Source organism: Podarcis erhardii (assembly GCF_964252035.2).
Source record: "Podarcis erhardii genome assembly, chromosome: 9".
Classification (NCBI taxonomy): Eukaryota; Metazoa; Chordata; class Lepidosauria; order Squamata; family Lacertidae; genus Podarcis; species Podarcis erhardii.
In genome coordinates, this window is record NC_138512.1 from 60,151,632 (window position 1) to 60,379,577 (window position 227,946).

Consider the following 227,946-nt stretch of genomic DNA (forward strand, 5'->3'; position numbering starts at 1 on the left):
CTTTTCTGAGATTGGGGGTTGCGTTCCCTTCACTGGCAAAATTCTGGCTGCATAACAGGCACATGTTGGGCAATTCAAAAGTGAGCAGGGCATTGGATGTGACTTTATACATTAGGGCTGCGGTCAGGGGGCAGTTGATTCTATTTTCATCACTTCTTCCTAACTGGTAAGTTTTACATTTGAGCTTCCACATGACGCAAAAGCAATTTCTGGGATGATATAGTGTAAATTTGGTGCTCATTTTCATGTCCTTTGCTTCCAAAAAAAATCTGTTTGCAAAGAAGATGAAAATGAATGCTAAACTTGAGCTGCATTCCACTATATTTCTGGAAGTGGCTTTTCCATTGCTCAAATACAGGAATCAACAGTTAGGGAAATGTCATAAAAATGGAATAGACATGAATGCAGGCTGTGTTATAGTCAAGCCATGCAAAGTCAGAGATTCACGTTCAGACAAACAAGGCATCGTAGTTTGAAGACACATTTCAACTCAGTAAAGGCACTCCAGGAGTGTTTTTTTTTCTCTCTCTGCCCTTGCCAACCATCGGCACAGAATCATAAAATTTAGAGTTTGAAGGTACCCCAAAGGTCACCTGCTCTTTAGTGCTCAATCGGAGCTAACGGGAATTTGAGTTTCCCCAAGATTGCCATTTGTTCTGATAGATCACTAAAGAGTGGGTTTTCCCTTGGAAAGAAGTTGGGCAAGGAGAAAACTCCTTGGATCCATGCTTAGAAAGTGTGGGTCAAGCGGGAAACTGCCAGGACTTGTGCTTTCTAAACACAGCACATGAGCCCTGTATTTTATATATTTATAAATATATAACTGAGATCAATAACTGCAGTCACCTGTGTATGACAGCTATGTAAATTTTACCATTTTTTATGTGCTCTAAGCTGCCCAGAGTGTTTGGGGAAACCCAGCCAGATGGGCGGGGTATAAATATCATCATTATCATCATCTAGTCCAACCGTCTGCAATGCAGGAATTTCAACTAAAGCATGTGGACCCTGCAAGGTTGTGCAGAAGGGAATGAGGCCCTTGAAATCAAAAGAGTCCTCTGCGCCTGGACAGCATCTGCTCGCCTTCAGCTCTGCGAGACTCTGGATGCTACACCTACAGCTCAGGAGCTGCATTTTTGGATCACACTGGCACAACCTCATAATAAAGTGAATGGCTGCTGGCCAAACCTTTTCTGCCCCCATCCTGGTGGCAAAAGGAAAAGTGGTGGAACTCTTAAAGACAGCAGGGGGAGTGTTTGCCAACAGAAGCTGTATATACTGATAAAATGCAAGCTGACTTGTCCAGATAGCCTGCAGCTGGCATCTTTCCCGCAAACAGCACCCTCCTTTCTCTGGCAGCTGTTACTGGGAGGGAGTCGCCCCCCAGCAGCTGTGGAGGAGTTCCTGGAGAATTTTTTGTTGAAAGCAATAGCAAACAAATGGGGGGAATGACGGGGAATTCATAACTTGTGGGTGATACTATATCCAATCTTGGCCCTACTTAAAGTAGACCAATTTAAATCCATGAACATGGCTAACTTTGGCCCATTAATTTAAGTGGGTTCGCCCTGAATAGGACTAACAGTGGATACATTAATTAGCTTCCATTTGTTGAGTTAAATAGATCTGTTCATATCTTGATGACGGTATCTAGTGACTTTAGATAAAATATGAAGAATAGTATAGAAGGCACAATGGAACCCTCCATGCAGTTATTTGGTAGTAAGCCTTTCTAAATACAGTGAAACTTACTTGTGTGCAAACATGCAAAGGATTTGATGGTTCAGCTAGAATGCTAAGCATGCTTTTGGCCGCAATTCTAAACATACTTTTTCTAGGGGAGAAAGACCCTTTGAACATAGTGCAAGTTACTTCTGAGTAAACATGCAAGGTGCGGAGGGAATAAGTAACAGTGAACTCAGTGGAACCTATTCTTCAAGTAGAGATGGGGGATTTGATTCAGTTCACATTTAAAAGCAAACCTTGCTTTTTGCCATATGGTTTGATTCTGTTTCTTATACAAACATAAAAACACATGGATGCTCACAGTTTTATTAGTTTATGCAAATGTTTTGAAATCCGTAGGTGTTACTTCCAAGTTCTTGGTTCTAAAATGCATCTGTGAACAGATAAACAGGTGGTCATTTTCGTAGTTTTATTTTAAGAGACAGTTATCAAGTGGATTCAACACCTAATTTTATTTCCACTTTGCTGTACAATTGCCAGGTCTGACTCTCTGTGTATTTATTTGCCTTCACTACTTGTGGCAACAAAAAAGAAGAAACTTTTTATTGTTTTATTTCTGGATATGTTTTGCAAAAGTATTTTTTTCTTACTTATCTCTGTCAAAATAGCTTTGAAAACTCAGTAAAATACTGAGGGGAGGGAGTAAACCCTACTTAATTTGCACGTTCCTAAACAGTACACTTATCAAAATGCAGTGACCTTCAAAATTCACACTTCTCTAAATTTTGCAATGCAGTTCTCCAGTTATGTGTACAAAAATGCATTATATAAGCAGAAAGGTTGTAAAGTGTGCCTTGCAGGCAGAGTTGCCTAGATAAATTTGCAGTAACATGCGAAAAAGATTTCTACAAGGACTTTTTAAAAAGGTGAATCGATATGGAAACATGGAAAAATGAGACACTGAAATGAACAGATTCACCCATCCCTATTCCTGAGTCAACTTACGTAGGGGTGTGCAGATCAAGTGGTTAATTTTAGAGGGAACTGATGAGACATGGAGCAATGGTGTTCAGAACATGGCTAGCATAGCAATTACAGTGTTCTATAATTATTCCCGGAAGGGCGGGTGGGATTAGATGCAGCAGAATCTTACCTAAAATCTTCCCGGATGCACAGCTTAGTAGTTTAAAAAGTGACAGAAAAACCAGTAGGCCTTGCAAGAACTTGGGCATGCACAAGCATGCCAAAGCAATATGAAACTCTGTGTCTCAGCAGACGCCAGTCTGCCTCAGTTGCTTACCAGTAGCTGTTCTTAGCTCACGCTCAAGAGCTTTACACAGAAAACAATATTGCGCTTAATTCACAATGCCGTTGAAAAGACAATCCATTTGCTGCTGTGCTCCTTATCTCCTATCTTAGAAGAGAGACGTAATGCAACGCTTTCTTAGTTACGACAGCACCCTCTTGCTCGCGTCTGAGGTGATATTTCTGACAGAACAGGCTGTCCTTGGGGACAGAGACTGCTTTGATAAAGCAGGGGAACAGCTGTTTGACAGTAGATACCACGAAAATGTGCTCCCCACTCTCTAAAGGCTGAAGGAGGGTTAGTTTGCAAAACGGTTCCCTTCTCAGGCTCCGTTGGGGAAGCAAAATGATTCCACCATTTTGGCTAGGTCAGTGTGTTCTTCTCTGTTGAAAAGGTGCACACAGTAGGCTGCTCAGCTGGAGATAAGATCAGGGTAGTGTTTCTGCCAGATTCTACGGGAGGTACAATTCAGGCAAAAGCTCACTGCCCATCCATGTTGACATCCAACTGACTTCAGTGTTACTCAAGCCCAGATCATGTGGCAGCCTATGAACCAGCCATCATGTGTTTTGAGAGGCCTTCTGGTGGGTGTAGCAGCAGCAGAAGCAACTGGTAGAATGGATAGTTAGAGGCACCCACGACGAATCTTCTCCATCTATGCAGTGCAACGACCCATAGCCATGCCTCTGCTTGCTCCCGCATTCTCTGGCCGTGTCTGGAATTATACATAGAAATGTTCTTCTGAAGCATTACAAGCATGCAGCTAATCCAGAACACAGTGTCTGTGTTATTATGTTTTTATATACGCTGGAAGCTGCCCAGAGGGGCTGGGGCAACCCAGTCAGATGGGCGCGGTACAAATAATAAAATTATTATTATTATAAGCCCACAGGTAGGACATGAGGTCAACAGCTTTTCCCCCAGTGTACCTCCCTTCAACAACTGAGGTAGCAGTGCAGTGTACTGTAGTGGTTAGAGTGTTGGGCTAGGTCCTGGGAGACCAGGATTCAAAATCCACACATAGTCTAGAAACTGGTTAAGTGACCTTGAGCCAACCATTGTCTCTCAGCCTAACCTAACTCACAGAGTTATTGTGAGGATAAAATGAGGAGGGGAAAGGACCATATATGCCTCCTTGAGTACTGTATTTTTCGCTCTATAAGACGCACCCAATAAGACACACCTAGTTTTAGAGGTGGAGAACAATAAAAAAAATATTCTCTCCCTCTCTGCGCAGCGCCTCTCCAGCAAAGCGGGAGGAGAAACGGAAGGGGCTCCGTTTCTCCTCCCGCTTTGTTGAAGGGACGCTACGCAGCTGAAGAGGCGCTGCGCAGAGAGGGAAAGCTGCACAGCACCTCTCCAGCGAAGCGAAGTCAGAACAGCAAGAGGGATCACTGTGCACCGATCCCTCTCGCTTTCCTGGCTTCAGGGATAGCTGCGCAGCCTGCATTCGCTCCATAAGACACACACACATTTCCCCTTACTTTTTAGGAGGGGGAAAGTGCGTCTTATAGAGTGAAAAATACAGGATCTTGGAGGAAAGGTGTAATATAAATGTAATAAATAATAACAGATAATAACTGGTATCCAGAGGAGTATGGCTTCTGAACGGGGAGGGCCATTTAGCTAGCCGTCATTCCCAATAGCCATGGTCGGGTCTCATTTTCTTCATCCCCTTTTAAAGCTGCCTGAACTCGTGGCCTTCAGCCCGCCACGTGAAAGCAGATGCCGTAACTGTGGTGATTACCGCCAACTTCGATAAGCTTTAATAGGGGATTAGCAGTGGTCTTTCAAAGGGAAGAGTGCTTTGCATCGCAGCCCCTTAGTAACGGCAGAGGATCCAGCAAGCTGCAAGAATCCACATATTAATTTCCTGTAAGGAAATCTGTGCTAATAATCATGTTGCAGTACAGGCAGCTGAGTTAATACACTTCCCGAACATCTGGAAATGCTGAGTCTGGACTTGGGAGTGATACAGATTTGACTTGCATTAAACTATCAGTGAACTGGTTCATCTGAGGGCTGTCAACCAATGTTTCCTTCCTCTTCGCTGCTGGCAATATGAGCCATCTCTGATGTAACAGAAATAATCGTACACCTCTTCTCCTCCCCCAGGGGATGCTCACAGGATTTCTGGGCGATTTTTTTTTAACTTGACGCCTAGCTAGCCTAAAAGATGGTATCACTGTCTATAATTAGCAGCTGGTCCATAATTAGTAGTCTGTGTGTATCCTTTTTCTTGAGACCTTTGACTAGGTATACTTGTTTCCCACAAAGTTGCAGAAAATGTTGGCAAGTTCTCTAACAGCGGCCTCTTCAACCACGCTACAGGATCACACTTCTCACCCATATAAGCTTCCCATTGCCTCCTTTTTGGGGCCATAAAACCCAGGAACCTAGGATGCCACCATATAATATAATAATAATAATAATAATAATAATAATAATAATAATAATAATAATAACCATTTTGTATATTGCCCTTCGTCTGTAGATCTCAGGGCAGTTGACAGCGTAAAAATACCAGTCCCTCTAGGTCAGTATTGTCTACACTGACTGACTCTTTCTCTTATACCCTCCTACTACATTTCCCATCATCCCTAGCTAGCAGGACCAGTGGTCAGGGTTTATGGAAGTTGTAGTCCAACAACAGCAAGAGACCTGAGCTTGAGAAACAATGAGTGTAGTAAACTATGCATAGGAATGAGGGAAGACAGAGAATGCAGCTCAGAGGGTTATTGTGAGGATGACAAGTGAGGGCAGGGATTATGCCCACTGGAACTCTTTCACAAGTGAGTTGGATGAAAAATGTGATACCCAGTTAAAATGGGTTGGACCTGACATGCCCAATAGTTGTAGAAAACACAATAAGATAGAAACATACGTAAGCCAGCAAACTGCGGCAGCCCATCTTAATATATGAAGAGCTCTGCAGGATCAGAGGGCTGCAGAGCCCTGTATGGCACTATATATGCTAGCCCTATATGGCCTAGGACCCTCGTACCTACAGGACCACCTCTCCTGGTATGTTGCACAGAGGACCTTACGGTCTTCAAACAAAAATATCTTGGAGGTCCCAGGCCACAGGGAGGTTAGGCTGGCCTCAGCCAGAGCCAGGGCTTTTTGGGCTGTGGCCCTGATCTGGTGGAACGCTCTGTCACAAGAGACCAGGGCCCTGCTGGACTTGACATCATTCCGCAGGGACTGCAAGACAGAGCTATTCCACCAGGCCTTTGGCCAAGGCACAGTCTGACCCCCTCCTTTGGCAATTCTCACAGAACTCTAGCCCAATGGTTGTCATTAATTTGATTCTGAATTGATTTTAGAATGTATTTCAATTAATTGATTGTGATTTTATGTAAACTGTGTTACTTTCACTGTTGTTAGCTGCTCTGAGCCTGGCTTCGGCTGGGGAGGGCGGGATATAAATAAAAATTATTATTATTATTATTATTATTATTATTATTATTATTATTAAGCCATAGGCTATCTGATCCACCATCCTCACCTCACAGCAGCCAACCAGATTCCTACGAAGAGAGCAGAAGGAAGACCTGAACGCAACAGCACTCAAGGGCCTTCTAACAGAACAGCAACAGCTCTCCTCCCCCACTCCCTCTCTCTCAAAAGCAGAACATTGGTTCGCAAAGCTGTATTGATAAGGCTGTGAGTGGTCCAAGAATGACAAAAACAGTCATTGCTGATGGTGGAAGTCCACAGGGAGAGTCAGGCCCCATTATGTCTAGGTGGCAGGATCACACCATCAAAAGAGATGCAGGCAAACATCTACGCCTCTCAACTCAAGCCATTTTTTTGAGTTGCAGCCTCTGCTGGCTCCATGCTGCTGGGGTGGTAATCTCCTTCCACAAACAGCTAGACTTAATGAAGCAGATAAGCTATCAAGCACAGAGAAGAGAGAGCATATGCTTTTAAGCTTTCCCGCAGCCATGCCTCTCTCCGTCTCCTGCTCCTTAGCAGACATAGGACCTTAAGTTGCTGAAGCAGTAAATGGAAGCACCATTGCTACTTCTTTGGGCGGCTAAGTTTTATACAAAGTGTTGGGAATTCACCGTCTGTTATCTGCTGGCGTTGGGTTCAGCTAAAACAAATGCATGAGCCAAGACAATACCCAAGACAGGACAAACTTAGCATTGGAGCCCATTCAGAAATGGTTAATTCACTCTGTCACCCCGACAAATTGCAGTAAGCTTTAGTCGCTCCTGTTAGCTTTACAGCAAGATAACCTAGGCAAGGCTTCTACAGAAGATTCTCAAACCCTTTTCCTTGGGGTTTTAAAAAATGATTCATTAGGAACCTGAAAATTATACACACAGTGACCCAAGCCAATTTCCTAAAGAGGATGAGGGAGATGACTCCCCGACCAAGACTCCCTGACTTAAGTGACTACTGACCAAGATCCAGAGTGCTGTAGTGGCTAGAGTGAAGAAACAGGACCTGAGAGACGAGGGTTCAAATCTCCACTCATCCATGAAGCTCACCGAGCAAAGTTGGGGCAGTTGCCATCTCTCAGTCTAACCTACTTTGCAGGGTTGTTGTGAGATTAAAATTGAAAGAAGGGTGCACCGCCTTGAACTCCTTTAGAGGAAGGGTGGGATATAAATACTGTTACACACTGCACAATGGCGGAGGAACCCTCTCCAGCACCCGGGGCGAGACGCCGAGGGGTGGGGCAAATCACCCAGCGGCGCACGCATGACACCCATATGGATTGCACACGCGTGGCAGCCCATACAGTTGCCATGTGAAAGGCCATGTGAGCGGCACCCATACTAACTGCGTGCACGCCCTTGGCTGCTCTACAGCTGGGGGGGGCTGGGCCATCTTGTCACCCCCCAAGTGGTGCCTGGGGTGGACTGCCCCCCTTCATACGCCACTGACGTTACCCCAAACTCCAAGCAATGCAAGATTCCGGGTGCTCACCCAAGGTCCCTGTTTCCTTGTGGAAATGAGGCACAGCAGAAACTCTGGTGTCTTTATCATGCATGGTTTATCTACACCTATATACAACCTGAGCCTACGATGGAGGGGTTCGCAGCATCAACACCCCAAAAGGTTCCTGCTTCTCCCATAGCCACAGCCTTGGGTTCAAGCCTGAAGCTTTACTTATAGATCACATTACTTATAGATCACATTACACAAACTCTTTATACCCTGTTACAGATAGGTAGCCGTGTTGGTCTGCCATAGTCAAAACAAAACAAATTCCTTCCAGTAGCACCTTAAAGACCAACTAAGTCAGTTCTTGGTATGAGCTTTCGTGTGCATGCACACTTCTTCAGATACTATCTGAAGAAGTGTGCATGCACACGAAAGTGTGCATGCACACGAAAGCTCATACCAAGAACTGACTTAGTTGGTCTTTAAGGTGCTACTGGAAGGAATTTGTTTTCTTTATACCCTGACTTTTCTCCTTCTCACTATGTAAGAGCTGCAGGAGGAGCCCCACCCATTTGTCATCTAGCACAGAACCCCCTTTCATTGGTCCTCTTAATGGCCCACTATCTTTCCTTTGTTCTCTCTTAATGGCCCATCACTCAGGCTTATATTCTAACACTTGCTGGAATCAGGGATTAAAGAGGTCTGGCAACCACAAATTCATAACAATGCCACTCTCAGTTATTTCGGTTTTCATGCTCAGTGTACAGAGGAGGGCATAAACTCAATGGAAGAAGATGCAAGGGAAGAGTTGAGGCTACAGTTTCCAGTGGGGAAGCCATGAGTGGCGTTAAAGTGTTTTAAATCTGCGGTGTGAATGGGACCAAGGAGAAACCAAAATTGACAGATTTGCCCATCCTGCGCTAGGAATGAGATGACTTCTGAAACTTCTTAGAGGGGGCAAACCAGCACCATAAGTAAAGGGGAAGTCTGTTTTCTGCTCTGTTCAGCTTCGAAAGAGATTCAGGGCCATGGAAGCAGTCTAATCCATCTGTTCATCATAGCAAAACAAACACTTCTGCTGCATCTCAGATGTGATGTTTGTGCACTTTCCCCCCATCCAGAGACCATCATGTTGCAGGCTAAACATCACGCATCAAGCGGCTGCAAGAACAACTTGATGTGGAAATCACACGTGTTTGAGCTGAGGGGGTGGGGTAGTGCTTCAGCACAACTGAGAAAATAGTGCTTGGTTTTTTATTCAGTTTGCAAAAGAGGCCCTTGTAAGCACTGTGTGCAGGAACAGGTCACAGTGTGGTCCAGCTGGTGTCTTAACGTACGTAGCTCCTAACCTAAGATAGCAGGCTAAGCCATCAGATGCCATAGTTGTTTGCTCTGCACATAAAGGACCTTATGCCTGCTGGGTCAATAACCTTAGTACATAGGAGATGGACTGAGGCATGCTCCGCCACTGATCCTAAGCATCATGCCATAGATTTTTATTGTGTCATCTCTTATTTGCCTTTTCTCTAAACTAAAAAGTCCCAAATGCTGCGACCTTCCCTCATATTGGAGGTCCTCTGTCCCCTGAATCATTTTGGCTGCCCTTTTCTGAAACTTTCCCAATTCTTCAATGTCCTTTTCAAGGTGAGGCAACCAGAACTGTACACAGTATCCCAAGTGCAATGCAACCACAGATTTGTATAATGACCTTATGATATTGGCATCTGATTGCCATCACCCAGAACTGAGAACAGATCAATCCCATTTGCTGGTTGTCCTTTCCGCCTCCCATAATTCAGCCCTATGGCTTAGTGGGTAAATTAGTGGTAAATTATATAGGTGCCTGGATGGTCTTTGGACAAGGCCTCTTTTATAAACCCAGAATATTATTCATTTTCCAGGAATCTGCTTAATTTGTTATAATAAACGGATGACAGCCCAGCTGGTGTGACCACAAGAAAAACCATAATATCACAGGCACTCAGCGGCCAATTTGTTTTATGAAACTATTTCAGATATAAAAACCCAGGCATGCAGAGTTTGCCAGGAGTTTGCGACCGGCTGGGGTCAGGAGTACCACTGCTTCAGAGACCAGCAGACAGATCTGTGCTTAAAACTCTGACTGGGCATGTTAATTGAGGTCACATCAAAGGAAAAAGAGCGGCATTTCTCTTCTGTTGTCAGTGGGTTTCAGCAACATAGCAATATAGGATAGAATCATGGTGAGGATCAAGTGTCACTATGAGAGAATTGAAGGGAATTAATGACAGGCCAGTTTCTCAAACACAGCCAGGACCTTATCAGCCACACATGAGTTTATTCACAATCCGTTGTCTCAACATAACAGCTTCCTTAGCTGGTTGCCCTGGGCCTGAGGCTCTCAGCATATCACAGAAATTTTGACATTTTTATTGAATCCTCTTTATACACCACACCAGAGGTTTCAATATTTCCCTTTTGTTATTTTTAATTTACCGTGAACTTCAGTTATTTACTTCTGTCAAACAGAAGCACCAATGAATAGACAGAAATCTGAACCAGAGAAAATACGCAACAACTGCAATGGCACAACAGCTGAGTTAATAATTCCCCCCCCCCCTCATTTAGGGTCTAATTTAGAAGAAGATTGTTGCCATTATCATATTTGTCAGATAGAGGGACTTGCCTCATAAACAAGACTGGTTGGTTGGCATCTTGTCTGTCTCAGGAAACAATGAAGCAGTGCACCTTTGGGGGTGAAACTGAATTGCTAGAAGGTTAGAGTCTGCTGCAGCTGTAGAAAGACATGTTTTGTTGCATCTGGGGCAGATGAAGGCACCACATGAATCTTTCTTTTTCCATATTGTCACATGTTAGGCTGGATGTGTGTGCACTGTTAGTCTTGTTAGTAAAAAAATAAATAAAATGACTCCATTTTGCAAAAAAGGCATCTTGTTTCACTTGTCCCTTGATGACACAGATCTGATGCCTAAGCGTCTCCACACTGCCAATTTCCCAAATCGGTTTTAGTAATATTATCCAGTTGACTTTGACATTGACCAGTCTCCCACCTGTTCTTCTGTGAGTGAATGCCTATTTATTTACTGATTTATTTAGTATGGCTTTTTTTATTATTATCTGCCCTTCACAAAACGGAGCAAAACAGCATGAGATGTAGAAGAGATAATAATACAGCATTAGGACATCCCCATGTTACCTAAATCTGTACAACATGCGTAGGCAACCTAAGGCCCGGGGGCCAGATCTAGCCCAATCGTCTTCTAAATCCGGCCCATGGACGGTCCGGGAATCAGTGTGTTTTTACATGAGTAGAATGTGTCCTTTTATTTAAAATGCATCTCTGGGTTATTTGTGGGGCACAGGAATTCATTCATTTCCCCCCCTCCAAAATATAGTCTGGCCCCCCACAAGGTATGAGGGACAGTGGACTAGCCCCCTGCTGAAAAAGTTTGCTGACCCCTGCTGTACAATGTAGGCACTTGCCACACATCTGGAGGGAGGGAATTCCACACCTTGTGGGCCACTACCAAGAAGGCTCTTATATGCTATCACCCATGAAACCTCCTCCAGGTGATGGAATTGCTAACAGATAAACCTCCCCAGATAAACACAGCTCCTGTTTTAGTCTGTATGGGAAGAACTGATCTTTCAAGTATGTAGGACCCATGCTTTAGGGTGTTATGAGGGAGAACTCTAAGGGGTAGCTCAGTAGGTAGAGCATGAAACTCTTTATCTTAGGGTTGTGGGTTTGAGCCCCACATTGGGTGAAAGATTCTTGGGCTGGACCAGATGATTCTCGTGGTCCCTTCCAACTCTACAATTCTATGAAAGACAAGACATTCACTTGTGTCATGAACTGGCAGGACATCAGGGAGGAGGAAGAGGATACCTGCGAAGGGTGTAGCCATGACTGGGACACACTGGGGCAAGCTGGAGATGGAGAAGGAGAGATTGGTGTAGAAAGGGTGGTGAGGGGATGGAGGTCAGTGCGCAGGAACTAGAGCAGTAGGACGCATCACCATAGCCAGAGTCTCTGGTCCCTGTCTCTCTGAACATGGTGGGCTCTGAGGCTTAAGGAACAGCAGAGTCAACACTTTAGGATACTGAGGCAGACAAGGGTGTGCCCTAGCTGGGATATCTTAGCTGGCCAGGTGGGAGGAGGCCTGTGATTCCTCAGCTGGAGTAGGCTCAGGACCGGTGAGGGTCAAATGCCTCATCAAGCTCAGATGCTGCAAACAGGGAAGCAGAGCTGAGGTGCTGGGTCTACTCAGTTGGTTGGATCATGGCTTGGATGGTTCAGGGAACACTTTGGGAATGTGCTTGTGTGGGACTGACCGCTAGGTGCCCTGTCTTCTGGATTGGTTGCAGAGGCAGGAACCTGGCCTGACTGGACTTCAGGCTTGTTAGCCTACCATACTATGGGTGAGCATATGCCGTGGAATTGTGTAGATCAGTGCTACTTGCTGCCAGGTACCCCATTATTCGGGACACGGGTGGCGCTGTGGGTTAAACCACAGAGCCTAGGACTTGCCAGTCAGAAGGCTGGCAGTTTGAATCCCTGCAATGGGGTGAGCTCCTGTTGCTCAGTCCCTGCTCCTGCCAACCTAGCAGTTCGAAAGCATGTCAAAGTGCAAGTAGATAAATAGGTACCGCTCCGCCGGGAAGGTAAACAGCATTTTTGTGTGCTGCTCTGGTTCGCCAGAAGTGGCTTAGTCATGCTGGCCACATGACCCAGAAGTTGTACGGCGGCTCCCTCGGCCAATAAAGCAAGATGAGCGCCACAACACCAGAGTCGGCCATGACTGGACCTAATGGTCAGGGGTCCCTTTACCTTTACCTTTTACCCTATTGCTCAGGACAATTTGTGCCTGGAAGAGAACAGGTAAGCAGTGTAGTTCTCTCAGAACAGGTGTGACATGAGGCTTCCTAGTTGTGCTTAGCAGCCACCTTCTGCACTTGTTACAGCTACGAAAGTGTATTGTTATGAGTATAGAATTCTTCTATGTGTTTGGAATAGGGCCCCCTACACAGATATCATTGAATGTCCTTTTCTAAATGTGGTGGTTTCAGTGTTTCTCAAACTTGAGTGCCATCATCCCTGACCACTGGTCCTGCTAGCTAGGGATGATGGGGATTGTAGTCCAACAACAGCTGGGGACCTAAGTTTGAGAAACGTTGTTCCTAAGACCTATTGGGGAGGGCGGGGGTGGTGGTTCTGGAGGGCTCCAGCTTGGGGGAAGGTTGTAACAGAGTTGTGCTTTGTTTTCGTTTTGAAATTTGAGGTGTATTTGTTGCCCTGGGCTCCTTTGGGCTCCAAATTGATGAATACATTAAATTTCACAGTTGCTAAGGGAACAGGCATTGCATTTTAGGAAATACAATATGGCTGCTACCTGGCACCCATCTGAGCCACTTGGCCACCTTCTGTAAAGGCTGCTGCCATTGTGTGGGCGAGCACTTCTGGGCTGAGTCACTACAGTGGCAAAAGCTGCTGGTGGCAGTGAAAATAATGTTAGTTAAAGGCCCACAGGTGATGGAAATGGAGTAGAGGCCTGGCAGCCTCCCATAGTTTTTCCAGTAAGGCAGTGCTGATGCCCGCTGATGGTCTTAAGGTTCCTTGTGGCTTATTTATTCTTCTCTGAGAGTCTCGGTCTATTATCTCTCTGGAAATGTTTGTTGCTTTCCCTTTTAAACAGGAGTCAAAATCGGGGCAGACCTCACTGGTAGGGAGATAGTCTGCTTCAGCATGGGCGTAGCCAAGTGGGGCAGGGGGCAGCTACGCCCCCCCCCCCAAATCAATACAAATCTGAGGTTCTGCCCCAACTAACAAAAGCCTGCCCCTCTAAAAAAAATCCTGGCTAAGCCCATGTGCTTTAGGTAGTATATTCAGATTCTGGCAAACTGTTAAATGGAAGTAACTGATCAATTATTCAGTTTATTTTTTTACTGTATATTGTCACTATATCATTATGTTGCTACCACCAATACAGCTCTGGATAGCATATTACAACCAATACTGGAAATAACCTTCCTCTCTCTGGTGCAATTTACGGGGAAGTTTTTTCTCCTTTCTTTCTCCTCTCAGGAGAAAATCCTACTCAGCCTTCTATAGCATTTCTGGTGCTGACAATATGGAAAGTTTAAGAAAACCATACCGTCTGCCTTTTTGCCTCTTTTTCTTTCTGCTCTGGGGAAATTTACAGAACGTGTTGCATTTGAGTGAACTCTGCCACTAGATGGCTAGATGTTCTCTTGTTCTTCTGTTTCTGGCTTAGCAAAATCTACACATTGTGGAATAAGGAACATGTTCTTGGCCCGTGTGTGTCTACAATTATTGTTCAGATCCCCTTCCCTCCTGCCCACCCGCTATTTTAAAAATATGTTTTTATTTAACTGATCTTACAGAATTTAGCTTTTTATTGAAACTTGGCATTGTTCACAGTGAGTGCTAGTATCTGGACAAAGTTTTGTAGAACTTTGCCAGTGTTTTTCCTTCTTCCAACTCCATAAATGAATATTTTGCTGGCACCTAGTTCCTTAATCAGCTTTCGCATTAAGAAAACACACACACACCCATTTGCAACTGGGAAAACAGGATTGTTGTGAAGGTTGACGCCAACTTCAGGACTGTTGTCTTGTTATGCAGGCTGATAATAAGCTACAGCAAATATTTAGGGAACCAATTGTGGAGTATAGGGATATGTTTTCATTCTCACACTGGGACAAAGTACAGTGGTACATTGGGTTACATACGCTTCAGGTTACATACGCTTCAGGTTACAGATTCCGCTAACCCATAAATAGTGCTTCAGGTTAAGAACTTTGCTTCAGGATGAGAACAGAAATTGTGCTCCAGTGGCGCAGCAGCAGCGGGAGGCCCCATTAACTAAAGTGGTGCTTCAGGTTAAGAACAGTTTCAGGTTAAGAACGGACCTACGGAACGAATTAAGTACTTAACCCGAGGTACCACTGTATATGTGAATTCTGTTGGGATTTATTACCTACAGTTTAACATACAATGACCATGATTTTGAAGCATAAACTACGTCAGAAGAGCCCTACTAGATCAGACCAAAGGCATCTTATTTTCACAGGTGCCTGCTGAAAGTCTACATATAGGAACAGACCACCGCAGCCTTTTCCTCACTTGTGTATCCCAGCATTCAGAGGCCTTTTGCCTCAGAAACTAGAGACAGTACATAGTCATCATGTCTAATGGCCAATGACAGCCTTATCCCGCATGAATTTGTCTAATCCCCTTTTAAAGTCATCCAAGTTGGTAGCCATCACTACATCTGTAGCAGCAAATTCCAATTATCTATGCACCGTGTGAAGAAAAAACCTCCTTCCGCCTTTCCAGTGTTCAGCTTCGTTGGATGGCCTCAAGTTTCTAATACTATGAGGAAGGAAGAACTTAATCTCTGTCCATTTTCTTCACCCCGTGAGTAATTTTATACACCTCCCCCCATTGCTAAACTTTTCCCCTGAATGAAGCAAGGCCACCATAGAAAGGGGGGGACATTTCAACTGACTTTCACAGACCTTGTAAGATGTGTGAAGTGCTGTCTTAAATTGGGAAGAGTGACAAGATAGGAAAGGTTATCTTTGCTTAGGCAGTCTGTTGAGGGGAGCCAATGGCCAGCCTGGGTGAGTGGATTCACTTCTCCAATTGGGATCCCTTCTAGGAAGATGCTCTACATGTCATTTGCCATATCTGCATCATTTGATGTACAGTGGTACCTCGGATTACAAACACTTCCGGTTACAGACTCCGCTAGCCCAGAAGTAGTACCTCGGGTTAAGAACTTTACCTCAGGATGAGTACAGAAACCGTGTGCCGGCGCCGTGGCGGCAGCAGGAGGCCCCATTAGCTAAAGTGGTACCTCAGGTTAAGAACGGACCTCCAAAATGAATTAAGTTTGTAACCAGAGGTACCGCTGTATCTATCTAGCTTCGGGGGGGGGGGGCACACACATGTCATAAGGACAATAGTGTATGGGACAGGGTCAGTCCCATTCTCCACATTTGACATTCCTAATCCTGATCAGGTCCCTCCTTGGCTACTCTTCCCATTCCCCACCCCACCCCAAAAAACCCCCAGAGGTATGTGAAATCCAATCATACATTTCATGTATCATCCAGTTTGGCCCTGTATGGTGTTAAAAAGTTATATGCAAACCAGTCCAAAGTTCCGTTTCCTCAGACTGTGGCTACTGTACTTGCTGTTGGCAGGCCTCTGTGTCTGTGTGACTGTATACAATGTGGGCAGGAAATTACAGTGAAAAGCTCATGTGTAGAGAGTAAAAAGTGACACAAATAGGACCAGCAAGCTGAACATTCCTGGGAGATCAAGATTTCAGAAGCAATTGTACCGGTGTCACACATAGCAAGAGCACTGGCAACTCTGGGTTTGCTGGCTTGCAGGAGGATGTCTGATGCTGTGCATACAGAAACACAGAGAGGACACAATCGGGAGGACTTGGAAAGGGTCCATAATTTACAGTTTTAAGTGCCGCCTGCCATTTCTGTTATCCTGCCTACTGCTAATCTCAAGCAGGCATGTAGGAATAGACCACCATCTACTATACATTTCAGAAAGTGGTTTGCCTGCCTGTCCACCTGTTCTCTGTGGGTTTGGCCACCTCTCCAAATATCGTTGCCAAACTTGGCACAAGGATCCTAAAGTTGGGGCAGCAGTCTTTGGTGACATTTGTGTGACAGACACCTTTTTGAATCAAGATGGCGGACCAAAATAGGGCTTTGGCATGACTTTGCACCTTAATTGGCATACATTCAACTGCCTCTTGAGATATCATCACCACACTCTGTTCAAGGCTTCCTGAGGTGGGGACACTGGTCTTCATCAACATTTGGATGCTGGGTGCCATTTTGAGTCAATATGGCAAACTAAAGCATGACTTGGGCATGACTTGGTTCAGTTTTGTGTGTGATGGGTCCAAATTCACAAATTCCACTATCCATTTAGAAATCAGGATTTATTTATTTTTTGGTTTCTACAAATTCCAAGTATTGTATTTGGACTTCCGCTCAGCAAACTTCCTGCTTTGATATCGGATTCCAACACCAAGGTTTGTAGCTTTCTGACGTCTAGTTATGAGTTTTAGTAACTACCAATGCTTAGCACCTGTACAGGGGTTTGTACGCTGCACCATGGTTGTAGCAAACCATGGAAGGGAAGAGGAATTTCCATGGGAGTTGGAGTAGGTGCTCACAAGCCCATAGCTTTCTCCCAATTCTTAAAAGAACAGGATATTGCATGTGCACAGGAACAAAGGGATCATTTAATAAATTGTGCCTTTGTGTGTATAGAAGTTTATTTACGATTTCTATTTAGGGAATGTGACTTTAAATCACAAGAATGGACTGGGACAGTGGTATTTATGATCTTGCAACGCAGCCTTGTGATTTCATTTTGCAAAGGTCACCTTCCTGGGGTAGGTGATAATTAAAAGCAATATACAGTGGTACCTTGGGTTAAGAACTTAATTCGTTCTGGAGGTCCATTCTTAACCTGAAACTGTTCTTAACCTGAAGCACCACTTTAGCTAATGGGGCCTGCTGCTGCTGCCGCCGCGACGCCTCCATGCGATTTCTGTTCTCATCCTGAAGCAAAGTTCTTAACCCGAGGTACTATTTCTGGGTTAGCAGAGTCTGTAACCTGAAGCGTCTGTAACCCGAGGTACCATGGTAAGGTATAATTCTGCAGCAATGATAATCCTATGTAAATGCACCTGACAGTAAGCCCCATTGTACACAGAGTCAGATTTACTTCTGAGTAGTGTTGCAGGAGGGACGTGGATGGCGCTGTGGGTAAAAGCCTCAGCGCCTAGGGCTTGCCGATCGAAAGGTCGGCGGTTCGAATCCCCGTGGCGGGGTGCGCTCCCGTTGCTCGGTCCCAGCGCCTGCCAACCTAGCAGTTTGAAAGCACCCCTGGGTGCAAGTAGATAGCGCCTGCCAACCTACCAGTTCGAAAGCACCCCCGGGTGCAAGTAGATAAATAGGGACCGCTTACTGGCGGGAAGGTAAACGGTGTTTCCGTGTGCTGCGCTGGCTCGCCAGATGCAGCTTTGTCACGCTAGCCACGTGACCCGGAAGTGTCTCCGGACAGCGCTGGCTCCCGGCCTCTTAAGTGAGATGGGCGCACAACCCTAGAGTCTGTCAAGACTGGCCCGTACGGGCAGGGGTACCTTTACCTTTTACCTTTAGTATTGCAGGAAGGCATAGGATATGGGAGGGGATGTCTGTCTCTCTTCTCTCACTGCTAGCTCTGTTCCCCACACCTCCAGTTTTAGCTATTGATGCTAGCTGAAAGAAAGCTGGTGCAAAACATGCCAGTGTAAAGGGACAAAAAGAGGCTTGTAGATGGTGGGAAGTGGGATTATTATTATTAATAATAATAATTGAATTTATATATCGCCCTGTACCTCAAGGTCTCGGGGCACTTCACTGAATAAAGTCAAAATATAAAACCACAAAATACATAATCAAAATAAAAACAACCCTAATAACGCTCCACTCCCCAAAACCACATTTTAAAAGGGCATAGGATCATCACAACATTTAAAGTAAGACAATTAACAAAGCCACTACAGTGGTACCTTGGGTTACAGACGCTTCAGGTTACGTACGCTTCAGGTTACAGACTCCGCTAACCCAGAAATAGTACCTCGGGTTAAGCACTTTCCTTCAGGATGAGAACAGACATCGTGCTCTGGCGGTGCAGCGGCAGCAGGAGGCCCCTGAGAGTACCACTGTAGTTGGAAAGACCATTTATTGGCAACCAAATTGGCTGGTTGCCTTTCTGATACAGTTAAGCTGCATCTTGTTTACTGGTCCTTTGTTTATGTTTCCTGTATTCTTTTCCCAAGCAGAGATAATGTGTAAGTGTGGTGTCAGCTGCCTAAAAAAGGTCGTCAACTCTGGGGAACCTTTCCTAAAAAAGGTCAACAACTCTGGGGTCCCCAACTCTAGGAAACGGGGGGGTGTGCATCAGAGGGATCTTTGCACCACGGCGCCGGATATGCTTAAGACGGCACTGTGGACCATTGGCCAGATCCAGCAGGCTTAATCTTACATCCTTAAGATGTAACTGTGCACCAATTTAAGGTACAACTCCAGATTTTAATTATGTTTATAGACTGGAGGTGTGCACTGTAGATCAGTGTCTAAATCTGCTGGCTCCTATCTCTTCTAACTGGCTGTTGCAACTTTGCTGATATGCACTACCATTTGAAAGTTGTGAATATTTTAGGGTTCTGAAAAATGATATATTGGGAGGCTACAGAAATGTGTGCGTTCATGTCATCTGAAAGTGAAAATGTGCCTTCTGGGATGCAGGAAATACATATTTAAAAGATGAAATCTGGGGGATTGCTTGGCAGAATTCGCCATCGCCTTGTCACGCCACACGGAAGCAGGTGGCTCATTTGACTTCATTATTATCATAGCATAAGCTGCTTGTGCACATAAAGGAAAATGAGTGTACCTATTTGCTTCCGTTAAGTATTGATTTTATTGTTCTGTTCTCTGTAATTAATTGCCATAAAAATAGCATAATTGTTTTGCCCTGTTAGAGACCTTCAAGGCATCTGTAAGATTTTTATACACACGTGACCGTGATGTTCTAGGAATATCTGTACACCAGACTCAAACTTTATCGGGTTGCAATCCTGTGCTGCCTTAAAATGGATTCAATGGAATTTTTGCCAGAACATATGCCACATGTGCATATATATGCATATTCCGAATCTTTCCGTCTATAAGACACCCTCTATTTTTGGGGACTCTGATTTAAGAAAATGGGGGGAGATCTATCCGTGTATAAGATGCCCCCAAATTTTGGACATTATTTTTTAGGGGGGAAACCTAGTCTTATACACGGAAAAATACAGTATTCTGTTTCCCATAGGTTTCCCATGTAGGACTTTAGTGGGAATAATATTGAGTCCCGTCGTAAACAGGCAGTTTCTGGAGGGGTAACCATGTTAGCATGTTGCAGCAAAGATTAACAAATTTATTATGGCATAAGCTTTGTTGAACTATGAAAGCTTATGCTGTAATAAATTTGTGGGTTTTGAAGGTGCCGCAAGACTCGATGCAGTTGATGGGCAGCAGCCGTAGTGCCTTTGTTGATCCCTATTGGATCTCTTAAGTCGGATCTAGTGAGCACATGTGTACTGTAACACATCTATCATGCTGTTCATTTTCCAGCATTCTGCAGAGGTCTTCACGGGCAATTTCAACTGTCTGTTTGTGGAAAACACCACCAGATGTTTGGATGTTGCGTTTTATAGCTGTTTTATAACAACAACAAAAGTTTTGATATTTGTAAAAGGCGAAAGATTTATACGATCTGAAGAGAAACCAGAGTTAATAGCGGTAATGGTTAAGTTAAAAGAAAATGAGTGTTATTAAAATTAAGTTGAAAGTAAGGGAAGGATTTGTTGACAAATTAATTAGACATGAGAATACAGAAAGGGGAGGTATGAGGAAGTCGGGAAAGTAAGTTATAAGAAATTAAGAGTTGAAATTATATGTGTTGTATGTTTTTATTGTTATGTTTTGTTTGTTAATGTCTTGTTTGTTGTGATAAAAATTTGTGGAAATTTCAATAAAATTTTATAAAAAAATAATAGATATTTGCCCATTCCCTCTCTTGATGAGAAAAGAGAAAACCCTTATGTTCAGGAGGGAGACGTTTTTGAAACCAAAGGATTAAGAATCATTCTTCGTGTACACCTTGCACATCTTGTGTGGTTTGAACCACAAAGAATGAAGCCAGTGGAATGTATTATAATCACTACGCTTACCAAACGTTACAATACACGGAGGGAGGGAATGCTTGCAAAAATGATGACTGACCATTCCAAGACGCTGCTTATTAGTCAATTAGCCACGCTCCACATGTCCTTCTTGGGATCATAGTCCAAGTTTGCCTCCAGGATTTTTGTGGGCCCCTGAGCACCATGGTTATCAATAGGCCCCTGGGCAAAGCACCTTTGGACTCCAAGGGAGATGATTCTGGCTCCCTGCTACTGTCTCATGAACCCAGAGGGAGAAGGCTCAACAATTATTTTTTAAAAAAATATGTATTTTATTAAGGTGATCTTCATGTAAAAGAAAGTGATACAGGAAAAAAGGGAAAGTGTTAGAGACAGAAAAACAACAAAGATACATATAAAAGCGAAAATATGCAAAAAGAGAAAGAGCAATATATGTTATTCCCATACATTATTGTATAAATTGGTATAGTGTTATTGTAACTGCTGCTTCTGCTCCTTGTTATTGCTGTGCCCAACCCCACGGAGAAAGGGGCCCATAGCAGCAGCACTGAGCCGCCTTTTCTGCTGACCGAGCCTTCTGTGCCTGTTGGAGCATGTGTGTGAGGCTAAACAAAATGGCGGCCTCCAACTGTAATTTCATTATTATCTACTGGCAGAAAGTCAAGCCTGTAACATCCTTGCACTGCTTCCTATGACAAAGTTGTGTATATCGAGCAACAACATACAGGCTATTAGTAGATTATATAAATCACAAGTATTATTTAATAGTTCTTTCGAAATCCAGTTTTCTGCAAAACCTTTACTGAACCTACGTGAGCCTCGGCGTCCCTATGGCTTTCTGCCGCAGACCTGGCTCTTCAAGCCCTGTTATTTCCCTTTGGTACTGACCCCATTGAAAATTACATTCTAAGACCTCATAGCAGGCAGGAACTGTGTCACTTCTGCGTACGCTGTGCTGAATAAAATGCTAAATAGTACTGATAGTTCCAGCAGCGGATCAAAGAAAACAAAGCGGAGGCTTCTCGTTAGAACAGGTTGTTCCGGTGCAAACCAGCAATTTGCAAAATTGTGGTGTTTCCCCTTGTAAGCTTCAGAAAGTTTAGTATTCTGTCTGATGCAAAAGGTGAGACCGGCTGGATAGCGACAGGAAACTGTATGGGGGTCAGTAAATAAAGTGATCATGCCACTGATACGAATGAACGGATTTATTACAGTCACAGACCTTTGATACAGAAAATATTGCTGGGCCTGAATAAACAAGTACCATTGGTTGAGAAAAGCCACACGATAAGATTGCAGTTGGATAGTAGCTAGGAAAATTGCAAGTGAATAGTTCATGGACTGCAGCACACTTTTTATTAAATGTCACAAGGCAATTGCTAAATGTAGATGCCATGAAACTCTTTTATCCAGATCATGTTACAATTCTTGGGAAAATTTGCTAGAGAGTAATTGAGGAGGAATTACTTCTAAGAAAGCATATTTAAGACTGCAGGTCTTGAAAACAGTCAGTCCAGGATTATTTTACATGATAGGACTGCTGCATGAAGGGGAGGTATGCAAACATGGCAGGTGTTTCGCCAAGTGAGCAATTCATGTGATTTATTATATGGGTCACTGGGCACCTTTCCTTTTGGATAGGAAGGGTAAGGACCATGGTTTAGGGGCAGAGTATCTGCCTTGCTTGCAGAAGTTCCCAGGTTCAATTCCTGGAGAGCCACAGCCTGTTAGTGTAGGCCAGTGTTTCCCAAACTTGGGCCTCCAGCTGTTTTTGGACTTCAACTCCCATCCCCCCTAGCTAGCAGGACCAGTGGTCAAGGATGATTGGAACTGTAGTCCAAAACCAGCTGGAGACCCAATTTTGGGAAACACTAGACTACCGCGGTAGACCAATGGTCTGTCTCAGTATCATACAGTTTATTAGGATCCTATGATAATTACTGTGGGGAGCTGGAAAGCGTTGAATCCAAGAGGAGAATTGCTGCTTACCAAAGACATTTATTTGAAGGGTGTGCGATATTCCCATAACAAAAACGTATGTAATCATTTCATGTCTTTGTTTTAATTTTTATTATGTATTATGCATTCTGTGTACTGTATATTGTAATTTTATGTTGTGATACAGGTATAGATAGGGTGGTATACAAATTTAATAAATAAATAAATAAATGAAACAAATCATTTCTAAATTTGCCCCCGCTTGGAATCTCCCTTTGGACGGTTGCCAAATGACGTGGAACTGTTACGGATGGTGATTAGGAACGCTTTTGCTGGATATTTTACCAGAACCGATCTTGTTAGTGGAAGCCTTTTTTTTGCGTGGGGCGGGAGTCGCTGCGACGCCGGAAGCGGCCCACGTTGGAACCCCGAACCAACCCGCACCTGTGCATTTGATGCAAACCCGCACGCCTCTTTTTCTTGGCGCTGCGTTGGTTGGTGCCCACCCCGCGGTGGGCGCGAGGTTGCGGCGGCGAAGGTTTGCGGAGGCTGCTCATTAAAGCGCGCCTCTTTAAAAGAGAGCAAGAGCGAGCCGGGCCGGGCCTCCGCCTCCTCCTCCTCTCCGCACCCCAATCCTGACGCCCCGGGGCACACAGGCAGAGAGTGGCTTTGCTGCTGCGAAGCGCTCCTCGGCAAGCGGCCCGCTGTCTCCCGTGAGGAGCGCGCGCGCCTCTCTCTCCGTCTCGGCCTGCGAGCGCGCGGCGCCTCCCTTCTTTGCGGAGGGGGCGGCCCTCGCGGCGGGAGGAGGCTGCGCGCTGCTGCCGGAGCGAGGCGGGGGTGGGCCGAGGGAGGAGGAGGAGGAGGAGGAGGAGGAGCGGCAGCGGGGCAGCGAGCGAGCGAGGCGAGCTGATCGCGCGGCTCCTGCAGCGACCTGCCTGCGCCGGCGGCGGCGGTTGCAGCGGCAGCAGCGGCATCCCCCTCCGGGCAGCGCCGGCAACGTCTGCTCGGCCTCCCGCTCCTCGATGTGCCTAAGCAGGAGGTGGCGGAGGAGGCAGCAGCAGCAGCAGCGGCGGCGGCGGCGGCGGGGCTTGCACTCGCCCCACGGGGACTCGCCGCTTGCGCGCTCCGGGCAACCCTGAGCCCAAGCCTGCTGCCTCTCTCTCGCCTGCTGCCCCTCCGGCTCCTGCATCTTTTATCTGCCGCGGCGGCGGCGGCGGCTCGCGCTTCCCTGCCCTCGCCCCCTTCTCCCCACCCCCTTTCCAATTTTCCTTCAACCCCCCCCCCCAATACCTTTTCTTCTCTCTCTCCCGCCCTCCTCTCTGTATCCCCAAACCGGGCTGCAAGCGCGAAGTGTCTTCATGAACCCCAAGGATGTCCGGGAAGCACTATAAGGGCCCTGAAGTCAGTTGTTGCATCAAATATTTCATATTCGGCTTCAATGTCATTTTCTGGGTAAGTGGAGTGGTTCGTTTTATGGGCCAAAGCTGTGTGGGGCTCGTGTGCATTTTCTAGCTGGGCGAGGATTTAGCCCCCCACCCCTTTCCAGAGAAATTGGAGGGGTGTGTGTGTGTGTGTGAGAGAGAGAGAGAGAGAGAGAGAGAGAGAGAGAAATAAGCCCAGCAGAAAATAAACACAAGGCACTTCAGCGTGAATGGGGTTTTTCATGAAGTAAATAACCTAGCAGGATACGTGGATACGTGTGTGTGTCTGTCTTCGTGTTGATGTTTTTTAGTGGGGTGATCTTTACAGGGAAACATTTTGGGTAGTATTTGACTTTTTCTGGCCATAGTCTTTCATGTTCCGTGGATAATAAAGGAACGGCTTGGTTTTTCCACCATCCCTACAGTAGATCCCCTTGCAAGGTGTGATTCTGTTTCTCCGCCACCCCCCTTTGCCCCTATTGTTGTGGTTTAAAAGGGACTGATGAGACTCCCATGGACTGGAGAAGGCATAATGCCGTGTTCCAAGTGTTCCTGGAAGGCTAAAGAGCTGTGTTTTTGGGAGAGAAGGGTTACACAACGACCGTAGGTAAGAAATGGGTCCGTTGTGGTGGGCTCCTGTTAATGCAGCAGAAACAAGAGAACTGTGTACAGTACTTTGCCGCTGCAGAATAGATCCCCTTTTTAATTAAAAGAAAAAAGAATATACATTGGGATTAGGATAAGCATTTGCTCTAAATTCTGCATGCATACAGATCACCTATTGAGTCACCCCCCCCCCAACCTTTTTAATTGTTTTGCTGCCCCTGCTTTGGTGGGATTGGAACTGTATGTTGGAATATTACATCACTATGCTCTTTCCACTGCTTCCTCCCAATTTGCTGTAGCTTTGAATGCTCTTCTCTTTTGAAAAAAGGCCATTTGCTGTCTCTGTGTATGTTTAAACACACACACACACACACACACACACACACACACACCACAATGCCATATGAGGTTTTACATTTTTTATTTATTGTTACATAATGTGAACCTTTGGGGATGTAGCAGGCTGTGTTCATATGGATATTTCAGAAATGGGGATATTGACTGGGATAATGGATTCTGGAAACAATTGAATAAATAGCATTTGGTGTTCATTGCAGCGAAGTTGGGTCAATAGGAGAGCTCTCATGAACTAACCCTACTTGTGAGCAGGACATTGCATAAAGGAAATTGATTCCCTGTTAATGGAGAGGGTGTGTGCGCATACACACAACACAGAGCACAAGAGGAGCTCTGGATTTCAAGTTGAGAGACTGCAAAAGTAGGCTTGGCTGTAAGTCTGTGGCTAGTTTATATGGAAATACATTAAAAGAAATTCTGATCTGTTATTCCATATGGAAAGGAAGGAAGTGTCACCCATCCTCCTCCTGCTTTTCCTTGTTGCCAGGATAGAGCTTTGATTATTTCTGGCACTTGGGTTCAAAAGTTAATGGAGATGCGGCCAAAGGCCTGGAACAGAAACGAGGTGTTAAAGTTGCTGTTGAACCTGACAGTGGAGGAGGCTGCTTTGTACATATGGTGAATGGGCTCTGGTCCATGAACGTTTTCGCTGTGATAAATATGTGAACCTTCAGTATCACAAGACTCTTGGTTGTATCTTGCTGCTAAGAAAGGCCCGTGTAAGGACATAGTTGTAGTGTTGCATTCTTACTAGCAAACTAGAAAATCCAGACTTGGATAAAGTGCTATGCAGGGCTGTGCAGTTTCTGGTGTAGCAGAAGGACCTGGGTAGTTCTGTTATGATCATAGTGGGTTCATCAAATCGCTTGCAAATGCCTAAAGAGATCTTTTAGTTCCTGCCTAGAACAACAATAGCTATGCTACTGACATTAAATTAAAATACTGCTGCATTTTTGGCATTAGGAGTAAGAGGGAGGAAGATATCTGAAGATGTTCTGATGTTCTAGACTGAAAGCTGATTTTTAAAAGCAGGCTGATGCATATGACTCTCTCTACTCAAGGTTTCCTTTTCTGTTTTTTCACCTCTTGCTAGAGAAGGCAGGTAAAAATAAAACTAGTCTTCTGCAGCACCTTTTAGATAATCCCCCCCTCTTGTTCTGCCATGGTGTGCCAAAGCTCTATTGTTCCCTGCTTCTTCCTAATGTCATATTTGAATCCCATCTGTGCTGCTACAAATCTGGTGCAGTGTTTTTTTGCAGTGACTGTTCAGCTGTCCATAGTATTGGTTCTCGAAATGGGGAGGGGGAAGGGGTGGGCACTGTGATGAATTCAGATGTTCCCCAGCTGGCAAAGAAGGCACAGTAGAATGAATCATGCAGCCTTCTTGGAGAGAGCATATTACAGGTTCTAGACTGTATGCTTGTGAAAGTTAGGATCAGTACTGAAATGCACAATTTGGCATGCTGACAAAAAAAAAAAAAAAAAAAAAAGAAGTTCCTCTCTAATTCATTGTTATGACCCTGTACCATAACTTTGGTGGTTCCCTGGCACTAATCTTATAAATGCTTGTATTCCAAGGAGAGTTGTGCAAAAGATGCTTTGGAGAAGATGCTTCTGATGCTTGAATCGCCTGTCCAGTTATCACAGGTAGCAGAGTTGTTGAATTTCAACCTTTCTCCTATTAAGAGGTTGGAGATGTGTTAATGGGTGTTGGAATGACTTACTGTGACGCACTGAGTGGTTTTCTAAATGTAGCAGGAATGAATGGAGTGGTGGTGTAATTATTTGCAGACTTCTAACAGGAGTTTTGAAATCCTCATGAATCCAGTTTTCAGTACCATTAGCCTGACTTTAAATTGCTTCTCCATTTTAGCTATAGGCCTTGAGTACTAGGATGTTTTCAGACTAAATGCATTCTGTAGGGGGCTGGTTGTTGGCTAAAGAGACTTTCTATCTCCCAGACTCTTACACTTGACGAATATGTTGAATGAACATGGGATGAATGTGTCATACACCATACAGTAGTGAGTGCCTGATCTGCTATGAGGTTACTTTGAGCAGGTATCTTCAACCTTCTCAGACTCAGGACCCATTTTTAACCCAAATATGCACCTGGGGACCCATTTCTTAATCATTTACCATATATTTGCATGGTGGTATTGCTCCTGTTGTGACCCACCTTGGATCAGGCTGTGATCCATTAGTGGGTCCCAACCCACCAGGTTAAAGATTAGTGACTTAAAGGCCAGAGTGTCACTTTGGTTTAGCTGCCATCATGACGTCACAGAAGCAGGACAGTTTCAGGCTAGGTAGGTTTATTTTAGAACTGAAATTGCTGAACACCTTTAGTAAGCATTGCCTACACACTGTGGTCTTCTTAATTGCACCGTGTTTCTGGAAATTGGCTGATTAGTTTGGGTGTCTTTTGATGAAGAGCCAATTGGCTACCAGGCGGATCTTGTTGCTTAGTTTGGGGAGGTGGCCGCGGGAGAGGATGAAGATAAGGTAGAAAAAATGTTTGAAGTGTAAAGTAACTTCCAAAATGCTAGGCTTACCTCTGCTTCCAATTCATGTTCAATGAATGTTCACTGTGAACATTTTAATAGAATGACCAGATCTTAGGCTGAAGACTGCTTCATACTTTACATTAAAGCTTGTTTTATGAGTATTTTCTTGTTCAACACTAGCATGTGAATGAGCTGGTCACTGATGGATCCAGTTACAGATACACCCCTTGCTTTTTCCTGTTAGACCTATTGCAGTCGTTAAGAGTCGTCAACAGGCTCATCGCAGCTATCTGCCAATCACCCATTCCCACCACCCTTCTAAGTAATACCCCTCCCCACCTTCTCACTATATAGAAAGGTCCGGTGACTTCTGTTTCAGTGTATCTGAAGAAGTGTGCATGCACACGAAAGCTCATACCTAGAACTAACTCAGTTGGTCTTTAAGGTGCTACTGGAAAGAAAAAATTTTTTATTTGGTTTTGACTCATGGATGCAACTCGCTGAGGTGTGAGTTGGCTCCTTGAATATTGCATTGTGACCACGAAAATGGCATGGCATATCCTTACATGCATGCATATCCTTGTATCCGTAGCAGCATGAGCCAAATTTGAACAAGTACATAATTTAACTCAAAACTATGTTTTTGTGGCATGTACATTTTAGTTTAAAGCCAGGGTGAGCAAGTTCTCCTGAAGTTTTTGGAGATCTGATTCATGGACCACATTAATCTGTTGATATGATTATTCTCTGTTGTGTATTGGTGAACTTGGAGTTGTGCACTTCCTGGACCTTGGTTCAGAAATGACTGTCTGGCAAGCTGGTCCTGAACAGGCCATGCCACTACTTTTGCATAGAGGAGCAATAATTGGCTTCACACAGGGCACAGCTCTACTTGGGAGACATCAGAAGTGAACAAAGATTAACATGTAACTGTAAACCCGCTGCCTTGTACAGTTCCCAGTGTCATTTAAAAACCAGATTCCTGCACACTCAGAAATGTGTGGGTAATTCAGCTGTGGGTGAAAATTACAGGGAGAGACTTAAAGGTGATGTTAGTGGTATGTGTGAAAACTGAGCCTGCATTGTTTAGATGATTGCATTTATAATGTATACAGTAGTTTTGATTTAAAAGAGATTATGTGGGATGGGTCTAGGCTTGTGTTCAGCAAAGGTCTGCTTGTGCTGGAGGAAAGGGCGAAAGATGTTTTTTTTTTTTTACTGATAGCTTTTTTACTTCTTCTTTGCCTCTTAATGTAGAGAGGGCCTTCTTGGTAGCTGCTCTTAGATTGTGGAACTCCCTTACACAAAAGGCGTGGCCGTCCCCCTCTCTGCTTTCAAATCACCAACAGGCAAATGATTTTTTTGTTTAAACAGGTATTTGGCCACTAGCTGGCTGTTGCAGCAAGGTCTTTTGAGCATGGGTGTTGCCCTTTTGTGTGCTTAAGTGTTTCAGTGCTGTTTTAATAGGCTTCCTTAGTTCATTGTTTTGTCAAAGCTATATTTATTGTGTGTTTTTAGTTTAAACTGTTTGAATTTATGATGTGCGTCGCCTTCGGCCAGGCACTGGGAGAAAGGCATGGTGATAATAATATCTATGGTTTTTGTTTGTTACTATGTTTGTATTTTTATTTTGTAAACCACCCTCTGATCTCTGGAGGAGATTTAAAAATACATTTATTTATTTAGTTTTTACACTGCCTTTCTTCCATCATGGAACCCAAAACCCATGTGGTTTCCCAGAGGTCTCCAATCCAGACACTGACCAGACCTGGTGTTCTTTCAGACCATACCTTCTATAGACTGTTCTGGAGAACTGGGGGACCCTCGGGAAGGAAATGAGAGTGGGGAATCTCCCCTTCTTCCAGTGAACGTCTGTTGCAACTTGGTTCCTTCCATGTATGGAAGTAGCCCTTCCATGCACAGAGGGCCAAGTTTGTATCCAAATAATAGACTTTGGGGTGTCCTCTCAGACACCTTCCTCTTTTCATTTTGTAAGGTTCAGTGCCTCTTCTGTGAAAAAGCCTGGCTTTTTGTTTCTTCAGGAAGGTTCACAATGTGAGTTTATTTAGATCAGATGGTCCTGTGTGGATCACTATGTGAGAACTTGTGACGGAAGATTTTTTTTTTTTGCGTTGCTATATATGAAAATTACAGTTAATAACATTAAACTGTACAATTATTTGACTAAATTCTTTAAGTGGGCAACATCTCTGTGAAAACATCCTTTGCCTCTGACCTCACTGACAAAGACAAAGGTGGTGTGAATTGTGAAGTGCTAATACTGAGGTAAAAGATTTCACTTTATATCACATGGTGCCTTTAAGAGCTATGTCCCTCAAACACTTAAAACAAGAACTTAAAATCAGGGTACAGTAATTTTGTATTTGGGAACCTTTGGCCCCCAAGGAGTTCAGAACTACAACTCCCACAATCCCTGGCGGTTGGCCATGCTTGCTGGGGCTGATAGTTGAGGAGCACCTGCAGGGCCACACCTGGTTGAGATGTTTTAATTTAGCATTTTGTCTTAGACAAACCAGCCTGCTAATCCGTCCTGCTTCGTGTGTTCCAAAATGTTCTTGTTTTGTAGCTGACTTGTGCTGTACTCCCACAAGTTTATCTTGGCTATTGTGCCATCTAGAATTTTATCTCACAAACCAGGAACCTGTCTGGTCTCAGGATCTGGTCCAATGTATTCTAGGAAGAAGATTCAGTAGTACATGAGTTCATAACATTTGCTGTGGGGTGTTTTTTTTTTGGCAGAGCATGTGCTGGGCTTATTTTTGTGGTATTAGCCATATGGGAGGTTTTAAATTGTCTCCTGACTTGGAGATTGGCAGAAAGCAAGCTAAATCTGGTTATATAAGTGTTCTCTGGGGAAAAGCAGAGTGAAAGGCATGCTGTCCTCTGTTGGGCAACAGCTAACTTGACTGCAAATCATTAATAGCATCTTTTGAAAGGGGCGAATACTTTTCCATGGCAATGAGTTGCAGAGGTTTTGGGAAATAAAAATGGCCACTCTTCTAAATTACCCTAGGATTTATTTCATCTTCCCTTGGTGCGAGAACTTAGTTATTTCTTTATATATTTTGGAATTATAGCTCTATGCCTTGTGGAAGGCCCAAACTCCATCAACTTTTTACTGACCTAAAGGGCAAATTGGCTGTGGCAGCTGTGCCACGCTGATAACCATGCTAACTTTCAGCCCTTTGGTTTCGACATCAAGTGGCAACTGATATATTTATCTCTAGGTAGTACTAGTGATGTATGGAAGTGAGAGCTGGACCATAAAGAAGGCTGATCGCCGAAGAATTGATGCTTTTGAATTATGGTGCTGGAGGAGACTCTTGAGAGTCCCATGGACTGCAAGAAGAACAAACCGATCCATTCTTAAGGAAATCAGCCCTGAGTGCTCACTGGAAGGACAGATCGTGAAGCTGAGGCTCCAATACTTTGGCCACCTCATGAGAAGAGAAGACTCCCTGGAAAAGACCCTGATGTTGGGAAAGATGGAGGGCACAAGGAGAAGGGGGCGACAGAGGATGAGATGGTTGGATAGTGTCTTCGAAGCTACAAACATGAGTCTGACCAAACTGCGGGAGGCAGTGGAAGACAGAAGTGCCTGGCGTGCTCTGGTCCATGGGGTCACGAAGAGTCGGACACGACTAAACAACAACAGTAAAGTACAAGCTGGATTCAGATAGTGACTGGAGGCAATTCATTAGCGCTGAATGGGAATCTATGGTAACAGCAGCTTGCTTGGCAGCCACCCCAGTGTGATGCTTGTGTACCCTGGATTAAGAGCTGGGGAAGAGTCATACCTGGTATCCAGAGACTTTCATACGCATGCCCAAATGTGCCTGTCTGTTCCTTTTCCCATTGCAGATCCTTCTGCATAGGACGATACCACCTTGGAGAGGGTCTTGACATTCAGGAGCAAGTAATTCTTAAAGCAACATAGGAAGCTGTGGTCTGAAGGGGAGAGCCCATGGAAAATGTTGGGAACAGTCCCCCAGAAATTTATCTTGCCCAAGCCTCATTGTAACTCGCAGGGAGATGTGGATGCACAAGGTGTGTCTTTGCTGCGGGGTCACGTCCACACAATACCTTTGAAGCGCACCTCCCCCCCCCCCCCGTATTTGGTTAAGGTGCTGGGAGTGGTAGTTCAGCGAGGGACAAACTATGTTTCCCAGGATTCTTTTTGGGGAAGCAGTGTGCTTTAAATATCTGGTGAGGATGTGAGCTGGCTATTTGAGGTTCCTTGTGTGGCCCTTTGGGGTCGTTGCCTGAGGTTTTAGAGATGCTCCGTTTGGGAGAGTGTCTTCAGGAACTCTCGCCCAGTAATTTGTAGGGAAAATGCAGGAAAGCCGCAAGTGAATAGTCTCCGTGTGTAGTCATCTCATATAGAGATCTACATGCAGGGTTTGCTTGCTTTCCTACAAATAATTGATCTCCATACAGGAGAAAAACATCTGAAGCATCCTTAGGTCATACGTTCAGTACAGACATAGCATAAGTTCACTTCAAAACAGGTTTTTCAATTGGAACCAGATTTGAAAAGCTGTGCTACTCACAGGTGTAAATTCTGTTCTCTCATCCCCCCTCGTCTTTATGGCTTTCACATTGCATTAATTTATGTGGTGAAGATGGGAATCCTGGTTAATGTTAATTATAGTTTTTGAAGCCAGGGTTTGAAATGGGCTTGCAAATTCCAGTTATACTTAAGGATGGCTAATGGAATACAGCTTCTGAATATTGTTTGCAGGCTAGACCTTATTCTTGTCTAGGTAGCACAGTAGTCAAGGAAGGGTTTTTCAGCTGTAACCAGTGAAAGGATGTATAATCAAATTATGTAAAAGCCAATTATTTGCCACTTTAGGCCTGATCCTTCAAATAGATTTCTACTGTCCATTCTTAACACCTGTCTATATAATCCAGTTGTTTTGAAATGGGATTTCCCTGAAAGTTTGCATAAACATACATGAACCAAGATTTTACGTGCAGGTCCTTGATGAAAAAAGCTACCTAAATTGTAGCTAGGCACTGGGCCAATAAAGGTCTTTTTAGAAACCTGAAAAGAGCAGCTGGTGTGGAAATAAAAGTGATATTCGCTGCTCTTATTTGAATGCTTTGCACTCCCCTGGCTTTTCCTGCTTTCACAGTCTTGCTTTTAATTCCTCCCACCCCAGTCTAGCTTTGCTTTTGGTTTTCCAAGTAAAACATGTGCAGATTCTTTGAGTTGGGTGTGCCCGGACAAACGATTCGCTTCATTTATTAAATTTCTATCCTGCCCTTCATAGGATGGCAAACAACAAGGCAGCAGGTTTCTTTGTTTTTTATTTTTAAAAACCAAGTAAATGAGCGTCAAGAGCATTTAAAAACAGACTTGCAATTAATATTTTTATTTATTAAGATGTATATACCACTTGATTGTAAAAACAACAACCTCAGAGCTGTTTCAGTATTTTTCAGCCATCAAATGTGTGGTTTAAACAAGGATTTTTTTAAAAAAGTTTCTCCTGAACATTGACAATGAAGGAGGGAGATGCAATTTGCCAGAGCGGACATTCCACAGAAACAGAGCCACCACAAAGAAGGCACTACCAAGCATGATTACTGACTGGGCGGCACTAGCAAAAGGGCTTTAGAGTTTGGGCGGGGAACCTCAGACCCAGGGGCCAAAGACATCCTTTCCCGCCTTTCTGCCTGGCCCTTGGAACTGTCTCCAGGCTACACCCCTTGCTGGCCGTATTTCACACCCCAAGTACTTCTTCCTATCTAGAATGTGTTCCTTGCATTCTGACAAGGGCCCCTTGCTTGGCTGGATGGTGGGTAAAGAAAGGTGTGTCGGTGTGTGGAGAAACTAGCTTAGTGTACAAAGGTAAAATTGACACCAGCTACTTTGCCCCCCCCCTTTTGCCTCTGGCACTCGCCTGCCACGGATCTTCGACCTTCAGAGGACAACCCTACATCAGCCCTGTATTTCTCTTTGTTCCCTGCTCCACTTCTCCAGCTGCTACCTGCTGTCTTTCCTAAGCCGAAAGGAAAACTGAGCTAGACAACATAAGTGTTGTCATTTCTGCCTTGGAAGCTACAGGTTTCAGGGATCTTTTTGTTGTTGTTGTCAGTCTTGGCTTTAAGTAGCTGTTGTGGGCTTCTTGAATAGCTCAGTGGTATGAGCAGGTAAGCAAAGTTACCTGCTCCCAAGGTCCAGTTGCTGCTTTCCAGTAGAGTTGCACATTCTACTTTTACCTGACAGCCTCCTTGTGCAAGCAAGGATGGAGATATTAATCTCCCATGGAATCTCTACATCAGGAGTTGCAAATTATGGCTCACCAAGCCACATGTTGCCCAGACCATAGGTTTGGGTCATGCTTCCAAGAAAGCTTAGCATGTGAAATGACTTGAAACAAAGACTGTTGGCGCCCTTTTTATTTTTCAATGTAAAGCTTAAGAAAGAAGATCTGGCAGACTTCTTCCTCTCTTCCCCTCCAAATAATATTAGCTCTCAAGTAAGCGGTGTGCAGATCTGAAAGTGTGCTGCGTGCTTGGCTCCTGCGGCTTTTGCATGGCACAAAGGGAGTTTTCCAGCCTTCGCAACATTTGGGGCCTCATTTGTGCAGCCTCTATTTACAAGTAGCTCCCATTGACTTTAATGGGAGCTGGCTTGGTTGCGGCAGCTGCGTATTCAGAGCCTTTTGGTTTTCATCCAGTGTGGGGAAAAGATCTGAAAAGACTTCAAAAAGAGCCATGGCCATTATTTGCAATCTGCTTAAATAGCCGAAGAGCAAATATGCAGGAGGAAAGCAGGTTGGGTGTAGCTGGGATGCAACCTCTGATAACAGGTTTGTGGAGGGGAGCGTATTGTTTCTGTCTTTTGCAAACACACCAGATGTATTTGCTCACTTGTTAGAGAGGGTGATGATCGCTCATCTTCATGGCCTGATGCTTCTGATGTTGGGGGAAGCCTAAGAGACTAAAGTGGCAGTGGAGGAAAACAAATTAATCATGCACAATCCTATGGGTTGTGGGTAGGGGACCATTACCACCTCAGCTAGGAACTTACAGGTAGTCTTGATAAGACATCTTTAAGCCTCAGTTCTCTTTCCATAAAACAACAACTTGCTTTACAGGGTGGAAAGCAAGAAAGAACAAGGCCAGGATTGTGAAATGACTTGTATGCCAAGTAATCTATACATGATACTAATGGAATGCAGCAGTAAATAATGGCTCTTTTGTCTTGATGTGACTATCAGTTGAGGAGAATGTCAGCATTTTAATCGGCCCTTGCTAGCGTTCTAGTGCTTCTGTGTCCTGTCTCTGTCAGCCACTCATAGAAACCCAAGGCAGTAGCATAATGCCTTCTCTGACACTGGTCTTAAGTAATCGCTAGGAGGATTTTCTGGGACCAAATCTCTAGGAGATTTGTTGTATTCTCATTAGCAGTCCCCTTTCTGCAACCGGGTCTTGCGCTTTCATTTGATTTCTTCTAAATATTTATACTCGCACCTTTTGTAGGACTCTGTCCTCACATGGCTGTTTCCAGAAGTAAGGTAACGACAATTACAGTAAAAAGAAATTAAAGCTAAGCACCAGGTTATAAACAGAGCATAAGGCCAGAACAGATTAAACCAGAGATCTTTACATGGCTGTGGGTTTGGGGAGAGGAATGTCCACTTTTAACATGGGTCTTGGGGACTGACAGGCTATAAAGGTGGCTAGCAGCTCATCTGGCTGTGCAGTAGCTTTCTGGTTCAGCGATTGCATGGAACAGTGGTGGGGAACCTCCAGTCCATGGGCTAAATTTTATAGAATTGTAGAGTTGCAAGGGACCCCAAGGGTCATCTAGTCCAACCCCCTGCAATTCAAGAATCTCAGCTAGAGCATCCATGACAGGTGGCCTTCCAGCCTCTGCTTAAAAAACCTCCAAGGAAGGAGAAAAAACCTCCAAGGAAATTTGGTCCGTCTGACTGCCCATTTTGGCCCATGAGGCAGTTTTTGGCTGCTAACGCCCACCTGCCACTTGTCTCTGACATCCTATAACATCAGGTGTGTGGGACAGGTAAAGCTTTTGGATGAAAGGAACACAATCGGGAGCCTTAAAGCAGGGGATCCAGAACTCTGATCCGTGGATCACCAGTGGTGCATGGGAGAAAATGTTTGGGGTGCATGCCCAATTGTTCCTTTGCAGCCATGATTGTTTCAAAGTGCTGCTGAATGCACACCTTTCGGATGGGGTGAGAGCCACCTGATGCCAAACAGCAGGTGAGGGACAGGTGGGCAGTCCTGCTTACCCCTCACATGAGGCCTGCAGAGGGTTGGGTGCTTTTTGATCTGGCTTTCCAGATGAAGTGGTTCCTCACCCCGGCATAAAACTGTAAGGTATTGCCTGCAACCTCCGATTTTTGGTTGTAGCCTTGCTATGGGGTCAGTTTGGTTATGGGCAGTCTAGGCTGCCACACGTTCTAAGCATTTACAGGCTTTTATGAGAGGGCAAGTGTTCTGTGGTCTGGGCAGGTCCTAAATATGTTTAGTTTGCAATCCACATCCCGCTTGGACAGTCTAAGGTTACAGTCTATAAACCGGTATTGATAAACTGAACATAATGGGTAATTTATATAAATAGATGTGGCAGAAAAGGCTTTGAGTAAGCAGTGAGGTTTCATTTTCTCTGATCTGAGCTCCATTTAAGGTTTTTAAAAGTTCATTGCGCTATCTAGCAGAATCATAAGCTGTCAAAGTGGAAAGTGCTTTTCTGTATTTAGTAAAAACATATATATACTGCCAAGACTATTCTTATCAGCCCTTAATAGGCACAGGAGTTACAGAATCATGGGCACATATCTGAAGTCTGCCCTAAGACAGGCTCCTTGTATACCTTTTTCATGATGGTTCATTCCAATCCTAAACACATTGACCTTGGAACAAGCCCTCATTAACATAGTGAGATTTGCTTTTGCATAAACATGCATAGGATTGTGCCTGCATGTGGTGGTCTTTTTATTTAGAATTATTGACTCTTCTTTAAAGCATCTAAGATAATTCCTGGGGATATATTGTTGCCTGACCCCTAAGAGCAGGAGTGACATCGGGGGGGGGGGGCAAAGGTTTCCTACTGCTGCTTCAGAGGATGTGAGCAAGCAAACGGAAAACCAGCATGGTTTTGGCTTCTTTCTTCCCTAACGCCACCAGTTACTTAGTTGTGAAAGGTCACTGAAGTGCATGATATTTGAAAGCATATCTACATGATAGGAACATCTTATACCAAGTCGAACCATCTATCTCTGTATTGCTCTTGCACAGACTGGCAGTGGCCATCTGGGATTTGGGACGGGTCTTTCACATACTTCCCTAAAGATGCCAGGGATTGAACCGTTGGCCTTCTAAAAGGCAAGGCATGCACTAGGCCACCACACTTCTTACCAATAAGCTTATTGATTTTGAAATGCTGGTTTGCATTTGGCCAAGTCATTCATCCTGCATAAATTCTTACTTGCGACAGTAATAGACCTTTGATAAGAGCTTTTCAGTAACAAGGCAGGAGTCATACTAAACGTTGACCCAGTTCTCGTTTAAGCCGTGCTACCCATCTTGTGAGTGGTGGTCTCTTGTGCAGAGATGCTGCTTCTTCTGACAAGTATAGGGAGTACATTACCCAGTGTAAGACAATTTCACCATTTGCTGTTTGAAATCTCACACCAAAAGTGAATCTGCTGGTCCAGGAGTTGGGAGCATCAGGCAACTTGGGCCCCAAACCTCATCTTGGCCAAGGACTTGTTGGTTAATTTGCCTCCGTTTCCCCATCTGTAGCATGGGGATTAGTGAGTCAGCATCCAGGGATGTAAGGCTTGATGTACTGTGCAAATGCTATTCTCTTAGCTTTTCCAGAATCATCTGTTGGAACTAGACTGGTGAGACCTCCAGAAGTGAACTCCCTTTCTTCTCAACCAAGCGTGACCATCTTTCCATACTTGTGGGAAGCCGTTAAGCTCATATTTGTATGGAGCATGCAGCTTACAAATGACATACCTGTGGCTTTAGCTATGGTACCTTGCTACTAAGCTGGAATACCGTAGCTTTTGGTGGTTGCTTGAACTGGGTTTGTACAGTGATCGCTGAATAGATTTCCTTCGGATTCCACCCAAAGACCACAATGACACCACAAATTGAGAATGCTGCCAAACTCATTCTCCTGGCTGTGTGAACAAGGCGGGGCAGCAAAGGAAGGGTAGTACATGGGTGTGAGTCTTACTCAGGCTCTTTCCAGCTTGTGCATGTCAGATAAAACCATGGGCCACTGCTTTGTATGTGGGCTGTGGTGCAGTTTCATAACTGTGGTTCAGTTAAGTGCAGGAGGTCAATTTTAGGTTCCTATTCAGTGCAGTCTGCCTTTGCACTTGGTAGCTTGCTGCAGAAGGCTGTTTTCAACTCTGAACAAAAGCAAATGCACTCTGGAAAAAGAAGATGGAATAGATCTAAAGCACAGCACAAGGTCTCAACACAGATGATACGAACATCGGAGCACAGGAAGCTGCCTATACAGAGTCAGACCATCGGTCCATCAAGCTCAGTATTGTCTTCACTGATTGGTGACATCTCTCTAGGGCTTCAGGCAGGAGTCTCTCCCAGCCAGCCCTACCTGGGGAGATACTGGGGACTGAACCTGGGACCTTCATGCAGAACAGATGTTCTACCCCTGATCTACAGCTCTTCCCCAAAGTCTGTCGCTTGTAGCAGTAGGGTAAGAACAGCCAGCATGTTTTGCATTTGCACCTTTCCTTATATTGTAAGCTTGGGGTTCCTTTTCTTGGTGAATCTGCCATGGGCGCTGTCAGGCAAAGAATGTCCAAAGTGAGCAGTTAACTTCATTGTCAAAAGTACACTTACAAATTAGAAAATGGCATGTCCATTTGTCTTACACAGGGGTCAGCAAACTTTTTCACCAGGGGGCCGGTCCACTGTCCCTCAGACCTTGTGGGGGGCCGGACTATATTTTGAAAAAAATATATGAAAAACATGCTGATTCCTGGACCGTCCATGGGCCGGATTTAGAAGGCGATTGGGCCGGATCCGGCCCCCGGGCCTTAGTTTGCCTACCCATGGTCTTACATCTCTTGGCTACCCCTAGGTGCACATCTGATGAGGCAGTTGCCACAACAGAGGGGCTGTGCCCCTGACCTCAACGTATCCCCCCCCCCCGAAGCTGCATGCAAGCAGGCAAAGACTTCACCTGTGTGTAACCTTCTGCCCCTCCTTCAATCCTCTCCTGGTCTTGGGAGACAGTGGAGCCGGAGAGATTAGAGGCAGGAGGATGATGTGTGGAAACCCTTTACACCAGCTTAACCTTTTCTTCCTCTTGTACCTGTTCTTCTCTCTCCAGTCCTGCAGCTTCTCCTGCCTCTTGACTCTTGTCTCCCAACTGTTTCAGGCTCCCCCTGATCACGGATCCCTTCTTCCAAGTCGGTCTCCAACCCCCACCCCCAGCCGCCACTCCTCAGTGCACAGTCAGTCCCTGACACTATCCCACCCCCCAGAACAAAGACGGCAGTATCAGTACGCTATTCTTAACGAACCAGAAATACTTTTTCCCATTTCCCCATGTTTCCACCTTCTCTCCCCCCTCCTCTTGTAGCAGGGACTCTTCAAAGGCAGGTGGTCCCTTGAGAAGGCTGCGACACAGATGCCAGATCATACACGAGAGAGCCCTAGGGCAATGGCGCTCTCAGTGTACAGCCATTCGAACAGAATATTTATTTTCTTTGTCACAACCCACAAACGGTAAACTGAATCCATTCTGAAGGCAAACGGCAACGAAAATGCTCTTACCAGTATCTAATTTAGGTCACGGAAGCCCTTGTGTTCATATATATTTAAGGTCATGTTTTCTTTAAAAGGACACTGTGCACCGGATTCCAAGAGATATCATTCATAAATAACATTCCTTAAAATTTGCCTTCAGTGTTTCAATACATTAAGAACTTGTGCTGATAATGGCTGCACTGTACTTTTTGGGTAAGAAGCACGTTAATATTCTGTTTTCCACTGTTTGCGATTGTATCAAGTCTAACCCTCTCTGTCTTACTGTAAGTTGCCGACAGAGAGCTTCCCACAGCATTGTATTGCAACAGTTTGCAGAGGCAGCCATCTTGGGTCGCACGCAAAGTAGAGTCTTGTGGCAATTCAAACATGAGGGCTGTGTACACAATCCTGTCCACTCTGCATCCAATGCTCTCCCACCCTTGTTTTGGGAAGTGGTGCACACACCACATGGGTCACAGTCAATATCCTGTCATTGTGTTGTCCCCCAAACCAGCTTCTATCTGAACTGAGAAAAAGAACAACCTAGCTGCATTTAATCTGTTGCTATGGACCAGTTCAACACTGCAATCCTAAACCCATTTACCTGGGATTAAGTCCCATTGAATTCAATCAGACATATAGATAGTTAGGATTGTGCTGTAATGACACATTTGTTTTGTGTGCTTCAGCTCAATACATTTAAGTCTTTACGGCTCCACAATACAGTGGTACCTCAAGTTAAGTACTTAATTCGTTCCGGAGGTCCGTTCTTAACCTGAAACTCTACTTAACCTGAAGCACCACTTTAGCTATTGGGGCCTCCTGCTGCCACTGCGCCGCCGGAGCATGATTTCTGCTCTCATCCTGAAGCAAAGTTCTTAACCCGAGGTACTATTTCTGGGTTAGCGGAGTGTGTAACCTGAAGCGTAGGTAACCTGAAGCGTATGTAACCAGAGGTACCACTGTACTGCCCCCCACTGCCCTTCAGATTCTGATTTTATTTTTGTTTTTCTTCCAAGTGAGGCTCACTTTTTTTTTTTAAAAAAGGTCCTCCTCTCACTTACCATAGGATTTACTATCCCCACTTGTAGCTGGTACAAAACCTTGTTACTGAATTCAGCAAAACGGACTGCAAGCAACAAAGCGTCAAGGATAGCTAGATGTTGGGCTGGGTGGGAAACAATGTGGCTGGCTCTATGAAATAAGCTGAGCACAAATTGAAATCTAAACAAAACAAACGCTACTTGAAAAGTTGAAACCACTTGATGTTTTTGTCCCATTGTTTGAAACTCCAATGAACTCTGTGCTTTAAATAGGTGCCCATTATTTTCAGGTTGAAAGAGATTGCTAGTCTTGTTTTTCTAAATTCCATGGAGCTATACACACATTTTAAAAAGCAGCAAAGCGACTAAACAAACAAAACCCCAATAGAGAAGTAATGCCCTCCCCCGCCCTGGGTAGGGTTCAAAATGCTGTTTAACTGTTTGTATCCCCACTGCACTCCGTATCTTGTGTTTTGAATTTTAAAAAAGCAACCGCCCTTCTGAGTATTTCAGGTTGCTTCCATTTCTTTGGTCTTAATACAGAAGCGTAGCCCCTATTGCTCTGCTTCTTCTGCAATGGTTGGACTCTGTCTTGTCCGTGGTATGCATACCAGGGCCTGGCTATGGAAGGTCCAGATGTTTGGAAGATGAGGGTATAAAGCAAGGATATGCAGCCAGTTAGTGCAGTGCCACTGCCCGGTGCCTCTGCAGACTCTTTGTAGTATTCGCCATCTTCAAGGTGATCTTTCAAGCTAAAGGCAAAGAAGGAACTTTTTTCTTGCGTATAGAGGGCTAAGTGTTATGATAGGAAGGGCTGTGGTTTTCAGCAGAACCACTCAAGCAGCATCATCAAAATTGACGGAGTTGCGTAAGCTCTCAAAACCAGTATGCTGTAGATCTGAGGTGGTGAGTTGACAGCCCGTTGCCTGAATCTGGTCTGTGAGTAACTTTATCTGGCATCCCAAAGCCTTGCTGACTCTTAATCGGATGTGGCAAAACCAGTAGAACTGAATTGGCTTAAAACCCAAGCACACTTGCTTTTTTGTTTAACGAGATGGCAAGGTGGGTTGTAGATATATTGAGAGGTGGTCCCCCCCCCCAGGTTGTTTAGCCTAGTGAAGGCACGACCAAACTTGGCCCTCCAGATGTTTTGGGACTACAACTCCCATCATCCCTAGATAACAGGACCAGTGGTCAGGGATGATGGGAATTGTAGTCCCTAAACATCTGTAGGGCCAAGTTTGGTCGTGCCTGGCCTAGTGAATGCTTTCCTTGCAATATTTGAAGAACGGATGCATAGCACATGCCAAAATAGTTGCATGTGATTGCTGCATGCTCCTGAGCTTACACCTTTCCTCACAGATTCAATGAAACATAGGTGTGCTATTGCCATGTTGCTGCCTGCCTGAAGATTGCCCATGCTTTTGATGTGGGAGCTCTGAAGATGACAAGGAGTTTCTCTCAGAACAAGGGTGCTTTCAGACATGGGGAATATTGCATTATTTTCCTTGATTATAACACTAGCGCTTCTGCCCCTTTTTCTAATGTTACTTTCACACTGCAGTACCCGTTGTGTGGCTTTTTGACCAATATACTGGCATATCATGCTAAATTTCATTCACTACAATGGGCATGGTGTGACACAACAAGAAACAACATTGGACAATGTCACTACTGCCCTTTGCTCTCCACACATGTCTGCTTCTGTTCCCTCCACCCCATGATCCACCCATGAAAATGGCAGGAAACAACTGAATGCTAGTATAGGTCCCCAAATTTGTCATCTTTCTTCCACAATTTTCTGGGTTAATGGGGCTAGAATTTTTTTCCCCCTGAAAGCAGGAAACCTGGAAATGAGCACTAAATTAGATTTTTGGATGTGGCTTTTATGTTGTATGAAAGTTCAAATATAATGCAGAAATTAAAAGAAAAATGTTGGGGAAATGTTGGAATAAACTGTTGTGGGAAAGCAACCTAATGAAGTGCATGGGACATTCAGCAGAATGCTCTAATCTTTCTGAAACTTTCTGATCTTTCTGAAACTTTGATCTGGTTTAAAACCTTGTGTCAAATAATTTCATCCTAGCTTATTAGGGTATTACAGGGATTTTGGAAACTTTTACTCAGCAAGTATAAAATTTTACTCTGAGTGTAAGAAGGTGGCATGAATGTCCCGAATAGTACCCATCTGTCCTATGCCTCCTGTGCAAGAGATGCATTCGAAACAGTGGACCAATAAATGAGAAGGAGCTGCCTTGACAAGGCTGCAGAGCAGATGCCAGATCAGACCTCAGATAGCCCAAGGGCACTGTTGAATAGCAAATCTAGTAGAATGTATTTCTTTCTTTCCCGGCGCTAGCAGAAAGCTGGAGCCCTTGACTTTATTCCAAATGGCAGCAAAAATGCTGTCACTGGAACTTAACGTATTTGCTCCTAGGTCTTGTTAAAATGTAATGTAACAAAAAAAACATGTGGAGAGGCAAGATGTCCTGTTCTACATCCATCCATGCGCATGGTCAGACTTATGGTTCTGTTCAAGGCCAGGTACCGTACGGCTCTCTCTCCCTGTCACCCCTCTCCATAATTGTCATAAAGGCTACCCACACAGTCCTATAAATCAGTCATTCCCAGGCTGGTGACTCCCAGAATTTGCTTGACAGCCATGGTCAGTGTCTTAGACCCTTGCTTACCAGGCTCTGGGAAGGCTGGGGGAGCATTCTAGGGCCTCCTGAGACTTTCCGAGCGCCTGGTAAGCAGCCTTCCACCTTGTGGGGGTCGGGAGGTTTAGGGGGTTCCTGACTTTGCGCAGTTTTGCCTTTGGACCTCCAGAACCAAATCCTCATGTAAATGGCGGGACCACTGTATAAATTTCTTTCCTTAAAGCAATGTATAATCTTAGCTACTTAAGATTCTACCCGAGATGAGAGAAGCACAAACAGGCACAACATCATCGACCCCATGTGCCTTGAAACTTCATGAATTATGTGCATGTGTGTGCTTGCAAATAGAGGGGCTGGTTAAGCACAGTGATGTGCTTCGGTCAAACTTCATCTTGGAGCTGTGAGTTGAAAGGGCACCTTTGCCATTGTTCCCAACCTTCCAAGCCTTCCCCATAGGTTCAGCAGTGTTTACCTGTGCCTTGGTTGGGGTGGTGGATGTGTAGGTCCTGCTTTTGGGTTTTGATGGGCATCTGGTTTGTTATACAATGGTAGTAGTAATAATAATAATAATAATATGTAGTAATACCCCGCCCATCTGACTGGGTTGCCTCAGACACTTTGGGCAGCTTCCAACAGAATATAAAAAACACAGAACTTCAAACAGATGTCTCTTAAAGTCATATAATTGTTTATCACCGTGACATCTGATGGGAGGGTTTTCCACAGGGCAGGTGCCACTACTGAGAAGGCCCTGTGCCTGGTTCCCTATAACTTCACTTCTCACAGTGAGGGAACCACGAGAAGGCCCTTGAAGTTGGACCTCAGTGGACAGTCCTCTGGGGACAGGATGACTGGACTAGATGGGCCTTTGGTCTGATCCGGCAGGGCACATGTTTTTACATACACAGTGGTAGCCACACTTATCGTCACTGTGGGAAATGGTGGGAAATTACTCCAGGCTTAGGAAGCCTGTGTTCGTGAGGCCTAATATTCTCTGATTATCTGGGAAAGTGCTTATGTAGCTTTGTTTCCAGGCAGAATCTGCAAGCCCTAATGAGGGGCCCCTGCTGTGGCAGTTGCCTTCTGCTGCCTTCGTCTTTGCCATGGCTGGGAAGAGGGCATGAGAGGCGCCTGATGACAGCAGTTCATTTTCCAGGTTTCCTGTGGCTGCGGCAGCTGCCGCCCCTTGCCCCCAACTAAAAGGGCATAAATCTAAAAGCATGCTGTTATTCCCCTGACGGCCATGTTTAGCAGACACGGCTTATATTTTTATAATACTAGGAGTCCCCTTTGGAGGGAGGAGCTGGGGCTTTAAGTTATCAGGCTGTCAAAATGTTTTGATACAGCCAGATGATTTAATGGCTGTATACAAAGGCAATTAGCTTCATGTCACAAGTTGGCATCAATAGGAAATCTGGATTTCTTTTCAGTAATTGCCACGGGAGGAGCTGTATTATTATTATTTTTCGCCCTTGGCGCCTCTGTCTCTATTTAAAGGCTGAATAAATTATTGCTGCTTTTTAGGGATATTTCCCCCTTTGGTTTTGAAGCCCCTGGAGAGAAACTTTTTAAAAGAGCCGTCTTGTTCTGCAGCACACAACATTTAAATAAATCTAGCTAGATTTCTGTTCCTTCCAGCCTTGAGAGTCTTTTGTTTGTGAGGTCATAGACTCTGGTTAAACCAATGTGCTCACTGGGTGACTTTGGGCCTAAGGATATTTCTTGACTAACCTTCTAATAGGGTGGTTCTGAGGATAAAATGTGGGGAAGATGACCCTGCATTATATGCCACCCTTTGATGCTTGGAATAAATCAATCGGTGGGAAGATAGAAATCAATAAACACAGCTATTTTACAGCATAGATTTCCTTTTAAAAGAATGATAACTGGAAGTCTAGCATGTCTTTGTAATATATTGATTCACAGCTGCATAGGCTATTCAAATATTATAAGGCCAGGAATGAGGAACCTCAAGCCAGGGGCCCAAACGTGGCCCTTAGGATTCCCTCTTTCTGGCCCCCAGGTACACACCCTCCTGAGCCTCTTGAGTGTTTTTGCCTCACTGGGATATGTCTTTGAACTCTGGCAATGCCTCTTGCTTCCCTGGATGGGAGGATAGAGGGAGTGTGTGAAGAAATGAGCCTATTGTACAAAGATAAAACTCACATTGCCCACTTTTCCCCTCTGTCCCCCCTTGGTGGCATGCGACACCTGGAAGATTGCAAAGAAGGGAATGTAGCCCTTGGGTTTAAAAGGATTCCCCATCTCAGTCGTATGCAATTGTAGAAGCCACCCAAGTGAGCAGTGGGGAATTTCAAGCAGGCCTGTGCAGAGAGGGGCAGGCAGCCAGGTAAACCTGCCCTGGGTCTTAGAGGGCAATGTTGGTTGGGGTCCCCCGCCAGGGGCCTCCAAGATGTACAGTGTCGTGCCAAGAACAAGACTCCCACCCCAGGTCTCGGACGAGCTCTGCATAGGCCTGGTTCCAACACAGCCCCGTTCTTCTTTCCGTCCCTGGTCTGGATTGGCTTTCTTACAGCCAGACCTGAAACTACTTAGCCTTCATTGCCCTCTTTGCATATACATGCTCAGGGACAGAACTGGCTTCACTCTCCACCCTGGCAAGAGTGCTTGGGTGGTTCTCTTTCCAAGTTTCTGGAAGAGTTACCTGACCCTTCTTGCCAATTGCTCCCTGTTAACGTAAACATCAGAAGCCCAATGCAGCAGAAACAGTTAAAATTCAAAGCTGCAGCACATGCCTGCTTCTTAAAAGTTGGCTGGTCTAAACGAAGAGCTATTGTGGCCTTTTCTGAAAAACTGTCTGTCTTTTGGGTTTCTTCCTTTACTTTACCTTTTTACCTAAAGGAGGCTCTTGGTGCACTGATGCAAGGGAATGAATTTGGTGGTGGTGCCAGTGACTTTGATCTCAGATATGTAGGATTCAAGTCCTTTAGTGCTTTATAAGTTATAACTGGCTGTGAACTGTGCCTAAAACAGTGTAGAAAGCCAGTACAAATCCTGGATCATTCTAGCTAGTTTACCCTCAGCAGAAGGCATCCTTCCATATCATGGTCGTGTACACTTGTGAAGAGATCCATAACTTGGAGCATGGAAGACAGATTGAGAGTCTGTGGGTAAAAATTGTAAGAGAGAAACAACATTGGCCTTACTGTGTGTGTCTGTTACAGATAGCCAGGCCAGACTGAAGACTTGAATGATGCCTTCCTAGAGCAGATTACCAAACATTCAAAAAGGAGAGAGAGTATAGTCATGGTAGACTTAACTACCCTGATATCTGTTGGCACTCAAGTAAGGTCCAACAGATTCCTCAATTGCCTTGCTGACAATTTCATCTCTGAACATTGCTGATTTGGTAGCTCTACATTGTACATCACAAAAGCCTTTCCTAGATCTTGCGAAAGTATGAATTATGACTTTTCAGGTGGGACTGAGTGTTCTGGGCTTTCATGTCAGATGGAATCAGTGGGAAAACTCAAATATATAAGTGGATCTAGGAGTGTTGCAAAGGTGAACAAGAATAAAATATTAAGAGGGGTTAGATCACCCAACTGTGACTGATTTCGCCATTCCTAATGTCATCTGCCACCCTCTCCTCACCAAAGGGATTGTGCATCAACTCAACCAGACTGAGGAAGAAAGAGAGAACACCTTTTGAGTAGATTTGTTACAGTACCCTGAAACAGGTTTTTCAACCTGGTGCCCTCCAGATGTTGGATTACAATTTCCATCAGCGCTGATCATAGTCCCTGTTGGCTGGGGTTGTTGGGAGTTGGGGTCCAAAACATGGGGAGGGAACCACTTTGGTGAAAGCTTCTCTAAAAGTAGGGCCAAATCTTTATTAAAAAGCTACAGACTGCAGTTAGAAGGATATGTTTCTCCAAGCTGTGTGAAACTGCAGTTACATAGTCCTTCAAAAATAACAAGCATATTAGGATCTTGTACCTAAAAACTAGACTTGGCCTCTCTTGATTCTCTTTTCTTAATGAGGCTTGAAAACTGGCCAAAGGAGTCTTAGCTGTTTGGAATTTTTTTGACCTGACAGAAACCCTTAATTAACAGCACACACAGTCAAAAAGGGATTCCTTAACAAGAAATTCAGACCAATGCTAATGAATCCAGAGACACTTGAATCACTTGCAAGGGGGAGAGATCGTTGTTGGTTTGCCAGAAAATGAACTTCTGTCATTTATTTGAAGACCATTGGTCCCCAAAGGTTTCAGAAGCAATGAAGTTCTGCTTTAACAGCATTTCCAAAATTCTTCAGTGTGCTTAACTGTGCCAAGCTCCTCTAGTAAATGCAGTAGCTCACAACTTCTTCATTGTGGAACTGTTAGGACAATGCATTGCATTATGCAGATATCTGAAGAAATCTTCTTTGCTGATTTTGTACATGTGTGCAAATTTCACACAGCATTTCAGTTAACCCATGTTTTGTTCCTTACCTTGTCTTCCTGTAAGGTGAATCATTATGACTAAACTTTATGGGTAAAAGGCGTTTGTGCCCTTCCATCTCTAGAAGATCTTTAGGTCTAACAGATGCCTTTACTATTATTAATGGGGGGAGGTGGAATACTTCGGAAAGTTAAGCCTTAGAAGAAGCTAGAGATGGCACAAAGCTTCTTTCATCTTGTTACTCCATTTGCTTTTTGAATCTCCACTTGCTTTTGTTTAGCTTATTTTGTTGTTACCCCCGGTAGTGGAGCTGATTTTTATGGCTGCTCTTAGAGCTACCATTTTATTTCCAAGAGTGTCCTGGAACAACTTAACATCCCAGGAAAGTAAAAAGGCAATGTCTGGGAGTGGCCACTGATTATTTCACTCTTGCTCTACCACTAGAGATCAAGGCACCTTCCCCAAAGGATGACAAACAGTAGCATTTGTTTTATAATCACTGGAAGTAGAACCAAATGGGCCCTATTCAGTTCAAATTTTGTTCTGCACCAAATCAAATGCATATTATATACCTAGAAGGAGGATAGTAAAGAGGCTGGGTTATTTACTGCAAGCAGCGGAGCTGTTTCTGTAGTGTTGATAGGCAGAAAACGTTGAGCGAGAATCCTTTCCATATTAACGCAGTGTTTTAATTGAATGGAGAAGAGTGTCTGCTAGTGTTAGAATGGCTTCATCTTAAGAACAATAGCACAACTGGTTTTGACCTGGTTTCATATGCTCAAGGGTTAAACTGAGCTACAAGACAGCTGCAGCTCCAGACAATATCAGGGTCTCTTGAGTTCACTTTGCTGATTGTCAGGACAGATGAGCCTACACACAATAGCAGATTTTCCTCCTTTCATCCATTACACTTGCATCTTTCCCCTTCCAAGGACCTCAGGGTAGCTTATATATGATATTCAGGCTGCGCTTGGGACCAGAGCTGCTTACAGCACAATGCATCATTCTGGTCTTTTGCCATTTTCATTGACCTCCAGTTTGTTTCCAGGCTGAATTCAAAATGCTGCTATTAACCTTTTAAAGTCCTAAGTGGCCTTGGCGTAGGAAAGTTACAACGGCTGCATCCTCCAGTGTGAGCATGCCTGAGCCTAAATTTCATGTCCTCGCTTCCCTCTTAACATGAGGCAGATGGCTAAATGTGACAGGGCCTTCATGGTGGTTGCCCACAGGCTCTAGAGTCTGAATTTGTTAGGAATTTTGCCCACTATTGGAGGGTCAAGTCCCTCTATCAGACAGCCTCAGTGTCATGGAAATACTAATTGCCCAGTGTGTTGATGGTGTCATTATACAGCTTAGTCACTAGGTGGAACTGGACTTGTGGGTACCTGGGGTCAGGTGTTTCCTGCTGCTGTTCTCTTGTCTGAGAGACAGTAAAGTTCTTGTCTGGCTTCCTGACTGGTGCATTCTTCCCGCCTTCCATAATGTTCACTTGTGAGTGCTGTTTTCAGTTTCCCTTTACATTATGCTATAATTCTTGTTTTGACTGTTTCTGATTTTGATAGCTGCCATGGGAAGTAATATAGGAAGATGCAGTACAAATACACCCCCCCAAACCCCCAAATAATTTCAATAGCAAAACTAATGTATGCCTTCAGACATTCAAAGTTTGCATAAACCGGACCACCCTCGGATACCCTTTTAAATGTACATTAATGGTTATTTCTGCTCGTTATGGTACTGGGATGGCTATAGACGATCCAGTTTCATGGTGGACATTACTGCTCCATTTCCAGTCAGTGCATGTCCCATAACGTGCTGCAGAAACTCTGTAATTTTTTTGTTCCATGAGCTGTGATTCCAAGTGACTTGTATTTCAATACATATTGTCTCTGGCAGTAGAGGTAGAGCATAGCTGTTGAAGCTAGCAGCCATTGATTGCCTTTTTCTACATGAATTTGTCTAATTCTCTTTCAAAGCCATTCGGATTGTTGACTTAACACTAACTCTTGTTGGAGCGGATTCTATAAACCTTGCCTTTTTAAAAAAGCCTTCCAGCTAGTGATCATCACACCTTTTGTGGCAAATTCTGCAAGTGCTCCCTGGTTGCCAATAGCATGCCACCGGGCCATCTTGGTAGTGGTTCCCTCAATGAGATGCCCTCTCTGGTGACATGTGGCTGTCTGCTTTGTTATTAACATATGGGAAGAATTTAAAAACATTTCTGTTTTCCCAAGTGCTTTATGGTTCTGGCAACCATGAAATTAATTAGCTGTGAGGACATAATAACTTTGTAATTTTCTTAATGCTTTCATATGTTTTTAATTATTTTATTTTTAATTGTATTGTTTTGCTGCTTTGGTGTTTGCCACATGGCCTCCTTTGAAAGTTAATAAATGAATAATTTCATTGAACTGGAGATGCAAAATGTCATGTTTTTGCTTAATTATTATTATTATTATTTAATAATAATGCATGCTTTTGTTTGGGAAAGAGTGAAAGAATATAATACCACTAGATATTATGCACCTGTATTCTTTTTCCTTGATTGTACTAATATGTCAGAATGCAATTGAACTTCTGCTTTGTCCAAAGTTCAAAAGCTTTCTGGAGCTACCAGGGAATATTAAAAATATGAAGAACTTGGCAGGCACATGCTGTAAGCACCACAAAGCAATAAGAGCAAGTTGTTTAAAGATCTGAGTGAAACTATATTGCAACTTCCCATTGTGGCAGTGGTCTAATAGTCCTGGAAAAATGAATGCTTAACATATCAACCTGGGAGAGAAAGCAAAAAAGGTCATGAGTCATAGTATTGCATATGAAAGCTGTACACTGAGCAAAATCTTTATAACAGGAGTCTTGCTGGGTCAGACCAAAGACCTATGTAGTAGAGCACTCTGTTCTCAACCAGAGGCCTGTAGGAAACTGAAAAGCAGCCACATGGACCGATCTAATGTTTTAACTCCGTTAGAATCTCAGCAGTAGCCAATACCAGCTTAATATGTGTTTGCATTTTCTTCTAACAGACTTGAATGGCTATCCGTATTGATGCAGTGTGACCGTTTTTCTTGCTCTGCTTTCTAGTGATACAGGAATCTGGAATGCCCTGGGCGGAAACTAAACACCTGGAAGTAGAGTCTTGCTTGAGCCCATAATAAGAGGTTACTTCACTGCAGTCAGAGTCAGTTTTATTGCAGTTGTATTTTAGCAACCAGCCATTGTACAATTTCAGTTAACTAGGTTCTCTGGTCATTCAGGTTCATATTGGACACTAATTTAGAAAATAAATGATACAGAATTATGAGGAGGAGTAATAAACCCAAACCAAATACATTGGGTTGGTTTAATTTATGCTTGATACAGTTAAATATAGTGCAGAAGGAAAAATCTAAGCTGGAAATTTCACAGGTACATCCGTTAGGACACTTTTCTAAAGCTGCTGCAGTAATTTTTGCTGATCTAAATGTGGTATGCATGCAAATGCAGGACAGTGGACACTCGGGTTGCGAACGTGATCCGTGCAGGAGGCACGTTCGCAACCTGCAGTGCCGCATCTGAGCACATGCGGGTCACAATTTGGCACTTCTGCGCATGTGCAAAACACCGAAACCCGGAAGTAACCCATTCTGGTACTTCCGGGTTTTGGCGCGTCCGTAACCTGAAAACGTGTAACCCGAAGTGTCTGTAACCTGAGGTATGACTGTACTTTCCTGAGCCTGGTTCCCCCTCCCCCCGAATTTTCACAATAGTGCTTACACACATTTAGCTTGCAGTTCCATATACATATTGTACTTCAATAAAAAAAGTAACATCTTCCACCATTTGCCAGTTACAGACACCCCCTAACACTTGGAATGATGTTTCTTATAGGTCCAGCATATGAGGTGGTGGTTGGGCTTCTAAGACAGTGGTCCAGTTTCCAAATGACTTTAAACCACAGCTATGCTTAAGTATGGCTTAAAGGTGAATGTGTTGCATGCTGGTACATGGGGAGAAAATGGTGGGCATTTTGCTCTTCCCTTGCTGCTGTGCTATCAGGAGCTAAGCCATGGTTTGGCTTAATGTTGTGCCCTGTAGCTGGACAGATGGTTGCCTCTCCTCAAACAAACCATGGGCTGTAAGCAAGTTTTGTTATTGGCAAATCACGAACTTTTTGGATGTAAACCTACCAATGTAGAGTGCGGTGGGCATGGTGGAGGAATGAAGTGGCCACAATTTTCTCCCTGTGCACCAGCACACTGCATATTCAGCTTTAAAACAAAGCTAACTGGTTTAAAGTGGCATGTGAGCAAAGCCTTCCTCAGTTAAATGAATCAAGAAATAGTGTCAACCCTGGAAGGAAGGGTAGTCCAGCAACAGAAAAGAAGTCAGTAACAGTCCCCAGAATACTACAAAACCAACCGCAGTAGCCTCTACTTCAGCACACAATTTAAGAAATGGAGGAACCTTCCCAAATTACCACTTGGCAAGCTGATGGAATGCATCCAGTGATTTAAAGGCAGAGCACAATTCAGCCTTGGCTTTTCCCTAGGTATGTGAATTGTCCATCAAGCCACTTCTTTCTGTTACGTAGAACAGGGTAGCTAATCTGTTGCTGAACTCTACAACTCCTGCCATCCCTGACCTGTGGCTATGTTGGCTGGGAAATCTCTGGATTAGCCGCCCCTGATGTAGAAAGATCAGTTGTGAGCAAATGCCATTTGCATTGGCAATCGGCCAGGTTTTGAAGACACACCTATTTTACACAGGCATTCCTCTGCTCTCTTGACTGGAGTCTCTCACTTTTAATTTATGATGTAATTGCTGTGTTTTAATGGGATTGTTTTATTGCACATTTTAATAACTGTCATTTTATACTTTTATGTTTTAATAGGTCTGTTTTATTGTGTGTTTTAATTACGGTGCATGTGTGTTTTAACAAAGCTGTGCATCAACTGGTTTTTATGTTTTGTATGAACTGCCTAAAAGCCACTGGGCATTGAACAATAAATAAATAAGGCATGCATGCTTCTGTGGTCAGTTAATCAACTGCTGGGCTTCAGAAGGAGCAGCTCTGAAGGGCACTGTGTCTATGACCTATATATAGCTATAATACTCAGTTTATAAAAGTGGATTTGAAAGGTTAGGTAAGGTAGACCATAGTGTAGCAACCAAATGAGTCACCTATAGTTTTCTCAAAAGAGCAGAAGAGTAGGAAGGATCCCAGTTCCCAAATACCAGAAGCATGGTGGTAGCAGCATGCTCTATATGTGTGAACTTTATGCTGCTGGCAGCACATAGGAACAAGAGCCCCAGGGTGAATGAAGAACTTTATGAGCACGAGGGCCTGGGCCTTCTCTTCTGCCAATTCCTATAGGCTTAAAAGAGATGTAAGAAGAGGAGATTGGAGTCTGGTGGCGGAGGAGGTGTCCTGTGGACAGTGAATGAGCCAGGAATGGAGGGCAAACCAGGAAGAACAGGAGGCATTGCAGGTGGGTAGGAGAGGCCAAGGGAGTTTGGTACTTCCCTCCCTCCCCCAATCCCTTGCAGCCCACTGCTTGCAAGACCCTTTGTCCTCCAATTCAGAAACTAGATTATTTGTAAGGTTGAGAACATCTGTAGAAGCTGAAGGCAGTTTGACCTGATAAGAGGAACATTTGAAGCTAAGTACTGTCAAATATTAAACAGCTTTAATAATGAATATGTTTTTGCCTCTTACACTGGAATGCGGCTTCTGGGATGAAAAAAAGTCCCCTACCCCTGCTTTAGAATCTCTGTTTGTGTTTTGCAGCCAGAGCTGCCTACAGAAGGTCAGAACGAAAACAAGTGTCACCAAGGCTGCATGCAGCATATAGCTCGTTGCTCATCTGGCAGTGGAAGTTTCGTTACATAGCTCTGTCGGGTAAACTGGAGCCACTAAATAAACATTCTGTAGTGTAGTATATGTCTTGAATTTATGCATGCTTCTTGTATTCAGATCCCTGTGCTTTTCTGTTAAGAGTTTCCCATAATTTTTATTGGTGAGGAAATTCAATACATAGTTTGCTGTGTTAGGCAGGCATGTTCCCACTTGTTTGGCTTCCGTCCATTTTTTAAAAAGACAGCTGTGAAACAACAGCTGCTTGTGCATATGATGACCGTGTTGAATCCTGGTAATTGGAGGGGCATCGCTCAAGGGCAGTGTCTTTGCTTTACGTTTTCCCTCCTTCTGTTACAAGTTTTATCTTTCTAGGTGGGCTATCTATGCCTTGACTGTACTGTTTGTTTTTTATCACCTGAGCCAGAGGGGCCCCTGTCTCCATGAACATGGTGGGCTCTGAGGCATAGGGAGCAGCGGGAGTGGCACTCTAGGAGGCTGAGGCAGGTAAGGGCCCATGACCCAGCTACCTAGCTGGCCAGGTGGGGCTCACTAGCTCTGAGGAAGGTATGTGATTCCTTAGTTGGAGTAGGCTTGGAGCAAGTGAGGGTCACATGCCTCATCAAGTCCAAATGCTACAGTCAGCATGCAAAGTATAAAAGGGAAGCAGAGCTGAGGTGCTGGGTCTGCTCAACTTCCCACATTGGTTGGACGATGGTTTGGATGATCCAGAGAACTCTTTGGGACTTTGTGTGTGACTGATCTCCAGGTGCCTTGACCTCTGGATTGGCTGCAGAGGTGGGAACCTGGCCTGGCTGGACTTTGGACCTGTTAGCCTGCCAGGCTGTGCACTAGCATCTGCCGTGGGATCGTACACTCCAGCAGGGTGTTTGCCATCAGGTACCGCTTGGCGCTGTGGATTAAACCACAGAGCCTAGGACTTGCCAATCAGAAGGTCGGTGGTTCGAATCCCTGTGACGGGGTGAGCTCCCGTTGCTCGGTTCCTGCTCCTGCCAACCTAGCAGTTCGAAAACACATCAAAAGTGCAAGTAGATAAATAGGTACCCCTTCGGCGGGAAGGTAAACAGCATTTACGTGTGCTGTTCTGGTTCGCCAGAAACGGCTTAGTCATGCTGGGCACATGACCCGGAAGCTGTACACTGGCTCCCTCGGCCAATAAAGCAAGATGAGCACCGCAACCCCAGAGTCGGTCATGACTGGACCTAATGGTCAGGGGTCCCTTTACCTTTACCCCTTGGTTCAGGACAATTGGGTAGAGAAGTATGGTCCTACTTCACACCACAAGTGTTCTACACATGGGTAACTTGTGAATAGGCCTCTTGTTGTGAGACTAGAGCTGTTAAAAAGTATGCCTCAGTTTTCATCAATCATATGTTGCATGATATGATATTGGGCCACAATGGATATTTTCTTCCTCTGCTACCAGAAGCACTATTTCTCTGAGTTCCAGTTGCTGGGAATCACAAGTGGGAGGAGTGCTGATGCAGCCAGGTTCTGTTTCTGGGCTTCCCATGGTTTGACACTGCAAAAACAGGATGCTGGACCAGGTGGGCTACTGACCAACTCTGGTGGAGCTCATCTTATGTTATTTTGGGCTATCCATATACTCCAGTCAGTTTTACAATGATCTTAGCATTACGTGCTGAAGGTGGTGTGTGTGTGTGTGTGTGTGTGAATATTTTCTCTCTTTCACAAAGTTTTCATGCATTTTTTTAATACCCCCAAATCCAGGATGAAACAGACCAATGAACTGAGCACACGCAAAGCTGAAATGGAGTAGAAATAGGCTGATTTGACCATCTCCGTGTGGCGTACAATTTGCCACTCGAGGCCCAAATCAAAATAATATGCTGCAGTGAAAACAGAGTGTGGACCTTTAATTCCAGCCAGTGAAAAATGTATGACTTGACCTAATTCATTTACATACTAATTGTGCCAGACATTTCTTTTTCTTTTTTTTTTTTAAAGCTGGTTTCCTAGGAAACCGGTGCCTTTATGCCAGTGCAGTAATTGTATGGAGGCTGCTGTGTGCCTGACGCATTGTTCATTTGTGGACAAAAGGCAGTGAAAGGGGGGGAGGAAGGGGTGGACTCGTAACAAAATGGGCTGACATTTTTATTCTGCTAGCCCATTAGATGTCCTGTTTTCCCATGTGCTGCTAATAAAGATGTGTTTGTAAAGTAAACGGAACTAAAAGTAGAAGCCGTTTTGTTAAATAGACCTGATCGGGGCTACATTTTGGGGCACTACTTGACAAACACTGAATGAATCTTAAGTCAAACTGGACTGCTCCTGCCTGAAGGGAAAGCACAAAAAAGTTAAAGTAGTGCTAAGATTTTTAATAGCTTGAAATCTCGAATTGAAACAGGTTCGCGTTTCTTTCAGCTGTCATGCCTTTCTTTTCTTTTTTGGCGGGTGTATGTATATGTTTTAATTCTTGGCCATGACTGTCTTATAAATTGTGGCATTTATGAGAGTCAGTTTTATGCTGTGAGACCAAAAGGTGAGAGAATATGGCAAGTAGAGTTTGGAACTGGCCTCGGAAGCAAACAGCTTTTTAGTCTCTCTTGCTTACGTGTCATAGTTACCGTTTCAGGCTTTCAGGTGTCTAGAAAATGCATTTAAACTATGCAACCCTCATGGATTTCCACATATATGCAATATAGCCATGTACTATAGATTAATAGGAGGGAAGCAAATGTTACATCTGAAGACATTCATTTCTACCTTTCTCTGTTCCCCACCCCTGCAGAAGTTAAAAGACTCCCTGGAGCAGAATTTTTTTGGGGTAGATTCATGTGGAAGTCCTGTTTGCACAACTAGAAATCCTTTCCTTTCTTGCATGGAAAGCACTGGGTTGTAGCCCAAATGTGTGTGTGTGTGTGTGTGTTTGTTTGTTTTTCCCCAGTCTGGCACTTTAAAATTCTCTTGAAGTGTAATGTGGAAAAAGATACACAATGGTCTTTTTTTTTTAAAAGGATTTTTCTCCTTTGTACACTTAAACTATTTCCCCACCTCCAAAACTGTATGCAGTTTAGTGAAAATGCTCTGTGCTTTTTTCTGATGGTACTCACTGATAGAGTATGATCATCTCTCCCCCCCCTCCACTTGCTGTCCATGTCAGCCATTTTGTGTTGGTACCCGTGGCATTTATTTTTTTAAAGATGTGAGTACTGACACTTTACTTGTTTTTTTTAACCAAAAAAGTGTGCATTATACAAGGGCTGACCCAATACATTTTGGCACCTGAGAGAAACCACAAAATGGTGCCTCTCCCTGACCTCTAGCCAGGGAAAAATTAGATTAGCATGGATTAGCCTTAACGTTGGTCTTGTTTGTACATCATCATAAACTAAAGTGACTGGTTTACTTTCAGTGCATTAGCCTTCCCTGTCCTGATCCTTCCTATTGTGTTCAGGAGGAACAAGCAATGATCCCCGACTAAATGTTATGTATACACCAAGGAATTACAAACCATGATATGAAGCCATGGTTTGTTCTTGGCTTCCTGACCATGGTTTGCTTGGAATGAAACTAATAATGGCCCAGGTTTGGCGATACCACTAAGTCAGGGGCTGTGTCTCCGTTTCACTGGGAGGTGGGTGATCAAATGGGCATGTTCACAGTAAATCCCTTCACTATGGTTTACTGTGAAATGTGAACACCCTTTTTCTTTTCTTTCTAACTCCTCTTTCCAAAGCTTTGTGTCCAGAAACAACTAGTCATTGTCCCATTTCCTGGTAATTTTCATGAACATCACATTTTCAGTAGTTTGTGCGTCTCTTCTAAATTTTAAGGAACTCCCCTGCCCCCAGCAGGATGTTTCTTTGGTGAGATGTTCTCAAGTGAACGGTAATGTTTTTGGAAATGTTTTCACAGGCAGTGTTTTTGGAAATGTTGAGTTTGTGTGTCTACTGACAATGCATTCCATAAGGATGATGGAACTGTTTGAAAGGGCAGGAAACATTACCAAGTTTTGTTTCGTTATAAAATTTATTTATTGATACTTACTCAAAGATACACAAAAATACATACCCATTACGAAGTATCTTTTTATAATATACTGAGATAAAACAGCTACTTAGTCTGTAAGAGAACAAAGTCAGGAGGAAGAAAAGACAAGGAAAGGAGAAACCTAAAGAATAGGAAAGTGAGAAAAAAGGAAAAGAAAGGAAAAACTAAAGAAGAAGAAGAAAAAGGACTTCCGGTTCTCTGTCCTGCAGCTACATATGATATTCATTCCTTAAAACTGAAACGTTGCCAAGTTTTTTTGCCTCACCCCTTTGCTTTCCTGCTGAACATGGAACTGTACTCCATATGGATGAAACCAGTTTTGACTTGGCTCTGTGCAGCTTAAAAAGCACCAGGAAACTTCAGGCGATGTAAAATGTTGGACGGGCTGGTCAGAGCATGTTGCTCTCCTGCTGTTCGATCTACACTGGTTACTTTTTTGTCTCTAAATTTCAACTTAGGGTGCTGGTAGTTGCCATCTTAAAGCCCTTGAGAGGCTTGGGAGCAATGTACCTAGTTGCCTTAAGGCCTATATTTTTCTTTGTTCTCTTCAACATGTTTAGCCACTGTTGTGTGTTCCTTCACACTCTGCGATATGCCAAGTGGGTCAAGGAGCAAGAGCTCTTTAGGGGCACATACCTTCATGCTTCCTAGGTAGGCCTGCAAGACCCTGATCCTGAACGTTTTTTAGATGTCTGGTGAAAAACACAGCTTCTCAGAAAAGTCATTGTCTAACAATAAATACTTGCTGTTGCTGTGCAGCTGTGGCCCTTCTACTGATCTGTTTGCTGGTTTTGTGACTTTATTTTTGATGGTTTTATCAACTGAAGAAATCTGTGTTGTGTTTTATTCGTTTTATTGTTGTAGCTGCTTTCCTTCTCTGGAATGATAAAGCAGGATAGAGGTTAGAAATACGTTTAATCTCCCAAACAGGCAAAAAAATTGGGATAAGTACAAGAAAATGAACAGTGGCAGTTAGAAAGTGTGCTACAACTGGATTTGTGCGTATGAAAAAATCTCCTCATGAGAGATAAGAGGGAAGAAAAAGCCCTTTGTTGTTCACATTACAGACAGTACTTGCAAACTTTTGGAAAGCGCAGTGTTGAGAACAATGAGTACTTTTGGGAGGGCAAAGAAAAGCAAAATGTTCAGGTCCATCTGTAGCCAGTTAATATCATGTCACTCCCTTTTGTACAGTGGGTGTTTAGTTTGTGAATGAGTGAGTTGTATCTGAAATGCCGGGCAAGGTCATTGCTCATCTTCCTCGCTGTGTCCTCAGCAACCACCTACTCAGAAGGAAGGAAAGAAGCTTCTCATATTTTTCCCTTGAAAGAAAAACATTGCAATATATAGTCAGCACCCACAGTGTTCTGCGTGAATTTAAACAGTGCATGTGGCTAGGAACTGTAACATGGCAATTTACTCTAGATTGACTTTAATCAGCGTGAGGAGTGTGTCGAATGCAGAACTCTGTGGCATACCAACAGTAACTGTTATTACCGTACACAGCGCTTGGCATTTTTTGTTCTGCAGAACTTGAACCATTGTTTTCAGAAGGGAAGGGGGGCAGAAAATAAACAGAGGTGGTGGACCATCCCAAGTTTTACTTGGCACCAGAGTCATGAAAAGAACACAATCTGCCTTGGATCCTCATGTTCACTCTTCTTTCTTATATTTTAACACTATAATGCATGTGGTCAGAACGCTACTCCTAAAACTGTGGCATCTGTAAATTAGATAAACCACTAACTAGCCCACATATCAGTCACATACAGGTATCCATGTAGAAATTTGAAAATTTTCGTATGTACTTTTTTCAGTAATAAAATATATGGTTCCCCACATTTATCAAGGCTAATTTTTGCCTATATGGAACAGTTGTTGCCAGCTGTTGTCTAGTATTTCCGCGTAGTGTTCAGTGTATTAACCTAGAACAGTGGTTTTCAAACTCTCTGCTAGGGAACCCAGAAAAGTTTACCAAGTTTTATTCAATGAGAAGACTAGTGTAACTCTGCTGAAAAGACTTGCTGATTGCTACTACTTTATTTCATTTTTTACTTTGCAAAACTTATTCGATTGTAGTAAGACCTCTAAGGGATGTACAATAAATGTGAAAATTATCAACAGTATTCCCTTTCCTGCATCATGTACCTACCAATATCTTAAGACCAACATCTGAGGCTTTCTGCAGAGTGAGGCTCAGCCCAAGGGAAAGGGTAATTTCAGTTGTGGGCTCCTACTTGCTCAACACTACAGTGGTACCTCGGGTTACATACACTTCAGGTTACATACGCTTCAGGTTACAGACTCCGCTAACCCAGAAATAGTGCTTTAGGTTAAGAACTTTGCTTCAAGATGAGAACAGAAATTGTGCTCCGGCGGTGCTGCGGCAGTGGGAGGCCCCATTAGCTAAAGTTGTCTTCAGGTTAAGAACAGTTTCAGGGTAAGTACGGACCTCCGGAATGAATTAAGTACTTAACCCAAGGTACCACTGTACTGTCTTTTGGCATCAACTCCCTTACTTCATGGTGGTATGTGAGGACTAATGATTGGTTGATGGTTTTTGATTGGAATTTTGATAATTGGCTATTGCTTCCTCCATGGTCAGAGGCCTGTCTATTCTAAAGAAGATAACCATCATATCCAGTGCTACTTTGCCTCTGGCCTTGCATCTCTTTCCCCTCTTGGGCTTAACAGGTCCCCTACCCTTGCCATAGTGTGTTTGCTTCAAGATCCCCATCTCTTGCCCAAAAGAATTGCCATATGCATTCCTCTTTTATGAAATCACTGTTTGTTAAACCAAATTAGACATATTATAAGAGAATGCCTATGGATCTCTTTTTGCACTGCTAGTTTCTTGTACGAGGGCTGTTAGGGGAGTGCAGGAATGCAATTTTAATATGGGCTGGTTAGCAGCAGTCTATAATCTCATGGGAGTCTTGCGGGTGTATGTGGAAAAAGCTCTCGCAGCTTAGTCCTAACTTCCTTATTCAGAACTAAGTTTAATCAGGCTCTCTGCTTAAGTAAGTCTGCAGTCCTGTGCACACTTGAAAGCGTAGCTGTTGCCCAGACTCCCCCCAAAGATTGGACTTTTCTTGTGGTGGAGGTGCAAAATTAAAAGATAGCCTACGTTTATGGGCATTTGCAGCCTAATTTCCAATTATTCCCGAAAAGCGTTTAAAACTTTTTGCACTCGTGAACAGGCACCATCTCTCTCCTTGGTCCGTGGCATTGTGCTTGGAGGGACAAGGTTCATGAGAAAAATGTCTATAAGTGGCAGGTAGTAGGAATGTGATTTACGGGCCGTGAAAATCCATTCAGCAGTGGCTGAACATGCAGTTGCCTGTGTTGGCATAACAGGCCCATTGTATTGCTGGGTTCAAGGACAAAGTGCATCGATTGTTGGAGGAGATGGTGCTGGCTTGTCATTGTACTAGGCTTGCCCCCCTCCTAAAGACTGCGGACAAAGGTGGAGTTGCTATTTTAGATGGCCACATTAAGAGCAGTGTGTGGTGGGACTCTTTTAAATCGCTGTGAATATTTATATATGAAATAGGCTTAAACACCTAGAGAATTAGGATTTAAAATAAAAAATAAAAATGGGCAAACAGCCCCGGAACATTTGATCTTGCCCTAGATGGGAATGAATTAAGTAGATTAGCGAAGTAGCAACTGTCTCTCCCCCCCCCCCGCCTTCCTTTACAGATCTTCCATTCTATAAAGAGAAAAGGGCTTTCAGCCTCAAGGGTAAGGAAGAAGACTATTCATTTGTAGGCGTGGGAGAAGGACGGAGGACATGACAAAATAATTTATGAGGACAGATTGTTAACTCATAGGCTCTCCGGAGTCTAATGGCTGCCCTTGCTCCTCATGAAAGATTTGTTACACTTGCCATCCCGAGACTGCCTTTGTCCATTCTCCTCTTGGCTGAAATGTGCAATTGCACAGGACGCTGTGTCTTTAACTTGCACACGCAAATGCAAACATTACTGGTGCCTTCCGTATAGAAGATGAATAGGCGGGCTACCTACCCAACCCTTGTTCTATGTGGCGGAGCAGTTCGGTGAAGTCATGTTAATGGGAATTTGGAGCTCTCTGCTTCCTATAAATTTCATTCTGGTCTCCGGGGATCTCTCTCCAAAGTACTAGGAAGCAATTCTGTGACCATTACTTCTAAGTAAGGAAGCTCTAACTCTCTTGAGATGAAGGCATCCTGGAAAAGAGGTGAAGAAGGCCCCACTCGAGTCATAGATCTCTGGCCTAATACATGTTAGAATGTCAAATTATTAGTGCAGATTAATTCAAAAGGATGAAGGTGGGCTCCCTCGAAGAACAGATGGTGCTCACTCTGGGTACTTTCTGGCTTCGACATTTTAAAGATTTATTCTAGCGTTATGTATTCTCGGTGCAGGCACTGGATTCACCTGGAAATGTAACCAGAAACATCTCTAACGTAGGGGAACAAATTGACATAGTTGCCCTTTGCCTTTTGAGTATTGTGCATTGGTTTGCAAATGCAGAACATCAGCATAGGTAGGAAAAATATCTGTCATTTCCCATGAAAACAGAATCCCAGCATAACAGATGGATCCAGTGGTTCAGTTGTGGAGATTTGGGGGCATGCTAGCTGAAACAGATCTTTCATCCGTGGCGCAGCTGTACCAGAGGATTTGTCTTGCTGTGTTCTTGAACATAGTTTGCAGTGTTTTCTAAAAAGAAAAAGAAAACCCCCTGAAATACCGGTGAATGAAATAAAAATTAAGCTTCCTATTATAAGGAGCTAATCATTATGTGACTTGAAAGGAACCCTTTGTTGTAAAGGACTTCAGCCTCAGAAAAATATGTTTTGGATCTTTTTCAGACATCCATGGTGGAGTCCGAAGAAGACTCCAGTATCAAACTTTATTTCGGTCACAGACCAGCATATGAAGAAGACTTCAGTGAGGGTGGAGGAAGTGCTGAAGAGAGTGGAGGCACAGTGGGGCTTTGTTAAGGCTGCTCAGCCTCCCCGCCTAGCAGCTGATGTGCGGGGTAGTGCAGCCTCCACTTTTCCACACATCCTCCATCCTGCCTACAAAGCTTCAACTCTAGTTGAAGAGTTATGTGTAGAGACAGCTGGTGAGGAAGAAAAAACGGGCGTTTAGAGGCCTTTTAGAGGGTGCGCCCCACTTACGTGATTTTCGCATATGCTTTTGGGGACTCAGAACATACCCCTGTGTTAAGGGGGGGGGCGTGGGATGCTTGTACACAACAAGCTTGCAACTTGTTGACTAGTATTTTCACAGCAGCCTGGACTAAACCAGAAACCTGTAAAGTAGCTCTGTAAATTTATTGTAAAAATGTATTGTTTTTAAATCATTGAAAAGGATATGATGATGTTGAATTGCATTGGGTAATAGATTTAATCAAAGAAGTGCATTTTGCTTCCCATGTTGCAATCTAAAATGGTTCGCAGTGAATGTATTGTTCAAATTCCTGGAAAAAGTGATATCTGTGGAAACAGAGCACTTTTTGATTCACGTTAATTTCTTGTCTGTTTTTTTGTAACTGTGGAAGTTCATTGCAGGTAGTGTCTGAGTTGCTTAAAGAAGCCTCATTTGTTAAAGGACACTAAATAGGCTGGATGCCGTGACGCAGGGCCCAGATGTAGGCTCAAGTCAAATAATACTTGGCAATATTATGGTCTGTATTATGACTTAAAGCTACTTGCCTGCTTTCAAGTTGTCTGCTCAGAACTCTCATCAGCTTTGAACAATGCAGGCTATTAGCCCTAACTATGTATCTTAATCTACCCATCATGCCAAACCATAATTGGTGCAAATCATGGTGTTGCAAATCCACCGAACCATGGTTATTGATTCTGGTTTGGCCATTTGTGATCCATGGCTTTTCCATTCTGACAGCCCATTAAACCATAGACCTACTTAATCATGCTAATGAGAGTTGAGCCATATATCAGCTGGCCACAACAGAGGCTGCCCTCATCACCTTTCCTCATTATCCTGCATGCAGTTAGTAGCAGTTTTTTGTTTTGTTTTGATAAAGGCTAGAAATATCAGAAGCATTGCCTTGTGGCAGGCGTGAGCTGCTGGAGGGAGCGCATCCAGAGATAAGATAAGGTTATCGGTTAAATGCAGCTTTTTTTCTTCTCAGTTGAATGTGGTTTGAATGGTCAAGGTCACTCATGGTTAACAAAGGGATGCATTAAATGAATGGGATGTGTTCACAGAAGAGCAGTGATAGTCTGCAAAGCATATAACGTATATCTATCAGGGTGTTCCCATCACTTTCTCTAGCTTCTTGTGTTTTACTATCCGCTCTCTTGCTTGAGTTATATTACTATTATTTGTTAATTGAGAAATGCTTGCTTTGTGTAGTTATGTATCCATGTTGAAGGGAGAGGGTTTTTCTTCAAGAGCCATTGCAATGATCTATATCACTATCAACCCAGCAAAGCACTGGAGGGATGACTTTGCAAATCATGGGTTTGTAAATCCATCGAAACCATGGTTATTGATTCTGTTTTGGCCACTTGTGATACACTGCTTTTCCATTGCGGTATCATATTAAACCATCCCACCCACCCCTTTGCAAACCACCCTTCCCCAACACCTGATCAATCCCCCTCCCTTGACACTCCCCCCCTCACCATAATTTTCCAAACTGCTGTGTGAAGCACCTCGCCCCTCTGTTAAACAGCTTGCCAGAGCCACCTGTCACCTGTGCTGCTGCTTCACTTGCCTGCCTGCTGCCCCTCACACTGCAACTGGCGTGCCGCACCAATAAGCAGTCACACCAACCACAGCATGATGACAGCCTTAGGTTTTTATGTATATAGGAAGATAGTGTGTATCTCCACAGATACGCACCCACCCACCTCCAAATAAATACACTTTGCACCGGTGGTGGGCAGAGCCGTAGGTAGGTGATCTTGTGCCCCTGGCAAGAACCGTCCAGATTGCACCCCCTAGCCACAGACAAATTAGTTCTTCTTTCCGCTTCTCCAACCCCTCCTTCAATTCACCCTCTAGTAAAACCTTTTATTATGAGGCAATAATCAATATTTTTATTTATAGACATATTTATGGAAATATTTTAGCTGATTTTGCCCCCCCCCCTTGCCTGCGCCCCTGGCAGGGGCCCACCTCGCCACCCCCTAGCTACGGCCCTGGTGATGGGGAACAGCTAAATACTTACTGTGTGCCTTATGTGTAGTACCATCTATTACTTTTCTTCGTTTTTTTCATATTTGTATATCATGTATTTAGTATCCTCTGTCATTATGTTTCAAGCTGATTGATTTGTGACACCAAACCTCTTTTGTAATCTCCTCTCCAGTCAGGCCTCTTTCCTGTTCTTCCCACCCAATTCTAATTGTGTGTGACTTAGTGAGAAGAGACACAATTCCACTGAGTCATCTGAGGAGATGGGGTGGGACGGGATTTGTGTACAAACTCACAGACTTGTTCCCTGGTGTGATTTTTCTTGTCCTCCTTTGCTCTTTGCAAGGGAGGAGAAAGGCTGGGAATTTGCTTTTCTTTAACCAGGTGGAAAATAAAAGCAACTGGTGAGAGGGGCGTGGAACGCCTTATTGAACTCAAAGTATCTGGCTGACTAGAACCCCATTAGGAAGTGAAAATATGCGGCAACGTTTTGTGGCAGGGTCTGACATGCCCTGTATATCACCTACACAGGGTCAATTCATTTTATTCCTATAATAACACTGGGAAATTTGGTGGGGCAAACAGCAGTGAAACTTAATGGCTTGACTGGAATTTGAACCCAAGTCAAAATCCATCATACCATCTGGGACACCACACCATAAGGTTGCACACTGAATTCTTACGCAGTGACTGGGTTAGGGCAGCAGTCTTCAGTCTTCTCAGACCTGGGACTCACCTTTAGTCCAAACAAGCATTTTGGGGACCCACTTCTTATTTTTTTCACCATAGAGTTAGTTACACAGTGGTTTTGCTGTGGTAGATTGAGGTTTTTGCAAACCCGAGTTCTGTTTCTGCATATCTTGCATCTCAAAGCATGCATGCGTTTGAGGAGAAATGGTGTACTTGCAGAAATACTCAATGCTGCAGAATCAGTTAACAAGTCCAGTTTTTATTTTTTTAATGGTTTTATTGCTGTAAACCACTTTGATATATATTTTTTATACTAGTATTTTTCTAAACAAATTAATGCACCGAGGTCTATCTTATATCTGCTCATCTCTGTGGTTACAAATTTGCAATGCGTTTGATAAACAATAACTTCATTCTTCTTCTTATTATTATTAATAGCCATTTTCACTGTGTGCAGGTTAGAAAGTTAGATGCTGGAGTTCTTCATTGTAGATTGTATATATATTGGTAGATTTTCCCAAGTCTTCATTTCTAAGGTGGAAAATTCCTAGTGTTTCTCCTCCCCCCCCCCCATGTGTGTGGTTTTGTGTGGTTGAAAGAGAAGACATTTTATCTGTAAAGCAAAACTCTTGGTTGTGGTAGAGAGAATTAACTTACATGTTCAAAACAAAACAAATTCCTTCCAGTAGCACCTTAAAGACCAACTAAGTCAGTTCTTGGTATGAGCTTTCGTGTGCATGCACACTTCTTCAGATACCTGAAGAAGTGAAGAAGAAGTGTGCATGCACACGAAAGCTCATACCAAGAACTGACTTAGTTGGTCTTTAAGGTGCTACTGGAAGGAATTTGTTTTGTTTTGACTATGGCAGACCAACACGGCTACCTATCTGTAACTTACATGTTGTTATTGTTGTGATAGCTGGCTTGTGTGGCCTCTCCTGCAAGCAAACTATATAACCCCAGAAAGCCTTCTCGATTCAACATGAGGGAGAAGATTAAGGCCGGCCAACTTCTAGCTTGCAGCCGTGCAGCAGATGGTCCTCAGCAAGGCTGCATCCTGCTCGCCTTTGTAACTTCTCTTTCATTAAGCCATCTGCACTTAGCACAGCGCCCATCTCCTTGTGGCTCAGAGATTTCCTAATGCTTTTTTTCCCTGACCAGTGTGTGCCAGCAGAAGGGATTAGCTGCTAGTGCTCATTCATTCATGGGTGGAAAAATACATTGGGGTGTTTTTTTTAAAAAAAAACTTGATTTTATTTATTTCAGATCTTTGTAAGCCTCTTTTCAAGACTTCCCAACCTAACTCACATTAATAACAAGCATGTCATTGCATTAAAGAACTAACATGAAAACATACAATTCGGATTGCAACAAAACAGCCCGTTTCAATATGCCCAATACAGTAAAGTTCAGTAAATTAATCCAGAATGCGACAGCTAGACTGGTGACCGGGAGTCACTGCCAGGACCATATAACAACAATCCTAAAGGATCTTTATTGCCTCCCAGTGCATTTTGAAACACAATTCAAAGTGTTGGTGCTGACCTTTAAAGCCCTAAATGGCCTTAGCCCAATATACCTGAAGGAACATCTATCTCCACTCCTATCGTTCAGTCCGGACACTGAGGTCCTCCTGTGAGGGTCTTCTGCTGGTTTCCTCGGTGCAAGAAGTGAAGTTACAGGGAACCAGGCAGAGGGCCTTCTTGGTAGTGACACTGAGAACTGAAGGAACCCACTGTACAGTATTTCTCTCAGAAGGGAATTGCATGGGGTTGGAGCCGTTACTGAGAAGGCCCCATCTCTAGTTCTCATCAGCCCAATTGATCTTAAAAGTGGGCGCTTGAGTAAGGCCTCTGAAATGGATCTTAAAACACAGGCACTTTAGTATAAGGCAAATTAAACAGGGCTGCCACATTTAAAGAAATGTTAATCAGTAAATCATATTTTAGTTGGTTGGTTTATTGACATCTATATGTATAGGTAAGAGCAATCTTTCTTGGGCTAGAGTCTATAGGATTGTATGTTGTCCTGTTGTTCTGCTTGAGCACGTGTACCACAGGAAACTCCCCCTCTTTTCATCCTTACAACCCTTGAAATCTCTCCAAAGCATTGGAGGGACTCCTCTGGAGCAGCTTTAGGGGGACACACAGGGAGAGGAAATTTCACAGAGAGCAGAAACATCACTCATGCAGTGTTGAGTGCAACCCATACTTGGGTTTTTAGGTGTACATTTGTGGCAGCTACCACATTAATGATGCAACCTTCCTTTCTCATGTTTATTCCCTGACACTTTGCTTCCCCACTCAATAGTGCGAATCATTTTTAAATTTATGAAGTTAAAAAAAAATGGAATAGTATCTGGGTGGTGACTAAACTGGATTGCTGTTTTTTTTTTTTAATTCTCAAAAAAAGTCAAATTACAATATCACAATAGAGCTTTTTCTTTTTTCGGTATTTATAGATTGCAATTTTTTCTTTAGCACACTTAACTTCTGTGGCCCAGTTTTTAGAATTTACAGCACAAGCAAACACACATTTTATTTAGAAAGGCTTTTCACACAACTTTAAAATATCTCCATTCTCTCAGTTTCCAATGTTAAGGGTGTGACTATTGTTGTTTACATAGCCAAATCAGGAAGGAACCAAACAAGAAAAATGTTGGTAGACTCCCCACTCCCCCTCATCTTGAAACCTTTATCTCCATTGCACTTTGCACAACCATGCTAATGTCAAGTGAGACCCCAGGTCATGTGCATGAAACTGCTGTTAAGTTAATATCTACACTACTGTCATGATCACACACTAGCTCCTCAGGAAATAAAACACTGAAAACTACTGCCGGCTTGTTTTTCAAAAGCGGAAGGAACCACCATTTTGGGTTATGTATATCAAATTTCGACTTTCCAATTGGTTGCAGCAAGCAAACGTGAGACACAGTTCACCTTATAGTCTTTGCAGTTGTCGTTTTTTCTTTCTTTAGGGGATTGTACGAAAACTGCTGTGTTTTTTAGTACAGTGGTACCTCGGGTTACATACGCTTCAGGTTACATACACTTCAGGTTACAGACTCTGTTAACCCAGAAATATTACCTCGGGTTAAGAACTTTGCTTCAGGATGAGAACAGAAATCGTGCAGCAGTGGCAGCAGGAGGCCCCATTAGCTAAAGTGGTGCTTCAGGTTAAGAACAGTTTCAGGTTAAGAACAGACCTCCAGAACAAATTAAGTTCTTAACCTGAGGTACCACTGTAGAGCTGGAGAAGATCTACTCTGTGCTTTTCGAAAGGGTCCATCAAGCAATAATTGCTTTTAAAGTGGATTTGAATACTTGAGCTGTAGTACTGTGTCTAAAATGACATCTGGGAATAGACTTAACATCTGGAAACTGCACCTCTAGACGAATGCTTTTTGTGATACGAATTCAGTCAAGTGGCAACCTTAATCACTCACCGTACCTTAATTCACTAATATTTAGAATGAGGCTTTCCTACTGGAAGCAGTTCGTGGAAAAAGGATCGGATTTCAGGCTAGCCAAATGCTTTATAGGTACATGCGATATTAGTTAGGAAGTATTATAAATTAAGCAGATGCCATCATCAGCTTGCTTTTCCATGGTGGCTCTCTGTGATTAACCACCTTGAAAACACATCTAGGATTGTCTCGTGGTAAGGATAGAAAGGACGTATGAGGAACGACAATCTTCCGGCGTCATGCAGACAAACGCATCTTGCAGCATTAGCTTTTGTGGGCTAGAGTCCACATTGTCAGATGCATAAAGTGGCTAGGTATGTATACCCTGTTGAAACAGCAGTAGCAAGTAAGGTCTGGGAAGTGCACATCTTCCACCATCCTCCTTCTCCCAAACCCTTGTAATTCCCCCTTATTTTTTCTGGTTCTTTTCTGATGTATCAATGTTCACTTAGTCGGCGGCCTTGAAGACCTGTTGTGAGTCAGAAGTATATAAATACAGTGGTACCTTGGGTTACATATGCTTTAGGTTACAGACTCTGCTAACCCAGAAATAGTACCTTGGGTTAAGAACTTTGCATCAGGATGAGAACAGAAATCGTGCTCCGGCGGCGCAGCGGCAGCGGGAGGCCCCATTAGCTAAAGTGGTGCTTCAGGTTAAGAACAGTTTCAAGTTAAGAACGGACCTCCGGAACGAATTAAATTCTTAACCCCAGGTAACACTGTATTTTAAATTAAATTTACAAACCGCATGCGAGAGAGACATGTATTTACAAAATTAGACCAAAAGGCTAATGATTGCTGTCTGTTGCAATGGATGTGTCACCCTCTCTGGCTTAGTTCAGATGTAACACCAAATATTGGCTTGGGGTTAAGAGAAGTGAGCATAGTGAGCTTGTGTGCTCCCTCTTCCAGGAGACTGGAAACTTTCTGCTTGTGTCTTGGATTTGTGTTAAAATGTGTTTAACTGTAGTTTGAAAACAGGCCAGCTTCTTAACCTATGGTTTTAACTTGTTTCAGTAAACATTACTTAATAATAAGCATAGGTTATCTGGATTCATATGTCATGATGCATGTGGTTAATCCAAAATGGAGCTGAAAGCTTCCAGGCTCCTTTTGGCTGCACAAAAAGGGTGTGTGCATGCATACACAAGTCTAAGACATGTTTGTAATTCTGAACCATAGTTTAGTGTTCCACCATCCAAACAAGGCGTCTGTGTAGAGCACAAACAAAAACAAGATCCATTTAACTTTCTGCTCTCCGCTGCTGAGGATGTGTTTGAAAAGGTTTAAATGCTTCCTCATTGGAAATGTTCCACCCATACATTAACAATAAAGTATGATGAACTTTGAAAAATCGTTTTCCATAATCCTAAGTGCAACCTCTATTGCTAAAAACTTACTGTGAAAAAAAACCTGGGCATATCCTTATACTCAGCATGGGCCAGGAATTCAAAAATGGACTCTATGCATGCAATTTGTGTACTCCCAGTGTTTACAGACCTCCATATACACCAGTCTCCGTCATCATGCCTTCCAAGCCTTTGCATTCTTGTTGAGCAGTGCCAAATTTTCTCCTGAAAGGCTTATGTTGAATGCGGATTAGTTAACAAATTGAGGCTAATCTTTCAGTGCTTGCAGCTAACTGATTTGTACATTGCTGTCCCTGTAGGGGAGCTGCTTCTCCGAGGGGTTGGGTCCTATGCTGCACTTGACAAAGAACTAGATGGGTTGGTCAAATGTGCCACCAGCCCTCACAGAAAGGGTATATTCCCAAGGCCATTATTTTGCTGAAGCTAAGCAGGTTTGGTTTGTACCAGGATGGGTGGCCACCTGGGAATCACTTGTGCACTCCTCAGGTTCCAAGGCAGAAGAAAGGAGAGACATGAGCAGACCAAGTGATTTGTGCATAACATGGCAAACTTTTATTTCATATGCCAATTAGATTGACTTGCAGCACCACCCATATTCATCAGCTTTGAAAATATGGATGTCATTCAAAAAAACATTCATGGAAGTATTTCTTTTGTCCATCCATGTAATATAAAGCCTTGCTTGACATTTGTTTGGGTTTCTCTACACAGGATGCCTGGAACACACACACACACACACACACACACACACACACACGAGAATGACTATTAATGAGATCAGGTTATTAATTCTGTAACCAAGATGGATTAAAAACAAGAATTAGAATTATATATATTTGTAAAACACACAAGAACTACAGATATTCGATCTTCATTATTTCTTTATATTTCTTTTTTTGATGATTTGTATTTCCTTCATACATATAAACAAAAAGATTCAAAAGAAAAAGAAAGCCATGCTAGAAAATAGAAGAAAATAAATAAGGGGTGATGCTAGCATGTGAGGTAAATGTATCTTTTGCCCATTTCATGATGTTTCCATATTTTATTTTATTTTATTTTTAAATAGCAATGTAGAATCCCATGTCTTGTGTGAGGCAAGGACTTATTTCCTCCCTACTTTTGGGGGCTGGTGGCAGATCTACGATGCATCCTGCTACAGTTTTCATTGCCATTTGTTATGGGACTAAGGACTGCCCGATTCACTTTATCCCTTCTCAGTCTCTGAGGTCTTCGGGGCGAGGGGGCCACAGTTCTCCATGGCTCAGATGCAAAGCTTGTGCGTTCAGTATTATGGTCCCTTGCAGTTCGGGTCAGATAGGCTCCCTTCTCCGGTTGAACTTCTGCGATCTTTTGATCACAATCTTTTATTGTATTGAGTTACTTGTACACTTCTTAGGGATGATTGTGATTAAGCAATATATACATTGTTGAAAAAATCAATAAAATAGGTGGTGGTAGTGGTTGATTTGTAAGCTGCTCAGAGTATATTTTGGAAGGGGTACCATACAATATTTAGAAGAGAACATGTAAAAAATGAGAATGGAATATAGATGATGTCTCCTAGTCTTGTCTTTGAAGTCTTGGATATAATTTAATAGATAATTGGCTTGTGTTATGTTATTACTGTTTATTTACTGCTTAATGTGGTATGAATTATATTGCTTTTTTAATTCTAGAGATTGCAGATGGAAAATAAAATTAAAGGAAGGGCTTCTGTACAGAACCTACATTAAAGCAGAAGCATTTTTATCTTGACCTTTTTAAAGTGATTTATCATTTGTACTTTGAAGAAAAAATTACTGAAATGAAGGTGGAGGAAAAAGAATCCAAAACTTCTAGCTAATGTTGCTTGAAACGTTTGAAAGGTTATGCTGAGGGCATTTGACTTTCTGTGTACTTACTGCCAAATACCTTTTATATTGACTACATTTAAAGCTTTTTCCATATATTATGGACAGCCTTTAAAATTATTTTTAAAATAATGTTGGCAGTTGCTGACCTTTTCAGGAGGTTAGTAGAGAATAAAATGTCAAGTGTACACAAGGTATTGATGAAACATCTTCAGAAATTTAGCTGATAGAGACAAGGCTTTAGATCTGGCTCTCATTTTCAATTGAGTCATAGAAGAAGAGGACAGTTTTTCCCCTCTTAATTCCAATCTTGTACACTTATCTATACATTCTGTCAGCAATTTCCATCCATATATACGGTATTCTGAGCAGAGGTACAGCATGACCCACAAGGATTTATTAAAACCTTACAAAACTTAGCTATGATTACAAAGATTTTCACAGTTGAACAATATCTTGGCTCTTTTTAATGCAGATTTTAATTTTGTACTATCCTCAGTGCTTTCAAACAATAGGTGCCAGATATTCCTGAAGTTAAGCCTGCCATTGGTTATCATTTACTCCCTGGGTGAGCACCTTGTTCAGCCTGAGGGGTGCTTTCTCTTCTGGGCAAATGTAAAAGGGCCCACTGGCAAGAGGTGAAATGGGCCAGAGGCAAATTGGGGAAAAATGTTCAATTTCACCTTTGGATATTAGGCTAGTTTCTACACACCTGTCTTTGTTAGGGAATCTTTCTGCCAGAAACAAGTAGAAGTTTCTGGAAGGTTCCAGAGTTTTCCTTTATATGGCACTCTGAGCTTAATTAGCATCAGCTGAAAGTGTCAATAAAAAGACCACTCTGCTTCGTTTTTGCAGATGTCTGTCCGAAGGGTACTGTCTGTAAAATCTGCTGAAGGACTGTTCGTGTAATTTACTACGCGGGGAAGATAAGAGAGACTTTGAAAGTGTGATGTTAATTGCTGTTCATTTTAACAGTTGAGAAATACCTTTGCTACTGTAATGCTTGTACCCGGTCAGGGAATAAAATCTCTTGACTGAGACTTCACAGAGTTTGTGAGTCATCTTTAAACAACTTCTGTTTTTGTCCACTGCTTCTGAGAGAGAACGAAAACTCTGCTAAATTAGTTGAATGCAGTTTATCAAGGTCTCATCACACAAGTATCTGCACAGCGAAAGTGTGATGGGTGGTGACCTGCTCTAATAGTCTTCACACACTGCCCTCCATCCTGGGAAGCAAGAGGCATTATCGGAGTTCAATGACTTATTCCAACCAGTCAAAAACACATGATGTGAAGCAGGGCAATTGAGGGTTGTGGCCAGCCCTACAATGAGGTCTGGAGAACTGCATTCGGCTCCATCCCTCCACAGCAGAATATCCTGTTTGTGTTTGGTGTTTGCTCACCTGCCCATCAAGTCATCCCAGCTCCTCCAACTTTGGAAGCATCACCAACGTGAGTTATTGCGTCGACGTCTGAGGGAGTATCTTATTTTAATCCCGATGGGTGTGAATACTGTGGTTGGTGAGCAATGTCCCAGTTAGTCACGCAGCACAATCCTCATCCAGTTTCTTCAAAAGTCAGTCTTACTGGTTTAACTAGGACTAAGGTTATTAAGGATTATAGTTCTAGATGTGGCTGGAATGACGTGCTAAGCCAAACCTTGGTTTAGTGAGACTGTGCTATACATTTAAAGCAGTACCATGCCACTTTAAACAGTCAAACTCAGCCAAGGTTTGGCTTAGTGTGTCATCTGAACTAGGACTCATGTTTAAGCTCTTTCCTAAGCACCAGTTGTAACCAATAACAAAGCCTGACTACAGTGAGGAGAGAGCTTAACTACAAATCTCAGTTTGAACAACATGCTGATTCAAACCAGGCAGGAGAAAAGCAGCTGTAAACTCCTCTCTGGAAGCCTTAGCATCTTAGTTTAGCGTCTTCTCCAAACCAGTACATACTCCCGTGAATAACTCTATTGGAGAGAATCCTTTATTAGAAGATAATAATAATAATAATAATAATAATAATAATTTATACCCCACCCCATCTGGCCGGGCTTCCTCAGCCACTTTGGGCGGCTTCCAACAAAATATTAAAATACCGTAATGCATCAAACATTAAAAGCTTCCCTAAACAGGGCAGATCTTCTGGCAAGAAACCTGGCTTTTATTTATGTGTTGGACCTGTGAAGAGAAAGAGGAAGAGTTGCTGAACCTTTGGGACTTCATAGCTCATCTGATCCATGTTGCAGTATCTTGGGTTCACTCCCTTCACTAATAAACATGCTGTGTCAAACTGTTTTGTGTTGCGTGAGAGCAGGTCCAGCTATAGTTTGGAAGCCTTCTCTAGTCTGTTCCTTTGTTCTCTTCCCTCATCCTGCTGTGCCCCAACTGGGAGAAGTGGTTTGCAGAACTACTTGTGTGTTTACTTGTGTGGACTTTGGAGATTTGATGTCACTCCAGTCTCTTACATCATTCTAACCCGTTGCTTTTGATCAGCAGGCTGGAATTGGAAAAATGAGGTAGACAAGCAGTTTTACTTACCTGTTTTATGTTTCCAGAAGCTATAATCATGGTATAGAATCAAAAGTGTGACCCAGTTGGAGTGCCTTTATAGGTTCATGCACTTGCCTCCTTTGGGCTCCTTCCCCTTCTTTCCTGAACCAGTGCAGCCTCATAGTGGTTGCCAGTGTTTTCAGACCAGGGGGCACATTTTGGTGAGAGAGCTGGAAGCATTGGTCACAAGATGGCTGCCATGGGGATGTGATATAACACAAGAGAGAGTACAATCATGGTGGAGCTTTTCTCATAATTGCATCTCCATTCGAGTAAACTTTTGAATTTCTGAAACCGTGTTTGTGCAGCAGGTGGTACGGAGCTAGATTAACCAGTAGTCTGCATGTCCCAGGTAGAGAAGCATGGGAGTTCTTCTGTGGGGGTTTTTTATTAGAAACCACAATCCTACTTTCAACCCATACTTTGGCAGCTAGTATCGTGGAATTTGAACCAGGCTTGTCATTTCCTAGGCCACAGAGGGGACTTAGTGTTTGAACACTGGAATTTGGCCTTCCTCATGCTTGGTGGTGATGAAGTCTCTGTGAATCCATTTTTTATTGTTCTTTGTGGTTTGGATGTGGAGGATCATGTCTCATGGGTTTTGTTCTTCTGTGATGAGAGCCCAATGGTGTTTGTCTCCGGAGTCATGCTACTTGCAGCTAAAGGTGTCCCAGAGGCGAGGTAGGTAGAGGAGAGTGTTAAAAAAGTGCATTTCACTGTGACTTCTTTTTGCCAGCTTGCTTTTCAAACCACGGGGAATTTGGTCATGAACATGAACAGGTCTAGAAAAAAAGCATAAGTGCAGTGGGTATCAGTTGCTCATTTTAAAGAGCAGCTTCTGTTTTCTAGTGACATCTGTATCTGTATATATTAATTTTCATGCATTTTTGGCCATTGCTGAACTCTGAAACAATATACTCAGTGTTGGCCTTGTGGAAATGTAGTTTGTTAATGGATATAGTAACTAAAATGAAATATATACTAAACATTACCTCAGAGTTTGAAGACACAGCTTAAGTGCAGTGCGGAAACATGAGCCTTTGGCAAGGCTCCTGGAAAAGTTCGTAACCCTGCGATTTGGCAAGCTTTCAGGATCCTACCTGGGCCAAATGGTTCGAGGAGAGCTACATGGAAAGCAGAACCGTGTGTGTGTGTGTGTGTGTGTGTGTGTGTGTGTGTGTGTCACAAATTGTCTACAAATATTCTGAGTGTAACTCAGTTTTGCTCTTGAAGTGGCTTGATTTTATAAAACTGATGAGGCTATGTTGTTACTAATTCAATAAATTTCTAGGAATGACACTAGGTTTTGGTAAAATGTTTTGTTTTGGGGTGGGAAGGGAGCCCTGACGTTTTCTGAGCAGAATAAATGAACAAGCTCACACAGTAACTCAACTTTGGAATTGGTTGCAGTCATGACCTTAGGATCTTGACCTGCTGAGAGCCAGAGGGCCCTGTTCCTGCTTCTCTCCACCTGGCCTGGGGTGGGGCCTGACAGGCCTTATAAGGACTGCTGCTCCTGCTGCCGCCCAGCAAGGACAGGGGTATTTTGGGAAAAGTTTTGTCAGGAATTTTTGCTGTTATTGATATTAATTTTTGTATCTTTATTTTTATGTGGAAATTGTTCAGTTTGGTTATGTAGTTTTGATGTGTTTTATTTATTTTTATGACTACTTTGTTATGTTTGTAACTATGTAAATCTTTTCATATTGTAAGCTGCCTTAAGTATTGCTTTAACTGTGGAAGGGCAGCATACAGTAGGATGATGATGATAAATTTCTCCAAGAGCAAATAGGGCTTTGAAGGTTGCCACTAAGGTAAATTGCGGCTTTGCTTTTGGTGATAAACAAAATAATTTTTGAGGCAGAGGAAGCTGCCTTGTATTAAGTCAGATCATTAGTCCATCTATCTCAGCACTGTTGACGCTGCCTGATGGCGGGTTTCAGGCAGGGGTCTTTAGACATCAGAGGGTGGATGTCAGATGTTCTACATGCAAAATGTGTAGTGCATGGGTAGGCAAACTAAGGCCTGGGGGCCGGATCCGGCCCAATCGCCTTCTAAATCTGGCTCATGGATGGTCTGGGAATCAGCGTGTTTTTACATGAGTAGAATGTGTGCTTTTATTTAAAATGCATCCCTGGGTTATTTGTGGGGCATAGGAATTAGTTCACTTTTAAAAATCAAAATATAGCCTGGCCCCCCACAAGGTCTGAGGGACAGTGGACCGGCCCCCTGCTGAAAAAGTTTGCTGGCCCCTGATGTAGTGTATCACTGAGCTACGACACAACCACACAGTTGTTTGTGATCTACTGTGGATGGAGCTACAGCAAATGGGTAAACTCTTGCAACTCAACACACCATTAATTTTATCTGTTTATCAAGGTGAACTTGATTTGCTAGCTCCAAAATCTCCAGTTTTCAATAAGTTTGCATTGATGTTTTCCCATTTGCAGGAGCTATTCTGCCCAAGACTATCATTCTTAGATTTGGATGTTGAAAAATTGCAGTAAAAAAGAAATCATTGTTACTTTTTCAAGGCTGAGCAGGGTTTTTAATCTAATCTTAAATAATCTGTCCATTTAGAAACCTTTTTTGGATTTTTTATGCTGCTGATTTCTGCCCAAATAGCCCACAAGTTTTCAATCAAGTCTTTCATACATCTGGCTGGAGGCAGGGTTGGTTTTCAAATTTGGAGCTATGCAGAAATGTAATATAGAGTGATGCTTCAGTAATGTACTCCAAATATGGTCAACTGATGTGGTCAAGTCATAATTCAAAGCAACCTCTTGAAATGCTCTTACTTATATGTATATATATTTCCTTTTTCAGTTTCTGGGCATAGCATTTCTTGGAATTGGACTTTGGGCATGGAATGAAAAAGTAAGTATCACATAACAAATTGTTGAACCAATTTAAAGCTAAATCTCCTCCAACCCCAATGTTGAATGTACTGTCACCTTGCTTGGAAGGAAGTGTTGTCATCTTGTCTAGCAATAGCAATAGAGATTAAGGAGCACGCACATTGAACTATGGTCCGCAACTAGTCGCAACCATATTTTCGCATCCTAGTTCAGTGGCCACCCGTAAGCACCACCAGTCAGATAAGCAGGGCTTTTTTTCAGGTGGGTGCCATTGTCATTATAAGAGAACAAGGGAGGTGTTCATAGTGAGTTCCGGCTCCTCTTTTTCTAGAAAAATAGAACTGCAGATAAGGCTGGTTCACACATCATGAGAAACCGTGGTTTGGAATTTTCTTGAACTGTCTCATTGAAATGTTCATCACTAGGCAAAGAAGGCAATTCTGTTTCTGCCAGTGCCTCTATAACAGGTATTTGGGGGTATAAAGGATCATAAGAAGAACTAAAATACCCAGATCCTATTAGCAAAAGCAAAAAGTCCTGTGACATCTTAAAGTAGCCTTTGCTAGCCTGATGGCTTCCAGACCAGGTACCACGTTGGTGAAGGCTGGCTTAAGACCAAGAAGGAGAAAATTGTAAGGTATGGAAGCTGAATGGCAATGAAAAAAGCAGTCAGTGATAGAGCTTAGAGGTGTTTCTGTTTAGCATATACAGTTGACCCGTAACTTACACACATTTAACTCATGCACATTCAGCTTTACGTGCTTGGCAAAAATTAAAATACAAAATAAAAAACTGGTGGCCATCCAGGGGGGGAAATTGGCAAGCCCACCCCCCATTGCACCCAGTGTGTTTTGACTAGCCACGGTTTAGGCTTTATGCACTATCCCTGGAACGTAACCCCACTTAAGTTGCAGGTCTATTGTAGGTAACCTTTTAGAACAGCACATTGGTGATAATTGCTGCAATAACTGTGTTAACACCTGTATGGCAGCAGGGAACCATTCACAAGAAAATAACAAAAGCACAAATACCCTGGCCGGCTAATTAATGCACACAGTGTGATTAAAAGTCCTTTGCCCTGCTTTGACCTACAAGTGATGGCACTGAACTTCTTGGTGAGCTATTATTCAGCTGTTTCACGTTGTAGTCTTCCTTTGAAGTTACTTTCTTCCAGAATGGCCACCTTAAGGTCAGTTACAGTGTGTTCTAGGAAGGTTGAAATGTTCTCCCGCTTGTTTATCTTACTAGATCTTATTAGGTTTGCCTTATATTGCAATTCAAGACACTTCCAAAGAGACTCCGTAGACTTGCTCTAGTGAGTAAAAAGCCTGTAACTTGATTTGTTAGATTAATTTACTATAGGGCAATCCCCAGGTAATTGAGCAACACATTTTTTGTTAACTTGTAAAAATGGCCAGCACCATCTTGGAAGAGGCATTTCTTGCTGTGAAAAGACCGAAGGGGAAAACGTCTGCTGCTGTGTCATCCAAAAAGTAGCATGTTATTTTTATTGTATGCAAATGTGCTTAATTAAAACACTGTTGATTTACCCAGGTTTCTGTAATTTGGTTGTCAGCCCTAGGAAAAATATTGGAAAAAATAAAATCTGTGATGCTTCTGGGCCAAGGTGGCACACTAGATATTGGAAATAAGGTCGTATGCCAGCATTCTCCTTGAAGCTCTATATTTCTGTGTGCAAGGAGAGGCATTTTATGGTGGAATATTCAGCAATATAGTCTTCCACCTGCAGTCTGAATTGATTCAGTCCACAAATATTGTTTTACCATGTGATGAGGAGTTCATCTGCGGTAGACTCTTCAAAAGGTGTAATAAACGTGGCTTTCAGTGACTGATCAGTCTATATTTCTAAGAGTCTTGCGTGCCACCCAGCTGTATTTATGCAATAAGCCTGGTAAATTAAAGCTATTCTCATTTTTCCTGCTGTTTAAAGGCATTGTGTTGTGCACTGCATGCGAACAAAAACAGATTCTGCATTTCAGGGATGGGGAACCTGTGACCCTTCAGATACTTGCTAGACTACAACTCCCGTCATACATGACTATTGGCCATGCTTGCTAGGGTTGATGGGAGTCCACAACATCTGGAGAGCTACAGCTCAGCCTCATTGTTGTTGAACTGTTGATTGCTGGTTGTAAACAGGCCAACTAACAACCCAGCCACTGTTGGACACCTGTTTTTGAAAGCAGGATATTGGATTTTCCCTTATTTTTGCTCTGTGTTTGTAATTATGAAGAAGCTGCAGTACAGAAAGCTTGATCTCAGTTGAAGTCCTTAAGGCAGCTGCATATTCTACACCCTAAGAAGAACTGAGTGGCGATTTTAATGATGTTGAGGGGGGGAAATACTTGTCCAACCATTTTATTTTGAAGTAGTTCTCCTCAAAAAAACTCCCAAAGCTTCCTTAACATCAAAATAAGTTTGAACTTTATTGCCATTTTACTCCGCTGTTTTTCCTTTATTTAAGAATGTGGTTGCAGACATGCTGTCTTTTGGGGGGCCGGGGGGGGGGAGGGGGCTGACACTTATAAAGATACCTTTAATCTCTGTTCCAGGCTAAACTGCAAACAAGCATCCTGATAGAAATGCAATCCAATTAATTTTAATGGCTTAGAAAGGGAGGCTTCTCTCTCTTGTCCTGACCACTCAAAATTAGAGTTTTGAGCATTAAGTTATTTGTTGTAAAAAAAAAATCAACATGGGAAGCTAGGTGCAAAAAAGTAAAATAAAATAAACAGCTTGTTAGGATTGTATTGCTGGACTTAACCTCAGGCAGCCCATCATAAGCTGTTTAGCTGGGGTGAAAGAGAGTTGAGCGAAACAAACGTGTACCCACACAAAATCATGGGGTGTGTGTGTGTGTGTGATCTTGTGACTTTTCTTGCAGCCGTTACTTGCTTGTCAGGCAGCTAAAAAGCTGCAGTTTGACAGCCAGTTACTTGGCCCTAAAGGGTGAAACTGAAGAATTAGCATTCTAAATTGTGAACCTGAAAAGGGGATCTGTGAGGAACATGGAGGCGAGGAACCCAGAAGGCACAATGGACCAGTCAGGCCTCTTTCTCCAGCAATTTACATTGCCTTTTTCATTTTCGATTTTTCTCAGAGCTCTAGGCATGAAGGTTTTGGATTTTTTCTCCTTTTCTACCTCATTGAGTGAAAATAGTCAATAACAGAGCAGCTCCCGGACTTAATATTTAGCAAAGGAAGCCCGTACCTTAAGATTTCTCCGTAATACTATGCCCATTGATTTTATTCTTAAACGGTAGCAATATTGCAGCAATTAGATTGCCTTGTATTTATCTCTGTTAAAAATACTGTCAAAAGAAATACATTTTATTTTTTTAAAAACCCTCCTTTACTATATGTGCAGTTCTGCACACTGTTAATAAATGTTCTGCACTGTGCTTGGCTTTTGCATGTAGAATAAGATTTTCCTGTTGCTTTCTGGAAAGCAGGGCAAGCGATTCCTCTGTGTTCCTGTTCATATCTTCCCCCAGCCCCTTGCCAATTTGCAGTTTGAAACTGCAAGGACCCAGCAGCAGACCACCTAGGAGCAGGTTTACTCGTGAGTTGCTTACTCATGAATAATTGGTTCCAGCCTCAGGCAAGCTGGCGAATCTACTGTAGGCCCTGCATACAACATATTCCCCACTGCTGCTGCTTTGAACAGGAGTTACCCTTGAGTAGGCAAGGCTTGCAAGGGCTATAGCAGATGTGCCAGCTGGGAAGGGCCAAGCTGAAATTGGAGCCCTCTTGGCCAACTAACCGGATGTAACTTGACAATTTTTGTTAGAGAGCACAGAATGCCATCAGGAAAGGGAGCTTTCATCAACTTGAAAGTGAGTACAGATCATTGTCTTCCCTGGGATCTAATGTTAACGGTGTGATTGACCAGAAACAAGTATAGGAGCCAGAATAGATGATGTCTTTTGTGGACAAACGGAATGCAGTGGATCCCTAGGGTGGTTATATTCCCCCCTCCCCCCATCTAGCTGTTCTTTGACAGTGGTTATAGCACTCACACCAGGATCTCAAGGCACAAGAACTCTTGCAAATATGTTGACTTGAATGATGGATGCATGGCAACTCATTCAATAAAAGACACATAAGTGAAGTTCGTTCCAGTCCCTGAGCAAGTTTATTGTGTGTAGATCTCATTTTCTTTCCTTTTATGTTATGCCACTGGTATGTATGTGCTATACAGTATAAAGTTCCTAGCAGTTCAGGACAGCATACATGGAGTTATCCCACTGTTAGTTTTTTAACATATCTTTGAGGTAGGTGAAAGATTATGACACTGTGTATTGCCTAAGGCCATCCTGTACATTTCATGGATGAGCTGGGGCAATGCTGGCTCCAGGTTTTAGAGAGTCCCTTTTCCTCAGTGAGATTACCCCCTCAGTGCTTCAGGTCCAGGTGGTTTTTGTCAGTGGGTCCCCTGTTGGCATGTGGACCCTTGGAAGATGCCCAGCTATGCTAACCTTTTTTTTTTTTTTAATAATGTTTATTAAAATTTTCCAATTAATTACAAATTAATAAAACATCCAATTTCAAATCTTTTTCCAATTACATCCTTTCAGGACTTCCCCTTCCCTCCCCCCCTTGTATTCCCAATCTCTCAAATGATCTCAACAAGTTCTTCTCCTCAATTCAAACTTGTTATCCTTAACCCAATTTTTTTTTTTTAAAAAAAAACACACATTATTTTCCATTCCCCTAAAATCGGCTTATTCCCACCACGAGTTCCCCCCTTTAGAATACCATGTAGATGTATATAGCCTAAATAAAACGTAGTTTACGCCTTTAAGGATTCCACATTTCCCACCCCCCCTTTTCCCGGTTGCGTTCCCAATGTTCCTCAATGTCCGATATTTCCACGTCTCTCTAAATCATAGTCCTTTGCCAGTCCTCTTTAATTTCGAATGTCCAATCATGGAAGGATTCTGTCTCAAAGAGAGGCCCATTTTTTCCATCCAGATTTTTATATCCAGGAGTGAAAAACTCCAAATTATAATCCTTAAGCTTGTCAAATCTGGATGTCCCAAATGTCCCCACTTTTAACTTGGTCCAATTTTTGTTATTTTGTTGTTCTTATTGATCACACTCCTCTTTCTATTTCTTTCTGTCCCTGTTTTCCTGCACAAATGTCCTAATTCCAAAAGTTAGTTCCTTTACAGAGGCTTGTTATTCAGAAACAAAACATTACGTCAAGTTCCTTTCATTCCACAACAGATGATTCCATTGTCTTCTTCGGTGTAGTGGCCTCTGTAGTCATAATAATGTTCCATTTCTGCAGTTTCCCAGGAGATAAACAGTTCAGTTCCAATTTCCAGCTAAAACTTGTAATGTCCCTCGGCTCCTCTAGGTGGATTGCAAAAGCTGAGTTCTCTTCCAGATCGCATCCATTAGCCCTAGTAACTTTGTAATCCTTATTTAAAACAATTTGTATCCAATTTATAACAAATATAACCAGCAAAGTCCTTGTAACATAGTCTCTATCTTATTTTCCGCTTTGACAGCTCTTTGACAGCTGTCAAAACTTGCCTTTCTCCTCTCCAAACTCCGTCATCGATCGCTCCCGGGGTTCCAGGGGGGGTTGTTTTTAAGTCCGAATTCTACTTTCCTCCTCCAGCTCAATCTCATATTCTTCACTCGTGAGGTTAAAAACTTGCCAAAATGATGTTACTCCGATCTTAGTTATCAGATCCTTTGCTTTGACCCTTCTACAATGGAGGGGGTGGCTGACTTCCTTTTTTGCGCCTCCCCCGCTCGCTCCGAAATTTTTAAAATTTTTGTCCCTCTTTTTAATCCAGGTTCCAATTACTTACAGGTTGTTCTTTTAGGTCCGAATTTTCAAAGGAAGAAGCCAGCGCTCTCCGCCGAATGGCATGCGGCTTCGCACGGCAGGGATAGCAGAGGACTCAAAACACCACGCTTCTCCCCGGCACCCGATCCGTAGCCTTTAAAAAGGCTCCTTCACGAGTCGGGAGGGCGCTAACGGTGTCAGCCGAGTCTCCATGTCCACGGCCCCCGTGGCCGTGGTTTTTAAGGGTCCCCGCATCGCCGGTGCGGTAGGACCCAGCCCCTGCCGTGCAGGCTCCCTCCGGAGCTCGGAGGGAGTCCGCCATTCGGCGATGGCGCCGACCCGGAAGTCCCAGCTATGCTAACCTATATGCTGGCTGTGAGCAGGGTTTAAACATAGGTCCCCAATCCCAGCATTCTCTCTATTGGGCTGTTCATTAGCCCTGTTCATGTGGCAGGTTCCACTCTGATCCTGGTCTTTGCCACAGGACAGCGGGATAGTGATTGTCATAGTGTGGCAATTTCCTGACTAGGTGTAGTAGTCTGATAGAGGCTCCTTCCTTCTACAGGTGTGAAGGACCTATTAGAATGGTGCACCATGGATAATCCAGATACGATGGAGTATGTTGGTGGGTGGTTCATCGGATATCCAGTTTCTTCTGGATATGGTTTCACACTCCCCTAAAGGATTAGGTTTGCAGCTTGGAACTGCAGTTGGATCTGGTCTTACCTTAAGAAAGCCCAAGTGGCTTCCAAAACACCTTTCACCAGCATCTTTTGGTGCACCAGTCTAGCCTCAGCTATATGATAACCCTGTGTTTTGGATTACTATAATGTTTTGTATATAGGTCTGTTGTTGGGAGAGTGCAGTACTTGGGAACCTCAGTAAGTATAAGGCATGGCAGCTATATTTTCTAACGGGCCAACGAAATCATGAACCAACTGCATTAGCTTGGCAGCATGTTTCCAGCTATAGTTCAGCGTACTGCTTCTTACCTTCTTAAAGGCCCAAACAGCTCAGGGCCTGGATACCTGAAGAGGCTGCCACCTTCCACATGAATCTGCCTGAGTTTTAAGATCTTGTTCAAAAGATCTTGTTAGAGTTCCCCACCATGTTGAGTGTGGTGGTTGGGCAAAGGGCTGCCGTGTCCTGTGGCATCCAGGATGGGGAAAGCTGTGGCCCTCCAGATGTTGGGCATTTCCATCCCACCACACCAACCTTGCCCATCTAATGGTGAGGTATTATGGGAGTTGCAGTTCTACAAGGGCTCTCCCCAGAGAAGCTTGGACTCCAGTGCCTTTTCCTCCCATATGAGGAGCTTCTTATCTTCCTTGGTCTTTAAAGATTATTTCTTTAGATCTGTTTGATGCTGGAATTTTAGTTCAGTTTTCTGGTTGCCGCTGCTCTTTCAATTGTTCATCTCTAAACTTTAAGCCCTGTGGCAGAAGTATAGGTTAGGAATAAGCAAGCATGGCTCCCAACTGGTGACATGCATTTCTCAGACCTTCAGACAAAACCTGTGCACCTCCCACGAGATGCAGGAGTGGTTCTTTGTTTTTTGAAAGGGGGTGGGAAGGAGCATTAATACGAACCAATGAATAGGGCCCTTTAAATAACTTCTGTTGTCCTGTTTTGCTACCCCTCCAATAGCTACGTTGGTTAGGAGCAGGGTGAAATGTTGCATTGTGAGTGTCAAAGAAGGGAGAGCGAGGAAAGCCCATTAAAAACCAACATGTCATCGTACTTTGATTTCTTTTCAGGCTATGCATATATTTATTAGTTAGGGTTCACTGGCCCTACAGATGCATGGGAAAAGGCTACCTGCTATTCAGAAGGAAGAAAACCACCATTCCACCAAACTAGATTTCTGGCTGTCTTCTGGAGACTGCCAACGCTCCCTTCTTTCCGCTTTTATTTTTATTCATTTTTTTGAAAAAAAGAACATTCTTTTTCACTTCGGACTCACCCTGGAACTTCCCTTGATTGCAGTAAAAATGGTGGGGAGAAAAGATTTGGTAGCCCGTCGGTGACAACAGCAAGGGAAAGCACATTGGGGAATGTACGGATAGTCCTTACGCTCTGCTTCACAGGCATCGGTGCTTCAGTTCCTAACAACATTCAGCCAATCTCTCCATAAAAGGGTTGCTGAATTCGTCTGCACACATTTCTCTTGTCTCTTGGGGAGAGGGAGATGTCTTCAGTTGCAGAACTAATTTTAATGCAAGAGAGAGAAGCCTTCTTTGGTATCTGCGGGGACCGAACACAAGAAGGAGCTCCCTAGAATAGGGATAGCCAATGTGGTGCCATCAGCAGGCCATCAGCTGTGCTGGCTGGGACTGATGGGAGTTGGAGTCTAACAACGTCTCCCTCTTCTCCCTCTGACCACCCACTGTCTCTCCAGCACCAATCTCTGGGCTCTGAGCCTTTGTCCCTTGGGGGCTTCCCCAGCTGGTGCCTCCCACCATTCCACTGCATCCAGCCAGTCTGTGACAAGTAGATCTCATTGGCAATAAGAATAATAAGGTAAAGGGACCCCTGACCGTTAGGTCCAGTTGCAGACCGAAGGAGCCGGCGCACAGCTTCCGGGTCATGTGGCCAGCATGACTAAGCTGCTTCCGGCGAGCCAGAGCAGTGCACGGAAACACCTATTTATCTACTTGCACTTTGATGTTCTTTCGAACTGCTAGGTGGACAGGAGCAGGGACTGAGCAACAGGAGCTCACCCCATTGCGGGGATTCGAACCGCCGACTTTCTGATCAGCAAGCCCTAGACTCTGTGGTTTAGACCACAGCGCCACCTGCGTCCCTCAATAAGAATAGTAATCAATCCTAATTTCTACATTTGTATTGAAATAGGAAGTCCATGTGTCCAAATAGACATCCAAATGAGATTGACGATTATAAGATGTACATTGCAATGTAGAAAGGGCAGCACAGACCTCAGACCGTTGAATAATGGATGGTGGGTGTTTATCCTTCTGATTTTGCATTATGAGCCTGATCCTGCCCATGGGTCCTTTGTGGTGCTTCCTACCAGCTCATAACTATTATTATTATTATTATTATTATTATTATTATTATTATTATTTATTAATATTAAAAACTGGATAGTCTGCTCCAGAGCTTATGTGGCATGAAAGCTCATATAAGCACATAACTACCGAAGTGGATAATGTTCCCACTGAAATTCTGGGCTGCACCAGAGAGAATGCTGAGACTCATTTGTTATCTCCCCTGTCTCCCAAGGGGAAAGAAACCAAACTGGTGGGAATACTTACCGGATCTTGGACTCTTAATTCTGAGGGTGCCCAGGTAATTGGTTAGGGCTGACTTTTGGTGCAAATGCAGCTTTTACCGTGCATGCTTAGTCAGTTAGAACATGGTGCTGGTAATGCCAAGGTTGCGGGTTTCATCCCAAATGGGACAGCTGCATTGCAGGGGGTTGGGCTAGATGATCCTCAGGGTCCCTTCCAGCTCTACAACTTTGTGATCGAATTAGAATAAACTTTACCAAGAACCCTTGTTCAAACCCCCACTCATTCTCTCCCCCCTGACCCAAATAGTTATTGCAATATGTCTCCTGCCTTTGGCTCCCACATACAGAATTCCCCCCTCTTGCTGTTTTTAAATATGAGTCTGGATATATGTTAAGCTCTCATCATTCAGATAATGACCACATCACAGTGGCTTGAAAGGGAGAGCTCCGAGTGTAAACAAGAAGCTCTAAGTCAGTTTATTTGGCTTGCTTCTTTACTTCCTGGGGTTCTTCTCTCCTTCCTCCCCTTTATTTTTTTTACCTCCTGTAGCAAATCTGGACCGAGACTGCTTCAGGAGTGCAGATGTAGGTCAAATATCTCCCCTGGAGTTTTGTCCTTTTGCAGCCTTATTAAGAGGGTGAAGGAGCTCAGTGAACAGCTGAGCTGGAGATTAGCCAGGAAACTCTGTTCTGCCTCTCCCATCTTTTGGGAAACACCAATATCCCTAGGCTATAGCTTAGCATGCAAGGATAATTTGGGGTGGGGGTGATTAATACATAACTCCAGTGCTTTGCTCCCATTTGCTATACACACTTATGCAAACACTGTAGTTCTGCACACAGCGCAATGCAAACATTTGCTTTTGTTTTAAAAATATATTGCTTTCCTTTGCTTTGTTCACCTTAAAGGAACGCCAGTATTTTTATTATACAACGTCCTGTCAAAATAGAACCTTGGTTGCTTGAAGGTGTGCCCTGCCGCTAAGATGGTTCAAACTTAATAATAATAATAAATTTTGTTGTTTTTTCCAAGGATAGTTCAAACTTGGAGTTTCGTAAAAGCTCCTGTGCTTGACAGGCACAATAGCAGAATAGTTAAAGATTATTATTTTTTAATTGCTGCTCTCTAAACAGGAAACTGTGGCAAATGGACAGCCCACCATTCCCTTCCCAGCCCTTCTCCAGCTCTCGCTTCGTTGAAAACACATTTTTTCCAGGAGTTAACCACCACCAGTATTGAACTGGAATAATGAGCACGTGTAGATTGCCTTCCTTCTGCTGTAGTTTATACCCATGAATTTAGGATTAAGAAACGGCTCTGGCGCCCCTCTGTTGTTGTTTAAATAAATTAATACAGCATTAAGTTATTTAGGAGGCCTGTATAGGCAATGTGCAGTTACCATTGTGTGAGTGGAGGAGCAAGGATGTGTTCCTTGGTCCTTACCACTAGTTGTGGTGATGGCCTCCCATTTAGATGTCTTTGAAACAGGGTTATAGACAGATTCATGGAAAATGGGGCATTCCAGACAAAGTTAGTAGATTTCTATCAGCCCCAGCCAGCATGACCAATGGTCAGGGATGCTGGGAGCTGCAGTTCAGCCAACATCTGGAGGGCACCAGGTTGAGAAAGGCGGGTGTAGTGCTATGGACAAACTGGCTCTGCATTAGCTTGCTTGTTAAGTCTGTAAGCTGTTTTACACTTCGCTCAATATTTCAGAAAAGGCAGCTTCACACAGGGTTCGCAACATGTTTGGACTTGCTAAAATATAACTAATGAATGGACTGAGGGGGCAAATGATTGATCAACAAAATGCCTTAATGGGTTCAACAGCCCTAGTCCTGTGCACTTCAAACTTATCAGTTCACCGGTCTCTCTCCTTCCCCTTAAATGCTTCTCTAACATCTTGGCAAACCTGTTCTCTACAGACATGATGCACTGAGTGACATGTCCTGTCACTCCCTCACACAGGATGCGACTGTGCGCTTGACGGCATTTGTGCGGTGGCATTTGAGTGCAAACAAAGAACTGACAGGAAACATCACTTTTGCACAAACAGTATCAATCTCTCCTGGAAATAAATGTAAAGTGTTAGTGTCCATTTTGGTTTCTCTTACCGTCAGAAGGACAAGCCAAAAAGCTACAGCTTAGGCACTGTATAAACCAGATGCATCTCTCACCTGTTGGTGTGCTTTCTTTCTCTTACCTTCTCTCCAACCTTCCCAGGGAGTGCTGTCCAACATCTCCTCCATCACCGACTTGGGAGGTTTCGATCCAGTCTGGCTCTTCCTCGTGGTAGGAGGAGTGATGTTCATTTTGGGGTTTGCAGGATGCATTGGAGCCCTGCGAGAGAACACCTTCCTTCTCAAGTTTGTAAGTAGCCTGTGCAGCTGGCTCTAGCCATTTCCTGCTTGAAGGACCAATTTCATGGAAAGCTGTGTTTTGATGCTGATTTTATTTACACACAATCCTCGTTTTGCGCGGGGCGAACATTCCGTAAGCCTGCCCCGCCCCATCACATTCCACCCCTTTTTGTAACACCTCTATGACATTTTGGGGCTACTTCCTGGTTCGGTGCCGTGCACACGATTGCACATCATTCAGATGCGCCTAAATCAATACAGTGGTACTTCGGGTTAAGTACTTAATTCGTTCCGTAGGTCCGTTCTTAACTTGAAACTGTTCTTAACCTGAAGCAGCACTTTAGCTAATGGGGCCTCCTGCTGCTGCCGTGCCGTCAGAGCACGATTTCAGTTCTCATCCTGAAGCAAAGTTCTTAACCCGAGGTACTATTTCTGGGTTAGCGGAGTCTGTAACCTGAAGTGTATGTAACCCGAGGTACCACTGTAGTTGCCCGTAGTTACTCATTGAAATATTTATGAGCTGCTGTCCATTAAAAAACAGCACACCAATCAGATCAGTTTACAACAGTTATACATAAAATTATACAGTCAAAGAAAGCATATAAAAATGTTAAAAGTTAGGAATCAGGTAACTGTTATGGAAAGATGTATTCTTAATTACCCTCACCAGTCTGATGGAATAGAAATGTTTTCAGCAGGCATTTAAAAGTTCAAACAGAAGGTACTTGCTGAATCTTTGTTGGCGGAATATTCCACAGTACCGGGTCAATGACACCAAAGGCTTGGTTTCTCATAGAAATGACATGCAATTGATAAGGCAATTTAAGGAACCAGCAGGGGAGGGAAGTCATAGGTTTAGGAGAATCTGGATTTGATATTGTTGTTGTGTATAATTTTGTATGTTTGTTTGTTTGTTTGTTTGTTTGTTGTTGTTGTTGTTGGTGTGTGTGTGTGTGTATAAAACATTTCTCTTCAACCATGCATTGGGCTGATTAACATCCTATATAGCCTTTAAAATGTATTTGTGTGGGGGTGGGGGTGGGGGTGGGGGTGTTATTGTTTTGTTTTTGTTTCCATTATGTACTTTGTCTTTTTACCTTGTCTTTTTTTGCTATGAACTGCCCTGAGATCTTCAGATGAAGAGCGGTATACAAATGTAATTAATAATAATAATAATAATAATAATAGGCACTAGGACTTTACCTTTTCCTTCCTTTCAAACATTTTTAATAAAAAAAAACCCCTTCTAATTTTTCTATATGAGTAAAGTATTTTATAAGAGCAAATTGTTTTATATTTTTGGCTGCATTCAGTTGCCGGCATATCACGGTTTATAGGGAACTAAGTAGTGCGTTAGTGTACACTACCCGATTGCCCTCACTTGTCGCCTCTTGTGTCTCAGGCTAGGGAAGCAAACGAGGCAACGGCAATTAAGCTTGGCTTCCAATTATGTCCAAACTTGGGATAAGTGTTCGTTACTCATCAACAAGCTAATGAGTAACGAACTAATCAGGCTTAAATCATAGGTTGTTGTTCCCTTACAGCTTGCAATGGTTTATTGATTCCAATAAATGGTCATAGGTCAGCAACTATGGCTTGCAATGATGTAGGAACATAGCCAGTGTCTTTAATAAGCCCAAATATGTTGTGCCAATTGTTGACAGTGTTGAGAGAATTTTTGCTTCTCACAGGCTGAAAAGGGGAAGGAAGATTACGCCCCTGCTCTAAGGCAGAATCCTCTATATTAGTGATTGGAAATTCTCCCATGTAATCCACAGTTATAGAATCAAACCTATGAAGTCATTTAGCTCCTTTCTACCTCCTCAACCTAATTGTGTGTTTGCGCATATGTTTCCGTTGACTGCCCAATTCCTATGAGCCTATTTCCAGTGAATATTTAAACATGCTTAATACTCATTCCTTCTCTCCGTGGAATCCTGGGAACTGTAATTCTATAAGGGAGCTGTGGTGGTTATAGAATTTCTAACCCCCTTGCCAGATTACAGTTCTCACAAGCCATAAAACTTCCAAGAATACTGTATATCTCCTTTGCAGTGAGAGTAGATTTGCACGCTAGTTTGTTGTTTCCTTGGGAAGGCTTGTTGGAAATGTTGGGCTTTAAATCCAGAACACCGCAAGAGTGCTGCTGGATCAGGCCAGAGGCCCACGGAAAGCTTGAAAGCAGAACCTGAGCACGACATCTCTCTCCGCACAGCAACTGATATTATTATTCAGAGGCGTATGGCCTCTGTCAGTTAAGCGACAGCATAACCATTGTCTGGCTCAGAAAGGTGAACTTAGTTAAGAGGACTTGACTCATTTGAGGTGGGATTGACTCCTTTGTGGGATTTGGTTTCTAGGTGCCTTTTTCCTCTGAGTAAACTCAGATCTGGACTCTGTAGGTTGATCCATGTGTGAAGGCCCAGCCCTGGCACGGCTTGCCTCCCCATGGCTCCAGAAGGTCACAGGAGCTCAGCCACACTGAGGGAGCCTGTCGTGGGGGGGGCCTGGCTGCGCCCCCCCATAGAATTTTGCACCTAGGGCCACTGCCCCTTTGACCCCCTCCCTGCACTACGCCACTGCCCCCTTTAAAATTAGTGGACTTGAAGTCTATTCATTTCAGTGGGCCTACTCAAGAGAATGACTAATATGAGATATCACCCTATGATTCATTGGGAAGCTGAATTGCACAACCAGCTGCACACAGCTCTCCTAACTTGGTCTGAAGCCTGATCTCAGAATAGTGGCCCCCAACCCAGTGAGTGGTGATTCCGCGTCTGACATGATCAGCACACATGATGTTGCTTAGCAGCAGGGCAGCTGTGGTGCTCTGCTCTCAAAGTGCTCATTTGGCACGGTGCCGTGTCTTAAAGATTTGTCGCGGAAGCCAAATAATCGAAGGCCTTAAAAAAATGACTTTACTAAAATTACTCCTCTTCTTCATATTTGCAGTTTTCAGTATTCCTAGGAATCATTTTCTTCCTGGAACTTACGGCTGGTGTTCTGGCGTTTGTCTTCAAAGACTGGATCAAGGACCAGCTGTACTTCTTTATCAACAACAACATCCGAGCATACAGAGATGACATTGATTTGCAGAACCTCATAGATTTTACTCAAGAATATGTAAGTGCTTTTGCTTGCTTTATGGCAGGGGCGAGGTCCTCCAGAGGTTGCTGAGCTGCAGCTCCCGTCATTCTTGATCATTGGCCATGTTGGCTGGGACTGTTGGGAGTTGGAGGGCCACATGTCCCCAGTCCCTGATTTTGAAGGGAATGTACCTTCCTCCATCCCTGTTTCTATTTTCATTTCTCAGCTCTTTATTTCTGAAAGGAGCCAAGCAAGCAAAACGTTTTATGGAACAATGCGAAGCTTGTTCCCTGTGAGTAATGCGCTTATGATTGCAACTAAGCAATAGAGTAATTAACTTTATTAGGAAATGCTTTGTATTGCATCCAGACAAGTTCTCCCTCTTGTGCAAGGATTTCTGCTTGCATGATGGAATTTCTGCTCCCTCTCCTCCTGAAGTGTGCCCACCTAAATCTGCTCTGGGGGGTTGGTGGGGGGAGTCTGTAGAACAAATTTGTGAGGTGTGCAGAGGGAGGAGAAGGAGAGAATTTCCATTGTGGTCCTTGCATAAAAGAGACTACTTAGTTGGATACAACCTTAGTCTTTATGGCAATGTACTATTCTTGACCATGCTTCTTTCAGGTGACTTAATGTTTTCCCCATTTTCATGGCAGAATGAGAAACGCTAGATTGTTGCTATGCTTTTGGACATAGAATATTTTTTTGCCCATGGGCAAGGTTAGAAAGCCTATTGCTGGCGTTGTGAGGAAAGCAAGCCAAAATGAAACCCTGTAATGTGCAGTCCAAAACATCCTGTTCAAGACGGGTAAAGTGAAATAGTTTCCCCCCTGAAGGCTCCATAGAGTCTAGCTTTTTATTTGTACATCATAAACATCAGCAGCGTATATAGTAAAGATGGGAAGAAGCCAGTGCATAGGCTTTGATTTCATATGCCCAGTGCATATAAACTCACCACTGTGGGTTGCATCAAACAATTTGCTTCTCCATGTGGCCAGCTGACTCTGTGTGGCAGCTTCCCGTGTCGATTTCCTCTGCATCATCTTAAACCACCGAAAACTGTGGTTTTAAGTAAGATTGCCCTGTCTGTCCGGTCTGTTGCTGCACATACAATTTCTTCAATGAGTTTTGGGGATTTGTGAGGAATGTAGTTATACATGCACAATGACAGGCACCCAATACTTCTGCATGTTTTTTCAACACAGAAAAAGCTTGACATGCTGTTACCCAGAACAGTAGCTTGCAAATCCACTGGTGGTTCTTGGCTTGTGTCTCAACCCTCTGGTAATACATTTTCTCCTTCTCCAGTAAAACGGCAGAGAGATCTAGCAGTAGTGGTGATTCTGCCTGTAATAACTGTTGGCTTTCCTCCAGTGGCAGTGCTGCGGAGCCTTTGGAGCAGATGACTGGAACCTCAACATTTATTTCAACTGCACAGACACCAATGCTAGCCGAGAGCGCTGCGGGGTGCCCTTTTCCTGCTGCACTAAGGATCCTGCTGTAAGTCAGCTGGCAGCGCTGCTATTCCCTGGGGAAAGCTTCATGCAAACGGGAGGCTGCCTTTTATGCTAAAAGAACTTTATGTGAATGTGTGCTGGTCCTCTTTAATGGACCTATGTCTTGCTGCCAGCTCAAAGCACGCACAAAAGCTTTGCAGAGTCAGGATATCCTATGCCTGTCAATACACCTTTCACCTTCTTGAGGTGACTATTGCCAGGCTACCTGCAAGCATCTATAATGGGCTGCAGCCAGTCACCAAACTAGTTGTCTAATTGTACTAGATGAGTAATAAAGACAGTGGGGGGAAGAGGTGATGCCAGTGCTAATTATAGAGCCACAACCTTGTTAACTTGGCATGCTTGGGTGTCCATAATTAAGCCCTGCTAAGATGCAGCTAGCTTTGTATTAAGATTAGGACTCTAATCTGCAAATAAGAGAGATGGGATGTACTATTTAAGATACATCATCTATCGTCCCTGGTCATTGGCCTTGCTAGTTGGGGGCTGATGGGAGTCTGCTGCGGAGGACTGCAGATTCCCTATACCTCTTTCAGACCATGGACATTTGGCAGGATGAAGGGAGAAATTTACCGGTGCCTTTTTGTGTTTTCTCATTTTTAGGAAGATGTCATCAATACTCAGTGCGGCTACGATGCCAGGCAAAAACCAGTAAGTCCCTACCCATTTCACTTGGTGTAACTTCTGTGAGAGAGGATGGGAAAGAAGGTGGAATCCAAAGGGAAGGGTTGCGTGGTTTGATCTGTGTGTTTTTTTCCATTTGCCGTTCCCTCCAGGAAGTTGACCAGCAGATTGTTATCTACACGAAAGGTTGTGTCCCCCAGTTTGAGAAATGGCTGCAAGAGAACCTCACTATAGTGGCTGGCATATTCATTGGGATTGCATTACTGCAGGTATTGATTGATTGCATTCGTGTTCTGCCTTTCCTCTGAGGAGCTCCAGGTAGTATATGTGGTTCTCTTCCTCACGACAACCTTGATGTCCTTCATCTCATAGCTTTCAGTCCCACGTGGTTAATCCACGTTGCACGCTTGATGTGAAATAGGAGGAAGTGATTCCTACTTGCTTCTTGTAAAAGCCAAGGGTTGTCCCTCTGGCAGGTAACCTAAACATGACTGGAATTAGTCGTGGACACCAGCTTGTTTCCCATCTTGTGGATCTTCTGGCTTCTGTAGCTATGAGAAGCCCCTGTAGTGCTGTGCATTTGGAATGTTCCGGAAGGCCTGTGGAAGTCTGCTCCAATATCCTTCCTGGATACTAGGCGAGGGATGAAAAAGATCACCTGGGTGGGATTCACCTACCTAGTCCTGTCAGTGGAAGTAGAGTGGAAGGATTCTGCTTGTGCAACAGAGCTCGCCTCCCCAAAAATTGGCTCTGGTGGGGTGGGAGAACCCCCAGGACAACATGCAGGAGGAAGGAGAGCGAGGGGAGGCCATTCTGTCTGGCAAACTGGAATGCTTGTGTAGACAGAATGATTGGAAGAGCACAATGTTGAAGTCTGCCCTTTGGCTGCAATCCGTTATCACACAGTGTTTGGGACTTTTTAATATGGAAAAAAAAAAAAACGTAAGAGGGGGTGTATTGGTTGCAAGTCGCTTTGGGTTGCCGTGGGCAAGATAAAGCGACTAACAGATTTAATAAATAATAACCATGGCAGAGGTCTGTAAAACTGTGCACAGTGTTTCCCCCCCCCCCTCTCTCAAAGTACTAGAGCTAGGGGGCATACGCTAAAGTGGAATGGTGGGAGATTCAGGGCAGGCAAAAGGAAGCGCTTCTTCACAGAAAGCACACCAAGCTTAGATGGCTTTAAAATGGGATTAGGCCAATTCATGGAGAGGCTATCACAGAATTGTAGCATTGGAAGAGACCCTAAGGGTCATCTAGTCCAACCCCCTGCAATGCAGGAATAAGGGCTACTAATCACGATGGCTATATTACCTCCAGTATCACAAGCAGCATGCTTCTGAACGCCACTTGCTGGGAATGGCAGGTGGGCAGGATGCTGATGTCCTGCTTCCTTCCTTCCCACAGGCGTCTGGTTGGCCTCTGTGAGAACAGGATGCTGGACTTCGGCCTGATCCGGCAAGGCTATCCTTGTTTTTGTGGTTCTTAACTGCAGGCAGTTAAATCCACTTTAATGGGACAGCTCCATATTAAATGGGGTGCGGACGGCCTGCCTAGAACCAGGTTACATGGTTTCTTGGGTGCATAGATTTGACCCACTTCCAGACAACACTTGAACCTCATGTCTTCCAGATATTTGGGATCTGCTTGGCTCAGAACCTGGTTAGCGATATAGAAGCTGTCAGAGCCAGCTGGTAAACTCGCCGACACAAGCGGCACGAGACACCGGCCAGCCTCACCTCTCGGAAAGCTCCAGTGTGTCGCGTGGGCGCCAAGTCATATGGAAGAGGGTGACAGTGAAGTCTCGAGTTCTCAAATGGCCGGAAGTGCCTCAGACCGTTGTTTATTCCAGAGGGAACAGCTCCAGCCACCCCTTCGCCGACGAAAGCTTCCGAAAGCCCCAACCCGAACTTGTGTTGAGCTGCGACTCTCTAGCGCACCCTTGACTTGAGTCTGGTGGATGCTCTTTTCTTCCTTTTTTTGTGGTAAATGGCCTGTGTCAGTGAGACCTCAATCGCCGCCTAGTTTACTGGGCCCACTCTTCATTCTCCGTGTCTGCCGCTGCCAAACGTGAGGCAATTTCTCTCATCAGTGCACACCAAAAGGAGCGGCGTGCCTTTTCAGCAGACGGGAGGCCTGACGCTCCCTTCTGGAAGAGAACCTGTCAAATAGAAAGCCACTTTCCCAGTCCTTGGCTCCTTCGCTTACTGGCAGGAAATGAGGCTCCCTGTGGAAGCTCTGATTAAGATCTGCTCTGTAATGCCCTCTGTTGGGGACCAACCGTGTGTAATTATTTTCCAGTCTCTCGCAACCTTGTCCCACAAGGGAGAAGGGGTGGGATTTGATGTCTTAATCAATAGGTTTAAGGGGAAATGTGCCGCGCTTGTCCTCCTTCACCACTGAGTTGGCAACATGTAAGAGAGTTGGAGGATGAAGTCTCGAACCAGCTTTTTAACTAAGAGAATGGGAGGTGTGGTAAACATAAGGGGGGGGGGATACCCTACAGCATACCAAATTTCATGAGTAAAATGGTGGAATTTGTGGAACAGCCTTCAATCTCCTTTTTCTTCTTGTATTTGAGGCAGCTGCGCAGGTGTTGAAGGTAGCCCCTTGGGCCAGCCATCTCCAGCTGGATTGCTTACTTCCCTCCATTTTCATTTTTGCATGTGGTTGCTATAATGATCCTTAGGAGTCTATTCAGTGTGACTTGTCTGGGTATCTGTGGTTTCTGAGTAGGCTTCCAATTCCAACTTGCATATTTATTAGCGTAGATGCGGATGAGATAAGAGAATTCACAGCCCTTGTTTTGCAGTGAGAGAAATGATTTCACCTCTATTCAAGTACCTCTGCAGACCGCTTGCATCTCTTCTTTAAAATCTCTCCCTCCCTCACGTCTTTTTCTGTGATTCAAATAGTAGTAGTTTATTTAAACAGAATTTCTAAAGGCTTTAAAGAAAAACAAGTAATAATTTACAGCCTCTGTTTTCAGGGCAGGTGAAGACATTAGGATTTTGGAAGAAGCACAATACAAACTCCATTTAGGACCACGATCCTAAATACATTATTTTTTGTTCTTCTTTCTTTTTGCATGGGAATTCGGTTCTTTGTTAATGTGTTTAGGGCCTGAGTATAGGTATTTGTATTTGATTTAGATTTAAGCGTCAATGAAAAGCGCAAATGTTGAAGGTGCCTTCTACAAAAAAATTGACTTTAGCATCTCTTACCAGGGAGATGGCGTTCGACTAAGCCTGTTGCATCTGTGGTGGGAGTGGGAAGGAATCTGTTGAACTCTTTTCATTATCTGGCAGGGATAACGTGCATCTTAAGGTGGAGTGTGGAAAAAGTTAATTTGCTGTAATTGTCGTTTTAGACACCTTAATCGGAACTGAATTCAAAACAACCTGCCTCTTTATACAAACCACCTCTTAGTTTTAGTGGATTATTGACAGCCTAAATTGACCCCTTCCCCCAAAGCTGCCATTAAAGCTGAGAATGGGGCCCCCATGACTTAAAAGTCCCTGACCATTAGCCATGCTGACCAGCCCTGGTGGGCGTTAGGATGACAACAACCTCAGACTCGCAGTCCCCTTAAAAATAACAATATATTTCCTCAGTATTACCTCATTCTTAAGAGACCCAGCATGGCTGCCTTGACCGAATATGGGACACTGGTGGGTCCCCAGTGGCCATCTTCATCTGCAGTGGCTCTGCCAGGGGCATATATACAATCTATTCTCATTGTCTCACAGTCCAGTGAGCCTCCATTACCTCCTAAGCTTTGTTTGGGCTGCTGCTGAAGGGGAAGGAAACAAACCCCTTTTGCCCTGGAGTGGCAGAACAGTGTTATGGGTGTGGACAAAAAATGGCAAAGTTGTGAGAGAACTTCGGGGTTTGCAGAGCTGAAGAGGCCATGCCTTCCAGAAATGAGGCCAAATGCCCGAGAATGACATGGACGTAGTCTTCCTGTAACAGTGAGTATGCAGAGGAAACATTCCTTGTGGCTTCTGCTACTACTGTAGGTTTCTGAATAAGTATTTCCCCATCCTTCTGCTTGAAGATCATCTGCATCCTTCACCAACTAGCTAGGTGTCCTCAAGATATTTTGGACAACCGCTCCCGTCCGTCCCAGCCAGCACAGTTGGTGAAAGCTGATTTTGTTCTGGCTCCCTACCCTGGCTTCTCTCTGCTCCCCTTCCTTTGCCAAGAGTGAGTTTATGTGACCATTTGTAACTTGGTGGAGGGTTGTGTGTGTGTGTGTGTGTGTGTGTGTGTGTGTGTGTGTTTGGGCGACTCTTCCTTGTCACAGCACTGATGCTTTCTTGTTAACGTTCTGCCACCATGTGGTGAGGCTTATAATGGCAACCTTTTCATAATTTCCTTGTGCTGGAATTTCTGTATGGTTGCTTGACCCTAAAGAGTTGTTGTCTTCTTGGTCCCAGAAGAGAGTAAGCCTAGAAACTCAGAAATTGTGTTGTGTTGCATGCATGGTGTGCGTGTCTCTAGGTCCTGGGGGAAACTGAGGAATTCTAATAACCTCCCCTCTTTAATTCCTAGTGCCCGTTTTGCTGTTGCAAAGAGCAAATGGTTTAGATTCCATCAGCTGTTTGGTGTGTGTGCTGCAGCTTTTATAACCCTGGTTAATAGCTCCTTCAGATTCCATAGGCATTAGGGACGAGGCATTTGCCTCTGAAATTTAGAATGTTTCGAAGAACTTTCCGACTCACTTTCTTATGGCTCATATACATTTAAGCAAGCGATGTGCACACTATCTAATGTGAACCTTTTCTCTCCACCCCTCCTGAGTCCATGACCACAAATCAGATTTAACTGTCAGCAGGCCCCCAGCTGAAACAATAAGATGCTATAAGCTGTGCGTAGAGAGAACTTAACCGTTCACTTATTAGGTTGAAAAACAAGTGTCAGAGAGCTGCTGATTGATTGATTGTATTTCTGTGATGAATGCATTTCAAAGTGGCTTACAACCAATAAATAACCATAACATAATAAAACCTAATAGCACATCGCGAATACAGCATACATCATATACCATAATTAACAGATTATCAATAAAACAGTTGCAACAACAAAAAAAAAACACCTTAACTAAACAGCAACTAAAAAATAAGCTAAACCTCACAGTTACGGCAAGTCATAGGATTAACAAATCAATGCAACATTTAGCATCTATAATAAACAATACTAAAAACATTAACAAAATAGCAACTAAAACTATAAGCTAAGCACTAAGTTCATTCACACAATCTCTGCACCTCCCTGACCCCCCCTTAAAACAAAATAAAACTATAAAGCAAATCAACAAGACAGTAATTACTAATTGAAATAATAATTGCATTTATACTAAAACTAAACTAATCCCCAGCCCCAACAAACGTCCGTCCCACTCAGAACAGCACATAAAAACAACAAGAAAAACATTGAAAACACCATGGATTAACAAGTATTTTAAACATTTTTGACATGCTCAAAGTAAGTGCGGGCCTCGCCCCCTAGGCCAGGTGGAAATGGGCCTTGCAGCAGGGACCTGTTTTCCCTCCACTTTGACCAGCTGTCCCTCTTCATCCAGCTGCTGCTTATCAATGTCAGGTTGCTGGAACATCATCAATCTGCCATTTAATTCTGAAAGTATCTGCACCTGCTGACCTGGCTTTTATTTCTGAGAGCAGGCCGAATGAAGCTGAGAATCCTGAATCCACCCAGCTGGCCCCAGTCAGGTGTTTAGCTTTGAACCAGCCTATGGAGGAAATCTGGCCAGCACAGAAAAGATGTAGCATTTAGTATTTTCTCCCCTAGACCTCATGGAGCCATGATTCTCTCTGGTAAGTAGTGTTCTGGAAGAAGTGTCTCCTCTGGTTATTGAAGGAGGATCTCCAGGGTCGAAGCTGTCCTTCAGATCTACTTGTTCTTCCAGGTAAGAGGGCTCACGGTTCCGGCACCTCCTTACCTCACCGTGGCAGTTCTTCGTGCCCAATGTATTCCGCTTACGGCAGCCACACATTTTACTTGCGCAGGCCCCTTGGCAGGCGCACCCCAGATTTCTCCTACTGGATGTTCTGAGGAATACCTGTGGATCTTTCACTTTGACCTCAGAATATGCGTCGTCCTCATCTGTGACGATCATTTGCCTGTGAGTCTTAGATTGTTTGTAATCGTAGGGGTGTCTGGTGCAGGGGCCCGCTGGCCACTGTGGAGCTTCTGACCGCTGGCAGTCTGAACAGATGCTAGTTTTTGTTGGTGGGTTTGGAGGTCTTCACGGAGCTCCTTCAAAACCTCTGCTATGGTGTTTCTATCTTCTGCATCCGGGTCATCTGGCCTGCTGTTTTAGTGATGCTGCAGCTTAGTCTCTCCCCCCCCCCTTTTAAAAAAATTAATCTTTATTTATTTTAAATATTAAGTCCCTTCACCACAAAAAGAACAGAAGAAAAAACAAATCACCTCACATAAAATGAAAATATTACATAAAGAATAAACTTCTTCCATATATTGAGACTTCTGTCCTACTCAGTATGGGTCCTTCGTTTCATTGATAACTGCATGTTTGTATATTCTTATAATTGTTTAACCATATTCTTTGTAGCTTATAACATTGCAGAAGTTATTCAAAGCATATCAAAGAATTCATCTGAGAACAATGTTCTTTTACATATAATCTGAATACATCCCATTCTATGTTAAACCTTTGGTTTGACTGATTCCTAATTTTTCCTGTCATCTTTGCCAATTCTACATATTCACATAATTTCACCAGCCATTCCTGTTTAGTTGGTATTTTATCTCCCTCCCACCATTTAGCTGTTAACATTCTCACAGCAGTAGTTTCCTACATAAATACCTTTCTGAGTTACTTCGGGATATCTGCAGCAATGATACCCAAAAGAAAGGCTTCTAGTTTTGTTTTGTTTTTAATGAAAGTTAATTTGAACATTTTTTTAGCTCATTATAAATAATTTCCTAAAAGTTTTTTTTTTCTTTTTACATTTTCACCACATGTGGTACATTGTTCCCTCTGCTTCTTTGTATCTCCAGCAAAGATTTGAGCTGGTTTTATACATTTTTGTCAGCTTGCTTGGTGCAATATACCATCAATCTAACATCTTCATGTATTTTTTTTTTTTAAGGTATAGCAAGCTGTAAACTTTTTAGTCATTTCTCCAAAGTTTACCCCAGGATGTCATCTGAATATTATAACCAAAATATTTAGACCACTGAATCATCACTGATTCAACCTCCTCCTCCTCTATCACTTCCAAATCCAATAGCAGTCTATACATTTTAGAAAGTAGTTTATTCTTATTTTGTAGTAGATCTTTCAAGTTTCAATATTTCAGTAGCAACCCCTTTTATTTTGACTAAATTTAAATGTCATTCAGTTGATGGTACTGTACCCAATCAGTTAGGTGGTTTCTAATTTCCTCAAACTTTTTCAGTTTTAGCTGGTCTTCTTCCTCAAGTAGTTCTTTATAATTTGTCCAGTTTTTCCTCATATTCTTTTTCTTTGCTGAAATTTCCTCTAGTGGTGATATCCACCAGGGCGTTTTTTGCTCTAGCAGGTTTCTATATCCCATACAATGATCTTATTACGCGATTCAAAAAACCTTTATGGACTTTGACTTTTTTGTAACACAGATACGCGTGCCACCCAAATCTATTGTCAAAACCCTCCAGATCCATCAAATCAGGACTCCTCATAGTATAGCTTTAAGTCTGGCAGGGAGAAACCACTTCTGTCTTTGATGTCTATTAACAGTTTATGTTTGATTCTGGATCCCCCCCCCCCCCCCCGGCCAAATGAACTTTGATAGGTCTCTTTGCCACTCCCTGAAGTGTCCCGCCCCACTGACAACCAGGAACGACTAGAACAAAAACAGCATCCTTGGCAGAACATTCATTTTAATTGCAGATATCCTCCCCCAAAACGAGAGATTCAGTCTGCCCAAAATCTCTTAAGTCTTTTTTTAATCTCTTTCCACATCTTTAGATAATTATCTTTAAATAGATTGATATTTTTCGCTGTAAGCCAAATTCTTAAATACTTAACTTTTTTACTTGTTATACCAGAGATTCTTTGTAATTCAGTTCTATCTTGTTCTACCATATTTTTCACCAGCAGCTTAGTTTTGTTGTTTTTGTTGAATATAAAGCCTGCCACCTGGCCAGAATCGCTAATTCTTTCCAAAATTTTGAGAGATTCTCTTTCGGATTTTCTTTTGTGATTACGTGATCATCTGCGAAGGCATTTAATTTAAATGATTTGTTCCCCACCATTATTCCTTTTATACCTTTATCTCCTCTTAGTCTCCTTGACAGGATCTCCAAAACTAGTATAAACAGTAATGGGGACAAGGGACACCACTGTCTTGTTCCTTTCGTTATTTTGAAACTTTGTTATTCCATTGTTTATAATTTAGCTTGCTGATTGAGGTAAATCACATTAATTCCTTTGCTAAAATTTTCCCCATCCCATTGTCTTTTTCATGAAGTTCCATGAGATGTTATCAAATGCCTTCTCTGCATTGACGAACGTTAAATCCGCCTGTTTATCAATCCTCTCCTCCAAGTATTCCAACATGTCTTATGTTGTTTTTCATTTGGCATCCCGGAAGAAACTCCACTTGATCTTCGTGAATTGTGTCCTTCAAAATCCTTTTTAATCTATTTGCCAAAATGTCCGCAAAAAGTTTATAGTCGTTATTTGAGAAGGAAATCAGTCGATAGTTTTGTACTAACATTAGATCTGTACCTTGCTTGGGGATTAATGTTATGTAAGCCTCTTGCCATGATTCCAGCAATTTACCTTTATTTAATATCTCATTCATAACATCCTTAGGAGATTGTAATAATGACTCTTCTAGTTTCTTATAATAGCTGGTAGTCTGTCCGGCCCTGGTGTTTTCCTAAGTTTCGCCTTAGAGATTGCCTGTTGTATTTCCATCATTGTGATCGAGGAGTTTAAATATGTGATTCTCTCTCTGGGAATCTTAGGGAGTGTGCTGCCAAATAATAGCAATTCTTTCCAAGAATATCAGGACAAAAGGACTGAGGAGGTGGAAGGGGAACCAAAACAGTTTTATTAACAAATAAACAGCAGACATGCAAAGCATAAAATAAAACAAAGCCGACAGGGGCTACCCAATCTCCCCTTCAGCTACGCGGAGCCCCAGGTAGAGCAGCAGGAGAAAGACCCTGACCGTCCGTCTCCCAGCATCAGGGCCTTTGATCTGGGTAGAACCTCACCGGGCCCCTCCCACCTATGGCTTTTATAGCCTGCCTTAATGTAATCAAATGCACCTGGCATTACTCATGATTAGCTCAGGACCCTGAGATGGAATTAATACAGAGTGGCTGAGGGTCTCCCACTACCTGCAGCCGGGCATCCAGTCAGCACTTGCAACACAGAAGAACCCAATAAACTCCCGACAGGTGTGTGAAACACAAGAATCCAGCAGACCTCAAACTGGTGATGTTAAAGGGAAAGGGACATGCCACCTAACTCCTCGAAATTGTCTTCCGCATTTCCACTACAGGGAGGTTATTTTGTTTTAAATATTCTTCTATTTTTTCTTGGTATTATTCTCCTGCTTGATATAAATCCCTAAAGTAATTTACAATTTTTTTACTTAGCTTTTGGTTCATTTATAATCTCCCCCCCCCCCCAGTTTATTTATCACCTTTTCACTCTGTTTTTTCTTTAACTGCCAGGCTAGCATTCTCCGCGGCTCATTAGCAAATTCAAAGTTCCTTTGTTTTAACATTTTAGTTTTCCATTCAGTTTCCTGATTCACAAGTATGGAGTATTGCGTTTGTAATATTTTAATATTTAGTTTTGCTGTTTCATTTCTTGGATTTTTAGCTAATTCTTTTTACTTATCTCTTCCAAAATTTTGAAGTGTAGGAACTCATCATGACAGCTTAGTCATGCTTGGAAGAGGAGCCCAAACACCACAAGATGTCTGTGGTGTTACATACAAAGACATCAAACAGTATTACTTGGGATAGTACCCAATTTATAAGGATCAGCGTGACTGCTATCCTGTGTTTATGATGGAAGTGAGCTCTGTTGAACTCAGTGGGGCCTCATTTCGACAGCATAGATTCTATTTGTAGAACAGATTGAGGTTTAACAAAAGATGGTCAGCCAGCTGAAATGCAGCAATGTAGTTTTTAAATTCAAGGGAATCTTGGGGGTCTCCCGATGTTGCTGAACTACAACTCCCATCCTCCCCAGCAAATATGGCCAGTGGGAGTTGTAGTTCAGCAGCGTCTGGAGGGCTGAAGGTTTCCCAGAAAAGCAAACCATCTTGAAAAAGTACCATGCTGATTTAGACACCTCATGGGGGAGAAAAAAAATAGAAAGTACCCAGCCTCTGCCTCTTTACTTTTCTAATTATTTGTCCTCTCTGCTCATGGGACAATTACTTGGAAGTTTCATTTAATAACCTTGCTAGAAAGTCTCATGCAGCACCAGAGAAAGGAGGGTCCGTCACTTAGGCAGATGTCATTGTTCTTGGTCTGAAGAAGGCCGTGTATTGATAAACAGTTGTATCGTATTACTTGGTTTTATTTCCAATCAAAAGCATGCATGCCGGGAAGACAAGGCAGAGGAGAACTTTACTTCCACCAGGACCAAAAGCAGAATAGCAAGTGGAACCTGCGAAGGAAGGAGTGAGCCTTCTGCAACATGCATCCCACTGCAGCCTGCCAGGCAGATTTTCCTTTCTCCCTTCGTGGCTTTCTTATAACCATATGTATTTTTTTCTTTGAAAGGGAGGAGAGATTCAAGCAGGGTGAAGGACATTTGGATCTGGCAAAGGGATAATTTTTAACATACGTTAAAATAAAGGGGAGAAGGAATTGGGGGGGGGGTGCGTGTTAAAATAGTCCAAACCACATGTCTTCATTGTCCAAATGCTCAGATCCAAATCTTGACAACTGCAGTGCCTCAACCTCCCAAATTGATTCTGCAAGTTTTGTGGGTTGGATTTGGGGATGAGTAGCTTGGCTGTTAGAGGCAAGCGTGCCCACCTGCTTTTCATCTCACTCCCCTGCTCATCTCTTCTCACTCCCCGCCTCCCCCACAATTAGCACCAAATAAATAAATCAGTCCCCAGCTACAGAGATGCAAGTTTGAACACCACCTTGTCTTCTAAACACTGAAAGTCTGGGAAGCTTGTTGCTTGATGGCCAGATCCAAGAGGCCTGATTAACAAACCACTTATTTATGTGTTGCCTGCCAGCTTAGTCAAGATAGCTCTTCAGAGACTTGCACACCTGCAGTTCCTGGACAGTATTGTTATGGAGTGACGGTGGCTCAGTCCCATGTATGAAGTCCAAAGAGCCATTTTCAGAGGCCCTCAATTATAGACCTGTGTTCTCCCCACTGTACAACCCTCTTGTTGGAGTTTTGTTACTTCTCTAAATCTTTGGTTAAACAACTGTCACATGTTGAAAATACTGCATTCTGAGGGATACATCTGGATTTGGGCTTTCCTGTTCCAGAAGCTCTCTTCCTGCCAGAAGCTGCGGGAAACGCTTTCCTGTTGGATTCTCCCCTTATTATTCTCTGAGCAGAGTCTTACTTTCTTTCAGCTAAAGTTGTCAAACCAAGACTTGGGACCTGGCCTTTCCAGGTGCCATGCGGCGTGTAAATAATTTTTGAACTGTAAATAGTAGCATGCAAATGATCTGATCCACACTGAGGATTGCAATTCATCTTAAATGTGTATTTATACTGAGAAGGTTGTATGAGGTGAGTTTGCCTGTGTGTTTGAAAAACTTAAAAAGCTTTACATATCTAGCAGATCATGCCTGGAATGCTTTAATATGCTGCCATCTAGTGTCTCCCTGGTAAAACTGCAGCTTAACAAAACTAGTTAAGACTGGCCCAAAAATATTTTTTGGGATGTTTGTTCTAGAGCTGCTTTGAATCCCCTCTTCTGCCCACTTTGTGCAGGGATTATATTGTCAGCTGCGCCACAGGAGCTTTGTGTTCTGATGCACCACCCCCAAAATGAATATTTCTGCTGGTCCTGCTTACCAAAGACGCTGAAGAGAGAACATTTTGATGGGAATGTTGAGGTCTCCCAAAAATGCCTGCCCACTAATGGCCGTAATGCAAAGCACAATTCAGCAGACATGTGGGTGGGCCGGAGCTCTCTGTGTTCTCCCAGCCATCCTCTTGAGTGTACACCATCTATGCTTTGGTGCCACACAAAGTGTGTTCTCCTGGAAAACGGGGACAGGAGGGGGATATTATACCTTTGGGGTTGCCACTGCTTCTTTTACTGCTCTGGTCCAACATGCCATAAATTCAGCTACCACATTTTTGCCCCCATAGAAGCCTGTGTGCCTTGCATGTCCCAGCTATGGAGATCTTTCTGCAGTGCAGAAGCGCCGGGGACTCAGCAGCCTAATCTATTGGCATGAGTGGTTTTGGAGGATAGGTTGTGCTGCCTGAAGACAAAAGCTCCATTGCTTGCAAGAAAGCCTCAAGTCTTTTGAGTGCATGAAACTTGCCTTGACGGAACACATGCTTTTAGGTTTCTTAAGGAGCTTAATGCCAACTCTTTATGCTTTCTGGCACCATGGAGTTATCTGTCTTGTACATAGCGTCATCAGAGCATATATGTATACCACAGAGGGTTCCCCCTCCTGCCTTGGTGGGCAGGGTATAATGTGCAGATCCTGAATGTGTGTTTCAGACACAGCCATTTGCATGGAAATCAATGTATTCATGTACAGGTAGAAAATGTTACACTGGTGTGTTTTTTTAATTAAAAATATCCAGTGCAACATGGTACATACTCCAGGCTCCTGTTTTCCTGTACTACCTAATCTGATTTCCAATTGTGATGCCACTTATGTGTGTTGCTCTACTGGAGCTGTTCCCATGGAGAGGAAATTCAGCACTGGATGCTGTTTCTCAGGCTTTAACACAACCAAGAGGGGAAGTGTTAGGGTAGTATCTGCAGCAGGGCTGGAAGGGGCAACGGAAGCGCCTTCTGTTTTCCAGTGGATGTTGCATTAAATTGGGAATGGTAACAACAAACATCTCCTGCAGACGGCCTGGGGTTTGTGGTTCAATCTCCTAATCCAGAGGCAGGTGACATGCAAGATCTTCAGCTTGGGTAAGCACTGAACCTGGCCTCTTTTCTCCTGCAGTTCTGCATCCTTGCCCCATGCCTCTCATTGCTCGTAGATTATCATGGGCACTCCAGGGTCTTACAGGGTGCCCCCAAATTGCCTTGACTTTGTGAGAACGTTAGGATTGGCTTTCTATTGACACCGTGTACTTTGAGCAGAAATTGATGGGAGAAATAAAGAGTGTGTATACTCTCGGTAAGGTGACTGCAGAAAGGCTGCAGTCCTATGCAATCAAGCACCATTGACCCCAGCAGGGATTGCATCGGACCAGACGTGCATAGGATCGCACTGTTATAAAGCTTTGTATCCAAACCAGTGCAGATGCTCCTTGCGGTGTGAATGATTAAAATAAGCTGCACTTGCAAGCATCTCGCTGCATAGTCTGTGCCTAGGGAAACTGAGTCTCAAAGAAAGGTGTTCTCTCTTTATACTAAAACAAACAAACAGGTAGTTTGGGCATGGGGGAACTGCGACTTTGTCTGGTTTTCAAACATTATAAAAATGCTTGCATCACTTCCCTAAATCATTGCACGTCGCAACGAAGGGCACTACTGTAGTTACCGTTGTGTTTTTTCTTTTTCTACGAATGTATTTTCCTGTATTGAAAGTCTTGTAAGTCGGAAAAAATTGATTGTAAAAAGCCAATTACACTTACTGATGATGAAAAGTATTGTTATAACAGAATTGCATGCTGGTGCAGTTTGACTGAGGTTGTGTCGTCTCCTTCCCAGTTGGTCACACTTGGTCTAGAAGTGGATATATTTTTGTTCAATTGACATCTTTTCTTCACAATAGAATATATGGTATATCGTGCATAGCCCATGCGAATTTCCGTGGATGTAACTGGACTTATACATGAAGTTAACACAACCTCTTTGTGTTAGTTTTTAAGGTATTGAAAGTGGTCTTCATCATGCTCTTTGTACCTTTTTTTTAAAATAGATGCGATTTTTAGGAATGTTTTAATACATTTATGATGGACAACATAGTTTTACTAGTTGTGCAGTATTCTGTATTTTACTTGAAGTAAATCATTTTATATGCAATTTGTTAGTATAATTACAGTTTTATAAATAAAATTGAGTGACATTTTGGGTCTACTTTTCACTCGGATGTACAAAAAAATAAATGTTCTGCTCAGAGCTCTAAACCCGTTGCGTTAAAAAGGAGGATCAGATCATAGTTGTTACCGGGAAAATAAAAATCTGTTACAATTAAGCATTGTAGAATTCTGCGCCCTTTGGTGAATGTTCATCTGCTCAGGGTGTTTGTGTGTGACCATCAATAGTAGGCTAAATTATGAAAATCAATAATGCAAGCAAATACAATCAAATCTGCATAATTTACACAGGTCAGAGTTCAGCTATTCACAGATTTTTCTTTTCGCAGATGTGATTATGAATGGTTTGCTGTGCCTAGGAAGTGAGATTGTTCATCTTCCTTGTTTCTGTTTCAGAGGAACAGCCAGCTTAGTAATTGATGCAGGTACGTCCTCAGCTATAACTACTTAAGACAAGAGAAACTAAGTTGTGGGATTTTTTTTTTTAAGACGCATTCCCACCCCGATACACAAATTGCTGCACAAAGGAACAACACACAAGATAAAGTGTGAGCGCACTGGAGTTTATTTGTTTACCTCTAGGTACCATGGGGTTGACATTAATATGCAAGACCAGTGAGTGAGCAGCAAGACTCCCTTCCGAAAAGAGGCTCCCTCCCCATTTTCTGAAACCCCTGGCAGTCCAGCCCAGCCTTGCTGCCTCCTGTGCTTTGTCCCTAAGTTAGCAGTACACTTGTTACGGAGTTAGGGGTACGAGGGGAGGAGTCGTTGATGTAGTAGTACCACGTCTTTCTCTCTCTCTTTTTTACATTATTATAGGACTACAACATGCACATTCTACTATGTGGCTCAAGCAACGAGAATACATGTAGAACAATTAACAGGGCTAGGAGACATTTCGTGTTTTGTGTGTAAGAGAGACAGGATCCATGTTGATGGCGACTGGCTATGGGTTTATAGAAATCTCGGTTGTGGAGAGAGAGGTACCTACAGCAGTTCGATCCGTGTGGGAATGTTACATGCATGCACAAGTGACACAGTGGGTGGGAGAAACGCAGCAGGACAGGACGAGAGGTGAAATCTGTGACGCGATGGCTAGGTGGGAGCGCGGGTACCCCCTTTCCTCAGCTTTCCACGGCAAGTCTCTGCTCTGTGAGGGAAGCCTGCTGGGCGACCGTTTTGTTCTCGTGGCTGCGGAGTTTTGATACGACATCTAGAAAGGCCAGGCTCTGCACTTCCTTGTGAAGGAGTTCTGTCAAACAGAAGCGAGACGGTTACTTTCCTGCTGGGCCTTTATGTGTGCAGCTGCTCTTTTGTTTGCCTTTTCTAGGGAAGCAGCAATGAACAGAGGCCTTGTCAACTCGGCACAACGCGGTCGCTAGAGAATAAGTGGCGCTGGTGGCTGTAAGCGGTACTTTTTAAGCATCTTAAATTTAGGGAGCCCCTTCATACAAACACTTTCCTCCTTCCTCTGCATATCATCGGCAAGCAAATGGGATCTGTCTTAGTCTTGCAAGGGAGACCTAGCAAATGTGAGTCGATGTGTGAAAAAATAGGTGACCGTGTGCAAGTTTCTGCTTCTGCCTGCTGTGTTGTGTGGGCAGGATATGGACCCCCTTCTGTTTATATATACACCTTTTCTTGCAGGTGTGTGCAGTGTAAAACAACTATGTGGCACTGGGATGTATCAATGCATCAAATCTCCTTAAAAGGAAGCTGCAGTTTGGGGCCTATCGGAGGTTGGATGGGCTCTTAGGCCCAGCCTCCCTCTCTACAGGCCTGGTGATGCTTCTAGCTCTGGTTGGCCATGACTGAGGCCTACGAGGCCAATATCTGGTGCAATATTGTCTTGTCTGAGTGGCAGCAGCTCTCCAGCATTTCGGGCACAGTGTCTCCTATCATCAGTTACTTGACCCTATTGTCCACAGCTGCCAGGAATGGAATCTAAGGCCTTTTGCACCAACCTGTGCTCTACCACTGATCCTTGGCCCTTCCCTTGAATAAGAGTAATTAGATGATGCTGAAATTAAGCCATGCTCCCTACAGAGTGAGGCTTGTGTGTAGTGCAGGGCTTCTGCGACTCCTTCCCCTTTGGAGCTAGGGTGTTCTTAAAGGGGCCACCAATGCAGTTAAAGGGAAGGGTGGGGGGAGAAGGCACCTTAGGCAATTAAAAGGGTCTGCTCCCTGTTACAGAACGTGTTCCCTTCATGAGCCTCCCCAAGCATTTTGTACTACATCTCACCTAAGTCCCGCCTCACATAACCTGCTGGGTAGGTCTGTTGAGAGCTGTAGTCCTAAACATCTGGCTGGGGAAGGCTGTAAGAGAGACTCGCCTCAGCACCCTTTCTTGTGTATCGTGAACATATAGTGGAGAAGCAGCCTTTCCATGTTTAGTACCTGAATAAAGTATGCCTTTTCAAAAAAAGGAAAAAAAGCATGCAAGGATTCAGGCGGTGATTTTTGCTACAGCTTAAATGGTGGTTGTAATTAAAGCAACTTGCTCTGTTCCTCTTAGCACAGTCCGTGTTGGCATCTTAGTTATGTCAACAAAGAAGAAATGGAACAAATGATGCAATCGCATAGTTCTCAAAATATTTGTTTTTTGAGTATAGCTAGAGGTCTGCTCAACACTGCTGGAAGTTGCCTAATTGAGTTGTCATGGTCGGGGGAAGATGAAAAAGCTGCTTTAGGCGCTAGGAGGATACCAGGGTTGAGGTAAACACACGACGCTTATTCTACTGGGGCTTGCTTAGGCAAAAGCACAAGCTGCTCACTAACAAAAGAGCTGTTACAAATCAATTCTGTTACCCTACAGAGCCTCTTTCCCCCCACGTAGCAAACTGTGACCCTTGTTTTCCTGCCAAGTTTGCTGGTCACCTGCTTTCCAATCCGCCATGGCATCTGAACTCCCCTCTGTGCGACCATGAGCAGAGCAGAAAATACCTAAAAGCAAGCTTAATGCCCCTAAAACATTTTTATTCCCTACACAATTTAATGGAAACAGCGTTTCCTGTCTAGGCTATTCTGCTGCGTGAAGAATATGCTTCCTACTTCCAGGATAGCTTGATATCTACAGCAGGTGTTGCTCTCTGGGTATTAATAGGTTCTAGTGATAAACCAAGTCCTGGGCCTCTCTTCTCACACTCATGCACACAGCAATGACTGTGATGGCAATGAATGCTCTGCTTTCCTTTCATTCGTTTGACGTTACATACACATTTACATTCCCTATTATCTTCCTTCAACATATAGCGTCTGTTGGAACAGCAAAGCTCTCTGAGTTGCAGAGGCGGCAGCAAACCCAACAGAAATAATTCTTTGTCAAGACTGAAGGCTCCAATGGCTACAGCACGTATCCCAGCTACCTAGAATGGTGGACTGACTGCAGTCTTTGTGGTGGGGATGGGTGGTTTTCTAAAGGGGCGAAAAGGATTATTTTAAGGTTGATACAAAAAACACCACACAAGAGAGACAGCAGGCTGGGAAGCTGCCCACCCACCCACCCCCAATTTCATAGGACTGTTAAGAAGCAAGCTTCGCGGGAGCTGTTTAGATGACAAGCTAAAATGAGAAACCCAGACTTGTTGGAAAAATAGCGTAAACTCTTTCCCCCCTTTTAATGAGATGCTTTCTAACTGCAAGTCAGTGTTGGGCTGAGAGGGGGAACCCTGGATAGGAAACAGACTTTATATCAGTTGGGCGATTGGTACACCAGGAACCTATGGCTCTCCAGATGTTCATGGACTCCAGCCCCCATCATTGCTGACCACTGGCCATGGTTGTTGGTGCTGATGATGGGACTGTGAGCCCAAGGACACCTGGAGGGCCACAGGTTCCCCATCCCTGGTTCACAGTAGCTCTCCAGGGTTTCAGGCAAGATTTTTTTTTCTCCCAGTCAGAGAGATGTCAGGGATTGGATGTGGATTCTCTTATATGCAAAACACAAGCTTCACCACTAAGCTACAGCCTTTCTCCATGGGTCTGAGCGAATGCATCATTCTTATGCTTTTGTTTTGTAATGAATGCTGTAGAAGAGATACTGAAATCATATGGACCAGCCCTCATATTTCATTGGCATACCAGTAGCTCCATACTTTATGCTAATAGTTTCAGGGATTGGTTTTCTAATACAGAAGCACCAGTCCACCTAAAGTTAGTCGTAAGTATGCAGTGGTCTACACAGAGTCTGATGGTAGGGTCTCATGGAGGTAGAATGTGCTTTTACTTCAGACTAGAGGAGTGGGATCACATTTTTGAATATCCTCTCTCTAAAATCTCCTTGCCTGTATTAGATGATTATAATAGGAGGTGGGTACCTTTGTCTTCAATGTGCTAGTTTTCTACTTGTGGGAAACTTTTGCAGGAAGAGTTAAAAAACTAACATCTCTTGAATGCAAGCCCCCTTGCTTTCCATGAGACCTCTTGTCTGAATAAGCATGCATTCACTGCTATGTTCAATGATGATTATTTCTTTGCAGCCTTTGCTGCAAATAGACTTGATTGGATCTGTCACCTGCATGCCACTCCTGGCTCAACAACAGGCTTGTGTGTCAGCCTTGGGCACGTAATGTACAACCCTTGTGACTTTTTGAAAGATGATCTTAAAGCAGAGCTTTGGAAAGACTCACCTGATCCCATAAGAGCACAGATCAGCACCATGGAATTGTACTTGATTTCTGGTGCACTCCTCTCATCCGAAAGCAGCCTGTGTAGAATCTGCACTAACTGAGCACTTTCAAGATCCTTCTCTGCTGTGGCTGTGAATCGAAACAAAATGGGAACTTTAACTCTGAAGGACTGGAAAACAAATTCCTTCCAGTAGCACCTTAAAGACCAACTAAGTCAGTTCTTGGTATGAGCTTTCGTGTGCATGCACACTTCTTCAGAAGTGTGCATGCACACGAAAGCTCATACCAAGAACTGACTTAGTTGGTCTTTAAGGTGCTACTGGAAGGAATTTGTTTTGTTTTGACTATGGCAGACCAACACGGCTACCTATCTGTATCTGAAGGACTGGGTTCCTTTTGTTTTTTTCTTTGGGGTGGGGTTTACTGACATATGGTTCCACAGCACTCTTTGTACTAGAATAATACATGCCTCGCTTAATTGAACAGAATCTAAATTTATATTGCATCGTTAAGGAAAGCAGGGAGGGAAGCATAACTGTGTTGAAGAAAGCCAACTGTATATATGTCTCGTCTACTGGGATAGCTTCCTCCTTCCAAGAAACTGGGGTAAAGTCCACTGGAGGCACACTTTCAATTGCAGAATTTACACAGAGGAAGGGCTACAATATCCTCTGTTTGGGACAAATAAAAACAAAAATCCCACAAGTTCCAAATGAATCCTTCTGTGTGTTTACCCCGGTCAATGTAACATGCTGTGGGTAATCTCCCACTACCAATAAAACTGATTGAAGGAAGCACATTTAACCACCAATACATAATTTTCTTTTTAAGAATGTCAAAAGAGCCGGGGACAAAATAATATGCCATTAAGTTCCCTACAGATGCCTGAATTTGGGTTACTTTTTTATTTCAGCCAATGAAGAGCTTTGGATGACTGAATAGCCCATGGGGTAGTCCAAAGAAAAAGTGATCCATGGAAACAGAAATATGTTTCCTCCTTTTGAGGGTACTTTACTCGCTCAAGATACAAGGAAATTTGGCTTGGAGTAGTAGAATGTACCCCCTCAAAAAGTCAATGGAAGTAAAAATAAAAATAATAAAAAAAAATCTGTTGGAGGAGGTTTAAACAAGCCCATGTCCTCTAATCTTAATTCTGTCTCTATGGGAAATACAGCAATAAATTCTCTCCCTATATCCTATTCCTATATCCTATATCCTGTTCTCTCCCCTAAGGTCACCTCTCCTCTTGAACCAAAAGAATCGTTTTTTGACCTTGTTATCCCCTACAGCCTTTCTCTCCCCCCCCCCCGTCATTTACCTAAAGAGAAACTACTTGGCAGAAAACCCCAGAAACTTTGTCATTTCAAATCACTACAGAAAAGATGGGAAATATAACGATGAAACAACGAAAGACATCCAATATTGTTCTTATATTGACTACATTTTCTAAAGCTTACTTTGTCTGAAATACTTCACTGGGCAATTATGAAAAAGAGGCATAATTTATTTATGAAGCGTTGAGTCCTGAGCTATGGTGGCGAGAGGCCAAGGCTTCAGTCACACATCCAAGCGGCCTGTCACTGTGTGAGGTTTGACACAGTCATATTGGCTGTCGGCTTTGATACTGCTACTCACTTATGGGTTTCCCTGTCCCCACACCCACCTGGAAACAGGTGCCATAGCCCATTTTGCTGCCCATATCTGCAGTGAAGCCTGAATAATACTTGCTTACGCTTTCACCCTCACCAAGAAGCGGTTCACTATTCATTCATGCCTTAACCCTGACTTACTCCCTCTCCTTCAACAGAGACCTGAGTACAAAGTGTTAACCATAGAGATACTTACCTAGTTCTAGAGCTGCTATTAGCGCCAAGGCGACAAGAGCTTCATTCTGCATTATTACGTGTTCGCTAGTTGCCATGGTAACTAAATGCTTAATACCGCCGCTCTGAACAATGGTCCTAATTACATCCTAAAAAAAGACAACGCAAAGTATTGCAGGACATGAGGAAAAGACGACAGTCTGCTACCGATAAGCAAAACAGAACAATTCAATAACGTACACTATATTGATATATTATGCACATAACTAGAGTGTATGTGGTTTACAATTGCTATTATAAAATAAAATAAAACTTGAAATATTTGGCTCCCACCTACTCAGAAGTGAACATATGAAGCAGTCAGAACACTGGTTCATTTAGTAGAGTTTTCTCTATGCCATCAGTAAGCAAGGTGGCACCTTCTAGATCAGGGTTTCCCAGCCTTGAGACTCCAGCTGTTTTTGGACTATAACTCCCATCATCCCTAGCTAGCAGGACCAGTGGTCAGGGATGATGTGCACTGTAGTCCAGAAACAGCTGGAGACCCAAGCTGAACTCTAGATGTAACTCAACTCCCAACTCCCATTGGACCATCCAGCATGGTCAATGGTCATGGGATGATGGGAGTTAGTCCAACAACATCTGGGTTAGAGAAGGCTGCCCAAGTCTACTCTGACTGGTGGTGGCTTTCCAGGGTCTTTGGCAAAGCTTTTTTTCCACAACACCTGAAAACCCATTTAACTGTGACTTCCAGGTCAAATGATGCTAAGTTATACACCAAAAGGCGGATCAGACTTCTCCAGACAGGCAAGTAGCCAAGGAACTCCAAGGAATCCAGTCCATACCATGCTGGGCTGGCTCCAGCACTGCCCACATGTCCCTGCATCACATAGAATCATGGAATTGGAAGGGATCCTGAGGATCCTTTACTCCAACCCCCTGAAATGCAGGAATATGCTGGTGGCCCATAAGGGGATCAGCATTACCAGTACTACTACACTCTAACCAACTGACATCAAAGTCAAATCATTGCTGTAGCTTCTCAGAGGCAGTGCCCCTGCCCATATTGTAGTTGTTAAATCCTGTAGCAGCCTTTTCATTCAGAACCTTCCAAGTTCCCCGCAGGCCACAAACTGCAGGAGAAAAGTTCATCCTCTTCTGTAATACTCAAATGAAGCTCTTGGGTTGGACGACTGGGGACAGACAAAAGGAGGGTACTCACATAGTGCACAGTTAAGGCAGTACCCCATCACTTTGCCCCCAAGCTTTTTGAGGCAACCAGCAACAAAGCAGAACAGCACTTGAAGCCGCTCGTGTTGTGGCCCATGTGTCTCTCGGTGCGCCACTGCTGCAGATGTGAAAACACACACCTGCGACTCCGGGAACAGTAGGCATCAATTACATTTCTGCACATTTATTTTCCAGCTTCAGCTTAAGTACAGCACAGTTTGATACCACGGCCTTGGCATTTAAAGTAGATTTGATATTTTGACTGAATGAGATGATTAAGTGAAAGGCAACGGCAAGGAAAATGCAACAGTGATGAAAACAGCATGCGCACACACACGCACGCACCCCTTTTGTGCTTCTCCTCCGTGTTCAAGCCACAAGCTGAAAGCCATTAAAACAGAATGTGCTTATGATAGTTTATATTCCGTAGTGTTCAAAGGGATTGTGCTGTGACATTTTGCATGCAAAGGAAACAAGCAAAGCAAACAGAAGAGTGGGACCTGGTTAACCTCCCTGGGGAAGACAACTATAATTGTTGATGCAACTGAATACACACTGAGAATTTATTCCCAGAATCCAGGTAATTTTACACCTGAATCTTACACCATAAAAGCCGTCTCACGTGCAGAAACAGGTTGTTATATGCTAACACAGAGGGAGCAGCTCTGCATCGCAATGGTCCAATGTTGCACATGTAACAAATAAAGCCTAGACCAGCCTTCCCCATCCAGTTGCCCTCCAGATATTTTGGACTACATCTCCCATCATCTTTTACCAGGGACCGTCTGGAGAGCATCAGACTGGGGAAGGCTAGTGTAGGCTGACAAGATAACTTCGGGCGAGCCACACCACCTCAGGTGGTTCAGATCCTTACCTCTACAAGGGGAGCAATCTGCCTCGGAGGAGTGAAGCTGCTTTGGCAACACAAAACTTATTTCACAGCCTTGTGGTTTTTGCAGGAGTCACTTACTTTTGATTTGCTGTGTCGTATAAGAGCAGAGAGTAGTCTGTTTGATTCTCCCATCACACCTGCGTGGTCCTTGGCTTCACACCACTCCACCAGCCGTTCAACCAGCTTCACGTTCTTCCCCAGTTGTTCAGCAGCTTCTGCTACATATAACAAAGATGGCATTTTTTTCAGTACGCAGCAGCAGTTGTTGTTCTAAAAAAACAAAAACAAAACCCCAGGACCCCACATTCCTGAAAGGTGGGAAAGAAAACAACAACCCTGATTTTGAACAAATAGGTAAAGGTAAAGGTACGACTCTGGGGTTTCGCGCTCATCTCGCTCTATAGGCCGAGGGAGCCAGCGTTTGCCCACAGACAGCTTCCGGGTCATGTGGCCAGCATGACTAAGCCGCTTCTGGAGAACCAGAGCAGTGCACGGAAATGCCGTTTACCTTCCCGCCGGAGTGGTACCTATTTATCTACTTGCACTTTGACGTGCTTTCGAACTGCTAGGTTGGCAGGAGCAGGGACCAAACAACGGGAGCTCACCCCGTCGCAGGGGATTCGAACCGCCAACCTTCTGATCGGCAAGCCCTAGGCTCTGTGGTTTAGACCACAGCGCCACCCGCGTCCCTTTTTGAACAAATAGAAGGCAAAAATAGCAATGGGCAGAATCCAGTTGGTGTTGCTCTGTTAGCAGAAGATGTTCATTAGCAGAATGAGGAAGGAGGATGGGGGGGGGTTCTCCTTCCCTAAGCAGTCTGGCCCCCACTCCAAAAATCTGCTGAGAAGAAACCTTCCGAAACCAATTGGGACAGAGGAACAGCCAATAATCAATTCCCAATTCTGCTGATGGGTATTTTCCATTAGCAGAGCAACACCAACTGGATTTCATTTAGGGAAAGATTATCCCAGTCAAAGGACACTGCTCAAGGTTGTACAGAAGGGCTGGTGAGGGGTGTGGCCTGGGGACAGTCCCAAGGGCCAGACACAGAGTTTTGAAGGGTCACAATTGGCCACCAGGGTCTGAGGATGCCCACCCGGAGGTAGGTTAAAAGGTCTGGAGTGAGCAGGGTCAAAGGTACTAAAAAGTGGGTTTTTCAGAAAGGAAGCTGTGTTACTGGTTCTCGAGCAGTCAGTACAAAAACGAGTCTTGAAGGTCAGGTGGGGACAGTTAAAGGAAGATGTCTGGAGTCTCCTCTAGGAACCATTATATTGTTTTAGAGAAAAATTGTCATCCGTGCCTGTCCAAAACAGTGGCAAGCAGTATAATAAAATTGTATTTTGCTGTAAATACAGGATGAAACAAGGGTTGCAGCCCTGCTAACCTGAATATTTTAGTTCCACACGATGTAGCAAATTCCTTCTAATACCTTGTACTAAAATGTAAATAATCTGAAGCTGCTCATTATATCCATGGTGTGCTGACTTCAAAATTGTGATAATTCAAAATCATAGTAAATGTCAATTTCTATAGTTTCCTTTTCCCCTTGACTCTAGTTTTTTTTAATCTTCCCTAGCCCCCTGCTCTTACTTCCAAAAACTAGCTCTGGAATTTTAAGGCACACACACTTTTTTCAAACCAATCAACCAACCAACCACCCTAGAATCTCAGGCAAACACAAACTTAACAGAAGTTGATCAAGAATATTCTGTAAACTCATAAGCTCTTTATTGTTTACTTCTGGCTGAAAGCCTTCCAAACGCTACTCCCTTTTTGCATGGAGGAAATTTGTAATTCTGCTGATGATAAGGATTTCAAGATACATGAAGTCCTCGGTGTAAGCAATTCAGTTGCCATGAAACTATGGCAATCTGCATTTATTACTTGCAGAAGTTCAATAGATTATGTTGCCTCAAACATCACTTTTTAAAAATAAAAGGTGTTGAGATAATTGTTAACTATTTCACAAAACTGTTCACATGTGTAGGAAAAGAGGATTTTTGGAACACCTGAAGCCGCAATATACTTCAGATATTCACTGCATGCCACACTGGCTGAGGCAAGCTGTGCTATGCCAATAAATCAAAAGCTTAAACTTGCACTTAGATAATAACGGACCATCACAGGTTTTTAAGAAGTCCATGCTTTTTTCACTTTACAGATGCATTCAATTTATTTGAAGGATTTTCTTGAAATCCCCTTTTTCTTCTATAAGGAACATAGCAACAGATCAAGGGCAGAATCATTTAATACAGGAGAACAATTTATTTTACCTTGTGCATCTATTAACATTCTTAACGTCCCCAGCAGCTTGAACTGAACAGGGGGCATCTCGGATCTGAGAAATTTCAAAACGGCTTCTGCCACGCCAGCTGACAGCATCTTCGCCTTATTTACAACTGCATGAATAAAGAACAGATATTATCTGAGAGGCACTGCGGAGATGATACACTTACACTGTGTGAAGAGATTTAGTCCTGAGGCAGCCTTTAAACACCTTTTCCAAAGGCCTCTGAAAGCAACATTAGAGGGCTTAGTTGTGTGAGGGGTGGGGGAGATGATCAGAGGAAGCAAGACTGGTCCTATTCTACTCCCATTTGAGTAGTAGGATTTTTTTTTTAAAAAAAGTTTAATATAACACATTGTTTATTATTATTATTATTGCTATTCTTTTATTTATATGCCACTCATCTGACTGGGTTGCCCCAGCCACTCTGGGCAGCTCCCAACTAAATATTAAAAACACAGTAAAATGTCAACCATTAAAAACTTCCCTAAACAGGGGTGCCTTTAGATGTCTTCTAAAAGTCAAATAATTGTTTATAAGGCCCTCAGAGCTGGACCTTGTTGTCCAGGCTGAACGATGGGTGTGGAGACGCTCCTTCAGGTATACTGGGCTGAGGCCATTTAGGGCTTTAAAGGTCAGCACCAACACTTTGAATTGTGCTCGGAAACGTACAGGGAGCCAATGTAGGTCTTTCAGGACAGGTGTCATATACATTCTGTATCATATATCAATCAGTTCATCCTATATCAGTCCATTTAATGCCTTATGCTATGTTAAATTTGCTTTTCTACCTACCTAAGAAAACTTTATGTAAAACTTCTATTACCTCCTTTCTTATGTTATATTAACTGTGTAAGTATATGTAGTTCCCTGTATGTCAAACTGTTCAGAAAAGCTGACACGATATGTTTAACCAGTGTATGCTCTACTGATGAACAGATGTCAAACTGTGAAAGACACACATATCCTGCTCTATTGGCCTCTAGCTTCCTCAACCTCCTGATCTATTTTAAAATTATTTTAGCACCATGCCTCTAGGCTTTAGACTGACTTAGACTGCCTTTAAAACCTAGAGGTTGTCTGCTTCTGACTCTTTTCTTTAAGGGCCTCTTTGAAGCCTCTGGCTGATTTAGTAGCTTCTGGACCTTTTTATAATCAAATAATATGTCCTGCCTAGGATGTTTTTGGGGGCCAGGGTGGGGCAGGGCAAGGCAGAGTCCTGAGAAATATTTCAGATCAATAAAGCACTGCTGTATCCTTCCGTTTCATTGAGACTATTGTTTGTGGTGACTTCCAGTTGCGGAAGTTACATATTTACAAGTAAATTTATGAGTTACTTAGGTATATTAGAACCAGCCTGCACCTTTCACCAAAGGAGGTTGTAGATTTCTGGGCTATACTCACTATAGACCACAGATGTAGAGGAAAAGAGAAGGGAGGAAGCACCCTATTGGTTTGTGGCATATGATGACTGTGTTGTGTTTTTAAAATGGGGTGTATGTTCCAGGTGCAGAGGGATGTGGAAATGAGCCCTGCATCTGTACACCCTGCTGTATGTATGGGACACTTAGTACAAGCCAACATTATACACATGCGTGTGTATATAGAGATACACCCCACTCATGCGATTCATCCCCTGCAAAAGAAGGGGAAAGGGACTGGGGAGGTGGGTCACATGAGCAAGGCGTAAGAACCAACCTGAGTTCACACAAATAACTGGATAGACTGAGCAAGTGTCAGGGACTGGTAGTGGGAGGCACCAGCCAGTAAACTCCCAAGGGAAACCCCAGAGGAGATAGGCTCAGAGCCAGGGGAGTCGTGGTGGGACACTGAGGAGGTCAGAGGGAGAAGAAGATTGGGAAGAGGAGCTGGATGCTGAAGGGGCAACAGGGTTTAGTGAGCAGGAAGAGCTGGTGAAAGAGAGCAGTTCAGACCCCGAGGCTGAAGAAGAGGGGTCAAGAGGCTGCTTGATCCCTCTCCTGCTGCGACAAGCTCCCCTTCCCTTCATCTAGTCCCCAAGAATGCGCAGGATAATGAGGAGACAAGAACGGGTGTGCAGACGCAATTTGAGACTGCTTGAGAAACATCTGGGAGAGGAAGAGCCTTAGAAAGGGTGGAAGGCAGTCCTGGCAACTGCTCCATAGGGGCAGGGCCTACTGGGAATGGTTGCTAAGCTGTATGTTGTTTCCTTGACTAAAGAGTTAACTTCACTGACAACAGAGCTCTGCTTCTTTCATGCCGACCTGCATCTGACTCCAGTCCTGACAGCAAACATACATGCCGAAGGCTCAACACACGTAGTGCCTACACAAAGGGATGCAGTATAGTGTGTGTGTGTGTGTGTGTGTGTGTGTGTGTGTGTGTGTTTGCAACATGAGGAGAGAGAGAGTGCTTTGAAGAGACAAGGACGATCTGCTGTGAACCTAAGACAGGTGCTGTTCTATGAACACAGAATTCAGAAGAATGCAAATCATCTCCCTCCAGTCATAATCATTATTATGCGAATGACAAACAATCCACCTTGCAAACAGCTGTCTATAACATCACAAGGAGCCTGTGCTTTTTGCTCAGTCTCTTGGGACCTCTCTTCCGCCGTTCTTGGCGACTGCACCTGTTCCACCCTTGTGAGGCTCTCTACCCCCACGTGTGAAGCAGGAGACAGACTTTGCTCCAGAATGTATTTTAATTAAAAGTGAGAAGTTAGATGGCATTTCGAACATGGGCTAACAAGATGTTGCTTGTTCTGGCAGAGATTTCCACCTCAGAAGCTTATGCTTTATTTTTAACAAGCACTTTTCACTGAGCTGTATTTCCTCCTTGCTGAGGGAATTTTGATAGTAATTTGCACCTCTTCTCAAAATCTTGGTTTGTTTGTTTTTTAAAAAAAAAAGATTTAAGTGAAATGAGGTGGGAGAATAAGAATGTTTGTGGGTGCATGTGTGTATCTACACATAGAATGCATCTGCTGCTCTAATAACCCTTAGCTGTACCATAAACATATACAAATAGACCTGGAAATAATAATAATAATAATTTATTATTTGTACCCCGCCCATCTGGCTGGGTTTCCCCAGCCACTCTGGGCGGCTTCCATAAAAACCAGAAATACACTAAAATATCACAGATTAAAAACTTCCCTGAACAGGGCTGCCTGGAACAACCTATTTACCTGGAAAGTAAATAGGTTGCTCACAGCTGAATAACTCCCTAACAGGAGTTCAAAGAGAAATAAAAACAAGAGATGTAATGCTGCACAGAGATGCATGTAGAAGAGAAAAGTAATTGATGGGACTCTGGCTGTTTCCCCCACACTTCATTATATCTGGTCTGCCATCAACCCAACACGGGTCAATTCAATTATATGCAAATCTCATAAACAAAGTCAAAGTGGGCGCTGCCTTATGGATTGGCAGCCAAATTTGCTCCTGATTTTTATAGCAAATCCAGCCACTTGCATCTCCACCTCCTCTTCTTTATACAGTACTGTACTATTATATTTTATAATACAAACATAATATACATAACATGGTATTTATCTGACATTTGCCCATAAGTGCTCGTGATAGGATTGGAGCACTGCAATCCTTACACTACCAAGTGAGGTCGCCCAGTATTTCTCTCCCCGCATTAGAGATAAAGGAGCATAGTTAGTGCCACCCAGTTCATCTCTCATGTATTAATCATTAGGAAAACGAGGTTAAGGCTGCAATGCTAAGTGCACTTAGTAGGGAGTAAGCCCAACGAACACAGCAGGACTTACTTCTGAGTAAACCTGTAGAGGATTGTGCTAAACTGTTTCCTAATGATACGCAGCAGGACACACAATTTGGAGGAGCAGAATTCCACCACCCCATACACTGACACACCCCTTTTTCCTCAGAGCTGGTCCTGCGTTTGGAAACATACTAAATTGCTTACCAGGAATAGCGAGGTTTCGGAGCGCGCTCAGTGCTGCATGCTGCACGGTAACATTGCCATCCTCTACGTGCCTGTCCAGGAGGTCCATCAGCTTCTGAACGATGCCATTATCCACCATATGGATACAGTTTCCATCTGCGCAAGACCAGACCATCAGAGCATGCATAAAACACTTCTCTGTTAAAACCAGTGTTTTTCCTCCACCCAAACTTTCAGCAATAAATTTTGCTCTTCTGCGACACTAGTTCATCATTTAAAATAGAACTGGGAAGACGAAACAAGAGTCTGAGACACTGTTTACCTGCTTTCCAAATTTTCTTTCTTCCTTTTTTTGCCTAGGCCATATGTATTTAAATGCACAGTCTCCCCTACTCCATATGTTCTTCAAATCACTTTGAAAACAGAATTCACGAGGGACATGCATGGCTGTTTACCTATTCCTTTGCCTTTCAGTGCATTGTGGGGACACCATCGCCTTGTCCCACCTAATGTTTGGCAAGTACTAATGTCCTACAAGGTGGCTATATTTTTAAGGTCTGAAAACAAACAAACAAAATTTTTCCGAGAGTCGGATCTCTGTTCGGCTGCTTATAATCCCCACCATAAAATGCACTATGCCAACAAATATATATTCCCTGCCCCAAGTGCTATTTAAACTTTAGTGCTGACAACAAGCTGGAGTGTGAACTTCAATGATTTTTACCGTTTCTAGCAAAATTTGCAATTGCCAGTGCTCCTGCAAGCTGCAGCTGATGGCTATTAGATAGGATCCACAAAAGCACCCTTTGGAAAACACTTCCTTTTCCTCCTTCAAATAGTTTTTGCATTGATTCATCTGGGGGAGGAAAGAAACAAAGTACATTTGGACAAAGTATGAAAAATATGGATCTTTACAGCTGCTTCAGGCCAAGTCAAGCCATTAAATCCACCTGGTACAGTAGCGACTATACTGTTGACACTAGGGTGGTATTCAATTAAAAAACAGCACAAACAAAATGATTCCCACTTCTGCAACAGGACTTTCCCCTTTCTCCTCCCCACACCTGCTCCACAAGGTGGCAAAAACCCTAAAACAGATGGGGGGGGCACAGGGGGAGGAGAACTGGGAGAGACTGAACATTCACCTTACCATTAAGTTAAAATCTCCCTTAGCTCTCTACGGAATCAGATGGGACCTCGGCCTTGTTACATTTAGCTAGAGATGCCACATTTAACTAGAGATAGCATCTAGGATACAGTGCCCTGCCACTGCCACATTCAATAAAACTTCCTTGTACCCATTGGGCTTACAGCACATGTAAAAGTTCAACCTATACAAAGAAAATCAGCATGTCTGGGGACCATGCCTGCCAACTGTCTAGTAAAAGTTGCTGGTTGTGAAAAAGAAGAAAAGCAGTTTTAGCTGAAACTACTAAAACTCAGCCATTCTAGGAGAACACAAGCTAACCCACAGACTGCAATGCGATGGCTAGAACCCGATATGCTAATGACAGCATGAGAATTCCCAGGTTCCACATGCAATACTCACCTCCCAGCAGCAGTAGAACCATAAGATCAGAGGCAGTTTTGAGCTCAGCAATGTCGTCCTCTTTGTCACTGTCCACGGTCTTCTGGACTATCTCAAGTAGACACTCCACCAGGCCTGCTTCAACCAGCTGTAGCTTAATGATATCTGGGTGAAGATAGAAGAACCTAAATATAAAATGCTTTTAAAATACAGTGGTACCTCCAGTTGTGGATGGGATCCCAAGGTTTCCGCGACCTGAGGACTGCTTCTGCGCATGTGCAGACTGCTTTTGCGCATGAATGCAGGGCTAAACCCAGTAAAATACTTCTGGGTTTGCTGCATGCGCATCCCGAAGTTTACATAACCAGAGGGTTACGTAAACGGAGGTTCGACTCTACTGTGACTCCAAATAAGGCGTAGCAAAAGCAAGAAGACTAGGTAACTACAACTGTGCATGCCACACAATGCCGGAGACTACTAGCCATTATGACTATGCCCTGTCTGCAAAGTTGGAGGCATCGATGTTTCTGAATTCTAGTTGCAGGAAGCCAATGAAGGGGAGAGTGGTCTTGTGTTCAAATCCTGATTGCGGGTTTCCCACAGGCATCTGGTTGGCCACCGTGAGAGTGGGATGCTGTTTACTAAAGATTTACTTGCTTTGCTGCATTTTATGAGTTGTACTGTTGTTGTTTTCCTCACAGAGCAAATTCATATGTGTCAGGGGTTCAGAAGGAGAGACACAGGAGGGGGAGCAAATGGAGAGTGAGGAGGAGGAGTACGAGGGGGGAGCAGGCAGTGACAGTGGAAAGAGTTATTCCACAAGCCTCTCCAGCGAATCGGAGGACTCACAGAAGGGAGCGCCGATGGCCAGGGCGAGGGGGGTTCCAGGGGGGAAGCCCCAGGAGGAAGGGGCCAGCGGGGAGTCCCTGAGCAGCAGTTGGAAATCAGGACCAGCTTCCCCACCAGAGCGCAGTGGGGAGGGGGAGTCCCAGGAATCGGGACCAGTGCTCTCACCACCAGCGGGAGGAGAGGAGTCAGGTTTGGTCACGCCCACATCAGGAAGCGGGGAAACGGTCAGGAGGAAGGTTACCGGCTGGGCGTGCGCGCCAAGTTCAAATGTACAGGCGAGCGGCACAGCAGGGAGCCCGGGTAGGGAGCCAGGTCCTAAAGCCCGCCGGAAGGAAGGGGAAGACCAAGGGGGGTCAGCGTCAGAAGAGTCCAGGAAGGAGGAGACCCCAGAGGGCAGAAAGACCCAGCGAAGGAAAGAACAGCGTAGGAGGTGGAGCCGGGCGAGGATCTTAAACTGGTGTGGGAGGAGCAGTGAGTCAGAGGGGACTTAGCCGGTCTAGCGTCGAGACGTGGGTCTGCGCGCCCAGAGCCTTGAAATGGAAACTAAACTTCAATAAAGACTTTGTATATTATATCCACCGGGCGTTGGTCCTCTGTGAGCTGGGATCTAGAGGCAGACCTGACAATATGCTTCTGCTCTGCTTTCTTAACCCTCCTTTAATTTTTTTTCCTTGTTCCATCCAATCACAGTTCTTTAACCTTGAATGTTACTGGATTTGGATTTGATATCCCGCTTTATCACTACCCGAAGGAGTCTCAAAGCAGCTAACATTCTCCTTTCCCTTCCTCCCCCACAACAAACACTCTGTGAGGTGAGTGGGGCTGAGAGACTTCACAGAAGTGTGACTGGCCCAAGGTCAGCCAGCAGCTGCATGTGGAGGAGCGGGGAAGCGAACCCGGTTCCCCAGATTACGAGTCTACCGCTCTTAACCACTACACCACACTGGCTCTCTGCAACTTCTGTCACCCTCAGCTATTAGTCAGGGCTGGTGGTAATTGTAGTCCAGCAGCATCTGGGGACCCAAGATTGAAGAACTGCGCATAGTACAAAACACTGAAATAAAGGGGAGGGGCTCAGTCAAGGGTTTCCACACAGACCATTTCAGCTAGACACAGCTTCCTCAGCAAGAGCCGTGACTCAGCCAAATATCAAAATGAATTTCTCTCCCTCAGAAACAAAACTGTCACCAGAGTCTCACCATTTTCTGCCAAAGGAGCCAAAACTTCAAATATCATCTCCTTCTTGTCATGTTCTATTTGCTTTTTGAACAGTTTCACAAGCTCTTCAGCAATGTTTGTGTAGGCGAATTGCTCTTTGCTTGATTCTGTGAAATCAAAAAGGGGAAAGCTAAATGCACAGAATGGCAGCACTGTTTTCTCTTCAGTTTATTAGGAGGTTACTCGGCGCAATGATTAACAGAGCTAAACGCTCTTCGCAGACAGGAACAATATACTCCCATACTTAAGCCTGTCACTAAATGAAAAGAAAAACATCCAGGCCTTTTAAGATAAATGTGATGACCTGAATTATTAATTATGTTCAAAGCTGTTAAAAATTTGCACCAGTGGAACGTGAACGTACCCATAGCAACAGCAAAATTACCAACATATAAATTAAGCCTTCAGCTGCCATCAGCTGAACAAGAAAAATTACACTATGAGTGCACTGGGTTTCTGATTGAAGAGACTAAAGGTCAGACCCAGCACCTTAACATTTACATGGCTACATGCTGGCAGAATTTGTTCTGGTGTCTCAAAACAGACAAATCCAGATGCTTTGATTCAACCTTCTTTCTGGGTACCCTGAGTCTGATGGCTTTTAAAATGCAGGTGCAATATTAAGTTTATTGACCTGTTTCTGACATCTTAAGCCATCCATCAATCTACACAGTTGCCAATGTTAGCTACTTAATATTTTTTTATGGCTGTATTATGTGGGAACCAGTGGGCTTGCTTTCAATACAACTCACAAGAGTAAAGAGAAGCAATGGTGATGTTCACACGTCATGCAAAGCCAAACCATGGCTTGACATGACAGCACTGGCTTCTGAGAAGGAGATCACAGCTGCTTGCTGCTTCTCAGGGTTTTTAGATTGGTGTGGGTTTGGCTTAGCATGTTGTCTGAATCCAGGATGGCTACCATCTCTCCTTCTTCAATGAAACCTATAACCACAGGACAAACATTGGCTACAGACCATGGTTAAAGGCAAGAGCTTAAGAATGACCCTGGAACACGTTGCCAAAAAGAAGAAGACGATGCCACACCTTAGCTTAGCTGCCATTGTCATCTGACCTAAACACCCCGGGAGCAGCAAATTGGTTGTGATTCCGTCTCAGACAGCCAGCACATTTGTGTCATCACAGGGAGCATGTGGCTGTTAGGTGGTTGAGTTAAAGTAGGCCATGGGAACTTGAGGGCTGTGCCAAAGGCTTCACAGAAAAGGTGGGTTGTGAGGAGGGATTTAAAGGAAATGAGAGAGGAAGCAGGTCTTAACATACAGGGCTAATACTGAACATAAGAACTAGAAGAACCAAACTTTATGGGTCATTTACGCACAGTGGCAATATATTTGTTTTAATTATATCATTTTACTGTCACAGAACGCCCTTGCCAAGCCCAACCACTGTGGACGGGTAAGGTGGTCTTGCTGCTTGCTCCCTCTGCAGCATATTAACTTAAGCAATAAAACAATACAAAAAGGAGAAATCATCAACGTTGTAGTAAAAACATAAAATTATCATGTGATCTGAAAATTGTTATGGCTCCCCCAGTGTCAAGCAGACATTAAGAACCCATTTCCATAAAAAGAGGTGAGGGAAAGAGCTGGCGGAGGAGACACACATCAATGAATACTATGAATACTAAATGAAATTTAATCATTCTAAGCTATCACTGTCAGTTTCTGCTTTCAAATTTGCCATATTTATCACAGACTTCTGAAAACGGAAAGTTTGCCCAGATTGAATGCTATAGTACAAAATTGGTTTGTTTGCTTTTAAAGTTTTTATTCCAAAATTTTCCAGGTGTTTTTTTTCCAGGCCTAGCTGGACCACTGTAAGAGGAAGGCAAACACCAACGCTGTTTGCATGAGAGGTCCTTCTAAACTCTTCCCTGATATCATGTAAAGTTATCTAAGTTTATAACTGTGCATAGACTTTTTTATGAACTGTTATACTTTCTTGAGAGATAGAAAGCAACACTTCTTATAGTTAGGCAGTGAGGAAAAATCTGATAGGAAGTCGTATTTGAACCTTAGAAATAAACTTTATTTATGTCAGGAGTAACCAATATGGCACCCTCTAGATGTAGTTGGATTCCACCTCCTATTGACACCAATCAGCACGGTCAGTGGGGATGAAAGCTGTAGCCCAAGTGGAAAGATGAACTCATGTGTAGACATCAGGCAGGCAGAGAAGAGCTGGAAAGGGGAACTTGGGATACTTGAATAGTGGATACAGATGAAAATATCAGCACTGGTCCTCCTTCTATAAACTTGCCATAAATAGTAAATTAGAACAATGTAACATTTATAAATAAAGAGAACAGGTTTGTGGGTTGCATCCCAGGACTTACCAAGTTCTGCTAAATTGCCAAACGCAACAAGGCACATTTCAGTCAAAGCCGAATTTTGGCAATGAATGCCCAACAATTTCACTAACGTAGGGATAACTCCCATGTTGATGAGCTGAGATTGTAGGGTATCTAAAGACAGACAACAACAAAAAAAGGACAAACGTGTTTGAGTTAGCACTGCCTTCGCAGTATCACAGTATCCTTAATTATTCTCCAATGTCAATAATTTAAACAAGGAGGCAACTGTAACCTACAATCAAAACATTGCTCCTCTTTGTTCTTCTGATGTCTGCTTAGTATTCAAACCTATTATGGGAAAGAAATCCCCATACAGTCTACTACATGAGAGAGACTGCCCCTCTCTGGCCACAAACCCATTTAATAATAAACTATTATAGTTTCTCCAAAATAATCTTAGACGTTGTTAAACCAGCTTTTCCAATCAGATGCCCTCCAGATGCTTGTTGGACTACAACTTCCATCGTTCCTGGTCATTGGCTGTACTGGCTGGGGCCGATGTGAGTTGGAGTCTAACAACATTTAGGGGGCACATGGTTGGGGAAGGATGCGCTAGTGTGCATATATCCTCAGCGGGCCAGAGATTTATTAACAACAAAGAGAAGGGAATATATATGCTGTGCCATCACTGCCTTCAATGTCTGTGCCAGCAGAGAGTCTCTCCAGAGTGAAAGAAAAATCCATGCATGCATTTCTACTTGCCCTCTGAAACCTCACAGAATTATGGATTGTGGCCTTTTACTGCAAATATTGCATGTACATTCTACTGCTTTCCAAAGGGGTTTATACGTTCATAACAGTGTGCAAAGGACACAGGCTTCTCCAACGATAGCTGCAGCCCAAGTAAATGAAAAATGCATTTCTCATTTATACTTCCCAAATTGCCTCTTAAAGCTAGTGACTAAATACATCTCAGTATTTCAGGTAACGGAATGCTTCTGTCAACACAACCAAATAAATCTGAAGACCAGATTATAATAATCATAATAAGGCAAGGTTACTTCGTTCATCACAAAAAGCCCCCTTGGAAGCCCGCAATTACAAATTATGTACACTAGATTTTCAGTTTCATGAAGAGTAATAATAAGTATATTGATGTAATGTCATAGGCAGTCTCGCTTTCCCCTCACCAATGCATTTTATTGCTTTTAAATAGTAAGGTTAGCAGGAAAAGACAGAGTAAGTACTTATGGAAACTTAACACGCTAAAAGTGTTATGCAAACAAGTCACAATATAGGTTACAAAAAGCTTGATAAAACAAAGTGGCTTAACAAAGAACAAGGACAAAACATTTCATAAGAGTCCATTGCCACTATGGTATAATCTTCATAGAGAAAAAATATTATTGCGTGTAGATATTTGCAAACAAAAATATGTTTGAAGATTATCCATTAGGAGACACCATTAGTTTACAAAACAAAAACAAAAGCTTCCACAATTTAACAAGTGAAATATGTTTGCTTTGCAACATAAGAAAAGGATGCAAAAATCAGTTGTAGTCATACTGCACTCAGATTCCTCCAAGGATGCCCCTGAGCAAAATAACGGGAGTCTATCGCCTCACTGACTGACTCCTGGATTTTAAAAGCAAAAGCGGTCGTATGTGTGATAGTCTTAAACCTATGTGCAAATATCTGCAAACTGCCCCCCTCCCACCTTCTGAACCAGATCGGAATATATCTTGTTCCAGACATTCAAATGGTTATAATTTGATTTTTAATTATTAAAGGCACGGATTCAGTAACTTCCTGCAGCAGAAAGCCACATAACACAACAATGGACAGCCCATGATGCTGGAGCGTAAAGGAGCAAGCCTGTGTGTTATCACTGGATCTCCAAACCTTTCTCCTGTTGCAGGCTTGTGTTGACAACCACTGACAAAAAAGTAACTCAAGCTTTTGAATGGATGGCTGGATGTATGCAGATGTCCCATTGCTAAAACCTTGCCTAGATTCCATTCACATCAGCCAAAGACAGAGTGTGTCTCCGTTCAGACACTCACCTAATGCAAAGCTAGCAGAAACACACAGGAATACCCAGGCTATTCACCCTCTGTATTTTCTACAGAGTGGATCTACATAGCCTTGGACAGGTGTCTTTCCCATTACCTGCTATCTGTTCCTTTCAACTGGAGATGCCAGGGATTGAATCTGGGGCCTTCTGGGTATAATGCAGAAATGCTACTACCACTGAGTGGTGATTCAAAGGTCTGCAAAGGTGTGATCTCTCCTCAATAATCAAAGCAGGGGTGGTAAGCTTTGTCCTTCAAGATGGTGCTGGATTAAAATTCTCATTGTCCCCAAATATTGGCCATGCTGGCTGGGGCTGATGGGAGTTGGAAGTTCAACATCATCTAGAGCAGCCTTTCTCAACCTGTGGGTCACCAGATGTTGTTGAACTACAACTCCCATCACCCCTAGCTAGCAAGGCCAGAGCTCAGGGATGATGGGAGTTGTAGTCCAATAACATCTGGGGACCCACACGTTGAGAAGCGCTGATCTAGAGGGCCACTGGGTAGCCACCATAAAGTACGATCTGGGTCCTTCATCCAATTGCCAAAATGACACCACTCTTTCCTCTCCAAAAAGGATAATATTGCATGATTCACCCATCTGAGTGTGGTGGAGGCAGGAGGGCCCTCTCGTTCCACCACCACCACAGGAAGAGGATTTTGTGCGCAAGTAAGAGTCTGAACAGAGGCCAGCAAGCTTGGAAAAATGGAAAGAAAATGCAAATTGTCAGCATTAATGTAGAAGTCAGTATTCTCCTCTGAGCTAATTAACTGAAATTTAGTATATTTTTAAGCCAAGAGCTTTCTTACAAAGCTTATTAAGAAACCATTACAATCAAAGAATTTTGCTTGAGGATGAGTGTTGAAGCTGGTCCTGTAACATGGTGTACCAACTAAAGGTTACAATCCTGTTCCTCTAAAATTAGTTGAATTTTTATTCTGACAGCAGAAGGATAGCACTGCAAAGAGTAGAGGCTAAAAATAAAGTTTAACTGCTGATTGGTAGAATGTCATATGTTTAAATGAATGTCTTTGGTTACCTAAGGTGTCTTTTTTATTTTATTTTGGGGAAAATATTCCTTATTCTGTTTTTCAGGCACTGTACTTTTTATGTATTCCACCCTCTCTTTGCAAATATTAGATGGCTAAATCTCCAAGATTTCATATTCATATTGGTTTAAGGACAAGGAGTGTGGTGGAGTCTCCTTCTTTGGAGGTCTTTAAGCAGAGGCTTGACAACCATATGTCAGGAGTGCTCTGATGGTGTTTCCTGCTTGGCAGGGGGTTGGACTCGATGGCCCTTGTGGTCTCTTCCAACTCTATGATTCTATGATTCTAAGGACATGTACCTTTTACTTAATAAATCAGTTTGTAATTTCAGTTTTTACAGACAATGGAAAATTATAATCAAAAATCGCTGGAGCATATGAGTTCAGCTTCAGAAGCTGCAGAAAACAAACTGTACAATTTACCACTATTTATGTGTAAGCCTTCCAAAGACTACAAGATGCTGGAAAGCCCCCACTGTTACAAAGCTGCTTACATTTATTTTTCAGCAAGTGAATGAAAGTGCCCCATGCATACATGAATGGGTAAATAATAATTCATTCTCCTTTAATGCCATTCTAAGTTGTTCAGAATCTTGAGGCTCCTCCAGACATTAGTTTGGCTGTTGCCTGGTAATGCCAGACATTTGAGATTCCATGGAGGTCCATCAGCTGTGTCTTCTTCTAGTGAGTGCACAGGAAGAAGCCACAATGCAGCTAGCAAACACAGAAGGAGCATGTGGATTATTTAGGAAACTTGGAAAAACAGAAGAGTCAGCTGGCTCGACACAAGAATTAGGACACAGCATTGTGTTTTCCACTTTTAAATTCCATTTGCTTCCTCATATGCTCTTGGAATAGGGGTAGCCAATATGCTATCCTTCAGATGTTACTGGATTCCCTATCCCATTAACTCCAGCCAAGATGGCTAATGACCAGGGATGATGGGAGCTAGAATCAAACAACATCTGGACACTGGGCATTCGGTGCATTATGATTTACTGATAGATATTGGGATGATCTGCCATACACTGGCAAGAGTGCCTGACCCCCAGTTGTTTAACAGTAGCAAAAACAAAGCTATTTATTCAATCTGATACTGAAATCAAATTCCTGCTCAGAATCTGCTCAGAGGCACTCTGTTCTTTAACTCTAATGGTGTGTCTTTTGCACCTGGCGCTTGTTGGTAAATTGCTAAGCGAAAGATAGAAGTGGATCTTGCAAGCCTGAAATCTGCCCAGAGGCTCCCAGTAAGAGAAGGAAGGAGCTGAAGACTCAGAAGAAACACAGAAAAAAGGACAGAAAAGCACAACGTATGGCAAATAGATGGATAGAAAGTTCATGCTGCTTCAGAAGATGTTAAGAAGTGATCATGGAATGTATACATTTGAAAATGCTTTGGAAACCAAAATCCCCCCCATTCACAGTCAAACATCACCCCAGAAATTTGATTTTCTCAACCCAACTTTGGTTTCAATCTACTGAAAGGCTGTTGTTGCAGAACGTTTAGCCTGAAGTTTGGGCAACCAGACAAGTGGAACAATGTTTTAAGACACATTAACAGTTATAACAGATTTTCAGTTTCATGAAGAGTAATAATAAGTATATTGATGTAATGTCATAGGCAGTCTCGCTTTCCCCTCACCAATGCATTTTATTGCTTTTAAATAGTAAGGTTAGCAGGAAAAGACAGAGTAAGTACTTATGGAAACTTAACACGCTAAAAGTGTTATGCAAACAAGTCACAATATAGGTTACAAAAAGCTTGATAAAACAAAGTGGCTTAACAAAGAACAAGGACAAAACATTTCATAAGAGTCCATTGCCACTATGGTATAATCTTCATAGAGAAAAAATATTATTGCGTGTAGATATTTGCAAACAAAAATATGTTTGAAGATTATCCATTAGGAGACACCATTAGTTTACAAAACAAAAACAAAAGCTTCCACAATTTAACAAGTGAAATATGTTTGCTTTGCAACATAAGAAAAGGATGCAAAAATCAGTTGTAGTCATACTGCACTCAGATTCCTCCAAGGATGCCCCTGAGCAAAATAACGGGAGTCTATCGCCTCACTGACTGACTCCTGGATTTTAAAAGCAAAAGCGGTCGTATGTGTGATAGTCTTAAACCTATGTGCAAATATCTGCAAACTGCCCCCCTCCCACCTTCTGAACCAGATCGGAATATATCTTGTTCCAGACATTCAAATGGTTATAATTTGATTTTTAATTATTAAAGGCACGGATTCAGTAACTTCCTGCAGCAGAAAGCCACATAACACAACAATGGACAGCCCATGATGCTGGAGCGTAAAGGAGCAAGCCTGTGTGTTATCACTGGATCTCCAAACCTTTCTCCTGTTGCAGGCTTGTGTTGACAACCACTGACAAAAAAGTAACTCAAGCTTTTGAATGGATGGCTGGATGTATGCAGATGTCCCATTGCTAAAACCTTGCCTAGATTCCATTCACATCAGCCAAAGACAGAGTGTGTCTCCGTTCAGACACTCACCTAATGCAAAGCTAGCAGAAACACACAGGAATACCCAGGCTATTCACCCTCTGTATTTTCTACAGAGTGGATCTACATAGCCTTGGACAGGTGTCTTTCCCATTACCTGCTATCTGTTCCTTTCAACTGGAGATGCCAGGGATTGAATCTGGGGCCTTCTGGGTATAATGCAGAAATGCTACTACCACTGAGTGGTGATTCAAAGGTCTGCAAAGGTGTGATCTCTCCTCAATAATCAAAGCAGGGGTGGTAAGCTTTGTCCTTCAAGATGGTGCTGGATTAAAATTCTCATTGTCCCCAAATATTGGCCATGCTGGCTGGGGCTGATGGGAGTTGGAAGTTCAACATCATCTAGAGCAGCCTTTCTCAACCTGTGGGTCACCAGATGTTGTTGAACTACAACTCCCATCACCCCTAGCTAGCAAGGCCAGAGCTCAGGGATGATGGGAGTTGTAGTCCAATAACATCTGGGGACCCACACGTTGAGAAGCGCTGATCTAGAGGGCCACTGGGTAGCCACCATAAAGTACGATCTGGGTCCTTCATCCAATTGCCAAAATGACACCACTCTTTCCTCTCCAAAAAGGATAATATTGCATGATTCACCCATCTGAGTGTGGTGGAGGCAGGAGGGCCCTCTCGTTCCACCACCACCACAGGAAGAGGATTTTGTGCGCAAGTAAGAGTCTGAACAGAGGCCAGCAAGCTTGGAAAAATGGAAAGAAAATGCAAATTGTCAGCATTAATGTAGAAGTCAGTATTCTCCTCTGAGCTAATTAACTGAAATTTAGTATATTTTTAAGCCAAGAGCTTTCTTACAAAGCTTATTAAGAAACCATTACAATCAAAGAATTTTGCTTGAGGATGAGTGTTGAAGCTGGTCCTGTAACATGGTGTACCAACTAAAGGTTACAATCCTGTTCCTCTAAAATTAGTTGAATTTTTATTCTGACAGCAGAAGGATAGCACTGCAAAGAGTAGAGGCTAAAAATAAAGTTTAACTGCTGATTGGTAGAATGTCATATGTTTAAATGAATGTCTTTGGTTACCTAAGGTGTCTTTTTTATTTTATTTTGGGGAAAATATTCCTTATTCTGTTTTTCAGGCACTGTACTTTTTATGTATTCCACCCTCTCTTTGCAAATATTAGATGGCTAAATCTCCAAGATTTCATATTCATATTGGTTTAAGGACAAGGAGTGTGGTGGAGTCTCCTTCTTTGGAGGTCTTTAAGCAGAGGCTTGACAACCATATGTCAGGAGTGCTCTGATGGTGTTTCCTGCTTGGCAGGGGGTTGGACTCGATGGCCCTTGTGGTCTCTTCCAACTCTATGATTCTATGATTCTAAGGACATGTACCTTTTACTTAATAAATCAGTTTGTAATTTCAGTTTTTACAGACAATGGAAAATTATAATCAAAAATCGCTGGAGCATATGAGTTCAGCTTCAGAAGCTGCAGAAAACAAACTGTACAATTTACCACTATTTATGTGTAAGCCTTCCAAAGACTACAAGATGCTGGAAAGCCCCCACTGTTACAAAGCTGCTTACATTTATTTTTCAGCAAGTGAATGAAAGTGCCCCATGCATACATGAATGGGTAAATAATAATTCATTCTCCTTTAATGCCATTCTAAGTTGTTCAGAATCTTGAGGCTCCTCCAGACATTAGTTTGGCTGTTGCCTGGTAATGCCAGACATTTGAGATTCCATGGAGGTCCATCAGCTGTGTCTTCTTCTAGTGAGTGCACAGGAAGAAGCCACAATGCAGCTAGCAAACACAGAAGGAGCATGTGGATTATTTAGGAAACTTGGAAAAACAGAAGAGTCAGCTGGCTCGACACAAGAATTAGGACACAGCATTGTGTTTTCCACTTTTAAATTCCATTTGCTTCCTCATATGCTCTTGGAATAGGGGTAGCCAATATGCTATCCTTCAGATGTTACTGGATTCCCTATCCCATTAACTCCAGCCAAGATGGCTAATGACCAGGGATGATGGGAGCTAGAATCAAACAACATCTGGACACTGGGCATTCGGTGCATTATGATTTACTGATAGATATTGGGATGATCTGCCATACACTGGCAAGAGTGCCTGACCCCCAGTTGTTTAACAGTAGCAAAAACAAAGCTATTTATTCAATCTGATACTGAAATCAAATTCCTGCTCAGAATCTGCTCAGAGGCACTCTGTTCTTTAACTCTAATGGTGTGTCTTTTGCACCTGGCGCTTGTTGGTAAATTGCTAAGCGAAAGATAGAAGTGGATCTTGCAAGCCTGAAATCTGCCCAGAGGCTCCCAGTAAGAGAAGGAAGGAGCTGAAGACTCAGAAGAAACACAGAAAAAAGGACAGAAAAGCACAACGTATGGCAAATAGATGGATAGAAAGTTCATGCTGCTTCAGAAGATGTTAAGAAGTGATCATGGAATGTATACATTTGAAAATGCTTTGGAAACCAAAATCCCCCCCATTCACAGTCAAACATCACCCCAGAAATTTGATTTTCTCAACCCAACTTTGGTTTCAATCTACTGAAAGGCTGTTGTTGCAGAACGTTTAGCCTGAAGTTTGGGCAACCAGACAAGTGGAACAATGTTTTAAGACACATTAACAGTTATATGACGAAACAAGCAATCTCATCCACTATGGTTTGTAAACCAACTCAACAAAGCCTGCGGCTCATTAACACTGCAGGGAGACACAATGTATTTGACGCAGAAATAAATTCAGATGCTAAGTAAGGCAACCTTGTGTATTGCTTTAGTCAAGAGTTCATCAATTTAAGTGGTGAGTTTGAAGCTTATATTTTTAAGAGGAAGTGTGCTGACAGCCCAAGACTGGATGGTGTGCAGAGTCAACTCTTTTGTGCAATATTTCATTCTACACTTCTTTAAGCCCTCTTTAGAATACCCAAAGAGAGCTGGTTTCCAAGAATTTTTTAGCTCATGCCTATGAAATGTATATATTTACCATTACGTAACTGTAACCTACCGCTATACCTTTGGAAAAGCAACTTTCAAGCAATATGCAAATAAACACACAAGCCACTGTAGACACAAGCATTAGCAAAGGAGAAATGCGTGGCTTGAATATTGATCCGCTTTCCATTTTTGCCTACATAAGATTTTCAAGTGGAGAAAAAGAAATGCAAAGCAGCAGAACATTAATCAACGAAAGCAATATATTCCAGTCACATACTTCCAGGGCGCTTGCAAGATTAAGAAAAGCTCAGTGGTTTTACATTACACTATTAAGAATTTTTCTTCAAAGGTAATGAAGGAAAAGTCGAATCTGGCAGATTGAATTTTAACACAAAATGAAATGAGAAAGTATAATGTAAAGAAAAATGATTTTAGATACAAACAATGTTGCGTGTGTGTGTGTACACACACACACACGAAATAAGATAACAGTTCCACATACCTCTTGTGTTTCTATTTTTGTATCTCAAATCAATAAATTAATAAATACCATGTGGTGCAGTGGTCTGAGTGGTGGGTTGGGTCAGGGGTAGCCAGGGAGTGGCTCAGCTAACATGGCTAATGGCCAGGTACGGTGGGAGTTTAGTCCAACAACATATGGAGGACACCAAATTGGCCACGCATAGGCAAGGTTGAAAGACTGTAGCTTGCACAAGGCACAGAGTGAGCTTCTGAAATCCCCAGATCCAAACCTGTCTTCTAGTTTTGTTGTTAAGCTCTGAGCTACCTGGCTGAAGGATGGGATAAATACACTAAACAAAATGTTGAAGTGTGGACCAGTCTCCTTCAGCATTTCAGAAAGCCAGCCACACCTCCTTCCAGTCACTCAATTTAATTTGCTCTCCCCAACAGACACTCAACATTTTGGGACTGCTGAGCATGCTCAGTCCTCATTGGGCCTTGTTCTTGTTGCCCTGTTAGGTTTCGTTTTCTAAAGGACGGGTTGCCTCCATATGTTGTTGGACTAAAACTATCACCCCTGACTTTTGGCCATGTTGGCTGGGGCTCCTAGGAGGTAGAGTCCAACCATGTTCAAAGGGTCCCAGGTTAGTCACTTTGTACTTCTGTAAACCTTGGAGTTCCCCCAAGCATGAAAATAAATCCCTGTTGCTCACCAGTGGTGCCATTTTACCTAATGTCCTGTCAGCACTCACCACCTGAGTTTGTTATCAGAAGGAGTGGAAATTCCAGGCTATGATTTGATCTTACAAATTCTCACTTACACCCATGGTTATGACTCAGCAAAACAAATGGCATATGTACCAACAACCACAAAACTTCCTTCATCAGTAAATATATTCTTGGGATGGAACAAACATCGCACCAACGTGACAGGCATACACACCCAGTCTGGGAAGGCTTAAGGATTTGGGTGGCAGAGGACTCATCGTGTTTGAACCATCCTTTGCTGGCAATGCTATCATTCTGTAAAGTGGAATTTGTATCTTACAAGATCCCCTCTACAGAAAAATACATTTGTATCTACACATACCTTGCAAGATGGGAGGAAAAAGAAGAGAAGAAGTTGCATATACCCATTTGAAAAGCTGTTCATCTGACTGCTGCAGTCAACACTGCTGCAGTCCCCACCCACCACCACTGCAATGCTTCAGAGGCAATAAATCAGGGGGTGGTCAAACTCTGTCTGCTGCACAGATCAAGTGCAGCTCATGGGAGGACTTAGAAAGTAAAATTTAAAAGCCTCTTACTTTGTTAGCAGGCTGGTAACCACAATAAAAAATTATTCATCTTCCTCGCTTAGAGGGTTAAAGTACCATGTGAAGCAGCAAGGCAAATGGCAAAACTGAATAAACAATAACACAGAAGGGTGGCGGATGAAGAAGAGATTTGGGGAGCAAAGGATAAACCATGGCAATGACAGCTTTTAGTAAGCGAGGAAGAAAAGCTATGAAAACAGAACTCTGGTGTGATTATCAAGCCATTGTGGGTGAGGCGGGGATGGAGAATCTGGGTGCACCCTGTGACTTGACCATATGAAGATCTGGCTCCTCAGCTCTTTAGAGTACATTCCTAACCCCATTTACCTGGGAGTAGGACCCACTGAATTTCATAGGACTTACTTCTGAGGAGACATAGTTAGGACTTGCAATGTTAGTCTGTTTACTTTGGGCACCACAGCTGTAAAGGAGGAAAGGGCAGCTTGTTAACTTGGAAAAGGTAAGGAAATGAAAGGAAAAAGCAGCAGCGTTTTAGAAGGAGGATAAAAATCAGTGTGCATTTAATGTATTATTCACAGAGCTATCATCAGATCATAGGAACTGTCATTGATGCAATCCACAGCCCTGGATGCAGTTTGAATGAGACGGAGGTGCTGCGGAGCCCAGCCTTGCCTGCTTTGAGAATCACCTCCTCAAATTGTGGGCGGCAGCTACCACTGGCCCCTTCTGGCAGTAGTCGGTGGAAATGCACAGAACAGGGCATTTTGGGTCGGGCTGGACCAACACAGTATCCATTGGTTCCTAATTTAGCCCAGCTGCTGTCACATGACAGCAATGGGCCCAATAAACGTCTCTTCACAGCACCAGCTTGGGAGCCGCCATAGCAGAGGGCCTTTTTCCTCTTCCAGACACAACCCAGCCGCCTTTCGCTGTGGCCAGTGTGAGTAGCAGAACTGTGGCTATGCCTATACTGCTCCACTATGTTCCCCACTGCTAGCTAGGGGTTTAAGAGCAAAGGAAGAGTTTCCTGGATAGGGCCAATGGCTCATCAAGTCCAGAATCCTTTTCTCACAGTGGCCACCCAAACGCCCGTGGGAAAACCTCAAGCCAGACCCGAGTACAACAACACCCTCCCCTTCTGTGGCTTCCAGAAAATGGCATTCAGCCCCCAACCATTAATGCCTCTGACAGCAGAGGCCAAACCAGTAACCATTGATAGCCTTAACTTCCATGGCTTTGCCCATTTTTTATAGCAATCCAAGTTGGTGGCCTCCTGTGGGGATGAACTCCATAGTTTAACTATGTGTTGGGTTTGGATTACATCCTAATACTCAGGGCTTTTTCCCCCAGCTGGGACTCTGTTAAAACCTTCATACATTTATAAATGATTTTTTTTTCCTGAAAGAGGGGAGCCTTTTCTTTCTTTGGCTTTAAATTATGCACCTATGTGTTACAGCAGGCAGCACTGTAGAATAATTATTTTCTCTTGTGAGTGTGAAGAGCAAACAGAGGTTTGTCTCATTGATTGATTGATTGAATTTATATATCGCCCTATACCCAGAGGTCTCAGGGTGGTTAATGGAAAAGATCACACTATATAAAATAAAAATAAAAACAATAACCCAGTAACACCCCCCCCCAAAAAAAACCAGCCACATTTTAAAAGGGTATAGGATACTGATTAGGTAAACCAAAGGCCTGTTTAAAAAGGAATGTTTTTTGCCTGGTGCCTAAAGGTGTACAGTATAATGAAGGCGCCAGGCGAACATCCCTGGGGAGAACATTCCACAGACAGGGAGCCACCACAAAGAAGGTCCATTCTCGTGTTGCCACCCTCCTGCCCTCTCGAGAAGGAGGCATCTTCTGGGATGGGTCCTGCTATCCAGAGTTTTTGCAGGTAATTGTATAAAAAATCCTTTAAAACTTTTTTTTTTAAAAAAAACCACACATTTTAATCTACAACTTTTTAATCTATCATGGGATGCCAGTGTGCCTTTAAATACTGGAGGCCACTTAGAGTTCCAAGTAGGAAGAAGTTAAGACAGCTGGAATTAGACCAGCTGGGGTCAGAGTGACCCAAAAGGCATGGAAATTATATAAATTGCAATAAGTTCCTCTAATAGCGAACCACACAGATGGGTGCCTATGTGGCTGCAGCCTGGAGCCACAGAGAAATGAGATGGAATTATTTGCTTGACAGAATCATTGTGGGTTGCAGGGGCAAAAAATTTTAAACCTCAAATACAGCCCAACTGAAAAGAAAATGGAAACATAAGAAGAGCATGTTGGACCAAGTCAATGGGAAACCTTCTCCCTTCCAGAAACTGCCATTCAGAAGGACACTGCCTCCAACCGTCTGGTTTTATTGATTATACCTTCAAGAAAGAGCACAGAAGGTCTCCACCGTTAGCTTGTGAAAGATTATGGTCCTTGTGATTTCGGACTTCTTCCATTCCCCAACATTTCTGTTTTGCTACTTGGTTGTTACATTTTTTTGAAGTACACAAAAGTTAATACAGAAAATTTCAGGATCCTCTCATAAAACCGATATCGACTGTGATGTAACACCCCCAAAGATGAAGCTTCATATGGTCTATTTTCAAAATTTCATCCCTGAGGTGGGAGGAAGTGTCCCGGATTTCCCTTTTTGCAGTCCAGCTGTAAAAAGGGGAAAAACATTACTTTTCTTCCCACCGGAGAGATGAACCAATGAAAATGGACCACATGAAGCTTTCTAATTCGGGACGCAAATATTCGAATGTGTCTTTCCACAGACACATTGTCAAAACAGTCCCTCCAACACAAACACACACACACTCCCCTTAATTATACTCCTTGAAATATGTCAAGGCCCTATAGAGTTTTTTATGTTAAAAAAAAAAAAAAAAGAGGGCATCAGTAATGCAGATTTTTTCTCCTGGGTGGAATAAGTAGCTCATTTAATATTTATACATTGTTTGGACTGCTCAAAAACTGTTTACCTGGGAGCTTATATTATAATTAGTTTATTTAGAAAAGTGCTCACAGGTGATTAGGAAGAACTGCCAGTTTAATAATGAACCTCAGAGATTGGGCAGGGGGGCAATCCTCTTGGGCTGCCCAACTGCCCTGTCTGTTAGAAATAATAGCTCTCCCTCTTCCTCAGATTAATTCAAGGGAGTCGACGGAACCACTTCAAAGACGGGAGAAATCTATTAAGCTAAAACCATTTTGTAGACAGAAAAAAAGTTAATGAGAAGACTTCATAGAATGGGACACAACAGCAGCAGAGCTGGGTGCCATACATAAAATGCACTGAACAGCAAAAGAAGCATTTTTTGTTATTAAGAAAAGTGATGAAAGGACTATTTATGAAGGTTCACACAATCCTTTTAGACAAAAACCAGTTGCCCACATTCTGCCGCCAGACGGGGTCTGGCTTGATTGTTACTGGCTCACTTCAGAATGCCTTCTGAAACTTCATGCACCCTAGTTGTAGCATGAAGTTCCTGGCTTCCATTAAGCCTTAAACTCCCATTATGTCAAAACTTGGAAATTCTGGCTTAATGTCAGTTAGCTAGCAAACAAACAAACAAACAAACAAACAAACAAACAAAGCATGATGCAATACAAGCCAGGATCTTGATAGTGAAGCCAGTGTGCAATTGGAGGGGAGCAAGATAGAGGGGGAAAGGGGAGGAGTTTGGCCCCAAGGCTAATTCTTAGCACCATAAACTCAATGGCCCAGTTCAGACAGTCTTTCCCAGTTTCAAAAACCCACGTTTATGAAGCCTTGAACAACTGCCCTAACTGGGCCACTGGCTCCCAAAGGCTCAATCCAGATGTTAATTCCTGACATTATAAACCAATGTTTCCCAAACTTGGGTCTCCAGCTGTTTTTGGACTACAATTCCCATCATCCATGGCAACTGGTCTTGCTAGTTAGGGATGATGGGAGTTGTAGTCCAAAACTGCTGGAGACCCAAGTTTGGGAAGCACTGTTAAACCATGGTTTATGAAGGCAGGCATGTGAAGCCCAAGCTGGGCCACTGAGTTCTCTATAGGGGTGTGCAACAGTTCCTTCCCATGGGGAACAGGAAAATGTCTTCACAACACCCCATTGGCAAATAATGAGCTCCTCTGCGTATGAGGTGTTGCCCCATACATTTCAACACAGGAAACAAAGCTGCATGAGTTTTCCTTTTCACATGCAAAATTGCTCCCTCGATTGAAATTAGGGGGAAAGCTCTCATTTCCTTCCAGAAGCCCTGTGTGCTTGTACATATACTGCACATGAGGATTTGAACAGGGACAAACATATATTTACTACTCTGATATTTACAATCATTTTGCTAATACAATGGGAAACACTGTTTTTACCTGTAATTAAAACAGCAACTTTTCTTGCGTACTGGTTTTAACATTATATAGATATATATTAAAAAAAGAAAATCCTAGGTGTATAATGTATTTAGAGAAAAGGGTTTCTTAGGATTTTTGTTTACCATTCTCATTGCTATAGTTCATCAGCATGCCACAAAAGACAGTCATGAGCTTCTCACTGGCTGGATCTGTTTTACTGCACAGTGACCTTAAATGGTCTATTACAATCTCTGCCCCACCTGCGTGGTTAACTGCGCTTCTGCCCTCATCTGTAAAAAAAAGAGTCAAGTTAAAAATAAAATTAAAAAGGCACTTAAGAGTTCCAAACATAACAATAGTCATAAAAAAGTAGATGGGTCTCGGATAATTAGCGCTTCTGTAATCATAGCATGAACTGGGCAAAGTATTTACACAAGTGCTTAAGGGATAGGCTGCTACAGGCACCTTATTTTAAGGGCAATTTCTTGCAAGACATAAACCTGGGGAAAATCCCAAGGCCCATCCTCTCCAGGTCCACTCAACCCTTCCCTCATGCCACCAACTCTTGCGTTTTCTCTCCACGCAAGTGTGCTGAAGGACAGGGAAATCATTCCTTCACTGGGAAGGCAGAAGATAAAGAGCAGCAATGCAGTACAATTTCACTTGGAAGTAAATGCCACTGAACTCAATGAGACTTGCTTCTGAGTAGACACAGGATTGCATTGGTGTTTCCTCAGAGCCAAACATAGATAGATGCTGCTTCATAGCAAAAGTTGGTATGGCAACTATGCTTGAGGACCATAAATCAGGTAGACAGGGCCATCTTTTTAAAAAGTTAGTCAATTAGGGGGTAATGGAAATCCACAAAAAACAGCCTTTCCCTTCTGTCCACAGGAGACAAAAGTATTCTGTTCCATGAATGAAATTCCACTCATTCATCTCTGGATCCAACCTGATAAAACTAAATTTGGGGAGAGGAAATTGTTAGAGAGAGTTTGACTGCAAGCTCCATGTTCAGACCAGTAGTGTATATCTCTCTTTGAAGGGAAAAAAGCACACTGTAAATTGAGAATGCCACATGATGATGCTAATTACAGGCTATCTGCCCTCCCTTTCTGATCCCAAAGTCCCAGAGTATTCCACAAAACATGCTTAGTGATCCCCAGTCAAAACAAGTTCAGAATGTGCTTATTCTTTCCTTGACTGTTACCCTGTCAACTTTAGCAGCCAAGTGAACTCCCACGCAAAACATGTTTCTCTAGCAGCTCGCAAGGTTGTTAAAAAAAAAAGTGCAGTAGGTTTTTTTAGAAAGCAAACAACAATATGTACTGCTCGCTTGTAAACACAACAAATTGCTTTCGCAGCTTCAGTTTGCATCACTACAGTTCCCAATAAAATTTGTCTTGAGAATATTTAAATGTGCATGTTGTTCTTAAGGTTTGTGGTTAAACTCAAGTGATGAGAAATACCATACAGTGATGAGAAACGTATGCACTTAATATTGGAAATATGGGGAGGTGAGACAGCAGCAAGGTCAATAACAAATGCAGAGCCAATTCTGCTGGTGCACTGCAAAGGTCTTATTGCCCTTCCACCGCTGCATAGTATATAATGGAGTATCAGTTTTACATTCGTTTGTTGGGAACAGAGTCTATTCATAACTGAATGTTTCAGCTAATAGCCATTTCGTTTTCCAGCCTCCTGAACTCTTCTCCCCATCTCATCTTCTCACAGGTCTGACTACTTAAGAAATACACCAAAATGGTTGCTATTTATTAACAATTCCATATACTCTCAGGAACAGTCAAAGATTTCTAACTCCACTCTCTCAGCTCCACTGTTTGTAGAAGGACTTGATAGAAACAAAGAAAACACTTTCTACAACCATATTCTGCCTGAGATGGCCAAAGAGATCATTTAACTCTGAAAAGACAAGGGTGAGGTTTAAATAAAGTTTTTCAAAATGTATATACTTCAGGGATATATAAAATAACACAGTTTCCTTTAGACACAATAAACTTCTAATTCCTTTAAAAAGTGGACACTGGTTGAGTTTTTGTTGTCTCATCTCTTCAATCTTACTGAACTACTGGACCAAATCTTTCAAAATTCTGTTATTCTTGCTCCTTTCAATTTTTGTTAAGGAATAGGTTATGCTATTTTTTAAAAAATCTGTTAATGTGCTAAATGTTATGCAATGCATTTCTCAGGAGTGAACCAATTAGCTAAACAAACATTTGTGAAACCAATAAATGTGAGCATATTTCCCCACCACCCCCAGAGATGAAATTAAAAACAAAGCGAGGCTCATCGTTCCATTATTTTTACTGAGCAATTTGGACTTTTTTGCATCACTGTGGTGGATCACTTTTAAATTATATTTCTCAGCAGGATACATTTAATAGGACTGGAGAGCAGCAGAAGGAACAAAAATGGTTCTTTAAAAGTATAGTTTTCTCCATAATAATCCATATACCTCAAGAATATTTTACTCTTCAAAAGTCTCCCAAAGGAGCTCTTTAGAAGAATTTTAATTTCCCAGAAAAATATTTCCAGTCCTAAAGAAGAGTGCCCTGAAAACCTTTACTTGATGATGATTTAGTTATTCTGTTCCAGTTCCACACATTAATGGTGAACTATCAGGGTTGTTTTCTCAGCTTTAATTCTAAGTCAATGCTTGCTTTTGCAAGTTTCTAGCATATATCTAAAATCAGAAGCTGGGGGAAAAATTCATATGCTTGCAAACCGAGGGTGTCTCCAGAGTTTCAGATTTGGGGAATGTCAATACAGTGGTGCCCCGCAAGACGAACGCCTCGCAAGACGGAAAACCCGCTAGACGAAAGGGTTTTCCGTTTTGGAGGCGCTTTGCAAAACGAATTTCCCTATGGGTTTGCTTCGCAAGACGAAATGTCTTGCGGGTTCCTGCGGGTTTTTCCCCCTTCCCCCCCCTTTTCCTAAGCCCTAAGCCGCTTATCAGCTGATCCGCTAAAAGCCGCTAAACCGCTAATAGCGCTAATCCGCTAAGCTGTCAATGGGCTTGCTTCGCAAGATGAAAAAACCGCTATACGAAGAGCCTCACGGAACGGATTAATTTCGTCTTGCGAGGCACCACTGTAAAACCTTTTCATGCTGCAAGACTAGACGTGGGAGTGGCTTTTCAAAGCAATGAAACCATAAAATCTTGTTAAGATGCAGTTCTCAGATATCAATGCCCAATAACACAAACTGAAAATCAAACACGATGAGCCCGCAGTGCAAATATAATCATAGTACCACAAGGACAAGGAACCTCAGGCATCAAGGTCAAATGCACCCCCCAAAAAAACTCTTTGTCTGGTGCTTTGGACTCTCCCATAGCCAGCCCCTCTCTTCAACTGCCCCATCTCTCCAAAGGCCACACCTTGCGATGGCACTTCAGAACACCCTCCTTCTTGCCTGCCTGGAATGTGTCTTCAAATTCTGATAATGATTCTTGCTTGTCTGGATGGAGGATAGAGAGGGGTGCATGTAGAAACTATCCTGTACAAAGGTGAAATGTACATTTCTTCGTGCCCTGACTGGCCTGAAGAAGGAAGAGGAAGAGGAAGAGGAAGAGGAAGAGGAAGAGGAAGAGGAAGAGGAGGAGGAGGAGGAAGAGGAAGAGGAAGAGGAAGAGGAAGAGGAAGAGGAGGAAGAAGAAGAAGAAGAAGAAGAAGAAGAAGAAGAAGAAGAAGAAGAAGAAGAAAGCCTTTTGTTCCCTCTCCTCAAGAAAAAGAGAAAGAGGCAAAACTTGTTCCCATGTTTTCTGCCACTGAGTTATGTTTTGGGCATTTCCAAAAGTCAGAAATATCCCCGGATTCTAAAGAACTGGTGTCCACAGTTTTCTATCCTGCTTCATGTTTGCTCTGTTCATAGCAGCCAGGATACATCTGAGACAGGCACGGTCCAGAAGTTATTCTGTGTAAATAGTGGATGGGTGGGTGTTAAGCCCCTAATCCCAATGCAAAGTGTTAGGCTAAAGCCGTTGCACTCATTAAAAATTCACTGTACATTGCACTGTACATTCACTTACAGTGCAATGTATACATGTCTACTCAAAGCCTCCTTGTGTTTAATGGGGCTACTCCCAGGTAAATAAATAAATAAATAAATAAATAAATAAATAAATAAATTTTAATTTATACCCCACCCTTCCCAGTTCAGAAAACCGGGCTCAGGGCAGCTAACAACAAATTTAACACATTTAATTGTAATACAACATAGAAGCAGCATAAAATACAGTATAAAAACATGAATAACAATAAAATTCAATGTTCAAAAATCAGTTTGGGGGAAATCCATCCAATAAGCATTAGATAGTCACCAGGGCTAACTGGCTGAATTAGTCCTACTTGGGCCAGCGAGGAGGCCAGGGGAGAATTAGCTGTGGGGTCTCGGAGTGGGTAATCTTCATAAAAGGGGAGGGGGAGGGAAGAGAAGGGAAATAAAAGATGAGGCTAAATTCAAATTAAAGGCCAGGCAGAATAGCTCCGTCTTACAGGCCGGACGGAAGAAGGTTAAATCCTGAACGGCCCCAGTCTCACGGGACAGAGCATTCCACAAGGTCAGAGCCATCATTGAAAAGGCCCTGGCCCTGGTGGAGGATAGTCTGACTTCCTTAGGGCCCTGGACCTCTAAACTATGGTTATTCGTGGACCTTAAGGTCCTCTGCGGGGCATACAAGGTGGTGCCATAAATACGAGGGCCCTAAGCCACCAAGGGCTTTAAAAACCCGCACCTTGAACCTGACCCTATACTCCACTGGGAGCCAGTGCAACTGGTAAAGCACTGGGTGAATATGCTCCCATGGCAGGGACCCCATGAGGAGCCTCGCTGCAGCCTTCTGCACCCACTGGAGTTTGTGGAATAGTTTCAAGGGCAGCCCTGCGTAGAGCAAATTACAGTAGTCAAGCCTGGAAGTGATGGTCGCATGGATCACTGTGGCCAGATCGGGGTGGGAAAGGTGAGGGACCAACTGCTTAACTGCTTAATGTAAAACAAATTGGGTATAGAATTACAGTAAGCAGGCTAGATGAAAAGCAACTGAAGCCTTGAAGCTGTGCCTAATTACAATGTGGTGTGATAACTTTTCTCTCCATTATGGTAATGCATGCAAATGCATAATAATGAATTGCTGAGGCCACTGTTGCCCTGCTTCCATTCACCGGGGTGGGGGGGAAATCAGTCATGCTTTTATCCAAAGATAATCAAACTGCTAATTATAATCTTACTTGTCTACAATATATTGTGATAGGGCTAAGTAATTTTAACTACAGCTTTATAAATAAAAGTTTCAAGAAGGAGAATGTACAAATCAAAATTAATTTGCAAGAGAGAGAATAATCTGCTTCATCCACAGGCACTAGGTAACAAGCTCTATATGCATTGAGCACATATCCCATTAATGTATTCACTGACACATTTTGTATCTGCTGTCCTCTTTAAATAGTCTTCAAGGGTGGTCTTTGTAGAGACATGTACATGGTCTCTGCAATCAATTAAAAACATCACTCTTCTCAAGAAGACCAGGGAGAGATGAGCACAGAGTGCCATCACTGTAATGTGATACTGTTCGGTATACATTCCCCAGTGACCAGGAGAGGCTCAAATTTATTATCAATACATAACTTCCATGATCTTTTTAGAGTTTAATGTGGAAGGCAGGTGAAGTGAAAGGGAGGTACATATTGTTATAAGTTTCAGGGGCCAGAGTCTGTGGGTGAAAGTTACCCATAAATCCTGGAATTAGTAAAAGTCAGAATTAATGAAGGTTTTGTTAATCCATAGTTTCCCAAGTAAAATCAAGTTCACCCTGGGTTGTCAGCACTGTTTAAAGGAACTAGTCTAGCATCCTCTGAGAACCAGCTTTAAAGAATAGGGGGCACAGACTTCAAGTTACGCATTTGCACTCAAAATGCACTTTTACATTGCCTCACATTGAGTCTGGCAACGCAGCCTGCTTGAACTTGGGAACTTCGGTTAAACATAGTCTTTGCCACTGATCCATAAAGCGTCCCTTTATTTCCAGACACTTAGGTGCAGGTAAAAGCACTCCTACTTTTAGGGCTGGCTTGCAAAGGAGAGAACAAAACAAAAACAACCCAAACAAAAGGATAGAAAGTGCTGTGGTATCTTAGAGACCCTGATGAAGTCACCGACTGAACAATTAGTCTCTGGGGTTCCACAATACTTACCAGGAAAGATGAAGAGTTATTTTGTGCAAAGAATTAGATTAGATTAGATTAGATTAGATTAGATAAATTTATTGTCATTGTCCGTATATACACAGTATACACAACAACGAAAATCAAACACCCAAGACCGGATTCACATACACATTTGCACGTATCTCCAACACTCTCATCCTATTCAGACATAATCTATTAAAACATACATAATCCAGAATATAACACAACCTATTAGAAGCATAGCATAACCTAAAACCTATCTCATTCCTTACTACTCACTGCTTGCTATTTCTTACAACTGGCCCTGAGATCATTATTTAGTGCAATCAGAGCTCTTGGATAGAAACTATTCAGAAGGCGTGTGGTTCGTGTTTTCATTGTCCTGTATCTTCTGCCCGAAGGCAACAGTTCAAAGAGGTTGTGAGCAGGATGGGTGGGATCTCTCAGGATATTGTGTGACTTCTTCAAGCTGTGAGACGTGAAGATCTCATCCAGGGTTGGTAGTTGGAGCCCAATAACATTCTGGGCAATTTTAATTATTCTCTGTAAAGCTTTTTTATCCATTCCAGAGCTGCTCCCATACCACGATAATATACTATAGGTTAAGACACTCTCAATGGTACTATGATAATAGGACAGAAGTAGGTGCTGAGATAGATTCAATCCTCTGAGCATTCTCAGGAAATACAACCTCCCCTGCACCTTCCTCACAACCATATTAATATTTGCAGTCCATGAGAGGTCCTCAGAGATGTAAGTACCCAGGTATTTAAAACTACCAACCCTCTCCACCTCCTCGCCATTTATGTGCAATGGTAAAAATACACTTTTCTTTCTCCTAAAATCAATTATGAGTTCTTTGGTTTTTTTGGTGTTAAGCATAAGATTATTTTCTTTACACCATTGAATTAACCCCTGTACTTCTTTCCTATAAGCAGTCTCATCATTCTCACTAATGAGCCCCACCACTGTTGTATCATCCGCAAATTTGATGATTGTGTTGGACTTATACAGTGGGGTGCAGTCAAATGTGTACAGGGAATAGAGAAAGGGGCTTAACACACACCCCTGAGGGGCTCCTGTGCTTAATACTAGAGTAGAAGAATAGTAAGGTCCCATTCTCACTGTCTGCGGCCTATCGGTCAGGAAATTCCTTACCCACAAACAGATCTTCTGATGTATACCCAAATTGGTCATTTTAAGGAATAACCTGTCTGGTAGAATTGTATTAAAGGCAGAACTGTAGTCCACAAACAACAGCCTTGCGTAGGTTCCCTGTCGTTCTAGATGACTCAGTACAGTATGGACAGCGATGGAAATAGCATCATCAGTAGATCTATTTCTTCTGTATGCAAACTGGAACGGGTCTAGAGTGGATGGAAGACCAGCCTTAATATAATCTAGCACCAATCTCTCAAAGCATTTCATAACGACAGATGTTAGGGCTATTGGTCTGTAGTCATTGAGAGATACCACCACTGACTGTTTATGAGGGGGGGGGGGAGAAGAGAGAGAAACCTTGAGTCTCTCTCTCTCTCTCTCTCCTGCCCTTGCTGTTTATTCAGCCCCTATTTGAAGAGCCATTCCTTCTGCAAGGAGGAGAGATGCTTTCAATGAAAAAAAATGTAAACAAATGAATATCGTTCCTCCACTTCCCTGCCTCGTTCACTACTGCGATCAAAACAATATGCAGGAAATGAGAAGGTGTAAGGCCAGGAAGCTTTGCCAGCAGCTTGTGGCGAAACTCAAGTCCTGCAGATGTCCTTACAGAAAACATGTTGGCTCTGAGTTAGTCCATATTCTTAGGAGCCCACAGTGCAAATATAATACATATGAGCCAGCAGGCAGAGCCCTCAGTGGCACCTCATCTGCTATGGGTCTGGGACCTGGTCATCGTAGTCAGTGTCAACATAACAGCAGGTGTGGGGGACTCCCTGGTCCTGAATGGGATAACTGTGCCCCTGAAGGAGCAGGTGCACAGCCTGGGAGTCATTTTGGACTCACAGCTGTCCATGGAGGTACAGGTTAATTCTGCGTCCAGGGCAGCTGTCCACCAGCTCCATCTGGTATGCCGGCTGAGATCCTACTTGCCCACGGACTGTCTCGCCAGAGTGATGCATGCTCTGGTTATCTCCCACTTGGACTACTGCAACACACTCTACGTGACCTGGAAACTACAACTAATCCAGAATGTGGCAGCTAGACTGGTGACTTGGGAGCGGCCACCAAGGTCCCATTGAAAGACCTACATTGGCTCCCAGTATGTTTTTGAGCACAATTCAAAGTGTTGGTGCTGACCTTTAAAGCCCTAAATGGCTTCAACCCAGTATACCTGAAGGAGCATCTCCACCCCCCATCGTTCAGCCCGGACACTGAGATCCAGCTTTGAGGGCCTTCTGGGGGTTCTCTCACAGTGAGAAGTGAAGCTACAGGGAACCAGGCAGAGAGCCTTCTTGGTAGTGGTGGCTGCCCTGTGGAACGTCCTCGCATCAGATGTCAAGGAAATAAACAACTATCTGACTTTTAGAAGACATCTGAAGGCAGCCCTGTATCGGGAAGTTTTAAATGTTTGATCACATTACTATCAGTATTACTACTACTACTACTACTACTACTACTACTACTACTACTATGGGAGCCGCCCAGATGGATGGGGTATAAAAAATAAATTATTATTGTTATTATTATTATTGTTATTATTAACCCCATCCTTTATCCTGCAATGTGACTTGAAAAGCCCCCAAATGAAACTCGGATGGGCCTGAAATTGGCAACCACCTCAACTAAGCAGACAGTTACTCAAGAATATTAGAAGGCATCCCTGTATATTTAAATATTCTAAAACTGTGCTAGGCTAGGAATTCTAATTCTATTCAGAGTGGGGTCAGAGAAGATTTCTTGAAGAAGAAAATGTTAAAAGTATATTCCACACAACCCCAAGCATCAAGATAGTTGAATACCAACAGCTAAATACTAAGAATAGCTTCTTCCTCCTTTTGTCAAGATGCCAAATGCTAGGGCAATTTAAAAGATCTCTGCTTTCAAGAAATGCTCATATTTCAGTTGTGGTGAGCCTTGAAGCAAAAAGGCATTTCATAAGAATTAAGTGATTACCAGGAACGTAAGAAGAGTCCTACTGGTTCCATCAAGTCCAGCTTCTCTTTCCCCCAGCGGATAACCATCAGCTGCTGAGAAACCAGCACCAGGGCATGAAGACAACAGACATCATTTAATGCTGTTCCCCGGCAGATGATTATCAGCAGCACAATGCTTTATGAATCTGGAGTGTCCTCATGCCCATGGTAGACCTCCCCTTTGCGAATCTGCCCTTTAAACCCTTCCTGTGACAGTGAATTTCATTAATTATGAATTTTGTGAAGTAGTGTTTTCTTTTGTCTGTACAGAGAACATATCTACGTATATCCACTAGTTGAAATGGCGTTCAGATGACAGGAAAATAGAACGTGTTCTGTTGTGTTTTTTGGGTACACGGATGCCATTCTAATCATATGTGATTTGTGGCTGACAGTATCAAAATTTGACAAGAAGGGTCTGCCGCCATTGCTAATGGAAAATGTCCAGAAACAAGTAAGAATCATTTTCTGATTTTAAACAAGAGGATGATTTCTGTAAATACGGTTAATTTCTGTAATCAACCTGGAATTTACATTTTGATAATGTTGATGGAAGTTTTGCAAATGTATATGTGACCACAAACAGGGGGACTCTGCGATGCTGTAGCTACATCTCTTACAAATAGTACTTTGCATTGAGACTAGTCACACTGCCTTCTTGCCACTCTCTGAACAGAGCATAATATTTCTGAAGCTTTACATATTGTGCTGGGCGTCCATCGTCATTTCCATGACAATGAAGCTGAAAACTGAGTCAGCAGCTGGACATCTAAACTGAGAATTGTCATTCTGATGCGTCACAATTCCCAAGACTGACCAAGACTGCCCCCTTAGGCTGGAAGGGTACAAGCAAGCAGATACTATGTTAAGGCCTGTTTCAATTCCCTCATAAACCATCCCATTGCTTCAAAGATTCTGTTGGACTCTTCAAGTCTCCTTACTTCTCCCCTTGTTATTTGTCCTTCACCATCATCAACATTTATATGGGGGCAGAGACTACCACATCACAACATACCTAATGCAGGGACTGACTGCCACATCACAGCATACAGAAACATATGCAAATTAGGATCCCACATGGAAAATCTGAGTCACCATGCAAGAATAATTCCAGACTTGACATGGTAAGCCAGTGGTAACAGCAGTAATCGTCAATGCTGCTGTTGATGCTAAAATAAAAATTACTGTTAATAACATGTACTGAGAAATGGGTGTAGAAGTTGAATCACTACACTTCATGTCAGAAATCAAGCAAAGTAAAAAATAAAATTACAAAAATAACATGCTCAATAAGGGAAAACTGATCAATTCCGAGGGGGAAAGATAAAAACTTTTGACAGCAGAATGATGATGATCCCATCAGCAATATTCCATTAGCAAGTATACTTTTATTCTTCTCATAATCCTTGTTCAGTGAAACTCTCAGTGACGCAGTCACTCTCTCTTTTTTTGGCCAGGATACTTTGATATTGCTTACTGTGTGCTAGTGAAAAGCAGCATGTTTAGAAAAGGGGGCAATTACCATATAGTAACATATAACAGGGACGCGGGTGGCGCTGTGGGTTAAACCACAGAGCCTAGGACTTGCCGATCAGAAGGTCGACGGTTCGCCAGAAGCGGCTTAGTCATGCTAGCCACATGACCTGGAAGCTGTACGCCGGCTCCCTCGGCCAATAAAGCGAGATGAGCGCCGCAACCCCAGAGTTGGTCACGACTGGACCTAATGGTCAGGGGTCCCTTTACCTTTACCTTTAACATATAACAGAGTTTTCCGTTTGTTTTGATTCCAACTTTTTTTTTTTTGCAGACATCAATATATACATCTACATAATAATTTAAAAATGCATCCTTACCTTTAATATGGGGAAACTTTCTCTTATATGGGAAAGCTGGTACTATTAAACAGTGGCATTTACAGCAGGCAGGAGTGGGAAACCTACGGCTGTCCAGATATGGCTGTTCTATCAAGTCCCATCAGCCCCAGCAAGCATGGCTAATGATCATAGATGGTGGGAGCAGAAGTGACTTGCTGTTTGGGGTGGAACTGATATGCTAGCTTCCCAGCAGGTGGGTTGCTGTGCTTACTGGCAGGGAAAGAGGCAAGACAGTGCAAATACACCAGCAGGGAACTACCCCCCAGCTGCCTCACCCCTCTTCTTCCCAGCAAGCAACAGCAAGTCACCTGCTGGGAAGCTACCACACCTGGTGAGTTACCTGAATGTGATTTGTAGTGCAGCAATGTCTGAAGAACCTCAGGTTCCGCAGCTCTGATTTACAGTCTGTCTAGTAAACTAAAATTTTCAGTTTAGTAAACTAAACTGTTTAGTAAACTAGTTTAGTAAACTAAACTTCTAAACAGAAGGGTTTACCTCAAAATGTAGCACTCAGGATAGCTGTGCAGGTTGCACATCTACAATTTATAACATACATTGGAACAATAGCGCCATCTGAACAATAGAAATATTTTCTGCCTGCAAAAATTGTGAGGCGGTTATCGAAACGTGTTGCCTACATGCAACTGGTGTGTTGGGGGCTGCAACATGATGGATACTGAGGACAGCCAAGCGTCAACTATATAGGGTTGTGATTTATAGACCTGACTGTTTCAGGCCTTCTCTAACCTTCTGCTACCAAGCAGGACTGTCTATATGCCAGAAACTGTTAATTCATACTACCAGTATGCAGGTGCACTATACAATGGTGCCAGAAATTCACTTGTGATGCCAAATGTAGTAATCAGTGAGAACCCAAATGTGAATCTAAATGTGAGCTTTATTATCAGTGTTGGGAGGGGGGTGGGGAGAACGGCACATCTTCCCCATTAGCATTAGCTACAGAAACAAAATTAGGATTTTGCAGTTTTTTATTTATTTAAAAACGAAGCAGCGGGGGGAAAAGAAAAAGAAAAGAAAAAGAAGAAGCGATTTTACCTATGTCCACAAAACCCCACCATATTTGCCAATGATTTGGCTGCTTCTATGAAAAAATGGGACTTTTGACAGCCTGTCATTCAAGCAAGGCTTAATTGTGACAGCACCCACAGATGTCTCGCAGAAATCAGCACTGCTGACAACAAAACAAGAAAAAATGAACAACAAGAACCAGTCTTTTTTTTAATAACCAAAAATAAAAAAATAAAAACAAAACACTGATATTTGAACACTTACGGCTGTCGTAGCATATGTTGCCCAAGGCACGTCCTGTTTGGAGAAGCACGTCCTGGTCTTTGCAGTTTAAGAGCTGCACCAGAGGTGGGATCAAGCCAGCATCCACACACGGGTTCCTCATAAATTCTACAAGCCAGAGAGAGAGGTTTAATTAAAGGCTAGTTGATGAGGATTGATTATTTCTTGTTAAAGAGAGCCATTTTTCCTTCAGCAAATGTTTTCCTTTCCAAATTCACACATACCAGAAGCACTGCAGCTGCTTCTCTGTATGAGAACTAATTTATGTACAGACAAAAAAACAGTCTAGTTCCAACAGCAGCAACAAAAGCACCCCAGGGATTATGGGCATGTTCCAAATTCTACATATTGACTGCCCGCTGTAGATTCCTTTGGTGAGAATAAAAAGTATTTTAAATATCCTTCATTATATATATATATATATTAAAAAAACCCCAAAACATTTAAACACCAAGCATATACTGGGAGCAATAAACAAAGGCAAGAAAGCACCAGCAACTTTTCTTCTGCCCACTTCTGTTCACCAAAGAGGATCTAAATAACCCAGTTAAAGGAAACCTGATATAAAGGCTGCCACATCCTTGTGTCCAAAGGAAACCTCTTGCTTCTGCATAGGATCTTGATTAAACCACAGAGGAAAGTTAAAGCAATTTTCAAAGCTATAGCTGAAAGCAGACAGTGGGCTGCACATTATACTTCTTCAAGGGTCTAGGTAGCAATATGAGTCAATTTCTTCCAAGAGATTAGATGGAGGGACTTAGACAAAGACCCTGGGGTCTCCCCACCTAACTATGGCAGGCTTCTAGAAAGTCATTCAGTGTTCCTTTTACAAAACAAAAGGCAATGGGAGAAATAATATTAATACTTAGCATTTGTACAGTACCTTCAAGTGTTCAATGCACTTCACATGTATTATCTAATTGTAATCCTTGCAGCAACCCTGTAATGATTATTACCGTATTTTTTGCTCTATAAGACGCACCAGACCATAAGACGCACCTAGTTTTTGGAGGAGGAAAACAAGGAAAAAAATATTCTGAATTTCAGAAGCCAGAACAACAAGAGGGATCGCTGCGCAGCGAAAGCAGCGATCCCTCTTGCTGTTCTGGCTTCTGGGATAGCTGCGCAGCCTGCATTCGCTCCGTAAGACGCACACACATTTCCCCTTACTTTTTAGGAGGGAAAAAGTGAGTCTTATAGAGCAAAAAATACGGTATTTTTTTGGTTACGTAATCAATGTGCTTTACAAATACTGTATGTATGTGACCACATAAAAGTGTGGAGAGCAACCTGCACAGGAATGAAATCACCACACATTGTTTCTGGCAACTGGGATCCCTACTTCTCATAGCTAGTCCTTCTGCAAGAAAAGAGCAGGCAGTCAGCAACAGCAGCGACACTGTTGTGGACCAGGTGGTCCATGCTTCAGCAGTTCTGCATATCCACACTACATTTAAAGCACATGGTTCTCGCTTTCCACCCCAAAGAATTGTGGGAACTGTAGTTTGTTATGGAGTGTTTTTGGCGGGGGGCGGAGAAGCCATGTGCTTTAAATCTAGAGTATGGATGTGACAGTTCTGGGCACGATTTAAGAAGCTGGAACATGTGCAGAGGAGGGCAACCAAGATTGTGAAGTCTGGGTATGTTTAGCCTGGAAAAGAGGAGACTGAGACTCGGAGATATGATAGCCATCTTCAGATATCTAAAGGGCTGCCACATGGAAGATGGAGAAAGGTTTTTTCTCTTGTTCCAGAGGGCAGGACCTGAACCAACATCTTCAAGTTAAAAGAAAAGAGATTCTGACTGAACATCAGGAAGAACTCTCTGACGGTAAGAGCTGTTCAAGAATGGAATGGACTCCCATGAGAGGTGGTGGAGTCCTTCCATGGAAGGTTTTTAAGCAGAGGTTGGATGGCCATCTGTAATGGATGATTTAGCTGAGATTTCTGCATTGCAGGAGGTTGGACTAGATGACCCCCAGGGTCCTTCCAACTCTACAATTCTATTGTCCAGACTTGTGCCATGAAGAGGGCACTTCAGTGCTGCAAACAAAATGGCAGGACGTGCTTCTTCACTTTAATGCTCACCTAGAGGCAATGGCCATACACTCTGAATAAGTAGCTAATTTTGAGGCTGGGCTTGTGCTTAGGAATACATGGATGTTTGCTATCGTACAACTTTTGTCTCTGTAAAAAAAAGGTCTGAATAATTTAGAACTGAACATCTAAAAAAAAAAAAATGTGCATGTGCCAATGTGCAGCACCTGCTAAAATGAGTCACAGGAGCTGAATGTGGCCTTTGGCAGCTTTGAATACATAGTTAATAAATTGCTGTCTCCTTGCAGGGCAATTTGTTCTGGGAAGCTGTGGCAATTTAGACATGATGCATTCAGTTTAAAAGGAGGACTAGAATTTCAGAACCACAATCTTGAGTACCGGGTGGAAACTGACTGCTTTGTTTTCCAAACAAGAATCTTAAAAAAAACAACCAACAAACCATGAGTAACTATTTCTCTTCCATCACATCTCCTCAAGAGCAATATTTCGAACTGCCTCTGCTGCCCAGTCCATTACAACCTGCTAATTCATGGGAAAGGAAGAGAGGAATCACTTTGTGGAACCTCAAGCAATGATAAGGCATCTTGAAATGAGCTGTACATTCAAATCTCTGCAAGTTACCAGAGCAACGTTAGACTTGCTTCATTTCCAACCATCTCCTATGAGATTTGTGCTAGTGCTCGGCGCAAAAGTCAGAGCAGCCCAGGGAGAATAACAGGAGCTTGCAGCGGCTTAAGAGACAGCATCATGAGATATTTGGGATCAGCATGCTAGGCCCTTCTGAAAATCCCAGCAGCGACAGCTTCACTCATGTCTTCTTTTACAGTATACACTTGTGATATTGGAATGACCCTAGCAGACCTTTTGGGAAAAATTAAAGGCTTGGCAAAACAGCAATAGGCTTTTATGACAAGTGGCTTCTTGGAGTGAGGATAAATGTGTATATGAATAAGTTGAAAATGAATGCAAAATTAGTGTATTAATACAATGTATGGTGTTAAAATAAAGTTCAAGAGACATGCACAAATGTGCCTGCAGTCACACCTGCAAATGCAACTGTGAAAGTCTTGTCATTTAGCTTTGCCTAATAAAAAAACACATCACGGGTTTTTCACAACAGTTAGCATTATAAAATAATTGCAACTCTGAAGTGCTTTGATGTATCTGGCAAATGGATGACTAAGAACTAATATATTATCAAGGCAGAACAGAACAAAAAAAATAAAGAGTGCAGTGGAAGGGAAAGAAGAGAGAAATGAAAAGCATCTATTCTATAAAATGAAAACATAAATGAAGTAAAACATACTGACAAGTGAGCTGCAAAACTGAAGATGTTCCAGGAGAAAAGGCCTTGTGGAAAACCTCACCATTTTTGGCTACTTCTGCTATGACGTTAGCTATTTTTGCAGTGCAGGAGGACTGCGGAGTCAACAGACTTGCAAACACTTGGAGGATCCCACTTTTCTGGATTTTTTCACTTGTCTCTGTATCTGAAAAGAGAGGAATAGACGCAAAACAGAATTGAGTGGTAAGTAGTGGGTTAATGAAAAGGTATTGAAAGCTTCACACCTAGAACAAAATTCCAAATCTTGACATCAAAACCAAAGAATGACCCTTTGTGCCATTAATTTGGAGAGAAGGTTAGGTAGCATGACAGAGCTGTATAAAATTCTGCAAGCTTTTTCTCCTACTCTCATAACACTAGAAAACTTGAGGATGTCCAAGGAAGCTGGACAATTCAGGGAAGACAAAAGGACAGACTTCTTCACACAGTGTGTAGCTGAACTATGGAATTTGCTTCTGCAAACCAAGATGGCCTCCAACTTGGATGGCTTGAAAATTAGGCAAATTAATAGAGGATGAGGCTATCAATGGCTACTAACCCTGATGGCTATGTTCCACCTCCACGGTCCAAGGCAGTATGAGCCTGAGTATCAGCTGCTGGAAACCAGAGGAAGAGACAGTGCTGCTGCACTTATGTAGGTCCTGCTTGCAGGCATCCCATGGGCATCTAAGTCAACAATTCTGAGAACGAGATCCTGGAACAGATGGGCCACTGGCCTGATTCTGCAGGTTCTTCTTGTGATACCCAAAGACTCAAATGTTTCAATGATGCATTGCTATTTGAGAACTGCCTTTTTGTTTACATAGGAAGCTGTCCTACATACCAAGTCATTGGACTATTCAGCCCTGCATTGTTTACAAGGGTCTTAGGCGGAGGTCTCTCCCATCACCTACTACCTGATCTTTTTCACCTACTACATGATGTTTTTTTACCTGGAAATGGCAAGGACTGAACCTGGAACTTGCAGCACACAAATAATGAGCTTTACCATAGATCTATGGTCCCTACCCTATAAGGAGCACCATGACATCCAGCAGGGCCTAGTGAGCAGATGAAGCTTTGAAATCATTATAGTTAATATTGCAGGACAAATGTGGTGGTGTTAAATCACCTTCCACATATATATGCACAAAATATAACTAAATAACAGTTAAAAACAGCACCAAAGAATAGCAGGCGATGAATTTTAAAACAATTCAAAATGGATGCCCATGGCAGAGACCTGGGTAACTCTAATGGAACAAAACAGTCTTCAATTGTTTCCAGAAAATGCAGATAGTGGGCACTCATTGTATCTGGACAAAAATGCTGGTCAATCAAACAGGGGCACCCACACTGAAAGCCCTGTGCTGAGTTACTATGGAACAGACCTCTGGTATCACTGGAACTCAAAGAAGCAGCACTCCTGTGGATTTCAGTGACCTACTGGTAACCAAACCTGGTATAAGTAGTAGAAAAATAGATGGGTATTCCTACTGTGCATATAAAAGGAGAAAGTCAGGACAAAACTAGAAGCTAGGAAAAAGCCCTGACAGAGCCATTAGGGGAGTTGTGGTTCAATGGGTAACAGTAACTGCGGGTTCAAGTTGTATTAGACTGGTTTTACTCAGGTATAGTAACTTCCTGCACTTCCTCCTAGATTCTCAAAGGGGTGCTTTACTTACACAAAACCTCAGTGTGGTAAGGTAAATGATGGATTTCCCCAAGGCTATTGAGTGAGATTCAGAACTGAGTAGTAATGCAAATGTTCTGCTTTTAAATCCACCATTCCAGCTACTGAGATGAGGTAGGTCAGATTCCCATCTTCAGAATTCTGAGGATGCAGGTAAAGAGCAAAGCTCAAAGGCTACCTTATTTCATCTACTTTCAGAATAACATAGCCCCAATATGTTAAATAGCCTTAGGCTCAGACATATGCTGAATATTCTGAATTTTTTTAAAAAAAGACACAGACATTTTGTAATCACGGTAGAGGTAAAAAGCAGCTTCTCTCTCTACTCAGCAGTCCAACTACATTCAGCAAGGCTTATTTACAGGAGAGCATGCAGCCTTAGTTGTGTTTTGCTCCTGGGGTACCCCCATTCCCCATGAAGGGTGCACACACAGCAAGCCCGGCACACAGGGTATTGTATTTGCATAAACAGGGTCACAGCAGATTCTACCACAGCTCTCCATCTCCCTTCTCACACCTTGGCCTCTTCTGCACAGCACACACCTTGTTCTCTGTGTTAGGGGTAATGTAACTTAAACATAGTAAGCAACTGTTGTGCACATTCACCAGGAATCATAGAGAGTGTGCACATAATCTGTCAATTAAGAGCAATTGTGTACATTTTCCAGTCAGTATACATAATCTTCAGCAGACGTTGCGGAACGTGAGAAGACAATGACTTTTATATATTCTCTGGTCACTATGCATAATCTCAAACACTTCCCTCTTCACAGACAGATTAGGTGCACATCCTGTGTGAAGCCTAGTAAATGTGCACAATGGCCAGTTATTATGCACATTGACCACTTAACTTACATATATACCCACACCCACTGAACTGCCAAGTTCACTACTTCAGAAATAATGGGCTTTTTCAAAGAAGGTCTAGAAATATACAAATTTCCAGTAATAAACAAGAGAGAAAACATATGCAAATATTTGCCACAATGAGTTCTTACATATCAGAGAGAAATAGATGCTTTAAATTTCAGTGTCTGAACTACAAGAAATTACAGGGTTTTGTGTCTTGTATTGTGCCCCTCCCCCTTCTTTAAGAGGAATTTACTGGACACAATCTACTGGGAATTTCTCTTGCAGACAGTTGCCTTGTGCAACTCCTATTCTTTTCAATAAGAGGAACAGATGAGTGATTCCCATACTGTCTGTACAATCTGGTCCCTACCCTATTACTTACAATTAGCATGCAAGATGCAATAATATGATCCCACCCACTGCACCACTGAGAACCTTAACACAGTATTGACTTGCTTTTATCACCCACGGTTTGACGGACTTGTTAACTGTGCAAATTAAATCAATGGTATAAAATGTATCCTGAAAAGCAGCGAAGAAAATAAAATTAAACTGTTGCCTCAGGTTAGTTTTGTGCAGCAGGGATGCTCTGATTTATTTGACTGAGATCAGCAAACACCAGTAAGACAGAATGACTCAGACTCAAAAGGACTTCTAAAAGAAAATGGAATGCCAGATCTCCTCGTCTTAGAATAAGAGGGCATGCAAAGAAAACCAACATTTTGGCAGACTTATTTCTTCCAGTAAAGATAATCTGACAGCTGCTGAAGTGGGAAGTTTCAGCTATGTGGGTCCTGCACAGCTTTTTACACTCACACACTAAATCTGAAGAATGGCAAACCTTCATGAAAAACACACATAGACATAACAGTATGGGACAAACTCAAGTCAATATCATTATTTTGGTCTGTGTAGACCCACAAGGCAGAGGTAGAGAACCTTTTTGAACTTCTGAAGAAGGAAGCCTGTTGATGCTGCTGCTGCTGTTGTTGTGAGGGATTTAGAACCCAGATCTTCCTGCATAAGGAACCTCCTTGATTGCATAAGGGTTCTCTGCCAGTCGTGTAGTAGCAAATTAGGAAGTGCAGGGTCTCATCATGACTATCACAGGCACGCCCCTCTAAGATTATATAATAATATACTAATGATTAGAGATACATTGCAAGGATCAGTGCAGATCTCCAGGTGTTGCCCTTTAGCTAGTGCACATACATGGGCAAATGATTTTGAGTGCTTCAATATCTCTTTTTAGAGTGATGCTAGTTCTGTTTTATGAACAGAAACGGAACTTGCACACCATTCTCTTGAAACTGAAGCACCTTGTGTTTTCAGTGTTCCTAAATGTTTAGCTCTGGGTAAAGGACCCCGGGATGGTTAAGTCCAGTCAAAGGCGACTATGGGGTGCAGTGCTCATCTTGCTTCAGGCTGAGGGAGCTGGTGTTTGTCCACAGCTTTCTGGGTCATGTGGCGAGCATGACTAAACCGCTTCTGGCACAACAGGACACTGTGCCAGAGTGCACGGAAATGCCGTTTACCTTCCCATCGCAGCAGTACATAGCCAGTGTGGTGTAATGGTTAAGAGTGGTAAACTTGTAATCTGGTGAACCGGTTTGAGTCTTCACTCCTCCACATGCAGCTGCTGGGTGACCTTGGGCTAGCTTCACTTCTTTGAAGTCTCTCAGCCCCACTCACCTCACAGAGTGTTTGTTGTGGGGGAGAAAGGGAAAGGAGAATGTTAGCCGCTTTAAGACTCCTTTGGGTAGTGATAAAGCAGGATATCAAATCCAAACTCTTCTTCATCATCTACTTGCACTGGTATGCTTTCGAACTGCTAGGTTGGCAGAAGCTGGGACAGAGAAAAGGGAGCATACAGTAGCTAAAAAACTCCCCTTTCATGCAGCTTGAGTGGTTCTTGGACACTGTAGACAGGGACCCTTCTGCAGAAACAGGAACAGGTATTTGATCCCAGACAACCCCAAACCACTACACCACTGCATTGTGGACCTACATGAGGAGGGAGGATCAATGGGCTCATTCCCACCTCTATCCCTCACACAGAAAGGAAAATACATAGCAGGGAGAATGAATGAATAAAGATTCTTCAGAAATGAGTATTCTCACAGCAGAAGCAACTGGAAATGGGAACAATGCTGGCGGGTGGAAAGAGGAGAAGGACAGAGAAAGAGAAACATGACAGGATCAGCTGTGTTTTAGAGGCAGTGCCCTCAGGCGCTTAAATAGTCCTTATTTAACCACTGAAATATTTAAAAACATTCCTTCTTATTCTTCACTTGCAAATTTGGAAAACACACGGGCCAAGGTCATGCCGCAATGGAGGTCTGAAGCCATAAGGAACAGGCTTTAACAAATAAAAATATATAAACAATGGTGACGTTTTGTGTGGCAGAAGGCAGACTGGAACCAAATCTCGTAGGGACCTGGGTGAGGTGAGGTGGGTTGGGAATGTGAAGTGAAACAGGAGCACCGCCTGACAAAATGAGCTCCTCTGTGTTACACAGTATAAGGGCAGGAAGACCAAGGAACCAAGAGTAATCACACAGTATAAGGGCAGGAAGTCACACAGTATAAGGGCAGGAAGACCAAGGAACCAAGAGTAATAACGAAAAAACAAGAGCTGGGAAGAAATGGGGCCTTCCCCAACCTTGGGCCCTCCAGATGTTCTGGATTACAATTGCTATTTGCTTGTTTGTTTGTTTAATTTGTATACGGCCCTTCATCCATAGATTTCAGGGCAGTGCACAACATAACATTACAATATTAAAAGCACGCAATACAGAATAAGAAGCTGAAAACAAACCAATAATCCCGCCTCCCACAACACATTTAGAAGGTTGTAGAGGAACACTTCTGCATGGCGCCTAAATGCATTCCACAAACAGGGAGCCACTGCAGAAAAGGCCCTGTTCTCATGTTGCCACCCTCCGTACCTCTCATGGAGGCAGCACATTAAAAAGTGCCTCAGAGGATGATCTCACAGTCCAGTTCAATTCACATGGAGAGAGGTGCTCCTTGAGGTATTGTGGTCCTAAGCTGGTCTGAGGCTTTATAGGTCAAAACAAGCACTTTACAACAGACTGGTACTGGTGCGTGCTGTAGCGCAGACCTTTGGGTTGTCCACTTTACCACCATTGTAAAGGCCTCCAGAGTTGTGCCTAGTTGGACCTTGATGTATCCTGTGTGACAGATGAACTAGCAGAGTCCAGTCCAAGAACTGGCTGAAGCTCCCAGTTCTAATCTATTTGCCACAAATTCAGTGGGTAGCCGTAGGCAACCCATGATCTGGCAGCCTCAGTCCCCCTCGCTCCACCATGGGGGAGCAGATAGCCCTGCCTTAGAAACCTGCTATAACGCTATAGGTGCAATACTTCAAAATATTAGTTATTTGTGTTTATGAACTGGGAATATCATCATATGGTATGGGCACCTGTCTGTGGAGATTATGTTGGGACACAGTAAGAACTCTGGTCTATCTAGCCCAGCAGCTGGTCCTATCTAGACAGCTCTCCATAGTTTCAGGCAGACAACCATCCTAGCCCCACCTGAAGATAATGGGAACTGAACTTGGGATCTGTAGCATGAAAAGCAGATGCTTTACCACCAGGTTACAGCTCTTCTCCCAGAAGGGTGCTAGAAATAGTCTGAAAATAATCATGGTGCTATTCTCTGCAAACATCTATCTGCTGACAAATGACTGATAAGTGCTGGAGACTAAGATTCCAGCCAGAATGTCTTGCAACAGCTTACAAATGCTCTGTGTGTGGAGTGTGTGTGTTATTAAATATGCTTTTACTAATGCTTTTACTATTTCCCCTTTGACAGGCAACGAAGACCAGTTTAGCAGCCCTTTGCTATAGATTAATATTGTTGCTGCCCCTGCTAATGCAACACCCAATTTGTAAGTGTCTGACAACTTTTAAGCAACTTCTTGCAAGGATTATCAGCGCTGCTTTTATTAAGTTCATCCTGAGTGCAGTAGCCTAATCCTTACCGTATCTCATCCTTGCAGCAACCGGCTGAAACATTTCCAGTTTAACTAGAACCAGAGGAGGGACAAGAGGGCATTCAAGACCCATTATTCTTCCTCTAAAATCTGATGGGGCAAGTCAACGAGGGAAATCTGAAATAATGATGGATATTTCTGCCTTCTAGCCACTGCTGTAAACATTGACTCAGACTGCTAGTCCAGAGGGGTTCATCAGCATAATGCAATCTGACCTGATGAGCAACACTGCCTGCTGATTTTCACCCATGTGCCTGCTTTTATGTAACCAAACTTGTGAACCCAAAATGCCAACAATGGAGAACTGTTGCTCAAAGCCTCTCTGCGTTTTTCTCCTTTGTGAAGCCTTGAGTGATTGGATGCTTTCTTATTAATAAGTGTCCTTTGGCTTTCCACCCCATGCAAAGGCTGATTTGAAACTTGGCAAACCTGTGGAAAGGACCACACATACATGTGCTTGTACACACACACACTAACAAAGAGAATTCCAGAACTACTTCTTTGACAATGTGGAGCATGATATTTGGCCTCAAAAACTCTTGAGCCTTCATTTCTAGAATATTTGGTTTGGCTGCAAAGAATCTAGGTACAATGGCAATGTAGGAAATGACACTTACTCCAAACTTTCAAACATGCATTATTTAGAATAACCACTAAATACAAAAAATTCCTTCCAGTAGCACCTTAAAGACCAACTAAGTTAGTTCTAGGTATGAGCTTTCGTGTGCATGCACACTTCTTCAGATACACTGAAACAGAAGTTTCCAGACCCTTCTATATAGTGAGAAGGTGGGGAGGGGTATTACTCAGAAGGGTGGTGGGAATGGGTGATTGGCAGATAGCTGTGATAAGCCTGTTGACGACTCTTAACGACTGCAATAGGTCTTACAGGAAAAAGCAAGGGGTGAGAAGGTGAAAAATGGCTTTGTCATGTATAATGAGATAAGAATCCAATGTCTTTGTTCAGACCAGGTCTCTCCATGGTTTTAAGTTTGGTAATAAGTTGCAATTCAGCAGCTTCTCTTTCCAGTCTATTTCTGAAATTCCTTTGTAATAGAACAGCTACTTTGAGATCTTGTATAGAATGTCCTGGAAGATTGAAGTGTTCTCCTACTGGTTTCTCTGTCTTGTGATTCCTGTGATTCCACTAAATACATTTTTACATCTAAGCCAAGATGGCAAAATACTAAATCTAGTTGTCTACTGTCATTTGATTGTCTCTTAGGAGTCTCCTTATCCTACTACTTATAGTTTATGATTACTTTCTTAAAAATCTAATTTTCCAAAGAATGCTCTAATGCAGGTATGGGGGAACTTTTGGCACTCTAGATATTGCACATCTTTTACCATCCCTGGCTACTGGCCATGCTCGCTAGGGCAACATCTGGTGGACCAAAGGTTTCCCACTCATGCTCTTAAGGTTAAATATGTAGTGCCATCTCTAAAGCTAAGCACATCTGGTCATTGCTAGTACCTAGACAGGAAACTGGTGAAGACAATGGGATTATAATCAACCTTATACACAAAGCCAAAAAAGTTGCTACCTGTTTTGTTTTGCTTTTTAAATTAACCAGCCTACCATTCCTCATCAGCCAACACGTTTCCTTGGTGGCCACAGAAAAGATGCTTCCTTTCACTTTGGATTTGGATTTGATATCCCGCTTTATCACTACCCGAAGGAGTCTCAAAGCAGCTAACATTCTCCTTTCCCTTTCTCCCCCACAACAAACACTCTGTGAGGTGAGTGGGGCTGATAGACTTCAGAGAACTGTGACTGGCCCAAGGTCAGCCAGCAGCTGCATGTGGAGGAGCGGAGACGCGAACCCGGTTCCCCAGATTACGAGACTACCGCTCTTAACCACTATACCACGCTGGCTCTCGACTGGTCAGCATGCAGCACTTGCATTCAGCATGGAACACAGTAGACTGAGATATGGGGGGCAGGGCAATTTCGCCTTTCTCCACCTGCCTACTCACTCAGTTGCATGAAATTCTAGTGAGTAGTTAGATACAAGGCTGTATACCAGGGGTGCCTAACCTGGTGTCCTCCAGATCTTCCTGGACTCCAACTCTCATCAGCTGCAGCCAGATTGGCCAATGGTCAGGGATGATGGTGGTCATAGATTAGTTGGAGGGGGCAGTCACACCGTGTGAGGAAACTCCAGTTCCATCCTCAACAAATGCTTTGTAAACAGCAGCAGCATTGTGACATGCTCTGGCTGTGCTATGCCTATTGTAAAAATGCTAGCACTGATGTAGCCAAAGGATACAGCATCCACCTTAAAACTGAGTCATTCATACCCAAGTTCCCTCCCCCGCCCAGTCCAATTTTATTAACCCAGCAATGTGTGTGATTTATCCCTTTAGAGGGGAAAGAAAGTATGCACCATAATTGCAAAGGTGTTCCAAATCTATAGCAAACGCTGCAGAAAATTATCTTGGCTTCATCATATCCCTCCCACATGCACTTATCAAAGGAGAAGAGGACGAATGTATAAAAAAGTTATGATCAGCCACATGCAACACGATGTAACACATTCATCTTGCTCTTTTAGCAACTGGGGTGGGGCTGTGCAGAAAAAGGAGACCTGTGACCTAGCATAAAAATGAGAGAAGTATGGAATGATAACGACAACGTGATAAGGTATCTGACCCACCCACCTTTTGCCCCTTAAATTCCCCCCAGCCATCTGTGTAAGATTGCATCTGAAATAGTAAGTTGCTTGAAAGAGCCAGCTATTCTATTTCCTATTTACTGTTTCCATTTGTACACTACTGGCTATAAGAAGGTTCTGTTAAACCTCTGCTATAATCCAGTGAGTCATAGGGGCATAGGGGGCCTCAGATGTGGGTGCATAGCATTGCTCACTGAAAGTAGGGACTATTCCCCAGCTTGGAAGAGGGCAACTCACAAAACATACAGACTATGCTCGTTTTCTTTAACACACTGTATTCTAGTAGCAATATTTAACCACACGCATAATTATCACTAAAATCGTATTAAATATAATTGAGAAAAAAATAGTAATAATACCATTCAGTGTATTGGCATTCCAGATAGGCAGCCATACCTATTTAGTGGTTGTCAATTGGGAAGAGTAGCATTAGTTCTTACTCCAATGTACTACCCCTTCCCAATAGGTACTGTTGAAGTTTTATACGAAACACCAAGTCTTGGGGTGCAATAAATATCCCTCAAGAGCTGGATGCAAGACTCATTTTAATGGAGAAATTAATACTGCATTTCATTTCATTTCATTACTGCAACATAAACTCCTTAATACTATGTAAAATGGCAGACTTCAGAAGTGTCTGTGTGGGCAGGGGTGGAAGGAAGGAAGAGGAACACCCCATATCGAATGTGGAGGATATGGGCACATTTGAACCTGGAACTTCAGGTTGAAGAATTCACAAAGGCACTTCCCCCGGGTTAAGAACTTAATTCGTTCTGGAGATCCGTTCTTAACCTGAAACTGTTCTTAACCTGAGGTACCACTTTAGCTAATGGGGCCTCCCGCTGCCGCCGTGCTGCTGCCACACGATTTCTGTTCTCATCCTGAAGCAAAGTTCTTAACCTGAGGTACTATTTCTGGGTTAGCGAAGTCTGTAACCTGAAGTGTCTGTAAACCGAGGTACCACTGTATGTGCTTTGCCTGCTTTTCTTTCTAACTCAAAACTCAATCTAAAAATAAAAATAAAAAATTATCTGAACACTTACCCTGCCACAACCCATTCTGACATTATAGGAAGGTTTCAGGGTCTGAAACTCAAGGGTGGAGCCTTTACCATAACATGACCAAAAGTGAAATAAGAACAAGCACAGAGAACAAAGGTTTAAATTGCTCTTCTGTGGCTTTTTATTGGATGCCCACTACGTAAATAGACCCAACTTCACTCCCCAGGTAACCTAATACGAAGTGAAGGAGCATTTGTACACAGAATGGATTTCATGGAAGGGATCTTCTTCCCTCCACTGTAGTAAAGGACAAATGTAGTAAAGTGACCGTGACAGATGGTACGTAAGGTGCCTGAAAGCTATGGCCCAGGGGACAGCAACAATGGATCATGCTGGAAGCCTCTTTCCTTGCAATGGGTGCAGGTCCTGCTATCTGCCTTTCCCTGACCCATGGCCTCATGTACCTGCTACTTAGGAGAACAATAGCCAGAGTACTGTGTTAGAGCAGGAAACTGGAATCAGAAACTGCTCTGTGCTGGATTCTGAAGCTGTGATGAATGGAGGAGCAAGAGCTTTTGGGGTGCTAATGCTGTGAGCCCTTCCATCCTATGCTCTGGTAGTGTATATATGTAAATAAAACCATATATCCTAAAGACACCACAGTCTTCCATCATTCTAAGGAAGCTGAACCCTGGAGAAGAACTTGGTGTCTTTCAAAGCTCAGAGAGTGGGATGCAGTGTAATATTGCTTCATTTTGTTTTGTTTATTTTTGCTGTTGTTTCAACCAACATGGTAATATCAACCACCCAAAAAGAATATACATCATATACAATATATGCATAAATACAACAATAAAACACAATAGCAACCAACAGATGACGATGATGATGATAGATACAAACTAATTTCAGATAACACAACACAACATAACAATGCTTGGTGGAAAACATGATTGCAAGACTACGTTGAACAGAAGATATTGCATAGCTAAACTGGGGATGCGGGGAGAATGGACAAAAAGATGAAACACACATCTACTGTCAATGTCACACATTCGTACTCAATCTTCTTTCTTTGTTAAAAAGGACACACATAACCTTACAAGTTTAAACACAAAGGGTACTCATTCTTCAAAACTAAACTGTGATCTGCATTACAAATGCAAGATCACAAGATGGCACTTAGGAAGGTTTTCACAAGCACGTAATATCTCTGTATTTCTCTTCTTCCAGAGAGTTCTATGCCAGTGCTTCGTTTGCTTTCTCTCAGAGGCTGCTTGGATTCCTAACTGATCGATATAAGCACACCTGACCCTGTACTGTGGGTTTTTACATCTTAAGTTCACACACATCTCCTGTTTCAGAGCCAATAATGGTGGGGAAAGAAGAAACTAATGGGGGGTGGGGAGAAGAGAGAACACGGCACACTCAACTGCTTATGGCAGGGGTAGGCAACCTAAGGCCCGGGGGCCGGATGTGGCCCAATCACCTTCTCAATCCGGCCCGTGGACGGTCTGGGAATCAGCATGTTTTTACATGAGTAGAATGTGTGCTTTTATTTAAAATGCATCTCTGGGTTATTTGTGGGGCATAGGAATTTGTTCATCCCCCCCCAAAAAAAATAGCTCGGCCCACCACATGGTCTGAGAGACGGTGGACCTTATTTAAAGTCCTTTCCCTAGATTCTCAGCTTGCATTTAAAAGACAAAAAACCAAATTTCACAGGTTTCCCACTCCCAGCACAGAAATGCAAGGAAACCAGCACTGACAGAATTCCATTCCATTTCATTCCTCAGTAAAAAGTAAATATGATCCCACCTTCTAGGAACCTGGCCAGCACTGCAAGGTACTTTGATAACTGGCACTTAGAAGTCATGGAATAAGAGGAGAGATTATTTTATGGGTCAGTAACTGGTTAAGGAACAGGAAGCAAAGAATAAGGGGCAGTTCTTCCAATGTAAGGAATGACAGAATAGTAGAGCTGGAAGGAACCAGGAGGATCATCTAATCCAAACTCTTGCAATGCAGGAATCTTTCACCCAACATGGGGCTCAAACCCACAACCCTGAGATTAACAAGAGTCTTAAGCTCTACCAACCAAAGAGTGGAGTTCCCCATGGATCAGCATTGGGACCTTTGCTTTTTAAGCTGTTCATCAATGTTAGGGATAAACCATGAGGTAGGCCAAGTTTGCTGCTGACACCAAATAGTTCAAAATGGGTAGTAAAATGGCAAATGTGATTCACTGTAAGCAAATGTAAAACAATGTACACTGAGGCAAAACAACAACCTTAATGTGGCTCAATCATCACTTGTTTTCTGGTGAGTGGTAAAATCTTGATTGTTTAAAAACGGATTCTGGTTCAGATGTTTAAGGACCAGTTGCTGGTCTTCCCCCCCGTGCTGCTGCTACCTTTTAAAACCACAGTTTATACCATTTTTATTTCTGCATTTTACTTTACAGTGTATTCTTCTTTACTGTTTTCTATTTTAAATCTTCAGGATCAAAAACATGGGGTATTAAATGTAGTAAATACAATAATAAAACCGAGCAGAGCCTTTTTGGATACTTAGAAAGATCTAGCACCCATTCCAACTAAATCTGTTAATTCCCCGCACCCAGCATGTCATATTTTGCAGGCTCTGCCAATGCAAGCTCTCTTTCTCACCCTGTTAAGACACACACACACACACACACACACACACACACACACCCTAGTTCATTTGAAGTTGAGCATGTGCGTTTGAGAGTGAGAGACAGACGCCTGCCCACAGCTGTCACAGTCAGCCCTACAGCAGGAAGCACAAAGTAATGCAGCAATTCCACCATTGGAAAGAGAACACCCATCTGTTGTTCCCTGGAAAATTCCTGGAGGCTAGATGTGTGTGAAACGCCCTCGTTATAAGCCTTTTGTTTGGTACAGATAGCACTACAGAATATGGAAGGTAATGAGCCACAGGGGAGACCAACTAGGAAAAGGGCAGATGAGAATCCATCAAACCAGACCTTCTTTTGCTTTCCTTGCTCAGGAAGGGGGATTAACAACATGTAAGGGAACTTTTGGGACCCAGCAAGATTGTTAAACTACTGGAAATGCCAGACATTTTCTTTTTAGGCTAGTCAGAGGATTTCATTAAAAGATTTTTTGTCCTTGTTGGAGCGTTGGTGAGTTATGAAAGTCACTCAAAGGCCAAAGGTTGGAATAATCTTCTAATCTGGAATCCCTATACAGTGGTACCTCGAGTTAAGTACTTAATTCGTTCCGGAGGTCCGTTCTTAACCTGAAACTGTTCTTAATCTGAAGCACCTTAGCTAATGGGGCCTCCTGCTGCCACCGCGCCACCGGAACCCGATTTCTGTTCTTATCCTGAAGCAAAGTTCTTAACCTGAAGCACTATTTCTGGGTTAGCAGATGTAACCTGAAGCATATGTAACCTGAGGTACCACTGTAGTTATTAGGGTGAGCAGCCTATTACCTCAGGTCTGAAAACCAGCATCTTGAATTAAGTGCAGATACTCTAGCAGTTAGTATCCAATTTCCAGGTGCCAACTCTATGACGTAACATTGACAAGAATAAGGAACAGAGTTTTTACAAGGTCTGGTTCAGTTCCCTTTAAATATTTCAGTGTAGTACAGTATCATATCAAAATAATTTCTTTAATTACTGAGTGCTGGAGAAGACCTGTTTATGATTGTATTTTGGGAATGATACATTTTCTTATGTAGCTGGATTGTTTTATACTTTCTGGGTGTCCCATGCTCATATTATAAAGTAGTTGTGCTCTATGTTACAATTCAAGCACTGCTAGGAGTTGTTTCTTTTTGTTTTCCAATGTGTTTCTTACCAATAAAAAATTTAGTGTGGTGCGAGCAAATTTTATTCTGAAAGTGCAGCCCGGAGAAAAAAAAGTTTGACAACCACTGCTTTAAAATCTTATAAAGCAGAAAGCAATTACAGTGGTGCCTTGGGTTACAGACGCTTCAGGTTACAGACTCTGCTAACCCATAAATAGTACCTCGGGGTAAGAACTTTGCTTCCGGATGAGAACAGAAATCGTGCTCTGGTGGCGCGGCAGAGTGGTACCTTAGCTAAAGTGGTACCTCAGGTTAAGAACAGACCTCCAGAATGAATTAAGTTCTTAACCTGAGGTACCACTGTAATAAAAATAAAATAAAATGGAGGCAGAAGCAACAACAATAACACAAAATAAAGTACCGTAGACTCGGAGATACGGCAACAGAATAAATTCACAAAGATCTTGGGAGAACAACAGTTTTAACCAATGCTAGTCCAATCAGAGTAGACTCATTAGAGTTAACAGACATGACTAACTTAGGTTCATTAATTTAAATGGGTCTTGTCTGAGTAGATGTAGCTGGATACAACCCAGTGTTTTTATCTAGCACCCAAAAGGCTGAAAAGAGTAGGTACCAGCTGTGGGCCCCTGGTAGAGTATTTCACAAGCAGTCCACCACCACCAAGGAGACTCTGCGCTTGGTCACTACCAACTTCAACTCAGAACAAGGAATGTTCAAATAGAGACAGCTAGTTTTGACTGCTAGAAGCTACCATAGTGTGAAGGGCACGATAAAAATGGTTTAAATAAAAGGAAATTATATCCTTCAAAATAAGTTTTTGTTAACAGGAGACTTTATTTTTGTTTCTTTGTAAATGAGCCAGAATTTAAGATTTAACTCTCCATTCAAGACTCATCTGGTGTCTTAAAAAAACAAAAACCTTCATTGACACAATATTAAACCTATGGGAAACAGGACAAACTTTGGTTGGCTTGGCCAATTATAAGTTTTCAGGTCGATGGTTCAGTTGATGGCTGACCATCTTGGCACCATGAGCTGATGGCTGTTTGAGAGTTTGGTCCCAGTAGGAGATGTTTCCATAACTGAGATTAATATGTTAGCAGCCTCATTAGGAGGCCAAGCTGTAAAGCTGAGGACAAAAATGTTCCAACAAATATTTCAGTATCTTCCATGACTGATACTTCCAAGGCCTGAATTTTCAGGAGCAACTGTTGTCCAGATAAGATGGGGTGGAATTGCATGGGGCGATCAAACTGTATAATGACCATTTTTAGCACCTTCTAACAAGAAAGGATTCATTATGGCAACCAATACATTGGACACAGCTGGAGCATTACATGTAGAGTTCAAGAAAGGTATTTTTTTGGGAAGGGACTCTGGTTCAGCGGCACAGCAAATGCTCTGCATGTAAAAAGGCCTTCAATTCAATCACTGTCAACTGCCTGAAATGCTAGAGAGCTGTTGCCAGTCACCAAGCTGAATTTATTTATTTTGTTATTGTTACATTTATACCCCACCCTTCCTCCAAGGAGCTCAAGGTGTCATACATGGTTCCCGCCCCCTATTTTTATCCTTAGAACAACTTTGCAAGGTAGGCTATTCTGAGAGATAGTTACTAACCCAAGGTTCACCCAGTGAGCTTCAGGACCAAGTGGGTATTGGAACCCTGGTATAATGTAGTTTCCTGTAAGACATCACTAGGAGAAATATCTCCATTTTGAACTATGTAAACCAGGCGTAGGCAAACTTGGCCCTCCAGATGTTTTGGGACTACAACTCCCACCATCTCTAGCTAACAGGACCAGTGGTCAGGGATGGTGAGAGTTGTAGTCCCAAAACATCTGGAGGGCCGAGTTTGTCTATGCCTGACGTAAACAAAATAATTTCTCTTTTCCTTCAAAGTTAAACTGCGGACATTTTTTAAACCATCTGTTGATTAAATTTAGTAATAGCCAGTATTGACAAGGTATTGTTCTTACTCTGCCAGTGTTTTCAGTAAATGAGTGAAGTCAAGAAATTATTTGTTTGGACACCAGCAGAAGGGAATCCCCGAGGTCCTCCAAAGCATGGAAATTCAGTTATGGAAAGATCAGCAGGATCCACCCATTTGCTGCTTGGTTTGTTTTATTTTGCTGCCTGCCAACCACGTGGAGCCATCAGTGAGCAGGCACTTGAGAGGCTTCAAAAAATATTTTGTGCTGAGGTGGGGGGGGAGGGGGGAATTTCCTGTTACTCATTTTGCTGCCTTCTCTCATATGTCCCAAAGCTCAGGAGTGGAAGGATGATGATGATGGTGATGAAAATCATGTGAGGTGGGGGAGGCTGAAACTGGAGAACTGGGGCTAAAAAAGGTGAGCATACTTTTACTTCCCCCAGATCTGGTTGCCCCAGTAGGGGAAGCCTTCTTCCCTTCTAGAGAAAGGAACATAGCAGCAGAACCCAGAGAGGGCATCAGTCAACCGTTAGGGGTGGAGGAGCCAGAGTCAGATGAGGAGCTCACAGTCTGGTCACTCAAGACCTGGCCGTAGGCTCATGGGAACAGATGCATCTTTGCCGACTCAGTGAGTGTCTGTACTCTTGGCAGTCTTGCAAGGCACCAGAGCCTCACAAGTGAGCACGCCTTGCCACATCTTCAGAAGAGTAGCAGATGGACATGCCGCCTTGTGAGGACAACTCTGCTGCTTCCTTGCAGTTCCGACCTCCTTCCCTTGATCCTGGACTCCTTGAACTCGGGCTGCTGCTTCAAGCTGGACGGGAGCCAGGACAGTTGCACAGAAGAGCTAGCACACAGCTGCTCGAGGAACGTTTTGAAAATGTGGGGGTAGGCGAAGAAATGCAGGAATCCCCCTGCTGCGGCTGTATTTGTTTTGCTGCCTACAGTAGGCAGCTGCTGGAGATGGTCCTCAGCTGAGTATGTGGGTGTGTTGAGAAGGATATGGCTTCTGTTGTTGCTGAATGCCCTACAGTGGGGACTACTCCAAAATGGCTGGAATGGGGAAGCCCAGTACAGAGTCACCTCTGTTATTATCACCATCATCATTCTCACTCTTTTCCTGATTGTTCCAAAATTCTTGGGGGGGGAGAGACCCAGTGCAAAGGCATCATTATTATCACATCATCTTCACCTTTCTGCTGCTTCTGCCCAAGGGGCAGTGCAGTGCAGTGCAAAGGCCTCATCATCATCATCATCATCATCATCATCATCATCATCATCAGCTTTTCTCCGTTCCCAAATTGTTGGGTTTTTGTTGGGGTGGGCATTTCAGAAGCATCATTATTATCACCACCTTTTTCTCCTGCCTGGCCCACAGGAGGGGTCACCCCCAAATTGTTTGGGGAGGAGACAATACACTCTAGAGACAGAAACATTATTATGTCTCCTAAATCCCCCTACTTTTGAGTTGCATATAGATGATGCTCAGCCTCGAACATCACACTAGTCTAGGCCAGTAGTGTTCAATTACTGCTCTGGTGAGTTGACTTTCATGTACCTTCTGCTTATTTTCCATGTATTTCTTTTCTGTCCCACAAAGATAATAATAATAATAATAATAATAATAATAATAATAATAATAATAATAATAATGCAGCCAGCATTATTTGTGACTACCTGTGACTCCATAATTGCATTTTTGCATTTTCTCATACAGAATTCTAGGGATTGGTGTCACAAAATTATTCTGATAGCTTTTCAACTTAATAATAAAGCACAGATCTTAAAAAGAAGGGGTGAACAGACTTTTCTCAGTGGAGACTTGGGGTGCAGGTTTATCTGCAGGCCCATAGTCAAGCTGTTGTTGATTTCCAGGTTTTAGTTTTCTTGTTTCTAAAGCCTCTCTCACCCTCTGCTATTTCTGTTCAACGTAAACAGCTATTGCGCCAGTTCCACTTACAGATTTATTCCATTTGATACACTTATTACCTCCATAATCATTTATTGATTGAATCATATGGTATGAAATTGGAGGGAACAATAAAACTTACTGTTTTGAGCCAGAGCTTGAAGCAGACAGTCCAAGCACCCCTCCAAGCTATCAGCTGAGCTGTCAACAGCTGTTATCTTCAGCTTCTTCAAGGCATCGCTTAGATTATCTGCTTGGATAACATGAAGGAGAAAGCAAAATCAGTGTCCTGGTCTGTCAATTGTAGCTTATGGATTTAAAGTGCAAATCAACATAGATAAGGTGATGCCAACAAGTGCGCCGACAAAAGACATTGACTATTTTATCTCTCCCATTCCCTGATGCCAACAGGGCAAAGACTCTCTTTAGCTGGGGGGGGGGGGACAACAACAGACCCACAGCAGCCAGTTGGCTACAGGCCACACACTCGCTATCCACCAAGTCACACAACAAGCAAAAGGCATTCTAAACTCAGTATTAGGGCAATACACAAAACACTGGGCATTTTGAGTTCTTCAGAACTCTTCATCAGTCTAGATCAGGAGCAGCGACTCCAACCCTGGTTTGAAGAGCCATTTGGCGCCTAGCTTATATATCCAAGTTTCTAACACTGGAGATAACTGACAGTGGAACCATGAAGTCTGCAATCAGTCACTGTTCCTTCTTCCAAGAAGCCTTTGGTGCAACCAGAAATCTGCCTAGCACCTAATGCCTCATTTTAATGTGCTATCTTCTCCCACACTGCAATTTAAGGACTATGACCAGATGAAGGCTCCATGGTTTCACCATCAGCCTATTTTCTTTCCCCCTCTCCTTTGTTTTATTTATAGCCTGGTGAAGAACTCAAAAGTTTGCACACTATAGTTATTATATTCTGATATGACATTGATTCTAGAATTTTTGATGTATTTATTACATTGATATCATCACTTTCATCCAAAGACTTAAAGTTAGCCTATATTGTGCTCTCACACACAATAATTGATTATACAGGACTAAAGCTGGAATCAGAAAATATTATTTGTAGTTATTTATTTTTTAAAAAAAATCTTCACCATCATAGAAGTCATCTCATACATTGACCCTGTACAAGGGTAGCTATATTGAGGTTAACCCTAACCCTATAACATAACCAATTATTACAGAATCAATTGCCAAACACAACTGTATAGTTGCTGTGTTCTGGATACAGAAGCAATTGAGCTACTTTACTCTTTTCCATTTTGTCAGAGAATGAGGAAACTTTCAGGAATGAAAAAGAAAGAGGCCAAGAAGTTCCAATGATGAAACGAATACTCTGCCCCCTGATCATATTTTAAAATAGGTTTTCTGTGGATGCACATTTATGTTCCCATAAAGCATGCCTGGCACTAGCACCTGAAATATTCTGTTTATTCAAGAGGCATAGTAAGTGCTAACAGCTGCAGCTTAGTTGTTGTTTTTCCTTCTCTTTGCCAGATGATGACTAACCTTACATGTGAATGGCTTAGCCTTTTAAAAAGACACAAGGAATAATTCAGATTCCATGCCCACTAAGACTGTAATCCTAATTGTCCTTATTTGGAAGAAAGTCCTATTGAAACTGAAGGGGAATGAAATGCACACCACAGTGCTAAGTCAGCAAAGCAGAGATATGTCTCCCCCCAAACAATGATAAATACCTCCTATATCTGCTAAGCAACACAATTATTATCCTAATCCAAATCCTGCCATATGACAACTTTGTGGTATGTCTATCTCTTGCAAATTCCAAGGCTTGTGAACAACAAAAGTGTAAAGCATTTATTTGTTTATATTTAAAGTATTTTATGCAGTATTCAGGGTAAAAACCATTCCAAGGTAGTTTACAGTGCATAAAATACATAGAAAATTATCTATAAGAAAACAACCAGCAAAATAGTAAACAAGACAGCAGGGGACATCTGTCATTGTAACTCAGCTCAAAAAATATTTTAAACCATTTCAAAATCAGCATCATAATAAAGCAATCAAGAAAAACAATCAGTTCTTAAACCTTGATTAAGGGGACATTTGCACCTCAGCATTCCACAGCCAGTAGGTTAAAATATGTACCGTATTTTTCGCTCTATAAGATGCACCAGACCACAAGACGCATCTAGTTTCTGGAGGAGGAAAACAAGAAAAAAAAAATCTGAATCTCAGAAGCCAGAACAGCAAGAGAGTTCGCTGCGCAGTGAAAGCAGCAATCCCTCTTGCTGTTCTGGCTTCTGTGATAGCTGTGCAGCCTGCATTTGCTCCATAAGACGCACACACATTTCCCCTTACTTTTTAGGAGGGAAAAAGTGAGTCTTATAGAGCAAAAAATACGGTATGTATTTGGATAATAGTAATTCCTATACACATTAGGTAAGTATATATGGAACTGGAATTGTTAGCTTGAATAATGATATAGTACACCTTTTATTTTTATTTTATTCAATTAAGCTGTTCCTGAAGAAGATGAAGAACTCCATAGCTACAGGATTGCTAACCAATGGGGCATCCACATGAGGCAATCTAAAATATAGTTGCTTCAATTCCACTTCTTCCTTGCTGTAGATAATTGAACAGTCTCATTTCCTTCGGTGTCTCATATATTTTGAGAGATTCGTAATGGGAGTCCACTTCAAAGTGATGCACTAGATCAAACAAGTCAGAAGCTCATGGCTTCTTCGGTTGCATTGCACTCCCACCCCTCGGTATTAAACTCTTCCCCCAAAGCTTCCTTCCACTTCTCCTTGTGGCTGATAAGCAACTATCCTGTGTTCTGCTGAGTGCTTGCTAAAAGACAGAGATGATTGGCTGATGTATTTCCTCAAAGTGACTAGAATTTTTTTCCTGAATTGGTAATTTACCTGCTGGTAGAGTCTGGAACCAGTGATTTATATGTGTGTGTGTGTGTCCATCTCAAGAAAAAAAAAACAGTATGGAGCAGTCTGAATTTAGGATGAGGCAGAGAATGGCAGAGGAAGCAGATGTTTACAGTTGGAACCAACACGGCTACCTATCTGTAACTTTACAGTTGGAGTTAGCTAAAATTGGGCGCAGCTTTTGCTGCAACAATTGTTCTTTCAGAATCTGATGCAAGATTAGAAGTTGGGCTACCAGCTTTAGAAGCCATAAATTCTCTTTTAGAGGAAATTACACACTGTACACTGGCTCCCTCAGCCAATAAAGCAACATGAACGCCGCAACCCCAGAGTCATCCACGACTGGACTTAATGGTCAGGGGTCCCTTTACCTAAAACCATCAAGGATACATATCAAACTTTGCCTTGTTTCCGCAACTTGGTCTCAGATACATTACAATCAAACAACAACATCCAAAAACTCTTTGCTTTGATGTCCAATATGGGTCCGCTGTATAATACTTTAAAAATTAATTTTGATGTTTCAGAAACGAATTGCTCCAACAAGAAGGCAAGCAGGTAGATTTCTACCTAACAGAAAGATAAAACTGCCAAAATCAAAACAAAGCACAACAATGAAAGAGGCTTATTTTATAGTATTCCCTCATGCAGAAAGGATCTGGGTTGCATTTTGAGAAAGAGCATATGCCATGAGGAGCATCCTTGTAATTATTCAAATATTATTCCAGTTCTCTAAAGGTACTGAAAGAAGATTCCAAGCACATCTTAATGCAGCAATGTATCTCCTCCAGTTCCCCAAAGTGTTAGTTATGAAAAGCATTTTCACTCCTGTTTTAAGCATCACAAAGGAGTGATATAACAGACCACTAGAGGTGTCTGAGGAAGCAAAAAATTCACTGGCCAGTTCCTTTGCAGCGGAAGTCTGAAAGCATCAATTTGGATGAGGTAGGGGAGGGTGGAGTATAAATAAATTATTATTATTATTATTATTATTATTATTATTATTATTATTATTATTATTAGTGTCAGCTAGGGTGCCCACCCCCAAAGCCCACTCTGCCAGGGAAAATCAATTACTTATCAAGACATATGAAAATCAATCTGTTCCCCACCCCAAAACTACTATACATCTTCTAGTCCTTGAAGTGCCTGTCTGCAACCTACCTAGAATCTGAGTTGAAATGTGGACCTCTGATGTCATCAAATCCTCAGAAGTCCTGATCCAGACTGGGCCACCTGCAATTTGCATTTTCGAAAAAAAAATGTTTTGGGGTTTTTGGCAATGCAAATTGCAGGCATGTAGAGCAGTTTAGATTAGGACTACTGGGTGGAAGCAAACGATCAAACCTCCTCTACTTCCCCATTTCAAAGCCCTTTTGCAAACAGTCTTTTGCTGCTCTTTAAACTTTCAAAAACTGTCACATTTGGCCCAATAGGAGATAAGGTATGCTGCCCAGAAAAGGTATTTTCCACTCTGATGAACACAATACAGAGTTAGAATGGGAAGGTCAGCTTCCTATTTGACTTAACTAAAAGATCAGTCCAGAAACATCCAATATTACTGGATATACCGTATTTTTCGCCCTATAGGACACACTTTCCCCCCTCTAAAAATAAAGGGGAAATGTGTGTGTGTCCTATGGGCTGAATGCAGGCTTTCGCTGAAGCCTGGAGAGCGAGAGGGGTCGGTGTGCACTGACCCCTCTCGCTCTCCAGGCGTCGGTGCGCACCGACCCCTCTCGCTCTCCAGGCTTCAGGAAGCTATCTGCAAGCCTTGGGAACCTGGCGGGAGTGCCCGCCGGGCTCCCAAGGCCTGAGGGAAGCAGCCTGCAGCCCGAAGCACGGGGCACGCTCCGGAGCGAGCCCCGTGCTTCGCGCAGATGTTCGCAAGCCTTGTGAGCTCGGCAGGAGTTCCCACCGGGCTCGCAAGGCTTGCGGATAGCAGCCTGTTCTGGGGGCTGGGGTCGGGGAATATTTATTTATTTTTATTTCCCCCCCCAAAAAACGAGGTGCGCCCTATGGGCCAGTGCGCCCTGTAGGGCGAAAAATACGGTATTTCTCCTTTTAAATTGATGTGAGCAACTTTGGAAGACAATTAGCTGAAAATTGGAATACACATAGAATATATAATAATATATTTACCTATAATAGTAAATAAATATAAGTCTGTCAATCCAAGTAGTAAGTGGCCAATCTTGACTACTCCAGAACTGCTACAAGAAGACATGCCTTCTTATCATGCCTCTACTGCAGAGAAGTTTTTTATGTTCCTAGAGGTGTCAAGATAATGTTCCAGTCTGCTTTCTGAATTCAGAGGCAATGTATCTGACTTGGCTTATCTGCCAATTTGGCTGCAATGAATTCTTGCTTAAGAAAGCTGCAGGGCTTGAAAACTTTGTGGCACTGTCAGAAATATACTGGCATTTGCAACTACAAAAACCATCTTCCTAGGAAAATAATAGTGAGAGAAGTTGAGTGTCCGTTCTAGATAAGGATGCTCTCTGTCCGTTAATTTTCTGAGCAGAGTAAAATGGGGAGTTATTTTATATATACTTCATACATATTATTCCAATAAACAGTCTTGTGTAGTTACAGTATTTCCTGTCTAATTTATCTTCATGAAAAACTATCCGTGAGGTAGGTTAGGCTAACAGACAGTGACACGCAAAAGAACACCCAGCGAATTTCATGGCTGAATCAGAATTTAAATGAGGCAGCTAAGAAGGCATAGCCTCATTAGTACATGAAACTCTACAGATGAATATCAGGGTTAATAAAACTACAGTTAATGATCGTGTTTTATTTTAATAATGATCTCCCCTCTGCTTCATGAGATAAAAAGTGGTTAGAGGACGAAAGTGTTAGGTAGCAAGAACATGTCAAGAGTAGGGTGGTAACAAGGCGGGTGTAATGAAAACAATGGAAAAAACACACAAATTCTTATCCATGGAAATGAAATTCATTCTGTTGCAATTTATAAATAATAATTATAGGTCACAAAACAACAATATAAAGGACTGGATCCAAAAGATGTGCAATCAGAATTTTGCTTGTGCAGCAGAGTTGTTTTACTTCCTAGCCCTGCTGTGATGTCTTACCCTCTTCAGGATCATAAAACAAGAATAACATGAGGTATAATGCAGTAGAGGGCTAGACTTGGAAGACAAAATCAGAAGAAATTGTGGGACAGCAACCCTATGCCAGCAGCAGTGCCGTCCACTCATGCAAAGGATGTTCTATATCCCAGCCAAGGAATTCGCTGATACTATCAACATGCAGCACTGATCACACTTTAATGGCCTTGTTCAGACACATTAACAGCCTTGTGAACAAGTGTCTGGCTCATGCACTCCCTCATCCAATCTTCGCTTCTGGCATGGCCACAAGAAGATCAGAACCTCCGCTTCTGCTTTCAGTTACCCAAAGCTTGGTGTTACATCCAAACACTAAACTGTGGTTAGTTTTAACTATGGTTTACTGAAACATGCCAGCTTCATAAACCACACATGGCTTGTTCCAGTATGCCATAATTTAAGACTATCCACAGTTTGCTGAGCTTAAGACATACGTAATGCTAAACTGTGGTTAGTTAAAAACTGAAGCAAAACATTCTGATCTTCTTGTGGCCAAGGACAAGGGGTCACAAGCCCTTCAAATAAGCACACTTTGGGATTATGTCCAAACAGAGCTATTGCTTCACTAATATAACAAGCTTGAAATCAGAAGCAGAAATAGTCATCAAAAGGATTATATATAATGTATGCCATGTTGTTCTCTCTATAAAAGACATACAAGGTGTAATGCAACAAACATGACAATAAAAGCTGAAGGGTCTGTGTAGCTTTTCTGGTAAACAAAAAGAGAATGAAGAATTTTACTTTGCCTAATGTCTTATAGCTTGCTTATTGAAGAACAGCAAACATCAGCAACCTTGCAAATTAGCTTAGAAAAGTTACAACCAAAGCAGTTGCTAGCTCTACCAAAAAATGTCCAAGGCAATATTTATTGGGCTAATCCCCATTTCTGAGTCAGAGATTAGCCATTATTATTATTATTATTATTATTATTATTATTATTATTATTCCTCCTATATTTCATCTACTGGATTTTAACTGGATATTTTATGTTTGTTTTCAATCAAACATTACCATCTAGTCAAGCTTTCATTATTCAGAGTCTTGGGGATTTTCGTTTATTTAAGTAAATAAAATTGGCACAGCCATGTTTATTTGCTTTGCAAGATATATACATCTTAAATCGAGCAACAACAACAAAGCTCTGGAGAAACAGGAGGCATGGGCAGATTGCTAATTGGGGTTTGGGGAATGCTTTCTAAACTGGCATTAGGAACAAAAGGCGTCCACAATGGGTAAAGACAATCTAAAATCCTTTGTAATCATAGCTAAATCTACATCAGAATTGCTCACAACAAAAGACTCTTCAGCAGGTAGTAATCAATCAGCCATGGTAAGCAAAGAAGGAGGGATGCAGTCTACAGATCTTAGGTACAGAATTAGTTTCATTAAATAGCGTGGGCATGAGCAATGCACTGCTTGTTGTCATTTGGGGGGAAAACAAAACTATTCTGATGTATCCCAATGGATAGACCTTTCATTGCTAGAATAATAATCTATAGAACTATAGCAAAGAATCTGTATCTCTATGCCAGACTCTTCACCGAAGGAATTATGCAAATACAGGCACAGCAAAAAGAGATCCATTTTCAGGCATTCACAAATGTGGACATGCTGGTGGAAACATGCCAGAATTAGTGAAACCAACAACATGTAAATTCTCTCTGGCTTCATTCTTTCCTCAGGGGACAGCCCAGCTAATTATCATCTTCTGCAGAAGAAACATGTTTTAAGGTACAGTGCTGTGATTCATTTCACCACATAAGAACTGTGAAGTTGCCAGCTAAGGAATCATCTTAGCTTTTAAGGAATCGTCTTAGCAAAGAAAATGATAGCTGCAGACAAGGGCTGTTATCACAACCCATTCCCCTCCATTATGGGAAAATGCAAAACCAGGGTGCAACTTCAACAACGTCTCATACCTCACAAAAAAACAAAACAAAACATTATTTCAGATTTGAGCTAGCCAAGCACCAAAGTAAGCTGGATTTTGGGTAGTTAGCTTCTTCCTGCTGAGACTACTAAAGAATATAAATGAATATGGGTGGAATTGCCAACTTCCACTAAAAATTAAAACAAAAAAATAGCATATACTCATTTAGCATCACAAAGTCTGCAACCACACATATACACACACTTACTTATTTCTGCAATCTATCATTGATTCTGAAGTTCTAATGCCACAGGTGAACTTACAGGCTACTCCTCAATGTTACAGCTTTTGTCACTTATGCACACCATCAGTTACACTAAGGATGGGGAACCTGTGGCCCTTCAGATGTGGTTCCCTCTTATTAACCTATCAAAGATCTGGAGCAGCTACTAACTGAGCAGACAGGTGACTGTATTCTTTCTCAAAGCAGTGGCACATGGGACAAATTTGGCCATGCACAAGTTTCCAATTTGGTTCACAAGGCCATTTCCCTCCAAACAGGGCCACCAGCCCCACACCTGATGTGACATTAGATGTGGGGCTGGTTAAGAAGTGGATGGATTGGCTGCATGACCAAGTTCCCTGCAGAAAGGAGTCATGCCAGCCTTATGCTCATCACTCTGCCAGGTCTATGTGCAAAGGTTGCCAAGCACCAACTGTCTGTTAAGTGTCTGGGAACTGCTGCATAAGGGAATTTTTTTATTTTTTAAAAATTGTAATGCCTCATATTTTTTTCCATGTAACATTTTTACAAATCTGTTTCATTTGTTGAGACATTAGGGGGAGAAGAAAAAAAGGGGGGAAGGGGGGTGGAGGGAGGGAAGATGCATGGGGGTGGGGTGGCGATGTTTCTATTATGCTTAATGTATGTAGAGTTTGGTGTCAGCGTTGCTTGTGTTGTTCACTTGTGTTCCTTTGGTGGTGAGAGAGGTTGGGGTTGGCCTTGGGTGTGATTGTTTGTTTGTGATTGGCTGTGGTGATCTTTGCTTTCGTGTGTGAGTGGGGTGGGTGGGTGTTTTGGATCAGGTTGGCCATATTGATTTGTATGCTGTTGGTGGATTATGTTGGTTTCTGCTCTCTTCACTGTGCAGCGAAATGCTTGTCACAAGACAATGTTTACATTCCACAGTCAATTGCTGTTGGAGTTTTTCCCACGGGAAAGGGAGACTGGATGTGACGTACACTGGTTTCCTGTTTTTCACTGTTCTTTGCAGTTCAGTGTGTGTTTTTTCTCTCTGTGCTTTAGAGGAGAGAGGATGCTTTTCTCTGCTCCGGCAGAGGCAGATGTTTTTCTGTAATCTACCAGCTTTGAAATGTAAATAAAGCAATATAGAGTATGTGCACGTACTCCTCATCATTCCGCTGTGCACGGGACCCTGCACATCAACAACAAATGGTTATGGGCCCAGAAGTCGAATCGGAGTGCCGGCAAAGGATCGGAATGCAGAGGGACAGATCGGACGATATCTCTGCGCGTCATTGTCATTGTCTTGTTGGGCTGTATATGTGATAAAGGGGAGCCATACGTCTTCTTCTGTTTGTCCCCGTGTCAGTTTCAGTTTATTGGTTAATTTTTCTAGTAGGGCTGTTTCCCGTACTATTTGGTACCATTGGTCCATGTTTAATCCTGACAGGTCTCTCCAGGTTATGGTGTTCCTGGCTGCTGCAAGTAGGTGGGTTATGAGTTCCTGCATAAGGGAATTTGATAGGTGGGTAGAACCAACCCACTTATCAATCGTCTGACAGGCAGGGTTGCCCACCTATCTGTCATACCAAGGACTTGTCTACTACATGGAGCAACTTAAAATGGCCTTCATGTGTAAGCTCCACTCACTTTGCACCTTAATTTTTTTGGCAATGGTTGTCACTCAGTGACAGAGCATCTGTCTAGCCTACCTGGCCTACATAAGGTCCAGGTTCAATACCAGTCTTCTCCAGGTAAGGCTGTGAGAGACCCCTGACTGAACCCCTGTTGCCCGTTAGTGTAGACAAAACTGAGGTGGATGGATCATTGGTCTAGCTCAGTTTAAGGCAGATTCCGATGTTGTTAGGTTAGACATCTGGTAGTTCTATACTGTCTACACTGCCTGCAGTTTGAGGCAGCGGTCTCCCTCAGCCCCAACAGGGTGTTTGTTCACCCTGGTGTATGGAAACATTATGGCCCATCACACAATACCTTCATCACTATACAACACCGAAGTCTGTTTTCTATTGCAGGAGCATACTGCATCTATATGAAAATGCCCAACTGATAGGATCAACCCAAGGTTTTCCTGGGAATAAAGCTTCTATTAAACTTTCAAACAAGAGTGGCTCAAAGCTTCACTCCAATCAAATGATGAAATTAAAGTGATCCTTTAAAATCCCCAGTATTAACCCTATTTCATTCTTTCCCCGTAACTTTACTGATATCCTATTAAATCTCTGCAGTTCTAAGTGGCCATTAACCTTCCGGATACATCTGCAGTTTCATTTCAAGAGAGCTGTATGATGCCAAAAGCAAGTGATAGTGATTATTTTCAGAAAACACATTCCAGCCCACATGCGCAGCTGGGTGAATCACCACACTTCAATATTCGAGATTTTATTTTTTTAAAAGCTGGCTGATAAATGTTTGAGATGACGAGCTATTGTTACAATTTCAAAACCTACTTAGCAGAAAACAAAGCAAGTGAGCAATGAAGTTCGGCTGCAGAAGTGAAACTGTACCTATGTGGGCTGCAGAACTATAAAATGTGCATTTTCCCTTTAGAACTGGGATGAGGAACCTGTGGCCTGCCAGATGTTTTGAAACCCCATCAACCCAATCTGCATGAGCAAAACAGGCTGAAAGGCATAAACTGGACTGACCAATCAATTCCTAAACTGGAAATACGTCTAGGACCCCTCTTAGATTGCTTGGTATCTGATTACTAAAGTATAGATTTAATCATGACGTGATCATCCAGCCATTGTTCAAAAACCTCCAGTAAAGGATAATCCACCACCTTCTGAGATTATTCATCCCACTGATAAACAGCTCTTGTTGTCAGAAAGTTCTTCCTAATGTTTAGTTGGAATCTCCTTTCTTGTCATTTGAATCCATTGGTTCGGTTCCTACCCTTGGGAGCAGTAGAAAATAAGCTCGCTCCCATTTGACTATGGCTATCATATCTTCTCTCAGTCTTCTCTTCTACCAGGCTAAACATACCCAACAGGTAAATGGCTCATCACACCCAGAAAATGGTTTGGAGGAAAATGATGGTACTTCAGTGGTGGTACTACTGAAGCTAACCAGGTCTCACTCCTAGGAAATCATATTAAGAGTGTAGTAAACCTAAGTGTAGTAAACAAACAAATATAGGCAGCTGCAAGGGTATTATCACGGTGGATTCACAAAACTGTTTGGCTAACGCCAGGCAGTGTTTTTTTAACCACCCCATGGTGAGATAAATGTCAAAAATGTGCTTTAGTAAATACTCCCTGACAATCACATGAGGCCTCAGGGAAGACAATAAGAATAGATCCTTCTCCATAAGCCATACTGATCCTTCTGCCAGTAAATTTCTATAGCCTCTGAGGCCCAGTCTGGCAGAGAAGCTTTTCATCCACTCCTGTTGAAAATTTCAGTAGCTGAGGAAAGTGCAAAAGCTTTCCAATGTGTGGTGGGAAATGGGCCCCTTGGAAATCTCCTCCACGCACCCCCGCCACAAAGACAAAAGCTCTCCCTTATTCCTACTATCTCACCATGAAATGCTGGACCTAAGCTTAGAAGTCAGATTTTATCACCTCCCAAAAAATAACTGGCCAAAGGAAAGAGTATGACCGAAGGATTTTACTATTTATATATAACGCTGCAAGGGTAGACAGAAAAGCTTCCTCTCATTCTTTCTGAAATTTCACCCAGTTGAAAAATATTTCATTCTTTATGTGTGGAGTACAGAGAACAGGAGTCAAAATGACTTTAAAAGCTGTTCATCAGGAATGTTGCAGCATCTGGAAACTCAGCCAGATGGGCGGGCTATAAATAATAAATTATTATATTTTTTTACTATTATATTTCCTATATGCGGTATGTCATCTATGGTGCTCAGAACAATGCGTCCAGGCAAGTGCTGGTTAAATCCAGTCTTATTCAACTCTCTGTAGGAATAGTACTACACTTGAAACTTTCCAACTTTGCATGTACCTTATTTTACCACATGAATCTTCATACATATGGAGATAAATGTACTGATGGATTAATCCTGTTGATTAATTCTTAAGGCTTTTTTGCAGATTTTAAGCAAGAGCTATTCCCTGTGAAAGGAAACTCAACGGTGGCAAATTTAAAATTGTGTGTGTGCACACAATGAAAAATGTGTACACACATACCCTTGGTAGATTTTGAGTGTCGGGATTAAGATATTTCCACAAATTCTCCCTCTGTGGTGTTAATTCTAGACACACAGTTATCTTCACGTTTTCAAAATACCATCTGTGCCAAGATGCTATAAAATTAATTAACCAATTTAAAAAGTGGATTGATTAAGAGCAAGGCCATTAATTAAACTATAGCCTTTAAAACTGGAACAACAGCCCCACCTAAGACAAAATTATATGGGTTAAATGAAGGATGCGCCTCCAGATGTTGTTTGACTCCAACTCCAATCTGGGTATGGTCTGGAGCAGGCATCCCCAAACTCAGCCCTCCAGATGTTTTGGGACTACAATTACCATCATCCCTGACCACTGGTCCTGTTAGCTAGGGGTGATGGGAGTTGTAGTTCCAAAACATCTGGAGGGCCGAGTTTGGGGATGCCTGGTCTGGAGGCTACTGCCTAGTTGAAACCAGGCAGGTCTTGGTTTAGTCAGTGTCTGGATGGATGGCTGCTTGTGTGCTGTGAATATAGAATCATAGAATTGTAGAGTTGCAAGGGACCCCAGGGATCACTCAGTCCACTCTCTGCAATGCAGAAATCTTGCCCACAGCCATCCCTAGTGGGCTCAAACCACCAACCTTCTGGTTAACAGCAAGCAACACTAACCCTTTTAAATTAAATAATCGTAAAATAAAATCAGTCCCAGTCAGAATGGCCAAAGGTAGTAGCTAAGACAAACAATATATGAAGGGACATAGGTTTGCCATTCCTGAGCCAAATGACCATTTCTGATTTCTCCTCTTGAAACACAAATCATTTGACGTTAGCAAAAAAAGACCTGCCATATCAAAAGGAGCACAAGAAGGTCACATCAATACCAACAACATGCCATTCAATCTATTCCAGAATAAATATGCAAGAACTCTTAGGAGACTATGGAACGGTCAAGCGATAGCATTACTCTCTGAGATGACAGTTAATAATAGCCTCCGTGCTGAAGTTTGTTAAGGAAATCCTAACTGGTGCAGTTGGCAATGGACCATATAAAGTAAAACGCAACAAGAATGACTTCAATTCTGTCTACCTCCAAGTTCTCAAATACTTTAAGTCCTGTCAAAATTTCTTGTTTGCCACAATGTAGATCACAAATAGTTAAGTTTATGAATGACAGGTGGCGCGGTTAAAGGGAAATATGAAACCTCATTATAATGAAGCTGTCGCATTAGTAACATCATTAATTCAAATGCTTGGCATTTACATTATATATCTAACATGGAAACATAGCGTAGTACCTAATAGTGTTCATCTGCTGATGGAAGGAATCCATCAGTGAAAGATGGATGGAGGCATTTTTTTTGTATTTCTCCTCCTGTAGCCTGCGTGCCCCCCCCCATTAATCTGGTCCCTACAAATGTCTGTGCACAATAATACTGCAAAATTTTCTAATTTGCATTATCTGGTCGCAGAAATTCATCTGCTCTGTTATAAGAGCAGGGAGCAGGTGACAAGACCACGTGTTCCGTTCCATGAAAGCTCTGCTTCATTCCATTTATGGTGATCGAGGCAGCAGTCTCAACAACAGCTAAGGCTAGCCAGGGTTCCCATTCAACCAGGATTTTAAGGAATGCTGTTAATGAGAACATTGGCTGAACTTGCGATTTAAGTTGGTGTCAGTCTAATGCATGGGTAGGCAAACTAAGACCCGGGGGCCGGATCTGGCCCAATCACCTTCTAAATCCAGCCCGTGGATGGTCTGGGAATCAGTGTGTTTTTACATGAGTAGAATGTGCCCTTTTATTTAAAATGCATCTCTGGGTTATTTGTGGGGCATAGGAATTAGTTCATTCCCCCCCCCCCCAATATAGTCTGCCCCCCCAAGGTCTGAGGGACAGTGGACCGGCCCCCTGCTGAAAAAGTGGATAGGGAGCAATGAGCATGCAGTCCCAGGGCCACCCTTAGCCACAGTTCTAGGCTGTTGCATCTGCACTGGATCTTTGAGTCTGTTCTCAAGGTCTTCACAGTTTGCAATGGATGCTCTCGAGTGAATCCTCAATGACTTCCTACTAAAGCAGCTGAGAGAACACCACACGAAGCACTCTGAATGAGCTACTCTATCTCACCAAAAGCAGAGGCATTGCAACACAAAATAGCCGACTGGTGTAGCTTTCTCGGTTCAAAGCAGACACATTTGAAAACCGACATGCATGGCTTCCAAATGGCTATTAACATGCACTTGTGAAAATATGCCCTGGTTTACACCAAGGAAAGTGTAAACAATGTCACAAAACAAGATGAGACACATCTACTAACGTCTACCAACTGTAGCAATGAAAAATATATATCCTCTATTTGCTCACATATCTAATAGATTTTCCTGCTTTCCATATGTGCCCAACTTCCCTCTGCAATTTCTGCTATGAACGCTGATGTTATCACCCACCAGACAGGTGCTAAATACAGTTTTCAACACAGAATTATCATATTCGCTGTTCATCTCTTGAATGTGTTGAACAGATGCACAGAAACATACAGTACAGTCATACCTCGGGTTACAGCCGCTTCAGGTTGGGTTTTTGGGGGGTTAAAAAGGTAAAGGTAAAGGTACCCCTGCCCGTACAAGCCAGTTGTGTCCTACTCTAGGGTTGCGCGCCCATCTCGCTTAAGAGGCCGGGGGCCAGCGCTGTCCGGAGACACTTCCGGGTCACGTGGCCAGCGTGATGAAGCTGCTCTGGCGAGCCAGCACCAGCGCAGCACACGGAAACGCCGTTTACCTTCCCGCTATAAAGCAGTACCTATTTATCTACTTGCACTTAAGGGTGCTTTCGAACTGCTAGGTGGGCAGGAGCTGGGACCGAAAGACGGGAGCTCACCCCGCCGCAGGGATTCGAACCGCCGACCATGCGATCGGCAAGCACTAGGCACTGAGGTTTTACCCACAGCGCCACCCGCGTCCATTTTGGGTTGCGGACCGCCAAAACCCAGAAGTACCATAACGGGTTGCTTCCGGGTTTTGGCGGTCGCGCATGAGCAGAAGCGCTGAATCGCAACCCGTGTGTGCATATACACAAAAGGTGTATACATATACACCTTTTGTGGATGCAGTACTTGCATGCAGTACTCTAGGTGCCCCAAAAAAGGAGCATGTCATCTTTCTAACCACATGTTTCAAACAGACTCTTGAGCTCAGTTGTGTCTTCAATGCAAGGACACACAAGAAAGCTCTTTCACTGACCTTGACCATGTTCGTCAAGGACAGATTTCCCTACGTTACCCAGTGTCAAATACAACACTTACGGGCTGGTGGAAATTCTACTGTACAGCCTTGTGGCATGCCCTTACGTGTGGATATAAATTCATCCTATTACAGATATAATAGTCCATCGGCATTATAAATTCCTTATGTAAATTATCAGGATCCAACAGAACCCTTTAATTAATCAGTAAGTCATAAATTTACAATTATACTATCGTATAATCCAAGACTTGGTAAGACTACATTTAAGATAATTCAAAACTCAAGACTTGCTTATATGAGCTGGCTCACAATTCTATAATTTACTGGGGAAAGGGCCACTTTTTCACTGCAAAATTCCTGGATTTTTCAATGCTCTTTAAGACTAGTCAACTGTGAATTTTTTTCCCCTGTGCAGAACTCAACTAAGAAGTCTTCAGCCTTCCCTAATGTCTATTCAGGGAAGTAGGAAGTTTATTATGTCTGATGAACATCTTATGTGTCCTGTTTCATAAGATGTCTACACTAGAGGATTCCTGTCACCTCAGTGCAGGGAACTACATTTTCTCTCTTTCCCATATTGCCCTACATTAATTTGATTTTGAAACTGAAATGCAACTAAACAATTTGAATCCCATACTTCTTTTAACGGCAGTTCAAACAGTCCATTAATTTATACTAGAAACTTTAGTGCCTATCTCCACAGGTAAACAAATATTCTCTTAACATCTTGAGAGAATGGAAAAGCTTCCTCATTAAGTGTCTTACCCTTTCTATCTCTCCCCCCCCCCAATACCTTATGTCAGAACAATTAAGAATAGCTGCAAAGAAATCTCAATGCATTGCTGCAATATTTGCTCTGCAAACAAGATTAGAATTAATGCTGACAGTTCTGATAAAGTATGGTGATTTCATTTTTATTAACATTTCATCTTGGATTTTATATGGTACAGTATTAATCTGCTCTCAGCTGAGTGCCTTTTATTGGATATTGATGGTTTTAATTATGAAAATCTTAAATATAAAGAAGTTAAGAGTACTGTGTTGAAAATTTCCATGCAGCCAGCTGAAATTGCCAAAGTTACCAAGGATGTAAGTATCTGAATCTATTCATTAGCAAGGACAAATACTCAAATAGGATAACTATACCGTTTTCAGTACCAATTCTAATTTTGCTAGCTGAATTCTTTACTCTTTTCCACCTCAGTTCTTTCCAACTCTAAACAGCTACATTCTTCAGAAATGTGTCATTCAATAGACTTTGTTCAGTGAACCTGGTGGGCTCCTTCAGCCCTCTGGGAATACATAACTTTATCATCATCTGAAGGCTGGAAAAGCCATTATCTCAAGATTTTCATGCTGCTGTATGTGGGCTTTCCTTCTTTGCATCACTCTGTGTGTGTGTGTGCGTGCGCACACACCGTTCTCGGCTGTCTTCCTAAAATTCTCTGGCCTAATGTAATCAGCTGATTTAAGCCTAAAAATCTCTGAATATCTTAGGTCCAAGGCCAGTTCAGCCTTGTAAGCAAGACCAAGCAGCTGCTGAGGGCAACACAGTTGATGCCAGAGATAATGTGTAACTTACAAGTTCTTAAGCTGGCTGCCTACGTGAACAGAGTGGAACTAAAAAACTAACCTCCAACAACGTGGTGTTAGGCCAGCCTTCCCCAACCTGGTGCCCTCAGTCTAGATGTTGTGGCCTACAAGTCCCATCAACCCAGTAGCACAGCTGTGAGCTAGGCCTAAAGAGCCTCTTTGACTAAACTCTCTTGTTATGAGGGAAATTATGAAGATGCATATAAATCAATTTGTATCAATTGCTACACATTTGGAAAGCTTACCCTTTCCTGGAAATTCAACAAAGCCTAAGACTCATCTGGAGGGAATATAATAGCTTAAAAACAACCGCATATGCCCAATGTTAGACATAGAGTAGTCGTACCTATACTCACTGAAATTAATGGACATGACTAATTTAGAGCTACTCATTTCAGTGGATCTACTCTAAGTACAATGCATGGTTGCAAAGACTGAACAAGTAGAAGGTATATATATATATAATGCTTCTTATTCTGTTTTCTCAGAACAGAAACATATCATCAGCACTTTTAAGATGACACACTGAAATAAATGCATGTATCTATGCTACTGTACTGTTTAGCCAGCCGGTCAGAGGCATTTCCAGGGTGTGGCTGCTGCCAAGTTCTAGGAGCCACAGGTGAGAGGTGAGTGTGTGTGGAGGGGACCAAAGGTGGTCATACCACCCCAGAAGAAGCTTCACATGTCCCCCAGCAGTCGATACTTCCCCTCCCCTAACACCCCATCTGTAGCCCTCCAATGGTTTCACTACACTCCCAAATGTGCACTCTGTAAACCAGAAGGAGCATCTCCACCTCCATCGTTCATCCTGGACACTGAGATCTAGCTCTGAGAGCCTTCTAGCAGTTGCCTCACTGTGAGAAGAAAAATTACAGGGAACCAGACAGAAGGCATTTTCAGAAGTCACATCCACCCTGTGGAACACCCTCCCGGCAGATGTCAAGGAGATGTCAGTTAATAAGTAACTATAGAACTTTTAGAAGCCATCTGTAAGCAGCCTTGAATAGGGAAGTTTTTAATGTTTGATTTTCTTCTTCTTCTTCTCCCCTGTATTTTTGCTGGAAGCTGCCCAGAGAAGCTAGGGCAAGCCAAAGATATGGGCAAGGTATATTATTATTATTATTATTATTATTATTATTATTATTATTATTATTATTATTATTAATTTCATTGTCTCCTGAGACAGGCAGATATCAACCAACTATTGTACTGTATATTTCTTTCCATTATGGTCTGTAGAAATATTTCTAAAGTGTTCTTTGTGCTAAATTTGTGGCATTTTTTTCAGAGGAAAAATTACCTAAAGGTCCATACACCACCATTGATTTTTAAGCAAGTTCTCTTTTAAAATCAATAAGGAGTTCTGACTAAATCAGATAGCATGGCTGAGTCTTGTATTATTAATCTGACAATATGCATTCTGATTTTGAAGGGTTCTTACCTGTGCATGAGAGAACTAATTAAAATTGCATAAAGCTTCTGTACACCATAAAGTAAACCCAGAGATGTCTTCATTGTTAAATACACTGTAAGATGTATTGGAAGTCTCTAGGTTTTAATACGAGTCCTTCAAAATGGAGTAATAATTTACCAAGGAGTTTACACACTTTCATTCTAAAACCTCCAGATTCATCCTATCCCATCTACAAACATCTACATGCTTATTTATTTTATTTCCTACCTGCCCTTTACTGTTAGGCCCCAGGCTGGGTTACAGTGATAAAATAAGGTAAAGGTAAAGGTACCCCTGCCCGTACGGGCCAGTCTTGACAGACTCTAGGGTTGTGCGCTCATCTCACTCTAGAGGCCGGGAGCCAGCGCTGTCCGCAGACACTTCTGGGTCACATGGCCAGCGTGACAAGCTGCATCTGGCGAGCCAGCGCAGTACACGGAACGCCGTTTACCCTCCCGCTGGTAAGCGGTCCCTATTTATCTACTTGCACCCGGAGGTGCTTTCGAACTGCTAGGTTGGCAGGCGCTGGGACCGAACAACGGGAGCGCACCCCGCCGCGGGGATTCGAACCGCCGACCATGCGATCGGCAAGTCTTAGGCGCTGAGGTTTTACCCACAGCGCCACCCACGTCCCTAATCTGTGATAAAATATACAATTATAAAACAAATAGAATGAGAAAAGTACACAAACAATTCCGTATATACACCAATAAAAACATTTCAACCTATAAAAACAATACAAATATTTAAAAACAATTCCATATATACACAGTTTAAGATAGTTCCAATACAGATGCAGTTATCTGGGAGTGGCCCCACTGAGCACAACAGAAATAATTTCTAAGTAAACATACACAGAATTGGCCTGCAATATATTAATTTATTGCAAAGCTGAAAATTATGAGTTTGTGACATTGGAAGAGAAAAATTCTATTTTCATCATTTATGTTTTGGGTTTTTAAAACTCAGTTCCCTGCCCTCAACTGCAGCACTTTTACCCTATTTCCAACAAAAGGGACTAATTATGTCTTATACTGCATATAAAAAACCCAACACAATTCAGAGTTCTGCAAGTGATCCTCACTAACCACACATAACTCCTTTTCATATTACAGATTTCCCTTTCCATTCACATGCATTAGAGGCAGCTAATGCACACAACTAATATGGAGCTGGAAATGCAGTTGCCTTGCCATTGATGTGAATGGGAGATCTCTATGTGCACAGAAAATGGTTGCTTGAGGCCTTTTAAAAGAGGATAAATTGCCACCAAAAGACTAGAATTGCATTTGCAAATACTAATGGAATTCTACCTGTGTAGGCATTTCTGCTAAGGCATCTTCTCTTAAAGAAGCAGCAGTAGTGCTTCTCCAACTGGGTGGATTTCACAAGCATCTGCCACCGCCACCTCCCATTTCTGAGAGTCAGTCTTTCTTTTGCCAGGCTGCTAGCACACCATTGCTGCTTTCCAGCCCCTGTACAAGAAAAGACTCTTATGCTTGTATTCTACTCAAATATATACTTTGGGAAGGGTAGTAGCTCAGTGGCAGACTCCTAGCTTCACAGGCAGAAGATCCCAGGTAAAGTCTCGCAACCTACAGGTAGAATGGTGGGCATGATGTAGAGAGAAGTCTATTACTGTCTATTTCCTTTTCTGAAATGTGCATCCTAACTGGAAGAACCTACCACGCTTCCCGCCAGGTATAAAATTGCTAAAACTGTTTTTATTCATAGTTACAAAGGTGTTTTTTTAAAGAGATACACACTGAAAAATACACAAAAATAACAGCACCTGTAGGACATATGGTCCCACCATCATCCTTCAGGCAAGAGTTTTTCTATTTTTAAACAAGCATTAATACAATGCCAGAAAAATCTCTAATGTATACTAAGGCATTACTTACAAGTAACTTCTACAGTAGCGCAGTATTGGGCTACGATTCTATATCCACTTACCTGTGGATAAGCCTCACTGAGCTCAATAAGACTTACTTCTAAGTAGACATTTAAATTATTGTATAAATATAAATAATAAATAATTATTGTTATTATTGGTTAAATATCATTACTACTAATTACTAGGGTTAGTCCATATATTCTTGTATTGGACAATCACTGTCCCTACGTTTGAATTTAGGAGGTGTTAATAGTTTGGGGAGTGATACAAACAGCCGCCTGGGGGGATTTGTGTAGCGGCACAGCTGCAATGTGGCTTCACATGGTGGTCACAGGAGAAACGGGGAGGAGAACTGGACCCAACCCCTGCAAACAACCATTCTCAACATATTTAAGAAGTTAATCTCCAGGAACTATTGGCTATTGTACACGGGTACACAAAAATGGCTTTCCCTTTCTTGAATGTTGTCACATGCTCTTATGTATGAAAACAGCTTACCATTTCATTTGGCATTACCAAGGTATTTTTTATGAGGGACACAGGAAGGAACTGCTATAAAAATGAATCTACTGAACTACTGCTCCATAGGTCTATGTGTTTCACAGTTACCTCTCTACCAAGGTGTCCTAATTTTACTCAAGAGGCAGAGAGAGTACGTTTTCCAGCTAGTGTACCAGAATCCTCCATAACTTTAATCTATCTTTCAGCTTTTATTTAAGTGCACTGTGTTCTTTCATTGCTCCACTAAACCATTTGCCCATTAGATTTCTTTCCCTTACACTGTTGTTTCTAGTCTCCTTTCTATATCACCACAACTTTGCTTTCTTATTCCATTTGCTCTCTCTTGCTTCTTCCCCAACAGAGACCAAACCTATTCCATTATTTTATTTATTCATATAGCATCATCCACAGACACAGCACTTTATAAATTACAAGAGGGCGCTTTTAAAAAAAACAAGAAATCAACACAAAAAAAGACAGCAGGAGAGGGGAAGGAGTACACAAAGCAAAAACACGCCAAAAAATTGCAAGAATTTCAGTTATACACAGCCTTGGTTACAGTAGAGTTTGAAGGGTAAGCACTTCTGCCAAAAGCGCCAAGGAAAAGGTGGATTTTGAGGAAGGATTTGATGAAATTAGGAGAAGGAGCATTGAGGGGGGGGTTGTGAGAAGCAGCTCCAGGCATCAGGGTTAATAAGAGAGAGTCATCCATTGGACACACCTATTGCACTGAGACGATGAAGCTGCAGGGAGTTTGCTTCCCACCTCCTTGCTAAAAAAAACCCCACACCTGGCCCCCACTCCTAGCTGACCTGGGACTGAAGAACTGAAAGGAAGTGTGAATTGGGTCCATCTACCAGCCAAAGAGCCACTGCAGGGGATGTGTGAGTTTGGGGAAGGGGTTGTGTTATTAACAATTAGTCATAGATTGCCTTGAGAATCGTGTGATTGAAAGGTGGAGTATAAATCTTCAGATTAGTAAATCAGAGGATAAAGCAAACATTTGGGTGGCTGACTGCAGCGCCGCTGGAGGAAGAAAAGTCATGGGGGAAACAGGGCCATAGAGGGTTTTGAAGGAAAATAACAAAACAAAACAAAACAAAAACTTGGGAAGACAGGAAGCCAGCATTGGGATTTAAGCAGGAATAGCACATGGTCATATAGTTCATGTGGTATTAAAAATTTCTCTAGTAATTGGTGCCCTCCAGATGTTGCTGGACTACAACTCCCACTATCCCTCTCCATTGCCCCTGCTGGCTGGGGGTGATGGGAAATGGGAACCCAACTTCATCTGAAGGGCACCATGCTGGGCACTCCTGTACTAAGCCATGTCTATTCTTGCTATGGGTTCACCACAGAAAACGCTGGGATAGAACTGTAGGGATTTTGCAGAATCCAAAATCTGTGTTACAAAACATAAAAGTACAAGAGTATGTACTAGACAGTACCGAAAAGCATTCGTTTAATAACATCTAAATAAAGACCATTGCTCATGTGAAGGTAACCCAATTTAAACCATTTAAACCAATACACTGCAGAACTAAAAGCTACCACAAGGCCTTTTCAGGTGATTCAGAGAGTATCAGTGTTTCTACTTTCAAAAAATATATACCGTATTTTTGTGTGTATAAGACTAGGTTTCCCCCCTAAAAAATAATGTCCAAAATTTGGGGGAATCTTACACATGGGGGCCATCTTCCCCCATTTTCTTAAATCAGAGTCCCCAAAAATTGGGGGCGTCTTATACATGGGGGCATCTTATAGACGGAAAAATAAATGTAGAGTAAGAACAAGTAATGTAATCTGGGTTTCAAACGATCAGATCTCCCCATTTGTGGAATCCCCAGAGAGGTTAAGCTGGCACCTACATTATACACCTTAAGGCAGCAGGCGAAAACGTTCCTCATTAACCATGCCTTTCGTTGATTGACATCTGATGCCCTTTTAAATGTGCTACGGAAGGGGCGATTTATTGGGTTGTCTTTGTCTTTATTATGCACAGTATTTCCTTTAAAATAATACTGTGATTTTAAGTTGTGAACCACCCTGATCTTAGGTTGGTATACAAAATAAATAAATAAACAAATTCAAAAATTTGTGGTGCGTTTTTGTTTTTTAGAGAGTGCAATCACTATTTTTGATTAAGAAAAACGAAACGCTGAATGGAATCTGTGCAAGATCTAAAAGTGGACAGGAAGCCAGCCTAGGGTTTATGATGGAATGTAATGAGATCCATGAAATGAGAATGGAAGGGGAGATGTTTGGAGGAAGGTGGCACCATCACGTCTCCAGCTAAAATGGATACAGTGGTGCCCCGCAAGGCGAACGCCTCGCAAGATGGAAAACCCGCTAGATGAAAGGGTTTTCCGTTTTGGAGGCGCTTCGCAAAACGAATTTCCCTATGGGCTTGCTTTGCAAGACGAAAATGTCTTGCGAGTTCCTGCGGGGTTTTTCCCCTTATTTCCCCCTTCTCCTAAGCCCTAAGCCGCTTATCAGCTGATCCGCTGATAAGCCGCTTATCAGCTGATCTGCTAAAAGCCGCTAAACCGCTAATAGCGCTAATCCGCTAAGCTGCTTGCTTCGCAAGACGAAAAAACCGCTATACGAAGAGCCTCACGGAACGGATTAATTTCGTCTTGCGATGCACCACTGTACTTTCCTATAAGAACTACCCTATGTTGCCAATGGTGTGTGGCAACCATGATGTCAAACATCTTGCTAGATTCTCAGACAAACCTCCCTTCCATGACCCTTCTTCTAGTTCCTTCTAATTATCCCTATGACAAAGAAAGACAACAGACAGTGCAGCGCTTCTTCCTCGTGTTGTTCAGAGGATTTTCCACAGATCTTTCTTCTCAGTGGATCTTGGGCTGAGAGCTAGACAATATTCACCTAACTTATTTATTGTTATTTATATTCCACCCTGAGGGAAAAAAAAAAATCAAAGCAGCTTACCTAAAATATAAAAATATCATAAAAATGTTTATCTGGTATGGTTTGATTTTGGTATCCTCATTTTCAACATTGTTTGCTATGGTTCTTTCCCCCCCCCCCCCCATTGTGCTATCACGGTGTTATTTTTGAGATGTTAATGAATTCACAGTATTTCTTGGACTGTGGTTTTTTTTTAATTCTAAGCCACCTTGAGATATTTTTTAATGCTGTGCTGTTTATCAAATACCTTTGGCTGTGATCCTAAATTGCACCTGCCTGAAAGTAATGCACTTCCTTCCAACAAAACACATTTAGAATGGAGGTGTTGAATAATACTGGAAATGGCCCTCAGCATCTCTTTAACGTTTCCATTTTAGAATGGAAGACAAGCTCGGCAGTAGCAACCAATTACTTCTGACTATCTTGAAGGAAGGGTGGCGCAGTGGGTTAAACCACAGAGCCTAGGACTTGCTGATCAGGAGGTCGGCGGTTCGAATCCCCACAACAGGGTGAGCTCCCGTTGCTCGGTCCCTGCTCCTGCCAGCCTAGCAGTTCAATAGCACGTCAAAGTGCAAGTAGATAAATAGGTACCGCTCTGGTGGGAAGGTAAACGGCGTTTCCGTGCACTGCTCTGGTTTGCCAGAAGCGGCTTAGTCATGCTGGCCACATGACCCGGAAGCTGTACGCCGACTCCCTCGGCCAATAAAGCGAGATGAGCACCGCAACCCCAGAGTCGGCCATGACTGTACCCAATGGTCAGGGGTCCCTTTACCTATCTTGAAGGAATTTCCTGGTTCAACCACTTGCGTTTATCTTACAACCTGGGAGCAAACAATCTACAGTAGGGTGCAAAGGAAGCAAACAACATAGTTCAGGAGAAAAGCAGAATAAATTATTATTTAAGGAATCACAGCATGCAAAAAGCAGTGAAAAAATGAAGTCAGTATAGATGCTAATATGCGGCTACATATAGAACTAGCTGGCCATGCTACAAGGTCAACTGGACAGCAACTTTTAAAAACAAGCAGGGTCATATTTGGATTCGAATAAATGCTTAAAGTACATATCTAAGTTAAATCTCCTAAAGTCATGGACAAAATACACTTGCAGAGGTGCAAGGCACATGTTTACATTTATACCACCTTTGTCAGAAGTATTAAAAGTGGACACTGAAGGCAAGGCCTTCCTTATTGTAGCACCTAGATCAGGGTTTCCCAAACTTCAGTCTCCAGCTGTTTTTGGACTACAGTTCCCATCATTCCTGACCACTGGTCCTGCTAGCTAGGGATAATGGGAGTTGTAGTGCAAAACCAACTAGAGACCCAAGTTTCGGAAATCCTGACCCAACGCTTTTCTCCTGGGAAAATCTGCCAGGTTTCTTCTCTGCTTGCACTTAGGTGGGCAGTTAAGCCTTTTGGGGGTTTTTTATTCCAGAAAGTTATTTTTTAAATCTTTTTTATTATTAAAAGTATAGAATAATTATATAAGAATGTTAACAAAGAGCTACAGTTCAACTCAGCTGCAGTTTATGCAGAGTCATTCTATTCCTTTTAAAACCCATGCATTTCAAACACGTAAAACAAGTTTCTACTACATCTGCACTTTCATGAATAAGTTCTTAATATACCTGCATTATACTGTTGGTGTTACTGTGTTTTGTTAGGTATTAAGGTTTTAAGCCCATTTGAATACAGAGAAAGTTTGACAAAATTATAGTGAAATAAGCCTTAAGAGTGCTGAATGAGTGTTAAAGAATGAAATGTAGAGATATAAGTAAAGTAAGTGAGTTAGAGGTTGAAGTGATCTATCTATGGAAGCAGTAAGAGCTGTTCGACAGTGGAATTTGCTGCCAAGGAGTGTGGTGGAGTCTCCTTCTTTCGAGGTCTTTAAGCAGAGGCTTGACAACCATATGTCAGGAGTGCTCTGATGGTGTTTCCTGCTTGGCAGGGGGTTGGACTCGATGGCCCTTGTGGTCTCTTCCAACTCTATGATTTCCCTGTCAGGACTAATAATTTTGCATTGCAGTAGGTGAAAAGAGCAAGCCGGTAACTTGTTTAAAACATTTGTGCAATAAAGTTGATGTCAGCTATGTGGGCAGAAAAAATTCCAGTGCTTTATTAATTGCAAATACAGTATTAGACAAGTATGGCAGTTTTGAAGTGTCTAGCTTTCTTTACTAAGCAAAAGTAAAATAAATATACTAGATTAGATCACTTTCCAGGGCATCAGAACATTTCTGGAATCTTTTTCATTAAACCCACATCACTGCTTGATATCTGTTTACTGCTGAACCTACAGTGTCTGATGCTACATGCTGGAAGAATAACAATGAAAGATTTAGGTGAAGAGTTATACTTTCAACTACAAGATCATCGAAGCCACAAAGCTTATCCTACCAAAATCAATATGGTATACAAATAAAAAGCACCTTGCATATAAAGGAAGATATAATATTTTTAAGGATTCCCCTGCTGCTACTTGCACATAAATCACTGATAAATCATTTCAAATGGGGCTTGCAAAGGAGAAATTCCTTGTTCACTTGCCCCTAAACATGAGCTATGAAGCCCATTTAAACCATGAACTCACTAGGTGCCCTTAAGCAAGTTGCCTTTTTTGCTTCAGCCTCCACTCCCCCCCGCCAGCAATCATGGGATAACAGAAACATTCCTCATTATCGTCTGCACCATGTTACTAAGAGCATAAGAAGAACCCTACTGGATCATGCCAACTGGCAATCTATTCCAGCATCCAGTTCTCACAGTGGCCAACCAGATGTTTGTGTGAAGCCCTCAAGCAGGGTTGGAGAACAACAGCACAATCCCCATGCCCTATGCACCCTGCCTCCAACAGTGGAAGCAGAACATGGCCACCATGTCCACTAGCTCTTGATAGCCTTATCTTCCATAAATTGGCCTCTTCTCTATGTGGGACAAGAAGCTACAGATAGAACTGGATATGGAACAACTGCTTGGTTCAAAATTGGGAAAGGAGTACGGCAAGGCTGTATATTGTCTCCCTGCTTATTTAACTTATATGCAGAATTCATCATGCGAAAGGCTAGGCTGGATGAATCCCTAGCCGGAATTAAGATTGCTGGAAGAAATATCAACAACCTCAGATATGCAGATGACACAACCTTGATGGCAGAAAGTGAGGAGGAATTAAAGAACCTTTTAATGAGGGTGAAAGAGGAGAGCGCAAAATATGGTCTGAAGCTCAACATAAAAACCCCCGAAGATTATGGCCACTGGTCCCATCACCTCCTGGCAAATAGAAGGGGAAGGAATGGAGGCAGTGAGAGATTTTACTTTCTTGGACTCCATGATCACTGCAGATGGTGACAGCAGCCACAAAATTAAAAGATGCCTGCTTCTTGGGAGAAAAGCAATGACAAACCTAGACAGCATCTTAAAAAGCAGAGACATCACCTTGCCAACAAAGGTCCGTATAGTAAAAGCTATGGTTTTCCCAGTAGTGATGTACGGAAGTGAAAGCTGGACCATAAAGAAAGCTGATCGCCAAAGAATTGATGCTTTTGAATTATGGTGCTGGAGGAGACTCTTGAGAGTCCCATGGACTGCAAGAAGATCAAATCTATCCATTCTTAAGGAAATCAGCCCTGAGTGCTCACTGGAAGGACAGATTGTGAAGCTGAGGCTCCAATACTTTGGCCACCTCATGAGAAGAGAAGACTCCCTGGAAAAGACCCTGATGTTGGGAAAGATGGAGGGCACAAGGAGAAGGGGACGACAGAGGACGAGATGGGTGGATAGTCTTCTCGAAGATACCAGCATGAGTTTGACCAAACTGTGGGAGGCAGTGGAAGACAGGAGTGCCTGGCGTGCTCTGGTCCATGGGGTCACGAATAGTCAGGCACGACTAAACAACAACAACAACAAAGCCACGCTGATGGGCCTCACTACGTCCTGACAGAGCAAACTTCTTCGTTTGCACACCGTGCGAAGAAGTTGTCTACCCTGATTCTTTCAACATAGCCCCAAGTTCTAGTATTATGATCAAGGTTCTAAAATTTATCCCTTTCCATATTCTCTACTACACCGTGTATCATTATGCATCTTTATTAGCTGTTATTTATATGCCCCTTACTCACTGTTTTTCTAAACTACGATTATTTAAAATCCTATTTTCAGCCCCAAAGCCTCCAAAACCAAGAACACAGCAATACAACAAAAGATGCACTTCTATTGCATCTTCAATCATATCAAAACAGAAAAATAACAATATACTCTGTCGCCCCAAATGCCTTTGTTGCATAGATTTTTTGATGCCTCACAAGTCTGACCATTTGACAAGGACCTTGGCACTCCATGGAGACACCAATATGGTTTCTCAATGGACAAGGTCCTATTTTTTTATTAACACATGCTTAGATTAGAAGTATTTAACACATCAAAAAAGAACTCCAGGCTATTAACATATTTGAAAGCTCAACAGTGCTAAATCCATATAAAGCGAAGCAACCCGAGAACTGAAATCTCAGTATATTGCATGCTCCTATTCCTGAAATATGCTTTCCCCTACCCACACTTCCCCCTACCAGGTGTTACAGAAACAATATAGTTTAACATTGTTACCACCATATAGGCCAATGCTTATGCATGAACTGGTAGTACAACGGGGAGAAGGAAGAGGTCCCAGTGATGGCAGTAGTTGGGACTGGGACACTTCGGGGCAAGCAGGGGATGGGGAAGAAAGTACTCACAGAGTAATGGAAGCTGGTGAGGGGATGGAGGTCAGTGCACAGGAACCAGAGCAGCAGGACCCATCACCAGAGAGGACCCTGTCTCCATGGTGGGCACTGAGGTGTTGAGAGCAGTGGCAGGGGTGCTCTAGGAGGCTGAGGCAGGCAAGGGCCCACAGCCCAGCTCCCTAGTTGGCCAGGTGGGGCTCGCTAGCTCTGGGAGGAGAGGTGTGATTCCTCAGCAGGAGTAGGCTCCGGACAGGTGAGGGCTACATGCCTCATCAAGCCCAGTTGCTGCAATCAGCAAACAAAGTAGAAAAAGGAACCAGAGCTGAGGTGCTGTGTCTACTGAAGTGGCCATGTTGGTGGACTCTATGGGACTGTGGTTCGGGTTTGACTGGATCCTGACTGTTGGACTTCAGACTTGGCCTACTTAGATTGACCCTGGACTGTGTTTCCTGACCTTTGACTTTGCTTGTGCGGATTGACCCTGGTCTTGTTGGACTTGACATACTGACTTGCTGCCAGGTAGACCAGGGGTTCAGGACAATACATGATCCGGGGGGGGGGCAGAGAGAAAGAATCTACTGAAGACTAGTTTTAATGAAATTTCCACCAACATTAACAAAATGTCCAGCAAACCAGCAGCAAATGTTAAAGACCAGATGCACACACTTTGCAACATCTAATCCATGAGGGCAACATCCTGCTTCACCCCACAGCTGGCTGCAGTGGAAGCCCTGTTCCATCAGCTAATTTGATGCTGGATACCATGCTATATGATACAGGCCTGAAAACACAGCCATAAAAGCTACTAGCCCATTTACACATGAAACCATTAAGTATTTGAATACTACTAATGGCCTGAATGGAAACTTCTGTTGTGACACCTGAATTCTTATTCACCAAAGGTAATGGAGTGCTTTTTGTTTTTGAAAATCTGTCCTAAGTCCAACTGCAAGATATTCAACCTTTGTCACATTATATAATAATTGCAAATGAATTCAATGAATCATACAAATTGGCATACTGAAATACAGTTCTGAATATATATATATCTATAGATAATATTTTTCAGGGCAAAAATTTCAAGAGAAACAAAATCTCAGTTCCAAAGAAAGTCACTTCCAGAAAAATTGCTTTAGGTAAGTGAAAGCCAACCTATTACAATTGCAGAGCTCTCACACACTGCTATGTACATATATTAATGGCATACATCTTTTGATTAGAATATTAATGTTCACAAGGTCTATATGAAACCCAACTGCATACATGACCCTCTCAGGGTTAGAAGATTCAAAACATTTAATCATGAAACTGACTTAGCAATTTAGTGCTCAGAGAAGCAAATGTTTGATTCTTTGACATGATTTACCAAGTGGGTAGGAGCTCACAAAGAACATCTAGTACTGGAGGGAAAAAACACCCTCAATATATTATTTCTCAGGCTTTCCAACTGTTATAAAGTGCAGAAAATAAACCTTGTAAAGAGCAGAGAGGAAGATTAACATGAAAGCCGCTACATAGACCTCAAAAGCTTCATACTACAATTATTGAGCACAGAAAAGTCATTACAATTTGCTGGGGTTTTTTTTTAAAAAAATAGTTCTTATGAAAGGCTTGTCTTCAAAGAGAGATGGTTCTGCAAAGTTTGGTGAGTGCCCTGCTGACAGAAAATGAGGCCAACTGTACAGGCGCTCAAGCTTTGATTATGGTGACTTCCTCAGTAACAGCAGGGATGCTTGCAGAACCACCTACAGCCAACTAAGCAGTGGCCTTTTCTGTCCTCTTTACCCCTCCTCTCACTCAACCCTTCCCTCCTCTCCTCCCCTCCCAACGAAATGCATAATAGCAACACTTCAGAAAATAAGCCTTCTGGAAGTGGTGCAATGGCTGTGGAACCAGAGTGAAATATAACGGGACCGATGGGGTTACATTGGCTTTGCTAATAAAACCAAGAGTTTGTGTGTGCTGGGAATAGGGCTGGACAATATAGCGTTCAAAACCAGCTTGAAGTCCATATTGTGATATCGGTTTCATGATTTTTGACCTGGCAGTATATCGCAAATTACGATGTGTGTGTGCTATGCAAAAACCAGGATGCGGGGGGGGGGGGGCGTTTCTAAGCAGTCATTTCTACAGCCAACCTTTACGAGGGCTCTCCATTCCGTGGCACCACTGCTCCCTTGATGCAGCCTTCAGGATTACAGCCATCTTCCAACAGTGCACAACCCCTCCTGTTCATAGCTGTATGAAGTTCTTCTCCCAACTTCTTCTCAGTGCTAGAGCAGATGCTTTAAATGCAGAAGGCCCAGAGTTCAATTCTGGCTTCTCTAGGTAGGGCTAGGAAGCCCGTCTGAAATTCAGGAGGCAACATTTGACAGCCCCTGCCCCCTGCAGCAATTTGGCCTTCCCAAAGCCAGGTAAGTGAGGAGCTGGGATTTGGGAAGGAGGCATGGGACTCTGACAGGGTCCTAGAGTCATCCAGTCTCCTTCCCAAAGCCTGGTTAACGCTTTCCCAGCTTTGTAAAGGAAGTAGGGGGCTATAGGACCCTGCCAGAGCCTCTCATCTCCTTCCCAAAGCCAGCACCTCACTTAGCCAGCTTAGGGGAGGAAGCAGGAGGGCCAGGTGTATGTGTGTTAAATTTTGACCTCAGTCCTCGTCCCCCCTCCACATAGCATGGCAGTGTGTGGCCCACGGGTTCCGTGTCAAAGTACTCTTGTGGCCCACTTGGTATGAAAAGGTGGACCACCCTGATGTAGAGAAAGAAAGACATGATTCGATCAAAGGCAGCTTCCTGTGTTCCTATGACAAGGTAATTTTTATTCTGCCACTACTTCTGTGCTACATGCACAGGTAATTTTTATTCTGCCACTACTTCTGTGCTACATGCAATGTCCTTAGAATAACTCTCATAATAATAGAACTGTTACCATGATTTTGCGTGCAGCAACTTTACAGGTTTCCCAAAAAAACTTACAACCCAGTGCTGCAAAAGGGAGGTAGAAGGGAAGAAGGGCAGGTAACCTGATGCAGTGCTGCAACCCAAGCCTGCCATTCTAAACACACCTAGGTGGAAGCATGTCCCATTGTAATCAAAGGCCCCAACTTCCAAGTAAGCATACCTAAGACTGCAATTCAAAGTGGGGAAACGTAACGAGGAGGGGAAAGAAGAGAAAGACAAGAGACCCCACAATTTTGACAGATACAAGTTACCGAACCACTTAAACAGGAGGCATTGTTAAATATACGCATTCGTGTAGAGATACAGCTTACAGGAAGGTCTTACTCAACAAGAATGATGTAATCGTGAAAGTATGGGCAGTAAAAGATCCAACAGCCAGCCAAAAGAACCTTAGTCGTGTGCCCACATGGAAAGAAAGCCTCGTGAACACTCTACTTATTACCAATGATGTTATAGCAGCATTCAGACTCACTCTCAACTCCTACGTTAAGGATGAGCAGCAGCAAAATGGGTCCACTCTGTAAAATTTTGGCAGGGAACAGTAGATGGATCCATTGTGCTCCTGTCGAAAATCTCGTGAGTGGATCTCAGATACCAGAATAGCTTTTTTGCAGTTCACTACTAGCTTGCAGCAAGAAGCCAGTCTGGCGCCTTAATTCATACCCAGTTCAAAGCATCCCAAGTACAGCCACTCTGGCTATGTCACCGCATAGGTTCCAAGACCCCCTGGAACAGTTTTCACTACTTGCTGCTAGCCATGCCAGACACAGATCATTAGCATGCATACCTCTAGTTGTCAAGACCCCAGCATGGCAAGTGACTGGCATTTCACTTCCCATATAGGGTACCTTAGGTGGAATCAATGCATTAAACATGTAATTCTAGAGTACCCCAAGAATGCCCTGTTTCCATTTTGGCCAGCAGGCAGTACAAAAAAAATCAGAATTTGCTTGCAGCACCAGACACATTCATTTTGTAGAACCAAGTGAAAATCTTTTATTTACCCAGGATTTTAAATTATTCTTAACTTACCCATGCTGCCAACTTTCTTAGGTTGTTGATGTAAACCTCCCTTTGGGTTTTATTGGAAACTGAAGGGTAAGATATATAATCACTATACTATAAATATTGTTATTTACTTATATAATATTATAATATGGATAAGTAATCACAGGGTTTTCAGACGCTAGACTCGGCCGCGATATGTTGTCCCACTCTGAAAATGCTTCTGTCTAAAAAAAAAAAGGGGGGGAGCCAGGGTTCTGTCTTGGGTGAAATTCAAGAGCACCCTGGACTCCAGCTGTTGCACCCATTGAAACCAGTTTAGTTTCCATGACCTCACTGTTCCCTCAAACAGTCCCCCAAAAGGGGAGAGGGTACTGGTGTACTGCCCTACTGTGTTTTATACCAAATTCTATCCTCTTATATCTGCCTGGTTCCTGTATACTCTTGCTTTGCTTGAATTCTGCTGCTTGCTGCCTTGCTTGGATTCCTCCCCAACCCTCTTTGCTGGCATGCTCAAGTATCCCATACCTCATCACACCAAGACCACCTCTGTAGGCTCAAGCGCTGGAAGATATCCCAAGAATTCCCCCTGAACTATGGTTAATACAGGCTTGCAAACAGCCAGTCGCCTGGTAGCTTGTTGTAAGTAGTAACCATCTCTAGACATTACCTGGCAAGAAATATTCTGTTTTAAAAATAGAAGAGGTAGGCCTTTCCTACATGCTTTCCATTTTTGGAACAGTCTATGTGCCAGCAATGACCAACACAAATATGCCAGTGTTTTATTTATTAAATTTTAATATATAATTTTTATTTATTAAAAAACAAAGTAACAAATCTTCGCCTGTTCTTTCAATTTGAACACTATCTCTGCCATAGATCAATGACATTAGTATTTCTCCATTGTAACTAGCTAGTTAATTCCTTTCCCCCTCCTATATATTTAAATTAATAATGGATATATAATACCCTACATAATGGTTTTCTTTTAGTCTGAAAACAAGGTAGTGTCATAGGCAGCAGTAGGTTCATTTGGTATATTTATATCCTGCTTTTCTTTCCTCATGGAACTCAAGGGAATATACACAGAATTCCCAGGTAGACTCCCATCCATGCATGGGCCAGACCTAGTCCTGCTTAGCTTCAGCAAGGTGGCTGCATCATATGACCTCATATCATGTTTTTAGACAAATGTCTCAGCTGGTAAAACCATCCAAGGAAATCTTCAATGCAATCAGCAGTTTGGAGAGCCAGGCCTTAGAAAAGCTGAGTGAGCAAGTTAACACCCACTACTTTCAAGACCAACACAGTTTTCTGAAGATTTCTATGCTAATCCTACTTTCCCAAATGACAGTGCAATCCTGTGCGTGCCTCCTCAGAAGTAGGTTCATGCAAGATTGCAGCCTTAAGTCCACAGCTTGCCTTACATCACAAGAAAGTCATGATTTACAAGAGACAGAAGACAGCATCAAGTAACATATATTAATTATGAATATATTTTAAAGCAAAGTCTGGCTTTATCACAGTGACAAAACACACACTGTAGATAATTTACCTGATACTGAGGAAACTAAGCCAGCCTATGAATGCACAAAGCCAAATTATTTGAGGTTAAGTTTATTAGACTGATATTCAGCTTAATTAAGCTGCTTGATTTACTGGTAACATCACAAGAGCTGCGTCAACTTAATATTTAAGAAAGGCCGCCGGTGCATTTTAAGTTAAGAATGGGGTCCTTATTGCGAGGCACACAGATTTGGTGTGACCAAGAAATGCACTGGAGGCAACATCCATTTCATCCCACCCTAAATCAAGCCAGCATCTACTTTTATTTTAACAATCCCGGCAGTCACGACTTCGATCAGAACCGAGTCTGTGTCGTCATGGGCTTCCTATACATCCGCTACCCCTGCTGTACCCTAAGACAGCAATATCCCTGGGAGGCTGAAGGTGGAAAGCATCAATTAGAAAAGGCGGGGGGGGGGGGGAGAAGAGAAGAGAAGAGAAGCACATTGCACCCAGCCCAAGCTCCATCCCCGGGTTGTGTGCGGATGAGGAAGTTGCATGAAGTCCGCTTCTTTCTCCCGCTTGTAGGACACGGAGCGAGAAAGAGGGAAGCCAACTGGGGAGATGGGGTGGTGGCCCATAATGGTGGAGGGGGGGAGGAGGACAACGGGGAAAGGATGCACCTTAAGAAGCCACACAACGTGCGCTGGGGAGAGCCTGCGAGGGGGTGGCGTTGGGAGAACGCCCCACTTCCTCCAACCTCCCGGCCCCATTTCCCCGGCCCCCCCTAAAAGACAGAGGGACCTTCCTCTCGCCAACCAGACCCTTTAACTCTCCGACCTCCTCGGACTCCGCCTGGACCTCCCTCCCCCCCCCCCAAATAGAGGCTTCCTTTGGCGAGCCCTGGGAGGGGACCCGCCGGGGAGGTTTGAGGTGACTTACCCATGTTTCCGCCCGGAGAAATGGGGCGCGGAGGAGGAGGAGGAGGCGCTCCTGGGAGAAGAGAGAGTCTTTCTCCCCACCCGGCTGCTGCGGGGCTGCTTCGCTCTCGCCGCCTCCCCAGTGGCCAGGGAGGGACAGGCGGGGCCCGAGGCCGGTGCAGCTGCTCTGCGGCCAAGAGGCGCACGGACAGGCGGCGGCGGCGGCGGCGGCGAGAGGAGAGCAGAGCGGCGGGTGGCTAGGAAGGAGGCAGGGGCAGCCGGGGCGCTCGCTGCCTTTCCTGCCCTGCCTGGGTGTGCGTGTGTGTGTATGTGTGTGTGTGCACGCCAGTGCGTGCGCGCGCCGCCAGGCTGGAGGAGGCAGAGGGAGGCTTGCCCGCGCCCGCGCCCTGACTCGCAAGCGGCGAAAGGAGGCGGAGGCACAGGGGACGGTTCCGGGGTGCGTGCGCTCAGGGCGCGCGCGCGCCGGCCGAAACCAATAGTCCGCCCTGCTGCTGCTGCTGCTGCTTCCTCCCTTTGCCCGGAGGGGAGTGAAACGGGGTTTCTCTCTGCTACCGTGTATGCCGGCTGGATTATGAGTCAGTGCCTTTCCGTACATCCGGGCAAGGCCCTCCTTTTGGAAACACAAAGGCCGGCAGCGCAGCGGGAGGAGCGGGGAGGCGGGTGCAGAGCGGCCACCCGGGAGGAGCCCCGCGTGGCCTGCGATCCGCGAGTAGGGAGGGTCTCCGCCCTGCTGCCGCCGCCGCCGCCGCCGCCCCTGCCCTTGGCTTGGACGCTGCTGGGCCCCTCTGCGAGACCCAGCCATGGGTGGCTGTGCTTACGGGTTTTATAGTATACAGTTCTTCAGAAGATCAGGGCTTGGCTTGGGGTGTGTGCGTTTCCTTTTTCCGTGTGTGTAACAATGGTGAATGCACGTTGAGCCCAGCCAGGCGGAGGGTTGTCCTATGCAAAGCGGTCCTTTTTGCGCGCCTTATGCAGAGGCTGGAATTGGTAGGACCACCTGTGAAGAGCTCTCTTGCTGCCCACAAATTCCTAACATGGACTGAAACTAATTCCTGCTGGAAATAAGCTGCAGACAACCAAAGCTAGAGTTTTTAGTGTCCTGATTAAGAGCAGTATTAAAGGAGTTTGAATTGCTCAGTTGGTAGAGCATCAGGCAGGTGGGTTGGGCAAAAGCCGGCATTGCAGGAGGTTGGACTAGATGAGCCTTGGGGTGCCTTCGAACTGTACAATTTTATGAACGCAGGCCTTAGCCAAACAGGTAGGTGGTTGTGATCCGCCACCTGCCCACTGAACGTTAGGGCAGAGAGTTTCCAGTGCAACCCCGGCCCTAATAAAGGAGCCTTTGAACATTACTACTGCTATTTAACAAAAAGCACCGAGGGAGCCTTTATATTGGGATAGGGTGCTGATCTCTCCAGATTTCTGGCGGCCGGGGGGCATATCAGTGGTTCTTCAGTGAGAGGTTTTAGTAAAGGTACACAAGTTTCCCTGAAAGAGCTTGCCCACCACTACCAATATTTCCCTACAAAGTGCACCAAAGGAAGAACACATACATGCTAAGCTGGGGCTGATGGGCATTAGAGCCCAACAACAACAAGTGCACAATGTTGGCTACCCATAACGTTGCTTATACCTGAGAGCACCTGTTTTGCACCTAGAAGGTCCCAGGTTCAAGGTTCCTGGCATCTTTTAAAAGCATTCCAGGTAGCAGGATCTGGAAATAAATCTGCTTGAGGCCCTGGAGAGCTGTTGCCAGTCACAGTAGACAGTACTGAGTTATATCAGCCTTCCCCAGCTTGGTACCCTTCAGACGTTTTTGGACTTCAAAACCCATCAGCCATAACCATTGGTCAATGGTCAGGGATGATGGGATCTGCAATCCATCACCAGGATGGGGGAAAGCTGCATTAGATAATGATCTGACTCAGTGTAAGGCAGTTTCGTATGTGCAGTTGTTTCCTATGTTCATAGAAATGTGCTTTTCATGTGAGGCCTAGTGGGATTGGTTAGCACTCTGCATATTCCCATTGTGTGGCATATAGCAGGGGTGAGCATTGAATGAACTACTTTTCTTTTTTCATAGAACCCAAAGAAGATCCACCAGCTAAAGCCAAGGGCAATATGGTGGTTTAGAAATGGTGGCTGACATATACTTATAGTTAAGGAACAGGGAAGGTCTCAGGGTGTATCTCAACTCAGGAATTTGTTTTCAGTACCAGAACTGAGATTACCAGTTACCATCTCAGTTCAGATCAAATTTTTTCCTTCTAGGATAACTAGTAACTTTTACAATGTCAACAAATGAGAAACAACATTACTTAATGTTATATATGTGGGAGAAACCTAAGAATAAACCTATGCTTTATAACTCCTTATTTCTGCCTAAGTAAAATTCCTTTGCAAGATCTGAGCATTTGAGACAGCTTGTTAATGATGAGCTTTGCTATTGTGAAGGAGCTGAAGTGAAGACTAAAAATAAGTTTCTTAGGACTGAGAGCAGAAAAGGTGAGATTGGAACCTTTGAATGTGTTCTTTCCCTATTAACAGCTGATACAAAAGCTCATGGGAATGTAAAAGGTCACGGTGAATCGCCATGTTCTTCATCAAACTGGATTTGGGCATGAGTTGACAACTAAAATCTAACAGAATCACTTTGGAGAGGAAGTTAAATGCCTTCTCACCCCCTTTAATAAAAACTATATACAAGACAAGTACAGATACCATAAAACTTAGAAACAACACAGCCCAGAACACATTTCAGTTCCGTGCTCACGTGCATGCGCATATCCAAACACCCATATAATAATTATTTTTATTTTTATTATTTATACCCCGCCCATCTGGCTGGGTTTCCCTAGTCACTCTGGGCGGCTCCCAAAAGAATTAAAAGCACAAAAGAACATCAAACATTAAAAAACTTCCCTATCAGTGCCACAATCCAACACAGAGTCAGGCCCTTCTAGAATAATTTCACTTTTGTTTCCATGTACAGTGGTACCTTGGGTTAAATACTTAATTCGTTCCGGAGGTCCATACTTAACCGGAAACTGTTCTTAACCTGAAGCACCACTTTAGCTAATGGGGCCTCCTGCTGCTGCCGCGCCACTGGAGCACGATAACTGTTCTCATCCTGAAGCAAAGTTCTTAACCTGAAGCACTATTTCTGGGTTAGCGGAGTCTGTAACCTGAAGCGTATGTAACCCGAGGTACCACTGTATTGAAAAGATGAATGACAAATGGCCAAGCATTACCCCTCCCCCATTTTTTGTTAAAGTATTCTGAATATGAGCAACCTTGCCCAAGGGCCTCTTGTGGTCCTTGCAGCCAGGGCGATGGTGGTGGTTCTCAGGGTGAGGGACATAAGTAACCCCACTGAAGTTCTATCCATCTGTTAAAATTGTCAGAAGAAGCCTGAATAGAGAGCAGTGTTCCTGTCTATTTGATCCTTGAGCTGAGCCCGAAACTCAGACTTAAAACATGGCTAGGTCACAGTGACTTGTGATTGCTTTTTACCTTTTGACATTTTCTTTTCACATACTTTGTGAGTTCCCAAGCTTCCAACAGTTCTCACCCGTGATTTAGTTTTGTATTTTTTTCCTTTCTTACTCTAAAGAGCTTCTGAAAGCATTTTGTCTGTGTAGCACAGTTTCCAAGAAGCTGTCAGGAGGGAGGGAGCAAATTATTAATACTTTAGTGGCAAACACATACAGAGAGAGAGATTTAATTTTCTTAACAGAGAGATGATTTCATAACATTTACGGTGGATAAAGTGGAAGAATGTTAGCATTGCCAGAACAGCTTTGTATATGTAGGTCGACGGCTAGGATGTTACGGTTTATTTTGTTTGAAATAAAAAAGGGGCTGCATTAAATATCAGTTTCTGCAACATTGTTACCTCACAAGGTTTGGGTGGTTCCATCTTTGACTGCCTTTTGATGGCTTGTTAAATCAGTATTGGTATCTGTTTACGCCACAGCAATGGAGCATCCATGAAATATGTGTAACAGCTAAAATGCCCCCCATCACTAAGGATGTAGCGAATTGGTCCGTTTCGGTTTGTCATTTTACCAATCTTAGATTTGTTTCTCTACATTTCCACATCAGTTCGTGATTTATTATTTTTAAAAAATCATCATGGGAATTCATCAGCATTTTAGTGTGAATTTATCCTGATGTATGCATTAGTTTATAGGTTGGTGTTCAGTTTTTACCTAAAATCCTTTTTTAAAATTTTTTTTGCAAAGCAGGGTTCCCTAAAAATGCATTTTTGCATGTCTCTTTCACTAATATATACGCTTTATGTGCACATTACTTGGGTGGAGAACTGCATGTAAAATTTGGAGATGCGTGAATTTCAAATGATGGTTGTGTTTTGGTTCTTGTGTTGTTTTAGAAAATGCAAATTAGGTAGGTTTGCCTTTAATTGCAAACTGAACCACATTTCTCTCCCAACCGTACCCACCTCCCAATGAGCAGCAGAAAGTCATCTGAAGATGGTCCTTGCACAGTTAGATGAAAAATCTTTTTTTTTTTTTTTTTTTTTGGGTGCCTCAACATCTAGTAGAAAGGAAAGAAGGAATCATGCAGTCCCAAGATAGTTGATCATAGATCTAGATTTAGTGGCATCTGCCTTCTGCTTGAGTCAAGCTGTTCTAGCAGTCTGATACAAGACATTTATTGTGGAGGAAATACTGAGAGGGCAAAGCGGCTTTGGAAGAAATTATTCAAGGCAAGAAATGTTGATGAAACTGCCGATAATGCTAAGGGACTAAAAGAAAAAAGGACTCTGAATCAGCAGAACTTGAATAAAATTACCTCAGTGTTCTTTCTTTTCGTGCTTGCTTAGAATATTATTGGAAGTGTTTTGTTTATCTATCAGCTTTTTGCTTCCAGAGCGTGTAAGGAGTCAAAGAGGATGCCCAGGCTCTCTGGTTATTAAGGATTTACAGATAGCCTATGACGCAGAGGAGAGTTTTGATAACCAAACAAACCATGACACACTTCCTTCTATTGTTTCCACTCAGCTATGCTCTCTCGCCACAGTTTATTAACTGTTCTATTTTTCTAGAAAAAGAGGTGCTGGAACTCTCCAGGGATGCCTTCCTTGTTCCCTTTATAATGGCAATGGCGCCCACCTGAGAGGTGCTGGAACTGAGTTCCGGGTGAAAAAAAAGCCCTGCTCTTATTTGTCATGAAAGCCTAGTTTGGCCAGAGACAGCTATAAGGGGGGGGGGGTGTCTGGCAGGTGAGGGACCCCAGAAAACTAAAAGGACCCTAAACGGAATGAGTTTCCCCAAGTTGACTAAGGGTGTGTGTACACATTAGCTGCTTAAAACACAGCTAGGTTCCCCCTCCCCACTCAATTCAGATTGAATCTGGGATAAGGCAGCTCTGTAAGTCTCTCCCAACCCATGTCCACATAGCTCATGGGAGAAGAACCCTAGGCCCAGGGCTAAATGTGGTCCTCCAAGCTTTTCTATCTGCCCTCGGAAGTCCTTGTACATCATTTTTGCTTCTGTGGCCCCTGGAAGTTTGCCAAAGACAAAAAGTACCACTCCTTGTATAATTAAACTCACCCAAATTGCTTTGGGGATGGAGGAAAGGAAGGAGAGAAAACCTGCTCCATTGTTTCCAGGAAATTGTGCTTTATTTGTTCAATTTATTATTTGTTCAATTTATATACCACCCTTTATCTGAATAAATTACCAGATGCCATTCCTCTGTGATGTGGCTTATCTTCTTTTTGCATGAATTAATTATATAAGAGGAGCAATTGTTTATTGTCAGTGTGAAACTTTGCCGTTCTCAGAGAAGTACAGTTAAAAGAGTAAGTGTTTGAGTATTATTACGCATAATCTCTATGTATCTGTGCAGTTTTGCCTAAGGGGCAGAGATGAACGGGTAACAGTACACCAGTGGGAGAGGATGACTTTGAAAATCCACACTTCTCTCTTGATAACTTATGGTGTTGGTGGTGGCAAGAGAATCACAGCTTGTATCAGCAGGTTTTCATATGCTTATCTTCAGGCAACGGAAATTGCTGGTAGGAGCGATGTTCCCCCCTCCCTCTTCCCAGGGAAGAATCAAAAGTGTCAGGATCAAAGACCACATTGCTGACTCTGTGCTTGCTGAGCTGCATTGATATAACAATGGTTCTGGGCATTAATAGCACAAAAGGTCACAGGACACAAATGCTGGAGGATGACAGTGAGCAGAAAGGATCTTTCTTTAACACAGTTTTTAAAACCAATAGGTATATATTTCAGCTAAACATGTGATGGGAAGTAAGTCCAATTCACTACCTGAGAATTCAGCTTTCTTTTTCTTTTCTTTTTCAAAAAATTGCATCTGATTTCTGTGCTAGCAAGGACAATGTTGTATGGCCCAGGGGTGGCTAATTTATGTGACCCTCCAAATGTTGTGTAACTACAATTGAGGCTGCTGGCTGAGGGTACCGGGCACTGGGAGTCCCAACAACTAGTGAAAGGTTACTGGTTATCCACCCTGGCATAGACAGCAAGAACAGGTCATACCAATTGAGGAAGCCCAACTTGGCCTTTTGGCAAAAAGAAGCTTCCTTGGTACTTAGGCTTGTTCCCTGCACTTCCCTAGGAAGGATGTTAGCTTAGTGGTGGAGAGCATGCTGTGCATGCAGACGCTCTCAGTTCATTCCTCAGCATCTCCAGGTGAGGTTGAGAAAGGCTCCTTCCTGAAACCCTGTAGGGTGAATGCCAGGGTGGACTACACTAAGCTTCTGGCTTTGTATAAGACAACTTCTGATGTCCCTCTGCTTTTGCTAAACCTGTAGGCTAGCACACAGGTTAAATCCCAGTCTGTATTGCACTGATACTGTTTCCAACCTGACACAAACTCTGGTAACCACTAGACTGCTGCAATGCATTGCATGTGGGGCTGCCTTTGAAGGTGGTTCAAAAACTGCCATCAGTGTGGCAGATGGCAGCCAGACCGCTGATGGGGAACAGGTGGTCAGAACATATATCTCTAGTTCATGTGTGCTGCATTGACTTCCACTTTGTTTTCAAGCCCAATTCAAAGTACTAGAAAACCTTGACCTACAACACCTTGCATAGGTCGGAACCTCAGTACCTCCCAGATCACCTTTCCCCGTGAATCTCCTCAGAACCTGAGATCGACATCTGAGGTGCTTCTCTTTGTATCCTCTCCAAGACATATCCAGAGGGTAGCAACAAGAGAACAGGCCTTTTCTGTGGTAGCCCCCAAGTATGGAATGCTTTCCCCAGTGAAGCTTCCTAGCAACAACTTGTCATTCTGCCAGTGCTAGGTGAAGATGCTTTTATTGTCTCAGACACTTTGGTCAGCACTAACAATCTGGCATTGGGTGGCTCTTTTTTGGTGCTCATTCTTGTGTGTGTGTGTGTGGATACTTTGTGTTGTGTGATTTTTTTGTGTGGATAATCGCTTTTAGTGTATTCACATTGCTTTAAAGGATAGTATATTATATTTTGTGTGTTATTGCTTCTGTAAATCATTCTGAGGCTTCTTTTGATTGTGAAGCGATCTATAAATTGAATGAACCAACTAAATTTGAGGCTTGACAGACTCTTCTGAAGCAGACTGAATTACGAAGAAATAAGAAAATATATGTGGTCAAATAACTATATTCCTTGTGCAGGTATATATTTTTTGTAAACAGTTTTTACTGTACTTTTAGAAAGTACAGAACAAGGTAAAGCAACAGTAAAATTATAGCAAAGAAGTGAAGGGCAACACAAAAAAGATAAAATACCAAGCAGTGCTATTAAGACATATATGGTACAGAAAAGTAGCAGTGGACTTTAGTTACGTAAGAGGAACAGCAGCTTCAGAGCTAGCTTGGCACAGAATGTTAATTACTCACCACCACCCCTTAGCAGAGTGAATACACTGCTGTGAAAAAGAGTGTATACAAATTCATGGAGACTAAGGCTATCAGTGACTACTAGCAATCATTGCTCTAGACCAGGGGTTAGCAACCTTTTTCCGCTGTGGGCCGGTCCACCGTCCCTCAGACCATGTGGTGGGCCGGACTATATTTGGGGGAGGAGGAATGAACAAATTCCTATGCTCCACAAATAACCCAGAGATGCATTTTAAATAAAAGGACGATTCTACTCACATAAAAACACGCTGATTCCCGGACCGTCCGCAGGCTGGATTTAGAAGGCAATTGGGCCTCATCCGGCTCCTGGGCCTTAGTATGCCTACCCCTGCTCTAGACAGTCTGCTGTCGAAGGCAGTATTCCTTTGAATACCACCTCCTTGGAATCACAAGTGAGGAAAGTGCTGCTGTTCTCAGGTCCTGCTATCGGCCTTTCCATCGGAAGCTGGTTGACCACTGTGAGAACAGGATGCTGAATTGCATGTGTTGGTTTTTGGATTTGGTTCAAGATAAAAGAATATTGGTAAAATAAAAAGGAGAATTCCCTGGATTCCTAGATCCAGGTTTGGGGCAAGTACTCTTTGGTAAGAGAGTCCCAGCAGAGATTTCAAATCACAAACCATGCAACTAAATAAAGCCTGGAAACCTTTAAAATATCCCCCTCTGAGTTGCTTCTAGAGTTCCCCACTTTCTTTAACGTAGAAAGCTCCCACATGTTTAGTAAGTTAAAAATGCTTTACTTACAAATGCTTTCCTATACAGCCACAAGAAAAGAAAGGCAGTATAATTTAGGTTCCAAAAAAAAAGTTTCTAAATTGTTTTTATAGTAGCACAAAGATGGCTTGCTAAAGCCATGTGGTCTAAGCTTGGAGCATCCAGCTTAGACCTCCTTACTGGTAGGGTTCACATGGTGGACAAAGAACAACAACAAAGAGTTGGTAACCTTTCCTCTCCAGGTGCGTAGCTAAGCCTGGCAGGACAGCGTACTCTTGTATTAGCCCCTTCATGCATTAATTAGAGTTAAGTATTCTAGTTATATGAGGGTGATTTAGCCTATGAGATGGGCCTTTGGTATGATCCTGCAGGACTTTTCTTATGTTCTCATCTCTCTATGCTAAAACTACCAAGTTTCAGAATTTTCATGTTAAGTTGGTGGCAGACATATGCCTCAATTTCAGTTGTAATCAGTGATACTTCATGTATCATATTCAGCTATATGTGCCACTGTGTAACAGATTACTGTTCCCAAATTGTGGGTCATGTCCTGCTTTCGCTGCTGAACATAGCCGTTATGCATATCCTTCCCCTGAAGATGTATTTTCCTAAATTGTGTTGATATGTATATATGCGATTACCACTGGAATTTCAGGGGGGAAATAATCAGCTTGGAATATTTTTGTACAACAGAAAAAATATTTTGTGCTGTCACAGCAAGTCTCTGCAAAGCTTGATTCAGTAATAACATGTCTTAAAATTGTAAAGTTGATCAACTGTGATTCAGTGAAGTGGAGTTAAGAGGATAGGCATGTCTGGGTGTTTTGAATTGCTGAGTTTTCAATATCCCCAAAGCCACAATTTGTTGAATTTGGCCGCACCTCTCCCCTTCCTCCCCCCACCAATATATATATGGGCATATATAAGACATGGGCAACAATGCATTAAAGAGCTATGAGTTGACTGCATCCTATTGAGAGGGGTGTGTGTGTGTGTAAACCTCTCAGTGGTTTTGTGCAGCTGGAATGTTGCCTACTATATAAAGTTAATAAATATATCACTCTACCCTTTTTTTGTCTCTGGTCCTGCCCGCTAGTGGATCCCAGTTGGAACGCCATGAGGAAAGATAACGTCAGACTGAAAAAGGTTCCCCAATCCATACCCTCCAAGTGTCTCTATTTTCCAGGGAAAGTTCCAGAATTACAAAGACATCCCAGCTTCTGATTTGACCCCAGAATGCCCCTATTGCCCCCACCAGTGCCACCAGTGCCAAGCTTGGGGAGGAGGATAAGCTGGCACTTGCCCTGAGTGGCAGCAGCAGTGGCAGCCTCCATGGCCTCTTCATGGCTGCCGCTGCCAGCCTCCTCCCTTGGAAGACTGGGTTAGGAGGAGAGGCTGCCACCCCCAAGGCCCAGCCTCATGTGAGGTGCTGGCTCTAAGGTGCAGGCAAAAGGCAGGGCTGCCTTGGGTGGGAGCAGAGCAGAGCTCAAGGAGACATATTTCTTTTTTTAAAAAAAATGCTTTTGTGTCCACGTCTAATCTTGCCCCATTTTTTCTTTTTGTAGATCTACCAAAGGAAATAAAATCAGGTTTAAGGGGTTTTCTCAGTGGAGTCTGTGTGTGTTGGGTCCTGTTGGGGTAGCAGTGGCGGAAATGTTCTGGAGGGGGAGTGAGAAATGTCCCTATTTTCATCTGAGGAATGTTGGAGGGTACGCCAACCCAGGTTTACAGGAATAAGAAACTAGATAGCTGTTACCTACTCCAGTACTCGACTTTGGAGCAACAGCCTTGTCTCTTCAAATCTGGCTGGATCTCTCTTTTTTGCCCTTAGAATGGCAGCAAAATTTCCTACCTCAGGTACAGTATCTACCACACATTGCCCTGGGGTTCCCAATGATGTTTAATAATGGAGGAATTAGACAATATGCACTGTTTGCACTATATATGCACCCTGTTTGTATTGGATTTGCGATATCTTGGGTCTGCCTCACAGCGCCTCAGGTTGTTACAGAGCTCTGATGAAGCAGTTGTAATCCATCGTAAGATTTTATCTGCCATATGTATACATATTAGAGTATTTTGTTTTGTTTGAACCAGAACAGCATATTGGTACATTACTTGATAGAAGCTGCTCTCTGAAGCTGAACTGTCCTGATTTGTGCCATTAGTTGCTGGCTTCAAAAGAAATTCTCCTTTCTTGTCTCCCTATGTTTGTCTAAAGTCACATTCATCTGCTCATCCCAGTGGGTGCCATATCTGATAGTGACACTGAGTTCCAGTGACATCAGTTCATGTTGAAATTTCTTCAAATTCTCTTAGGTCCAGTGGTCTGTCACATAGCCTTCTGGGGCTGCTGATGTTATCAGACAGTTGCACTGCAGCTAATTTATCTCTATAGAGATATCTATGAATGGATCAGAGAACATGTGGCATACTGAATAGACCATTCAGAGGGGAAAAGTTTAAAGATCACAGCGGTTAAAATCTGTGGAGATACAGTTATGTCTAATGCAACTAATGGAAGCACAGTGTTTTCCCTGCTGTTTATCCTTACCAAGTTATAAACATTATTAACTTTTTTTTAAAAAAGTATCATTAAAATGTATGTCAAATGCTATCCAAATAGGTACTAGAACAAATGCAAATCCTAGTGAATTCATTAAACAAAGGAATTAAAAAGTAATTCTTTTTGTAATTGTCCAGCTTAGTGATTTTTACTATCTGCTTAAAAACTGCAGATAAGCAGAGTTTTCAGGATAATTTCACAGGTGTTGGGCCATCACTAAAAAGGCCTTCTTCTGTCCCTGGTACACAGCAACCTGATGGACCTTAGACACAGTCTAGAGAACAGTTTATTTGAGTTCAGTCTTAGGGCCCAATCAGGTTCATGTGGGGGAAGGCTGTCCTTGAAATGACTGTGCCTCAGACTGTTGATACAACCTGGCTTAGATATGAATTAGTTAAAAGGTGTTTTTAAAAAATGTTGAGATGTGCAAACAGTTGCCAGTGACCTTTACAGAACCATAGAAGGTTAAGCCTGTGTCCTTAATCTGCTTGCCTAACACATTTTTATTCCACTCTTCTTCTAAGCAGCATCATGTGACATATTAGGCTTCCTGATCTTATCCCCTGGGCACTCCTGTAAGGTAGTTTAGCCCAAGAGAGAGAATGTGTCTTTGAGGTTAGTTAGGCTAAGAGATAATGGCTGACCCTTGGCCACTCTCAGATTTGCAGCTGAATGAGTTTCCTAGCTTAGTCTTCCCAATCCAAGTTCAGCATTCCATTCACTGAAATGCACTGCCTTGCCTTCTTCCACAAATAATTACATAGCCCATTTAATGGCAGTTCTGGCTTCTTAACACCCTGCTGGCTTAGATTTCAGGCCTGTCGGTCCTGACTGATGCTGATATAGGATGAAAGACTTTAGAGCATCCAAAATGCCAGCTTTAAAAATACTCCACTGTTTCTCTGTGGCTCCCAATTAAGTACATGCCAAAAGAAGAAGCTTTCAAACCCCACAATTTGCCCTTGGATCTTTTCCAAGGAAAATGGCAACAGGCGAAGCTAGTTGCAGAAACACCTGGGAATGTTGCAGAGATGAAGCATCTTTGTGAAGAGGTTTCGGGGAATTGTTTAGGCATTGGAATGAGGATTTTGGAACTGAATTTTCAGCTGTAGCTTAAAGAAGCAAGTCAGAGGACACAAACAACTGCATGTTCACCTTAGTGTTGATAAATGAGTAGAGTGATTAAGCTAATCCATGGACCCTGGCTGACAATCAATCAAACTTCAGGGACTCATGAAGAGTATGCTTGTTAATCACCACTTGCATGTTGTTATAACAAAATTAGATAGTCAGAATCAGTGTTTAGGGAATGCATTACTGCAAATTCTGTATTAGCATCGCAGCTGTGTGTGTGTGTGTGTGTTAGTGTGTTACTCTTATACAATAGCTGCGATCTTACTGTATGACTATTTTCTATTCAGTATAACCATTTTCTATATTCATGCAGTGTGTGTACAACACAGAAAAATAATTTATTATTGGAGATTATTTAGCAGAATGGATACTATGTTGATGTGTTCATGGCAAGGCAGTTGCTTAAACAGGGTCTCTTAGAGACAACCTAGTACTTGCAATGACTTCATTTGTTCTTAATTAATCCTTTATTACCCTTGGATCTCTCCTTTTCCCTTGTCATTTTCTGTACAATCAAGACTGTAAGAACCTGGGGTGGGGTTAAAGACTTGTCTTGGTTAGGAAATTATGTGAAACGCCATGTGCACTGTGTACACAAATAATCTTTTGCAAACCACTGAGGTTTTTTACAATCAAGCGGTGTAAAGTTTATGAAATAAAATAATAAATAACATGATGGGGAGGGGAGAAAGAGAGATGAAAGTGTATTTATTTATTCCCTGTTGTTAAAGGTGAATGAGCTGAATCACATTTTGCCATTATAATGAGAAATCGGGGGGGGGGGTGTTCCTACAGCTTAAAACTTGAAAATGGTTCTGATTTTGGTGCAGACCGAATAAGAAATGGCTGGTTTTGAATGAGCTAAATGCTTGACAAGACATTTTGGCAGAGTGCAACACAGCTCTCCCTCTCTTCCCCTGGAGAGGACCTGGGTGGGCAAAGTCTTCACCTAGGTCCGCTCAGGTGCCCCGCCCACCAGGAGCCCAGCTTGATGCTAATTGCCTCCCAACGCCTTGTGGAATCTGTTGGCTCCTGGCATGCCTCCAGTGACATTCTCTGCAAAGAAGTGGGAAACTTAAAATGCAGCTATGTCATTCCCCCCCCCCCCTCGATTTGGACTGAAGCCATTTTCAGAGGAAATGTATCAAAACACAGTATTTTATAACAAATTACAGGATAGATGTGGATTTTGGTGAATGTCACGTGTACACTGCTTCCAAAAGCAGTGGAGGGAGCACACTGGATGCAGAGTAAATGTGTGTGTGCATGTGGGTACACAGCCTCAGATTATCTTAACTTCAGTACAGTGGTACCTCGGGTTAAGTACTTAATTCGTTCCGGAGGTCCGTTCTTAACCTGAAACTGTTCTTAACCTGACGCACCATTTTAGCTAATGGGGCCTCCTGCTGCTGCCGCGCCGCCGGAGCACAATTTCTGTTCTCACCCTGAAGCAAAGTTCTTAACCTGAAGCACTATTTCTGGGTTAGCAGAGTCTGTAACCTGAAGCGTATGTAACCTGAAGAGTCTGTAACCCAAGGTACCACTGTATGTTTGCTGCATTCCTGCATTGCAGGGGGTTGGACTGGTTGACCTTCCAACTCTATGATTCTGTGTACCTTCAGACTATGCCCTGAAGCCTTGAGCTAACATTTTCTGTAAGACAGACTAGCCTAAGTGACATTTCCTTCTCCGATTTCATTGTCCCACAGAAAATCACCAGACCGGAAGTGAACAAGGTATGGTAGATAAGATTTCATAATGCTCAGACTTCATCACTTCTATGAAGCCCTTACCAAATATTGATCTCCAGTATCTAGGATTATACCAATTCTGCAACAAATTTTGCCATACCACATAGTAGCTTTGAATGTGCGCCGTGTAAGCCAGTTCAAATCACACTTCAACCAGAAATACAGCCCTCTGGTGGATAACAATAGTACCTAACAATTGTTAGGTAGACAAAGCTGTTGTAAGGTTGACTAAGATAATATGCATGAACTGCCTTGAGCACTTGACGTGTGCTATCTGAAACATTTTCCACCATTTCTCGAAGACTGTCAACACTATTTGTTTGCACATGCAATATCATTTTTGCTTAGTGCATAGGAAGACTTCCATGAAGTGCGTCAAAGCCATTTGCTACATGAATTATGCAGTTCCTAGAGCCCTCTAAAAATAAACCACGAAAATGGGCATGAGAGGCTAGTTAGCAAGCAGTTCAGAGGGTGACCTCTTTTCCTGGTTCTTCCACATTCCATAACAATAAAAGCTCCTGATATGCTCAGTGTTAATATAAAATATCCTACAAGGCCACAGCCAAAGATTTGCCCAGTTGTTTTGGTTGGTATATGAATAGTGTGAAAAGTTCTCCTCTCCTTGATTTCTCCTCTCCTTTTATACTGCCTGGGCTGGGAAGCATCCACAGATCCCAGACCTCTGAATCAGCCATACTCCCCCAGAATCTAAAAATCACCAAATTGTAGAGTTGGAAGGGACCACAAGGATCATCTAGTTGAACCCCCTGTAATGCAGGAACCTTTTGCCCAGTGTGGGGCTCGAACCCACGATCCCGAGATTAAGAGTCTTATGCTGTACCAACTGAGCTATACCTCAGCTCTAGAAGCAAGAGAATATTTCGGGAAGCCTTGCAGCATTCTTAAAATGTTGATCAACTACTGGAAATAGTAAAGCAGTCAACATACCCGAGCAATAGTGCAACCTCATGCTCCTGCGAGTTCCACAGAGGGTTCTGCTGGCTAGGCTTAGCAAGAGACTGAAGGGAAAGCTATCAGCCTTAATATGAGCTCACCCCATTTCTATATACAGGATAGCTAAGGGGTGTGACAGAATTGGATCAATGCTGCCTTTAAGATTAACCACCCGAAGTGCCTTAAACCAGCAATTTACACAACCCCATCCATGCCTACTCAGAAATAAGTCCTATTGAATCCAATGGGGCGTATTCCCCAGTAAACGGATTGCAGCCTTAATCTTTTAGGATACACATTTTAAATCTGCTCAGTTCAAATATTAGGGCTAGTCACTCATACAGGATTATCAAAAACATGAAATTAATATGGGATTGTCAGGATTCTGACGAGTACTTGCAAACTTCTGAAAATATCTCAGATTTACATGCATCCTGTAACCATTAGTGGAAAATTCCCCCAGCCCCCTTTTTAAACAGAATAGCAATGTTGTAAATAACAAACCCTTTGTGGTCCTTGAAAACCATGGGGGTGTACATTCCCCATTCTCATGAAGCCTACTTCGTATGAGTTGAGTTTCATTAGCATGCTCAG

At 42.9% G+C, this 227,946-nt stretch overlaps 2 protein-coding genes and 1 long non-coding RNA gene across 10 annotated transcripts; 1 reads left to right on the forward strand and 2 right to left on the reverse strand.

Annotated features, from left to right (window-relative positions):
* Positions 1–23,508: 23,508 nt before the first annotated feature.
* Positions 23,509–114,200, forward strand: TSPAN5 (tetraspanin 5). 3 transcript variants are annotated; one of them, XR_014160312.1, is made up of 9 exons: positions 23,509–24,084; positions 77,223–77,273; positions 88,556–88,702; positions 91,645–91,815; positions 93,151–93,276; positions 93,897–93,944; positions 94,070–94,186; positions 108,465–108,560; positions 113,677–114,200. XR_014160312.1 is itself a non-coding variant. In XM_081877324.1 (8 exons), exons 1-8 carry the CDS (start codon positions 24,004–24,006, stop codon positions 108,468–108,470), a joined length of 747 nt encoding a protein of 248 aa, XP_081733450.1. In that variant the 5' UTR covers positions 23,509–24,003; the 3' UTR covers positions 108,471–108,583. The 3 variants fall into 3 exon arrangements, 2 of the variants coding, with proteins under 2 accessions (XP_081733450.1, XP_081733449.1); XM_081877324.1 differs by lacking the exon at positions 113,677–114,200 and having other exon boundaries at positions 108,465–108,583; XM_081877323.1 differs by lacking the exons at positions 108,465–108,560; positions 113,677–114,200 and adding an exon at positions 95,550–97,766 and having other exon boundaries at positions 23,615–24,084.
* LOC309350411 lies at positions 102,532–107,024 on the reverse strand. Its single transcript, XR_014160331.1, has 2 exons — positions 106,145–107,024; positions 102,532–106,095 (listed from the first exon to the last, which is right to left on the reverse strand). It is a non-coding gene; the product is annotated as an uncharacterized lncRNA (long non-coding RNA).
* RAP1GDS1 (Rap1 GTPase-GDP dissociation stimulator 1) lies at positions 108,678–212,707 on the reverse strand. 6 transcript variants are annotated; one of them, XM_081876897.1, is made up of 15 exons: positions 212,332–212,707; positions 177,397–177,507; positions 159,393–159,515; positions 155,951–156,076; positions 143,587–143,733; positions 128,844–128,972; positions 126,469–126,594; positions 124,442–124,585; positions 123,617–123,748; positions 122,914–123,048; positions 118,982–119,107; positions 116,787–116,923; positions 114,609–114,735; positions 112,764–112,892; positions 108,678–109,387 (listed from the first exon to the last, which is right to left on the reverse strand). In XM_081876897.1, the coding sequence occupies exons 1-15, from the start codon at positions 212,333–212,335 to the stop codon at positions 109,260–109,262; spliced, it is 1,824 nt and encodes a 607-aa protein (XP_081733023.1). In that variant the 5' UTR covers positions 212,336–212,707; the 3' UTR covers positions 108,678–109,259. The 6 variants fall into 6 exon arrangements, with proteins under 6 accessions (XP_081733023.1, XP_081733021.1, XP_081733022.1 ...); XM_081876895.1 differs by having other exon boundaries at positions 116,787–116,926; positions 212,332–212,704; XM_081876896.1 differs by having other exon boundaries at positions 116,787–116,926; positions 177,397–177,504; positions 212,332–212,703.
* Positions 212,708–227,946: the final 15,239 nt, after the last annotated feature.

Bases quoted from the DNA above. Each gene is read 5' to 3' on its own strand.
- RAP1GDS1 (XM_081876895.1), bottom strand. The intron at 116,927-118,981 runs GTAAAATAAATT...TGTTATATGTAG, and splicing joins AATGTTAATAGATGCACAAG to CAGAAGCTGCTGAACAACTG. The intron at 114,736-116,786 runs GTAAGTGACTCC...GTCTTTTTTTAG, and splicing joins TACGACACAGCAAATCAAAA to GATGTAATTAGGACCATTGT.
- TSPAN5 (XM_081877323.1), top strand. From the start codon at position 24,004: ATGTCCGGGAAGCACTATAAGGGCCCTGAAGTCAGTTGTTGCATCAAA. The intron at 93,945-94,069 runs GTAAGTCCCTAC...CGTTCCCTCCAG, and splicing joins ACGATGCCAGGCAAAAACCA to GAAGTTGACCAGCAGATTGT. The intron at 94,187-95,549 runs GTATTGATTGAT...CATGTCTTCCAG, and splicing joins TTGGGATTGCATTACTGCAG to ATATTTGGGATCTGCTTGGC.